The sequence below is a fragment of the Pinus tabuliformis genome, chromosome 6, assembly GCF_031772625.1.
Source record: "Pinus tabuliformis cultivar Carrire ecotype Pingquan chromosome 6, CPIR1, whole genome shotgun sequence".
In the NCBI taxonomy this organism is placed as follows: Eukaryota; Viridiplantae; Streptophyta; class Pinopsida; order Pinales; family Pinaceae; genus Pinus; species Pinus tabuliformis.
In genome coordinates this window covers 1555095066-1555383423 of record NC_142292.1, presented here as the reverse complement: position 1 = coordinate 1555383423, position 288358 = coordinate 1555095066, and the positions used below count along the sequence as shown (strand labels likewise).

At 35.1% G+C, this 288358-nt stretch overlaps 1 protein-coding gene across 1 annotated transcript; it reads right to left on the bottom strand.

Moving 5' to 3' along the window:
- Positions 1 to 258103: 258103 nt before the first annotated feature.
- On the bottom strand, positions 258104 to 259347 carry LOC149264658 (uncharacterized). The gene is made up of 3 exons (XM_089400301.1): positions 259215 to 259347; positions 258988 to 259117; positions 258104 to 258836 (listed from the first exon to the last, which is right to left on the bottom strand). The coding sequence occupies exons 1-3, from the start codon at positions 259345 to 259347 to the stop codon at positions 258104 to 258106; spliced, it is 996 nt and encodes a 331-aa protein (XP_089256427.1).
- Between the last annotated feature and the right edge of the window lie 29011 nt (positions 259348 to 288358).

The window sequence follows — 288358 nt, the reverse complement described above, 5'->3', positions numbered from 1 at the left end:
CAAAGGCTGAATCGTCCCTAATGTTGAAGAACATAGGTTAGGATTAGCGACCATCATGGAGATAGCAGTTCATTATGGCCACCTGTGTTTAGATCTATTAAGAGATTGTGGGCAACCTGAGCTTATTGAACTCTCCTAAGACAATAAAAAAATCCAAGTCAACCTACATAATAGAAGGAAATAGTCTTGTCCTAGAGGTTGTCCTGTATATGAACACTAAAACAGAAATGGTTGATAGGCCCAAGAAAGAAGAAAAGTCAAATGAAACAACACCAAGGGAGGTAATAAAATCAGGCCATATAGACTCAAATTCCTATGATGTGACCAACACCTTAGTAGAGGAAGCCAATCATAATGAAGGAAGCTTCCTAGCTGGAAAAGTCAAATGGTTGATGCATTGTGATAGCAGTAATAGCACTTGAAAGATTCATAGATTAGTTAATTGAAAAATTCACCAACATCAAACAAGAAACATTTAATGATGGAAAGACCATTGTTTTTGCATTTTATCCTGGGAATTTCCCTCTTCACATATATTACGATACTCAAAGGATTTTGAGGCATGAGTAATTGATAGCAGGTAACAATATATCAACATTTTCACTCACAATGAAAGTGAATGCACAGGAGGAAATCCACAATAGTGTATGTGCCTTGGTAATGGAGAATTATGTTGCAACAAAAATGAAAAATTCAAGCACAAGAAGTTGAACGTAATTTTCTCTACCATATTCTTACAAAAGTGAGTAAGGATTAAGGGTTTACAACCTCACATGTAAGAATGTCAATAGAATCACCACCAGCAGAACTCAAATAGGAAGAGATTGTCTATCAATTAAATGCAACAATAGATATGGATGGACTGAACCTAGTAGAAATCATATCATTCACTAGGAGGAAAAGAATAATCCCACAACAAACATGTGTTATTTTTATAATATTTTTTTTTCATTATATGTATATCAAAACTGTTTACAGGTGTCTACCATAGGATATGTACTAACAAGAAAGTTGGCACAGTCAAAGTTTCAAATGCTCATATTAAAGATCATTTGTTCTCACTCAACTCAACAAACCCAACCCATTTCATTTCACGAAGTGAATATAAGTGCAACTAATTCACTAACTCCCGAGGAGCTATCAGAGGAAGAAATTAGTGAGGAAGTGCTAGTGTTCAACATAAAATCTCCTGATCCCAGCAGCAATACTTTGATTTTGGAGATGAACTAGAAGAAATTTGTTCAAGAATTGGAGTTGGAGAGAATTAAGCCTCCATCAACTAGATTCATAAACGTAGAGCCCATGCCAAATATTACTCTTCCAAATAAAACCCAACAACACTCTGAGCAAATCTTTGCTCGTAACAAGTATGATTCTAGGTAACCCAGTTCGAGTTGTCACATGAATTTCGATATTTATAAATGATTGGACATGAAGAAGGACATGCCTGGCAGATCAAGGTCTCGAGTCTCATCCAAAGTAGAAGAAAATATAAAGGATTATTTTCCGAGACTGAGAGGAGGGTTAAACAAGCTCAAGCTCCATTCTCAGAATTATTCACATGGTCATTTTCCCGAGTATGAAAATTGTGATGAACATCCTGCTAGTTCGACTAAGAATATTCATTCTTTGATAGCTTTGTAGTGGTGAAATCCTCGTATGAACCACAAAACAATTTCAGATATTCGATGGTCGAAATGATCCTGGAGAACAATGTTATCTATTCAACAAATCTTCAGAAGTTGCTTTGATGATATCTGTCCATGAACTCTAATGAATATCACAATATCATTATCAAGGTTTTTGAGATCCAACTATAAATTTCTTCCACTCATATAGGTAGGAAAACACTGTAAGACATGGATCATAGTGGGTTACATGGATTCTCATTGTGGTGAAAATTGCTTACACTTGCAAACACTTGCCAATATCATTCTTTCACAATTAGGATATCATCATCAACAGTGATGCAAATGGAAGGTATATATATTGAACATTGCATTCCTTCCCTGTACCAGATGTTGTAAGGCCTATTTCAATTCATAACATGCAATCATATTCCCGTCATCCACTTCATATGTTCAGATATTTTGGTTTTAAAGTGGCATTGGGTTAATCAATTCACAATGTTAGTGAAAATTTATGCAGGTGGGATTATGAATATCATCATTGTTGATCGCTTGGGTTTGGAATTCAACCAAGTGGAATTGCACAAGCTCAACCTTTGATTTCTAGGAAGTATCAAATCCCAGGTGAAGCCTCTGATTGTCAAATTAGAGTTAAATTCTCCCAAGACTAGTCATTGTGGCCTTAACAAAGATTGTATTTATGATTTGAATTTTAAATGAAATGCACTCATCAGAGGGTCTGTGATCTCTATGTCCAGGGGTTTCTTTTCAATGAAATATGTTATTTGCATTAGGATGAACCACAGAAACTTGTGAATTTCCTTTCACTTAGCATTCGCTGGAGCATTTTTTTTGCTTGCCCTCTGTGAACAATACTAGGGAATTGAGATCAGGCTATAGGAAAATATATATCTTTTCCAATTCTAGGTTTGTTGTGGTTGAGTTTGGGAATAAGGCTTATGCTTTTGGTAAGTCTCTTTATGATTTTTGACTATTGAGTTTGCTCTTGTGTCTCACCCTAGACATGTGGTTTCTCCTTAAGAGACAAATTCACCATGGAAATTTAAAATTGGCACTGTTGTTGGGATGTATGAATACATTGGCAACAACAACTATCCTAGGTGTTTCCCTCTTCACATATACTAAGATATTCAAATGATTTTGAGGCATGAGTAATTGATAGCAAGTAACAGTATATTAAATTTTTCACTGACAAGGAAAGTGAAAGAATAGGAGGACATCCACAACAGTGTATGTGCCTTGGTAATGGAGAATTATGTTGCAACAAAAATGACAAATTCAGGCACAGAAAGCTGAACATAATTTTATCTACCATATGCTTACAAAAGTGAGTATGGATTCATAGTCTACAGCCTCACATGTAATAATGTCAATACAATCAACACCAGCAGAACTCAAAGAGGAAGAGACTATCCATCAATTACATGAAGCAATAGATATTGGTGGACTAAACCTGGTAGAAATATTATCGTTCACTAGGAGGACAAGAAGAAGCCCACAACAAAATGTGTTCTTTTTAGAATATTTTTCTTTCATGTTTTGTATATCAAAAATGTTTCGAGGTGTCTACCATAGGATATATACTAACAAGAATTTTTTCATAGTCAAAGTTTCAAATGCACATATAAAAGATCATATGTTCTCACTCATCTCATCAAAACCAACTTATTGCATTTCACCAAGTGAATAGAAGTCCAACTACTCCAAATTATCACTATTGATGATGAGCTCCCAATTGTGAAACAATCATATTGGCAAGTGTTTGCAAGTGTAAATGATTTGCACCACATAAATCCATTTCCAGAGAAAGCAAAGTAGAGAAATGAATTTGATCAGTAGATGAATGAATCCAAGAGAAAAAGCAAGGGGAAGAAGGAGATAACTAGCCAATGGAGATAACTTTGTATGTTCAGATATTTTGATTTTAAAGTGGCATTGGGTTAATGAATTCACAATGCTAGTGAAAATTTATGCAGGTGGGATTATGAATATCATTATTATTGATCGCTTGGGTTTGGAATTCAACCAAATGGAATTGCACAGGCTCAACCTTTGATTCCTATGAAGCATCAAATATCAAGTGAAGCCTTTGATTGTCAAATTAGAGCTAAATTCTCCCAAGACCAGTCATTTTGGCCTTCACAAAGATTGTATTTATGCTTTTAATTTTAAAGGAAATGCACTCCCCAAAGGATCTGTAGCCTATATGTCTCGGGGTTTCTTTTCAAGGAAAAGTGTTCTTTGCACTAGGAGGAACCAAGAAAGCTTGTGAATTTCCTTTCATCTGGAATTCTCTAGAGAGTCTTTTCTCTTTCCCTCTGTGAACGGTATTAGGGCATTGAGATCAGGATACAGGAAAATATATAGCTTTTTCAATTCTAGGTTTGTTGTGGTTAAGTTTGGGAATACGGCTTCTTCTTTTGGTAAATTTGTTTATGATTTTGGACTCTTGAGTTTTCTCTGTTGTCTCACCCTAGACATGTGGTTTATCCTTAAGAGACCAATTCACACATGTTTCCTCAGCTTTTGCTGCACCAAAGGATGTACTTTCTTAAGGCATCACTGCGGCAACCTCCACTGACAACATCTCAAAGCAAGGCACTCTCAACTTATCCCTCAGGAAGGGGCCAATCTACTTTCACTCTTTTGGGAAGACACTGGAAATGGATTCAACAAGCTTGAGGATTCTATCAAAGAGATGAGGCCTCAACCCATATGGGATCACAATGTTATGGCGATTTTAGTTTTTGGGATTTGGTTTCCATAGAAAAATAGTTTGGATTGTCAGATTGGGCTCCAAATGGAATGTACAAAAGTGATCTTTAGTATTTATTTGTGCTTCATGTTTGGAACCTAGAATGGAAGCAAGAATGGGATAGTTTTTATAGTATAAATCAAACCTAATATGTACCAAACTGGTAGTCTCGTGTTTTTAAAGATGAACTAAAAGCTAGAAATGACTCACCAGGTTTTGAATATATTGAGAAGAGGACAACTGAGAGATGAACTAAAAGCTAGAAATGACTCACCAGGTTTCGAATATATCCAAAAGAGGACAATTGCGTTAGGAATATAGATATTTCCAACCACAACAAGAATAGATGCCTCCGATTTTTTGAATGAAGATTCGATGGTGGCATTCAATGTTGGATTTGTCGCGAACAATATTGGACTAAAAATTTGATAGTGGAATTCGATATTGGGTCTGTGGCCATCAATGGAATGAAGATTCGATGGTGGCATTTGATATTGGATCTACCATGATCAATAGACCAAAGATTTGATTCGATATGAGGTCTGTCAGGATCAATGGATTGCCGTGATCAATAGACTGAAGATTCGATTCGATATTGGCTCAGCTAGTTGTAAAACCATAATTCACAACTCTCTCTATCAGATTTCATTTTCCACCCAATGAAAATTTTGTGGTTGGGAGGGTATTGTAAAGAAAAATGAAAGTCTAACTTTTTAAAAAGTGTTAAAATTTACCATTGTAAAACAAAAATAGATACAATATTTTATTTTCATTCACATATTTTAGTTGTATTTGAAAAATTAAATGGATTTTATATGTTTTTAGTTGTGATATTAGGTGGTATAATAATAATAATAATAATAATAATGATGATGATGATGATGGTAATAATAATTATTATTATTATTGTTTTATTTTAAGGTTATGCTTTTATGCAATGAGTTTTCTATTAAAATTTATGGAGGTAAAATGTGAGATGTTGAAAGGAAACAAGTGTTTTTAACTTGGTTTTATAGAAGATATTTAGGCGTTCTTGCATATTAAGTGGGTAAAAATAAAATAGAGTATATAATAAATGGATTTAATAGTTAAAAAAAAAATGTTAGTTTATTAAAATTCATATGTCAAATTTGGAAAGAGTAGGATACACATTTTTCCTCAAGTTAAATATATTCAAATTGTTGCGTGAATGGGGTTGTAAGACCCTATGTTTTTATCTTGAGAAAATGGAGCTCTCTCCTAGTCATTCACATAGTTTAGGTTTTTATAAGGAAAGTAGGTGTTTCTCCTTAAGACGTGAACATTTCATTTTAAGCAGTGTGATAATGTGGTTTCAATGGGGCATTAAAAGAGGGAATGAGTATGCACATTCAGGAGGCTAGTGTTAGGTTTTTCTTTAGGCATGAGTACACGTCTAAGAAGACTCTAACGAAGGTTGAAGAGTTTGAATAGTTAGAGACATTGGAGGGTTATAGTCTCAATTAGAGGTTTAGACAAGTAATTTAAGCACCATGAGAAGTTGTGAAGCAAACTTAAGACATTTGACAAGTTGCACGAAGGAAACTTGGTAGTGGTACTAAGTGAACATTCCTTGATCAAAGTTCATACCCTCTCCTTAGCACTACCACTTTTCAAGACGAAGAAGAAATGTGAAATAGATGTGCAAACCACTAAATAAGTTGGAAAAGTTTTCGAAACATATATAGGTGGTCATGTCATGTTGCAAAAGGAGGTGTTGGCCCACTCCCATTTTCAATAATCTATCAACCTTTGAATTTAATTCCCTGTGAATGTGAACAAATGATATGACCCTAAATATTCTAATAAGCTCCATAATTTTAATCATCCTTTGATCCAATAAAGAAGTGTATAAGGAAGTATAACCTTTCATCCAATCTATAACAACCTTTGAATCCCCTATGACTTGTAAGTTTAAATTGTTAAAGTGACAGAATTAAAATGACTAAAATAAATGACTAATTCATATTATTGTAGCTCTTGTTAGGTAGTCATATTTTTGTTCCTAGACTAAATTAGGCATTCACATTAGTAATTTTTAGTAGTATTAATTACTAGCTAGTTGTATATTTTAACTCGGGACTAAATTAGAAATTTATGTTAATCGTTTTTAGTTGGGTCTCTTAATATTGCTCATTTTTGGTAGTATTTCACTTGGAAAAGTTGTGGTGATTAACATTTTTAGTCACCTAGTCACTAATTTCACTATTTTCTACTAGTTCCTATTGCATTTTCTCTGTACTTTGGTGGAGTTTGTTTCCAATTTCTGATTGAAAAGATGGGAATATTTGGTTCTATCGCATAACCCTATGGATATCGTGTTTTAGCTATTATTGTTGGTTTTGTGACTAGAATTATTGTTGGACGGTGTGTTGGTCTATCGATCCCCATTGTAGGGAGTTGGTTATCAAATCTTGTACCACTATAGTTGCTTGTACACTCAGTTGATCCCTACTGTGGGGAGTTGGTTAAAATCTTGTACCACTACAGTCTCTTGTACAACTGATTGTTGTTGTAATGCCATTATCTTCTCAATTTTTCCCATATAGTGTTACTGCTCCAAAGAGGCTTTATTTTCAATGCATGTTCCAAACTACAGGGAACAACTTCTTACGTTCTTCATATGTTTGGGAATTATAGATGCTAATAAATTGCTTTTTAATTGAAAATTGCACCTATAACAATGTAAACTTTGAAACGGGAACTATAAACTCAAAATGGGAACTCTGGCCCAAAAACCCCAAAAAAACATCAAAAACAGTGCTAAAAACGAAAAGTGTGTATACTGGAACGATGTTTTTATTTTTTTGGCGTAAATTTTGAACATGTTTTAAAAATGGCAGTGAATACGAAATTTACTATGAAATTTTTGTGCAAATAATAGCTTCAAAATGAAAGTAATGATACTGGAACAATGATTTTTTTTAGGGTCAATTTTCAAAATTTTTAAAAAATGCTAATAAAACCAAATTTTTATGTCTCAAATAAATTTATTTATTAGGAAAAAACACATTAATGTTTTTGGTAGAATATCATTTTTCTTTCTTAAGTATAAGTTTAACATGTTTTAAACCATAACATGCTAGATACAAAAGAAATTGAAAATTTTTCAACTATAAAATTAAGAAACCATGACATTATGAAAAAATTACATCACTAAATAAATTCAAAAGTCTTTATTTGTATACTAAATAAAACATACATTATATCTCTAATTTGATATTGCATTGTAGATATTTAAATAATAAAATTTATCATACTTAAGACATGTAATCCAACAACATAAAAATGATTCATAACTTCTCATTTAACACCATATGGAAAACATTAATTTTATTTGAAGATACGATGCATACATCAGTTATATAAACTGTCTTAAACAATTATTCAAAATCACTCATATTTTCTTGCACACCATCAGAATTCACATCTTCAGATGAGTGACTGGATGCTGACGAAGATGTTCCATATTCTTCTCTTTCATCAACTAGTGCCCCATCTGAGTCCACATGCATGCCGAACATTCCAGGTTTCAAAATTCTTCTAGATCTACGACTGGTTTCAGCAGACTCCCATGTCAACACTGTTCCTTCTGGTAACAACCTTTTCAGAATCTCTATCGTCTTGAAGTGAAGAGTTCCTCTCTTTGTTAAATTGAAGTCATAAACAAGTATGTCAACATCCTCCAATTGTAATATGTCTGTGCGGCGGCGATTTATATTTGTACCCTTTCTTTTTCTTTTTCCGCCATTTTTTTGTCAACTACCATCTCTGGCTTATACACACCATTGAATGGGTGTGTATTTGTGGAATACCAATGTACTTCAACACCTGTAACATCCTCATTTTCTATAAAGACCTTTATAACTTTAGCAACCCAAAATGGATAGCCATTGGGATCTCCATTTGCTAGCACTGCAATCATGCAACCCTCCTTAATATCCTGTACTGAACCCCTGTAAAGGTCTTCCATGGCTTCACGTTGTGCAGGAGATCTTCTGGAACCAATATACATCTCTCTTTCCATTGCCTGTGAAGAATTAATAATACCTTGACTTTGTTGCTGTTCAACAATGTTTACTTCCTCGTGTTCATTCGACACATTTTGTGGCCAACTAAATGGATTTTTCAAAGGTATATCTTCATTTGTTGTTGTTGAAATGATATCACTTTGATTATTGAAAAATGACTCCCACCAAACTGAATCAGCAATGTCAAAGTACTCATATGTATATCTAATACATTTTTTAATTTCTTCCAGGAAATCAGAATAATTTATATGTCTATTCTGTTTGCGTGCATTCTGAACTTCACCAACTGATTGTAATAACAATATTTTTGATGCAAATATTGGACGATTTGGAATGAACTTCAAAAATTGCAAACCTGATGACGGTGCCCATTCTGTAGTAGTTGAAAACTTCTTGCCCCATATTAGTGTTTTCCCATTAATTTTTTTGATACGAAATTGATGTTGGAAGCTAATGTCATTAAGTTGTTCAATGCATTTCCCCTCACCATATGATCCCAGAATAAACCTTCGCATGTCAACAGTTTCTTCCAACACATCAAACGTAGGCTCTGGCATGTATGATTTCTTAATACATTCAATTAGTGATGGCAAGCTCCCAACTTCCTTCCTCCTCAATGTGACTGAAAAACGACTGAACATCTGATCAATATGGTCATGACTGTGCCCAACAAGAAGGAAACCAACCTTTACCTTTTGAAAAATTCTCAATTCAACAAGCATGTTTAGATATCCAAAAACAACCTGATTTTTGTTTTCACGGCAAGTGTTGTCCAATTGTAGATACAAAACTTCAGGAAGATTACCAGACCAATGAGAAATCACATCATGAATTATGGTTATGGTCAGATTTTCATAATTATGAATATTTGGAGCTATGAAGTACACCCTTGGCAACATTTTCCCATTGAAGACCATACAGCCGACCAAGTGAAACTGAATAAAATTTTCCTCTTGTAAATTTTTGGGTGTGCGAACAAAATGTGGTAAAAGTGTTTTCTTCTGGTCCATACCATCAATTATCAAACCCAAATATTTATTCGGATTATCATAACACTTCTTTTGATGCTTGTAAAACTTCTTCCTTTCATTTGTTTGTTGTTTGCGATGCTCCTGAAGTTCTTTGACAATTAAATCTACCCAACATAAAAGAAATTCATTAAGAAATATGTTTTCATAGTTGATGACTATACAATTTTAGAAGTTAAAGTTATGAACGCTTACCTCTTTCTGAGCCTTCACATTTGTCCCTTTTTTATTTAAGAGAAGCACATGTACTGCAAATCCCCATCCTTGTCTTCTCAGGAATATGGACATTATTGAATTCTTTCTTCCATATCTTCACAAAATATTGATATGTAATAAATTGGCCATGTCCCTCAGCACCTTCTGCATATTCTTTGTATAAGTTGTAGATTTCTCGTCTTGAAAAATTATCTGGAATATGTATTGTCTCTCTATTTGGCATACACTCTCCATGCTTTGAAAAGAAATCTTTCATCCATGACATTGCAGTGTTTGATAATGGCCCAAACTGTATTTTATGACGTACTTCTGAATAAAATGTGGGATCCTTTTCCAAATTTTCTTGAATTCTCGAGAGACGAAAATTCCCAATCGAATGAAACATTTTAAAAGCTTTTCTACACAATAATAAATTCCTAATATGATAATCATAACCTGAAAATGTAGATTGCATGCATCCAACTAAATATGAATTTTGCATGCTTTTATTCATTGACAAATATCTCTTCCTCCTTTCTAATGCAAATGTGAAATTCATATGTTTCAAGCAATTGTTTTGGCAACATTCACTTGAAATGAGAGCACTGATAGAACTTCTTCTCGTCAGATATTCTTCTCTACCCCTTGTATAACTAGAAAAGCTTGCATTTATACGAAAAGGTCTGCTCCTACTCCTCGATACAATATTTCTTGGCAACATCTCCATCATTGGATCATAATTTTTATAAGGATTTTCATCATCATTAAGAGGAATGTTATCCACACTATGATCAGCTCTGCTTTTCAGATATTGACTTAGAGGATACTCTTCATCTTCCCCTTCTTCAGTGCCACTGTAATAGTCTTTAGAATTCGGACTGAATGGAAAATTTGACTCATTGTTTAATGGATATTCTTCCTCATGTGCATTGTCAGTGCTACTCTCATAGTCCATAGAATTAGGACTACGTTGAAAATGAGACTGTTTACTTATTGAAGATGCTACATCTTGTCCTTTGTCACTGCTACCTTTATAATCATTAGAATTAGGACTAACTGCATGATCCTGTCTTTCATCACTGCTGCTCTCATAGTCCTTAGAATTAGGACTAAGAGGACACTGTGACACTCCAATCTTTTGAAATTCATCATCCCGCGCTTCATCACTGCTGCTCTCATAGTCCTTAGAATTAGGACTAAGTGGACACTTTGACACTCCATACTTTTGAAATTCATCACCATGCTCTTCATCACTGCTGCTCTCATAGTCCTTAGAATTAGGACTAAGTGGACACTTTGACACTCCATTCTTTTGAAATTCATTACCACGCTCTTCATCACTGCTACTCTCATAGTCCTTAGAGTTAGGACTAAGTGGACACTTTGACACTCCATTCTTTTGAAATTCATCACCATGCTCTTCATCTCTGCTGCTCTCATAGTCCTTAGAATTAAGACTAAGTGGACACTTTGACACTCCATTCTTTTGAAATTCATCACCACGCTCTTCATCACTGCTGCTCTCATAGTCCTTAGAATTAGGACTAAGTGGACACTTTGACACTCCATTCTTTTGAAATTCATCACCACGCTCTTCATCACTGCTGCTCTCATAGTCCTTAGAATTAGGACTAAGTGGACACTTTGACACTCCATTCTTTTGAAATTCATCACCACGCTCTTCATCACTGCTGCTCTCATAGTCCTTAGAATTAGGACTAAGTGGACATCGTGACACTCCATTCTTTTGAAATTCGCCATCATGCACTTCAAAACTGCTGCTCTCATAGTCCTCAGAATTAGGACTAAGTGGACACCGTGACACTCCATTCTTTTGAACTTCACCATCATGCACTTCAAAACTGCTGCTCTCATAGTCCTCAGAATTAGGACTAAGTGGACACCGTGACACTCCATTCTTTTGAACTTCACCATCATGCTCTTCAAAACTGCTACTCTCATAGTCCTCAGAATTAGGACTAAGTGGACATCATGACACTCCATTCATTTGAACTTCACCATCATGCTCTTCATCACCACTGCTTTCATAGTCCTTAGAATTAGGACTAAGTGGAACCTGTGACTCTTTATTAATTTGAAATTCTCCATCCCCTCTTTCATCAGTGTTGTTCTCATAGTCTTTAGAATGGGGACTAAGTGGAAGAATTTACTTTCTATTCATAGTGGAAGAATTCCCGCTATATTAATCAATATGAATAGAGTTGTTACGCAATGAAGATGTTGATGGTGTATAAATCGAAACTTCACTATCAGAACAATCCATCCCTTTCAAATAGGAGATGTTGAATGATACAAATGGAGTATCCTAAGGATATTATATAGCTTAAAGAATGAAATATTTCCTCCAAAAAGCTTCGCGAAAATATTTCCCTCCAAAATTTTTGCGAAATAATTTCCCTCCAAAAATTTTCGCGAAATAATTTCCCTCCAAAAGTTTGTTAGATTTATTTACCTTCATTAATTTATTCTACAATTTATTGAAAAACGCAAACTAAATTTTTTTATGAAATAAATCACTAAAATTAAAATTGTAAACTACAACTTGTACATTAATTATTGTAATAGTTAAAGTATATAATATTTACTAACAACTGATTTTTTTTTTATTTTTTATGATATATTCTAAAACAAATTAATCCTACATTCAATCCGTTGTAAAACAATTCTACAATATTCGCTCTATAATATTTTAAAACAAATTATCCCACATTAATCGTACGGAAAAACATCTTCGTAATTTCACTTATATATTAAATTTCATTATCACTATTACTCATGTCACATCTAGGTTTTCTGAGTTTCGTTGAAAAACTCGTGAATTTGTGGAGCAGCTGTATTGTTATCAACAACATATTGAACAAAGAATTCTCGCAATTGAAAGGTAAGTTCAATTTTTTTCCTTCAAAATTTTCATATTAAATTAATTTAATGAAGAAGATTTTTTTTTTAAATTAATAATTTTTTTGAGCATGGTGGGCCCGATCAAACTCAATCGCCCAATAACCATGGGTAGGCCGTCATCGTGCCCCCCATGTCCCACGCCACCCTCCCTCAACCCATGCTCCCTCCCCCCCCACCTCTCAGCCTCCTCCCAACCCATTACCGACCTCTCCCCCTCACCCATGCCCTCTTCACCTTCCTACCCAACCCATGCGCCCCCCTCCTCAACTCCCCTCCCTTACCTCCCCCACCCCCTAACTCCCACGCCCCCCGCCCAACCCAATCCCCGGCCCACGCCCCCCCTAACACCCCTACCCCACCCCCACCCCTAACTCCCCTACCCCCCCCCACCAACCCCCCCCCCTGCCCGACCCACGGCCCCCGCATCCCCCCTAACACCCCACCCCACCCCCCTAACCCCCCTACCGTCCCACGACAAACCCCCCCCCCCCCCAACCCCCCTACCCCCCCGGCCAACGACCCGCGTCCCCCTCCCCCCCAGCCCACGGCCTGCCCCCCCCCCCAAGCCCACGGCCCTCCCATCCCCCCTAGCCCCCCCGGGCCCAAGGCCCCCCATCCCCCCTAACCCCCCTACCCCCCCGGCCCACGGCCCCCCCACCCCACCCCCCGGCTCCCCCATCCCCCCCCCGCCCACGGCCCCCACCCCCTCCTCGCCGCTCCCCTCCCCATCTCCCACCGCCCACGCAGCCCTCCGCCCTGCTCGACCGGCGGGGGGTTGATTCCTGCCGGTCGGACGGGGCGGAGGGTCGCAGGTGGCGCGGCCGAGACCAGCGCCACCCGAGCGACCCTCCGCCCCGCCGGTCGGGCAGGGCGGAGGGCCGCGTGGGCGGTTGGAGATGGGGAGGGGAGCGGCGGGGGGGTGGGGGCCGTGGGCGGGGGGGTTGGGGGGACCGTGGGCGGGGGAGGTGAGGGGGCGGGGGGAGGGGGGGGTTGGGGGGTAGGGGAGTTAGGGATGGGGGGGTAGTGGGCCAGTGGGGGGGTTAGGGGAGTTAGGGGGGGGGGGGGGCGTGGGCCGGGGGGTTAGGGGAGTTAGGGGGGGGTTAGGGGGGGGGTCGTGGGGCGGGGGGCATGTAGGGGAGTTAGGGGGGGGGTCGTGGGCCGGGGGGGGTTAGGGGAGTTAGGGGGGGAGTTAATGGGGGGGGGGGTTAGGGTAGTTAGGGGGGAGTTCAGGGGGGGGGGGTAGGGGAGTTTGGGGGGGGGGGGTTAGGGGAGTTAGGGGGGGAGTTCAGGGGGGGGGGGGGTAGGGGAGTTTGGTGGGGGGGTGGGCGTGGGCCAGGGGGGTGTAGGGGAGTTAGGGGGGGGGGTGGGCCGGGGGAGTTAGGGGCGGCGACTGTGGGCCGGGAGAGTTAGGGGGGGCGACTGTGGGCTGGCGAGGGTGTAGGGGAGTTAGGGGGTGGCCGTGGGCTGGGGGAGTTAGGGGGGGAGTTGGGGGGGTAGGGGAGTTAGGGGGGGGCGTGGGCCGGGGGGGTGTAGGGGAGTTAGGGGGGGCCATGGGCCGGGGTAGGGGAGTTAGGGAGGGTGTGTAGGGGAGTTAGGGGGGGGTTGGGGGGGGGGGTTGTAGGGGAGTTAGGGGGGGGTTGGGGGGGGGTTGTAGGGGAGTTAGGGGGGGGGGGGGCGTGGGCCGGGGGGGTGTAGGGGAGTTAGGGGGGGCCATGGGCCGGGGTAGGGGAGTTAGGGGGGGTGTGTAGGGGAGGTAGGGGGGGGTTGGGGGGGGGGGTGTAGGGGAGTTAGGGGGGGGGGGGAAGCTAGGTAGGGGTGCTAGGGGTGGGGGCGTGGGCTGGGGGGGTAGGGGTGTTAGGGGGGGTGGGGTAGGGGAGTTAGGGGGGGGGGAAGGGGGGGCGGGGGGGGGGGCGCGGGGCTTGGGGTAGGGGTGCTAGGCGGGGTGTGCGGGAGGGGGGGGGGGTAACGGGGATTGGGTTGGGTGGGGGCGTAGGAGTTAGGGGGTGGGGGAGGGAAGAGAGGGGAGTTGGGGGGGGTTGGTGGGGGGGGGGGGCGCATGGGTTGGGTAGGAAGGTGAAGAGGGCATGGATGAGGGGGAGAGGTTAGTAATGGGTTGGGGGCAGGCTGAGAGGTGAGGGGGGGGCGACGACGCATGGGTTGAGGGAGGGTGGCGTGGGACATGGGGGTAGAGGGGGGTGGCATGGGTAGGGGGACAGGTCGGTTGGGTAGGGGGTTGTGGGGGGCACATGGGTAGGGGGGTAGGGGGCTCGCCCTCACTTGCCCAGCAGTCCACTTAGCTTCGTCGTCCCTCACCCGAGCTCCCGCCCGCCCATCGACCCGCCCGCCCACCTGTTAGAGGTGGCTGGGCCATTTTGATTATACAAATAACAAATTTATGGTATATTTTCGTTGTTAATTTAAGTTAATATGCTTTTTCTTATTTACTAATTTATGTGTTTTTAGTTTTTAGGAAAATGGCATCAAGGAAAATTTTTGTGAATCTTTCTGGACCAAAGACTCTTAAAGGTGCATCTTCGAAAAACATTGGTGAATGAACTCCACCTGAGCTCATGGCTACAAATCATTCAAGTGCCTTAAGTGATAAGAAGATAATTTCAGACTGGAAAACTTCAAAAGAGCTGAAATTTCCATCAAGAGCCTGGTATGTGAAAGAAAGAGAGAGCACAAATGTGAATATATATCTATATATTGATATACCCCATAATAATGAAAATTTGGAGGTGATGGGAAGAGTCATAGATATATGTTTGGTACCGAACACTGAAGTTGTTTACGTACTTACAAAAGCTCCCAAGTCACATGAAAGGATTAAATACCGACTATCATATTCATTATATGACACGAGAGAGGTATCTACAAAGTTGTGTAAACAAATCGTAAATGAGATGACACAAAACATCGTAAGTATTGTTATTTATATTTTTATTTTGCGTTCTTGAAAGTGTCTCGCTATATTTTTTTAATTTTGTTTTTATTGACATATGATATTTTGTTTGGCAGAATTTTGTTGAAAGTTGTTCAATTAGGTTGGGAGGCATTCATTTCATAGAGCATGATATCTTGAAAGTTGTCAACCATTTTTACTCAGTGTCAGAAGAAGATATGGAAAACATGGAAAATGTAGTAATTGATGATGCTACAAAACTACATCCAAAGAATCAGAAAAGAAGGTCTCTAGTGGATAAATCTAGTAAGGGTAAACAAGTTACTTTTGAGGACGATGAAGTTGAAATTGACAGTGAAGCATATGTTGCCATTACTGAAGATGACATTGTAACTGAGAAAAGTCGTAAAAGACCAAAAGTAACAATGCCCAAGAATAAATCTGTTGAGAATGTTATGACGAAGAAAAGTAGAGTTGAAGATCTTGAGGTAGTCGTTACCAGCAATAAAGAACCTAGTGAAACTTCAAAAGAAAGCAGAGAAATCATTACACCAGGAGCTGATTTAGATGATGGCATTATCAAAACAAAACAAAATGCCATTCGACAGAACTTGACAAAAAGAAACTTAATTGGTGGTGGTCGTACATTTCAGCTAAATGTCAGATAAACATATAAGGCAAGTGAAGGACAATGCCAATATCAAGTCAGAAATCCACATCATCTGCATGTTCACAACTTGAAGACATTGATGACGTACAATCCATATGCTCATGTGGTTAGTTATGTGCTTCTTGTTGATCCACTTCAAGTTCCCAACAAAGAAGCATTTGATAAGTCAAAATGTTTTGAATACAATTATTATGTGCTTGGGGGGAACCATTCTGTAGAAGCTAAAAAACAATTGATGGAGGAATATCCTAATAACCCACATTTTGAAACATTGAAATGTATCATTTATGCTGGTTTAAATGAAACAGAAGCAAAGTTAGTGGCATGGGACCATAATTCAGATAATGAATATAGGATGTCTATGACTTTCATCCAAAGGGTTAGATTTATTCATAGTGAATTTCAAGAAAAATGTGGTGGGGATAGGATAAATGTTACTGCAGATTTCTAAAAGGAATGTTGTATGGAAATAAGCTATCAAATTGAAGAGAAAACCAATTCAAAAGGTGGAAAAGACAACAGACATAGTGATTTATTCAGAGGTGTTGATAACATTTTCCAATTGGCATTTAGAACTGGAGATGTTTGGAAGTTGATTGATGAGATTTTTAGCATGTGGGAAGGCATTGGCATTAAAAACCAGAGGGTCAAAAAGTCTAAGCCATTGATATGTAGTAACAGTAAATCAGCTCCTGAACTAAAGCAACTTCCAGACGATATGACCATCACGCCTTGGAGGGTGATGCAAGGAGTGAAAGATGAAAAAATTGTCAAAACAATATCATCTCGTGTGAGGTCAGGGGAATTATCATTGGAAGAAATGTCTGAAGAATTTCAAAAGTAAGTTTGTTGAATTATTTTTATTTATATCTAGGATTATAGTTATCTTTTAAATAAAACATGTCGTTCTTGGTAGTATTTGTTATACATATCATTATATTAACTTTTTGTTACTTTATCTATGCAGTCACAAAGTTTACATGAAAATTCAGGAACAAATGGTTAGATTGTTGAATGAAGATAGTTGGGATGATGTTGTACGCAACTATCCAGATTCAAGTTCTACATCAACATTAAAAGCTTTTTATCTTGCATTTAAAAAGGTATCTTGATTTATACATTCAATTTTATTCATCTGTGTACTATTTTTAATTTAAAACTTACACATATATTTGTTTATTTGATAAAAGATGAGGAAGGAAGATAATGGAGCACCAGAGAGTTTCAAGACTTTTATTGAAAAAATAAAGATTGAAAGACTAAGGAAGCAACGTATTAAGAATGTTGAACTTGATCCAACTCTTAATCATTTCATTTGGAATGGGCTAGACACTATTCAATATCAAGTAATACAAGGCGAGTGTGAAGACATTGCTAAACTCATACCAAAAAGGGATTATGCCCTAGTTATTGCAGATATTCCCCATGGTTTCAATATTCCAAACATTTACTATGATAGTGACCCTTATACTTATCAAGCTTTTAATAAAGTGGTTGCGGGATTTGTAGAAGTGACGTCATTACCATTATGGAGATTTAGTTAAAAATAATTAGCATTATTTTTGTATTAATGGAGAAAATGGTTACATTGTTGTAACTTTCTCCCTAGTTTAGGATTAGTTCCTATAGTTATGGGGTTTGGGTGCAACTTCCTATTTCCTAGTATTCTATTTAATAATGTAATCTTTGATTGATTGGATAGAGAGTGGACGAGAGTGATCTCTCAAGTTTGATGAGTGTAGTCTCCAGGTGCAGGCCACACCTGAGAGCTACATCTCTTTCTTTTCAATTCTGTTCACATTTTATCTTGGTATCAGAGCTCAGATTGAGTGAGCCTGATCTTTTGTCACCTGTGAGGCTGAAGTGCCTGTAGTAGCTAGCTTGCCTGTGTGGCTGGAATAGCCTGTGTGGCTTGAAGTGCCTTTGTGGCTGTGTGTACACGAGAGCTCTGTGCTCGATTGAGCAGGTGGACTGCAGAACACCTGGCTCGGACTCGAAAATTTTGGCACGGATTTTGCACGGATTGGCGCGGATTTTGCACTGACAGTTGCGCCAGAAGAGGAATTAGCGCGGATTTTGAGGAATAAACTGCGCCAGAGCGCCAAAAAGCCCGATTAGCGCGGGATTTTACCGGGAAAGTCACGCCAATTAAAATACTCTAAGCGATTTTGAATTAGCGCGGATTTTTCGCTCGGGGTAGCGCCAAGGGGATCTGTGAATAGCGTAAACTTCGTTTCGCGGTCTGCAAACGGTGCAGATCGGCGGAGTTGTAGATCCGTCCGGGAGAGACAGATCGGGAAAGCGCCAGAGGAGATCTGCGGGAAACCTCGACTTCGTTTGGCAATCTGCAGGGAGAGCAGGATCGGCGAAGTGGCAGATCAATCCGAGAGAGGTGGATCAGATCAATAGTGATCAGATCATTGCTTCGGCTGTGTTGGAAACGCCGAATTTGCTCATTGGAGCGGGAGTGCCAGACACTGCAGATCGGTGGCAGAGGTGACAGATCGATATGACAGGTATTGTTTTTGTTGTTAAGTATATTCACAATGAGTAATACGATGGAATCTTACCTTAACGAGTCTGGTAAACTCAACGGGTCTAACTTCACGAATTGGAAGTTTAAGATCCAGACCCTACTCGAAGGTGCGAATGCTTGGACTATAGTGACAGGCGATGAGCAGAAGCCGGCTGCAACCACACAGAAGGAAGACTAGGAAAAACGAGAAAACAAGGCCAAAGTCCTGTTGAAGATGTCTGTGAAAGACAATGTCATTGCACACATCAGAGACTGTAAAACGTCCGCAGAGATTTGGACGAAAATCAAGAATCTGTATGAAACCCAGAATACAAATAGAGTTTTGGCTCTGAAAAGCAAGCTATTTTCAATGAGGATGGACGAAAGGGAGTCTGCTACTGCATTTGTCGCGCGAATTAAGGATATTAAAGACGGATTGGTGGCCATTGGAGTGGCGGTGGCTGATGAAGATCTTGTTGCAATCACAATGAATGGGATGCGTGATGATTTCCAAACCTTCATCACTGGAGTCTCGGAAAGGGAGAAAACACCCACGTTTGATGATCTCACTACGATCTTGCAACAAGAGGAAGAGCGACGGCAGAACCTGAATCTGAACCCCCAAAGTGACGATCTCATGCTGGTGGCAAAACGACGACTATCTAAAGGGAAGCAGTCACAGCAACAATCAGTCCAGAAAGGAGGAACAACACACAAACATCACTGTCATAAAGGTATGCTTGCAAATCACTCTGAAAAGAAATGCTTTTATTGTGGAAAGAAGGGTCATATACAGAGAGATTGTTATTATAAGAAGCAGGCTGATGAGGCAAGGAGGAGACAGGTAAATCCAAAACACAGAGGATATTTTGTTGAAGAAGAAGACTTCAGTCATGAATTTCGACTGTTCACAGTCGACTGTGCCCTTTCAGCATCGAATGAAGTTTACATCTGGTATGTCGATTCCGGAGCATCCTCTCACATGACAGGTAATAAGGAATTTTTTGATAGTCTTGAAGAAATTATAAATGGATCAAAAATATATCTAGGGGATGATAATGGATATCAGATTAAAGGTCATGGGGTGATTTCAGTTAAGTTACCAAATGGAAAAATTAGTCACCTTTCAAATGTTTTATATGTACCTGAAATAAAGAAAAACCTAATATCTGTATCCATGATGGCTAATCAAGATATGCATGTCGAATTCTTCAAGACTCACTGTGTGATAAAGGATTGCAGGAATGAAATTTTTGCAACAGGCATGCGAGTTGGAAGCCTATACAGATTGGATGCAAAAAGTATATCAAAGCAAGCCATGGTTGCAGGAGAGTCGACAGCTGAGAAACTCTGGCATCAGAGGTTTGGTCATCTGAATCTGCAGGATCTCATGTTGTTACAAAAGAAAGGTATACTCTGTATTAGATAGACCCTTACCTTGCAGCATGCTCCTTGCGCACTCTACCAAGGTTCTGTTTTTATGCTCTGCAACTCCGTTTTGTTGTGGTGTGTGCGGCACTGTATACTGTTGAACAATCCCATGAGATTTGTAGTATTTCATGAATTCTTTTAATTTGTATTCTCCTCCTTGATCAGATCGGAGAATTCTAATACTTTTTGGGCAGAAGCGATAAATACTGTTGTATATTTAAAAAATAGAAGTCCTACTAGGTTTCTTGGCTTCAAAACCCCTTTTGAAGCCTTATATGGATTTAAACCAGCAGTAAACCACTTAAGAGTCTTTGGGTCAAAGGCATTTGCACATGTACCCAAAGCTGATAGAAAGAAACTAGACCCTAAGGCAGTCAAATGCATCTTTGTTGGTTATGGCACAGAGTTTAAAGCATACAAACTGTTCAATCCTGAGTCTCGTAAGACATTTGCAAGTAGAGATGTAGTCTTTCATGAACAGGTACAGGAAAGGAAAGCTGATGTTGGAGATGATTGGCACATTCCATTGCTGTTGGAGGAAAGCAGCGAGGATGAAAGGGAGCAGGAACAGGAGCAGAAAGAAGAGAATGAAGAAGAACAACAAGAAGGTGAAAAAGCAGGCCCGGTTATTGTAGAGGAAAACAAATTTGAGGTAAGTCCCCTACCAAGGAGGTCAGGTAGGAAGACTCAATTACCATTGAAGTTGAGAAACTATGCTTTGATGTCAAAAGTTTTGAACATTATAGAGCCCTCTAATTATAAAGAAGCTAGTCAATTTAAGGAATGGAGAGCTGCAATGAATGAGGAAATGGAATCAATTCTTAGAAATGATACTTGGGATTTAGTTGAGCTGCCTAAAAAAAAAACACCCATAGGATGCAAGTGGCTGTTTAAACCCAAAATTAATGCAGATGGAAGTATAGATAAGTTAAAAGCTAGGTTGGTTGCAAAAGTATACTCACAGCAGGAAGGTATAGATTTTGATGATACTTTTGCACCTGTAGCAAAGCTAAATACAATCAGAATGCTTATTGCTTTAGCTACTAAATGTAATTGGGAATTACACCAGCTTGATGTTAAATCTGCATTTTTAAATGGTGATTTAAAAGAGGAAATTTACTTAGTACAGCCAGAAGGATATGTAAAGCAGGGGCAGGAACATCTTGTTTGCAGATTGAAAAAGGCTTTATATGGTTTAAAGCAAGCACCCAGGTCTTGGTACGAAAAGGTTGATTCTTTCTTTGTAGAGTATGGTTTCCATAGAAGCTTAAATGACCCAAATTTGTATACCAAGTACAATAATCAGGGGCAGATTATTTTGATTTCTTTGTATGTGGATGACATGATTATAACAGGAAATGCAGATGATTTAATCAAAGGAATCAAAAGGCTTATGGCACAAGTTTTTGAAATGAAGGATCTCGGAAGCCTTCACTACTGTCTGGGATTAGAAGTATTCAGAGATACTAGGCAAACTTTTCTTACCCAAGGGAAGTATGCTAGAAATCTGTTAGAAAAGTTTGGTATGGATCAGTGTAGAACAGCAGCGACACCTTTGCAGCAGAATCTGAAATTGAGTAGTGATGATGGCACTAAGGAGGTTGATGCCACAATGTACAGACAGCTGGTTGGCAGCCTGATATATCTTACAACAACCAGACCCGACTTGGCATACTCTGTTAGTGTGTTGAGCCAATTTATGTCAAAACCGCTTGAAAGTCACTGGATAGCAGAAAAGAGCGTGTTAAGGTATCTTTGTGGTACTGTTAATTATGGTATTTTATACACTGATGTATCTGATGTTACTCTAGCAGGTTTTTCAGACTCAGACTAGGCAGGTAACCTGGATGATCGGAGCTCCATCACAGGTTATGCATTCAACATAGGTTCCGGGGTCATAGCTTGGAGCAGCAAGAAACAGAGTACTGTAGCTCTGTCGTCATGTGAAGCTGATTATCAAGCATTGTGTGCAGGAACGTGTGAAGCGATCTGGTTGAGAAGGCTTCTTAAAGATGCAGGAAAAGAACAGAAAAATCCCACTTCCATCAAAAGCGACAACCAGAGCACCATTAAATTAGCATACAATCCAGTGTTTCACAAAAACACCAAACATATAGACACTTAGTTCCATTTTGTTAGAGAGAAAATACAGTCTAAAGAAATTGTTGTTGTATATTGTAAAACTTGTGACAATGTGGCTGATATTTTCACAAAGCCTCTTGCACGAGTGAAATTTGAATTGTTTAGAAAGATGCTAGGAATCCAGGAGAACCCTTTCTTCATTAAGGCGGGGAGTTAAAAATAATTAGTATTATTTTTGTATTAATGGAGAAAATGGTTACATTGTTGTAACTTTCTCCCTAGTTTAGGATTAGTTCCTATAGTTATGGGGTTTGGGTGCAACTTCCTATTTCCTATTATTCTATTTAATAATGTAATCTTTGATTGATTGGATAGAGAGTGGACGAGAGTGATATCTCAAGTTTGATGAGTGTAGTCTCCAGGTGCAAGCCACACCTGAGAGCTACATCTCTTTCTTTTCAATTCTGTTCACATTTTATCTGATTTGTGACATTTCATTCAGACACACAATTGGCAATGATATTGTCAAGCTTCAAGGGGAAAACAAATTCAAGGATGCAGCTTACATGGTAAGACGTTTAAAAGGTATATTTGATTAATGTTGAAAAATTCATTTATGTACAAGTTAACTGAACTTTTACTATTTCATGTTACAGGCAAAAGTCAAATCTTCTTAACAATGAAGATCAACAATTTATAAATGACTGTGAGTTCATTCATATTGATAGTTGGGCAAAAGATGATAGCCATATGTCTATGATTTTTAATCGGGTGGACGGAAAGAGTCATAGCCAAATACTGACTTATGATGCTGTTGTGAGAAAACTAACATATGAAGACAAAGAAATGAAAGGAGAGATAGTTAACATTTATCAAAAACCACAATTATTGATTAACTATCTTATAGACATATGTTCAAATGAAGGAGATTAGGTTCTGGATTTATTTTCTGGCTCATGTAGGTTTTGCTATATGGAATTGAATTTCAATATGTTCTTTTTTAATTAATATGTCACTGTACTAATTTACTTCATTATTTTTTTTGTTCTTGATAATTAGGTACAACACTAGCATGCTTCCTTCAAAAAGGAAGAAATTGCATTGCAATTGAGAAAGATCCATTACAATGCAATTTCATTCAGCAAAGAATTAATGCTCTTCAATTTCTTCCAGATGCAATGCAAGAAATTGGGTTGAAGAAAGGGGACTTTAGTGAATCACGTGTGGCAAAAAAGGCAAAGGAACCCCAACCACGGTTACATGGTATGTCTGGAAAGACATACATTGGGAGATTCGCGGACATCAAAGACCCATTAGAAGAGGAAAATGCGCAAAATGAAGAAGAAAATATTGTGGAAGAAGACAATGATGAAACTCTAGAGGACGAAGAGTTTGGATTACGTGACATTCTTAATTAAATTTAAGTTATTCTTGGAAATCAAGTTTTGCAATGTTTTGACTCTGACATTTTATGAAAAGAATAATCAATCAATTAAAGTTGTTATGTGTTCAATATTTGTAATTTGTGATTTTCGCATTGATTTTTAAGTTAATTATTATTTTTTGAAAAAAAAAGTGATTATTATTATTTTTTTGACATGAAATTCATTAAAAAAACTATTATTTGACCATTTTTATTTAAATTTTTTGTATAAAACTTGTGATTTTGACATGTTAATTCTAGCAAAAAATTACCAAAACGTGTAGTTTTTTGTTATTTTTATGTTAAAAATGGTTATTTTTATGTCCATTGTTAAAAAATATTGTTGTTTAGAAACAATTATTTCATGTGGATTGAAAAATTAATTAAGGAGTATAAATATGTAGATTATCTAAAATTCAAACTATCGACTTTCTAATTTAAAAATGCAAAACAATAAAAACCCCACTACAAAAAAAATTAAAATTAAAATAGAAAACAAGAAAATATGAAGAAAACGACCACTTCAAAAACTATCAAATTTAGAAAATAATTATTTACATTTCATACACTAGAAAATTTAAAGTCAAAAAATAGGTCTTTTAAAAAAAGGGTGTGATGCAGAATACTCACTTTTTTAAATCAGCATGAAAATCATTACCATTCTAAAATGTAATGCACATGAAAAAAATTAAAGTTCCAAAAACTATGCTCTAAAAAAACATGTGTGTTCTGCATCACCCCTTTTCAAAATCAGGTCATTTTTTTTGCTATCTCTACGAAACGGGTAACAGTATCAGTTCCCGTTTCAAAGTTTACATTGTTCTATGTTATCTGATTTTGAGGAGAATAAACTTGACGAGACAACAAAAACATTATCCTTTGCTAATTTCGGTGAGGACCTAGTGGTTATAACTGATGGCCCCATTGATGGTAAAGCTATATGGTTGAAAATGGATCCAATCTATCATTAAAAAATAGGGAAATGGCTAGCTACAATAGGATTCTTTCTAGAAAAAAAGTTTGATTGCCCTTAGGAGGATGATTGGCATAAGGGATTTTATACATCACATTAGAAAGGGGTTCTTTATCCTTTGAAATGTGAATTCATAACTTGCAGGATTTATAATTTACTTCTACAATGTGGGTACAATATTAGGTTGCAGAGAAATGAAACAAATATTGTGCTAAAATTTTCAGGTAATAGAAATGTTAGTATCAGAATGTGGCCTTGGGATCCAAGTAATTTTATGGGGGATGGTTTACATCATAGTGGATTTTTTCGCGGTATGGCAGAGTGTGACAATGACTCTAGGATCAATTGTGTTTGAGAATTCTACAAGCATATTTGAGATTCTGGTATTGATATGCAGGTTCTAGATTGCTTGATTACTTGAGGGAAAAACATCTTGAGAAGTGAGGACTGTAATGTCTCTTTCCAAATGATTAATTATGGTTAAATGACTTGAAAATCATACCTTCAAAAAAGCTAAACTCTAGCTAGCCACAATTGCATGATATGAGTTATAAACCATCGGTCCAAGTCTCCCTCTCTTTCTTTATACATAAGAGTATCACCATCATCCTTTGCTCTCGTAGTAGCTAAGTTGTTCCACTGAACATCATTTCCATCGTCTAGTCTACTAGAAACCATCTCTCCACTGTTTGCAGGACCGAAGCTTGTTTCATCTTGAGCTTGCTGAGTTGTTAAAAAGGAAGCCCTGAATGGCCCTGCAAGAGAGACCTTGAAGTTCCTTCTTGTCCTTATACCACTTCCATTGACATTAGCTACTTCATGGTTAAGAAATATAATAGAAGCACCACCACGCGAAGCTTCTCGTTGATTTGGGGCAATACTACTAGTACCGACCATGGTATTTCTAGAGCTCATTTCAGGCCCGAAAGATTCATTATTATTGTTATTTGATGTTCCCAAAATACACTATGAAGAAAGCCCATCAAGATTTCCACCTTGCTCATCCGATGTCCCGTCAGCATTCTGAACCCAAAGAGAGCTTTTCCCATGGGAATGAGCCTGCTCACACTCCACATCATCTGTGGGCATCTCATATCAATAAAATGGACAAGAATTATGTTTTTCAAGCCAGAGAAGAATGAAAACAAAATGGTACATGTGTTTACACGGTTTTTGTCTTACTTCGGTGCCCACTTCAAATTCATCCTTGCATACTACACACTGTCTTACTTTAGTGCCCCCTTCAAATTCATCTCTGCATATTGCACACTATGTAGAAGATCTTGGGTAATTTTAATGGTCAGAACTGTTCCTATGGAAGCTTTCAATAATTTTAATGGCCGAAATTTTTCATATGGAATGTTTTGGAGGCGGGAGGGTATTATAATATAATTTTAATTTTTAAAAAATTTAAATAATATTTAACTTTTAATATATTATCATATTACGATGATATATTTTAAATGTGATTTGATATAATAATATGCTATAGATGAAATTGGATTAGAGTTAATGTATATTTGTAAAAATCAATATTGATTATGTAAAATAGTTATAAATTTTACATTCAAATATTAATGATACTTTTTCTTTAGCTATAAGTCAATAACAAATTCAAATATTTACAAGAAATTCACATTTTTTAAAGAAACTGTGTAAAATCGTTTTAACATAAAGAATGTATTTTTAGTATTTTTTAATAATAAAAAATAATGATTTTTTTAATTATATTTATTTTTTATATTTTCTGAGTTTGATAGAAATTTTTTAAAGAGTTGTATAATGTTTGTGGATGATTGTTCTTTTTCATAGTTTTATATAAATTTTTTCTCTTATTCCATTATTCTTATCGTGGTAAATCCATAATTTGTTGGAGTAATTTGGACCAGGTCCGTGGTCAAACTAGTGACTACTACTATAACAACAAGAGTATATCCAAGAACCAATTACCTAAACATACCAAGAATTCAGTTAATAACAATGGCAATCATGAGAATCATACATATGTCATGGGTGTACATCATGAAAATGTCAAATGGAGATGAAAAGGGTATTAGATAATGCTTAGCCTGAACAATTTGAAAAAGGGACACTTTTGGTGTAATTAAGGCTTTTCAAAAACAATGGATTAAAGTAGGGAAGGGATATTATAGTATTGAACTAATTATTTTTAATTAAAATTTATAAATCATGTAAATAGAAGTAAATTATCTAAAATAATTAGTGGCAATTTACGTCCATGGGGCACATAATAGATGATGGCAGGGTATATTGTTAAGGAATTTCGTGGTGTTAAGGTCACTGATTTGAAACTCTGTAGGTAAAAATATGGTCATGGTAAGGGCGGGTGTAGCCTAGGCTAGGTGATCATGTCATGTTGCCAAAGGAGGCGTTGGCTCACTCCCATTTTCGATAATTTGTTAACCCTTGAATTTAATTCCCTGTTAATGTGATCAAATGATATAACACTTAATATTATAATAAGCTCCATAATTCTAATCATCCTCTAATGCAATAACAAAGTGTATAAGGAAGTATAACCTTTCATCCACTCTATAAAATCCTTTGAATCCCCTATCACTTGTAAGTTTAGATTTTTGAAGTGACACAATTAAAATGACCAACATAAATGACTAATTCATGTTATTGTAGTTCTTGTTAGGTAGTCATATTTTTGTTCCTAGACTAAATTGGTCATTCATGTTAGTAATTTTCAGTAGTATTACTTATTAGCTAGTTGTATATTTTAACTCAAGACCAAACTAGTCATTTATGTTAGTAATTTTTAGTTGGGCCTCTTAATATTTCTAATTTTTTGTAGTATTTCACTTGAAAAAGTTGTGGTGACTAACTTTTTTAGTAACTTAGTCACTAATTTCCCCATTTTCTACTAGTTCCCTACGAGGTTTCCAAGGTATATTGGTGTCTAATGATGTAATTGTTCGTTGTGTCATTTTTATGATGTTAATTCCTTTCATGTTGTGATGTTTATATTATAAAGTTTGTGATTTAATAATTAAGTTAAAAGAATCATGGAAATGATGCATGGTTACAACATGAAATTTGAGTTAATGTGCTACAACAATGGTAGTTAATGGTTATGTAACTCACTATGCTTTTACTAAATATTTTTATATATGTAATGGTGATAGTTATTCTAATTATCATTGAGGGAATATAGAAAGTAATTTAGAAATTTACACATTGGTAAATGCTGAAAAAATTTCCTAACCCATGCACTTTCATGTAACATTTCCAAGGGATGTTACAATTTCACCATAATGTATAAACCATACCAACTATTATGTATGCAATATATTATGTATATGTATATATAATACATATAATACGCTTAAGTCCAATGATATAAACCATTTATCAAAACTTCAATTAATATAATCATTCAAGCATATTATTTAAAGTAATTTGGTGAGGCCTACCACAGTTTCTGCTATGTTTTTGTGTACTCCAACCACCCTATATCATAACAAATATATGTATAAAATTTATAACTAGTCACCCCCTTGCTCAAGTCATCAGTGATCGATGTCACAATCATAGTTCCAACTATTGGTTCAACCTTGTTCATCTAATGTTGACAAACTCCCTAAATGATCTCACGTTCCATGCTAAATGTAGAAACTCCTCTCCCCCAGGTTGACATCACAGGCCGAGAGTTATGCACTCTTGGTTATAGTGCTTTGTATAGGTTCCAACTTCATGGTACTAACTCATACTCCCTATGGCCTATGTCCGACATCCATGTCAATCATGAGTCAGTTATTCTCACATTAGATTTTGAGACTTAGCCTAGGATTCAACCTTTGCATCACCTAGTAACCATTGAATTCCATTGGCTTAGTTCCACAATGAGTTAATGTCCAACCCTGGCTCCCTTACTGGCCTAGCCTTCAGTTTTTGCATGGTTCCTAGCAAAAAATTATCATGTCCTACACATTTTCGCCTTGCCACATGATGCAATTCAATCTTCCTTCATCGCTTGTAACTCTTCCCATAATATGCCTTGCCTGCAGTCATGTGGTTCCACTCTTCCTCTCTATTCATCATCACTGTTGGGTCTTGTTATTTGGGATAAGTTGCATTCATGGAACCCTTCACTATTTTTACAATCCACTTGTTTGCTAAACCATAAACCACACCTTGTGGAATGCCACCCCAACCCCCAACCCATGAGGTTCTTATAACATTATAAAACATGCATAAATCACAAAAGCCCATATATACACCAAACATTAGAGATATCTAACACATTCTATATATATATATATATATATATATATATAGATATAGATATAGATATATATTGGCATTCCTCACTTTGTTTAATAAAGTATGTCATATACATAAATTTAGAAAATGAATACCACCTTGTAACACATTTGAAATTTGGAACAATATTGCAAGATGCAAGATACTACTCAGTCCATTTTCATGAAAATCCATTGCAATGACATGACTTTCCGGTCTATTGTAGGAGATAGCATTCCATAGGAAATAGTTGAGAGAAACATTCCAAAAAGACAAACGCCCATGAGGATCGAGTCAATGACTTTTAAAAACCAAGAGACATTGAATATCATGCTTCAAACGATCATCAACTTCACCAAAAATAGACGATGAAATACACAAAACAAGTGTCCAACAATTGAAAATTTGAATGAAAAGACTGAAGTGTACACCTTTGCATAATACTTGTCATGATCCATATCTCTTGCTACAAGTATCGCTATTGCCTCCTTGATTTCACCCTTGTAGTAATATTGTGTGGGTTACATGTATCTTGCCTCTTGGGCTCATGCAATACATAGTTCATATGGAAATGGAAATAGAGTCACAACTAAAAGCGAAGCTACATAGTGTGTAAGACCAATTATGGAGAGCTAAGTTGAAATTACTAATTATTGATAGTCCACTTAAGCATAAAAATCCAACAAGATGCAATCTTTGGAATCTTCAAGAGACATTATTTTATACCTAGTTGTAGACAAGTTGTTTGGTGGAATGATTATGTTGTTTCAAAGGTTGACACAACTAATATGTTGGCCTCCACCTTCTGTGCATCATATTAATAAATGGTCTTACAATTTCAATAAACATCTTGATTCAAATAAGATGGAGTTTCATGTGTCCCTCGTATACATAATCAGATTTATCGATAAGAAAAAGTAAGATAAATCTCTTAATATGTTCAATAAAATTGTCATAACCTTCGATTTGGAATAGTGGTCTAGATTTTAAATTCAAACAATTGCATGTGAATCCCCAATATCTCAAAAACTTCCAGATGTTGGTTTCTTTGTAACAACCCTCTTATAATCTACTTATTTAGTAAAAGGAAAGAGAAAGAGGATTTTTTCTATAACTTAACAAAACTATGCATACATGAAGTTCTTATACTGACATGATATGTACATATATTTTTTATTTTCCAAAAGGAAGTAAAGGATTCATGATAATTTTGATCTATATCTACCTTTATAATGGAACACCACGCTTAGATTTATTCCTCATGAATAGAGTTATTATCTAGATCCAATATATCACATTCCCATATGGGACATTTGATCAAAACCTTTTGTTATATATGTATATATATTTTTTGTTATAACAATGCACATATTCCTATAAAACTTAGAAGCATATATTTGAGTTTCTCTCCCTCTCTCATTTAATTAATTTTAAGGAAAATTGTTCCTACGAAACCCTTATAGCATGTATATTAAAAGGGATTTTTTTTATAAATATTGGGCATGATGTTTATGTATCATGTTTACAAGGGTCCTGTATTTTCAGTTGACTATAATAACATTAAAAATACACACCATGATTCTTTATAAAACATGTATGGCTCATTTTATATTTGTCTCAACTTATCACAAGTTCCATCTACATGGTATGAATTTCATGTATATATATATATATATATATATATATATAATTGGTATATTAATTTCATGACCTATCTCTTCATAATGTTTGTTTCAAAAATACTTGGTTGTCGGAACATCTAGTTAATGAATTAGAGCAACATGGAAACCTTCTCTGTCAGACCAATACATCGGTCCTTGGACAAGTGATTAACATACGAGTGAGTGCATAATATGTTGTGACTTGCCTTGCAATGTTTGTTAATCTTAGAGGTCCAAATATCTTATAACTAAGATCAATGACATGATTGAACTAGTGTTAGTTTTGGATGAAATTACACATGGTGTCTCTATCATCCACTCTCATTTGCACACCCGAGAGTTTGAGACAGAGCTCTGAAAATTCGAGACTTTGTTCCATTGTTATGAGGTTCCTTTCCTTTCTCCATTCAAAAGTGGATATTAAAATTAAGGAAAGTTACAAGCTATGCCGACATTCGTAAGTGTTCCAAATGAAGCAACAAGAAGGTTAATTCTCTTTACTATAGTTTTTCACTTACCTGTGCACCTTTAGAAATTCTCCAAGTGGGATATTCTTTGGTTTGGAGCCTAATTGTCTTACTAATTTAAAGGTGTTATTTCTACTTCCTTTGGATATTAGTCCCTGACATAGTGGTGTGAGGGGGATTCCCCCCCACTATTGTTGTCAGGGACTACTAGGGGGGTGGAGACAACCACCTAGTTCCCCCTAGTCGGGCTTTAGGGGCAGTACCTGCAAAGTGAAAAACTAGAGAAAACTTTCCTTATAAAATATTTTAATTTTTTAATCAATTTGGGCCGTTCATTGGAGAAAATACCTGACAATAGAGGTTCTTTTAATTTAGGGATTTTTTCACTAGAAGGAAACCCTTACTTTATATGAGGGAATAGCATTTTGGCTATAGATTATCCTAGGTGAGGAAAAGAGAGGAGCCTGTGCGAGAACAAAGAGGAAATTGCACAAGAATTGCTATAGCTTGTATCCTGTCAGTTTGTTGAATAATATAAGGGAAGGACTAGTTGTTTCTCTGTGGATGTAGCCCAAATTGGGTGAACCTTGTATATTTGTGTCTTTCTTGTTTTATATTTTTCTATTTCTGTTTCTGTAATATTTTATGTATTCCATTTCTTTATTATTTAATTTCCAATTCATTACTATTCATGCTTTCTAACCCTTACTTTTTTGTGACATCTGGAACAATCTTGTGGAACCCTAAATTTCCCATGAAAGGTAATGTTCTTTGTTAAAATTATTTTACTTACAATTTGGGTTCAGGCCTCTATTCATTGTACCAAAGAAATTTCTTTTATTTAAATACTGACTACACTACTTCACCCTTTCAGGTACTTCCTCTCAATGCCTAAAATCCTTAACATGGCTATCGCTTCAAATATTTCTCTATGGTTCTTTGTTATGGCATGCAACCCTCCTAGGTTCATACATTATTTTTGTTATCTTTAAGGACATTTTACCTAGTTGGTCGAATCCTTACCTAGGCTCTCTGAATGATTAGGGTTTTATTCCAAAAGAAAAGGATTGCTCCCATAAAAATTCTCTGCTCTTCCTAAGATCTTTTAGGAAGCCTTCATGTGTGTAAAGTTTTGGTTTCATCATACATGTTCAATTTATGGGCTAGTTGGCCTCAAAAAATAAAGTTTCAACTAGTAGCAACTCTAAATTTATTTGTAATAGTGGGGCTATTTTTTTCTCAAATATTTTAGTGTTTGACCATGAATTTAACCCTTCAATATTTGTTTCTTCATGGTTTTTTGATTTCTTGACTAACATTTTATATAGTTATTAAAGTAGCTATATCATGGTTGTTGACGTATTTCCAAAATGCCTCCTTGATCCTTTTTTGAATATCTTTTCTTTCTTCAATCATGTTTACGAAGCTACTCAATGAAAATGCCTCTATACCTAAAAGAAAATAGAGGAATGATAGTCTTCATCTCTCTTTAGTCTGCCATTTCACCATTTTGGTTATATGTGTGTGTGTGTGTGTGTGTGTGTGCATGCTATATTTACTATTATAGAGTTTTAGTCAATAATTATTTGAGGAACCTATCATGGGATCTACCAATTATGTTTTTGTTTTAGGTCTTATGTCACTAGGGGTCCTAAGGAAACTAACCTAACTCACTACTAAAACCTAACTCTCTCTCTCTCTCTCTCTCTCTCTCTCTCTCTCTCTCTCTCTCTATATATATATATATATATATATATATATATATATATATATATATATATACGTGGTTATTTAATAACACACAATTTTAGTTAGTTAGTATAGATTCATATTTCTTATAGCTTTCACATGCACTCCTATTATCTGTTCTTTTCCAATCAACATTCATTTTTCACATATTCCCAGTGCATAGTTTACTTGGTCTGACCAATGAAAGCTTATGACTTAATAGAATTGAGAAACTTAAATTTTTATAATTAATTTTATTAATTTTGTGATGTCATTTTCAGAAAAAGCAAAAAAGTGTTACGCTGAAAGTGTAGAACTAAGATTTGTCAATGCTCAAATTCAAATGGAGTTCACTTCTTTGTTATCATATAAGGGAAAGTCGATGAAAGAAAACATCAACCTTAATGTTTTAAGGCTAGTTTACGACAAAGAATGAAACCGAAAAGTGGAGCAGAGATCACTCTTATCAATATTAAAAATGGCTAAATAGATTACATTAAAAACATCAATAATAAATGACTGTAGTAAAACTTGACACCTATGGAGTAGAACTCAAGTAAAATTGAACGGCCTATGACACCTAGTAGACAACAGAATCAAATGTGATGACACCTAACCAACAACTAACTGACAGTGAGATTAATATCTCAACATTCCCTCCTAATATCAATTGTTACATGTAGAGACACTTACAATGCCTAGTTTTTCTCTTTGAAATTCAAATACATTCTTGCCCAATGGCTTTGTGAGAATATCTGCTAGTTGATCTTTGGAACCACAAAAAGTAAGTACTATGTCCCCATCATTGACAAGCTCACGGATGAAATGAAAATGGGTGTCAATGTGCTTGCTCCTTTTATGGAAAACATGATATTTTGATAAATAAATTGTTGAATTGTTATCACAGTAGATTGGTGTTGGCTCCTTCTGAATATTTGAAACATCTTTCAACAATCTTCTCAACAACACAACTTGACAAGCTACTAAATTTGCTACTACATATTTTGCCTCTGTAGAATATATTGAAACGATTAATTGTTTCTTGGATGCCCATGAAATCTGATTTGTTCCAAGATGAAAAGAATACCGTGAGGTACTTTTGCGATCATCTAAACTCCCTGCATAATCACTGCCTATATACCATGAAAGTGAACAATTTTCAAAATGTGTATAGAACAAACCATAGTCTATTTTCCTTGCAATATACCTTGAGATCCTTTTTGCAACCTTTGAATGAGAAATCTTAGGTGACTGCATAAACATCGAGATAGAACTTGCTGCAAACATAATATCAGGTCTAGTTCAAGTGAGATATAACAAGTTACCAACTAGACTTTTATACAATGTGGAATCAACTAGTGGTGCTACATATTCTTTGCTCAGTTTTCTGCCTTGAGAAATTGGTGTATCCGCAGGTTTACAATTTGTCATTCTAAACTTTTGGATGATATCAGTGGCATATTTTTGTTGACTGGCAACAATTCCATTAACATATTCATGAATTTCAATGCCTAAGAATTATTTCATGACTCCTAGATCTGTCATATCAAACTCTATTTGTTTTGCTACTTTCAAATCTTCTAACATCATATTTCCTGTATAAAAAAGATCATCTACATAGAGGCATAGAATAATAATTTTACCTTCATGCATTTTGGTATACAAAATTGACTCATGATTTCTTCTGCAAAAACTACTTTTGATGAGATAGGTGCCAATGTGATTGTACCAAGCTCTTGGAGCTTGTTTCAAACCTCACAAGGCTTATTCTTTCTTCAATATGTATACCTTATGCTCTTGTCCTGGAACTTCAAAACTAGGAGGCTACTCTACATAAAATTCTTCTTGCAATATACCATTTAGGAAAGCAAATTTTACATCAAGCTAATAAACTTTCCATTTGTGCTGAGTTGTTGTGGACAAAATGGTTCTGACAGTGTGTAACCTTGCTACTGGAGCAAAGGTTTCACCATAGTCGACACCAAACTGTTGTGAGAATCCTTTGGCAACCAACCTTGCCTTATGTTTCTCAATTTCTCCTTTGTCATTCAACTTGGTATTATATACCCATTTTAGACCAATTCTGGTTTTGTCTCTTGGGAGATCAGCTAATTCCCAAGTATGATTCTTCTCTATGGTAGCAATTTCTTGGTTCATTGCATCTACCCAATGATTTTATTTAATTTCTTCTTCAAAATGAGTTGGTTGACATGAAAGAAATGCAAACATATTATTCTGGTCAAACTCATGCTCCTGCTCATATATTTCTATGACACTTCTTGTTTCCTGATTATCTTTTAAAGATGTTGAATCACTAGTGGATTCACTGCTTGAAGATGTACCATTTTCAGAATGGTATGGCTCTTCTTCAACCTGTAGCCTTGGTGGTTGTGGTGGATAAAAAGACTGACTTAAAGCTTCATAAAATTGATCAGACCAAGATTTATTTTCAAATAAATTTGCATGTCTTCTTAAAACAAACATCTTTGTAACTGGATTATAAAGTATGTAGTCCTTTGAATGCTCACTATAGCATATGGAAATACATATTTCACTCCTATCATCAAGCTTCTTTCTTATCTTCTCAGGAACATGTGAAAAAGCTATTGATCCAAAAATTCTAAAGTGAGATACATTTACCTTTTTACCATCCCATGCTTCTTGAGGTATTATATCTTGGAGAGTGGTTGTTAGAGATCTGTTGAGAACATACACTGTTGTCGAAACTGCTTCAACCCAATAATTTTTTGACAACTTCTTCTCATGAAGCATACATCTGGCCAAGTTCATGATTGACTGATTTTTCCTTTCTGCTACTCCATTATGCTATGGAGTATATCTTTTTGTGTTCTACATTATGATTCCTTGTTTTCAATAAAATGCTTTGAAGTTATTAGAGTGTACTCTTCTCCTATGTTTAATCTAAGTATTTTCAAAGGCTTTCCACTCTACTTTTCTGCTTCTGCTTTGAATTCTTTGAACCTTGAGAATGTATCTGATTTGTTTTTGAGAAAATACACCCATGTATTCCTGCTATAATCATCAATGTACTTCAAAAAATAAAGACTACCACCAATATATTGTGTTTACATTGGGCCACATATATATGTATGAACAAGCTCTAAAGGATCTTTTTCTCTAGAGGAAGATGTGGTAAAGCTGTCTCTTTTATGCTTGGATAGAACACAAATTTCACAATTACAATCTTTCTCATTCATAGTAGGGAGACCAATGACATTTTATTGTTTCTGAAGCTGAATTAGACTCTTGAATGGTATGTGGCCATATCTAGAATGCCATAACTAAGACTCATATATTCTTGACACATTGTGGACAAAAGACGGTGAGAGATTTGGACTTCTAAGAGTCAAAGGAAACATCCTATTCTTGTTTTTTTCAACCTTAACTATCAGTATTCCATTGGGAGGTTTGTTATATATATAACGTATGTTCCCTTGAAATATTACATCATAACCATGTTCCATCAACTGTCCTACACTAATGAGGTTATGCTTTAGATTTGGAACATAATAAACATCAGGAATGCATTTCTATTGATTTTGTTTAGTAAGAATAGGAACACTACCTTTTCCTTCAGATTTAATGTAAGAAATATCTCCAAGAGTAATTTCTGATGTTATGGAAGCCTCAAGATAAGAAAGTGTATTTTTACTACGCGTCATATGATTACGGCAACCACTGTCCAGCAACCAAATATCCTTATTGTGAGTGTCTTCAAAAAGAGTGCATGAAAGAAACATTGTTTCAAAGGATTCTCCTTCATTGTTGGAGAGATGGGCATTACCTCTATGCCGACTTGACTATTTCTTTTTGCATTCATGTTCATAATACCCAAATTTATTGAAGTAATAACACAGGACATTATATTTTCTCCATGGTCTACTTCTTTGAGTTTGGTTTTGTGGATGTCTCGACTAATCTGCTGCATGATGATGTTTCGATCTGCCTCTGCTTCGGTCTCTAAAGATATCGTCTAATTTCTTCACAGTGATGATGAATATTCTTTGGTTCCATCATCCCAACACCTTTGTGGTTATGTCATCTAGGTTTTTTCTCTTTAGAAATAATCGACCGATTACACCATGATGCCTATGATTTAAGCATGACTAGGCAATCGTTGTAAGCATATGTAATAGAGATGTAAAGTTGCAGTAGACCAACTTAGTTAAGAAAAGCACCAAAAGTGCAGTATCCGTAGAGTTTTTCTTAGTTCTGAAATCTCTGTCGGCACTCATTGTTTGAATTTTAAATATAAAAAATGTCAAACATGTGCCAAGCACAAGGTCGATAGTATAGAGACAGCTAACTAAAACACATTTAAATAGAATACAATTCTCTATAACACTCATTGGGTCTACTTCTCTCTTACTTTCTTAACTGAATCCACCTAAGTACCAAACATACTAGGAAACAACCTCCTTTAGAAGCCCCATCAAATTCACAACTTTGTGTTCAAAAATGGCTTCCATCTCTAAGAGCATTGTGTTCCTGTTAGCTCTACTACAAATCTGAATAATTGAGGGTCAAAGACAGCTTTGGCATGATTCATTTTGCTTAGAAGGTGCTTGCAGCAATTGTTCTCCTTCTTCTTTTTTGGTTTTCTCCATACCACATAGCCCTGCCTTCTCTGTTTGCATTTCCTCCTTTCCTATAAATTCCCCATATTCCCCTTTAAACCCCGTTATCCTTGTTTTTGTTTCAAAACTCCTTTAAAGCCTATTTCATGGCTTCCGGGTGTTATTTGTTTATAACCCTTTATAAACCCGATAACCTTTCAAACCCCACTTAAGCCTATTGTTTACTTTATCCCGAGCACTAAAGTTTTAACCCTTTATAACTTTGCGCCTTCGTGAATTATATAACCCTCTGTCACTGTGCAATCTCAACCGTTGATTGCAGATCTAATGGTCTCTGTATTTTCCCGCTTGCATATTAAACAGCGTTCACTTCCCCTGTCATCTAGCCGTCTGTCGTTAGATTCGATAGTAGTTGCACCGTGATCTGGATTTAAACAGGAACGCAAAAAAATACAGAGATAACCATATACACAAAGATGCAGTGGAAATAATGCTTCATTTCATTAATGGAAAATACTGAAATATGCTTACAACCATAATAGAACTAAACCAGCTAGGGCGATGGTAGCTTATCTCTGAGAAGAGATGTGGCGGCTACATGCCTCTGAACTGTTCTGAACTGTGTTACAATGAGGCTCGAAGGCCTATTTATTGTTGAGAAACAATGGAAAACCCTTCACATTCCAAAACCTAACCCTAGAAGATGAAACGCCAAATTGTGGGCCCCGTTTTTGGGTAAGTTGGTACATCAACTTCCCGGGGTCGTGAATTGGTCGTATTATCTCCGTTTGACGCACATGATAGCATGTTGGAAAGATCTCTCTGAGCACTACGACAAAAAAGACCATTTTTGGACATAAAATCGCTAGAGGTAGATTTCCCAAAAAACGTCGTTTAGGGCCTCAAAACGGCTTCGGAAGTTTAAGACCCAAAAAACTGCTAAAAATAGTAAACTGCGCTATAATTAAGGAAACTGAAAAAATGAAAGGGACAGTTGTGGGGGTCCAAATGGGATAGGTGGGTGGCCACCAACATCCACCTGGATCATTCCTCCCCCCTTAGGAAGCAATGGTCCCCATTGCGTTGAGTTCCTTCCTGAGAAGAGGAAGCTTCTGCTGAGCTGGGTCTCTGGTGAGCTGTTCTGCAATCACTGATGTGTCCAGAAATGGTGGGAAGCATGGTCGACGACAGTCCACATTGAACACTTCGTGCAAGCGAAGGAATGGAGGAATGCTGTGCTTCCAAGCATTGTTTCCCGTAGCCTTGGTACTAGTGTAAGAACCATGTCGGAGTGCTCTGAGTTTTTGATGGGTTCTGGTAAGGCATTCTTTCTGCAGATGTAACCAAACTTTGTTTCCCACCTGAAACTTGTGTGGTACCCCTGTGGGTGAGGAGAAGTTGTTCCTATGTTCTATCATGACCGTATCCCTTTGCTACTGCTGTTGTGTGGAGGAACCCTTTGCGGGGGTCATTGATGTAGCAATGATCTTCCCCTTACTTTGGGAGTGAACCAGACAGAAAATGAATTTTCTAGTCTGGGAGATGAGCTTGCTTCCTTTCTTGGCAGTGATAAAAGAGGTGGCGGTAGGTGGGGCTACCTCCGGTATCCTGTATAATGAATTATCCAAAGAAATAGTGACAACACGAGATGTCGCCTCCACAAGCATGGCTAACCTAATAGTACATCGCAAACATCTAGAGGTGTAACATCACACAATACCTCATCTGTGAAGGGCTTGATGCTGTAGGGAAGGCGGCACTGTTGGTGAACTTTAAGATCTTTTCCTTCATGAAGCCACTTGATACTGTACGGCTGTGGGTGTGGTGTAGTTGGTAGGCCAAACCGCTTCATGACCTTTGCTAAAATGAGGTTCTTTTGGCTGCCACTGTCGACAATGAATTGCAGCGGCGAACCCTTCACCCACATTTGTGAGTGGAAAATACGTTCCCCTCCTCTTGATCTTCGGCTCATTTTTTTGGATCTTGGCGGTGGCAACAGTGGCGCTGGGCTCCGCATCAATGATCTGCTTCCCTTTGCCATTCCCCTTGTCAAGTTCTGGCTCAAGGTCGGAACATGCATCTGATTCGGAAGCCTTCAACTCGGCCACCAACGACTGCTTAGTCCGACACTCACTTGTGTTATGAGTGGGACTCTTGTGGAACTCACACCACTTTCCTGTGTCCTTCTTTGGATTCGTGGTGTTGTTCTTTTCTTGCGGCTTCCAGGGGTTGTCTTGGGTCACCCCGCCTTAGCTTTGTCCTTTGGGCTTCGGATTTGCAGATCCAAAGTCTCACTTCTTCTGTTTGAACTTTTGCTCGATTTTGACAGCGTATCGGTATGCTGTACCAAGTGAGGAGATGTTCAAGAACTCCATCTCTTCCTGGATGTATCTGTGTAGGCAGCCGTGGTATTTGAGTACCAGATGCAGCTCAAAATCTTTAATACCCAATTGTGTGCGAAGGGTATGAAAAATGTTTGTGAACTCTAGCACATCTTGGTCTCGTCCCTACCACAGTGTGGTCCATTTGATGTATTTGTCCTCATAGCTTTTGAGAGGGTAGTACTGCTCCTTGACGACATCCCGAAAGTCATTCCAAGTGGGTGCGCCTGAAAACAGTGAGCCTGTAATTTCATCCTTATGCTCGCAGTAGGTTTCCCACCAGCCCTTAACGTGGGGGGCTGCTTTGAGAAGAGCGAAAACAATATTTTCCCGACTTGAAAATTCATGAACAGAAAAATACCCATCTAGCAGATTTAACCATTTATCTACAGCATCTACATCTATTTGACCCTCGAAGATGGGGATTTCAAAATTAACTTGTACCTTAAAGGGTGTGGCATTTCCAGAGTAGCTATTGGAAGCCGATGCGTCGCCTCTGGGTAGTCGTTGAAGGATTTGGGCAAAGTTGTCCATCATCGCATTCCTTTGTCGCTCGAGGGCTTCTTCGAGCAATATTTTGATAGGATCTCCTACCCCTTCATTTTTCTTTTCATCCGCCATGGGAGGTCATCGAGATTTGCGAGGCTGGTCTTGCAAAGGTTCGACTAGTTCAAGCCCTAACTCCTTATATCCCGACCTCGTTGGGGACATGCAAAGAAAAACAGAGAAAAAGCAGACCACTATGATACCACTGATCCGGATTTAAATAAGAACGCAACAAAATACAGAAATAACCATATACACAAAGATGCAGTGGAAATAATGCTTCATTTCATTAATGGAAAATACTGAAATATGCTTACAACCATAATAGAACTAAACCAGCTAGGGCGATGGTAGCTTATCTCTGAGAAGAGATGTGGCGGCTACATGCCTCTGAACTGTTTTGAACTATGTTACAATGAGGCTTGAAGGCCTATTTATTGTTGAGAAACAATGGAAAACCCTTCACATTCCAAAACCTAACCGTAGAAGATGAAATGCCAAATTGTGGGCCCCGTTTTTGGGTAAGTTGGTACATCAACTTCTCGAGGTCGTGAATTGGTCGTATTATCTCCGTTTGACGCGCATGATAGCCCGTTGGAAAGATCTCTCCGAGGAATACAACGGAAAAGACGATGTTTTGACAAAAAAATCGTTGGGGTAGATTTCCCAAAAAACGTCGTTTAAGGCCTCAAAACGGCTCCGGAAGTTTAGGACCCGAAAAACTGCTAAAAATAGTAAATTGCGCTATAATTAAGGAAACTGAAAAATTGAAAGGGACGGTTGTGGGGGTCCATATGGGATAGGTGGCTGGCCACCAACATCCACCTGGATCACACCGTCCCCTGCCGCGACCTGCCCACCCGTTAACCCACGTGGGTGATGGTTTCACACTGCCACATGTCATAAAACTGTTGGATCGTGGCCCATTATACGGAAACCGCCTTGGGCCCGACGGCGGTGTGGGAAATACCACCCGCCTCCCAATACCGCTCTCTCGTGCGATAATCATCGTGCATCTTGCGCGCGCAATTACCGTCAGATCTGGCGCGTCCAGATCTGACGGCCCTAGTTGCTCCCACGCATATGTCTCTCAATAGCCCATGTAAATCAATCTCCGCCGTTGATTTTATTGTTCCGGCTGCTGAGATTCATCCTCCCGCTCATTCATCTGATTCCTTGTCTTCCGATGGCCTCCGTAATCCAATCTGCACCGTTCAATTATGCAATCCGATGGTTGTCGTTTAATCCCGTCCCTCTCATGCATCAATATTGTTTTCGTGCCTCTCACCTGTGTTGTTTACCCAAAAGGAGGAACGAGGAAAGCTTCATGTACCTGCACAGTTAATATCTCAGCAACTACAATTAATCAACAGAATGGCCAAATGACATAAGGACACCCTCGAGCAGTCCAACCATCTATCAGACATGGAATTTCATCCATAATTTGCTCGAGCTGCCAGAGAAGGACATCAAAATATCTAAAAAGGTTAATTTGTTCATTAAAGCAATCAGTCCATGGCAAAGGCCCATATCTGAATGTAAATGTGGTTGGTGGTCCATTAAGACACCTCCATGCTTAGTAGTAGAGATATTTTGTGACCAACCTCTATATATGTTCAGAAGGCAAATTGTAAGAGGTTGATGAGTGTAATTCTGTTGTAAGCTTCAACTTCTGGAGACTGTAACTATTGTGAGACATGTAGCTTCTGGTCTTCATTTCCAACAAATACAAGCTTCTTTTGTTGTCAATTGTTCATTTTTCACTTCTTCTATGTTCCAAGCTGTGCCTATTATGCTTTTGTTCATGTGCTGCTGATGTTTAGCATTAGAGGGGCTATCATCCCACCTCTGTGTTAGAATCTAGTTAGTTTCATTGAATTTTCATGAAGGTTTCTATTGTTTTAATGCCAGAGAGCTGTCATCCTGTTTGTGTGTTAAGAAATATATTTACAGACCTCTTTACTGGTTGCAGCCGGCCATCACAGGGTCCTGTGCATCTACTGGTGTGGCTAGTCTTCTCCATCATCACTTATTTCTCAAGCTGTGAGTAATTGGTGGTTAAAAGCCTTGTGGTTTGGGGGTGTTCACCCATGTCTGGGGTTAAGCATAGTAGGAGTGGTTATCTGGCTTGAATATGCAGCATTTGTTTCATTCATCCAGTAGTTTATCCAACATTGGTTGAGTTTGAAATGTTCCCGAGCATCTCTAATATACAACCTGGGAGAGTTTCTGGGGTGATAAAATTAATTGGCGACGTTGCTGGGGAGAGGAGAATCGAAGCTCAGCTTCCCTGGGAGAACGACACAGCTTCAATATTTGATGACAGACAAGGTTTGAACACAATTTCTGGTTAGAATCGTCTGTCTGGCGACTCCATTGGAGGAAGACCATCCTTTGGCGACTCCATATCAAAGTTCTGGTGCAGTTGGTGAGGCATGCTCAAAGACATCTTCAAAAATCATCAGCTGAACCATTGCCTGATCCTGAGAAGACTGTTAAGCAGAAGAAAGACTTTGCAGAAAGGAGCATCAAGGTCAGGTAAGCCTTAAAGAAATTTTATGTGTCTCTGTTAGTGTAGAAATACCTGCAGAGATTCATACAACTCCTTGTTATTCATTTCCCTTTGGACCTCAAATAAAGAAGCTTTCCATGTTGTCCATTACATTCCCATGTTTCTGCCATTCCATTCATTGATTCATTCCACTCATTCCACCAGTATTATTTTACCTTACCTTAGTCATGGCAAAACAACAAGCTCTTACAAAGATAGAAAAAATAGTTGCTTCTAGGTATGGACCCTTGGTCTTGCCTACCCCTTTGAATGCCATGCCTGCAGGCGATTATCAAGAATTTATGCCAAAGTTTACTGGTAAAGAAGGAGTATCAGCAGAAGAGCACCTCGAATCCTTTTATTGTTATGCTAATAATTTGGATATCAATGAAGAGGATGTCTAGATGAGGATTTTTGTTCAGAACCTAGATGGGGAAGCTAGAAAATGGTTTAGAGAATTATCCCCTAGGTCCATTGCAAACATTGATGCTTTAAATGATGTATTTTTAAAGCACTAGGGAAATAATAAAGATCTTCTCTTTTATCATGATGAGTTTTGGAACTTGCAGAGAGAAGATGGTGAGCTGCTGTCTGATTTCAACATCAGATTTAATCATATGTACAACAGAATGCGAGCTAAAATTAAACCTTTCCCTGCTTCTGCTATGATTACTTATGCCAATGCTTTCGATTCTCAGTTCTACTTGCTGTTAAGAGAAAGAAGCTTTGCTTCATTAGTTGATATGCAAAATGCAGCCTTTGAAGTAGAGACAAACATTGTTGCTGCAGAAAGAATCGAAGGTGATGATGAAAGGAGAAGCCAGGGAGGTGAATCCTCATCATCCTCAGAGCCTGAGATAGATGAATTAGCTAGGATGATTGAGTTTTTAACCTCTGAAGTTTCCAAATTAAAAGCTGAGCAGTATTCTGAGGATGCATAAGCTCATTGTTCCATTTCTTTTTCAACTTCAAATTCATACATAGGAGTAAATGAGCATTTGCATATTTTGCAGAGAAACAGTGATGCAAACAAAGATAAAGGGGAAAGGCCCCTTTTACAGAGTATAGTCATGAAAGAAGAGTTGTTTGAAGAAGAGGAAGAGGTCCATGTTTTGGAAGGTGCTCCTTTCCTAACAAGGGCTGCTTATGATAAAGCAATATCCAAAGGCACTGCTCAACAATTTGTTGTAGCTGTAGAACAACAAGTTGACCAGCAGTGGTAGCCAGCAGCAGATCCCTTCCTCCAAGAATTTGTGCCCGAGGCCAACACATGTTCACATGATTATGCAGATCTGCAAATTTTCTAGCCTGCTTTTATCCCCAACCCAGTGATCAAAGAAGGAGAAGAAAGCTCCCTATCATCTTTTGCTCCTCTGTCTGCTCCAAAAACAATCCATCAAAGTTGCCACTTGAACATTGAGGCAGAACAAAATTCCATGCTCAAGGTTGAAGCTGATCATCTCAGCCTTGATAATCTGAAATCCACCCAGATGGCCTCCACACAGATTGAAAGGGTAGCTTATCAGATGACAGAGGAAGAAAATGTACAGTTTTGGGACTCCTCCTTGGATGAGGATTGTTCACAGAAAAATTTAGGAGCAGACAATTTTTCTGTGCCCCCTACATAAGAATACAATGTTGCATCATTCATATTAGTTGTGCAGACCACAGATGACACAAAAATGTGCACAACATCCATGACTATTCATCAGGTGTAGAAAGTCTCCTGTAAACAACATCCAAGGAGGAGAATACACAGAGAGGGAATGAAATTTGATCCCTATCTACCTATAAAGCTCAAATGTCCTAAACTATTTGAGGTAGAGGATCAAATAAATCCTGTCTTGCTGATCTATGATGAGCCAGATGATAGGAAACAATTTTGATGGCCCAGCAGATGGGCAGTTTTCGAAATTTTAAGTTTTGTAGCTTTAAGATTTTAATTGTGTTCTTTGACAGGCTTAGTTGACTCCATGCCCAATGGATACTAGGCAATGTTTTTAAAAGAAAAAGAGTTGAGTTTTGTGTGAAGGCATTGGTTTGCAGTTCTTGAGACCTCACAGGGAGGATCTCATCCCCAAAAGGAGTCAGTGTTAGCTCTGCTACAAATCCGAATAATTGAGGGTCAAAGACAACTTTGTCATGATGCATTTTTCTTAGAAGGTGCTTGCAGCAACTGTTCTCCTTCTTCTTTGTCGGTTTTCTCCATACCACATAGCCCTGCCTTCTCTGTTTTCATTTCCTCCTTTCCTATAAATTCCCCATATTCCCCTTTAAACCCCTTTATCCTTGTTTTTGTTTCAAAACTCCTTTAAAGCCTGTTTCATGGCTTCCGGGTGTTATTTGTTTATAACCCTTTATAAACCCGATAACCTTTCAAACCCCGCTTAAGCCTATTGTTTACTTTATCCTCGACGCTAAAGTTTTAACCCTTTATAACTTGCACCTTCGTGAATTATATAACCCTCTGTCGCTGTGCAATCTCAACCATTGATCGCAGATCTAACGGTCTTTGTATTTTCCCGCTTGCATATTAAACATCGTTCACTTCCCTTGTCATCTAGCCATCCGTCGTTAGATCTAACGACAGTCACATCGTCCCCCACCGCGACCTACCTGCCCGTTAACCTATGGGGGCGGTGGTTTCATGCTGCCACACGTTATAAAATTGTTGGATCGTGGCCCGTTATACAGAAACCGCCTTTGGCCCGAAGCCGGTGCGGGAAATATCGCCTGCCTCCCAATACTTCTCTCCCGCGCAATAATCATCGTGCATATTGCACATGCGATCACTGTCAGATTTGGTGCATCGAGATCCGATGGCCCTGGTTTCTCCTGCGTATATGTCTCTCGATAGCTCGCGTAAATCGATCTCCGCCATTGATTTTATTAATCCGACGACTGATATTCGTCGTCCCGCTCATTCATTCGATTCCTTGTCTTCTGATGGCCTCCGTAATCCAATCCGCGCCGTTCAATTGTGCAATCTGATGGTTGTCGTTTAATCCCAACCCTCTCATGCATCAATATTGTTTTCGTGCCTCTTACCTGTGTTGTTCACCCAAAAGGAGGAAGGAGGAAAGTTGCCTGTACCTGCACAGTTAATATCTCAGCAACTACAATTAATCAACAGAATAGCCGAAGGACAAAATGACACCCTCGGGCAGTCCAACCATCTATCAGACATGGAATTTCATCCATAATTTTCTCCAGCTGCTAAAGAAGGACATCAAAATATCTAAAAAGGCCAATTTGTTCATTAAAGCAGTCAGACCATGGCAGAGACCCATATCTGAATGTAAATGTAGTTGGTGGTCCATTAAGACACCTCCACGCTTAGTAGCAGAGATATTTTGTGACCAACCTCTATATATGTTCAGAAGACAGATTGTAAGAGGTTGATGAGTGTTATTCTGTTGTAAGCTTCAACTTCTGGAGACTGTAACTACTGTGAGACCTGCAGCTTCTGGTCTTCATTTCCAACTAATACAAGCTTCTTTTGTTGTCAATTGCTCATTTTTCACTTCTTCTATGTTCCAGGCTGTGCCTGTTATGCTTTTGTTCATGTGCTGCTGATGTTTAGCATTAGAGGGGTTGTCATCCCACCTCTGTGTTAGAATCTAGTTAGTTTCATTGAATTTGCATGCAGGTTTCTATTGTTTTAATGCCAGAGAGTTGTCATCCTATCTGTGTGTTAAGAAATAGATTTGCAGACCTCTTTACTGGTTGCAGCCGGCCATCACAGGGTCCTGTGCATCTGCTGGTGTGGTTAGTCTTCTCCATCATCACTTATTTCTCAAGCTGTGAGTAATTGGTGGTTAAAATCCTTGTGGTTTGGGGTTGTTCACCCATGTTTGGGGTTAAGCATAGTAGGAGTGGTTATCTAGCTTGAATATGCAGCATTTGTTTCATTCATCGACCAGTTTATCCAACATTTGGTTGAGTTTGTAATGTTCCCAAGCATCTCTGATATACAACCCAGGAGAGTTTCTTGAGGTGATAACAGTTCCTATGCCAGATTTGTTGGCTCTGGGTGGTGGTTTATTTTAGTGGAGCATATAAAATAGGTAAACCTGTGCTCTCTACTTATGTGCTTGTAGGTTGCTATGTAGCAAGAGATGAGGTATTGTTGGTAGATGGGAGAAAAAGTTTTGGAAGAGAAGTAAGAGTGTCAAGCATAAAATTTTCTATGTGATTAGTGCAGAGCACCCCACCCTCACTTATGTAAACGACCTAATAGAGAACTAGTAGTGTCATAGAAATCATGGAGGGAATGACCATTTACAAAATTAGTCATAATAAAAACCGCTTCTACTAGAGGAATTGTTTAACATCAAACCTTGCTCACCCAATGGAAAGTTGGAACAATATTTCTGAAAATTAGAAAATTAAGAACAATATTTTTGAAAAAAAGTTATTCTTTTTTTTTTTTAAATTTACAGAAAAATCAAAATATTCAACATTTTCTAAAGTTAGGAAAACTCATCAAACTAATACATGCCAAAGGAATTTGACAGTGAGGTGAATACTATCCTCCATGAGGTGAATACTATTCTCCATGGCTAAGACGTGGACTAATAACACATACAAGAGTCAGATTTCTTGGTACATATTCCATGTGGTTTCACAAAATGTTTTAATTAGAACCAGAAAAATGTTGGATAATTGACCAATAATGTTTAAGGTTAAATTTTAAGAAATCCAAACTGACAAGTTTTCTAATATAGTTGAACAGAGGATAAATCTAAATTTTAGCCCATCTAACTTAAATTCTTTGAAAATTAGATTTTAGCATAATAAAGTACATGATCATCAATAAAAGGTCATAAAAAATAGCATCATCACTTAGAAAACATCATAACTGATAAAATATTTCTATCTTATAAAAAAAAATCTTATTAACCCTAAAAGACTATTAGGGAAAATATATATATATATATATATATATATATATATAATAAAAATAACTTTTTATATTTACTTTAAGAGAAGATTAATAAAATAAAAAAATTTGTTTTAAATATTAAATTTAAATTTTCGTAAAATAAGAGAATATATACCATGTGATTAGTTTAATAAATATAAAAAAAAGCAGATTTCTTTCTAAATTAATATATAATTTATATTAATAAATTTTAATTATTTTTTCTTTTATATTTTTAAAGAATATTAATATTCCGAGTATCATATAAAATTTACTTTTATATAATTCGGGTATTTTATTCTTAAGCAATTAATTTATTAAAAGTAGTCAATCACAATTTTATCCTGAGTTTGTCCTTATTTCCTCCCAGAATTTTTATTATATAAAGCTAAGTGTGATATGCAATCAACTTTTCCCTTTTCTTTGAATATAAGCTGTATGATTTTATTTGTTTTATATAATAATAAAAAATTAGTTTGTCAATTTTAATTTTCTACCTCATAAAATATTGAGTTGATGAAATTATGAGTGCTTTTTCGTCGCTGCATAATAAATTTGACTTTCTTTCCATTTAGAGAACTTTATAATCTTTATTATATTTAATAATTTTTTATTTTAAGTATATTAATTTAATTTGAAAATGTTATAAAAATGTTTAATTTTTTATTTGAATTATATTAATTTAACATGAAAATGTTATTAAAATCTTTTGTTATAAAAAACGAGATTACTTATTATCATTCATGTCCCTTGTTTTCCGAAGATGCAACGATCCTGTTAACTTAAAGAAAAGTCAAAAGGGGAAATTTTCAAACAACCATATGAGCACGTTGTAATTTCACGATGACCATACCAAATGTGGAAAAACGCAGCAACACATTGTAATTTTCCCATTGAATTTTGATATTAAATAATATTATATTGACTAAAATGACTTCAGACAAATTCATGTGTCAAGGCTATCTTTTCAATGTTAGCCGACTTAACGAATAGAAAAAATCTATTTCAATACTCGTTTTAATTGAGAAATAGTAAACAATTGACTTAATAATTCATAAAATCGAAAACATGTATTTTAATATAAAATAATGTTTTTTTATTTGAAAAGTTATATGAAACTGTGTTGAGATTTAATGAATTGAAACCTTATTTTCACAGAACCAGACGATTAAATGTTTCAAAACACGCGACGTTATCGTGAGAAAAAAATCTGTACAATGAACTGAACTGAGTATAGTTAAAAAAGTGGGGCACATTTATAAGGAGTAGTCTATCATACGACTTTTTGCGTTTCCCGGTTGCCATTTTCCGGTTGTTGTGACGTCGTCGTAGTCCCTTTAACCATCAATAACATTGCATGTATCTGAGATGTCAACAACCCAAGTGGCATGACGAACCATGCCGATAACCATAGCCCTGCATCCGAATATGGAGGAGGCACTAACTATGGATGGGCATCGAGGAATTTTCTGCCACCTCTGTCTCGGCCTTGATTCCCGCCGCCGCCACCACCACCACCAGAGATTTGGAGTGTTAGGATTCAATATATACAACGTACTCATTTAATAGCAGACGAATTTGAATTTGAATTTTGAGTTCGAATTTAAAATCCCGCCCAAACAAAATTCAAATTTCTATAACCATAACCGGTCAGTCGATGTTCTTTCTTCAATTGCTATGGTGATGCCGGGAGGGCGCAGCGAGAGGTCGCCAGTCTATGAGGCAGAGGCACGACTCCAACATCCAGTCTATGGCTTTGTTGCGCACATTTACGCCTTGCAGCTTCTTGAGAACGTTTATACAATGTGTATATGTCGATAGCCTCTGCAGATGCATTTTTTATTCTTTATATTTGCAGAAATTTTCTTGTTCTTTATATTTTCAGAAATCGTTTCTGAAGGTGTCTCTGGACTCAAGATATGTGTAATGAATGTATTACAGGTTGCAAGTTTGCAGGCGGAGCTGGAATTCATGCAAGCACAAATGCCGTTCATCCGGATCAGCATCGGCCTCCGCGATTTATCAGGTCATGTTTGCTTCATCATACAGTCAACGTCCACATCAGGTCCCTGCACCATCCCATATGATCGGCCAGCCATATAACCATCGAGTCCTCGGTGTGAAGGGGGAGAACGCCTGCGTTTCGCTATATTCGATCGACTGCTATCTTTTCGTGTGTCCCAGTGACAATCACAAATGAAGGTCCTCCAAAGATGCAGAAATCTTGACAAAACTGTAGTAGATAGCGAAGAGCTGGAGGATCAGGCTGGTGCTCTTCTTCTGACAGGTTAAGCTTTTCAAAATTTAGCAAACAATAATAACTTCATTGGCCCCGGCCTGCCAAAGTGTGTCAAGATACATCTGGATTTGCTTTGATTCAATTTTTTTATGGCAAAGGAACTAAGAAGAGTGCCAATCTGGCGACGAATCTGGAGGAAGATACTTTAACGGTAGGTGGTTTTGTAAAAGAAATATAGATAAATAGCGATGAATTTAGAGGAAGATACTTTGACCAACCGTGCAGAAGAGCGGGAGATGGAATTCCGCATTATGTTTTTGTTGTAATATATTTTAACCAGATTAACATGTTGGTCTTTATCGTCTTTCACGATAGTTATTTATTCCTCTATTTCAATGACATTCAGAGAGACGTCATTTTCCGTTTGTGCCCATTGAAATGAAATTATTGTCGGAGTTTGCTTGTTACTAGTTTTTGCATATTTTTTAATTAAATTTGTTAAAAATCTAGTCACATTATTCAAAATTACAGACCTATTAAATAATATATAAGAAGCATGTCGTATTATCACTTTTCATGAAAATTGCCGATTTTTTTTAAATACAGTCAGAAAGAAAAAATGTTGGAATTCAAATAATCACTTTTGATACCATTTACATAACACTTTAAAAAATATTATAGAAATTTTGATTTAGAATATAATTTTAAAAAAATAAGAAAGTGACACTTACAAAGAAGCCATAGTGATGAATATTAATTAATGTTATAAAAAAATGTATTTTATATTATTTAAAAAAACAAAATGTATTTTATACTATTTAAAAAAAACAATGTAATATTACAATATAAATTAAATTTTAATTGGTTTTAGAAGTGTTTTTCCTTCTATATTGTAATGTAATGTTTAATATTTTACTTAAATCAAATTAAAGAAAAATTAAAGAAAAATTAAATTAAAAAAATTGAATCATATAAAAATTAATATAATGTAAAGATTTTAATTGAGTCAAAATAAATAGTGAAAATTATGGCTTATCATGTATTGGAAAAGAAATATATAAGTTAAAAACAATAAAAAAGTGAACATTTGAAATGATAGTTTATTATTTAAGATGGTTTAAACATTTTTTAAAGAAATTATCATTAATATTTTTCATATTAACTATAATATAATAATTAAAAAATCATAATTAAAAGAACTTTTAGTAAAAAATAATAATAAAGTGACACTTAAAAAAAGTCATAGTGACTGACTTATAAATGATGCATATTAATTACTGACCTTCTTAGCCTTTTATGATGTCAAAATTATAGTGAGCTTGGGAGGCTTCTCTCCAAGCTTTTTGAGCATAGGAATAAAATCTTAAATCAAACTAAATAATTTGTTTCTTTAGATCCGATAGACCAAAGTTTGGTCTCAGTGGAAGTTCATCATCATCATCATCATCATCATCATCATCATCATCATCATCATCATCATCATCATCATCATCATCATCATCATCATCATCATCATCATCATCATCATCATCATCATCATCATCATCATCATCATCATCATCATCATCATCATCATCATCATCATAATCATATTTTAAATATCAATTTTAATAATATAATACATAATTAAAATTATACTATATTTTTAAATAAATTAAAAAATAATAATAAATTTCATTTTGTACATGTGAAAGATATTATATGTTTTTCTATGTTGTTTTATAAAATAAAAATATTTATTTTTTTATTTTTAAAATTAAATTTTATTTTAAAGTTTAATAATTATTATTAGTCTTTGTCAAGACAAATTATAACATTTATCTTTAGAATTGACTAATACAAATTACAATGTTTAATTTAAAAAAACAAATATCTATTTTTAATAATATTTAATTTTCTATATTCAAGCTTCAGTGATCCATAATGAATTAAGCAAAGTCTTTCGGTAGAAATCACATAAGAGAAACTTTGGGCTGATGCGTTTCAAACCAACAAGTGTGGTTCATCATGAGGACCAGATGAAGAGGTAGACCATGGCAAATGCTAAACTAATGGAATTTTTTGAATGCTTTTGAAAAAATCTAGCAAGAACTTTTGGAAATCCAGGTTACAATTGTCAAGCTTCGAGATTATGGACTCCTCTTGGTAGATATGGAGTTAAGATGGACTAGGCTAGTAAAATATATAGATGTGTGTATTACCAAAAGTATATATGTGTGTGTGTGTGTATTGCCAAAACCATATATATAAGGGTTGGCTCATGCTTTTGAAACAATCTAGCAAGAACTTTTGGAAATGCAGGTTACAATTGTCAAGCTTCGAGATTATGGACTCCTCTTGGTAGATATGGAGTTAATATGGACTAGGCTAGTAAAATATATAGATGTGTGTATTACCAAAAGTATATATATGTGTGTGTGTGTGTATTGCCAAAACCATATATATAAGGGTTGGCTCAAGTGGTTTAACAAAACCATGGGTTTTCAAACCTATATCCCAAAAACTCCTAAGAATAAATTGACTATGTTAATTTTATTATTATTATTATTATTATTATGTAATTTGACAAGTCAAAATGTTTATTTTTCTCAATTAGATGGAAAGCTCCTCTCAATGCAACAAACTTTAATATTTTTTTCTCCAATACCAACTAATGAACGTTTTATTTTAATTTTTAATTTTATTAATAAATTATGAGCATAGATAAATATCCTTTACTTTTCTTATTACAAACTACAAAGAATCAAGATCAAAGTACAAGGGTGGTCATAATTTAAATATCAATATATTTAAATATTACTTCCCCTTTGGGCTTAGAATCAAGATCGAAGTACAAGGGTTGTCATAATTTAAATATCTATATATTTAAATATTACTTCCCCTTTGGGCTTACCATGATTTCCAGCTTCTCTGCAAGAACATAAATTTATAAATTTTGTTATAAATCCAATTTTTTTTTCCCATTTTAAAATAGACTTATATTTTCTTTAAAGTAAAGCTTGTTAGTGTTATTAGTGACATATAATAATATTTTTATTTCAATTCTAATAATAAAACGTAAATTAATTTACTTTAAACGTAACATGTTTTTTTAATAATTTTAATTTTATTTTTTTTTCAATGCGCTTTATTTTTTAAAACTTAAATTTATACTATTTTGAGTTATTGAGTCGAGAGGCTCATTCTACAACCCAGTCTGAGGGGATGTGTAAGTTTGTCCATCGTCTCTCCAGTCAAATTGACATGTGCTCTAAATAGAAAATAATGTGGTCTATAATAATAATAATAATAATATGATTAAAAAATGTAAGTATTTAAACATTATAAGTTTCAAAAATATTTCACTAGGATATTTAATAGATCTGTGTTAACTAATTTGCATTTATAAAATGTCTCTTTGAATATCTTATGTAAAATATTTAATGTCAATTATGCATACATTGTATATCATTTAAAACAAATTATATATATCATGAACAAATAGTTTTTTTTGGTTAAAATGTTTATTTGGTCCTATTCAAAAATACAATTTAAACAATGAAAAATTATACATTATATTTTTCACTCTAAAGAAGTTTGCATGTGAAGAAATTTGATCCCTCTCGGCTCATGTTAGATATGTACTTAAATGAATCTATGATGGTTTAACAACATTTCCCCTATTATAAGTTGTAGAATACCGCTCAACAAAGTAATAAATATTATATTAATACAATTTATTTTTATAAATGTAATTCATCATGCATTGATGTATATAACACAATTAAAGGACCACAAGTGCATACGTTTGGTTTTTCTTCTATGGTTTAAACTCGCTTCTTTTTAAGAAGGCTTTTTTTAGGGGTGGTTCTCAGGTGAGTAGGTGGTTAGTGAAACTTAGAGAGGGCGTGTCATTCATTTTCTCGATGCCTTTTCTTGTCCTAAAAATTTTAGCATGTGGTGATGGAGGGTTTAAATTCTGAGCTCATTGATTATGACACTAGTCCTCATTATGGACCTTAGGATTTTGGCTCTACTAAGGAAAGAAATTCATTTAATGGTCCTACTGTGAACACAATTACAAAAGTATCGATCAGAGATGCTGCAATTAATGCATATTTTATTTCTAATTCCACTCATAATGGTTTCTCCCTAACTATCTCTTCGGCAAATGACTCCTCTCCTATATACCATGAAGCTCTAGTCTCATATATGATGTCATCAAAGAAAGTGGTTTCCTTTGACGCTCATCATAGAAGCAGTGAAGGAAAGTGAATAAAATGGCAAAAGTGCATATGAGGTAAGCCAAACAAGGTGGAAACACTGGTACGCTAGGACATTGTGGAAGATGAACAAAATTCCAAGAAAATTATACAATAGTAATTTGGTACGTTTATTGTTAATCCAAGTTAATATATTTTTGAAGCGCCATGTACTATATATATGCATGAAAAATCTCAAAGATACACACACAAATTAAGTATAAAATCATTCTCAAATCAACTGCTTATCCAACAGTGGATATTCTATGGAAAAAATATGAGTTGAATGTATCATTACGTTCAATAGTTTTCTATTGGATCCAATTCATCTATCAAATTGACAACCTTTGATCAAAACACAAATCACCAAAATAATATTGTAACAACCTTGGTAAAAAATCCATGTAAAATTTAATAAAGGTAAAATAAGACCTTGGTCATGGGACATGTATTCCAAGCTGAATGTTGGGTAAAACATCCTAGTGGGTGTTCATTCTATTTATTAATGGCTATGGAAATTGGCAAAGGTAATATCTTTGGAAAGGAAAAGTGGCATTAATTGGCATTTTATTTATGGAAATAATGGAAAATAGAAGAAAAGGGAGGTGAAAGATCACAGGTTCCATGTGAGGAGAAAAATGAAGGAAAATAATGAAAAATTGATGAAAATAGAGGCCTCATTAATAAAAAAGCTTCTAAGGATCAGTTTATGGCTTTTGATTAGTTTTTTTTTGGAGCTCTCATTTTCTCTCTCTCTCTCTCATACTCTTAAACACTTAGAGTTTTTCTTGGACAACTCTTGGAGGAGTGTGGTAGACTTGGGATTTGGAGTAAGAAGGAAAAGGAAAAGTAGGAAAGCACAAGAGGACATTGAGATCAGCAACTATAACAGGTTTTTCTTGCAGATACCGAGTTGCATAATGGATTTCCTTAGTACTTTTGGCACATGGCATAAGCATGTGGTTATTTGGTTATGATCTGTCATTGACATGGAGGATTGCCTAGATTGATAGTGGGTTTTCCTAGCATTTCCATATCTGAATAGCCATGCTATTGTGGGTTTAGTTATTGGTTCCTAAAAGCCTTGGTTGGACAAACACTCTTGAAGCCATGTAACAACTTGGGTTGAGTTACTAGTCTTGGAAGCCTTTGTTTCAAAAATGCTCTAGAAGCCCTTGGTGGGTTGAGTTACTAGTCCTTGAAGCCATGGTTGGACAAATGCTCTGGAAGCCCGACGACAGCTGTGGGTTGAGTTACTAGTCCTAGAAGCCTTGGTTGGACAAATGCTTTGGAGCCCTAGACAACTTGGGTAGAGACCAATCTGGTGATGGTGAGTGATGTTCGACTATGAGGTGGAATCACTGATTGAGGGTTTATGTGGTTTGGCCTATGGAAGCCCTGGTTTGGTTTTGATTGATTTGTTTTATGAGATCCCACATTTATTCTTGGAATATGGCACGGGGGTGATTGGCTAAAAGAGAGCTTTGGTTTAGCCCAATCTATGGTTGGGTGGTTCGTGGAAGTCGCATTCCTGATCGACCTATGCAATCATCAATAAGGGCTCTTTCTCCTTGGTATTTTATGGGTAAATATAATTGTTTATATGGTTGTTATATCCTTGATATTTCTATTGGTTATATGTTGGTTATGAGTGAGTTTTATGGCAGTGAGAATGTATGAATCTCATAATGTTTTGATTAATTAATGTATAATGAATATATGGCTTAATAGATGGTAATCCATTTGTTGTGATGAGGCATCAATGCTTCTTAGTGATTCTCAGATAAGTGTGAGACCCCTATGCTTAGATCCATTGTTTTAAGCTATAGAATGCATATTTGTGACTGTTGTAACGAAAAGTATATCATGGCTAGTAGGGGTCCAGTCAAGTCCTTTTTCAATTATTTACATTTGTATCATTGTTTTGATGTTACTTTCCATTTTTGAAAGTTTCATGGAGTTTTGGGTAGTGGCCCGAGTCTTGGACTTGACAAAGTGGCACAAAATCTAAGGTAGTTGGCACAGAACTACCTGGAAAAAGTCCCCAGTTGCATACATGCCTTGTTGTGGGAGTGACTGGAGGGTCCTAGTCACATGTGTGCTCATGTCATGGGAGAAAATGAGGCTTTAATGCAATAAAATTTCATGTTGTCTTAGGGGCTAGTCACCTGGAAGGGTTGGATGGCTCCTCGGGGTTCTGTTACATGTGTAGAAGGTCAGGTTGGTTGCGTTCCATTAGTTGCACTTCCTTAACTGATACATAGGGATTTGAATCATATCATAGTAACTCTTCGTCACATGTTTACCCTAGTTGGATGATTACTTAGGTAGATGTGGGAGGAGGGTGTTACAAATACTAGCATCCTCAACATATCATTCACCGTGAGTAGTGATTAATTAATGAAACCAATAGACAAGGGATTGCATATAGATGCAACTCTGAAAGTTCTATGTTTAGAGGGTCATTGACACTAGTGATTTATTCAGCATGGGATCTATATTGAGTCATTTCTAATAAAACCACAAATAGTATAAGAAAATTAATGGCAATAATGAACTACTGGTACATCACACATGCAACAGTAAATCAAATTCAATGGCAACTACAAGACACAAAATGAATCTAAATCTAATCTACCAAAAAAAATATATAAGTTAAGGCACTACTTCTAAGATGAAGGGGGGGTTGCCTTCTCTCATAAGTATTCCCATAACACATTCATGAACTCAAAAAATCCGAAAATAATTGTGCACAAACTGAGATTATATTGAATTAATAAAATAAGGTACAAATTATCCAAGCCTTTAGGGATATTGTAAAAATGATTCTAGTATGATGAAAATTAAGTCATGTAACACACCTAGGTAGCCTAGGATTTTACTAGAGAGTCTTCACTCTAGGGAGTTTTTTTCCTTAGCTAATTATTTATGCTTCTCGGCACTAAAGAATTGTTGTATTCAAGCTTCTCTGATCCATAATGAATTAAGAAAAGTCTTTCGGTAGAAATCACATAAGAGAAATTTTTGGCCTTATGTGATTTCTACTGAAAGACTTTGCTTAACTAAATAATTGGTTAAGTTTTTCTAAAAAATATCCCCCAAAGCTAGAGTTAGGCTTGACGGTAAAGTCTTAGGTACCGTTAGTGTATAAAGTCAATGTAAAATACCATACTAGATCATGTTTAAAGTTTCACAAAATTTGGTTATTCCAAAGTGTCGACTTTTAATTATTAAAAATTTCCACTATATGAGATTTTTAATAATTCTTTGATGTAAAATGCAAAAAGAAAATGTTGTCTATAGAAGTTGCAGGGGGTATTGAATACTCAAAATTAGACCTCAACACCTCAAATTTCTATTAGACACACTCTGAGGGTCAAAATATGTGTCTTAACCCCTCATTTTCTTTTTTTTCCATTTTTCAGCAAAAAACTGGCAATTAATTAGCCGAAAAATAAAATGAGAGGAAAATAAAATTCTCCCCAAGTGAAAATGATCAAAAAAAAAGATGGAAATTCCCAAATATTAAAGTCAAGTAAAAAATTTGCGGGAATTCTATTTACTAAGAGGAAATGGCCCAAGGAAAATTTTGATGGTCTAGAAAAAAAGGCCCATGACCTAACAAAATCAATGCTTTAAAAGGATGGTCCATGATTGTTATTTTGAATGAGAGATTCTCGAGGGAAAAATTAAGAAAAATATTTTTGTGGTCTGGGATCAAAATTTTGGTCAATCCATCTCCTCCTTCAAGGCAAATGAATTCTCTCATAGAAATCTACGCAGTTCATCCAAGGATCAAGCCTTGGATCTAGCCATTTGCTCAAGGAACGTAGTTTTTTTCACTTGGAGACTTGCCTCCCTCATTTTTCTATAAATTGAGCCCTTATCTTCTCATTGTAGCGCTAGTGGGTCTTTGGTTGAACCCCTAGTGTTCATTTTCATTGTATTATCCAATCCCATTTGGATCTAACAATAACTACTTTTTCAACTCATATTTTCAACTTATCTCCACATAATTTTACTCAAATTTCAACCAAGAGCACTCATTGGATGCATAATTTAATTGTGCATCCAAGGAGTACTCGTGTTGCATACTTTGATGGACCCTACTACACAAAAAAATGTGAAATACATGAAAAAACATTATTGCAATCATGTTTTTCATGTATTTCACATTTTTTGTGTAGTAGGGTCCATGGTCAACCCAAAATTCAGAAACCAGGGGTCCCTCTTAAACCTAGTGTTAGTTTCTTAGATCCCCTACCCATCCTCTTGGTTGATATTTAGCGATAAAGCTTCAACAATTTGTAGGCTCCACCCCCTCTTATATAAAAGATTATGCTAACTTTATTCATAAAACCAAAAACTTTTGCCTTGAAGAAAATAACGTTTTGGTTAGTTTCGATGTCTTCTCTTGTTGGGAAAAATATTGGGGGGGGTGAATCGGTATTTTAAATTTAAACTTTTAATTTTGTATTCTACAAAATATACACTACTTCAGAGAAGGAAACTAGGGTATTTATAGTTTACTAAAATTTTATGAATTATATTAGATGATTATCCTTAATCAACTGACATTTGTACTGATGCGGACTCCTTTGTGTATACAAGCACCCACCTGCAGAAACTTACAATCTTCTCTCGTTCTCCAACATCCACTGGAAGGGAGATACAAGCCCTTGAACTCATTTACTGACTCCTACTGAAAGGAGTTCCTATCCCTCTTCTGAAGGCTACTACCCTTGGCTTCTTGTGAACCATTTTTTAGAATATTTCAGAATGGATTCATGTGTCAAACAATCATAATACAACCTGTAGATGACCTTTAAAATTAGACGCATATCAACCATAAATCCAAAAAAACTGAACCATTGAATCTGAGACACTTTCACATTGTAAATCAACTGAAATATGAAGCATCAAATCACTATGCGCTTTCTTTGTGTTACATCTGCATACATATCTCATAATACTGAGCATTGAATCATCAATCACTAAACTATACTTAGATCATTCCAGGAGTCATATAGTAGTTGAAATAATCACAAAACACAGATCACCATACTATAACATCATTAGCAATTCATATACCATTCATCATTTAACCTTGGTCAATATTGTCATATACAAATCACTCTAATAGAGACATCATAGACAACAGTAATCTAAACATAACTGATCAAATAAATAATCATTAGGGAAGACTTGCATTATATCAAAAAAACATTATAGTTCATAAAAAAAATCACCCCATTGAATTTGCACTTGATTTGGTAAAGCATTTTTTAGATTTACAAGCTCACTAGTTCTTGAATTTCTAGATTTTCGACTAGTAATGTTTTTTATTTTTTTTGCATGGGTTAACTGAGGTTTTTTTGAGTAATTCCACTTGGAATAGGGACCTAAGCCATCCCAGTTAATAAAAAAAATTGTCCCATCCAATTTGGATTTGATTTTCTTGGTCATTAAACCCTCACAAATTTTATCATTTCACAAGGTAACTTCTTCAATATTTTTGAGCAAATCCATCCATCTCCCAACTTTGGTTTTGAGTTCTGATGTGGTCCTAGGCACTCCCTTGCCTCATTCCATCTACCAACCACATTCCCTAAGCTTTCCATCACTTTCAACATCCATCATTTTTCTCTCGGCTGTATCTTGTAGGTTTTCAGGGGATCTTGTAGGTTTTTAGTACATCCTGTAGGTTTTCCTGTAGTGGCCTGTTTTGAGGCCGAATTGAGAGAAAACCTCCAAGAAGCCACACAAGGTCACCTAAGGGTCTCCCAAGCCTTCTAACCATCCACCATCATCTCCAAGCCACCTGCCACATCACCAAAAGGGATTAGCTTTCACACTCTCAGATGAAAAAAAGACAAAAAGAAAAACATATTTATTTTATTCATTTTCATGCACAGCAGTAGAAGGTTTGATGGTTTGAATCTGCATGCTTAGGACAGTACGATTGCATACATGTAAACTTGGCATTATTTTGAAGCAAATTCTCTTAGCAGTTAGTTAGAAAATGGCGTGTTTTATCATTTAATTTCTATCTCTTTCCGTGTAGTTTCTTTCTTGCAATATGTTAAGGTTCCATTTCGAACATTTCATTTTCTGCAATTAGTTTAGGATTTGACTTCAGTACATGCACTCCATTACATCATGATAGCAAAGGAAGGACACATTGTATACTGCACATATAGTTCTAGTACCTCTTAAGTTTGTACGAACCCTGGGTTGATAATTAAAGTCAGTAGCCTTGATAGTTGCAACATTTTTGTTGCAATACCGAGGCTCATCACTTTTTGGCGTCGTTGCTGGGGAGGTGTCAAAGTATGCATTGTTTTCTTCCCTAGTTGATTCATTTCTTTTCACTTTTTGAAAAAACAAATTGTTTGCATTAGGCATATTTATTTCAAAAATATAAAATTGTATTGAATTAGTGTTTTCATTCAATCATAAAAAAAAAAAAAAAACAAACAAAAAATCTCTAACATCAATCCACCTCCCCATTTGATCACGTGGTGCAGTAAGAGCCACATCACCATCCACTTTTGTAGGTACAAGAGGAAGAGATGGCAAAGAATGTAGAATAAATGGATGAAGATGATGACAATGAGGAAGATCCTCTCAGATTTCCCATTCAAGATACTGATAGTAGTGTGCACATGAAGAACATCCCTCCATATTTTCTTCCAAAATTTCATGGTCTAAGGTCAAAGGGTCTAGAAGCCTTTCTCTTTGAATTTGAAATTGCTTTTAGATCTTATGGTTACTTATTAAAAACTCAAACATTGAGATTGTTTCCGACAACATTGAAGGATAGAGCTCTTAAATGGTTCATGAGTTTAGGGACTAATTCAATAAGATCATGGAATGATATGCAAAAGATATTTATAGAAAAATATAAAGATCATGATCTTAAATAAGAAATTTTTAGAGTGAATCAAAGAGAAGATGAGAGCCTTGAATATCTAATAGAGAGGTTCATGTACAATGTTAAGAGGGGAAAACTACATCATTTAGGATCCGACACACTAAAAACCCTCTTACTTAGCACAATTAGGGATGAGTGCATTGATCTCCTTGATCTCATTAGTAGAGGTGATGTATACCAATTATCATTTGAAGAAATTTGTGAAACATGCAAACACATATCAAGAGGAAAGGAAAGAGTAGGTAAATCAACATCAAGGTCGGTAAGTCAAGCTAAACTTGGAAATTTATTTGATGATTTTAAAATAGAAATTGTTAGCAATCTAATGAAACAAGTAGAAATGTTAAGAATGAAATATGAAAATGTTGATATTTGTGTTTCATAATCACATGATGTTAAATATTGCTCCTCATTCCCAAGGTTGAAGGAATTTCACCAAGAGAACAATGGAGCAAGTCAATTGCCAATGCAACAATGTTATGCAACTCCAAGAGGACCATGATAGCATATTCAGCCTAGTATGATGCAAGATCCTAATTCACAATTTCAAGGTTATGCATATCAACCTCAAAGTAATTGGAAAACACTCTTTCCTCGACAACATTGGACATCTCAATCCCAAAGCCAATCTTGGCAAGAAATTTGGCAAGGAACACATGGGAGCCATCCACAATATCCTTAGTATTTTCCTCAATATCCTCCATACCCAACTCCATGTTATCCCTACAATTCACCTCCACCACAACCACAACCACAACCCCATCCACATCCATCTCAAATATACACTCCCACTCAACTACCTATACCACCATTTCCAAACCCACACCTTGAAGTACCTCAACCCACTTACAATGTTGAGGTACAACACTTCCAAACATCTCCTCTTGAGATCAATGGTATTCACCATAGCTCAGGAAGAGTATTGCAAAAAAGAGATTATCTTGACATCATTGAACGATCACATCAAGAAGAAGAAGATTCAAATGAGAATACCAAAGGATCATGGGCTTCATTTGAGGAAGAGTAGACAAAAAAATCAAAGATCGAGAAAGCTCCCTCGTGGTTACCATCAAATCCTCCATGTATTCAAGAGAAAAATCAGAAAAAAGAGGAAGATTTGAAGGTCATGGTAGAGGAAGACATGAAGAATGACCCATATCAGCAAAAGGACAAGGGACATCACAACTATATTGAAATATGGTTCCAGACAGTCACTAAGTTGCAACAATACTCTCTTCTTCAATTGTGCTTGTATTCATCAAAGTCAAATCATTTGGTCTCTCAAATGCAGGTACATGTCAAAGCATACATTTCAAGCCTACACACCATTTTGTCTGTCATCTTGATGTGCACATGGCTCCATTGGAAGTATTCTTATACTTGAAAGTGATTTTGTTTTTCAAGTAGGGTAGGGTAGAAAAAAAAAATGAAAAACAAAAGAAAAAATAAAAATCTCAGGTGAAAACCTCCTTAGAGGCACCTTATATTGGTTCATTGATTGAAAACCTCCATGAGGTGGTCAATGGGTTGGAAAAAAAGAAAAAAGAGAAAAAGAAAGAAAAAGAAAAGATCATAGGTGAAAACCTCCTTTGAGGCGCCTAGGCAGACCTACTAGTCGAAAACCTCATTAAGGCAGCTAGTAGGCGTAGAAGAAAAAAAGAGAAAAAGAAATAAAAGAAATCTTTGCTCCATGCCTCTCTTTGATGAATGCACGCACTCTCCAACATCTGCAAGCAACAAAAACAAGTTGGTACCAAAAGGAAAATTGGTCAATCCTAGTCAAAAGAAGTCAAATTTTGAATTTCTCCTCCATTTCTTAAATGCTCCAACAAGGCGAAGGCCATCCCAATCCATCACTGTCATCTATTTTCACCATCCACCCATCATTCTCAGGCTTCTACCATTCAATTTCCTTGTTGTCCTAAAAAACTAAATGATGCTATGTTTTACTACATGATACAAAAATACATAGAGCAGAAATTTGTTTTTGCCATAACTTGAAAACCATGCATCCATTTTCCAAGATGTTTTAGGGGGCGATGCATATGGATGATGGTAACATGCTCAAACAATTTCAGCGAATTCCAATGCACGGTTTTTGAGAAATCAGCCTCTATCACCTACAACTATTTTTTCATTTTCTTGATATCTGTGAATCCCTTTAAAACGTTGTTTCAGGGGGAGATGAATATGGATTATTGTAACATGCCCAAGTAATTTTAGCAAATTCTAGTGCACGGATTCCAAGAAATCAGCCTCCATCACCTTCAACCATTTTTAGTTTTTTCTTGAGATCCTTACATCCACTGACCAATTTTTTTTTATGGGGAGGTGCATAATGATAACGGAAACATGCTCATAAAGTTTCAGGTCGATCCATTCTATCATTTGGGAGATATGGACAAAACAAGTCGTTGTCCTCAAAACCTACAAGATTCCCTGAGATCCTACAGGATACATAACAAAACCTACCGGATTGATAGTGAGCAGTTTTAAAAGAGAAAAATTGAGGTTGGTTTCATCAAGCATTGTTAAGGAGGTAGGATATACATTTCCCCACATTTTTCCAAGTGAAAGGAACATAAAAAATCCTTCTAGTTTGTTGAAAGTGGTTGTAGCATAAGGGAATTGTATACATAGAATTTTTAAATTTGGTATGAGACATATACAAACCTCCATCCATCAAAGAAAAATCACAGGGGGAACCCGTCAACATAGTGATGATTCACCAACACCCTCCTGTACTAGAGATATTTACAAGGCACAATTGGATGGGTTTCTTTGAAAAATTGAGGGGATATGATGATGAAGTAGCTAGAGATTTGCAGTCAGCTTCAGCATGGAGATCCAGAGGTCAAAGACGGTCCTCCAGATCTTAGTAGTAGCATCAGGATCATCAGCATCACCATCCAACACCTGCACATCAACATCAACTTAGCAGCAACATGCATGTATCTCCAACAACCATCAGGTAGGTACAGGTATGCAATATTCTTGACCTCTTCTCTTGAGCATATTATAGTTAGAAATTTGTGGTCAGTGTGTGAGAGATGAGGTTTTATAAGCTAAATATGGGTCAGCAATCTCAGCCACCTTCAACTAGTTAATTGCAGCTCACTCCTTCACTCATGCAATGTTGAAAAGTCAAATTATGAAGGGTTCTGATTCCAAGGAATGAGGACAACAGTTAAAAGAAGAAATTTTTGCAAATGCAAAGTCACCAGAACACTCCAAGCCCTCCATCCACTTCATATTCACTATCTATTCATCATTCATCCATCCCATTTCATTCTTGAGAAAAAACAAGAGGAGCATCCTCTCCATTTTCACAAACCTACACTACTCCCTTTGAGTCCTAGCATCATCATCCAATCCCTCTTCATCATTTCACTCCCATACAGTTAGAAGACCCTGAAAGAGGAGGAATGACTACTACAGGAAGGCAGAATGTTGCTACAAGAAGGAAGAAATGAACAAATTATGCTAAACCCCAAGATGGCAAAGCTTAAGAGAGACCTAATCAAAACAGAAAACTCCAAGGCCATTAGGCAATCATCTAAGCCACAAGAGAGAAGAAGAAGGCAACAAAAGGAAGTGATGCATTCACCATGAAAACAGAACTCAAGTTGTAGTGATAAATAGAGGGTTTCTAAGAGACCTCTAATCTCTTTCTAGCTTTTGTCCAAGGCCTAAAAGATGTTATAAAAATGGGAGAAAGGCATGGAAGTCAAGTAAGGGACTTCCCTAACCTCAAACTATCATTTATGATCAAAATGGGTTTCATGTAGTTTTAACATGGTTTCTTGTAGGTTTCTTGTAGTTTTGACGAGAATTACTACAGGATCTCCTAGCTCTCATCTCAATGCAGTTTGAAGGTTTTAGAGGTCTCCAAATGGTGGAACAAGGTAGCAGAAGGTTGATAAGAATGTGGAATACCTTGACAATGAAAAAATATTCAAAAACCCATCTTGAATAAGGGGAAGGAAGCAAGCTAATGGTCTCAAGAAACAATGGTTTTCGTTTGCACAAATATGTTTTTGGGCTTCTCATTGCAGAACTTGCAACCAATATTCTTAATGCACAAGAGAGAGGTCACCAGGGCCATGGATGAGGCACAATGAGGTCACTAAGTTGCTCAGAGGATGAGCAAAACTTTCAGCAGGGGGGTATGATGGGCCTCTAAATTAGACATAAATTAAGACCTGTGCCTCTAAATTAAACATAAATTAAGGCATATGACCATCCTTCAACACATTAAACTTATCTTTCTGCATTATATAATTTATTTTTAACTTTAATATATTCATTAGGAAGGTTTATGAATAATTGGATATTTGTGCTTAATATTATTTATTTTTGTGGAATATTATGAGAATATTGGGCATATTATGAATATTTGGAGGAGATAATTTAGGGACTTGTTCCCTACTTCAGGACGATCAATAATAAATAATAAATCATCAAGATATTATGGAATTATGGCACAGATTGTGGAACTCCAATGATTGAGAAAATATAGGAATGTGTTCCACTAATCAAGGGACCATATCCACTAATCAAGGGAGTAGATCCACTAATAAAGGGATTTTGGTGGGGAAAGCTTCCTACATTCATGGGGAATTATTCATAATCATTTCATATAAGTACCAAGTCGAATTTTCCTCTAGGGAGAGATTTTTCATTAGTGTTCTTGTGGAGAGAACTAGTATTTTTTCAGCTCCATTGTATTTTCTTGCAGAGATGTAATTCTATTGATGAAAATAATGAAGATTGGTGTCATGTTGAGCTTATAAATATTGTTTTCCTCCATAGGTCTCTGAGTTTCCTTGGGCTTGGCCATCCCAGGAGCCTCAAAGCCCTTTTGTATCATTTTCTTTTCTTCTTTTCACTTCTTATTCACATGCATCTCTTGTTTTTATTTCTTTCTATTTCTGCATTTAATATTAACGATTTATTGTTGTAGGATTGAGTTAAATGGTTGATGTAAGTTATTTTGCATGATCACAAGCACTATTTCATCCTTGGAAAAGCTTTGGAATCTCATAGTAAACATTGAGCTACTTGGATTAGTCTTCTTATTCCCAAATCTAGATTGTTGGACCTCCTTTTTAACAAAGAACAATAAATTTCTTCTATTTATTAGAGCATGCTAACAAGCCTAAATCGAGTTGGTTATAGTTGCATTAGATAAAAAAAACATTCTGGTTCATAACAAAAAATACCCCATTGCATTCTCACTTGATATGGTTAGGCATTTTTTAGATTTACTAGCTCACTAGTTCTCAAATTTCTAGATTTTCAACTAGTAATGTTTTTTATTTTTTCTGCATGGGTTAACAAAGGTATTTTTCAGTGATTCCACTTGGAATAGGTACCTAAGAAATCCTAGTTAATAAAAAAATTTGTCCCATACAATTTGGATTTGATTGGCTTGGTCATTAAACTCTCACCAATTTTATCATTTCATAAGGAAACTTCTTCAAGCTTTTTGAGCAAATCCATCCACCTCCCAACTTTGGTTTTGAGTTATGAAGTGGTCCTAGGCACTCCCTTGCCTCATTCCATCCACCAAACACCTTCCCCAAGCTTTCCTTAACCTTCAACATCCATCCTTTTGCTCTCGGTTGTATCTTGTAGGTTTTAAGGGGATCCTATAGGTTTTCAGTACATCCTGTAGGTTTTCCTGTAGTGGCCTGTTTTGAGGCCGAATTGAGGGAAAACCTTCAATAAGCCACACAAGGTCACCTAAGGGTATCCCAAGCCTTCCAAACATTTACCATCATCTCCAAGCCACCTGCCACATCACCAAAATATATTAGCTTTCAAACTCTCACATGAAAAGAAGATGAAAAGAAAAACATATTTATTTTATTCATTTTCATGCACAACAGTAGAAGGTTTGATGGTTTGAATCTGCATGCTTAGAATAGTAGGATTGCATACATGTTAACTTAGCATTCTTTTGAAGAAAATCCTCTTAGAAGTTAGTTTAAAAATGGTGTGTTTTATCATTTGATTTCAATCTCTTTCCTTGTACTTTATTTCTTACAATAGGTTAAGGTTCCATTTCAAACATTTCATTTTCTAGAATTGGTTTAGGATTTGACTTTAGTACATGCACTCCATTACATCATGACAGCAAAGGAAGGACACATTGTATGCTTCACATATAGTGCTGATACCTCTTAAGTTTGTATGAACCCCGAGTTGATAATTAAAGTCGGTAGCCTTGGGAGTTGCAACATTCTTGTTGCAATACTAAGGCTCATCACAGGCATCCTCCCAGAATAACGTTGATCTTCCATTTCTAATCTCCTAAAAAAAATGTTTTTGTATGATTTCCATGTTGCTCCAAGCCAAATTCCAAATCGCCAATCCTTTAATTATTCTTGACATACAGACAAGGTCTTGTGAGTGCCAACTATGTGTGTATTTCACCTTCCATAACAAGACCCAAGGTGATGAACCTTCCTTTAACCAATGCCACCAAAGTTTAGCTCCACATGCTTGTTGACAATCTTCGGGTCCTGTAAACCTAGGCCACCTAAAATTTTTGGTTTGCATACCTTGTCCCAGGCTACTAACACCCATTTCCTCTTGTCTTTGTCTCCTCTCCATAAGAAATTCCTTTGGATCACCCTTATCTTTTACAAAACTCCTTTGGGAGCCAGGAGTATTGATAACATATACCTTGGAATCACTTGCAGTACCACTTTAGTCAAAACTAGCCTTCCAACTAAGTTTAAGGCTTTATAGGTCCAACATTTAACTCTATCTTCCAGATTTGACACAATATTCTTCCAATTGGATTTCTTTCAAGCTCTAACTGTGACAGGCATGCCCATATATTTTTAAGGAAGACTCTTCCTTTGGAACCCTAAGATGGCTATAAAATTCCTCTGTATAGCAATATGCATATTAAAAAAGAAAATCATGGATTTAGATTGGTTGATCTCCATACTTGAGGCTTCAGCGAAAGTGCCCAAGATAGTCTTGAATGTTCTGGCCTCCTTCACTATATGAATACTATGTAACATGGTACCATCTATGAACTATTGGTGTGTTGTTGCTAGGCACCCTTCGTGCAGTTACAGGCCCTTGATATACCCTTCCTTGGAAGCAACCATCATTGATCTCCCTAGACCTTCCATTATTATAAGAGAAAAAGGGGACACATGGTCCCCTTAACGAATTCCTCAAGAAGGAAGAAAGGGTTTAACAAGAGCTCCATTTACTAAAATCAAAAAACTAGGGGAGGTGACCAAGGACATGATCCAACTAATCCACCAATTATCAAAACCAAAGGCATTTAAAATGACTTCCATATACTCCCAACTAACCTTATCATATGCCTTAGATAGGTCTAGTTGTATTATCATTCCTGCCTTCCCCATACTTTTAAGTGAATGGGCTATCTCATGGGCATGGATAACATTATCCAATATTTTCCTGCCTTCAACAGAGCCAGATTGTTCTTTTGAGATCAAGATAGGAAGAACCATTTTAATGTGGTTGGCTACAACTTTCGATATAATCTTATATACAACATTACATAGGGCTATCGGTCATAACTTCTCTGGAGTACTAGATTTTTCCTCCTTCGGGATTAGAGTGATAAATGTGGAGTTCAAAGATTTAAGGATAGTGGTTGAGTCACAGGTAGTCTGCCACAACTTCAAAAACAACTTGTTTGACCACTTCCCAAAAGGATTTAAAAAAATCAATGGTACAACCATCTGGGCCAGGTGCCTTACCATTAGGCATCTCTTGGACATCCTAAGCAACTTCCTCCATGGAGATAGGTTTATTTAGATTTCGATTATGCTCCTTTGTAATTAGTCTTGGAATATGCCTAACAATCTTTTGGATGGATTTTGATCTATCAATCAGGGGCTCCTTTGTTATCTTCTAGAAGTGTTGCACAACACCTCCTCGATGTCCTGGTGAGCTTCTTAAGATTGTCTAGATACATCCCTAATCATGAGAATTCTATTTGAGTTTTTGTGCTCGATTGTATACCTATGAAAGAATTTGGTATTCTTTTCTACTTCCTGGAGCCACAAGATTCTCGATTTATGTTTCCATAATATTTCCTCTTGTAAGCATCTTTCCTCCCATTTATTTGACAACTCCAATTCCTCCTTCCTTCTCACCTCTATATACCCCTCTTCCATCAACAATTTTTGTAGTGCTTCCATCTTAAACTCCAATTCCTTTTTTGCTTGGAAGATGTTACTGAACTATGTTTTATTCCAATGCCTTAGTTGGGTTTTAATATATATCAGCCTAGCCTTCATTTTAAACATGTTGGTGCCCAAGATTGGGAGAGGATCCTTCCACCATTTCTTTATGTTCTCCATAAAGAACCGGTGATTTATCCAGAAGGCCTCGAATTTGAATGGTCTATTTTTAGGATTTCCTAACATTTCAACTGTTAACACCACCAACCAATGATCAGACCCCCTACAAGGGAGAATATTTACATCTATGTCCAACCCTTGTAGTAGTAGATCCTCAGAATGATGAAAATGGTCATATTACTTTGGTTTCTTGATATGTTGATGATCTAATGATAATAGGAAATGATAATGAGTTAATTGAAGAAATATAAACATAATTGTCAAAGGAATTTGAGATGAAGGACCTTGGTCAATTAAATAGATTACTGTTTAGGCCTTGAGGTATAGAAAGAAGATGGCAAAACACTAATCACAAAAAGAAAGTATACAATGGAGTGTAAGAAGTTTAATATGTGTGAATGTAAACAAGTGTTTATTCCATTAGAACAAAATGTTAATCTCAGTAGTGATGATGAAACAAAAGAAGTGAATGGTACTTTATATTGATAATTGTTGGGAAGTATGAATTATCTCACTACAACTAGGTCAGATATTGCATATTTGGGTAGTACGCTTAGTCAATTCATAGCTAAGCCTCATTTTAGTCACTAGAAAGTAGAAAAGTGAGTCCTATAATTGAAAGAGATTGTTAATTTTGATATTATGATTTTAACGTTGAGTAGATAGGTCATCCAAATTCAGATTAGGAAGGAGATCTTGATGATAGAAATTCAACCATAGGCTATGCGTTTGGAATAGGATCTGAGATCTTGATGATAGAAATTCAACCATAGGCTATGCATTTGGAATAGGATCTGAAATTGTGTCATGGAGAAATAAGAAGCAAACAATTATTTCCTTGTCATCCATTGAAGCTAAGTAGAAAGCGTTATGCAATGCCACCTATGAGATAGTTTGGTTGATGCAAATTCTTGAAGATTTGGGAGCAAAGCACAAAGTACAAATAATTATAAAATATGATAACCAAAATTCAATCAAAGTGGCATAAAACCCAGTATATGTCAAAGTATATTGAGACACAACATCATTTTATAAGAAAGAAGAGGAAATTGAATTAATCTATTGTAATACAAATAATATTTACTAAACCATTTGAAAAAACAAAATTTGATATTTATAAAAATAAGATATATATGTGGTAAAAAATATATTCTATATAAAAAAATAATGTGTAGTAAAATGAGTATCAATTAAATATTTCTATTATTAAATTCAAATCCAAAATTCAAAAAGTCTCTTGAACCATATTTCCTATAAACTTATTACATTTCTATGCAATAAAATATAAACTTTTTACATTTCTAAACAATAAAATTCAAAAAATGTGCGTGAGAATTCTTATCTCGCTTCTACTTGAGTTTCGTGATCTCTAATTGGAAGTTCGTGAATAGGTTCGAGGGAAACTACAACCAACTCATTAAAAGCAGAAGGCAAATGTAAATTTTACAAGGAGATAAACCAATTTGCCTTGGGGGATTTAGTGATAGATAAAAACTTATTAGAAATACAAGGCAAATGTAGATTTTATAAGAAGAGATAACCGTAGATTTTATAAAAAGAGAGAACCAAATTGTTTTAGGGGATTAGTGTTAGATCAAAACTTATTGGAAACACAAAGCAAATGTAGATTTGAGAAGAAAGACGAGTAATTTTGACTATGCAACTTATAGTATGATAATCTAGAAAATAATTTGAATTTACTACACACCATGACAATTTGCACATGGACAAACATAATCCAAATAGTTATACCATATAAATATATAGAGTTATACCATATCTATATATCTATAATATTGAGAATGACATAGGTTGTATCTTCCAAGAACATCAAATTTGAATTCCATAATACATTCAAAGAAGTGTCTAATTGAATTTGATTTTATTAGTTGTTGTCCAAAGATGAGATTTTTTTCCATAGATTTGTTTTTTATTCAAAACATATGCACAAAAGAAGAGGACACTTAAATCCAATCAACGTTGAGTTTGATTGTGTTTAACTTGGGTTAGGCATAAAAACACCTGAACAAAATCTCTATAAGGAGAGCTTAAAGCCATTCATCAAATTCTTATTGATCGACCTATGTTTGATGGAAGATGCATGTAATATTTTGTTCGCTATGTTATTGATTTGATTCTTTGGTTCATCCGATGACTTTATAGTTATCTAAAAAAATTGACCATTTACTAGGTAGAGGTTTTGAAAATAAATTTGGTTGGTATTTTCTAAATATTATAAGTTTTGAAGTTTTTGGTGGTGGATTAATAATTTTTTGTTAAATTATAATATTTTATTATTTAAAATGTGATATATATATGTTTTATTTAAATTTGTGATTTCAATAAATCTCTTCAAATTCAGAAGAAATTAGAACAAATTAAATTGAAAAATATATCTATAAAATATTCAAAAATCTCTGGCAATTTTTTAAACAAATTTAATTGAAAAGTATGCAAAAAAAAATAAAAATAAAAAAAAAAAAATAAAAAAAAAAAATTAAAAATTAAAATTGTGACAAAAAAACTACGACAATAACAAACAAACTACGACAATAATTTCATTTCAATGGGCACAAACGGAAAAGGAGATCTCTATGAATGTCATTGAATTAGAGACCGAAATGTTAATTTGGTTAAAATATATTACAACATAAACGTTATGCGAAATTCCATCTACCGCTCCTTTGCACAGTTGGTAAATGGCTTTACATGTACATTCCATTTCATTACCTATAAACTTACTCCCTCCCTCTATCCATATTCCTTTTACAAAATTAACTATCGTCAAAGTATCTTCCTCCAAATTCGTCGCCATCTATCCATATTCCTTTTACAAAACCACCTACCATTAAAGTATCTTCCTCCAAATTCAGCGCCAGATTGGCACTCTTCGTAGTTCCTTTGCCATAAAAAAAGCTGAACCAAAGCAAATCCAGATGTATCTTGACGTAATTTAGCAAGCCAGGGACGACCCAATGAAATTATTATTATTATTGTTTGCTAAATTTGGAAAAGATTAACCTCTCAGAAGAAGAGCATGGGCAAGAGCCTCTCATTATTCACTATCTTCTCCAGTTTTGTCAAGATTTCTTCATTTTAGAGGACCTCCATTTTTGGCGACGAATTATCACTCGGAGACATGGAAAATTCGCATTCCATGGAATTAGTGAAACCACAGGCGTTCTCCTCCTTCACACCCAGGACTCGAGGTTTATATGGGTTAGGGATCACATGGTAGGGTGCAGGGACCTGATGTGTATGATGAGTGTACGATGAAGCAGACATGACATGATAAATCGTGGAGGCCGATGCTGATCCGGATGACACATGGCTCGCCAGCTGTGCTTGCATGAATGCCAACTCCGCCTGCAAACTTGCAACCTGTAATACATTCATGACACATATCTTGAGTCCAGAGACACCTGCAGAATCGATTTCTAAAAATATAAACAAGAAAAGTTCTGCGAATATAAAGAACAAAAAATACATCTGCAAGAAAAATTCTGCAAATATAAAGAACAAAAAATGCATCTGCAAGAAAATTTCTGCAAATATAAAAAACAAAAAATGCTTCTGCAGAGGCTATCGACATATACACATTGTATAAACGTTCTCAAGAAGCGGTGAACATTTAAGTTACCTATTGCTGCAAGGCGTAAATGTGTGCAACAAAGCCATAGACGGGATGTCAGAATCGTGCCTCTGCCTCATACGATATGGTGACTACTGCGTGGCAACATTCTTGCATGGGAATATGCAGTAAAAGCTTGAATACATTGCTAGCTCCTAAGATTTTATGAACTGCGGAAAAATGAGTGGGGCCTTCTTCAGAGCCGAAGTATGGAACAAACAGGTTCGCAGGGAAAGAATGAATACAATTTTTTTGTCCCTCGGGGAAAGAATGAAATAATGCAGAAGCAACCTCAATTCACCATGAGTTGTCCAGTGGAGAGGAAACCAGTGAAGCTCATGTTAATGGCCCTCGGCGTGTGTGGCCGTGTTTCCATTTTCCCACTTATAATCTCTTCAACCATTCCGCTACCCATCTTCTTTCTATCTTCCAATCTCATTCGAAATTGTGTATGTCTTGTTGGTGTAGAATCAGAAAGAAAGCAATATGTTGCCTTTTCCATGATTTTCATACCAAACTGGTTCAGAGGGCGGGACTGGCGACCTTTCGCTACACCCTCCCGACATCACCGTAACAATTGAAGAAAGAACATCGGTTGACCAGTTCTGGTTATAGAAATTAGAATTTTTTTTGCGCAGAATTTAAATTCAAGCTCAAAATTCAAATTCAAATCCGCCTGCCATTAAATGCATACGTTGTATATATTGGTGGTGTCTAGGGGTTAAATTTGACATGTAATTGTACCCATCAAACAATTTTTTTAATGACCATTTTACTTCTAAATTGCTTTTCATATGACTTTTAATATTTATTTTTACATCACGTAATATTTTTCATATAAAAACATAATCAATTAAAATTTGTTATTTTTTATTCCTTACTATATTTAGTATTAGTTCGTTAATATAGCACAAATATAGGATGCATCTTAAGTACCAAAATAGATTAATAGATTCTTGAGTAATTAAATTGGGAGTTGGCTTGATAAATAAAATGTATTTCTAAGAAAAAAAATTCATTTTTCACTAATAAAAAAGCTTATTATATCGATATAATCCAAATTTCCCACTGATCTTAAATCAGATTTCAACAGATCATCATAATTTATATGCATGTTTTGGATAACTTGCATTCCAAATATCTGTAATCCCAACTTTTTTAGTGAATACTTAAACCCATCATTAAGGGCATAAACAATTTAAAAAAAAGTAGAGTAGCAGTAGATTTTAGACTCTTGACAAGTTTATTGTAAAATGGTGATTGCAAAAAGGAAAAAATGGGTGTTTTTTTTCCTTTGTCTTTTGAAGACTCAACATAGTGTATATGAATATTTTTGGACAATTTCCTTAAGAAATATTAGGAATCACAACGTTTAGGTTGAGTACTAAACCTCCTCATGGCAGATAGTTGGGACATATTAGAATAACAAAGTTCATAGATTTTGGATTGCCCGTTCAAAAATGGGGTTTAGATTTTACAAAAGGAAGAAAAGGTGCTATTTTTTTCTCATGAATTGTGGGAGTGTCTGGGCTTAGATTCCCCAAAGATCAGTCATACTTAAGGGTCGGCTTGGACTAGGAAGAAATCAGTGATACTAATTGGAAACACCATAATATTGAGGTAATTCCCCGAAGATCGATCATACTTAAGGGTTGGCTTAGACTAGGAAGAAATCAGTGGCACTAATTGGAAACACCATAATATCGATACGTGTGTGGTGAACACAATACAAAACTGGGAAAAATAAATAAATAATTTGCACAAAGTTTAATGATTTGGGTAACTATGTTCCTCACATTTTTTATAAGTTCCTTAGAAAAAGGAAGCACCGTGCTTGATATCTATTTGAGTACATTTATGTCGAGTTAAAGGAAAAAGTGAAATAAACCCTTCATACAAATAACACAAACTCTGATATTCATTTTTGAGTATATAAGAAAAATATAAATATACCTATCAGAAACAAATACATAGAATACAACATACCAAAATCAAACATCAAATTGGATCAATTAGATAGTCACAAAATCATTGATTTCATAATTTTACTACAAGCCAATCAATTCCATTTAAAACAACAGTAATACTGGTTTTTCAAGCAAATCTGTCAACATCAAAAACCCTTTGGGTTTGTATTTTGATAATTGCCAACAATGAATTAATTAAATATCAAAACTAGAAGTTTGTAAAAAATCATGTAACTAACCTCGATAAATTGAGCGAGGGTCAAACCTCGACCATTTTATTTTTCTAGGCTAGTTTGTCCCAAACCAACAGGCATTTCTGACTTTGCCGTATGTATAATATTGTTATACTTTTTAGCTCCTCCATTGTCCAACAACACAGTAGCCAAACAACCTAGAAACTACAACACCCACAACCATTTTCTCACAAAAATCTCCATCTACATTTATCTAAAATGTAAACCTCTTCTCCTACAACTTCTAAGAATATAAAACTCAAAACAGGCCTAAACCCCAACTTTCCTCTGCCTTTCTTGCCCGACCGCTAGCCCATTTGAAATTTGGGTATCTGTGCTATTCAAAAATGGAAATCAAGGGGGCTCGGAGAGCTATAGGACAAGCACATGGTCCGAAGGCTCAATGATGGAATCAAACCATTGGATTATCCATCTGGCACATTGGTCAGTTGAAGAACCTCATGCAACCTCCACAAATTGCCACATACAACTTTAATCCCTATTCCCTGCACGACCTTATTATCATAAAATCAACAAAGTAATCAAGGCACACGCCTATGTCAACTACTCTCCCATCAGCATGTGTCATCGGAATGTATATATATATTGAAACTTTTAATTTGTTTATATGCCCGTCATTTTGACAATTTCATAAAAACTTAGCAAGTTAAGAATTACATGTTTATTTTGCAATAAACTGTATTTTACGGCTAAAATGGCAAAAAGCAAGGAAACACGCGTCAATTTCAAACCCTGGTGGTGGCTATGGAAATCAAGACCGAGACAGAGGCGACCAAAAATTATCCATCTGGCACATTGGTCAGTTGAAGAACCTCATGCAACCTCCACAAATTGCCACATACAACTTTAATCCCTATTCCCTGCACGACCTTATTATCATAAAATCAACAAAGTAATCAAGGCACACGCCTATGTCAACTACTCTCCCATCAGCATGTGTCATCGGAATGTATATATATATTGAAACTTTTAATTTGTTTATATGCCCGTCATTTTGACAATTTCATAAAAACTTAGCAAGTTAAGAATTACATGTTTATTTTGCAATAAACTGTATTTTACGGCTAAAATGGCAAAAAGCAAGGAAACACGCGTCAATTTCAAACCCTGGTGGTGGCTATGGAAATCAAGACCGAGACAGAGGCGACCAAAAATTCCTCGATGCCCATCCATAGTTAGTGCCTCGTTTGTATTTGGATGTAGGTCTATGGTCATCGAAATCATCCGTATTTGGATGCAAGGCTATGTTCATCGGCATCATTCCTATTGGGATGCAGGGCTATGGTCATCGGCATGGTCATCGACTAATCTTCTTCATTCCAGTTGGGTTGTTGACATATACATACCATGCTTATGTATGGCTGAAGGGACGATGGCGATGATCTAACATTCCATGCTAAATGTAGAAACCCCCTCCCCCATGTTGACATCATAGGGGGGCTCTGCACTCTTAGTTATAGTGCTTTATATAGGTTCCAACTTCATGGTACTAACTCATACTCCCTATGGCCTATGTCCCACATCTATGTCATTTCCTAGTCAATTATCTCACACCAGGTTTTGAGACTTAGCCTAGGATTCAACCTGTCCATCACCTGGTAACCACTTAATTCCATTGGCTTAGTCCCACAATGAGTTTCATGGCCCTTTATCATTTTCAACCTTAGCTCCTTTTGTGGCCTAGTCTTCACTTTTTGCATGGTTCCTAGCTAACAATTATCATGTCCTACACATTGTTTCCTTGCCACATGATGCAATTCAAGCTTCCTTCATCGCTAGTAACTCTTCCCATAATAGGCCTCGCCTATGGTCATGTGGTTTCACTCTTCCGCTTTATTCATCATCACTGTTGGGCCTTGTCATTTGGGATAAGTTTCATTCATGGAACCCTTCATGATTTTTTCAATCACTTGTTTGCCAAACCATAAACCACACCCTTGTGGAATGCCACCCCAACCCCCAACCCATGAGGTTCATATAACATTATAAAACATGCATAAAACACATTAAACCCATATATACACCAAACATTAGAGATATATAACACATTATATATATAGATATAATTTGGCATTCATCACTTTGTTTAATAAAGTATGTCATACACATAAATTTATAAAATGAATACTTCCTTGTAACACATTTAAAAGCTGGAACAATATTGCAAGATGCAAGATACTAATCAATCACTTTTCATGCACATCCATTACAATGACATGACTTTCCAGTCTAGTGTACGAGACACCATTCCATAGGAAACAATTGAGAGAAACATTCCAAAAAGAAAAACACAAGATGCAAGATACTAATCAATCCCTTTTCATGCACATCCATTACAATGACATGACTTTCCAGTCTATTGTAGGAGACACCATTCCATAGCAAATAGTTGAGAGAAACATTCCAAAAAGATAAACACCCATAAGAATTCGAGTAAATGTCTTTCAAAAGCCAAGAGACATTGAATCTCATGCTTCAAATAATCATCAACTTCACCAAAAATAGATGATAAAATACACAAAACAGGTGTCGAACAATTTGAAAATCTGAATGAAAAAACTTAATGTAGACATTTGCATAATACTCGTCATGATCCATCTCTTTTGCTACAAGGATCTATATTGCCTCCTTGATTTCAACATTGTAGTCATCATCTGTGGGTGATATTTATCTTGCCTCTTGGGCTCATGTAATACATAGTTCATATGCAAATGGAAACAAAGTCACAACTAAAAGCCAGGCTACATAATATGTAAGACCAGCTATGGAGAGCTAAGTGGAAATTACTAATTAGTGATAGTCCACTTAAGCATAAAATTCCAACAAGAAGCAATCTTTGGATTCTTCTAGAGACATTTTTTTATACCTAGTTATAGACAAGTTGTTTGGTGAAATGATTATGTTGTTTCAAAGGATGAGACAACTAATATGTTGGCCTCCACCTTCTATGCATCATATGAATAAATGGTCTTACAATTTCAATAAACATCATGATTCAAATCAGATAGATGGAGTTTCATGTGTCACTCGTACACATAATCAAATTTATCCATAATAAAAAGTAAGATAAATCGCTTAATATGTTCGATACAATTGTCATAAACGTCGATTTGGAATAGTGCTCTAGATTTAAAATTCAAACAATTGTATGTGAATCCCCAATATCTCAAAAAAATCCATATGTAGGTTTCTTTGTAACAACCCTCTTATAATCTACTTATTTAGTAAAAGGAAAGAGCAAGAGGATTTTTTCTAAATTAACAATACAATGCAAGAGGATTTTTTCTAAATTAACAATACAATGCATGATATGTACATATATTTTTGTATTTTCCAAAAGGAAGCAAAGGATGGATGATAATTTTGATATATATCCACCTTTACAATGGAAAACTACGCTTAAATTTATTCCTCATGAATAGAGTTGCTATCGAGATCCAATATATCACATTCCCATATGGGATATTGATCAAAAACTTTTGCTATATATGTATATACATATTTTGTTATAACAACACACATATTTTTCTAAAACTCAAAAGCATAGATTTGATTTTCTCTCCCTCTCTCGTTTAATAATTTTTAGAAAATAATGGTCCTACGGAACCCTTAGAGCATGTATATTAAAAGGGACTCATTTTTCTTGAATATTGGGCGTGATGGCTATGTATCATGTTTACAATTATAATGCTCGATTTTCCATTGACTATAATAAGATTACAAATACACACCATGATTCCTTATAAAAATTGTATCGCTCATTTTATATTTGTATCGACTTATCACAAGTTCCATGTACATGTTATATATATATATATATTTTCTGAAAACCAAGTATTTTTGAAACAAACATTATGAAGAGTGAGCTAATGAAATTAATATACCAATTATTTATTTATATATATATTGGTATATAAATAAATAATTGGTATATTAATTTCATTACCTCACTCTTCATAATGTTTGTTTCAAAAATACTTGGTTATTAAAACATCTAGTTAATGAATTGGAGCAACATGGAATCCTGCTCTATTATATCAATACATCGGTCCTTGGACAAGTGATTAACATACAAGTGAGTGCAAAATATGTTGTGACTTGCCTTGCAATGGTTGTTAATCCTAGTGGCCAAGATGTCTTAGACCTAAGATCAACGACATGATTGAACTAGGGTTAGTTTTGGGTGAAATAACACATGGTGTCTCCGTCATCCACTCTAATTCGCACACCTAAGAGTTTAAGGTAGATCTCTACAACTTCCAGCCGTTGTTCCATTGTTATGAGGTTCCTTTCCTTTCTCCATTCAAAAGTTGATATTAAAATTAAGGAAAGTTACAAGCTATGCTCACATTCGTGAGTGTTCCAAATGTAGCTACAAGAAGGTTAATTATCTTTACTATAGTAGTTCATTTACCTGTGCAACTTTAGAAAGTATCCAAGTGGGAGATTCTTTGGTTTGGATTCTAATTATCTTACTAATTTAAAGGTATTGTTTCTGCTTCCTTTGGATCCTAGTCCATGATAGGGCAGCATGAGGGGGCCTCCCCCCACCATTGTTGTTGTCGGGGGGGGTGTCTAGAGTGGTGGATACAATCACCTAGTTGCCCCCTAGTGGGGCTTTGGGGCCAGCACCTGCGAAGTGAAAAACTAGAGAAAATTTTCCTTGTAAAATATTTTAATTTCGTAGTCGATATGGGTCATTCGTTAGCAAAAATACCTGATGGTAGAGGTTCTTTCAATTTAGGGATTTTTTCACTAGAAGGAAACCCTTACTTTATATGAGGGAATTGTATTGTGGCTATGGATTATTATAGGTGGGGAAAGAGAGGAGCCTATGTGGGAGAAAAGATGAAATTGCACACAATTTGCTATAGGTTGTATCCCCTCAGTTTGTTGAATAACATAAAGGAAGGACTAGTTATTTCTCTATGGATGTAGCCAAAATTGGCCGAACCTTGTATATTCGCGTATTTCTTCTTTTATATTTTTCCATGTTTTTGTTTCTGTGATATTTTATGTATTCCATTTCTCTATTATTTAATTTCCAATAGTCCCTTCGAACCCTAAACAATTTTTCATTACTTTTCCTGCTTTCTAAAGCTTACTTTTTCGTGACATCTTAAGCAAGCTTTTGGCACCCTAAATTTCCCATGAAAGGTAATGCTCTTTGTTGAAATTCTTCTACTTACAATTTGGGTTCAAGGTTCTCTTATACCAAAGCAATTTATTTTATTTAAATACTACCTACACTCCTTCACCCTTTCAGGTACTTCCTCTCAACGCTTAGAATGCTTAACATGGCTATCACTTCAAAGATTTTTTTGTGCTTCTTTGTTATGGCACGCAACCCTCCTAGGTTCATACACTATTTTTGTTATGTTTAAGGACATTTTACCTAGTTGATCGAAACCTTACCTGGGTTCTTTGAATGATTAGGGTTTTATTCTAAATGAAAAGGACTACTTCCATAAAAATTCTCTACTCTCCCTAAGATCTTTTAGAAAGCCTGCATGTGTATAAATTTGTGCTTTCATCATACATGTTTAATTTATGGGCTAGTTGGCCTCGAAAATAAAGTGTCAACTGGTATCAACTCTAAATATATTTGTAATATTGGGGTTATTTTTTTCTCAAATATTTTAGCATTGACCATGAATGTAACCCTTCTATATATATTTTTTCATAGTTTTTTGTTTTCTTGACTACCATTTTAAATAGTTATTATAGTAACTTTATTATCGTTGTTGACATCTTTCCAAAATGCCTCCTTGATAAATTTTCACATATATTTTGTTTCTTCATTCATCTTTACCAAGTTACTCAATGCAAATGACTCTATACAGAAAATAAAATAGTCATGATAGTCATCATCTCTCTTTAGTCTATTATTTTAGCATTCTGGTTATGTGTGTGTGTGTGTGTGTGTGTGTGTGTTTGTGTGCGTGTGTGTGTGTATTTTTAAAGGTATGGTGTTGCATGTAGCGGGGCGAATTTTAGTAGTAATTGTCCTTGCAGTGTTTTCTTTCTTGAGATTGCTGGTGTCAAATTTCGCTATGAACTGGTATGCACATTATTGCTAGGCAATGCTTATGTTTGTTCCAAGTGCTCTTGTTGGCTTATTATTTCCAAAGGCAATTTGGAGAGACTCATTATATAATAATATGCCTAACATTGATAAGGCTTCTAAAGAGAAATGGGCGAGCAATTTGGGAGAAGTCACTTTTTATGCTATAATTACTGGTCTATTGGACTTGGTGGAAGCATTCTGACATTTGGTGTGAAGTAATTTTTATTTTAACGTGGCCAGTTTTCACTATCTCTAATAAATTCTTTGGTCGAAATTTTCTTAGGTGACACATGGATTACATTATTCCACTCTTTTTTCCTATTGAATTTTCTCTCTACTTTGGTGGAGTTTGTTTCCAATTTCTGATTGAAAAGATGTGAATGTTTGGTTCTATCCCATAACCCTATGGATATCATGTTTTAGCTATTATTGTTGGCTATGTGACTAGAATTATTGTTGGATGGTGTTTCGGCTTATCAATCCCCATTGTGGGGAGTTAGTTATCAAATCTTGTACCACTATAGTTGCTTGTACACTCAATTGATCCCTATTGTGGGGAGTTGGTTAAAAATCTTGTACCACTACAGTTGCTTGTACAACTGAGTGTTGTTGTAATGCCATGATCTTCTCAATTTTTCGCGTATAGTGTTACTGCTCCAAAGAGGATTTATTTTCAACACATGTTCCAAACTACAGGGAACACCTTCTTACATTATTCATATGAATTGGGAATTATAGATGCTAATACATTGCTTTTTTTATTGAAAAATACACCTATGCTATCTGATGTTGAGGAGAATAAACTTTACAGGACTACAAAACATTAGCCTTTGCTAATTTTAGTGAGGAACTAGTGGTTATAACCGAAGGCCCCATTGATGGTAAAATTATAGGGTTGACAATGGATCCAATCTATCAGTAAAAACTAGGGCAACAGTTAACTACAATAGGATTATTTCTAAAATAAAAGGTTGGTTTCCCTCAGGATGGAACGATGGTTGGCATAATGGATTTTATACATCATGTTAGGAGGGGGTGCTTTATCCTTCGAAATGTGAATTCATAACTTACAGGATTTATAATTTACTTTTGCAATGTGGTACAATATTAGGTTGCAAAGAAATGAAACAAATATTGTGTTGAAGTTTTTCAGGTAATAGAAATGTCATTATCGCAATGTGGCCTTGGGATCCAGGCAATTTTATGAGGGATGGTTTAAATCATAGTGGATTTCTTTGCGGTATGGCAGAGTGTGACAATGATGCTAGGTTCAATTGTGTTGGAGCATTCTACAAGCATATTTGAGATTCTGGTATTGATATGCAAGTTTTAGATTGCTTGATTACTTGAGGGAAAACCATCTTGAGAAGTGAGGACTGTAATGTCCCTTTCCAAATGATGACTTACGGTTGAATGACCTGAAAATCATACCTTTAAAAAATTTGAACTCTAGCTAGCCGCAATTGCGTGATATAAGTTATAAACCACTGTTCCAAGTCTCCCTCTCTTACTTCAGACATAAGAGTATCACCATCATCCTTTTCCCTTGTAGTAGCTCAGTTGTTCCCCTGAACATCATTTCCCTCATCTGGTCTACTAGAAATAGTCTCTCTACTATTTGCATGACCAAATCTTGTTTCAACTTGAGCTTGCTAAGTTTTTGAAAAGGAAGCCCTGAATGGCCCCACAAGAGAGACCTCGAAGTTTGTTCTTGTCCCTCTACCACTACCATTGATATTAGCTACTTCATGGCAAGAAATATAATAGCACCACCACCACCAAAAGCTTCTCATTGATTTGGGGCAATACTACTAGTACCGACCGTGGTATTTCTAGAGCTCATTTCAGGCCTGAAAGATTCATTATTACTGTTATTTGATGTTCCAAAAATACCTTGTGAAGAAATCCCATCAATATTTCTGCCATGCCCATCCGATGTGCCACCAGAATTCTGAACTCAAGGAGATCTTTTCCCATGGGAGTGAGCCTGCTTATACTCCACGTCATCTATGGGCATCTCATATCGACAAACTGGACAAGAATTACGTTGTTCAAGCCATGGAAGAATGCAAATGAAATGGTACATTTTTTACACGGTTTCTGTCTTACTTCGATGCCCACTTCAAATTCATCCTTACATACTACACACTATCTTACTTTAGTGCCCCCTTCAAATTCATCCTTGCATACTGCACACTATGTAGAATCTGTAACAAGAACGTCTTGGGTAATTTTAATGGTCGACACAATTCATATGGAAGCTTTGGGTGATTTTAATGGCCAACATTGTTCCTATGGAAGTTTTTGAGGTGGGAGGGCATTATAATATAATTATAATTTTTAAAAAATTTAAATAATACTTAACTTTTAATATATTATCATATTACGATGATATATTTTAAATGTGATTTGATATGATAATATACTATAGATGAAATTGGATTAGAATTAATGTATTTTTATAAAAATCAATATTGATTATGTAGAATATGTATAAGTTTTACTTTCAAATATTAATGGTACGTTTTCTTTAACTATAAGTCAATAAGAGATTCAAATATTTACAAGAAATGCACATTTTTTAAAGAAATTGTGTAAAATCTTTTTAACATAAAGAATGTATTTTTAGTATTTTTTAATAATAAAAAAATTATGATATTTTTTTTTATTATATTTATTTTTTATATTTTCTAAGTTTGTTAGAATTTTTTTAAAGAGTTGTATAATGCTTGTGGATGATTGTTGTTTTTCATAGTTTTACATAATTTTTTTCTCTTATTCCATTATTCTTACCGTGCTAAATCCATAATTTGTTGGAGTAATTTGGACTAGGTCTGTGGTCAAACTAGTGACTACTACTATAACAACAAGAGTATATCCAACAACCAATTAACTAGATATACCAAGAATTTATCCGACAGGCATGAGAAAGTCTCCCAATAGTCCTCAACAACATAATTCAATTAATAACAATGGCAATCATGAGAATCAGACATATGTCATGGGTGTACATCAGGACAAATGTCAAATGGAGATGAAAAGGGTATTGGACAATGCTTAGCCTGACCAATTTCAAAAAGGGATACTTTTGGTGTAATTAAGGCTTTTCATTTATAATGGATTAAAGTAGGGAAGGGAGATTATGGTATTGAACTAATTATTTTTAATTAAAATTTATAAGTCATGTAAATAGAAGTAAATTATCTAAAATAATTAGTGGCAATTTATGTCCATGGGGCATATAATAGATGATGGTAGGGTGTATTGTTAAGGCATTTCGTGGTGTTGAGGTCAGTAATTTGAAAACTCGTAGGTAAAAATATGGTCATGGTAGGGGCGGGTGTGGCCTAGGCTAGGTGATCATGTCATGTTGCGAAAGGAGGTGTTGGCTCACTCCCATTTTCGATAATTTGTTAACATTTGAATCTAATTCCTTGTGAATGTGATCAAATGATATAACCCTAAATATTCTAATAAGCTCCATAATTCTAATCATCCTCTGATCTAATAACGAAGTGTATAAGGAAGTATAACCTTCCATCCCCTCTATAAAAGCTTTTGAATCCCCTATCACTTGTAAGTTTAGATTGTTGAAGTGACACAATTAAAATGACTACATAAATGACTGATTCATATTATTGTAGTTCTTGTTAGATAGCCATATTTTTGTTCCTAGACTAAATTAGTCATTCATGTTAGTAATTTTTAGTAGTATTACTTATTAGCTAGTCGTACATTTTAACTCAAGACCAAACTAGTCATTTACGTTAGTAATTTTTAGTTGGGTCTCTTAATATTTCTAGTTTTTTGTAGTATTTCACTTGAAAAAGTTGTGGTGACTAATTTTTTTAGCAACTTAGTCACTAATTTCCCCATTTTATACTAGTGCCCTACGAGGTTTCCAGGGTATATCAATGTATAATGATGTGATTGTTAGTTGTGTCATTTTTATGATGTTAATTCCTTTCATGTTGTGATGGTTATATTATCAAGTCTGTGATTTATTAACTGAGTTAAAAGAATCATGGAAGCGATGCATGGTTACAACATGAAATTTGAGTTAATGTGCTACAACAATGGTATTTAATGGTTATGTAAATCACTATGCTTTTACTAAATATATTTATATATGTAATGGTGATGGTTGTTCTAATTATCATTGAGGGAATATAGAAAGTAATTTAGAAAGTTACACATTGGTAAATGCCGAAAAAATTTCCTAACTCTATGCATTTTCATGTGAGGTTACCAGGGGATGTTATGATTTAACCATAATGTCTAAACCATACTAACTATTATGTATGAAATATATTATGTATATGTATATATAATACATATAATACACTTGAGTCCAACGATACAAACCATGCATCAAAACTTCAATTAATATAAGCATTCAAACATATTATTTAAATTAATTTGGTGGGGCCTACCACAGTTTCTGCTATGCTTATGTGTAATCCAACCACCCTATATCATAACATATATATGTATAAAATTTATAATGAGTCCCCCCCTTTCTCGGGTCATCATTGTTCGGTGTCATAATCATGGTTCCAATTATTTGGTCAACCTTGTTCATCTAATGTTGATAAACTCCCTCGATGATCTCACGTTCCATGCTAAATGTAGAAACCCCCCTCCCCCATGTTGACATCACAGGGGGGCTCTGCACTCTTGGTTATAGTGCTTTGTATAGGTTCCAACTTCATGGTACTAACTCATACTCCCTATGGCCTATGTCCCACATCCATGTCAATTATGAGTCAGTTATTCTCACACTAGATTTTGAGACTTAGCCTAGGATTCAACCTCTGCATCACCTAGTAACCATTGAATTCCATTGGCTTAGTTCCACAATGAGTTTTGTGGCCCTTTTTTATGTCCAACCCTGGCTCCCTTTGTGGTATAGTCTTCACTTTTTGCATGGTTCCTAGCCAAACATTATCATTTCCTACACATTTTCGCCTTTCTACATGATGCAATTCAATATTCCTTCATCACTTGTAACTCTTCCCATAATAGCCCTTGCCTGCAGTCATATGGTTCCACTCTTCCGCTCTATTCATCATCACTGTTGGGTCTTGTTATTTGGGATAAGTTGCATTCATGGAATCCTTCACGATTTTTTCAATCCGCTTGTTTGCCAAACCATAAACCACACCCTTGTGGAATGCCACCCCAACCCCCAACCCATGAGGTTCATATAACATTATAAAACATTCATAAAACCCGTTAAACCCATATATACACCAAACATTAGAGATATATAACACATTATATAGATATATATATTTTGGCATTCCTTAGTTTGTTTAATAAAGTATGTCATATACATAAATTTAGATAATGAATACCACCTTGTAACACATTTGAAAGATGGAACAATATTGCAAGATGCAAGATACTACTCAATCAATTTTAATGCAAATCAATTGCAATGACATGAATTTCTAGTCTATTGTAGGAGATACCATTCCATAGGAAACAGTTGAGAGAAACATTCCAAAAATACAAACGCCCATGAGGATAGACTAAATGACTTTTAAAAACCAAGAGAAATTGAATCTCATGCTTCAAACAATCATCAACTTCGCCAAAAATAGATGATGAAATACACAAAACAAGTGTCCAACAATTGAAAATTTGAATTAAAAGACTTAATGTACACATTTGCATAATAGTCGTCATGATCCATTTCTCTTGCTACAAGGATCCATATTGCCTCCCTGATTTCACCATTGTAGTAATCTTGTCTGGGTGACATTTATCTTGCCTCTTGGGCTCATGTAATACATAGTTCATATGGAAATGGAAACAGAGTCACAACTAAAAGCGAGGCTACATAGTGTGTAAGACCAGCTATGGAGAACTAAGTTGAAATTACTAATTAGTGATAGTCCACTTACGCATAAAATTCCAACAAGATGCAATATTTGGATTCTTCTAGAGACATTATTTTATACCTAATTGTAGACAAGTTGTTTGATGAAATGATTATGATGTTTCAAAGGTTGACATAGCTAATATGTTGGCCTCCACCTTCTGTGCATCATATTAATAAATGGCCTTACAATTTCAATAAACATCATGATTCAAATAAGATAGATGGAGTTTCATGTGTCCCTCGTATACATAATAAGATTTATCGATAAGTAAAATGTAAGATAAATCACTTAATATGTTCGATAAAATTGTCACAACCTTTGATTTGGAATAGTGGTCTAGATTTCAAATTCAAACAATTGCATGTGAATCCCCAATATCTCAAAAAATCCCAAATGTAGATTCCTTTGTAACAACCCTCTTATAATATACTTATTTGGTAAAAGGAAAGAGCAAGAGGATTTTTTTTATAACTTAACAATACTATGCATTCATGAAGTCCTTATAATGGCATGATATGTACATATATTTTGTATTTTCCAAAAGGAAGAAAAGGATTGATGATGATTTTGATCTATATCTACCTTTACAATGGAACACCACGCTTAAATTTATTCCTCATGAATAGAGTTATTATCGAGATCCAATATATCACATTCCCATATGGGACATTTGATCAAATTCTTTTATTATATATGTATATGTATTTTTTGTTATAACAACACACATATTCTAGTTTTTCACTTCGTAGGCGCTGCCCCCAAAGCCCCACTAGGGGGAAACTAGGTGGTTGTATCCACCCCTCAAGACACCTCCCCACAACAATAGTGGGGGGGAAGCCCCCTCGCACCACCGTGTGAGGGACTAGGATCCAAATGAAGTAGAAACAATACCATTAAATTAGTAAGATAATCAGGCTCCAAACCAAAGAATCTGCCACTTGGAGAATTCCTAAAGGTGCACAGTTAAGTGAAAAACTATAGTAAAGAGAATTATCCTTTTTGTAGCGGCATTTGGAACACATACGAATGTAAGCATAGCTTGTAACTTTCCTTAATTTTAATATCCACTTTTGAATGGAGAAAGGAAAGGAACCTAATAACAATGGAACAAAGGCTCGAAGTTTCAGAGCTCTGTCTTAAACTCTTGGGTGTTAAAATGAGAGTGGATGACAGAGACACCATGTGCAATTTCACCCAAAACTAACCCTAGTTCAATCATGTCGTTGATCTTAGGTCTAAGACATTTGGACCACTAGGATTAACAAACATTGCAAGGCAAGTCGCAACATATTATGCACTCACTCATATGATAATCACTTGTCAAAGGACTGATTTATTGGTCTGACGGAGCAGGTTTCCATGTTGCTCCAATTCATTAACTAGATGTTCTGACAATCAAGTATTTTTGGAACCAACATTATGAAGAGAGAGGTCATGAAATTAATATACCAATTATATATATATATATATATATATATATATATATATATATATATATATATATATATATATATATGTATATGTAAAAGTCATAGCATGTAGATGGAACTTGTGATAAGTTGAGACAAATATAAAATGAGCCATACATTTTGAGTTTCTCTCCTTCTCTTGTTTAATAATTTTAAGGAAATAATGGTCCTACGAAACCCTTAGAGCATGTATATTAAAAGGGACTCCTTTTTTTCGAATATTGGGCATGATGGCTATGTATCATGTTTACAAGAGTCCTGGAATTTCCGTTGACTACAATAACATTACAAATACACACCATGATTCCTTATAAAACATGTATGGTTTATTTTATATTTGTCTCAACCTATCACAAGTTCCATCTACATGGTATGACTTTCATATATATATATATGGTATATTAATTTCATGACCTCTCTCTTCATAATGTTTGTTTCAAAAATACTTGGTTATCGGAACATCTAGTTAATGATTTGGATCAACATGGAAACCTTCTTTGTTAGACCAATACATCGGTCCTTAGACAAGTGATTAACATACGAGTGAGTGCATAATATGTTGCGACTTGCCTTGCAATGTGTGTTAATCCTAGCGGTCCAAATGTCTTAGGCCTAATATCAACAACATGATTGAACTAGAGTTAGTTTTGGGTGAAATTACACATGGTGTCTCTTTCATCCACTCTCATTTGCACACTCGAGAGTTTAAGACGAAGCTTTGAAACTTTGAGCCTTTGTTCCATTGTTATGAGGTTCCTTTCCTTTCTCCTTTCAAAAGTGGATATTAAAATTAAGGAAAGTTACAAGCTATGCTAACATTCGTATGTGTTCCAAATGCCGCTACAAAAAGGATAATTCTCTTTACTATATCTTTTCACTTACCTGTGCACCTTTAGAAATTCTCCAAGTGGGAGATTCTTTGGTTTGGAGCCTGATTATCTTACTAATTTATAGGTATTGTTTCTGCTTCCTTTGGATCCTAGTCCCTAACACAGTGGTGTGAGGGGGTTTTCCCCCCACTGTTGTTGTTGGGGGGTGTCTAGGGCGGTGGAGACAACCACCTAGTTTCCCCTCGTGCGGCTTTGGTGGCAGCACCTGTGAAGTGAAAAACTAGAGAAAAATTTCCTTATAAAATATTTTAATTTTGTAGTCAATCTGGGCCATTCATTAGGGAAAATACCTGATAGTAGAGGTTCTTTTAATTTAGGTTTTTTTTCACTAGAAGGAAACCCTTACTTTATATGAGGGAATTGTGTTGTGGCTATGGATTATTCTGGGCGAGGAAAAGAGAGGAGCATGTGTGAGAACAAAGAGGCAATTGCACGAGATTTTCTATAGGTTGTATCCCCTCAGTTTGATGAACAATATAAGGGAAGGACTAGTTGTTTCTTTGTGCACGTAGTCCAAATTTGGTGAACCTTGTATATTTGTGTCTTTCTTGTTTTATATTTTTCTATGTTTCCATTTCTGCAGTATTTTATGTATTCCATTGCTCTATTATTTAATTTCCAATAGTCCCTTCAAACCCTAAGCAATTTTTCATTACTTTTCATGCTTTCTAACCCTTACTTTTTTGTGACATCTGGAATAAGCTTGTGGAACCCTAAATTTCCCATGAAAGGTAATTCTCTTTGTTGAAATTATTTTACTTACAATTTGGGTTCAGGCCTCTATTCCTTGTACCAAAGAAATTTCTTTTATTTAAATACTAACTACACTCCACCCTTTCAGGTACTTCCTCTCAATGACTAGAATCCTTAACATGGATATCGCTTCAAATATTTCTCTATGGTTCTTTGTTATGGCATTCAACACTCCTAGGTTCACACATTATTTTTGTTATCTTTAAGGACATTTTACCTAGCTCGTTGAAACCTTACCTGGGCTCTTTGAATGATTATGATTTTATTCCAAAAGAAAAGAACTGCTTCCATAAAAATTCTCTACTCTTCCTAAGATCTTTTAGGAGGCCTGCATGTGCGTAAATTTGTGGTTTCATCATACATGTTTAATTTATGGGCTAGTTGGCCTCGATAAATAAAGTTTCAACTAGTATTGACTCTAGATTTATTTGTAATATTGCGGCTATTTTTTTCTCAAATATTTTAGTGTTGACAATGAATGTAACCCTTTGATATATGTTTCTTCATGGTTTTTTGATTGATTGACTACCATTTTATATAGTTATTATAGTAACTCTATTATGGTTGTTGACGTCTTTCCAAAATGCCTCCCAGATAATTTTATGAATATATTTTCTTTCTTCAATCATGTTTACTATGTTACTCAATGCAAATGCCTCTATACTGAAAAGAAAATAGAGTAATGATAGTCATCATCTCTCTTTAGTTTGTTATTTCACCATTCTGGTTATGTGTGTGTGTGTGTACATGCTATATTTACTATTATAGAGTTTTAGTCGATAATTCTTTGAGGAACATATCATGGGATTTGGAAACTATGTTTTAGGTCTTTTTTCCCTTTGAGCTTGAGATTGTTGTCACCCTAATGGTTGATAATACTCATGTCACTGGGGGTCATAAGGAAACTAACCTAACTCACTACTTAAATCCTTTTTTCTAACTAACTAACTAACTATCTATATATATATATATATATATATATATATATATATATATATATATATATATATATATATGGTTATTTAATATATATGTGGTTATGTAATAATGCAATTTTTTTATTTTATTCTTTTTTTCCTTTTATCATAGGGAACTTGATCATGCTAGCAAGCTTAGTAAATATGGATTCATATTTCTTATAGCTTTCACATGCACTCCTATTCTCTGTTCTTTTCCAATCAACATTCATTTTTCACATATTCCCAGTGCATAGTTTACTTGGTCTGGCCAATGAAAGCTTACGACATAATACTAGACTTACCCTGTAGGTGTCATCTTGTCAACATCTCTACTAAAAGTTAGAAACACATATACAATCTTCTAGCACTCATAACCTGTAAGTTACACAAGTACAACATTATATCCAACATCCAAACATAGTTGTAAATTTGTGTAGTTATTTACCTAAGGTCATCTATTCTTTTCCTTTTCCTTTCTAGATCAATCATTCAACAGTAATTAGAAATAGCAGAATAATCATCTAAATTCTTTTTGGGAATGTGTAAAGAGCTCTCACAATGGTCCGAAATGTAAGATAGCTTTTATAGCTAGCTTCTCCCGAGCTCTACTCCTCTTTGTGAGAGGAACATTCAATGAAAACTTTTCAGAATTTGTCTTTATGAACCTTTAAAGCAACGCCTTACTCTTTATGATGGGTTCAGACTAGTCTTTCTCCCCCACTAGTTAATCTTAGAAGACAACTCCCTTTCTCTCCCACAATGTTTTTATACAAAGTCCACTTCATGACATTTGACTCTAAAAAAATTCCTTTCTTACTTTTTCCTTATTGAGATAACTAATTCCAATTGTTTCCCAAAAATATAAGACCTAATTTCTGAGTTAATGCATTACCTAGAATGTTAAAAAAAAAAAAAAAATCTTTTTCATTTAATTTTTTTTTTTACAACAACCTTAACCTTAATCTTTTCAGCTTTTACAACTATACCTTAATAATAAAAGTTATAAATAGAGCGTTGGCTCCTTATCCTCTGCTTCTACTGTGATTGATTGACCCGTATATTGGTTGAAATTTCCTTTTATGGTTTTTAATAATTGAAAATGAAAATTAGTTTAATTAAAAAGAGGGGTTCAACTCTCATTTGTATAGCTATTTCGAGGCAACTTTGTCTTAAGTTTTTGATGTATAATATTGCACATTTTATATATATATATATATATATATATATATATATAGTTTTTGATGTATAATATTGCACATTTTATATATATATATATATATATATATATATATATATTTATATTTATTTTAAATGATGGAAATTTAGACAATATTAAATAATATATTATTTAATAGTATTACCTGTAGCACGACCTTATATTAGTTTACCACCTTGGGAGAACACATTCCGACTCTGTGTTGGTTTATTTTTCAAAATATTGTTTAAGCTTTTAAAAGGAATTAATTTACATGGTACTAAATTTATTATTTTCAAAAGTGGGAGAATTTTCCATTTTACTAAATAATATCTAATAACCCATTTTTTCCCAATTTATTAAATTTAAAAATATAATTTGAGAAACTCGTACGTTAATGTATATAGAAAAATATTTAATGTTTTTGTTGTTTATATTGTGTGGACCTTTATCATCTGTCAATAATGAATCCAAGGATAACATGTATAGTCAAGTCCGATTGGATTACACTTAATTAAAAAAGAATCGTTTTTAATATTTTATTAGTATTGTAATATATATTTTTTTAAATAACAAATATAAATAGTAATACCCAAATTAATTTAATAAAAAATAATAACTTCTTTACCTGTTTTTCCAATTGCTTTAAATAGTATTTCCTCTTTAGAACTAATGAAGAAAAAGTGACATTCAAATTTCCATGAAATAAGAATTTCGCCCAAAAAAATATGTAAATTAAAACTTTTTTTCCTCCTCATAGAAAACTCTATAAGTATGATATTTGTAGCATTTTGGATTGGATATTCTATATATATATATATTATAAGTATGATATTTGTAGCATTTTGGATTGGATGTTCTATTTTGAATATATATATATATATATATATATATATATATATATATAAAAAATAGAAATGAAAATATACTTAGTAATGGTTTGAATATGGATTTTACATTATAAAATTAAGGTATAATGAATTTAAAAAATAAGTTAATAGAAGTGAGAAATTTAAATGTTTATAATTAATTTTATTAATTTTGTAATGTAAAAGAAAAAAAGTGTTAAGCTGAAAGTGTAGAACTAAGATGTGTGAAAAGGTCTAGATTCAAATGGAGTTCAGTGCTTTGTTATCATATAAGGGAAAATTGATGAAAGAAAACATCAACCTTAATGTTTTAAGGCTAGTTTATGACAAAGAATGAAACTGAAAAGTGGAGCAGAGATTGCTCTTCTCAATATTCAAAATGACTAAATAGATTACATTGTAAACATCAATAATAAATGACTGAAGTAAAACTCGACACCTATTGAGTAGAACTCATGTAAAACTGAATTGTCTATGAAACCTAACAGACAATAGAATCAAATGTGATGACACCTAACCAATAACTAACTGATAGTGAGATTAATATCTCAACATCCCCTCCTAATCTCAATTGTTACATGTAGAGACACTTACAATGCCTAGTTGTTCTCTTTGAAATTCAAATACATTCTTGCCCAATGGCTTTGTGAAAATATCTGTTAGCTGATCTTTCGAACCACAAAAAGCAAGTACTATGTCCCCATCATTGACAAGCTCACGGATGAAATGAAAACGGGTGTCAATGTGCTTGCTCTTTTTGTGGAAAACATGATTTTTTGATAAAGAAATTGTTGAACTGTTATCACAGTAGATTGGAGTTGGCTCCTTTTGAATATTTGAAACATCTTTCAATAATCTTCTCAACCACACAACTCGACAGGCTACTAAACTTGCTGCTACATATTCTGCCTTTGAAGAAGATATTGGAATGATTGATTTTTTCTTGGATGCCCATGAAATCCAATTGGTTCCAAGATGAAAAGCATACCCCGAGGTGCTTTTGCAATCATCTAAACTCCCTGCATAATCTCTACCTATATACCGTGAAAGTGAACAAATTTCAGAATGTGTATAGAACAAACCATAGTCTATTGTCCCTGCAATATAACTTGAGATCCTTTTTGCAACATTCCAATGAGAAATATTAGGTGACTACATAAACCTCGAGAAAAAACTTGCTGCAAACATAATATCAGGTCTAGTTGAAGTGAGATATAACAAGCTACCAACTCGACTTTTATACAATGTGGAATCAACTGGCGGTGCTACATCTTCTTTGCTCATTTTTATGCCCTGAGCAATTGGTGTATCTGTAGGTTTGCAATTTGTCATTTTGAACTTTTGGATGATATCAGTGGCATATTTTTGTTGACCGACAACAATTCGATTAAAAGATTGGTGAATTTCAATGCCTAAGAAGTATTTCATGACTCCTAGATTTGTCATATCAAACTTTGTTTGCATTGCTGCCTTGAAATCTTCTAACATCATATTTCCTATATAAAGAAGATCATCTACATAGAGGCATACAATAAGAATTTTACCTTCATGCATTTTGGTATAAAAAATTGGCTCATGATTGCTTCTGCAAAAACCACTTTCAATGAGATAGGTGCTGATGTGATTATACCAAGCTCTTGGAGCCTATTTCAAACCGTACAATGATTTCTTGAATCTGTATAACTTATGCTCTTGTCCTAGAACTTCAAAACTAAGAGGTTGCTCTACATAAACTTCTTCTTGCAATATACCATTTAGGAGAGCAAATTTTACATCAAGCTAATAAACTTTCCATTTGTGTTGAGCTGTTGTGGAAAAAATGGTTCTGACAGTGTCTAACCTTGCTACTGGAGAAAAGGTTTCACCATAGTCGACACCAAGTTGTTGTGAGAATCCTTATGTTTCTCAATTTCTCCTTTGTCATTTAGGTTGGTATTATATACCCATTTTACACCAATTCTGGTTTTGTCTCTTGGGAGATCAACTAATTCCCAAGTTTGATTCTTCTCTATGGCAGCAATTTCTTGGTTCATTGCATCTACCCAATGCTTTTCTTTAACTTCTTCTTCAAAATGAGTTGGTTGATATGAAAGAAATGAAAACACGTTATGTTGGTCAAACTCATACTTTTTCTCATATATTTCTATGACGCTTCTTGTTTTTTGATTGTCTTCTAAAGATGTTGAATCACTAGTGGATTCACTGCTTGAAGATGTACCATTTTCAGAATGGTATGGTTCTTCTTCAACCTGCAATCTTGGTGGTTGTGGTGGATAAAAAGACTGACTTGAAGCTTCATCAACTTGATTAGACCAAGATTTATTTAAAAAAAAAAATACATTTCTGCTTAAAACAAACATCTTTGTAATTGGAATATAAATTATGTAGGCCTTTGACTACTCACTATAGCCTACGAAAATACATCTTTCACTCCTATCATCAAGCTTCTTTCTTAGCTTCTCAGGAACATGTGAAAAAGCTATTGATCCAAAAATTCTAAAGTGAGATACATTTACCTTTTTACCATCCCATGCTTCTTGAGGTATTGTATCTTGGAGAGTGGTTGTTGGAGATCTGTTGAGAACATACACTGTTGTCGAAACTGCTTCAGCCCAATAATTGTTTGATAACTTCTTCTCATAAAGCATACATCTGGCCATGTTCATGATTGATAGATTTTTCCTTTCTGCTTCTCCATTCTGTTGTGGAGTATATCTTGTTGTGTTATGCATTATGATTCCTTGTTGTTGAGAAAAAGCTTTGAAGTTTTTAGAGTTGTACTTTCCTCCTATGTTTGATCTGAGTATTTTCAAAGGCTTTCCACTGTACTTTTCTGCTTCTGCTTTGAATTCTTTGAACCTTGAGAATGTATCTATTTTGTTTTTGAGAAAATACACCCATGCATTCCTGCTATAATCATCAATGAATGTCAGAAAATAAAGACTACCACTAATATATTGTGTTTGCATTGGCCACATATATCTGTATGGACAAGCTCTAAAGGCTCTTTTGCTCTAGAGGAAGATGTGGGAAAGCTGTCTCTTTTATGCTTGAATAGAACACAAATTTCATAGTTACAATCTTTCTTATTCATAGTAGGGAGACCAATGACGTTTTAGTGTTTCTGAAACTGACTTAGACTCTTGAATGGTATGTGGCCATATCTAGAATGCCATAACTAAGACTCATATATTCTTGACACATTATGGACAAAAGACTGTGAGAGATTTGGACTTCTAAGAGTCAAAGGAAACATCCTATCCTTGGTTTTTTCAACCTTAACTATCAGTCTTCTATTGGGAGGTTTGTTATAGATATAACATATGTTCCCATGAAATATTACATCATAATCATGTTCCATCAGTTGTCCTACACTAATGAGGTTATGCTTCATAGTTGGAACATAATAAACATCAGGAATGTATTTTTGCTGATTTTGTTTAGTAAGAATAGGAACAATACCTTTTCCTTCAGCTTTAATGCAAGAAATATCTCCAAGAGTAATTTATGATGTTATGGAAGCATGAAGATAAGAAAGTAGATTTTTGTTACATGTCATATGATTACTGCATCCACTATCCAACAACCAAAGATCCTTATTGTGAGTGCCTTCAGAAAGATTGCATGAAAGAAACATTGTTTTAGATTATTCTCATACATTGTTGGAGAGATGGACATTGCCTCTATGTTGATCTCACTATTATTTTTTGCATTCATGTTCATAATACGCAAATTTCTTGCAGTAATAACAATGTACATTATATTTTCTCCATGATCTACCTCTTTGAATTTGGTTTTGTGGAGGTCTCCACTGCTCTGCTGCATGATGATGTTTCGATATGCCTCTGCTTCAGTCTCGAAAGATATCGTCTAACTCTTTCACAATGATGATGAATATTCTTTGGTTCCATTATCCCAACACCTTCGTGGGTTACGTCATCTAGGTTTTTTCTCTGTAGAAATAATTGACTAATTACACCATGATGGCTATGATTTAAGCGTGACTAGGAAATTGTTGTAAGCGTATGTGATAGCGATGTAAAGTTGTAGTATAACAACTTAGTTAAGAAAAGAACCAAAAGTGTAATATCTGTAGAGTTTTTCTTAGTTCTGAAATCTCTGTGGGCACTAACTATTTGAATTTGAAAGATTAAAAATGTCAAACATGTGCCAAGCACAAGGCTGATAGTATAGAGAACAACTAATTAAAAACGCATTTAAATAGAACACAGTTCTCTATAACACTCGTTGGGTCTACTTCTCTCTTACTCTCTTAACCGACTCCACCTAAGTACCAAACATACTAGGAAAACAACCTCCTTTAGAAGCCCCATCAAATTCACAACTTTGTGTTCAAAAATGGCTTCCATCTCTAGGAGCATTGTGTTCCTATTCCAATTTTATTTTCTCTGGGTGTTGGTTGCTTTTATCACATATAGATTTAGTGGAGCATAGCAAATAAGTAAACCTATGCTCTCTACTTGTGTGCATGCAGGTTGTGTTATAGACATATTTGGGCACTACAACCCCAATCACATATGTCCATAAACCAAGGGCTTCTAAGTCCCTAAAAGTGTTGTTTCATACCCTAAAGGAGCAAGGTCAGCTGATTACATCATCTCCACTGGGGAATGACAAAATCGTCATCAAAGTCTCCTGGTTTGTTTGAAACTTGTGTTTCAACATCCTCTGAGACTCCAGTTACTCCAACCATTTCTGGTATCCCTGCCTTTACAGAAGAAGTTCCATAGTTACAAGAGGACATTGGAACTGATCCCAGTGTAACAGTAAACACTTCGATTCCTGAACCAGCTCCATCTAGAGTTGATTTGGAAGGTGTTACCCCTCCAGCATCTGTCGCTGCGGAATCTATACCTTCTTCGGCACCAAAAATATTTTACGAACCTGACGGTCTGCCTCTTCCACCTGGATTGATTGCTATAGAAGAGATTATGGAGGATCTCCCATCCAGTATTCCATCGCATTTTGGGACTGGGATCCACCTATATCCTTCTACTTCAGAAGTTAATACCCCTTCATCGCAAGTTCCTGTAGAATCGCTGGGAAGTCTTTTGGATAGACTCGATATGTCTGGACAACCATTGACATCTAGGACTGTGTCATCTGATACAGTGGTAGCAGAACCTCCTGCCACCACTTCGACGATGTTCGTTGGTATACCATCTATCCCAACTAGCCCTCGACCGCTAGAAGGAGTCCACCCAGGGACTGTTTCGACAGTATGGTCTGTACCCGTTTGTTCATCCAGAATAGTATCTAGAATCTCTTATGTTGAATCTCAACAAATTGATCCTTCACAACAAATTCAATTTGGGCAGTCTGGTCTCCAAAGGCCAATCATTCCTTTGAGCACTGGATTGTCGCCATATGGAGGGCACTACACCCTTTCATTGTTCCCTCCGGGAGAACAACCATATGAGGGTTCACAACCGAATTCAGGTCAAATTGGAATCACATCCAGCGGTTGGGTGCCAATACTGCCTCAACAACCAAGAGTTGTATATTCAATGCAATTGAGTCTACCTATGTCGAATATCCCCAGTACACCAGCTATTGTGATAGTGTCGCAAGTACAAGCATTGTCTGTTGTATGCCAACCTCAAGTTTCTCAGGTCGTTGTACAATAGCCCCTTGTCCTCGCGACACAACCACAATCGCCAGTTAGTGGCTCCTTAACTGGAGTGACTCAGGCTCAACCGGGTACTATTACCCCTCATCTTGGTCAAATGTCCAGTATTGGGCAACAACAAATGGTTTCGTAACCATGGATGGTGCAACATCAACAACCATAATTCCAACAAGCTTACCAAGGACCTGAGCAGCAAAACTTTGCAGGTAATGGACAGCCATATATTCAGAACAGTTATCACCAATCTTCTCAAATTGGTTATGCCCAGTCATCTTATCAAAGTTATCAGCATCAAATGCATTATGCTGGTATGTAAAGACCCACTGCTCAGGCGATCCCATCTTATCCTGGGTACGCTTCGCCGAACTTGAATCAACAGTTTCCCTTTGTGGCAACTCTAGAGTTACCAGATCTAAATTGGCTAACGAACGATCCAATCACTTATGCCCCTTGGTGGCCAGTGATTCCTCATAAACTTCCGTCAGATATTCCTAAATTTAATGGAAATCCGGGTGAAGACCCATCGAATCATGTGATGACCTTTCATCTGTGGTGTTCGTCCAACACTCTCAGTGATGATTCGATTCGGCTTCTCGTTTTTCAGCGAACGTTAACTGATCCGGCAGCAAAATGGTACATCGAATTGGATAGAGCTTCATTCCATAACTTCAGTGCCCTTGCCACAACCTTTTTAACCCATTTTAAATTACCAATAAGTTATGAAACAGGAACATAGCTTCTTACCAATTTCAAACAAATGACAGCCACTCACATATCCGATCATATTCATGAATGGTGACATCGTCGTAGAATGGTGAAAACATATGTTCCTGATCAGCTGCTAGCTGAATGGTTTATTAAGTCATTGTTACCTTCTATTACAGAAGATGTGGCAAAGGGAGGGGTCATCATTGAAGAGCAGGTTATTTCTCGTGCGCAATATCTAAACTTTATCTATACTCAGTCTGGAATGCCCTACGACAAAATCGCCGATGCTCCTAGACCAGAGTTTTCCGTTCCTCCTTGTCCTAAATCAAACAAAGACTCTCATGCCGGCGATGGCGTGATAGGTAAGACAAGCACGAAATCGACAAAGGCTACATCTAAGAAAGCCCGTAAGATTTTTGATCAAAATGCAAATGAAGAAATTCTAGCCTTGGAGGTTAATTCCGTGTCAACTGACAAAGGCAAAGAACCGAAGCAACCAGGAGGCAAGAAGAAAGGGAAGAGCAAAAATAAAAAACAGGATGATTCGTCTCCTGAAAAATCTTCTGCAAACCCTTCTAGGCAAAAGAAACCTACTCAGCCATGCCTCATATGCGATGAGGATCATTGGATGAGAGATTGTCCATATAAAGATAAAGTTAAGAAATTCCTTAAGAATCCAAAAGCCTCAGCAGTATTGACTGATCCATTTCCAAACCCAAGAACCAATCTGGTTGCTAGTGACAATGCTTCCCCATCCCAAGTCCTTATGCTGTCCATTTCAAAACAACAAAATGATGCTTTGATATCGACAAGGAATAAAGATTACGAGAATCCAAAGCTGTTGAACAGCAAGGCTACTTATCAACCTAGTAGTTCGACAAAAACTTTGACCGAAGTTGTGCCACCCATCATTCCTGAGCTAACGATAAAGCCACCAAAGGGAGTTGTACACAAATCAACATTTATTCCTCATGCCAGAGGGGCACATAATTATAATATAGTAGAAGACCTGTCCCAATCGTCGTCCGCTATGTCGACACTTGAGGTACTGCAAAATTGCCCCTCCCAAAAGCAAGCTTTATTGTCAGCAATAGGTGGGATTGACCCAGCGGATTCCAATATTGTGGCCTTTAATCATAAAGGATATGACCCGCAGTTACCAGCTCAACTCACTTTCCTCATTCAAGTGAAAGCCCTCAATAAAACTATTCATCGAACAATTATTGATGAGGGGGCATCTACATGTATTATGTCAATGAGTTGCTGGAAAAATTTAGGCTCACCACCCTTGTCGCGATCATCGACGACGTTAAAAGCATTTTATGGACGAACATACACTCCATACAGGATTTTAAGTAACTTGCAAGTCGAACTGGGGGGAAAAATAGTAGAAATTGATGTGGAAGTTATCGATGGAAACCTCGATTACAACATCCTACTGGGAAGGCCCTGGATTTATGCTATGGCTGTCATTGTGTCGACATACTTCAGAAAGATTGCATTTCCCTTTCAAGGGGGAATTACAATCATCGACCAACAGACATTCCTCCCCAACAGTTTGCAAGTTACGGGAAGCATTCTGATGATCCACAGAAGCTCTCAGTCGCTTCAAAATATTGGAGTAGGCCTACTAAAAGACCCTACATTGATGGGTACTTTTGCCCTACCACCTCCAAACAACTTGGCGGAAGTGGCAACAGTGGGAACCTGCAATATGGTATCTTCCATTCAGAGGATGTTCGAACACGATATTAGCATGGATCGTCACCAGGTGTTGCCTCCAAGCCCAATAGAAATATTGTAGCAATCAATGTTCTCAGCATGGGAGGCAAACCCCAATGAACGCTCATCAAGCATTTAGGTAGATAGGTCTAAGGAGTATGGTACCTCTTCAGATCCTTGGTCGCAAGTACATTCTACAGATGAAGGAATTGTTCAGTCAATGAACATGCAGGGGGCACCATGGGAAGATTACAACCATCGTTCCTATCTTTCGGATTACAACGAAGATTACTCCAGCGACCTTAATCATCCATCAATTTTTGATTTCCTATCAAATACTATAAATATGGTGGATTCCGAGCGAAATCTGTCCAATATTGAAGAAACTATCACCATAAGTATCTTGACCAAACCAGATGTTGTAGAAAATATTCATGTTGGCAAATCTTGTTCTTCCTCAGAACTTGAAATATATTGCGCTTTCTTTCACGAGTTCAGAGATGTCTTTGCATGGTCATATGAAGAAATGCCAGGCATCGACTTGAGCATCGTTGAACACGAAATTAAGATGTATCCAGATGTCAAACTAGTAAGACAATGGCTTTGGTAGGTGCACCCAAATAAAGCCGCTGCCATCAAGGTAGAAGTTGAAAAACTTTTTCATGTTGGTTTCATTTACCCGGTTCCTCTAATTGATTGGGTATCGAACATTGTTCCCGTGATGAAAAAGAAAGGAACAATTAGAGTGTGCATCGATTATAGGGATGTAAACCAATCTTGTCCAAAGGACAACTATCCTACACCCTTCATCAACCAGATAATTGATGAATGCACCGGATGTGAAATCTTTTCATTTGTGGATGGATTTTCTGGGTATAATCAAATAAATATCCGCCCACAGGACCAGTCAAATACTGCATTTATTTGTTTGTGGGGCACATTTGCGTACCGTAAGCTACCTTTCGGTTTAAAGAACGCAGGGGAAAATCTTCAGAGGGAAATGAATTATGCCTTCCATGACATCAAGGACATCGTTCAACCATACCTCGATGATCTTTCGGCTCACTCACGAAAGTGGACCGATCATCCGCAACATTTGAGAGCAATATTTCTACGTTGCCGACACTACAAAATAAGACTCAATCCACACAAGTGTGTGTTTTGCGTTGGTTCTGGTCGTTTACTTGGCTTTGTAGTTTCTAAGGACAAAATTCGTCTCGACCCATGTAAGGTTCAGGCAATCATCGATTTGCCTCCACCTTCAAATTTGCTTCAGATTTAGAAACTCCAAGGGAAAGCAAACTTTCTGAGGAGGTTCATTCCAAACTATGCTGAACTTGCTAAAGGTTATATGCATCTTTTGAAAAAGAAGTACCCTTCAACTGGGATCAGGTCGCGCAAGCTTCCTTTGATGCTCTAAAGGAATCCCTAATAAAAGCATCATTAATGTATGCTCCTAACTATCAAAGAGACTTTAACCTGTATCTGGCTGCAGCAGATATGACCATCGCAATGGTTTTAGTTCAAGAAGACAATGGAATCGAGCATCCTATTTATTATTTAAGTCGAAACTTAAATGATACAGAAAGCAAGTACTCATATGTTGAAAAGCTAGCTCTCGCTGTTGTTCAAGCAATACAGAGATTTCGACACTATGTTCTCTTTCGAAAAACTACCGTTTTGTCAAATTGCAACCCCATGACTTATATCTTGTCGCGACAGTTGCTTGGGGGCAAATATTCAAAATGGATAGCAATTTTGCAAGAGTTTGATCTGGAATTCGTAAAATCCAAATCAAAGAAAGCTCTAGTTTTCGCAAAGTTACTATGTGATTTCCCATCGTCGTCCAATGATTCAAAATCCAAAGCAACAACCATGGATGAATCTTTGTTTTTGATATCTTCAAGCGATCCGTGGTATGGAGATATAATCATTTATCTCCAGACCCAAACATATAGGTCTAATACCTCTCGCTCAGAACAACGACGTACTTGATACCAAGCAAAAGACTACATGATCGTCGGTGATACGCTTTACCGTCGTGGTGTCAATACTATTCTGCGGAGGTGCCTCACCCATATTTCCAGAAACTTAAACACATTAATCGATTCATTAGCAAATTATGTGTTAGATAGACATTTGCAACATTTGTAAAAGAAAAGCATTTTATCAATAAACTGCATCAGGATAATATAACTTAACCAAAATAAAGCTCTGAAAATCAAAAATATATATATAACTGTTTATAGTTTGTACATAGTGTTCTATGTCCAGGACAAAATCGGTCATATGACCCAAAAACTCAAAATGCAAGGGGGCACCCTAATCTAATGGTGCTCGTGATAACTAGTCACCGCCTGTGCAATCATGCATAGGAGCCTGGTCCATCGGCTTAGCATGCCAGTGGTATGGTGCTGTAATCTCAGAGGCAGCTCATCGATCCTCACATCCAGAATACCAAGGGTGAGACCCTCGATCTAATCCTGCAACACTGCAAGGGTCTCAGATACATCCAGGTCGCAAAGAATGGCCCTCCCTATAGCCTTTCCTACTGGAACGGTAGCTGCTCCTCTCAGGCGCGCTGCTGGTCGCACTGGCCTAATACCTGCATAATCACATGAGCTTTGATTAGTCTTGATAAACATTTAGAAAGCACAAGAACATTATGAAAACAATAAACATAGATATGGTCAGAGATTTTTACCTATGACACCCCACTGCTCGCCAGCTGGCAGCACCAAATCCGGGTCACCCTGGAAATCCATCCCAGCATATGGATACTCGGCATAAACCATTTGCTGACGGTTGAACCACTCAAAGAAGGCATCAGAGAATGAAACCTGCGGTTGAACAACATGTCTGGCCATAAGGTCGACCCATCTCTGCATCCGTGGCTCAGTCGGTGGTGGTAGGCCAAGTGAAATGTACTGTGGCTGCATCAGTGGGATCTTCTCCAAGGCGAAAGAAGTCAAAATAGAACCATAGCCAAAGTTCTTGGATCTTCCGTTTTTCACCTTGGTAAGTTGTTCTTTGATAACTAGAAGTACTGCATCACACCAGTTGAATACCTTGGGTTCGAGACATTCCAAGGCATACTGCATATATGATCTGTTGGCCAAGTGAAGGGCTGCGCTACTAGCCAATCTAGAAAAGGTGAATAAAATAGTCCTCAAAGGCCTGTTACACAAAAATATCGTCACCATGACTATTTGCAGTCAGTATGGGTCTATCATCACTTATACTGTCCTCCTAAGCAAGTCTCAGACCTCAGCTCTTCATGTCAAGCTTTGAAAATGAGAGAAAGACATTAAAAATCAACAAAGCTCTGGTTCCGCACTTTCTCTCACTGTTGCCTGCAGTCCCGCACCCCCTGTTCACATTACCTGCTGACCTGCCCGCTCTGTCTCTAAAGGAGTGGGTGTGGACCCATGTGAAAGTAAAAAAGGCACAAGCTTATTCTAAAAAACTCACTTTGGGTTAATTCTAGATGATTCTAGAACGAATTTTGAGGTGGATTGTTCACTCTTAGGTGGTTCATGCATCCCAAAAGAGAAGGAGCTAATCCCTTAATGAGAGGAGCTATCCCTTTGAAGGAGGGCTTTATCCCTTTGAAGGAGGACCTAGTAACTTCCCTCCATTGCACTATAAATTAAGGCATTGGGCTGGTTGCTAGGGAGGTTAGAAGTTGAACATTTTTTAGGGTAAATGCTGGTGGAATTGAGACTTCCTAGTTAAGCTTGAGAGGAGAGATCACATACCTTTTGGCTTCATTGGGAAGAGAGTGAAACTTGTCAAAGTAGAGGAGACTTCTTGTTGGACCCTGGGAGGAGCTTGTACAGCATCAAGGCACAGGTTGTAAATTTCTTCTTTGATTTGAATTAATACAATCAGATTCATTTTTCTCAACAAATTGTCTTATGTCATTTGTTTCATGAATTCCTCAAATGCCAAAGAAGAACCCATACTGATGATGTCCCATGTTAGGATTGCGACTCGATCGCATGATTATGGAAGTAAAAGTCCTGTTGATGGTAAAGAAGCAGAATCTTCTCATTCTAACCCATCAACCTCAGCTCCCGGTTCCGATCCGCTACAGATCGAGAAACCTAATCCAGACTTAGTAATCAAACCGCCCGCCAAGGGTATACTTCGAAAGTCAGCTTTCAATCCACATGCGAGAGCGGCTCAGAACTATAACATTGTTGAAGATTTAGCTGTTTCACCTTCAGCAATGTCGGCTTTGGAAGTGCTGCAATCATGTCCAGCACAGCATAAATTACTATTGTCGGCTATAGGAGCTGTTGACGTTCAGGACTCAAACCTTATAATTTTCGATCTAGAAAATAGTACACCACACTTACCACATCAAATGGCTTTCCAAATCCCGGTGTTAGTCAAAAACATACCTATTTATAGGACTGTGATTGATGAGGGAGCCTCAACGTGTATTATGTCGATACAGTGTTGGAGATCGCTTGGTTCTCCTTCGATAAATCAATCCCCGATGATTCTAAAGGCCTTTGACGGGCGTGGGTTTCATCCTTTTGGCATTCTACAGGATTTACCTATAGGGGTAGAAGGCAAAATTGTTAATCTAGATGTGGAGGTGGTTGATGCCCCTCTAGATTACAACCTTCTCTTGGGTCGTAGTTGGTCTTACGCTATGACCGCTATCGTTACATCGGTGTTTCGGCTTATAAAGTTTCCTCATAATGGAAAGATCGTAACTATAGACCAGCTGACTTACTTTTCATCTGACCCAGCCTCTTCTGAAAGTATTCAGCATGTCGGAAAAATGACTATCCCGTATAAGGATGTTGGAGTAGGACTAGTTAAAGATGCTAGTTTACTGGGAACTTTTCCTTTTCCTCCTATCAATGCATCGTCTTGTACTGTAGCCATTCATATTATTTCGTCAGACACCATTGTTTATGATGATCCTTGGATCGTACCTTCCGAATCTGAGATAGACTCATTTGGTGAAGTTATGCCTTTGAGTCCATATGAAATTGCGTATCAGGCCGTGTAGTCGTTTTCCGACCCATCTTCAATGAAAATTGACTTAATGAATGTGGTCCATGAGGAATCACTTTTCACATCAAACTTGGATTCAATAACGTTTTCTGAACTTGTTCACACTGATGAGCAAATTCGTGAAATCCTATGTGTCGATGATTTACCATGGGAAGATCTTCATCATAGATCTTCGTTTTTACCTGAGAGTGATCATTTTGAAAATGATTTTTCATCAATTTTTACGACTGAATATGTCAAGGAACCTCAGAATCCAATGAAAAATCCTGATTCAGAGTTAAATTTGGGAAACATTTCTCGAACTATTCCTATTGATATTTCGGTTAAGCCTGGAATTGTTGAAAACATTCATATAGGTGCATCTTGCTCGGAAGATGAAATTCAAATCTATAAGGCCCTATTTCAAGAATTCTGTGACGTGTTTGCCTGGTCATATGAGGAAATGCCAGGAATTTACCCTGCAATTGTTGTTCATGAAATCAAAACTTACCCGGATGCTAAACCCGTCCAGCAATGTTTGCGTCAGATCCACCCGAGAAAAGCTGCTGCTATTAAAGCAGAAGTTGAAAAATTACTCAAAGCAGGTTTCATTTATCCGATTCCGTTAACGGATTGGGTATCGAATATTGTTCCTATTAACGAAAAGCAAGGGACAATAAGAATATGTATCGATTATAGGGACATTAATTGAGCCTATCCAAAAGACAATTACCCAACTCCCTATATCGATCAAATCATTGATGATTGTGCTGGCAGCGAAATGTTTTCCTTCATGGATGGCTTTTCCGGATACAATCAAATCAATATTCTACCTGCTGATCAACCAAAAACGGCTTTCATTTGTCCATGGGGGACATTTGCCTACTCCAAATTACCTTTTGGGCTCAAGAACGCCAGGGCAACTTTTCAAAGGGCCATGTCTTACGCGTTTCATGATATCAAGCACATTGTGCAACCCTATCTCGATGATCTGTCTGCTCATTCATTACATCGAGCTGATCATCTCATCCATTTACGAGCAATCTTTATGAGGTGTAGGCATTATCAGATTAGGTTGAATCCACACAAGTGTGTTTTCTGTATAGAAGCGGGTCGGTTACTGGGGTTTGTTGTTTCGAAAGCTGGCATTCATGTTGATCCCTCGAAGGTTGAAGCTATTGTCAAATTGCCTCCTCCTTCGAGTCTTCGCCAACTCCAAAGTTTGCAAGGGAAAGCAAACATTTTACATCGATTCATTCCTAACTACGCTGAGATTACAAAGGGTTTTACCCGGTTGTTGAAACAGAATACTCCATTCTTTTTGGATGAGATAGCTCAGAAATTATTTGATGCACTCAAACACGTGTTGATCCATGCACCGTTATTGCATCCTCCCAACTACAACCAGGACTACTTCTTGTATCTCGCCGCCTCCCATTCCACCATTGGAATGGTGTTAGTTCAGGAAGATGAATTCAGTACTGAACATGTGATATATTACCTTAGTCGAACTTTAAATCCAACTGAGCTAAAATACTCACATGTGGAGAAATTGGCATTGGCAGCTGTTCAAGCTGTCCAACGTTTTCGTCATTACATTTTACTACGTAAAACTACAGTAATTTCTTATTGCAACCCTATGATCTATATTTTGACCAAGCAATTGCTAGGGGGCAAGTACTCCAAATGGATTGTCATCCTGCAGGAGTTCGACTTGGAATTTGAAAAGTCTAAGTCGAAGAAATATTTAGTCTTTGCGGAGTTAATGTGTGACTTCCCGCGTGCTGACACGGAAACTGTGGCGGAGGAGCCCATTGCAGACGAATCCTTATTTCTAATTAGCACTTTAGATCCGTGGTATGGGGATATCATCATTTATCTCCAGACCCAATCCTTTTGGCCAGAAATATCAAGGTCAGAACATCGAAAAATACGAATCCAGTCCCAACAATTCAGAATTATTGGAGATACTCTTTATCGTTGTGGGTCGGACTCTGTTTTTCGACGTTGTTTAACTCATGAGGAAGCTGAAAGGGTTCTAAATGACTGTCACTCTAGAGCGTGTGGCTATTATATGTCCGGGTATGCCACAGCCCAAAAGATATTGCGTGGTGGCTACTTCTGGCCATCTTTGTTTAAAGATTGTATTAACGCGGTCCGAAAATGCCACAACTGCCAAATTTTTGATCGAAAGATGCACGCTCCACCTGCTCCTCTCCACCCTATAATTACTGTCGGTCCGTTTGCAAAATGGGGTATCGATTTTATTACATGTAACCCTCACTCGGCCGGGGGGCATGCGTATATCATCCTTGCGGTAGATTATTTTACCAAGTGGGCTGAGGCGATGCCTACATTTGAGGCAGACGGAAAAACAGCTGTGATTTTTGTGTTCAACCATATAATTGCTAGGTTTGGTGTTCCACAAGGGATTATCACTGATCATGGGCGTCATTTTCGAAACGTTATGATGACTGAACTTACAGGCTAGCTTGGCTTGCGTCACGATAGTTCAACTCCATATTATCCACAAGCTAATGGTCTGGTTAAAGCCATCAACAAATTTCTAGTCATCATGATCCGACGAATTATTGGGATTCACAGGTCGAATTGGCATAACATGCTAGCACTTTGGGCATATTGAACCTCAGTTAAAATGTCAACAGGGTTCACTCCTTTCCAACTAGTTTATGGTCTGGAAGCTGTGTTACCCATTGAATGCGAAATCCCGTCATTGCAAATGGCCATCGAGTTATTTCTAGCCACTTCCGAAGAGGAAATTTTTTTGTTATACTTGGCTCAGCTAGATGAGAATCGACGTGATGCTGCATTGGAAATCGAAACTCACGCAAAACGTATTAAAGCTCAGTATGATCAAAATGTGACCCCTCGAAATTTTTCGGAAGGAGACCTAGTCTTATTGTACGATCAAGCAAATGACAAATTAGGCGTTGGAAAATTCATGCCTATGTGGCATGGTCCCTATGTTTTCAAGCAAAAGCTAGCAAAAGGGGCCTATGAATTGGTAGACTTTGACGGGGTCTCTTTAGGTAAACTCAGAAATGGTCTTTACCTGAAGAGGTATTATGCTTAAAAATGGGTGTGGAGATTTTTAGTTAGGTTAGTTTTCTTTCTAGCTGGTGTGTTTTAGTTTTAAGAAGTGTGCTTAGCTTAGAGAGTGTTTTTCGTCATTATTCCTGCTTATCTTGGTTTTACTCTTGATATTGCAGATGTCAATGCCTCTCCAAACATACATTGGTTTTGCTGATGGTGCTTTTCGTAATACACGGAACATTTCTTCCGCATCTTGGGTTATCTATTCGCCCTCTGATGAGTTGGTATCTATGCATAGGGTAAGCCTCGGTCAAACAATGAACAACATTGCAGAGTATAGTGCAGTGATTGAGTTATTATCTGAATCTATTTCATTTGGGATTCGGAGTTTGATAGTGAGGTTATATTCTGAACTTGTTGTATTACAGCTTAATACAGTATATGCCATTAGAAATCCAGTGTTATTGAGATTATTTTTGAGAGTGCGTCTCTTGGAACATGAATTTGATCATATTGAATATTAGCATATTCCAAGATCTTTAAATACATTAGCAGATGCAATTGCTTCTCGAATGTTAAGTAGACATTTGCAATAATCATACAAGTAAATTTAAAAACATTTCATAACATGTTTTAAAAGATAAGACGGTAATAGTGATATAGTATAATATAGGAGTGTGTCAAAATATACATCGTCCTCGATCATAGGTTGAAAAACACCTTATGATCAGCAAAAATGATAGTACAAAAAGCAAAAATGTCATATGTGTCTACAATAGGCGATCATCCTATCACTGGTGATGATCTCGATAAGAAACCACTATACGGGCCACCTTACAAAGGAAACTCCTGAAAGGTCCTGGGACCCCAATCACATAGTGCTATAGTCGAAGAGGAATGTCATCTATGCCGGTCTCCGGAATGTCTCCTGTCAAATGCTCTAGATGGCTCCAAGGATAATTTTAGGGGCGAATGTTCGCCCTTTGGCAAAATTAAGGGGTTTTAAATTTTTAGTGGGCGAATATTTTGTATCATAGTACATTTTTACAAATCACCTCAAATAGCCCACCTTATTTTAAGGGAGAGGGTAAAAAAGGTAAATTTTGCCCTTGAAATTAGGACTTACAACCTTCCATTCGCCCATTTTCAAGAATAGGTTTTATTTAAGTGAATCCTATGGGCCAAATACCATATTTATAAAAGAGGTATGGTAAATTAATAAAAATATAAATAAATGAGAGGTATGGTAAATAAATAAAACATTTTTTATATTTACTCCATAAGTCACCTTACATACATGTAAGGGTGTAAACAAATAAAAATATAAGTAAAGTGGAGGTATGGTAAATAAATAAAACGTCTTTTTATACTTACTCAAAAGGTATGGTAGATAAATAAAAATATAAATAAACTAGACGTATCATAAATAGATAAGACCTCTTTTTATATTTAGTCCATAACCCTCATTCTATTTATGAAGGCTCAAGAAAGAGGTTTTATTTAAGTGAATCCTATGGGCCAAATACCATATTTGTAAAAGAGGTATGATAAATTAATAAAAATATAAATAAACAAGAGGTATGGTAAACAAATAAAACATTTTTTTATATTTACTCCATAAGTCACCTTATATTTACGAACACTCAAAAAATGGGTTATATTTAGGTGAAACCTATGGCCAAAATACTATGGGACAAATACCATGGACTAGATTGTTATTAATACCATGCAAAAAACCATTATTAACCCTAATATTAGAATTAATAAAAATAAAAATGGCACATGGTATTGACCCATGGTATTCACCAAAATGGCACATGGTATTGACCCATGGTATTCACTTGGAATGTAGCCTATTTAAATGGGGGAATTAAACCAGCATGTAGCCTATGCTAAGATTCACTAGGACTTTACAAATTTTTATTATTTAGTGAAAGACTCGCCAAGATCTTACAATATTTTATAATTGAGTAAAATATTCGCCATGCATGGTGAGAGATTCGCCAAAAAATTATATATACATATTATATTATTGATAAAATCGCCTTCCATTTTTCCTATATACCATGGAGATTCGCCCATTTATTATATTTGTAAATTTAGGGGGGGTTTTTAAAATTTTCCCTCGATGGCTCTCTAATTCGGCCAAGGTCTCTGTTGATTCGTCCTATGGGGCTGGTGTCACTGCAGCTGGTTGTTTCCTCTCGTAAGTCCGGAGAGCAGCTGGTCGCTGTGGACCCACATCTGCATTTGAAACTTTTACTATCAATTTTGGGACGAGATAAAAACAAAGAAAAAATTAAATTAGGAAAATGTTGAAAATGATTTTACCTGAGTCATCCCATTGCTCTCCTGGTGGAAGAGCCATGTCTGGGTAACCGCAAAAATCTACCCCAGTGTAAGGAAAGTCCCAAATAGCAAAAACCTGGTTTTCCAACCAATGGAAATACTGAGGTTTGAATCGAATGACCTCTATCCCCACATCAGGATGATGGGCCATAACTGCAACCCATCGCATTAGTTTGGGCTCTCGAGGAAGTCCAGCTCCAACAGTAAGGTGCTGTGGGACCAACATTAGGACCCTCTCCAGAACAAAACTCACAACTAAAGCACCATATCCAAAGGTCTTCAGTTGTCCATTCTTGGCTCTGGTCAGTTGGCCTTTTACATTAGCCAACACAGCATCGCACCAGTTGAAGATGGTGCCTCGAAAGTAGTCAATTGCCATCTGCATCTGGGATCCAGTGGCTATATGTAGTGCGGCGCTCCATCAAAGCTTGGTAACAGTAAACGCAATTACCATGAGTTCAGGAAGGGATATGGTTTTGATGTCTATCCCTTTGTCTCTAGTCTGGTTGTTACAGAACTCTAGCCGGAGGCTATTGACAGACTGGCCACCTGGCCTAGTCCCGAATAGAGTCAAGTGTTCACCTCTCTTAGGCAAACCAGTCAAAAAGTATATATCTATCGGCTCCATTTCGAGCTGGTGGCCACCAATGAAGAAGCACTGGTCCTGTATGCTCCACCTGTCTACCAGCCACTGCAAGAACTCCACCTGGGCCCTCATGCCAGGTATGGCCCAGAATTTGTACAAGCCACATGCCTTCAATGCATCGATCGAAGGTTGGTGATTTATGGCGGCAATATCTACGTCCTCATGCTCCCGTTCTCGCCAATCAAGCATGATGTATACTCTACATCCAACAAAAAGGCGAATTAGAATATAAAAAATTGAATTTTTTGGGTGAATTTTGAGAAATTTAGGGTTAAAAAACCCTTGCTGTAGGGACCCCACCCTCTCTGTTAGAGACAGTGCATGGGGCCGCACCTTTCCTTCATGGCAGGTGCAGACCCTGACTTTTTCCCCATTGAGAAAAATTCGGGGTCCGCATGTTACCTGTGTTGTGCCTGCGGGCCCCCGCGCGCGGGTTTCTAGCCTAAAAATCCTCTAAAAGATGAATTTAAAACCTAAAAACAAATTTGAAATGGATGAAATTGAAGAGTAGGATGATGTGGATTACCTGGAAGAGACGATGCTCAATTCTGACAGACGGATTTTCTGCAATCTTCGCGGGAAGTTTCTGACCAAAAGCTCTATTTTCTCACCCAAATCTCAAACGGTAAAAATGAATTGAAGAAAGCCCCTTTTATAAGTTTTTTGAATAAATGAATTGTTAATTTGTTTATGTTTCACTTTAGAAAGGTAACTTTTGCAAAATTTTTATCCATTTCAAACAGGTATGAGTAATGTTTGAGTTTTTGTTCAGGATAACGGATTTTTCAGGTGAAATTGGTCATTTTCGACGAAAAAACATTAGAGTCACCTTTAAGCTCTTTTCTGACTCCTAAAACATGAAAAGATCGTCGAGTTTTTCTTTTTAAACTCATTAAAACGAAACTAAAAAGAAGGTCCACTTACAGCTCTTTTCCTGACCGTAAAAACATGAAAAGATTGCCGGATTTTTGTCGTTTCAAATTCAATACTGGTTATAAAATGGCGTGTCATTGATCACTTTTTTACTTTTTCGGATAAGAGACACTAATTACAAAAAGTAATCCTTGGTCGTAATGGTCAAGCGGTTCTCTCAAGTATTATTTTATACTTTTTCGGGCTTGGGAGACACAAATTTACGAAAAAGGTCAACCATGGAGTCTTCTTAAGTTTTTTTCAGACTCTCTAAAATTGAAAAACACCGAGTTTCTCCTATACTGGACTTGTTAAAATTTAACAGTAAAGGACCTATTCAATTACAAACAGGAACGAACCACTCCTTCTTAGGGTTCAAATTTAAACTAAGTTTGACTCATCCGAAGGATGAGCTTATAATCAAGCAAATGTTATCCTCCTCAAGCTTGTCAAAAATAAAGAGGTACTTGCCAGTAATGGTGGGGGAAAAGAGAGAAAAATGAGCCTGTTTGTCATACTTTGTAACCACTCTTGAACACGACACTTTTATTCACCTGGGTTGCGAAATCCTTTGCCTAACAATTGATCAAACCACATTGAAAGTCTTCAGCCTGTTTTTGGGTATTAACTTTGGGTCAATTGTCACCAAACCATCTGCTGTGTCATTATGTGTTCAAGACGTCAGTGCAAATAAGCCATTCATCTGCAAAATATCTGTCATCCATCTTGACCATCCCTGAGTCAGTCCTTGCAACTAAATTTCTTCAAACTTGATCTATGATTTCATGTTTTGGGCTTGCCTACAAAGGATCGCTTTCTATCGACTTCAGCTCATTATCTGGAAAGATGATCTAGAAACTGTCAGTACCTTGGGATCTGCATGCCTCAATGGCAGGTTTCTCGCCTTCGACGATAGGTTGCATCATTGACCTTCCATCAAAGGATTTCGTGACGTGTTCGACATCAACACATCAATTCACATCTCATGGATTGTACTGAGTACTTTGAGAGCCACTCACATTACTGGTGGTTTCTCTCACACTTGTTAACAATTTACATCATTGACTAGTAATCAAGTAGTTTCTACCATGTTCGACTTCAACACATTCATTTGCATGGATAGAATCGTACTATTTCGGGAAGTAGAAATGAAGACCCTAGATCTAGTTTCCGCCATCCAGGCTGCGAGGAATTTTGTATTCATTATACTGTTGACTATTCATAAACAGATGGCTGCGTCCATACTGTGTCTATACTTGTGATGTATTACAAGATCATCCCTATATCAGAGCAGTAGTTAGTTTTCTTGTCAGTTTTGATCTGAGTATGGGAATGCCTACCTCAGCGATGATATGATCTCATATATATATGTTGCATTGAATGTTTTTACAGGTTCCAACCGGGCTCTCCACAAGATGATCCTCGAAATGATAAAGTACTTCACTCTTCCTAGATGATAAATGAAATCCTCATCTACTACAGACTTCACACTTTAGGGGACAATCTGTTACACAAAAATATCGTCACCATGACTATTTGCAGTTAGTATGGGTCTATCATCACTTATACTGTCCTCCTAAGCAAGTCTCAGGCCTCAGCTCTCCATGTCAAGCTTTGAAAATGAGAGAAAGACATTAAAAATCAACAAAGCTCTCGTTCCACACTTTCTCTCACTGTTGCCTGCGCTCCCGCACCCCCTGTTCACATTACCTGCAGACCTACCCACTCTGTCTCTAAAGGAGTGGGTGCAGACCCCTGTGAAAGTCAAAAAGGCGCAAGTTTATTCTAAAAAACTCACTTTGGGTTAATTCTAGATGATTCTAGAAGGAATTTTGACATGGATTGTTTGCTCTTAGGTGGTTCATGCATCCCAAATGAGAAGGAGCTAATCCCTTGATGAGAGGAGCTATCCCTTTGAAGGAGGACCTAGTAACTTCCCTCCATTGCACTATAAATTAAGGCATTGGGCTTGTTGCTAGGGAGGTTAGAAGTTGAACATCTTTTAGGGTAAATGCTGGTCGAATTGAGACTTCCTAGTTAAGCTTGAGAGGAGAGATCACATACCTTTTGGCTTCATTGAGAAGAGAGTGAAACTTGTCAAAGTAGAGGAGACTTCTTGTTGGACCCTGGGAGGAGCTTGTACAACACCAAGGCACAGGTTGTAAAGTTCTTCTTTCATTTGAATTAATACAATCAGATTCATTTTTCTCAACAAATTGTCTTATGTCATTTGTTTCATGAATTCCTTGATCATCATGATAAGTATGCTTTATGATATTGGCTTTTCAGGTGCTATTTAATTTGTTTGCTTGTTTGTGTTTGCAGTTTCGCAACAAGGGAGCTCATTTGGATCAAAGGAGCGAGGCTTCCACAAACTTGCATTAGACCCAAGGTAGGCCCAAAACACTTGTTTGCCTTTGTTTATAAATTGCATATTTAGAGAAAGATAGTTTTTGATTGGCTTGCTTGTCACTAGATATCGTTAGATTCTAGGAAGGTCAATCTTGTCCGCAAGATCGACTCATTCTGTGTGACAAGGCCGGTCGGTGACATCTCAGATGTTGATCTTGCCGTCCCTGCTCAGCTGAGATCCTTCCCTACAGTATCGACGAATATAATCCCTCATGGATTCACCCCCACAGGCAAAACCTGATAGTGAGAGAGGAGCGCCGCGCCTCGATAAACCGGTCAAAAAGTAGATGTCCTCAACAGTCATGGGGATGGATTTTCCTTTTATCTAGAACACTTGGTTGGTAGGATCCCATGCATCTAGGAAATATTGAAAAAAGTTGATTTATTGCCTCATGCTAGAAATGCGGAAGAACTTAAGCAAGCCACAGTTCCGCAATGCAGTTACCGTACCCGGATCATGTAGGGAAACCATGTCCTCTTCTTCATGTTCACGTTCACACCATGTAACAACCATTTTGCTCCGATGAATCTCTGAAAAGCAAACAAGAGAAGAATCAGGGTTCTTATTTGGTAAAAAACAGGCAAAATTTCCATGAAAAACCAGTGCAAAAGCTTTCCTCCTTGTGCCCATCACACCCTATATGTGTACACAGTGTGATGCATATATTCTAGCCAGTGGCTAGCTTGAGATGCATCACACCTTTCGATATACACTAAGTGCGATGGGGGCAGAACGAAATGTTCAAACCCTAGGGGCCCAGAAAAGCAGGAAAACATGCTCAGAATCCAAAAAGGAAAGAATGCATTGAAGAGCTCAAGTTTAGCTCCTACCTGGTCCAGACGGCGCCGAAAATCATCCACATAATCTCTCGGAATCAGCTGGTGAAAATCAAAGGGGAAAACACCTCCAGAGCTCCAATAGTCACAACTCCAAATGAAATGGTAAAATGAGGGGTAAAAAACTATTTTTAAGTTACCTTTCACGTAATTTAAGTAGGGAATTGGTTTTTTAACTCATGTTTCAAGCATATGTCCTCACTTCTAATCAGTTTGATGGGGCAATTGAATAGGTCGTACGACTGTCAAAAGAACATAGTGTTAACAGTGAATCTAATATCAATGACCATTATCACAAGCAGTTTTACGCGAAGTTCAAGCTCGTTAAAAATTAAACCTAGCAATGAGCATATGTTCCACCAGAGTTTAAGCTCATTGAAAAATGAACCCACCTCCAATAAATAACCATTGTGAATGACTATCATCAGCTTTTGAGCCTTGGTCGTGTTCTTACCATCACCTCCACTCTGTTTTTAGCTGACCATTCGCCTCCATTTGATTGTTTACCCCTTTTGAGGAACAACTGCGACGAGTGATCATATTAGCCATCTTATTTACACTGTCGTGATTGAAAGTTCCAAACCTTACCTAGAACTAGTTGCTATCTAAAAACATCACTCGTTCCTCAAAAAACAAGTCTCCTTTAAGCTCTTTTCATCTGACTCATAAAATATGAAAAGATTGCCGAGCAATTGGCCTCTGCAGCTCATTAAAGTGATTGGAAGTGCTATCCCTCCTCTAGATTTTAATCTTTTTGGACCTGAGGGATTATTACACAAAACGATCAAGCGTTTGTCTTGTTCGGCTCATTAAAACTATCGAAAAGTCATCCCTTTCGCATTATTTTACACCTTTTCAGACTTAAGGGATTATATTATGAAAAAGGAATATTGGAGTCTTCTTTCCATCTCTTTTTAGACTATCTAAAATTTAAAAGGACCGAGTTATCCTTGTTGTTAAACTCGTTAAAACGATAGCGACAAACTTGTCCATTCCGACAAGAACGAGTTTTATTGTTGCTAGGCTCGTTAAAACATAGCGACGGGTTTGCCCAAAGGGAAAATTATAGAACAAACATATGTTATCCTCCTTAAGCTTGACAAAAATAAAGAGGTACTAGTCAGAAATGACTGGGGAAAATTGGGAAGAAAACTCGAAGAAACTTTATTGGTAGAAAGTCACTCTTGAACATGACACTTTCACTCCATCACCATGATTGAGTCAGGTTGGGTTATTCCGTTCACCGGTCATATCATCATTGGTCCACCGTACCATCCACTTTTGGGGTTAACACTACCAATCCATTTCAGTGTCGCCAATATGTTCAAGAGAAGTCGCTCAGAGAATTCACCTACTCAACTTGTGTCTCATCCAATATAATATCTTCACGCTTCATTCTTTCATGACCGCCACCCTGAACCTTGTATCATCAGACTGTTTTCACCTCTACAAAATCATTTGCTTCGTTCTGTGTCGTAGATGTGGGATCCATTAATGCCCTCCTACGACAGGTCACTTCCTATCAACATTAGCTCATTATCCAAGAAGCCGACCTAGGGACAACCCTTCTAGTACTTTGAAGCTTACATGCCTCAATGGCAAGTTTCTCACTTCCGGCGGCAGGTTTACACTAATGACCTTTGACCGAAAGACTTTGCATGGTGTTCGACATCAACTCATGTATTCACACCACGTGAATTGTACTGTAGTACCTTGACGGTCATCATCATTATCGGTGATTCCTCTCGCGTCTGTTAACATCTTACATCATTGGCTAGTAATCAGGCGATGTCTTTCCATGTTCGACATCAGAACATCTATTCACATGGATCGACTTGTACCTCAAGAGAAGATTGAACGAGTTTTGAAGACCCCATATCTAGTTTCATCCATCCGGGCTGCGATATATTCAGGAAAATAAGGACATCAATTGTACACCATTGCTGCACAGATAATCATCCAAACTAAGGGATGATGGCTCTACTAGAATCATCAGTTTGCACACACATGGTTGTTTGTCCTATGTACATGAAAATGAATTTATCAAGCTGAGCATGGGAATGCCCACCTCAGCTAGATCATGAAAATATGATGAAGATAATGTATTGTATTGTATCTTAGTATAGGTTACCTTCCAGTGTGAAAAACCTCGGATTCTCACTATAAAGCATTTCACCCGACATCAAAAGATTGACGAACTCATGCTTTAGGGGGCAACTGTTATAGACATATTTGGGCACTGCAACCCCAATCACATATGTCCATAAACCAAGGGCTTCTAAGTCCCTAAAAGTGTTGTTTCATACCCTAAAGGAGCAAGGTCAGCTAATTACATCATCTCCCAGAAGTTTTCCATGAAAAACCACTCAGAACTGGTCAAAGCAGGACCATACACACTGCCCAGTGCAAAGGGTGCGATGCATCTCACCTGCCACATGCAAAAAGTGCGATGCATACGGAAGAGCCCTTCTGTAGGGTGCGATGAGCGAGAGCAAACAAATGGCACAAGTAGTTTGCTAAGTGGAGAACTTGAGAATCTTCTAGAAGCTGCTCATTTGACACTTGCCTCCCTGAGGTCGCCCAAGGATGAGTAAGAGATCATGAAATCTCCAAATGGAACCAAGAGCTATCAAAGAGATGACACTAATCAAAATCCCAGAAGCTGACTCACCCAGCTGCAAATATCTATAAATGGACCCCTCATCCCAGAGATCCAAAGGTTGGAATTTGGTAATTTGCAAAGAGGTGTTGTTGGTTTCTCTTTGAAGACATTGTTGGGTGATCTTGCTTTGTGTGAGGTGAAGAGGGCTTTCAAGCTGGGAGGATGGCGCTGGGTCAGACCAAGTGGTTGTAATCCTCTCTTCTAATACTTTTACTAATAAAGCTATTTGAGTTTTCCTCCATATTCTTGTGTATCTCTGAATATTGTTGTTGATATATGAATTTGTATGGTCAATATATATCTGATCCTATATTGTTTACAGTGAAAGATCTCTATGCTTTGATGGTACTATGCTGCTGTGAATCTACAGGTGCTCTTTGAAGCGGGACACGTAAGGAAGCAGTGGCGAGATTTTGTCAAAGCGGAAAGGAAACAAGCAAGGAGCCAAGCGAAAGACTGAGGTTGGTACTCTCTGCTTCTTTCTCATCTCTCTCTCGTAAAGGAAAAGCAAGTAACTTTAATCTGTTTGTTTCTAAGATAGCTACCCGTCTTAGTGGGACTAGCAGCTCTGCATAGACACTAGATTTCCCAGTAACAGGTTTCTATGGAGCAAGAGATGAGGTATTGTTGGTAAATGGGAGAAACAAGTTTTGGAAGAGAAGTAAGAGTGTTAAGCATAAAATTTTCTATGAGATTAGTGCAGAGCACCCCACCCTCACTTATGTAAACGACTTGATAGAGCACGAGGAGTGTCATAGAACTCATGGAGGGAATGAACATTTACAAAATTAATCATAATAAAAACCGCTTCTACTAGAGGAACTATTTAACATCAAACCTTGCTCACCCAATAGAAAGTTGGAACAATATTTCTGAAAATTAGAAAATTGAGAACAATATTTTTGAAAAAAGAAAAAATATTTTTTAATTTACAGAAAAATCAAAATATTCAACATTTTCTGAAAACTTTAGTTAAAGTTAGGAAAACTCATCAAACTAATACATGCCAAAGGACATGAATACTATCCTCCATGGCTAAGACATGGACTAATAACACATACAAGAGTCAGATTTCTTGGTACATATTTCATGTCGTCTCACAAAATGTTTTAATTAGAACCAGAAAAATGTTGCATAATTGACCAATAACGTTTAAGCTTAAATTTTGAGAAATCCAAAATGACAAGTTTTCTACTATTGTTGAAAAGAGGAAAAATCTAAATTTTAGCCAATCTAACTTAAATTATTTGAAAATTAGATTTTAGCATAATAAAGTACATCACCATCAATAAAAAGTCATAAAATATATCATCATCACTGAGAACACTTCGTGACTCATGAAGTATTTCTATCTTATAGAGTTCAGGCTTCTGTGATCCATATCAAGTTTGTGAGAGATTTTTCGGCGAAAATCACATGGGATACCATTTGTCAACGCGTTTCGAACCAACTAGTGTGGTTCATCGTCGGGACAAGATGAAGAAATAGATCCAGCTTAGCAAGTTAAATAGGGAAAAAAAAATATTAAGGAAAAAAAAGTTATAATCTTAATAAAAAAAACTTTTATATTTACTATTTAAAAAATATGTTTTTGATATTAAATTTAAATTTTATTAAAATAAAAAAGTATATACAATATGATTAGTTTAATAAATATAAAAAACAGATTTTTTTCTAAATTAATATATAATTAATATTAATAAATATTAATTGATTTTTTCTATTTATATTTTTACCTTTATATAATTTTAATTTTTGGGTATTTTACTACTAATCAATTAATTATGAAAAGTAATTAATCACAGTTTTATCCTTAGTTTGTCCTTATTTCCTCCCAGAATTTGTATTATATAAAGCTAAATGTAATATGCAATCAACTTTTCCCTTTTCTTTGAATATAAGCTGTATGCTTTTATTTATTTTATATAATAAAAAAATTAATTTGTCAATTTTAATTTTCCACTTCATTTGACAAAATATTGAGTTGATGAAACTATAGTGTTTTTTCGTCACTGCATATAAATTTGACTTTCTTTCCATTCAGAGAACTTTATAATCTTTAATATATTTAATAATTTTTTTTAAATTATATTAATTTAATATGAAAATGTTATTAAAATCCTTTGTTATAAAAAAACGAGATTACTTATTATCATTCATGTCCGTTGTTTTCCGAAGATACAACGATCCTGTTAACTTAAAGAAAAGTCAAAAGGGAAAATTTTCAAACAACCATATGAGCACGTTGTAATTTCACGATGACCATACCAAAGGTGGAAAAACGCAGCTACACATTGTAATTTTCCCATTGAATTTTGATATTAAATAATATTATATTGACTAAAATGACTTCACACAAATTCATGTATCAAGGCTATCTTTTCAATGTTAGCCGACTTAATGAATAGAAAAAATCTATTTCAATACTCGTTTTAATTGAGAAATAGTGAACAATTGACTTAATAATTCATAAATTGGAAAACATTTATTTTAATATAAAATAATAGTTTTTATTTGAAAAGTTATAAGAAACTGTGCTGAGATTTAAAGTCAAACTCGGCGTTTTTGGTTTTTCTATTTTATTCGAATTATTCATTATATCCTAGTTAAAGTTGATCACTATTATTTTTTGGCAATAAATAAATCTTATGCTATCAGGCTGGATTGAAAGATGGCTATATTTTATTTATTATTTTTTTAAAATAAAACTACCAACCATTAGGTTGAAGCACTATTAAATGCCATCATAAAATCGATTCTGGATAAATATTTGAAGAGCGTATATGTGGATATTTGAGATTTGGGTATATAATAAACTTCTTTGTTAATTTCGTATGATGAAAATGGTTTTAGCGTTAGAATTTTTTTTTTTGAGTTTTTTTATAAGTAATTATTCACATTCACCTGTAATTATTCAAATTATTATTAAATATTTCTTATTAACCATTACATAGAATTTTAGTTATTATATAGAGTAACTTAAGTAAAGGAATAGTAAGTTATTAAGGAATTTAGACTTCTGTGATCCATAACATTGTTTAGATAATCTTCGGCAAAATCACATAACCAATCTTTTGTCGACGCGTTTCGAACCAACCAGTGTGGTTCATCGTCAGGACAAGTTGAAGAACCAATCCGGTTTAGCTGATTAAATAGAGTGTGCAGAGACTCCAACGGCTATATTCCAACGGCTAATTTGACCTAATGATCCTGGTCAAACCATTAATTCAATTATTAATATTTCTATAAATAGCTAAAACAGGTAAATTTGTTAATTATATTTAAGATCATTTAATAATATGAGTATTGAATATAATATCCATGTATATTATTTAAATATAATGGTCATATGTTTATTAAATAATCTATAATTATTCTTATTCTAATATTATTTAAGTATAAATAATTGTCACTCTTAGAATTTTGTTATCTTAGCTAAAAATAAACCATTTTATTATTTATTAATTAAAATATAATGGTCAATCGAGAATAATATGTTTATTAATATATAGCTGTAATTCAAACCTATATAATAGTTGAACCATATAAATAGTTGTAATTCAAACCTCTAAATAGCTAAAACCGGTAAATTTGTTAATTATATCTTAAGATTAAAATCATTGGGTAATATAATATCCATGCTTATTATTTAAGTATAATAATCTATAATTGTTATTATTCTAATAATATTTAAATATAAATAAATGTTACCATTTTATTACTTATTATTTAAGTATAATGGCCATTCGAAAATAATAATATATGTTTAATAAATCCATATTTATTTAAAAATTCAAAATTCCAATATTAATAAAACCAAACAAATAGAATTCTTAATAAATATTATTATTATTAGAATAAAGTAATGTTCATGTTTATTAATACTAGAATAACCAATATTATTGTTATATCATATATATATCTATTTATACTCCTATCTAATTATCTTTTAAGCCTAATGGTCATTTGGTAAACCAGGTCTCCTTTAATATTTAAATTACTGATTTATATTTATTAATACTCAATATATACTCAATAATCTGTTATTCCATTATTAAAGTTAATTATGTCATTAGGTAAATATAATATTAGTATAAGGTACAAAAGGAGTTTTTTAGACATTAGTAAAGGAAGCATATTTAATCCAAATAAAGGAACCTAAAAATCTAATCCAATAATAATATATCCCATAGTATCATAAGCGGGATTAAGGATAGTATTGTTGTTAATAACGAGATTAGTAAGCACGGTAGTGTTATAAACAATTGTGATAATATATATAAAAGTAATAATATTATTATAAACGATTATGTTAACGATAAGCATGATATTATTATGAACGATAATGATATTATTATGAATGATAACGATAAGCATGATATGATTATAATGAATAACGATAAGCATGATATTATAATGAATGATAACGATAAGTATGATATTATAATGAACGATAAGCATGATATTATTATGAATGATAACGATAAGCATGATATTATTATTATGAACGATTGTGATAATATACATAAAGGTGATGATAATATGATTATAAACAATCATGATAATAAATATATAATACATAATAGCAATAATATAATTGTTGATGATAAGGTATATAATAATAATAGGAGTCGTTGTAATAATGTGGTAAATAGGAATGTTAACGTTGATTGTAGAGTTAAGTCGGTGGGTAATTCGAGTTCGAGTTCTCCCCTCAGGGCAATAAGGTGGTAAATCTGTCGAGTTTTTCTTTTCCGCCTGCGACTTTTAGTCTCTTAGGGAAAGGTCTTAATTTTGCCTTAGCACCTAGAAAAATCCCGATTGAAGACATCATTTGCGATGTGGAATTTGGCATTAAGAACCTTCCTGATAAGATTAAAGACATGATCAGGCAGGATTGTGCCGTTACCCTGAGGAGGGCTAAGCCTCCCCGTAGCAATATCAGCAAGGCCGAGTTTGAAGCTCTGAAGAGCTTGAACGGAAATCGTGACGTCGTGGTCTTAAAAGCTGACAAAGGTGGGGCTGTCGTTATCATGGATAGGAAGGATTACAGAATTAAGATGCTTGACCATCTTTGTAATAGTGGGAGTTATAAGAAGCTTTCTAAAAATCCCCTCAAAAAGGTTTCCAGGGCGGTCGCTCTTGTGATAAAGTCGTGCAATTCCACGATTCCTCTAGCCCAGAAGCTTATTGAGGGAAACCCCATCACCCCTAGGATATATGGTCTTCCTAAAATCCATAAGGATGGGGTCCCCTTGAGACCCATTGTCAATACCATCGGTGGTCCGACTTACCTCCTAGCCAAGTTTCTCGCTGCAAAGTTAAGACCCTTGGTTGGGCAGACTGAGTCCTTTGTTAAAGACTCAGCTTCTTTTATTGAGGATCTTAAGAGAATCAAACTTGAGCCCGAGGACATTCTGGTGAGTTTTGACGTGGTCTCTCTTTATACTTGTATTCCTATTAATGAGGCCATGAGCGTTATTAATAAGCTAACCGACCCTGATACCGCTAAGTTAGTTGAGCTGTGCCTTACCTCTACCTTTTTCAGCTTCGAGGGAGAATTCTATGAGCAGACTTGCGGAGTTGCCATGGGCTCCCCCTTGTCCCCTGTCGTCGCCAATCTCTTCATGGAGGATTTTGAGTCTAAGGCTTTAGCCTCCTCTCGTCTCTTACCAAAGATTTGGAAAAGATTCGTTGATGACACTGGTGTTGTCTGGTCCCATGGTCCAGTCGAGCTGGATCGTTTCTTTAGTCACCTCAATAACCAATCCGCCGCCATTAAATTCATGATGGAAAAAGAAGATAATGGTTGTCTTCCGTTCTTGGATGTTCTCATCTCTAAGAAAGTGGATGGTTCCTTTTCTCATCGGGTGTTTAGAAAGAAGATGCATACGGAGCAATACTTGCATGCTTCTTCGCATCATTTCCCCGCTCAGAAGTTAGGGGTTCTTAGCACGCTCTCCACCCGTGCTGTAAGAATTTCGGATGAGAAGAGCTTGGAAACAGAGAAGGCTCATCTCCTAGATGTCTTTGAGAAGAATGGTTACAGTAGGCACCTCGGTCGTAGAGCCTTCCTCAGGGCCAAGAAGGAGCCTTCAATCCGAAAGGTTCCTAAAGATCATATCATGGGTGTAAACCTTCCTTACATCCAAGGGACCACGGACAGGATTGCGAGAATTCTGAGGAAGTACGATGTACCCGCTAGTTTTAGACCTCTCAACACTATCTGTGGCTCCCTCAGGTCTGTGAAAGACCCGATTGACCCTAAGGACATGAAGGGCGTCTATGTCATTCCCTGTTCCTGTGGGACCCCTTATATTGGTGAGACTGGTCGCTCTATCAATCAACGGATTAGTGAGCATTCGGCTGACTTGAGACATGGTAGGACCAAGTCCTCCGCCCTGGCTGAACATGCGGGGAAGACTATGCATCATATATGTATAGAGGAGGCTCAAGTCATTGCCAAAGTTACGCAGTTTCACCATCGCAAATTTAGAGAGGCCCTGGAGATTGAAAAAAGGCCGAATAATCTTAATAGGGATGATGGCTGGAAGATTAGCAGCTGTTGGGTCCCAGCCTTGTCTTCCTAGCCTCCTCATTCCCCTTGTGTTTAGTCTTAGGGTTTCCGTCTTCCTCCTCCGTATGTTTCGTTTTTGGCGGATTAGTCCTAGTGAGTTTCAGGGTATTAACCTTGTCCCGCTTATGATACTATGGGATATATTATTATTGGATTAGATTTTTAGGTTCCTTTATTTGGATTAAATATGCTTCCTTTACTAATGTCTAAAAAACCCCTTTTGTACCTTATACTAATATTATATTTACCTAATGACATAATTAACTTTAATAATGGAATAACAGATTATTGAGTATATATTGAGTATTAATAAATATAAATCAGTAATTTAAATATTAAAGGAGACCTGGTTTACCAAATGACCATTAGGCTTAAAAGATAATTAGATAGGAGTATAAATAGATATATATATGATATAACAATAATATTGGTTATTCTAGTATTAATAAACATGAACATTACTTTATTCTAATAATAATAATAATATTTATTAAGAATTCTATTTGTTTGGTTTTATTAATATTGGAATTTTGAATTTTTAAATAAATATGGATTTATTAAACATATATTATTATTTTCGAATGGCCATTATACTTAAATAATAAGTAATAAAATGGTAACATTTATTTATATTTAAATATTATTAGAATAATAACAATTATAGATTATTATACTTAAATAATAAGCATGGATATTATATTACCCAATGATTTTAATCTTAAGATATAATTAACAAATTTACCGGTTTTAGCTATTTAGAGGTTTGAATTACAACTATTTATATGGTTCAACTATTATATAGGTTTGAATTACAGCTATATATTATTAAACATATTATTCTCGATTGACCATTATATTTTAATTAATAAATAATAAAATGGTTTATTTTTAGCTAAGATAACAAAATTCTAAGAGTGACAATTATTTATACTTAAATAATATTAGAATAAGAATAATTATAGATTATTTAATAAACATATGACCATTATATTTAAATAATATACATGGATATTATATTCAATACTCATATTATTAAATGATCTTAAATATAATTAACAAATTTACCTGTTTTAGCTATTTATAGAAATATTAATAATTGAATTAATGGTTTGACCAGGATCATTAGGTCAAATTAGCCGTTGGAATATAGCCGTTGGAGTCTCTGCACACTCTATTTAATCAGCTAAACCGGATTGGTTCTTCAACTTGTCCTGACGATGAACCACACTGGTTGGTTCGAAACGCGTCGACAAAAGATTGGTTATGTGATTTTGTCAAAGATTATCTAAACAATAGTAAGTTATATAACCATTAATAACAAATCATTAATAATCATTGTTGTAGCAGATTAATATAAACATTTTGATGTAGCATTGTATCAATTCCATGATTCTTTTAACTTTATTAGTTAATTACAACTTGATAATATAAACATCACATCATTCAAGGAATCAACATCATAAAAATGTCATAACATACAACCACATAATTAAACACCATATACCCTAGAAACCGATAAGGTGAAAACCAACAACTGTTTAATTTTATTATTAAACGCTTGTGATGATGTTCACCCTTCACTCAGTGGTTATAAGGGAGTCCATTCCATGACCATTGTTATAAAAGTTCACAAACAATATCATGTCAAAAACAACATAACTCTTTCGAAGTTATTACAATCATCATGACATCATTTACCCACAAATACTTGAGCAATGTGTCTTTAGGGCCTCATTCTTCCCATCACTAGATTAAACTGTAGCTCACAATTACTACAATCTTCCTAGACCACTAACTTATTATATTTCATAAGGGTAAATATAATCCATCTTTAAGTATGTCATGACATTTTCCTATAACTGATACTGTGAGCAACCTTTCATACCATGATTAGATCAAATATTAATCAAACCAATTCACAAATCTATACTACTCATGCTTCATCATCCATTCATGTACATTCATGAAGTGTAAAAAAAATATCGTGACATGTCTCCTTTAACAACACTGCATATGGAATAATTATAAGCATATAACCATCAAGCCATGCATATAAATAAATATCAAATTAACTATTATTCCCCTCATGCACACACATTCTTACAAGACAAATCACTACAATTGTCGAGACATTCCTTTAAAAGAAACTAACACATTAGTAATGATGGTCATGCATGCCAATTACATAAAATTTATCAAAAGAACCATCCCCTCAACTATTACTTTTGGTGCATGTAAATACGTAAAGAAAGATAACAACACATTTGTTGTTCCTATGCATGGAAATTCAAAAAATGATGTGACTTCTTCACCTTTTATATGCAAAGTTCAGTAGCATTTTTTTCTCATGCATCGATTATTTTCATTTAGTGAAGAATTATATACATGTATATCTCTCATGCATTAAATATTTTCATTTAAGATAAAATCCTATCTATGCATATTTCTTATGTGTTGAATAATTGCATTCAATATGAAAGCTTTTTTTATGCATATTTGATATATTTTCTTTTCAAGAAGTCCAACTTAATAGCTATTTCTTTCCATGCATGCGACTTCATTTTTAGGAAAATCTATTACTTTTATTTTTTTTATGCATGCAAATGCGTCTTTCCTTCTCAATAATTAACACTAATTTATTTCTTTCCTTGCATGTAATTTGACATATTCATTTTCAAAAATAAAATATAATAGATATTATTCTTATGCACATAAATTGAGATTCTCTTTAATAGTCTAATGTTTCTCTTAATTTGGAACCTAATGCATAGGCATCATGTGAATATCTCCTATGATCATTTAATGAAATAATTTTATTTCTTTTTCTTTTCATAAACAAAGTTCACATGCATTTTTTTCATCGAGAATGTCATGAATCCTTCAATAGTTTTGTGTGCACAGTTAGCAAGCATTCTTTTCAAGAAAAGAATAAAGCTAGCTTATGCACAATATTTTTATGTATTATTCCTCCAATTAATAAAGCTAACTTAACCTATCATTTCTTGGGTGTATGAATCTTTCAAATCTTTTCAACAACATTAACTAGATGCTCATATTTGTGTGCAATAACCATAAAGTCCAACGTGCATACCTCATATTTAGGAATACCTTCTGTTGGACCCACAACATTCCTCCCAAAGTTGTGTTGATCAATGCCTCAAGACTTCACATGATGAAATATCTAGTAGATGAAGATGGAAGTCGTTTCTTCTAGTTTATGAATGAATTTAAAGAACCAAGAAAACTTTATTTACCTCTATGAATTATCATATTCTTTAATTGATTCAAGTTGGTTACCAACTAAATCATAATGGTTCTTGATTTCAACCATTTCATTAAACATGGTCAAAATAATCTTTTCCATCATGAATTCTAACAAAAATACAGTTTATAGGGATATTGAATACTCTCCCCCTTGAAGTAAACATCGTCGTCCATGTTTATCATTAACTTTTACCCATGATATAATGATCTAAACAACCAAAAGAGAAACATTTCTATTCAAAATGAAGGACTTTATTTCTAGTAAATTGTAGTAAGCCAAAAAAACACAATAATGTTTATCAATAGTTATAAGCATTTACAACTACAAAAATAAGAAATTTCTACTTTCCATCACTTAGCCATTATTCAACTTTTTAGAGATAAAAACAAAATATCTATACCAACTTACTATTACTTTCCAATTATTTTTGAAAATAATGGTTACCTTATGCAATAATTTTCAATTGCAGGTGGTTTCACAGCCTCCATGGAAAGCACCTTGTAATATATGATCAACAAATTCAACATAATCACATTAGTCACAACATTTTCAATCAAATGAAATACTTTTAACTATAAATCATTCATGCAATGTCAAGAGATATTTTATCACAGTAATTCCACAAGTACATAGAGAGAATCAACCCTCTAATAATCAAAATGATAAACCACTACACCATGTTCACATTGTCTTAGCTCCCACTAAAGATATCCACATAGTACTTCTAAAAATAATTAGAGAGAACCTACCTATCTAATAATCAAAATAATCAATATCTACATCAAGTGAATTCTGTCTTAGACCCTGCTAAATACATTCAAAATATTTGTAATACAATATAGGAACTTGCACTTCTAGTAATTCCTTTCTAAGCACCAAACTCTTTTCTTATCAAGATGTTGTTATGAAATCAGATCACAAAAAGATAGAAAATATAGATCAACGACTTCAAAATAAACCTCTTTGAGGGGGAAACATCCATTACATTACACAAATGAACAATTCTTGGATGATACAAATGGCAAGACCTCCTTTCTATATATAGGGGTCTAAGGGGTCATAATATAATCAGAGTCGACATGACAATAATAATGTAAAGGCACAACAATAACAATAGTGGGCTTCTATGGGGCACAATAATAACAATATGGGGATTACATGGGCACAACAATATAATAAGGGGTTGCACTAATAACAATAAGGGGTTACACTAGTATTATAGGGACCTAACATGCCCCTCTCCTTCAAAAAGTGTTGTTGTCAATGCTTGAGTAGTTCTGGATGATTCTGTATAAAATTATCATCCTCCCTTGTGGAATCTTCAGCGGGTAAGTTCTTCCACTTTATGAGATACTCTAAAATTGATTAATTTCGTAGCTGTTGGGTTCTTGTTTCCATGACTGCTTCAGGTTCCAATGTGATTTTTCCTTCCTCTTCAAGTTTTGACAATATTGTTTGAACTGGGATCTTTTCACCTATAACCTTCCTTAAGCATGAAACATGGAAAACTGAGTACACTCGGGAAGATACAGGAAGCTCCAATTTGTATGCCATAGTACCAATCTTTTGTAACACATTGTATGCACCATAATACTTTGGTGATAATTTATTATCCTTCTTAGCTTACTTGAGGGACATTTGCTTGTATGGTTGTAGTCGTAGAAATATCGAATCACCTACATCAAAACTTCTTTCACTGTGATGTTGATCCGCCTATTGCTTCACTCTATTCTGTGCAAAAGCAAGGTTGTCCTTTAAGAGTTTGAGAACTTGTTGTTGATGCTCGATGTGATCCTCCACTGATTGAACCTTAGAATTTTCTTTTAAACATGATGTGATGTATGGTGGATGATATCCATAAAGTGCCATAAATGGGGTCATTTTTGCTACAATATGGAAGGAAGTGTTATACCACCATTCATCCAGAGGAAACCACTTGACCCATTGTGTATGTTTATCAGATATAAAGAAATGAAGATATCCTTCCAAACATTTTTTCACTATCATAGTTTTCCCATCAGATTCAAGATGATAAGATGAGCTATGAGCTAACTGAGTACCCGAATATTCCACCTCTTCTACTCCAAAGAAAAAATTGAAGCTTTTTTCATATAATTGTTTCTCCTCCAATAGTTTAAGCACCCTGTCAACATGATGAACATGATCCTTCCAAGATTTGATGTAGATTACTATATCAACAAAAAATACTAAACAAATTTTATAAGTAAGGGTTTGAAAATGGAATTCATCAAACCTTGAAATGTAGAAGGTGAATTGGTAAGGCCAAAAGGCATGACCAAAAATTCATAATGACCCTCATGAGTTCTAAATGTTGTTTTTGGAATGTCTTCAATCTTCATTCTGATTTGATGATATCCTGAACGAAGATCCAACTTGGTGGAGTAAATTTCTCCATGTAATTCATCTAGTAATTCATCAATGACAGGAATGGGAAATTTATCTTTAATAGTAAGCTTGTTGAGCTCCCTATAATCTAGACACATGTGCCATGATCCATCCTTCTTGTGTACCAATACCACTAGAGCAGAGAAAGAACTTTGACTAGGTTGAATTATACCAACCTCTAGCATTTATGCAACCATACATTCAATTTCACATTTTTGGGCATATGGATATCTATAAGGCCTAATTTTTGGGGGAACACTTCCTGTAATCAAATGAATAGCATGATCATGATCATGAATAGGCGGGAGGCCTTTGGGATTCTCAAATACGTTGGAATGATTGTCCAAAACCTTTTGGAGATCTGCAGAAATAGATGATTTCGATGTGGGTACCTCTAGTGAATAGAATTGTGCAATTTCACCTCATTGTTCTTTCTTTAGAAGCTTTTTCATGCTGCTAGAGCTGATTATCTTTCCTAGTTTCCCTGTGATACCCCTTAATTCAACCTCCTTTCCTTCCAAATTTTTTTTCAAGAAAAGTTCTTGAAAATTAAAATCTATCGTACCTAAATATTGTAGCCATTTAACTCCTAGTACAACATCTACACACCACCCATTGGAATGGAAAGCATTGGACTATTCAAGACATATTCTCCCATTGATATCTTGATATTATAGAACTTCCCAGAGTAATTTATGGTTCCTCCATTTGTAACCATTACTTGACACTTTGGTAATGGATATAGGAAGTAGTTCAATTCCTTGACTATCTTACAATGAATAAAATTATGGGTACTACCCGAATCAATCAACATTGTTACCTTTTTCTTCTTGATATGCCCTTCTATCTTGAGAGTTTGAGGAGTGGTAATTCCTGTCAATGCATTACACAATATGGTCAGATTCATTTATTCTTTCTATGGGATTGGTTCCTGGTGTATATCCTCTTCTTTTGACGTTTCTTGTTCCTTTTCTTGCTCTTCTTCCCTTGTAAATTAATTTCTTCTCAACACACTTATGAACTTTAGTGTATTTTTCTATCACAATTGTAACAAAGCCCTTTTGCTCTTTTTTCTTCCAATTTTTGTGGTCTCAACGTTGTAGGTGGTGAAAAGCTAGGAGCAACAACACTTCCATCTTTATAGTTATGAGTGGTAGGATTCCTTGTTGCCATAATTTTTCTTTCAATTTTTCTTGCCAACCTATATGCCTTCTCCAATGAATCAGGTTCCCAAAGGTGAACCTCATGTTGAATGTTATCCTTTAAAATCCCTCTGAAGACATCAATCCTTTGTTTCTTTGGAATATAATTTAATCTTATATTCAATTTTTGAAATTCCCCAATATGCTCTGCCATTGAACCCTTTTGTTTGAGATTTATCATTTGGCTAAAGAAGGTGCTGCTCTTTGTATCCTCATAATGTGCTATCATTTTCTCCATGAAAATTTACCAAGTGAAAATTTGTTTACGAGAACAAAGCCCTTTATACCATAAAAGTTGATTTGGTTCTAAATATAAAGATGCAATACGTACCTTTTGTAACATTTGCACATAAAGTAGATCAAAATATTTGTCCATATGTAGTATCCATGTTATGGGATCCTTGCCATAAAACTTCCTCATATCAATCTTTAGAATATGGTGGGTCTTCAATCCAAAGTTAGATTCTATGAAAAATCATTTATTTTTTTCTCATCGTGAGATTCCTCTACTACCTTTTCTTCATTAAGAGGCCTTTCTTATAACAGCTTTGTCCCACCTTCCTTCAAACCTTTCGTGTATTTCTTCAAATATTCCATGTCTTTCTTCAAATCTACTTCCCTACCATCAATATTATCTTCCATGGCACATATAAAACTATTTATCTTAACTTTGATCACATTCTCCAAATCATCCATCCAATTTTTCTTACTAGGTGTTTCTATTTTATTGGTTCGAGTCATTTCTTTTCTTGATTTTAGTTGCTTGATGTTGAATCTATTGTATCTTTGAAATTTCAAATCTCTAAGGTCTAAAATGGCGATATGAACTAGTCCTATGCGTCCTCTTTCCAATTCCACCAGTTTGATCGAAATTGGGTTCTCCAAGAAAGGTTTATGTCCAAGCTCCCAAGATGACCTGACTATATACCTTTTCAATAGAGTGAACTTGTACAGTGTTCCACCTATCACTATTTCAACCTTCAGACCTGGAAACAATACACATGAAACTACATTCTGTCCTCTTTCTGTAAAATTTTATGAAATTTCAATCTAATGCTCAGAGACAAAGTTATGATGATTTTCCTAAGGTCCCCTGTTTGGGATGTAATTCGAGAGCCTACAGAAACCCTAAATGTCTTGGACCATATCTATGAAATTACAGTGAAAAAAGATCTTCAATTTGGGCCCTAGCTTCACTAAGATTTTGGCTCAAATGGGTATGTTTCAGAGTTTTGACCTTTGTAGAAAAATAATTATAGGGAAAATTCCATGATGACCTGTTTGAGATGGAATTATGGAGCTTGCAAAAACCCTAACTTGCTCAGATCATATCTCCAAAAATATAGCAAGAAAAGATTGGAAATTTGGACCGGAGGTTCACAACAATTTCGACTCAAATGGGTTGTTTTTTCCGCTTCTAAAACTTCGTAGATCATGTTGTTTAGTGAAAATGCCACAATGACTTGTTTGGAGCAGTGAAACCCTAGAATCCAAACTTATGATACCAAATGTTATGAAACCAACTCATAATAAGATAGAAAATATAGATCAACAACTTCAAAATAAACCTCTTTGAGGTGGAAACCTCCTTTACATTACAGAAATGAACAATTCTTAGATGATACAAATGACAAGACCTCCTATCTATATATAGGAGTCTAAGGGGTCATAATATAATCAGATTCCACATAACAATAATAATGTAAGGGCACAAAAATAACAATAGTGGGCTTCTATGGGGCACGGTAATAACAATATGGGGACTACATGGGCACAACAATATGATAAGGGGGTTTCACTAATAACAATAAGGGTTACACTAGTAGTATAGGGACCTGACAGATGTATGTAAATTTTTTGCACAATCATATAGAAAATTAATTTTAATACAACACATAACTGATTAGTTAACTTGTTTTTCTATGAGAACCACAAAGGGAAACATAATACTCCTCCTAACTTATGGGAACTAGTTTCTACAACTAGATTGAGCTATTTTCACATCCAGATAGTTCTCTGAAAGAGATCATACTAGGTCTAGTATGGAATTCCACTGGCTAACAAGCTCAAGAATTTGAATGACCACACATGGTCCAATACAATATTCCTCTTGGAAGTGTCCTACCTATTCCATTGACAACATCTCGTCTATGAGGAATTTTAGGCCTCCTCCAACAAACTCCAAAATTAAAGGAGTTGCCTCAGGATTTTTCCCCTCTTCACCATCTTGGAAAACTCTTTTCCTTTACTAAGATCATTTATTTCTAGGGAGAGGAAATTCGGGTAGGAAAGTTCCATCAACCCCTCTCGGCAGGTAGCCACCATCATCCCAAGGTGTCATGGCCTTTCACAACTATCCACATTATTCTAGCATGAGAAATTCTCTTTTAACACTCTTTCCCACAATAATTTACATAGTGAATCATATGCACATTATTATTAAATCAAAAGAAACATTTATCTACATGACAAATTCATACATGACCCTTAGCGTGGGTAACTAGTATTTAGATTGAAAAGAAAAACATAACTGACATACAGGTGGTATACATTTTGATATTCCAAATAACACAATCATCCATATCATAACAATATACTTTCTCATTTACGGTTGCAATTCACATTGTAACATTTTACCTTCACATGTTCTCATGTTTCCATTAAGATACCCCTACTTAAGTCCATCAACAACTATAATCATAATTGTTTTTAATAAAAGCATACCTTCTAAAAAATATTTTTATACATAAGACATTTTATAAAGACATTAGAATGTATTTTTCATGCATCAATGTTCTCAATAATTCAACATGTAGAAAGGTATTGATCTTATTACTTTTCATAAACCACTTTTTTTTACAACTTGCAATAAGAATTAATCAAAATCAATTCATGCATATAAGATTTATTAGTTTCTCATGCAAAACTAACTAAACATCACAACTAACCATCCTAATGCAACCACGACAAAACTCAACCAACAACTAGCTATTATTGTCAAGTCTCACTACTCGACTCGTTGTTTACTTTTAACATATAAAGGGGTTCTTTCAATGTCCTTTTGAAACACTTTATCGAGCTCTTTAATGACATTCCCCATATTATGCGTTTATTCATTATCACATACATGCATTCATTCCTTTACAATCAATGCATTGAAACTTTAGTCATGTTCAGTAAATGTATCATTAATCCTAACATATATGAAAATGTTGGTAGTCAATGCTCACTTTCACTAATGAGTGAACAAGATTGTTCAAAGGTGCAACAAAGGTTTTTTTTGTCTTGTATCCTTACCATGATTCAAATGTCATGAGCACACTTTACAATAGACTTTATTACTTACTACTCTTCACTATAGTTATAAACTTGCATCATGCATCTAATGTTAAAAGTAGTCTATTACATATATTGCTATGTATTTTGTTAGAATAATACATGATTTGTTGCCCACTAGTATCATACCTTGACTACTTTTCTGCTCACCAATTCCCAAAATGTGTCAATGATGCAAACTTGTGTTCTAATACCACTTGTAACATCCCCCGGTAACCTCCAATGAAAATGCACTGTGTTAGATTTTTTTTATAGAATTCACCCATGGGTAACTATTCAAATTCATAGGTAATTATCAAAATTAATATTATAGATTTCACACTAACCATTAGATATAATCTTTATCATTACATGGAGTAACTTTAGTAAAGGAATAATAAGTTACATAACCATTAACAACCATTTTTGTAACATATTAACATAAACTTTCTGATGTATCCTTCCATGAATGTAACTTTGTTTTTAAGAAAACATATTACATTTAATTATTCGTTTTATGCATGCAAATTCATATTTCCTTCTCAATAATTAAAAGTAATTTATTTCTTCCCATACATGCAATTTCACGTATTCATTTCCAGAAATGAAATATAATACATATTATTCTTATGCACATAAACTCATATGATCTTTAATATTATAATATTTATCTTAATTTGGAATTTAATCCATAGGCATAATGTGAATATCTCCTACAATCAATTAATGAAATAATTTAGTTTCTTTGTATTTTCATAAGAAAAGTCACATTCATTTCTTTTTCATGGGGAATGTCATGAATTCTTAAATATTTTTCGTGTAGGGTTCACAAGTATTCTTTTCAAGAAAATAATAAATCTAGCTTATGAACAATATTTTTATGCATTTTTCCTCCAAATAATAAAGCTAAATTAACCTACTTTTTTTTCGGCATATGAATCTTTTAAACATTTTCAATAAAATTAACAAGATGCTTATATTTTATGTGCAATAACCATGAAGTCCCATGTGCATACCTCATGTTCAGGAACCATTGGAGCCACAACATTCCTCCCAAAGTTTGGCTCATCAATGCCTCGAGACTTCACATGATGAAAACTCCATTTGATGAAAACAAAAGTCATTTCTTCCAATTTATGAATGAATATAAAGAACATTTAAAACTTTATTTATCTATCTGTGTTATCATTTTATTTATTTGATTCAAATTAGTTACCAACTAAATCATAACAATTCTTGTTTTCAACCATTTTGTTAAAAATGGTAAAAATACTATTTTTCTTCATGAATGCCAACATAAATGTAGTTTATAAGGATATTATATACTCCCCCCTTGAAGTAAACATCGTCCTTTGTGTTTATCATTAACTTTGACCCATGATGTAATAAACGAAACAACCAAAAGAGAAAAATTTCCCTTCAAAATGAAGGATTTTATTTCTAGGAAATATTAGCAGGAAAAAGAAAACAATAATGTTTATAAATGCTCATAAACATATACAACTACAAAAAAAAGCAATTTCTATTTTACATCACTTAACCATTATTCAATTTTTTAGAGATAAAAATAAAGTCCCTATAACAGGATTCCATTACTTACCAATTACTCTTGAAAATCATGGTTACCTTACGCAATAATTTTTAATTGAAGGTGGTTTTACAGCCTCCATGGAAAATGCCCTATAATATATGACAAAAAAATTCAACATAGCCACATTAGTCACAACATTTTCAATCAAATGCAATACTTTTAACTATCAATCATTCATACAATGTCAAGAGATATTTTATCATAGTACTTCCACAAGCACCCAGAGAGAATTAACCCTCTGATCATCAAAATGATAAACCATTGTGTGACGTGCACACTGTCTTAGCTCCCACTAAAGATATCCCTATAGTACTTCTAAAGTTCTTAGAGAGCACCTATCTCTCTAATAATCGAAATAATTAATAACTACAATAAGTGCATTCTATCTTAGCCCCTTCTAAAGACATTCACAAGATCGGTAATGCAATAAAAGAACTTACACTTCCATTAATTATTTTATGAGAACTAGGCTCTTTTCTGGTCAAGATGTACATAAAATTCTTGCACAATCATATAAAAAATTCATTTCAATACAACACATAATTCATTAGTTAACTTGTTTTGTTATGCGAACCACAATCGAAAAAATAATACTCCTCCCAACAAATGGAAACTACTATCTACAACCAAACTGAGCCATTTTCACATAGAGATAGGTCTCGGACAGAGACCATACTAAGTCTAGTCAGAAATTCCATTACCCAACCAGCTCAAGAATTCTAATGAAAACACAAGGCTCAATAAGATATTCCTCTTGGTATCATCCTATCTATTCATCGAACAATGTCTTGTCTATGAGGAATTATGGGCCTCCTCCAAGAGGCTCCAAAATCAACAAAGTTTCTTTACAATTTTTTCCCTCTACCCACCTTGGCTAACTCTTTTCCCTTACTAAGATCATTTATCTCTAGGGAGATGAAATCTTGGAAGGAAAGTGCAATCAACCCCTATGGGCAAGGAACTTCCATCAAGCCAACCCCTCCTCGCCTTTCACAACTATCGAAAATTGTCTAGCATGTGAAATTATCTTTTAGCACTCTTTCCAATAATAATAAACATAACGAATCATATGCACATTATCATTAAAACAAAAGAAACATGTGTGTACATCATGCATTCATACTTGAACCTTAGCATGGGTCCACAATATCTAGATTCACTGAAAACATAACTGACATATAGGTGGCATACATTCTAATTTTCCAAATAACAAAATCATACATATCATAACATGATAATTTCTCATTTATGGTTGCAATTCACATTGCAACATTTTACCTTCATAGGTTATCATGTTCCCTTTAATCTACCCCTGCTTAATTCAATAAAAAATATTAGTCATAATTGTTTTTAATAAAACCATACCTTCTACAAAATATTGTTATACGTAATACATTTTATGAATACATTAGAATGTATTTTGAATGCATCAATGTTCTTAATAATTCAAAATGTAGAAATATATTGATCCTGTTAAATTTCATAAACCACTTGTTTACAACTTGTAGTAACATTTAATCAAAACCAATTCATGTATATAAGTTTTAATATTTTGTCATGCAACATTAACTAATCAATGATACTGACCATCTTAATGCAGACATGACAAAACTCAATCAACAACTAGCTATTATAGGAAAGTCTCACTAATCGACTCATTATCTATTTTTAACATCTAATTGGGTTCTTTCGATGTCCTTTCAAAACACTCTATCATCCTCTTCAAGGAAATTCCCCATGTTGTGTTTTCATTAATTATCAAGTACATGCATTCATTCTTTTACAATCAGTGCATTGTAACTTTAGTCATGTTTAGTAAATGTATCATTAATCCTATCATATATGCAAAGGTTCGTAGTCAATTATCACTTTCACTAGTGAGTGCTCAAGATTTTTCATAGGTACAAATATTTTTTTGTCTTTTATCCTTATAAAGATTCAAAGTCCATGAGTACCATTCATAATAGACTATATTACTTACTATTCTTCATTAATGTGGTTATAGAATTGCATCATGCGTCTCATGTCAAAACTAGTCTACTACATATATCGATATGTATTTTGTTACAATCATACTTGATTTGTTTCCCACTAGCATCATACCTCAACCTTTTTTTTCTTACCAATTCCCAAAAGGTGCCATTGCTGCAACCTTAAGCTTTGATACCACTTGTAATATCCCCTAATAATGGCACATGAAAATTCATGGTATTAGAATTCCTTTACAGAATTTATCCACAGGTAACTACTCAAATTCATACGTAACTATCCAAATTACTATTTCAAATTCCTCATTAACCATTAGATAGAATCTTCATCATTATATATATTAACTTTAGTAAAGGAATCATAAGTTACATAACCATTAACAACCTCTATTGTAGCATATTAACATAAACTTTCTAATGCAACATTGCATCAATTCCATGATTGTTTTACATATTTTAGCTAATCACATTCTTGATAATATAAACATCACATCATGCAATGAATCAACATCATAAAAATGACACAACATGCATTCATGTCATTAGACATTGATATACCCTAGAAACCCTGTTGGATGAAAACCAATAAACATTTAATTTTATTATTAAGTTTTCATGAGGGTGTTCATCCCTCACTCAAAGGTTATAAGGAGTCCATCCATTTACCATTGTCATAAAATGTTATAGAGAATATCATATAAAAAAAAACATAACTCATTATAGGCTATTACAATCATCGTGACATCATTTACCCACAAACCCTTGACCAACGTGTCTTTAGGGCCTGGCTTTTCCCATTAGTGGATTATCCTGTAGTTGAAAATTCCTTGAATCTGCATAGACTACTAATGTATTTCCTGCCATAAGCATAAAGATAATCCATCTTTGTATATTTCACACCATTTTCTTATAATTTCTATCGTCCAAAACGTTTTCTATCATGATTAGATCAAGTATTAATCAAACCAAATCATAAATCTATACTAATGATGCTTCACCATCTATTAAAGTACATTCATGAAATCTAAGGAAAATATCATGCCATGCTTCCTTTAACAACACCGCATATGCACTAATTATAAGTATACAACTATCAACACATATCTATAAATAAATACCACATTAACTATTATTCCCCTCACACAAGAACCCATTCTTACCGGACAAGTCACTTTAGTTGTCTAGATATTCCTTTAAAGGAAACTAACACATGGGTTATGGTCTGCGTGCATGTGAATTACATAAAATTTATGGAAATAACTAGCCCTTTAGCTATTACTTTTGGTGCATATAAATACATAAAGAAAGATAACACCACAAATGTTGTTCCTATGTATGAAAGTGCATATATTTTTCAAAAGAACCTTCACAAAAGAAATATTAACACAATAGAACATGCAAATACATGTTTCCTTTTCGAGGAAATATAGCATAATAGGCCATGTGAAAACATGTTTTATTTTCTATAAAATTGATGCAATAAACATATAGATACACATATTCTATTTCAAAGGATTAAACCACCACTACCAATATACACTAAAGAAACCAACACATTAATATGATTTTTTTACATATAAATTCATCTTCTTTGCCAAAATAATCTTTTCCAATTTAGGCTGACATAACATGCTATCATTTCCTGCATGCAAATGTATATTCTTTTGAAAAGAAAGCTAACAAAAATCTTTCATGCATATACATGATCTTATTTCAAAAGAAACTAACGTAATAGTTATGATAGCATAAAAATAATCGCATATAATTTTTCTAAAGAAATGTAACTTAATAGTTCTTTTATCCATCCAAAGTGCATATCTTTATAACACAATGGTTATTATTTTTGTATGCAAGAGCTTATCATAATATATTTTCTTTAATGCATGCAACACATATTTCTTTCTCTAGAATTCTACCATCATTAGCTATTATTTTCATGTAAATAAATACATACTTATTTTTTCAAAGGAGGTTAATATAATGGTTAATGTCTCTATGTGTAAATATTCTTATTCTTTTTCACAACAGATATTGTCTTTTTTGCATAAAGAGAATTACCATAATGAACTAATCTTTGAGTATGTAAATACATGTTTCTTTTTCAAGAGATCTAGGAAAAAGGTTATTTTTTGGTTACGAAAGGTTCACATGGAACTCTTTTTCAAGGAAAAGGGTTTAGATAATTTAATTCTTTTCCACAAAAGCCATAAAGACTTTCCAAGAATTTCACAACATATATTTTTAAGAGAATAAATTTATTTAACCTAGGCTCATGCACACAAGAACCCTAAAAGTTTTCCAAGTGTTTTTAACACACGTAGAACATGAAAAAACATCATCTTTTCTAAAAAAATAATGTGACCTCTTCACCTTTTATGTGTAATGTTCAGATGCATTTTTTCTCATGCATCGATTATTTGCATTTAGTGTAGAATCTTATACATGCATATCTCTCATGCATTAAATATTTGCATTTAATATAAAATCCTATCTATGCATATTTCTTATGTGTTGAATAATTTCGTTCAATATGAAAGCTTATCTATGCATATTTCTTATGCATTGGATAACTGCATTTGATATAGAAGCTTGCCTATTTGAATAATTACATTCAATATAAATCTTGTCTATACATATTTGATATATTTTCTCTTCGAGAAGTCCAACTTAACAACTATTTATTTACATGCATGAAACTTCATTTTCAGTAAAATCTATTACATTTAATTATTATTTTTATGCATACAAATGCATATTTCCTTCTCAATAATTAACACTGTTTTTTTAATTTCCGTGCATGCAATTTCACACATTCATTTACAAAAATCAAATATAATAGATATTATTCTTATGCACATAAACCCATATGCTCTTTAATAGTCTAATGTTTCTATTAATTTGGAATCTAATGCATAAGAATCATGTGAATATCTCGTCCAATCTATTAATGAATTCTTTTCATTTCTTTGTATTTTCATAAGAAAAGTTCACATGCATTTCTTTTTCATGAAGAATGTCAAGAATTCTTAAATATATTTGTGTGTAGGGTTGGAAAGCATTCTTTTCAATAAAAGGATAAAGCTAGCTTATGCACAAGATTTTTATGCATTCTTCCTCCAAATAATAAAGGTAACTTAACATATTTTCTTGGGCATATGAATCTTTTAAATATTTTCAATAAAATTAATGAGATACTTATCTTTTGTGCACAATAAGATGAATTCCCACGTGTTGGACCCACAACATTCCTCCCAAAGTTATTGATCAATGCCTAGAGACTTCACATAATAAAAGCTTTAGTAGATGAAGATGAATATTGCTTCTTCCAGTTTACGAATGAATTTAAAGAACCTATAAAACTTTCTTTATCTCTGTGAGTTATCATTTTCTTTATTTTATTCAAATTCGTTGCCAACTAAATCATAACACTTCTTATTTTCAATCATTTCCTTAAACATGGTAAAAATAATATTTTCCATCATGAATGCCAACATAAATGTTGTTTATATTAGGGGTTTGGTTATATGTACTATATATTTAAAAAAAATAAGGTGTGTAGGTAAATAGTTTGTTCTTTTGTGTAAATCATGTAACTAGGTGTAAGGTGCACTTTTTTTAAATTTAATTTTTTCATATTATAATTTTGTTTTTATTAATAAAATTATTAATAATTTTAGATAAAATAAAATAATAATAATACATATCGCACTAAAGTATATAACATATAAAAATAATATAGAAGTTGTAAATTAAGATCCTTTCTACCATATAAATTAAGAAAATAATTATATAATTATATTTAAATTCAATTAGTAATCACATAAAAAACTAATATTTACAGTATAACAAGATTCTTAATGATAAATGTTCACCCCATTTTCTGATGGATATTATTAGCTTCTAAATACACTCTCTTATGATACCATGGGCCAATACCATGGCTTATCAAAACTACATGATGAAAAACCATAAATCATTCAAAATCAAAATGTTTTATAACTAGGAATATCATTAACTTATGAATATGCTTTATTGCAATACTATGGGTCATATCATGTCGAGTTTTCTTGATATATTATATATATGTATAGTATTAGGGTGAATAAATGAAGATAGGTTACACTTTTGGGCCAAATGTGGCCATGAAATTTCAAAATTCTACTCTCTTATCGAATTGAAGCCCTCCAAATTCATATAAGCATTATGAATTTTGATTTGCAGTAAAAAGAATTATGTTTTTTTCATAATTGTATTTTTACAAAAAAAATTAGTGTGGTATAATATGTAAATTTTCCATTAAATGGTATGCTCGTCCTTGCAAATTTTCACACATTTTAAGAGATATGTGTATTTGTGTAACATAACCTAGTTTAAAATCTATAATTTTTAATATATATATAGATATATATATATATATATCTATATATATATATATATATATATATATATATATATATATATATATATATATATATATGATCTACACACAAAGAACTAATTTTTTTCATATCAAAATTTGATTTTTTATGAAAAAAAATATTTGTTTATTTTTCGAGTTTGAGTAATATTTTGACTGCATTTTGCAAACGCATGTGCTTGTGTAAGGTATTTTTAAATTATTTATATAAATTGAAAAACCAAGAGTATCGTTTTGAGGAGTACTTGTAAATGAAGATAATGATATCTTTTGAAAAAATCATTTTGTATATTTTATGTTATTGAGTTTTTATTAAACCTCTTTAAAAATCCCCAAAAAGATTTCAAGCATTATGTTTAAAGTAAATTAGATGAGAAATATCATATGAATTTGAAAATATCAAAACCAGATGCCATTGGATAGATGATTCCATCATGAATCCAACATTATCAACTCCACCACCTAAGCACAATTTTTTCCCAAAGTTTGGGTACAAAATGGTGTTGCGAAAATTTTTGCAAAAATGGTTGTTAAAATTGTGGTTTTTAGGACCCTAGAAGCTCGATCGTGCTCTTAAATTTTAAGTTCAAATAGCTTTATTGAGGGTTTCCTAAACCTTCTATCCAGCCATTGATGTTCTTAAATAGAGGCTTGATAAATCTATATGGCTTGATCAAGCTATGGAGCTTGATCATGCTATTCAGCTTCATTGGGGCTTTTGTAAAAAAATTCAAATCCTTATATGAATCCCATAATCCAATAATTTAGATTTTAGAATCAATAAATATCTAAGATTTAATCCATTAATAGTTTAACCATGTTGATATGATATTATTTTACTAAAAAATATAATTCAAGTGTATCTAGGTTATAAACAACATTAGAATGTTTTTATCTTATTGCACTAAGAGGCACATTCTATAGCCCAATATGGGAGAAATGTGTAAATATATTTTCTCATGCTCAAAATATACCTATCATATACCTTGAATTTGAATGGATCATAAATTTACCTTCCACAAAAGTTTTTACCACAGTAAAATTCCAAATTTATGATAATTTGTTTTTATTATATAATTTAGAAACCTTATTAAATACAATATTAATATTAGAGAATTATTATTATTATTATTATTATTATTATTATTATTATAAATTATTAAATCTAATATTAATATTACAAAATTTAATATTAATATATTTTAATATTAATATTAATAATTTTGGATTAATATAATATTAACTTTAATATAATATAAAATGTGTTATATTATAATATAAATTAATATATTAGGATATATATTAGCTCAAAATATATATATGGGAGGGCAGAGAAAAGACCTAGAATGGTAGAGGTGGATACATAGAGGGAGTGAAAATGGAGATGGATATAAAGTGAGGGAAAGAGAAAAGGAAGAGTGAAGAAAAAGAGAAGGAGAGGAGAGAGGGGGAATAAAAAGATTGAGAGAGGGAGAGGAGGAGAGAGGGGACGAGAAAGAGAGGGAGAGACAGATGGAATTGGAGGAAAAGATAGGGAGGGAAGAAGAAAGACATATAGAGATATAAATGTGGAGAGAGAGAGAGGGATTGACAAACAAGAGATGGAGAGAGAGAAAGGGAGTGACGAGTGAGAGATGGAGATACAGAGAGAGGGAGTGACAAGTGAGAGTTGGAGAGAGAGTTTGTAGGCTTGTAGTGAGATAGAAATACAAATAAGAGAAGATGGAGAGAAGACGGAGACAAAGTGAGAGGGAGGTAAATAGTGACAGAGTTGGACGATGAACAAAGAGAGAGAGAGAGAGAGAGAGATGGAGAGAGAGAGAGAGAGAGAGAGAGAGAGAGAGAGAGAGAGAGAGAGAGAGATTGATGAGGGGAAGAGATAGAAGGAGATGGTAGAGAAAAGGAGAGGGATGAAGGAAGATACATGGGACTTGAGAGGAAAGGAGAGATAGAGATGGAGTTGGAGGGTGAGAGAGAGGAAGGTAAGAAGAAAGAAAAAGAGAGAAAAAGGTGGAGAGATAGAGGGGGAGTGAAATCGGAGATGGAGCGAGATGGAGAGAGGATAGTAGGATGGAAGAGAGATAGAAGGGGAGATAGAGGGAGAGAAGTGGAAGAAAGAGAGAGAGAGGTAGAGATATGGGAGAGAGGGAGAGAGGGAGAGAAGGGGAAGAGAGAGAGGGAGAGGGAGATGGAGAGGGAGGGAGATATATATAGATATGGAAAAACAATGTGTATGCATGTGGTGTGATATAGAGAGAGGAGCAAGGAGAGATAGAGGAAGATAGAGATATTGATGGAAAGGGGAGAGGGGGAAGAAGAGGGAGATAGAGGGAGGAAGGGAGAGATAGATAGCTATGAAGAGAGAGAGTGAGTGTGTTTGAGGGATGAGATAGAGAGACAAATAAAGAGAGATAGAGGGAGATACAAATATAGTTGGAGGGGATAGAGAAAAGGGAACAAATTTGTTTGCACTAGATGCATTGATTTTGATGTATATGTTGATTTCTAATCCTATTTGATTTATTACACTAGATGCATTGATTTCAGTGTAGATGGTGATTTTTAATTCTATTTGATTGGTTGCATTAGATGCATTGATTTCAATTCATTGGTTTAAGTGTAGATGTTGATTCCTAACCCTATTTGATTGCTAGCACTAGATCCATTGATTTTTGTGTAGATGTTGATTTCTAATCCTATTTGATTACTTGCATTAGATGCATTTATTTCAGTGTAGATGTTGATTTCTAATGCTATATGATTAGTTACATTATATGCATTGATTTCAATGTACATATTGATTTGGAATCCTATTTGATTGCTTTCATTTGATGCATTGATTTCAGTGAATATATTTATTTCTAATTTGATGTAACTAGATGTATGCTGTACATTAATTTGAAGGTAATTAGATTAACATTGTGCCTTGATTTCAGTGTAAGAACATTTTTTTTTATGATGTGCACTGATTTCTATGTTATATTAATTAAACCATCAATAAAATACTTTAATTTTCATCTCAAATAAGATGTTCAATTAATTGAAATGTTTGATTCTTGAAATTGTAAACTATTTATAATTAACTACATTATTATTATTCTCATTTTCCATCCTTAATATTGGATTGTAAAATGTCCAACAAATACAAAACACACACACACACACATATCATGTTATGACTATGATCTTGTAGGTAACCTCAAATGAAATAAAATCCAATAAAACGTATTTGTAACCTTTACATCTCGAAACATTTTAAAATTACATAAAACTTATTTCAATCATAAGGAATTGATAGAAATACTTGGATAGCTAAGTAAATTTAGGAAAATTGAAAAAAATACATAAAATAATAGAGATGTTATTGTATATTGATTTTTGACCTATATTAAATTCCAATACGATTGACTTATATGATGTTGATGCAGGAGCATCCAATTAGGGACACGACAGTTGGACAAGCTGTCAAAATTAAATTCACTTTTAGTTTAATTTTATCTTATGTTTAAAAGAAGGCTGTCACAACCAATGTTTTCCTTTAATTTGAATAGTAGTTAGATTAGAAATTAGTTTTAAATAAGTTAGGAAACAAACTGCCAGAAACTGGAATGTAACTACACTGTAATTGTAGCTAGTTCCTCAACAGAATGAGGCTACCAACAACTTAAATAGGAAACCCAAAGGCAAAGGTTGTTGCTTCCATCTAGAAGAAAAGAGACTAGAGAGCGTAGCTCTAAATATATTTTTAAAAAGTAAATTGAAGCTTACAGGTATCCATTATTGTTTTCCATAAATGACAAGAATTATGTACTGTGCATAGAAATTAATGACAGAATTGAATGACTGTTAATCAAATTGCGCATCAAACTGAAGGAGCCAAACACAACAGAAGAAACCATCCAGGTATTTCACAAAAGCATGCTATTGATTTAACAGTGAAAAATTAATATATATATATATATATATATATATATATATATATATATATATATATATATATATATATATATATATATATATATATATATATATTTGTGTTTATAAACATTTGTCAAAGTCTATGTTAGCACAAAAAGATATCATTCTGTAACCCCACGTAGGTCCGAGGCACAGAGCCTTCAAAAGCCATCCATAACAGTCCTCATACAATCGATACAGACCAAGGAGGGTTCCACACAACCCAGAACAAACCAAACTGAGCAAAGACCGAAGCATGACCAATAACTAGAGACGGGATACATACAAATTTTCCCAAATTCATAAACAAAAGTTACAGCAGAGGACACGGTGCATAGGAGGCCACCTATCGACAGACCAACTAAGACCTAGAATAGACAAAGGAATAGCCTAACTATTAGCAACAAAATATATATGACCATATAGCATAAACAGGAAGGACCCTACCTAGTTTGTGTAAAGCCGAACCAGAAGGATGAAGACCCCAGCATTTTCCCCAAAGACCAAATCCTCGCACAGACAAATAGAGAACTAGTCAGGAAACTTAACCATAAACCCATGATAAGGAAATGAGAGAGGGTAGGATGAATACCCACAATGGATACCTGAAGAGGAGGCTGGGCTCCATAGTCGAGCCACAAAATTGAGACCAATAAAGCATACCCAACGACACAAGATCCAAGGAAAACCAAGACACAACAAAGCGCAACCAATGGCCAGAGGGCCAGCAAATACCGAGACCCAATAGAGCATAAACCACGGCCAAAGAGCCACAAGAACACCATCTTCTCACCAGGAGCAAAGCTATCAGCGAAAGTATAATGAAACAGAGAATTGAAACTGGAGCAGAGGAATTACCTCGAGTAGAAGTCGTCAAGCCATTGTTGGGAGAGTCAGGCAGAGGGCCTGGTAAAATAATGCAACCACTGAAATAGTTAAAAAATAGTGCTGTCAACCTGGTAAAATAAAATATCCATGAATAAATACAGAGAAGCCAAGACGTACCCAGGGCGACCATAGAGCCCAAAACCTCCTCGAAAAACCATGCAAGAGGAAACCACCAGGTCCAACTAAACACCATCACACAGTTAACAAAACGATAGAGGACCAGAGCTGAAGAAGGACCCAGAATATAGCAGGAGGCAGAGCACCATCCTTTCCTTGTAGAACAAACAAGGTAAGAACGCAGGGGAGCAAAATCAAAACTGGTGGAAACATAACCAACTCAACCACAATAGACTACACCATAGAGCCGTGTCACATAGACCAAGACCACCTCAGGATGGAGAAGAATTAATTGCCCATTAAAACCTTACCTAAAACTGCAAGAAAGTAAAAGTGCAGGAAAAGTTGAACGCAAGCCAACCACCACATAGGCTTGCCACCTGGGTGTCTCGGGGATTTCCACCAAATTTTGGTACCAGAGCAAGTTCCTTCCTTAAGGAAGAAAAAATATGGAAGTAGGAAGAAGAGGTTGAGGTAAAGCTATTTGGAGAGTAGCCAACGAAGGATTGCACGAAGAAATCAAGATCCTAAGTGCCAGATTGGCAGCAGTAGAAGCAGGGAGGCGTAGGGATCTAGAAGGTGGTGATGACAGTGAAGAAGAAGTTGCAGCTACAACGGATGGATCCGATGAGGAAGGGCCAGAGATAAAATTATTGAGGTCTGTTTTGTTAGCAAGTAGCAAACTGAAGCCAGAGCTTTCGAACTATGATGGCAGTTTATCTATAGAAGTATTGTTGGACTGGATTAGCGAGTTGGATAAATACTTCGAATGTGAAGAAATTAGTGAGGATAAGAAGGTCAGGTTTGCAGCCACCAAACTAAAGGGACATGCAACACTGTGGTGGGACAGTGTGCAGGAAGAAAGGAGAAGGTCAAATAAACCACCAATTAAAAAATGGAACAGGATGATTGCCAAGATGAAAAGTAAGTTTTTACCCAAAGACTATCAGATTGTTCTATATAGATTGGTAAAAAACATGAAACAAAGGGCAATGACTGTGAAGGAATATACATAAGAATTCTACAGAGTGAATTTGCGAGTAGGTTATGTCGAAGATACCCCAGAAAAGACAGAGAGGTTTGTGAATGGATTACGAATGGAGATACTAGATGAGATTAGTATTATCTCTCCCAAGTCCATAGAGGAAGCCTATCAAAGTGATTTAAAAGTAGAAGAGAAGATCACAAGGAAGCAGAATCCCAGAAGACGACATGGATCTGGCTAAGGAAGAGGATAGTCTTTTGGCAGAGGTAGAACTACCAAGAGCAATGAAGAGGGCAGTAGTTCAAAAACTATAGGACGAACTAATAAACAAGGTAAAACTAGAGGAGGAAGGCCTTACAAGCGAGGAAGAGGTAATTGCAGAGGTAGAGGAAATGCTTATCAGTGTTACAAGTGTCACAAGTGGGGACATCGGTCTTTTGAATGTCATGAAAGTGATCAAGAAGGATAGAAAGGAGTATATTTTTCTCAACCGGAGGAAGCTAAGGCACCACCTCGAGAAGTGGAGAACATGCTTGAGACATGAGAGGCCTTGGCGTTGAACAAGGTATTGTTGAAACGAAATAAAGAATTAGTTGACCAGACACAATGGAAAGCACTGTTCCGAGCTGTGTGTAAGTCACATGGGAAATGTTGTAAATTGATTATTGATAGTGGAAGCACTGACAACCTAGTAGACACTAAAATGGTAGAGAAAGTAGGTTTAAAAAGATTGAAGCGCCCAACTCCATACCGGGTGTCTTGGTTACAAAAAGGACATCAACTGTTGGTTGATAAGCAGTGCGAAGTGGAGTTTCATATTGGTAGGTATAAGGATAAGGTAACTTGTGATATTATTTCAATGGATGTGTGCCATATACTGTTGGGTAGATCATGGAAGTATGACAAGAAAGTAGTCCATGATGGAAAGACAAACTGTTATAAGTTTGTGAAAGATGGGATCAAGCATACGCTGGTACAAATGAAAGAGGAGGATACAACAGAAAACAGTGGAACAAAAGTGTTATTGTTCGGAGGAAAGGAGTTTCTACAACAGATTGGAGATGATGAAATAAAGTTTGCAATTGTGTGAAGGACAAGAGCAGTGTTAATCCACACTGAGATCGCTGATTTGCCTGAGGAGATACAAGATATGCTACAAGAATTTAGTTACATTGCATTGGATGATTTACCGGATAAATTACCACCAAGAAGGAGTATCAGTCACCATATTGATTTCATTCTAGGAGCTAGTTTAAGTAGGTACAGGAGTTGTTGGACAAATGGTTGATTCGAGAGAGTTTAAGTCCTTGTGTAGTTCCAACAGTCTTAGCTCCCAAGAAAGAAGGAGAGTGGCGGATGTGTATTGATTCTCAAGCAATAAATAAGATTACCATCAGGTACAGGTTCCCCTTACCATGGATGGATGATATTATGGACTATTTGAGTGGAGAGACATATTTTTCGAAGATTGATTTAAAAAGTGGATATCATCACATTCAGATTTGAGAAGGAGAAGAGTGGAAGACCGCTTTCAAGGCCAATGAAGGCCTGTATGAATGGCTGGTCATGCCATTTGGATTGAGCAACGCACCCAGCACATTCATGCGCTTGATGAATGAGATGTTGAAGGAATATATTGGAAAGTTTGTGATTCTGTATTTAGATGATATCCTTATTTTCAGTAAGACAAGGGAAGAACATTTTCGACACGTTAGGTGTGCCTTGGAAAAATTGCAGGAAAATAAGTTGTTGTTAAATTTGGAAAAGTGTACATTTTTGAAGGAGTTAATTTATTGGGGTTCATGATTTCAGAAAATGAATTAAAGATGGATTCGGAAAAGGTTGTAGCCATAGTTAGCTGGCCATCCCCAAAGATTTTGTTTGAAGTACAGAGTTTTCATGGGTTGGCGAGTTTTTATTAGAAATTTATAAAAGATTTCAATGGGATTTGTGCACCCATGGTGGATACCGTTAAAAAAGCAAATCAACCTTTTCATTGGACGGAGTCGGGTGAAAAGATTTTTCAACTGCTGAAAAGAAGATCACCGAAAGACCCATTTTGAGGTTACCAGATTTCAACAGACTTTTTCAAGTTCGTTGCGATGCTAGTTGGACAGCCATTGGAGAAGTACTCAGCCAAGAGGACAAACCAGTGGCCTATTTCAGTGAGAAGTTGAATGAGAGTAGACAAAAATATACATCCTATGACAAGGAGTTTTATGCAGTGGTACAAGCGTTGTAACATTGGAGACATTACTTAATGGGAAATGAATTTTTTCTATTTTCAGACAATTCCACTTTGCAATATGTTATGCAACAACATAAGTTGCATGTGAAGTGGGTGGAATACCTCTAGAGTTTTAAATTTGTACTGAAACACATCAGTGGACAAGCCAACAAAGTGGCAGATGCATTAAACAGGAGGAGTTTGATTTTACAGGAAAGCAGAGTGCAGGTGTTAGGCTTTGAGCATCTCAAGGATGTGTATGAAATATATGTAGACTTTAAGGAAGCATACAAAGCTTGCTAGAATCTCTTGTTGAGGGATAAAAGTTCATGGCTAGACTATAATATACAAGAAGGATTGTTGTTCAGGGGAGGATAGTTGTATATCCCAGAATGTTCAGTGAGGGAAAACTTAATTCAGGAGAAACATAGTGGGGGTCTAGCTGGACATTTTGGCATAGAAAATACTTTGGAACAAGTAATTCACTTCGATTATTGGCCGAAGATGTGGTGAGATGTACAAAGATATGTGGTTATATGTAAGATGTGTCAATTGGCAAAGGGACATAGTCAAAATACGGGATTTTATATGCCCCTACCTATTCTAGATAGACCATGGGACTCAATCAGTTTAGGCTTTGTCTTAGGCTTGCCAAGAGCACAGAAGGGGTACGGTTAAATCATGGTAATAGTGGATCACTTTACTAAGATGGCACATTTTATTCCCTGTAAAAAGACCAACGTTGCCACACATGTAGCCCACTTGTTCGTCACAGAAATTGTCAGACTACATGGCTTGCCAAAGTCTATTATTTTAGATAGGGATGTGAAGATCACGGGTCATTTTTGGCGGACTTTATGGAAGAAGTTAGATACTAAATTAAATGTCAACTCAGCTTATCATCCACAGACCGATGGGCAGACTGAGGTAGTGAAACAAAGTCTGGGGAATTTGTTACGTAGTCTAGTTGGTGAAAATTCACGACAGTGGGATCACGTACTCGCACAAGAAGAGTTAACTTATAACAATTCACCCAACAGGAGTACAGGAAGAAGCCCTTTCGAGATCCTATATGGAATGCACCCCCATGGTGTGCACGAGTTGTGGGATTTTGGTCGGTTGGAACGAAGGAGTGCTGATGGTGAAGATTTCACAAATATGATCAACGAACTTCATGATTAGGTGAAAACCAAATTGCAGGACATCAGCCAAAGATATAAACAAAAGGCAGACTTAAAACGATGGGAAGTGAAATTCAATGTAGGAGACCTGGTATTGGTACATCTACAGAAAGAGAGATTTCCTAGAGGGGAATATAACAAGCTCAAACTGAAAAAAATACGTCCTTGCCGGATATTGCAAAAGTTCTTTGCTAATGCATATGAACTGCAACTACCCCTGGGTATCAGGATCTCGCCCATTTTCAATGTGGCAGACATGTACCCTTAAATTACTGCTAATGTGGAGGACATTTCAATAGAATACACACGGGACACCGAGGGAGAAGGAGAGACAGAGACATGGGTCAGACAAATGCCCCCAGCCAAGCCTCTGGTGATCGAACAAATATTGGATACTCATGTAGCTAGGCAGACACGACGGAAGGAGTACTTACAGTACTTGGTTAAATGGAAGAACCATCCAATTTAGGACAGTTCTTGGTTGGATGCGAGACAGATTCAAAGCGTCAGGTATTCGATTGAAGAACTCATGGACAAGAGCCATGAGATTCACTCACCCTGGGAGCCTAATGTAGGAGAATCCAATTAGGGAGGTGACATATGGACAAGCTGTTAAAATTAAATTCACTTTTAGTTTAATTTTTGTTTATGTTTAAAAGAAAGCCGTCACAACTAATGTTTTCCTTTAATTTGAACAATAGTTACCTTAGAAATTAGTTTTAGATAAGTTAGGAAAAAAACTGCTAGAAACTAGAATGTAACTACATCATAACTGTAGGTAGTTCCTCAATAGAATGAGGCTACCAACAACTTAAGTAAGAAACCCAAAGACAAAGGTGGTTGTTGCTGCCATCCAAAAGAAAAGAGACCAAAGAGCGTAGCTCCGAAATATATTTTTTAAAATTAAATTGAATCTTACGTGTATCCATTATTGTTTTCCATAAATGACAAGAATTATGTACTGTGCATAGAAGTTAATGACAGAATTGAATGACTGTTAATCAAATTGTGCATCAAACTGAAGGAGCCAAACATAGTAGAAGAAACCATCCAGGTATTTTAGAAAAGCATGCTATTGATTTAACAATGAAAATTTACAATATATATGTGTATAAACATTTTTCAAAGTCCACGGTAGCAGAAAAAGATAGCATTTTGTAATGCCACGCAGGTCTGAGGCACAAAGAATTCAAAAACCATCCATAATAGTCCTCATACAATTGACATAGGCTAAGGAGGGATCCACACAACCCAGAAGAAACCAAACTGAGCAGAGACTGAAGCATTACCAATAGCCAGAGACGGGATACATAAATTTTTTACCAAATTCATAAAAAAAAAGTTACAACAGAGGAGACAGTACACAGGATGCCATCTATCGACAGACCAACTAAGACCAAGAACAGATAGAGGAATAGCCTAACTACTACCAACAAAATATATATGACCTCATAGCGTAAGCAGGAAGGACCCTACCCGATTTGCGTAAAGCTAGACCAGAAGGATGAAGACCCTAGCATTTTCCCAAAGACAAAACCCTTGCAACCACCGTGACGAGGGTCGAGTACCTGCACAAACAAATAGAGAATTAGTGAGGTAGCATAACCATAAACACATGATAAAGAACAGAGGGTAGGATGAATACCCACAACGAATATCTGCAGAGGAGGTTGGGCTCTATAGCCGAGCCACAAAACTGAGACCAATAGAGCATAGCCAACGACACTAGAGCCAAGGAAAGCTGAGACACAATAGAGTGCAACCAACAGCCAGAGGGCTAGCAAATATCGAGACCCAACAAAGCATAAACCACAACCATAGAGCCACAAGAACATTGTCTACTCGCCAGGAGCAAAGCTGTCAGTGAAAGTAAAAGGAAACAGAGAATTGAAACTGGGGCAGAGGAATTACCTCGAGTAGAAGTTGTCAAGCCATCACCGGGAGAGTTAGGCAGAGGGCCTGGTAAAATAATGCAACCACTGAAATAGTTAAAAACAGTTCCGTCACCCTGGTAAAATCAAATATCTGTGAACAAATACAAAGAAGCCAAGGTGTACCCAGGGCGACCACAAAGCCCAAAACCTCCTTGAAAAACCATCCAAGAAGCAACCACCGGCTCCAATGAAACACCATCGCACAATTACAAAAATGAGAAAGGACCAGAGCCAAAGAAGGACCCAGAAGACAGTGGGAGGCAGAGCGCCATCCTTTCCCTACAGAATAGACCAGTGAAGAATGCAGGGGAGCAGAACCAAAACCGCCAGAAACATAACCAACTCAACCACAATAGATCGTGCCATAGAGCCGTGTCACACAGACGGAGACCACCTCGGGACAGAGAATAATTAATTTCCCATTAAAACCTTACCTAAAACTACAAGCAAATATGAACGCGGAAAAGTTGAATGCAGGCCAACTGCCATGTAGGCTTGCCACCTCGGCGTCTTGGGGATTGTCACTAGATGTTATGACTAAGCTCTTGTAGGTAATCTCAAAAGAAATAATATTGAATAGTATATATGTTGTTTACATGACATCTTTTAAAATTGAATAAAACTTATCTCAATCGTATTTGTGCTTTTTAATTGAACCTTGATAAAAGGAATTGATTGAAATACTTAAAATCATTGATCATGCAATGGTATATGGGTGGATCACAAATTTTTTCATATATATATTTTTTATTATAATATGGATGAATTAAGAATTCAAATAATTTATTTTTAAAATTGAATTCTAATAAGATACATGTTGATTTCACTCAAATAAATTTTCTACATACCAATATGAAGCATATTTGTAATTCTTTCCGTGCTCAATATTAAATTGATGATATATTTTAGTTCATTTTAAGTATAAAAGTAGCTTGCATCATAGTAAGATTTTACCTGTACGATATTATGACTAAGCTCTTGCACATGAGCTAAAATGAAAGAAAATTGAATAAAACTTATTTGTTGTTTACCAGACATATTTTACAATTGAATTTAAAAGTTATTACAATCCTATTTGTGTTTTTTAATTCAATCTTCATATATTTTAGTTCATTTTAGGTATCAAAGTGACTTCAATCATAAATTACGATTATACTTATTTTCTTAGTCTATAAAACTAGAAATCAAAATTGTTATATTTTTTAATAAAATTTATAGTATATAGATTTTTTTTTAAACTAGCGAAATAATTTTAAGAGATCCATAAAATTCAAAAATTATTGAACATCCATAAACAAGATTAATAAAAATCCATAAAAGTAAATGATGATTGTATCAATAAACTATCCATATGAAAATATATACAAATTACAAAAACTACTACACAAAGGGGAGTTTTAAGACAATATTTGAGACCATTTTTGACTAAATTGTCTTAACTTGAGACCAAAAATAGGTTGTAAATTGTCTTAAATATTGTCTTTAAGATGGTGTCTAAAATTATTGTCTTGAAATTTGTCTTTATAATGAAAATATAGAACACAAGTATTATTGTCTTTTAAGGGATAATTTTTTTTTGTCTCTCAAGAGACTATATATACAATTAAAATTGTATTGTATCTATAAAAACACTATGTCTTTAATCCAATTTATTATCTCTCTAGAGACGATAAAAAATATTTTTGAAAACAAAATATAGGATATGAATATTTTTGTTTCTTTAGTGATTGATTCATGTTAAGGCACAATGGAATCGAACCACCAACCTCTTGTTTTCAAGGAAGGTGATCTTCCATTCAACACCCTTTAAAAAATGTGTCATCTCGATTAGAAGAGATAAAAATTAACGAGCCAAAATGTACCATCATATTAGTGAAAAACAATTATGTTACCTATTGCTACATGATGAATTTTAGATGAAAACAAAAAATTGTACATGGTACTGACTACATAGCATTTCCTCAATTCCATTCTTAGAATACCTATGGAAATACTCTTCCAAAAAATTGCAACCAGAAGTATTGTACTTCAAAATGTTAGTACCAAAAGTGAACATAATTCAATATTGGAAATTTAATATGCGAAGAATGTTTTTTGTTAGCAACATTTTTTAAATCAGTTGTACCAACTTTATAGCAACACTCAGGCCAAAGGAAATCATATAGCAATTGAAACGGTGCTAAGGCTGCGAAGAACCAAAATCACGTTCAGAGAACAACTGAGTAACTATTGGTTGTGGAAAGGAAAATGTCAATATTAACTTTATGTGTTGTAAACTTTCAAAATATGACATAATTACCAGATGGATAATATTGACATCTAAACTAGATGGAGAGTATAGACATCTCAATATAAAGATTAGGAAACAATCTAAAGAGGAGAATAATCATTTCAAAAGACTAGCACTCCAAGATCTCAAGAAACATACGAATATTAACTTAAGAACAAAACATAATAACATAATTGAAAATTCAAGAATAGTATAATACACAAATTGATTTCCACTAAAGAAATCCTTAAAAATAATTGAATATTTTGAAGTAGGATTAGTAAAATGAAAATGAGATTGAAAGAATGCATTTTTTGTTTTAAATTCAACTAGACTTTGAACCAAAGGGAAAGAAGTCATATACACCTTGCACATAACCAGATAGAAACGATCTCAATTTTCCTTAACCATTAATATTGCTTCAGTAACTTAGCTACATGTTTTCATGGACACAATATACAATAGTAGTGGCTCTGAGAAAATACCCTACTGAAAGCATATATACACAATCGTAGCAAATTTGAGAATATTACAAAGTTTCCAAATTAATATTGGTTGAATATAAATATGAATCCTGGGTTGGTAAATTTTCCATGATTAAATGACATCTGGGATTATTGAGTTCTCAAAATCCATTTAGGTCACATAACATCGTGGATTTGTAATTTTAACAAAATTCTGATTGGCTTGATACTTTTCTTAAAACTACAACCTTTATGAATACAAACATCAAAAGATATTTTATGAAGGGTTAACTTTTGAGAAGATACATATATAAATTACGAGCAATGCCATTATACACTTATTCTAGAGAAAAGAGAAGCTTTAAAGGAGGCTCATACTTGGGAAGGAAAATTCAAACTATTGTGTGAAGAAATTATGAGTTGGGGGTTTATAAGTGAAACCTATATAAGAAAAAAGTTTCCTTAGAACCTTCATATAATATAATTTTAAATAGAATTGGAACACTCTTTAATGGTAAGATCTACTATTGAAGGGATTTGATAGTGCTTAGATCTAATCCCCTAACAACTAAAATTGAACTTTCTCCAATACCAAAAGTCAAGCCTTTTGCACCAGATGACGAAGCACCACTTTTCCCTCTTGCTGTAATTTCATCATCCCTCCAAATATGCTATCATCTACAGCTTGGAATGAAGAAATGAGGGAGGGGCCTATGGTTTACCCACACAATCACTTTAGATGCAATTACTATTTCTACACACACAAAAAAATAGACACAATATTTAGTACATCATTGGAAGTTTCTCTCTTAGAAACAAGGAATATATTCTTGCTTATCTTCATAAAAGACCAAAAATCTAGGATCTAATAGACTCTACAATTAGCTTGGTAGAAAACATGCTTATTTATGCTCTTAATATTAAAAAATGTAACATAGTAATTCTAAATCACCCTGACTTCTACTATGAAGATACTACTATGTGGATAATACCAAGATCTTATGCTCAAACTTTCATATTTTTTGGATATCTTGTTAATGTAACTTTGAATTTAAAATACCCATAGGATTTTTTTCTCTTTGAAAATATAGTATCCTTTGTGATATATACCTACAAACGAATTTCAACATTCTCCTATGAAAGTCCCTTGACTTTCATAATATCTATGATTTTATTTGGAACCTCTTTGGTAAAACAATTCAAAATAAGGTTTCAAAAATTGGAAATATTTCACCTACACAACCTCTCACTCCTACGTTGAGGCATGTTAAGGAAGATTAAGCAAATTGTATAGTCTCTGCCATACTTTCTAAGCATAAAGTTGTTGTCAATAGATTAGTGATATTTAAGATATAACTAAGGAGTAGACCAATCAATGCAGAAAATGTTGTTGAATTAACACATTGATTCTGCATAACAACATTTGTTTCTATCAACCAAATCATAAGACTCCCTAAATTTTCTAGTCTTATACCAAGTTAGTGGTTAGAATCATGTTTACCAATGTGAACTTGGCATTATTGTCCATTATTTTTCCACTGATCATTTCCATGCCAACATATTCTTAATATACATGAATTGCATCCAAACCACTTAATGCCTCCCCAAATTATGCATAAACTAGTGTCTTTGTGATAGAATCTATGCATTTAACATCAAATACAGTAATTTGCATAGAAACAAAAAGATAAAATGAGACTATTAGAGAATTTAAACTAAGAATCAATTAGAAAAAAGGTGGTGTAAATTGATATTATATTTGTACAAAAAGTAAATTAGAGAGGTTTTCATATACAACATCATGATAAACATCCCTGTTCTTCACCGATAAATGTATAGAGATGAATACATATGTTTTTGGTGTATTAAACATTTTTCAATATTCCCAAACAAGCTAAAATTTAGAACCAATCGCAAGAATATGATATGATAACAACCATTAGAGTTACAACCCATTTCGATAGATTTATTATTAGGAACAACTGTCCTGGACTAAGACAAGATGGTCCTTGTTGAGGCAAGGGCCAACTACCAGACTGGGGAAGTACATAGTTTCTCATTAAAGAAAAGGGCTAGTCTTTGACCAAGTTAAATCCCCTACAAAACTTCTCATATTCACATACAAAAGGTATCGTCCATTAAGACATGGTGATATGCTACTTTTCTTCTTGGAAAGGTATGTGTAATACCCCAAAGTTAGAGTATGAAATAGCATAAGAAGCACTTGAAAATTTCCTAAATATTTGTAGAAATGTGAACACATCTCAATTTTATAACCTATAGCGTATGTGAAAGTGGCCCCTTTGGAATTTTAAACACAATGCCATATTAAAAGTACAATTTTTCTTGAATCAAAAAGGATGGGAAGATGACAGGAGATGTCCTCCTCCCTTCCCTAAATTGAAATTTAGGATTTGGGGAATATATGCAAATATGAAATTTCATTTCTCGCTTAGAGTTTCTGAGATCCAATCCTTGTGAACCTTTAGCCTTTGGCTTATCTAATTTATTAATTTATAGCAAATAATAGTGGATAATATTTCACTTCACTTCAACCCAACAAAATAGGAATTTCAAGAGAAAAGATAGTAAGAAAATTCTAACAAGTTTCAACACGTATCACATTTCCAAGCATATAATAGATATGATAACCTCTCTACTACAAAAAATTATACAACAAAAAAAAAATTCTCTCTTATTTTGAATTTAAAGGATAAATCACTTCACAATTTCGTCCCTATGTTATGTCAAAATTGGCATTAACAAGCGTGGAAATTACCCTATAGAGAAGATGATGTTAGCTGAAAATCAAATCTAGAGTTAAAGACTCTTAGATAGCTTGAAACATCATATATATGTAAAGTAAATGAACTACATGTACATACGATAGTGTAATCACCAAGATAATATAATCTATATCTCTCCAAACCCTAGCTAGGGAATGAAAAGCCTGTCCATGAAAAAAGATCCACAATAGACTAACATCAAAATTGGCAAGTCCTCCTTGGCTTAAACACTTGTCCCCCACAAGTGTCCTAGATTATTCCTCTTCTCCTCAATAAATCATACTAGATAAAACTTAGGTTAAACATCCACAACAAGCTAGAATCAACATTGGAAAGTCCTCCTTGTCTCCCACAAGTGTCCTAGATGTCTCCTCCTCTCCTCAATCAAACATAGCAAGTAGCACTTGGGCTTATAAAACCCTAGTCTTCTTCTCTCACGACAGATATAAGAAAAATGCTTCACTATCCTCTAGGGTTTATCACAAACCCTAGCTTCTTTCCATCCTTCACGGTGAAACCATAACTATAGAAAACCCTTGAACTTCACCAAGAAACAAACACATAATTTTTTTCATGAATAAAAGAAGTGCAAATTTATAATACTTTCATGACTAAAGTAAATAAAACAGAAAAATAGAGCACCTTATGTCTATTAGGCCTTCTATAAATAGGAAAAAATAAAAAATTATTCAGGGGACATAGTTCAAACCTTGAAAAGAAAGGTACCAGACTTAGAAAATGAAATTAGCTAGATGAAAAAGGGGGATTTTTGTTACATGGTATAATAGCAGTAGGAAATACATCAATACACATACTTATTATTAATATATTGGTATAATAAAAGTAATGGCAACCTCATTTAAATGAATATTACATGATATATTTCTCAAGTAGCCACACCTAAAAGCATGTGGGTGTTGCTGCAAATTTCCTGATGGGACATACGCCCCTTGATGAGAATCCATCTCATTTTATATCTTAAGATGGATTTTGTGGACTAAGTGGAAATGTTTTTGTATATTTTTACATCTATATGGAGTCCACACAACTTTCTACAAATGTTGTACCACCCATACAACATTTTTGTAGAATAGATGATTTATGTATCGCTTAAACAACTTCTAGAAAATCAAATTCAAGTCATTTAGGTATATGTGCATGTTGTTTTTTGGATAACATGGGGAATTGTTGTAATTTTTTTCAAAGGAATGAAAAGCTTATTTGAAGGAGTAATTACTTATGTTTCCGCTATTTAATTTCTAGCTATTGTCTAACTGATGCTATAGTCTGAAATTTAATTCAAGCATTAATTAAATTCAATTATTTATTTATTTGATCGAAATCAAAAGGATAATAGTAAGATAGGGCCTAAGATTCAAACAACCTCATGGCCTCATGCCTTTAATCTAACACATGTTTGGTGTTAGACAACATGAATGTTGAAGCCTCAAATATATGACCTCTAATAAGAAGGCCTCCAACAAACTTTAGAAGTATGAGACAAGTATGCAAGTGGAACCTAGTGATGATTCCACACATTTATTGAAAAAGTGGGATCCATCTCATTCTAGATGCCAACAAGATATATTCTTCAATTAACTCGTGATTATTATTTTATATGTACTAAGCTTCATTAAGAACCTTATTTTGATTTCTGTAATGAAAAACCTATATTCTATGGTTGTGTTTGATGATTAACAACTCTCATCTTGAAAAACTTCTCATATCCTCATACATTGGAGAGGATGGAGGTATAGGGTGTAGGGGATCCTATGAAATCCCTAGTGCATGACAGTAACAACTTGTATGATATTTGACATAAAAGACCAAGTTTCTTAAATGATGGAGCATTGTCAACCCTAAAGGAAAAGGCACAAGGATTGTAAAACTTCAAGATTGAGACAAAAGGAGGATACAAGAGGTTGTGCACTTAGAAAGCATGTTAATATTGCTTTTCTCAACACCAATAATACGTCAATAGATATTGTAAAAAATTCATGGTCTCATTCCTTTCATCTAACATGTGTTTGGTGTCAAAAAGTATGTGAACAATGAAGCCTCAAATATATGACCTCTAACAAGAAGGCCTTCAACAAAAAATTGAAGTAGGAGACAAGTATGCAAGTGGAACATGGTGATGAACCTAGTGATCCATCTCATTGTTGTAGATGCCATCAAGAGATATCCTTGAGGTGTTTATTATTTTATATGTACTTAGATTAAATAAGAATCTCCTTTCAAATTATGTAATGACAAACCTAGATTATATGGTTGTGTTTGATGATTAACAACTACTCATCTAGAAAAAATGCTCATATCCTCATGCATTAGAGAGGGTGCATGTGTATGTTGTAGATGATCCTATGAGAGCCCTAGTGGATGACAATACATTGTGTGAGCTTCAACACAAAAGAACAATTTTCTTAAATGGTGGAGCATTGCCAATCTTAAAGGACATGGTGCGAAGATTGTTAGTCTTTAGGGTTGACTTCAAGATTGAGATGAAAGGAGCGTACACGAGGTTGTGCACTCAAAAATCATGTGAACAATGATTTTATCAACAACAAGTGTATGTCAATAGAGATTCCTGGCCTAATACACTTAAATCTATGCCAACCTAAGTTATCAAGAAAAAAATAGGGATATAGATTCCTCAAATCTTTGAAAATCCATGCTCTGGATATAATGGGGAAACACCACATATGAAAAAAATACAATAATATTTTTTAAAGTTTTAAAAAATGTATTTAAAGTTGATCATGACGTAGGGCTGAGCATATAAAATAAATAAAAGGAAATTTCATATTGTGTATGACTTAGGAAAAGAAAGGGAACTTAGGGAACTTATAAGAGAAATGAAAGGGAATTTCATAGTGTGTATGATTGATCAACCCTAAATATAAGAGAAACAAAAGGCATACATCAATACGTCATGATCAACCCTAAATATTTCAACTCTATGTCATGATTAACCACAAATAGTGCACCTTATATTTATTAGGACTTTCGTAAATAGGTGAAAAATGTTGAGCAGACAGAGTTCAAACCTTGAAAAGAAATCTTTCAAGATTGGAAAATGAAATAAGTTAGATGCAAACAAGGGAATTTTTTTACATAGTATAATAGAAGTAGGAAACACATCAATACTCATACTTACTGTAGATATATTATAATAAGAAAAATCAAGGCTACATCATCATCTAAATATTTCAACTCTAAGTCATGATCAACCTATCATCTTGCTTAAAATTTGCCTTAAAATCTAAAAAATCCTAACTAGTTACGAGGTAAATGTATATTGTACGTTGTTGAGAATATGCTATAGTATATAAGAGAAACAAAATCAATTAATATAAGAGAAACAAAATGCAATTTCATATTGTGTATGACTGAGGAAAATAAAGGGCACTTATAAGTTGGAAATCTCTACATATAAACCAACAATGGCATGTTAGTGGGAGGAAAATAACAATGTGTATATACACCAACAATGTCAATCAATAGGAAAAAACTGTTGATGTGTATATAAACAATATTAGCACATACTAGTCATTCTTGGAGATTTGTCACATGTCACATGTATACATTTTTGTGTTAGTAATTGGTCCTGGGAAATGTGGGACTTCTCATAAAGGCTAGGCAGAACCACATCACCATAAACCACATTTAAAGTGTCTAGGCCATCAATAAATTCAAGTGGATGCTCCTCCACAATATTAAATATTTCCTAGAGCCAACCATTCTACATTAATTCAAGCACAAAATTACCAAATAGAAACTACAAAGAGAAAGGACCTTCAATTTTGTACCTCAAATATGCCATAATTTAGGTGATTACGGTAAATGATAGAACTCCCGAAGCAAGTAAATGAGGTTGATAATCCATCATAAGTTTCAACAACCATTTTTTATCGTTATCTTTTCTCTTTATCTGAGCAAGGTTCTTTTAATGAATGTTGAAATGTGATGTAACAAGAGTATCCACTACTTCACCTGAAGAATCTAACATCACAAATCTTGTAGGATCTTTAGCACAGACCTAGTAGTAGGTTATAACACATGTTTCTGAATCATCATCAGCATGGTACTCATTGGACTTTTAGTTCTTATAGGGAGAAACTATTTCATTCTTCGAAAGCTTCGAGCCATAATCATGAACCAACCAATTTTTGGCCCTTTTCCATTAGAACCATTTAGGCTTCCTGGTCCATATTAAGTAAAATGTATTGGGATAAAGCTTTCTTTACAATTATTTTGCGGTACTCATTCCATAATTGAGTATCTCTTCTTACCCAATCACTTTAGTAATGGCTTTCTAATTATCGCATTAGATATTCAACTATTACTTCTTTAAGCAAACCAGTAGTAATCTAGAGAAGTTTCCCTTCTTCGGCCTTTTAATGAGAATCCATTAGCATCATCAAACATACTAAGTGGCTTGTTAACTAGCCACTTCACCCCTACATATTGATGAAGCAAATCTATGGAACTATCTTTATCTGTTTTGGGCCTTGTAGTTACCAATATATTTTCGATATAGACACATTGAACATATTCCTTAACAGGTGGATCACAATTGATTTCTACAACTACCTACAAAACACTCAAAATCACTTTCTAATTAAATTGCATCTCATCACAATTAGTAAAATATGAAATCACAAGATACCTTAGTCACTAAGAAAACATATGATGTGCTTGGCACCTTTAAGTATTGTGTGAGAATCACCAAATTCTCTCATAGAAAATTCAACAGCCACTTTATGGCATCATCAACTTCATGTTTCTACACAAAAGGTAAAACAAAATACTTTAAATTCAGTAACTAAAAAGTTATTCCATTAAGTGAAAATAGTGATAAGAAGAAACTTCAAAACATATATCTTCTACATTAACTGCCGATTCTCGCCTAACTACTCCAAATCAAGACTAAACTTCTATGACAGGCCTCCTAATCTAGATTTGATAGATGTTGTACAAAGATTTGCATTTCGGTCTTTTAAATTGACCTTCTTCTACCTCAACTTCATCAGGTGGAAAATGCAAGTTAAACTTCACTTAAATTTCATTAATAGTATGTTAAGACTTTGCATTAACAAGGGACTCTAAAACTAATTCTAGTATATTCAATTTATTTTCATCTCCTCGTGTTTATTCTGCAACACACTTCCCATAAGATTTTTTACAATAATTCTCTCCCATTTGAATAAAAATCCACTTCCTATCCAAAATTTGTATTGACCACAATTCCTAAAGAAAAAAAGATATATATTGTGAGCATCTATTTGTGAGTGTTAACAACATAAGTGTTGTTAACTTAAACAATTACCTTGGACATTCTCAATTTAATCTTTTCATCTTTTTTTGCATTGTCTACCGAAGTATGTTCTTCATATCAAAGAAAATTAAGGCACTTTTCTTCCCAATACACAACAATAAATGGAACCTCGAAGCACACATCATCTTTCAACTCAATCAATAGTCAACTTAAACAAATCCAAACATAGCTTTTATAGCTTATCAACTTGGTTATAAATCAAAGAGAAAGAAATATATAAACTTCTAATTTTTTATCATGAAACATTTGTAACACGTTGAAATTTCCTTCACAACTTCTTCCTTGTCTAGTTTCACTATGTGTTGAAACTCCATCCTCATTGGTACAGCTAATGAGCTAAATTCTTGTTCATATATCCATTTTGCCTCAGGTACTGTATTCTCATTGTGTGGAATTGGACTTGATATCTCTTTAGATAATTGAATAAAAGAACCAAACATTTACTTTCAAAGTCAGAATAAGCCACAAAGTGAACCCTCTTAAATTTAAAAAAAATGATAACATACTAACGAGATGTAAAAATGTATATTTACTGCTTTGTAGAAATGGGACTATATTGCTGCAATTAGATGTTGGCACATACTACCGAGACAAAAGATAGTAAACTTACTTCTTTGATGAAATGATACTCTACTACTGCATCAAAATATTGCATACTTAATTTTAATAGCCTACTATTTTATTTAGACCCGTCTATTACAAACTAGAGTAGAACTAGCACAACCCCAAATAGGGAGAAAGGGAATGTCAAATTGAGCTGAGTGGTTATTTTGTTTGAACATTCATAAAGGCACTCTTCCATAGCATGTACAAGAGATCTATTTTTATAAACATACCATTTTACTTATAGGTGTAATTTAAAGTAATTATCTTTTTAATTTTTGAAATTCCCTCCGATATACAGATCTCAACATATATAGCTTATTTGTTTCAATATAAAACTTCAATGATAAAACAATTAACGCTTTGGATACCTCACAAATAACTCATAAAAATAACCCAATATAACAATATCTTCCACTACATAATGTCAAACTAGATATGTACACTTACTTAAAAAAATTATACTAGTCTAATCCTTTATGGAATGACACTGCAACAAAAAGGAAGAATAAAAATTGTCTTAAAATTATCAATTATAATGATTTGTGATGCGCAACCCATATCTAATCTAGTAAAAAAGAAAGAAACACATATCCTATTTGAACTCTTCCTCTTGCTTAGGCTTCTTTTCCTCTTTATTTGAAATAGCCACAATAGGTGCAACTTCCATAGCAACATCAACTAGGAACCAACATTTGCAAACTTAGTTAGACCCTTGAAATAATGAACTTTCTTGATTAGTGGAAAAGAATGATAAAGTTCAATAGCGACTACTAGAACAATCTTATAACCATTGATGATAACATGCGGAAAATTTAGATGTTGAATGTGTTATTATTGAACACCCACGAGGTAAGATTAAGAAGATTTATTGGCTACTTAGTGCCAATAAGGTCAAGGTTTCCAATCCTGGAAACTATGTTTCTTTGATCCTAATGGATTTAGTTAAAGGTGAATCTACTGATGGTGCTCACAAGAATTTGAAGCTTCTTCATCTAGTTGATACTTTGCTTATTGGCCATAACTATTTCCTGGTTAGCTTTGAAGAGGTTTTGATGAAGCTCTCTAGGAAAATGTCTGTGATATTGAATAAATTGTTTTTGCTAGAGAAGGATAAGGGATTAAATTAGGAGCTTGTTCAACCATAGAACTCAAGTTGTGGTCAAATATTATCATTGATAGAAGGAATAATTGAATGAAAATATAGCACTTGAATTCACAAGATCAATGAGAAGACAAGGGTAGTGGGGATTGGCATTCCAAAAAAAAGGATATGATGTGGAACAACTACAATTATAAAATACTGATTTCCAGAGAAAGAGTTATTACGGTAGAAATAACAACAACAAATTTATCTATTAAATCATCCTCTATGATATAAAGAGCTTCAGGATCAAATACTTATCTATTGTAAAATATAGATTACATAATAAATCCATAGTAAAATGTTTGAACGCCAAGCTTCACAAGGAAACCTGACTTGGAAAAACCAACTTTTTTTGCCTTCTTAATAAGCTCCATAGGTGTTATAATTTTAAAAATATATTTGGTAATATTTTGGGCAATATTTAACCCCTCAAGGAAGATTACTAAGATGGATCCAGACCATTGTTTCAAGGGGCTACCACCAAATCAATTTTTGCAACTGGACCAACATGAGATGGAGCTCTAACTATGTATTTTACTACCTCATCCCACACCTCCTTTAGGACAACCTTTGTGAAAATAAGAACAACATTTCCCACCAACAAACGAATGGCGTTCTGATAAGCGACGTTCTTGGAAGTGGTGTTCACAAATTCCATTAGCTTAAAAAAATGTTGTGCTTGCTCAACATTTCCTAGCCTAACTCCATCAACTAACTAACCATGTCCTTGAACTTCTACACAACCATCATTGGGTTAATTTCCAGCTATATAGACTTCCCATGAAAACATATACATTAGAAATCCAATACTCATGAAGGAAAAAATAAAGGTAAAATCATGAGAAAGCCAATCAAATTTATGTGCAATAGAGAGTTTGGTATACTCAAATCATCCTCTAAGTATCCTTTGCATAAACTTAAAGTGGAGAAATTGATATGGTTTCCAAAGCCAAAATAATCATTTCAACATGCAAGTTATATAATCTATGTCATGTGTTTGGTCAAACTCATAAAGTTTTCCTTAAATTCAATTATTCACAATTTCATCTATAGTTATTCATAAATTGAAAACAAGTTTTATAATCCCTCTAAAATGCCTCCAAACCATTCAATTGATGTGACATGTTCAGTGGAGATGCATTTTGGAATCAACCACAAAAATTAACACCCATGCACTTCTACACGTAAAATGAATAGAAATAATCAATTAAAGGACCATCTAAACAACTAGAAGTTAAAATGTATGGGTGTGAAAGGCATGGTAAAACCTGTAGTCATATAGACCTGAAATTGTTTATAACCATTTATGGATCTATACATATGAATCCATGCATGACGGATATCAAATCACAACACATATATAGTCAACGGAGATTGCATGCTTCTTAAAAGAAAAGATAATCTCAGCTTCATCTCCATATTTAGTTAGTGAGAAATTGAGATTTGATGTCCTAGAATCCATTCATTTGCTTCAATCCACTGGTAGCAATGTTGAAACCAAGAATAAAGGAACTTAAATTTGTAGAGCATGAAAATTGACAAGAAACAAGTCAAGTTATTCTAATGTCAAATGGAGTGCAAAATTAGATAAAATCACTCTAGTAGAAAATCCCCAAACTACATTTACTGCTAACTTAACTAAATTTGAAATTGCTAGGATGGTACTTTCCCCATATCTTATCAAATATGCATATGGTTTTTGGAGGCCGTTTTAAGGTTTTTGGTTCCAGAATAATAACATAGGTAAATGACGGTCTGAGGTTACGTGTTGAACAAAGAACAAAAATGTGCAAACTCTATATAGACATGGTGAAGAGTAGTTTCAACTGTCCAATGCTTTCAAGAAACAAAATGTGCAAATGAGGATGGTGGATTTGCTAGCTCTTACAATGTCTTATTAATAATAGAGATTAACCTACAAAAAAAAATATTCAATCACTTGTCATACTTGGCAAGGGATACCTATGGAAACGGTTGTTTCATAACCTAACTCTAAATATTTAGATTTTTAAAGGTTGTTGCAAGTTTTTGTGATTAAAAGGATGATTGCTAGCCTCTTTGAGGACATGTTGATAATTGATTTTGATTTTGATGGAGGGATTTGGAAGAGCTTAGAATTTTTTAATAAAGGAAACTTTAATTTATTTGGAGATTGGTGATTATGTCACATAAAAATTCTTTTTACGTATGCAACATGGAATATGTAACATTTGTTCTAGCATAAAAATTTGATGCTCCAGTGATACCTTTGATCTCAAATTTAGTCACCATGGGAAAAACATTAGTATTTGAAGAATTATTTGATTAGGATTTTATGTCATTTCTATCACGACAGTATCCTAGAAGGCCTTATAAATGTTTTATCAACTAGTTTTTTTTTTCCTCCATTCCTAGTCAACTAAATTTTACTTTTATATATGCAGTTATTTTTATCTTAGGAGTTGTAGTTCTAAATTTTATAAGTACTATGTTTTAAATTATATAATGTCAACTAATTATATGGGATCTAGAGAGACAAAAGATACGTTATGAAGGGATATATGTTAGGTTCATTCATGGAAATTTATTTTGTGTTGAGGTTCAACTATGTCTTCCAAGTTGTCTAAATTGACGCTCTTAAGATGGTTCCCAAGGGGATGATTCTTGAGACTTGAAAGAAGATATATTTAGTTCATAGAGGTTTTTATATTTCGTTATGTTCCTCACATTGGAAAGATAATACACTATATTCTTCTACTTTGGATATATCCTTATAAATGCTCACTTCAAGTTATTGAATGAAGTTTCAATAAGAAAAATTTTCCAACCATGTTTTTATAATGAATATGGTCATCAATGTTAGAGGTTGGTAAAGGTTGTCCTTGTGGAATAATACAAGGTGCATAAAATTGTAAATGCATTTCTCAAAATTCTTTATGAATTCCCTAGTGTGTGAACATTACCAAAGATGCTTGTGGAGAATATTATATAACATCTATAGAAAAAAAAGCGTGATGAACATTTACATGAAATTCCATAAAACAACTTCGTGTATTCATTTTGGAACATATAAAGAATATGTTCATCAATGGCAGAGGTTATCCTTGTGAAGTAATAAATGATGTACAAATTGTAAATGGTTTTCACAAAGAGCTTGATGAATTCCCTAGGATGTGAACGTTACCCAAGTTTTGTGTGAAAAATAATATATAGCATCTATAGAAAATTGCTTATAACTGAAGAGGATCTATTTTTGTAATGAATAACTTAATTAAGGGGTTAATATAGAGGGGCTAAAGGTGGAAGTTATATCAACCTATTTTTGGGTTTGACACTTGCAAATTACATGAAGCCGCCATGTTTTTGTCAAACTTAAAAAAAAAAAGAATGAAATTAATGATACTAAAATAATTTTTAAATTAGGCTTAAAAAGTTGTCATTATACTCCTCCTTAATTAAGGAATTTTGTTTGGTTGGAAATCTACCAATGTCCTTCAAATAAAGAAAGACTTGCAAACTGTATTTTTGCATGGCCTTCTTATCCTCCATGTCAAAATAAAGAATTGGATATTACACCTCCTTTGGGATTATGTGGCACAAAAAAAGTATTCCTTAGCCAAATACATTGAAAAGTTTCACTATGGAGTGACCATGCTTCTGTAGTCAAGATTTCATTTATATGAATAAGGGATCACATCAAGATGGTGACACTCATTGTTTCATTTGAAAACAAGGTGTGTAATGGGTGCTCAATCTATTTAATGACTTATCAAAATATATTCATGTTAACAATAGCTCTCTCTTCTAAGGTAATCTTAGAATATTTAGGAAAAATAAAAGAGATGCATATTTTTCATTAGAATTGGATGTCATCTCTTTTTTGTGGCATACGTAAGGGGTCTGAATCATATTGATGTGAGAAAGAATTATAAGATGTGTATTTTTCATAACAATTCTAAGAGAAACCAGGTATGTTGAGGTCTCTAATTTGAGACTTTGCCCATGACATGAAAAATAAAGGTAAATATACACAGAAAATAAACAAATAAATGAGTTCTATATCTCTCTAATTGATATGAAATGTATGTTAATCATTATATGAGAGATTAGTTTCATGCTTCCCTAAAATAAGCCAAAAACAGAGTGATGGGTGCCTACAAAGAGAAATTTATGTTAATGTCATCTCTTAGGGTTTTAGCAAAGAAAAAATAACAAGTTCAATGTAAGATGTAGGATTAGGAAAGAAAACTCTAATTTTAGTTCAAGTTCCATACCTCAACATGTAACGAATAGTAATAATTTCAGTTCTTGCAAATATTAACCCTTTTTGTGGCTATTTAGAATCATGGGTATGTTGGATGGAGCAAGGGCTACGAGGACCCTTCATTTTGAAAAAATGTCTTCGACAGGCCTACCTTAGATTAGGAGGTAGCTAGACCATTGATTGATGAAGAGTGCATTTTTTGGCGCTAATTATTCCAGCTCTCCATTTACAAATTTTGCTGAAAGGAATGCAAAGATGAGAACGAGATTTCAAAAATCCCATTACAAAATTATCACTTACAACAACCCAACCATTAGAAGTACTGGTTTAAAATTGAACAATGAATATCCTTTATAGGACCCATAAAGCACTCACACACCTTGTAATTTCTTTATGTTCATATTGAGATTTTGATTTCATGGAGGAATCTCTCATGTATAAAGAGGAGATAATTGTTGGTTTCTCTTCATGAAACTTCACTTATGGTGATCCTTAGCATTGTTAATTGAGGCAATAGAGAGATAGTAAAAGTTAAGCTTGGGATTCCTTAGCTATGGCAAAATTTTAGGAAACAACAGTAATACTGATGGCAATGTGGAGCTCATTCATGTTACAAAATTCTTATAGTTTAAGCCCTTACATTGGGGCTACCAAGAAAGCTAGGGAAAATACCCCTCTTGCTTGTTTCACCCAAGTGAGAAAATTCCTTATGATACAAGCTTGTATGTGTGCAGTCTCCCTTTCTCCCATAAATGTGAAATAAAATGAATTGGAAGTTAATATTATCACAATTAGTTAACTGTTTAGCCAATGGCTAATGGAAGATATGATGAATACATAGGAAGCTTTGATTTCATCAAAGAATATATATTCCTAAGGGCATGGGTATATTCATTGACCATAACTACCTCATCCACGGTAGTTTTGTCTAGACTCTCATAGGAATTTCCCCTACTTATTTCCTATTTCTATATATATAATAACTTCTCTTCAATGGTAACAAATATTTTTTAGTTCATTGACATAAACACTATATTCCACTGTCAATTCAACTCCATCCAAGTCAAGAATTCACAAGTAAGCATATGTCAAGAAACATTCATTATTGATCTACAAGTTTTTGTTTTAATGATTTAGTGTGGGGCATGTGGAGAATATATGCCTGTGTTACTATTAGACCCTACTAAATTGGTGGAAGAATTTCCATTCAAAACAAACGGAATAATTGTTGTCACCTACTCAGGAAAACATAAATAAGAGTGCAAATAAGTTAATAAGCAATTAAAATGCATAATCCCTCAAAGTACCTCCTAAGAAACATGGGAAGAATTGAAACACACAAGCCCTAAATCTACCCATACATGATAAACCCAACCCAGAAATGATTTTATGTAAGTAATATTAATTTTTCATAGGGCTATATTTTTCTTTGATGTGATAATTGCATTTCTTCATTTACAAATTAAGTTCACCCCATAACATCATAACATTATTCAGATTTACATCATTAATCATCATCATATGTGATTATGTAGAAAGAACAATATCATCATCATCAATGCATTGGAAAATAAAGGAACAATAGCAAAAACAAATCACACATATGGACACCCGGATTGGTCGAAGACCAGGGAAAAACCCACTATGGAGAAAACCCTGTCAAATTGTTCTTTTTAATAGATCATCATCAAATTATTCAGAAAAAAGAGAGTACAATGACACATATATTCATCTATGCATCTAACCAGTAAAATAACTACAACATCCATGAAATGAACCCAACAATGTATATACAAAAAAATATGATTTTGAAGACTGTAATGAAATGTCACTGTCTACGGTCAGCTTCCAAACACTATGGTCATAGAGTGAAATATTCAGAAGATTGAGATTTCATCTTTTAGTTCCTAGTCGCATAGAGGAGGAGATATGTGAGCAACTATGGTAGCCCGATCTCTCCCTTAAGCTTGGCAAGCGAGAGACTAGGGTCATATCTAGATTGCAAAAATCTTAACTTCTAGTCACATTCATAGTGAGTTTTCTGTGAGACTGGAAGGTTCTAGTTGCATGCATGACCCTCTTAGAGAGTGACTGTAGTTAGGATTCTTCCATGTTGTTCCTACAACTATGGTCCAAACCCCTAGATCTAAAATGTGAGCTTCAGACTCTGCAATTTCACCTTAGAGTGAACTTGATCCTCCACATATGACCCTGAGACCTATGCAAGCCAAAAAAATATAGAAGAGTGTCTCATGATTGTGTCCAAATAAGGTTCAGGTCACTTGTATTTATAGCCTTCCAAGGTGGTCCACTTTGCTTTAGGGCGAACCTTATCAAATATGCACATGTGGGCTTTTCTTCATATGTGCACTTTTCCCTTATTTGATTTGAGTGATCTTTAGGTGGATTATGGTCCTCTTGAAAAGAGGAATTTGATGCAATCAATATATCCATCAAAGGAGCTATCCAAATTGGAATTTGACCATAGTTGGATATTTTTAACACTCCCGCTCAACTAGGGAGAATTCCGCCTACCAATATTAGACCGTCAATCATCATGTAATCATTTCATCATATCGCAACCAAGCTCAAATATCTCATCATCTTGAATCATCAATGTTCATATCAATTTATCTCTTTCTTGTTTCTACTTATCTCTTGATTGTACCTGATCATATGCTGAAAATTTTGGTATCTAAAAGAAGAAGAATTTTTACGTTAGAGAGGAGCTCAATCTACCGCCCTTTATCCATCGGGCTATACCAGGAATCTTTTCCAGTGAGCTACTACCTAGAATCTCTGTCAGTGGGATACCACATGGAATCTTTGTCAATGAGCTACTACCCAGAATCTCTATTAGTGGGATACTACCTGAAATCTTTGTAAGTGGGCTAATACTTGGGAATATTGTCGGGGAGTCATATATATGACCTACATCATCATTAGAGAGCATATCATCAGGGAGAATGTGTCAATCTGGAACCACATCTAGGAGAACATATTGACCCGAAATCTTATGGGAGAGCTACCACTACGACCCCATTGTTGGGTGCTAAAAGGTGTCTTTTAAAACTCCTAATTATCTCACATTAATTATAACATGGGTAAGTCTTTTTGTTTCAAGAGTGTAAAAGATATGTGCAAGCTATAAATCCAGAGAGTAATGCTTTTTAAGTTGAATTATAAAGATTGATACAAGAATAACTGGATGCAATCATAAATCTCAAGCTGTAACTTTTAAATGAAATAATACATCTAAGCATGAGGACTTAATCTCAAGCAAAACCATAATCAAATCTGAAGCAATCAATTCAATTGAAAATAACATCAACCGAGAGCATAGTATCATTAACCAATCTCTTCTAGCTGATTCTATCTAAATCAAACTGAATCTCGATTAAGCAATTCAAATGGAAATGATGTCAACGGAGAGTTCAGTAGCATTAACAAATCTCTTTCAGTTGATTCTATAATAACCACACTCTCACGTATGCCCTATTCTGCAATCCTATAAATTAAAGAAAATGACATCAATGCTCTAATACGTGCCTTATCCATGCTTGCCTGTGTAAAAATAACTCACGCTTATGCTAGAAATTAAACACTCTCTAATGAAATTAGCACATGCCCTGCAATGAAATTAACACACAACCTACAGAATTGACAAAATTGAAATGCAACCGGTAATGGAAATCTATAGCGTTGGTGCTAATCTAGCTAGATCTCTCAGCAGTGGCGGACCCTTGCCTCTTCTGGGAGGAAAGAACTTACAATAACTGGAGAATTAAAAACCACTCAGGCTTAATCAACACGTCTCATTCGATTCGATCTACACACGTCAAGGGAAATCAACAGACTCTTTCATTGAATGAAAATAATATAACATAGTTTTCTTTTAATTCAGCAATGATTACATGTATATATCAAAATCACTCCATTATCCCCTCTCCTCCTATCCTATCCTATCCTATCTCTAATGATCCATCATGAATCTCCTTCTTTGATCTCTGTTTTCATTTAAATACACAGAGAGCAGGGAGAAGTTACAACATAGATGATTACAAAATGATTTCCATAACAAAATTAGATTTGTTCACAACAAATTGATCAGCAATATCATATCTGAGATGAACTAGAAATAATCCCACAAGAGGAAGGAGGTGCTATTCACAACACACAAAACTTCACAAGAAGCAAAAAAGTTGTTTCGAAGAGGGAATGACAAAAACACTCTAAAAGTGTTGTTCCATAGAGGGAACAAAAAAAACTCAAAAAACACTCAAAAAAGAGTTGTTCCCTAGAGTGAACAACAAAAACTCTAAAAGTGTTGTTCCCTTGAGGGAAGAGAAAAAAACACTCGAAAAAAAGTGTTGTTCCCTTGAGGGAACAACAAAAAACACTCCAAAAAAAGTGTTTTTCCCTGGAGGGAACAACAAAAAAAACACTCAGAAAAAGTGTTGTTCCCTTTAGGGAATAGCAGTTGTTCCCTGGAGGGAACAACAAAATCATACTCAAAAAAACGTGTTGTTCCCTAGAGGGAACAACAAAACAAAACATACAGGAAAAGTGTTGTTCCCTTTAGGGAACAACAAAAATACTCGCAGAAAGCATTGTTTCCTATAGGGAGAAGCAGCTGTTCCCTGTAAGGAACAACAAAAACACATAGAAAAATGATGTTCCCTTTAGGGAACAACAACTGTTCCCTGTAGGGAACAACAAATCAACACACGAAAAAGTGTTGTTCCCTTTAGGGAACAATAGCTCAACACATGAAAAAGTGTTGTTCCCTTTAGGGAACAACAGCTGTTCCCTATAGGGAACAACAAATCAACACATGAAAAAGTGTTGTTCCCTGTAGGGAACAGCAAATCAACACACGAAAAATCGATGCTCCCTTTAGGGAACAACAATTGTTCCCTATAGGGAAGAACAAATCAACACACGAAAAAGTGTTGTTCCCTTTAGGGAACAACAACTGTTCCCTATAGGGAACAAAAAATCAACACAGGAAAAAGTGTTGTTTCCTTTAGGGAACAACAGTTGTTACCTGTACGGAACAACAAATCAATACACGAAAAAGTGTCATTTCCTTTAGGAAACAACAACTGTTCCCTGTAGAGAATAGAACTACACCAAAATGTTGGGTGCTAACAGGTGTCTTTTAAAAGTCCTAATTGCCTCACATTAATTATCAACCTGGGTAAGTCTTTTTGTTTTAAGAGTGTACACAATATGTGCAAGCTATAAATCTAGAGAGTAATGCTCTTTAAGTTGAATTATAAAACTTGATACAAGAGTAACTGGATGCAATCATAAATCTCAAGTTGTAACTTTTAAAGGAAATAATACATCTAAGCATCAGGACTTAATCTCAAGCAAAACCATAATCAAATCTGAAGCAAGCAATTCAATTTAAAATAGCATCAATTGAGAGCATAGTAGCATTAACCAATCTCTTCTAGTTGATTCTATCTAAATCGCACTCATTCTTAATTAAGCAATTCAAATGGAAATGATGTCAACCGAGAGTTCAGTAGCATTAACCAATCTCTTTCAATTGATTCTATAATAACCATACTCTCATGTATGCCCTATTTTTCAATGCTGTAAATGAAAGAAAATGAAATCAATGCTCTAATCCATGCCTTATCCATGCCTGCATGTGTAAAAATAACTCACACTTATGCTAGAAATTAAGCACTCTATAATGAAATTAACACACACTCTGCAATGAAATTAACACTCACAACCTACATAATTGACAGAATTGAAATGCAACTGGTAATGGAAATCTACAGTGCTGGTACTAATCTAGCTAGATCTCCCAATTGTGGCAGGCCCTTGCCACTTTTGGGAGGAAATAACTTATAGTAACCGGATAATTAAAAACCACTCAAGGCTTAATCAACATGTCTCATTCGATTCGATCTGCACACGTCAAGGGAAATCAACAGACTCTTTCATTGAATGAAAATAATATAACATAGTCTTCCTATAATTCAACAATGATTACATGTATATATCAAAATCTCCCCATTATCCCCTCTCCTCATATCCTATCCTATCCTATCTCTAATGATCCATCATGAATCCCCTTCTTTGATCTCTGTTTTCATTTAAATACACAGAAAGAAGGGAAAATTTACAACAAAGATGATTACAAAATGATTCCCATAACAAAATTGGATTGTTCACAACAAATTGATCACCAAGATCATATCTGAAATATCTTTCTATCAACATTGAACGGGAACATGTCGAAGTTGGTATTGCAACTGAGATAATTTGGAAACCGGCTGCAACAATGAATATGAGGAAAACGTCTTTAGAGAACCTTCCATTTATCTTAATACAGACCAAATTTGGGAAAAATTCTCATCAAAAAACTAATTCGTTCTGTTTTGAACAAAACCCATGTTTCAGATTTTCCAGATTCTTCTCCATTTGCCCGAAATGTCCAATGCAAAACTGTCACTTCTTATTTCAGCAAATTTCTAAGTTGGAATATTTAATGATGAGTTGGAGATTTATTCTAGAATCTGGGAAATATCTTGGAGGCTAAAATGGTGAGTGATGTTACAACAAATATATTAATAAACCATCATTGGTAAAATCATGCATAATAATCTTCAATTTATTAAAATAAAGGAGAAGAAATAATATTTATCCATAAGAACATAAATAATTATAAAATGGAATTATATGATAAACCATGATAAATGATGTGATAAAGAATGGTATAAATGGATGAAATAGACATTAAAGAGTGATAATAATAATTACAAACTAGCAGCCCAATACCCATATCAAGCAATACGATATCCAAACACACAAGGGAGCACATATCAACCCCAGAATCACATCAGGGAGCTCAATCTAAACGCATAACTGCACAGGGGATAAAATCTCAACCCAATCATATTTCCTACTGATCTTCCCATAGGTGACTCTGAGCATTCATGTGGTAGGATACCTGCGTCATAATCAACTTGGGTTGTACACCGCAGGTACACTCTCAACCCATTGGGAAGGCGGGGAGTGGTATTCCCAACAAGCCCAAGTTGTGGGTATAATGTCAACTAGGGTATACTCTGCAAATACCAAGATAGGGTGAGCTACTACTTCAACCCTATGGGTAACAAATAGGGATGATACCCTTGTCCATAGTTCCATAAACACTATGAGCGATTTATCTCAATTCCTCACCTTGGGAGCTCAGACAGAGGAGCAGAGCTGTCTCAGTGTCTACAATCAGCGATGCTCTCATCATACTCATATATAGTATAGCTTGATCATCACGTAGCAATAGAAGTAGTCTTCCATTCATGCAAGACATAAAATCAAATATCGTATTAGAACATAAACAATCATATATATGTATATATATATATATAGATATATATATATATATATATATATATATATATATATATATATATATATATATATATATATATATATATATATATATATATATATATATATATATATATATATATATATATATATATATATATATATATATATATATATATATATATATATATATATATATATATCACAAACAAGATACCATATTCATAGTAGCACATAATAAGTATATGAAGGTAACTCAGTCCCAACTATATGCATGATTCTCTGCCAATCAATTCCCACGTTTTTCATCATAATGTAGCCATGTCATATCCATATCCTTCTTAGAAATCTATCCAAGGAGCTTCTCCATCCTTCCACATAGCTAGCCATGCTAGAAACATCGTACTCAACCTCAGTCATGCTATAAAACTCTCATCCAAGATATTAGGGAAGATCTCATATAAAGGCGAATCCAAATGTGCTCATCTCATCAATAACATTCCAAATCATCATTAGTACATCCGAGTAGTCACATATCACACGAGGAATTTCTTAGACCAAAACTTGATCATCCCATGCAAATATATCAAAGCATGCTTGCTGGAAACTTTATGTGAGTGAAGCAGATCCATATATATATACAGATGGGTGTTCAAAATGGAACATCAATGCTTCAATTAAATTTTGGCTGCTAGGATAATTTCAACAATATTTCTTGACAACATCATGAAGTTCAATTGGAGTGGCCCAGGATTTGCATTACTAAATAGCTTCACAATATAGATTATATTTTCACAACTTCAAAAATTGATTCATCATGCCATGATTCATAATTTTGAGCTTTAGAAGAAATATCCCTCTTAATTAGATCATCAAAGGCCCATTACCTGTCAATAGTAGACCATTAGTATATAAAATCAAATCGAAAAGAAAATTCATACATTGGAACACTTCTAAAGTAGAGGTTTCGATCAACACATCATTCTCACTTCACTCGATAGTGGTCAATGCAGACATATCAAGATCGAGTAACTTTCTTCATATAGTTCTCTATGCAAACATAATACTTTTCCAAACCAATATGCTCAGACTCACAATATTTTACAATCAAATTAGCTAAGTCAACTTATCAAAGCTTAGATGCCATATTAGAAGGAATATCAAAATCTTCACAATATCATAGTATCAGATTATTTAGACTAAGTGACAAGTTGAGATCTTATCAAGTCATGACTTCATATATTTTCATGCTAACATGTTTCCATTTGTGAAGAAATATAAAATCAAGTCATCCTCATGGTCATAATATAAGGCACTAAATGTAAATTCATACACCAAGGATAAGTGATGCAAGTTCCATTAATTTATCAAGAGATTACTTCATACTAAATCAAAATTGTCAATATATCAACCATTGCGCTAATAATGAGGATGCGAATAGAAAACCATTATCAAATACCAATATTGGTCATTGGAAGTTACTATGCTCATATATCATTCTCAACAAGGAAAATTAGCAGTCATCAAATTGAATCATTAAACATTAGGTGAATTCCCAAATTTTCTGTCATAGAGAGACATATCTCAACATCAAGCCAAAGTTACAAGTCATTATTAAGCATCATGTCAAAACTCCAAACACTACTCATTTATATCAATCAACCAAATCATGTCAAACTCTTACAGCCCAAACTTCAATCATAATGAAAAATCATATCTTGGTCAACTGCAAACACAAGTTCAGTTTATATATTCATATTATAATAAAAATTCAAACTTTCCTACTAACATATCATTTTGTTGTATGCTCCACATCTGTAGGAATGACATCCTTCATGTGAACATCTGATTTCATGCATAAAACTTCATTTTTGTGTCCTGCAGGCATATTCGCACCCATTAGCCTTCTTCTATGTGTTTGGGAGATTATATTCACACCCTTAAATATGTTATGGAAGCGACTTTGGCTTCCCAACTACCAAACCCTAGCTCAAAACTATCTTAGTGCCTCAGTCGCACCCTTAATATTTTTTCCATGCGGCTAGGAGGCTATAGTCACACTGTAAGATTTCTTCGATCCAACTGAGGGTTACAGTAAGAGAAAACTCTCTCACCTCATATCATACTTTTGCTACAGATCAATAATGTCAAATATTTGTCTATTCTTGAACATAAACCATAGTTCAATAGTAAGGAGTATATAATGCAAATGACAATAGGAGAAGGGATATTATGAAGAGGTTATCCCTCTGAATGGGAATTCGCTTCAGTCATCTTCATTCATGCCATCAACCTTTCTATAATGCTATCATGCATCAACAGATCTGTTAGATCATAAAGTTAGACCATATCACATATTCATCATGGTTATATATTTTATCATCAACTACTTCATCATGACATCATGACATCAATCTTTCATCAATGGTTAGTGTCAAATAGATAATAGGAGCATACTCCAAGAATCATGATCACATGCATTACTTCTTTGTCACATAACTCAATCCATCAAATTAGGGCATTCAATTTTACCATATCCCATAATTACTAAACATATCAAAATATAACCATGGCCAACAAAATATCATGAGTGTTAATCTCATTATCATACTTCTATCATCATGGCTTCCATGCTTTTCAGAAACAAGTAGTGTCAAGTTACCATCTAGTAGAATCAAGGTGCTAACCTTATTTATGAGATCAAGATATCCAAAAATGATAGATGTTAGCCAAACATAAAGTATAGAACTATGTCAAAGATAAACATTAAGTAGCTTCATAGAATCAGAGAAGTTCATTACATAAGAATGTAAGATACTTGTTCAATATCAAGTGCACCATTTCATCATAAGGACCATGAATCCAAATTACTTTCATATGCATGCATGAACTATTGGAGAAAGAGGCATTCTGATCATACCTTAGGGTTTGCTAATATTAGGGCTAAAACATAACATTGAAATGATATACCATGCATACCTTGTAGTATTCAAATAGTTGTGCACCTTTTCATTTGACATAGGAAGCTTGTAGCATTTTGTCATATTTTCATCAGGTGCCTTTTTACCTTTTCCAGCTATATATTTTCTTTCCTACATCTCGAATGATCCTCAAGAAGTATCTGCTAATTACATATCATCAAGGAGGTTATAGACATCCAAATACTCAAATATACATGCAGGAAGTATAAGTGATGATCAAAAAAATAATCAGATCTATCAATCTATAAAAAAATTAAAGACATAAAGGAGCATCATAAGTCAAGAAATACTTATCTTAATGAGTGTTGATCCTCTCCCTCTTGAACCAACATTCAAGACCCATCATTGTCCATTGTCCACATAACAATGTTTCCTCCAATCAAATTTATCAACAACCATCTATACAAGAGACTATCCCATCTAGGGCTTCATCAAATCTGTCACAGGTGCTTGAGCATCTTCACATTCACCATGCAAGGTTTCATATCTCAAATATTTTCCATAAACAAGGGTTTCTCTCAAGCCCTAACCTCATATTATCCATCAAATCCTAATACACAAATTGCCTAATGTTTTCTTCAAACCTTAGAATTCTATTAGGTCTCCTCCATATTATCTTTCTTCCATCAAAGGTGTCTCCATGTGGGTGATCTCCATGAATTTTCTTCAGCCAAACTTTGATAGCATGTTAATTTTTCATAGGGTTGTATTGTTCTTTTCTTTGATAATTACATTTCTTGATTAATACATTAAGTTCAACCCATAACATCATAACATTATTCATATTTACATCATTATTCATCATCATATGCAACTACATAGAAAGAAAAAAATTATCATCATCAATGCAGTGAAACATAAAGGAACAACAGAAGAAAAGAATTCACACATAGAGACATCGGGATTTGTCGTAGACCAGTGAACAACCCATTATTGGGAAAACCATTTCAAATTCTTCTTCTTAATAGATCGTCATCAAATGATTCAACAAAAGAGAGTACAATGATCCATATATTCATCTATGCAAATAACCAACGAAACAATTACAACATCCATGAAATTAACCCAACAATGTATATACTCAAAAATCTAATTATGAAGACTATAATGAACCATCATTATCTACAGCCAACTCCTGAAAGCTGTAGTCACAGGGAAAAATATTTGGAAGACTTGAATTTCATCTTTTAGTTCCTAGTCGCATGGAGCCGGAGATATGTGACTAAATATGGCATCCCATTCACTCCCTTCAGCTTGACAAGTGAGGGGTTTGGGTCATATATGGACTACAGAAACTCTAACTCACAGTCACATGCATAGTGAGTTGTGCATGCAAGTGGAAGGCTCTAGTCACATGTATGAGCCTTTGAGAGAGCAACTCTAGTCATGATCCTTCTATGTTGTGTATGTGATTGTGGCCCAAAACCCTAGTTCTGAAATGCAAGCTTTGGACCTTATAATTTCACCTTAGAGTGAATCTGATCCTGCATGGACAAGCCTCAGACTTGTACAAGCCAAAATAATATAAAAGAGTGTCTCATCATTGTGTCCAAATGAGGTAGAGCATACTTGTATTTATAGCCTTCCAAGGTGGTTCACTTTTCTTTAGGGTCAACCTTATCAAATATGCACATGGGGGATTTTCTTCATAAGTACACTTTTCCCTTATCTGATTTGAGTGATCTTTAGGTCGATTTTAGTCCCCTTGAAAAGAGGAAGTCAATGTAATCATTATCTCCATCAAGGGAGTTTTCCAAAGTGTAATTTGACCGTAGTTGTATATTTTTAACATGTAAAACCCTCTCTACATCTTATAAATAAAATGGAATGAGTAAGTCCATCATACTAGTGGAATTAGGATTGAATATTTGGATGTACATGTTTCCTAAATGGTTAAATGAAAAAACCCTAAACAAATTTTCATATCCATAGATAATTATTGACAGAATATGCCAAAGAAAACATGGATCTTAAGTGACAATTCAAAGGCTCTGCAAACATCAAGAGAATCGTCGAATAGTAAAATATTTAAATAATTCTCTAAGAGTTAAAGAATATTACCCCATTGAAACCCACGAAGTTTTTCAGCAAAAAAACAATAAAGGAACCATGTAAATTCTTAAATTGAAGAATTTTGAGATTGAATATATAGGAAAAACCTCAAAAAGTATGAGGTTAATCCCCAACGAAATCCCTCTTACAAATAAAAGGAAACAATTAATGCATTAGTTGATTAAAAATATAAACTCTAAGGAAAATACAAAGTTTACCTTTAGCACGTGATCTGAAGAGTTGCCCACAATTTGGGTTATCAAGAAAAATAATGTCCTCCTATTCTTTTTCAGCTTCTTTCTCCAGTGATTATTCATCATTAGAATGGCAACTATTATTCACCCATGTATTGCTTCTTCTATGAGATTGTATTAATGCTTTACGATGATGAACCACCATTTGTGCTACTTAATTACTCTTGAAAAGGAAGGTATGCTACTAACTCTCAAACGAAAGGAATTATAAGTAGATTTAGTACTATATTTCAAGGAATTGGTCATGGATCATAAATGGGATCTGAAATGGACTATGGCTATATCAGTGGAAATGGAAATGAAAGGCTTATGTTGGAAAAATTGCGAGAACATCTGCTAATATCAGAACATGGAGGGATATAAGAAAAAATATGTCACTTTACCTTTTCATGAGGAGCTATCCATAGCTAGGAATTCTTTTCCTGCTTATCCAATATGCTCCCCTGCATTAATATGAAAAGCCTCAACAACTAAAATTCCTGACCTATGCTGCTCCCACTATTTGAAAACCTAACAATGAAAAGTGTCTTGTGCATGAACATGAACTTGTTTAAGACAAATAAAATGTTAACATGAAAATATGTTTAAGATGAAATTAAATATTAAGACAAAATATGTTTAAGACAAAAATATGACCTCATCCCTAAAATGTTTAAGATGAAATTAAATTTTTAAGACAAAAGATTTCTTTTGTCTTAAAAAAACGTCTTAAAACCCCACTCCCTATAGTAGAGAAATATCAGAACATCCATAAACTAAAATAATGTTCATGTACATCCATAAAATGTCCATGTATGAGAATATACAAAGTCCACATGACATTTGAATGCGCCCTATGAAATGGGCCTAGAAATATACAAATTACCCACTCTAAGTACCAACAGAATGCGCATTTTATTATGCAACATAAACTAAGTGTCCCTAATTTGTTACTGCAATATAACACATTCAAATTCAAAATAATTAGATCCTTATCTGTACAAAATAAACAATAAGGAAAAAAATGATTTTGAACAAGATTTTAAATTACATATATGAATCTACTAACCTCACTTGAGTCTAAATGCAAGTCATCTAGGATGAAGTTTGATGAATTTGGGTTTGGTGCTCCCCTTTCTGCACCTCAAATGTTAGGGTCTATTGGTGCACCCTCTTGGCTAGGTTGGGTGCACCAAAAAGAAGAGAAAAATTGAAACTAACAAGCTAACTTATAATTGACCCATGGACACTGGCACATATACAAAAATCTAAAAAATTCTACTCTGACAGTGGTGGTAATACGGAAAGTATTATCACCACTAGTGTTGTTATCATTAGCACTACCACTAACAATGTTGTCACCACCCACCAATAGTGCCACACATGGACAATATTGCACACCCATGCACTGACAATGTCGTGCACTAATAATGCTAGAACCAGAAACTACACCACTACTATAAACAAAATATGACACTGTAAAAGCACAATTAATATAGGAAAAAACCCAAATCGCTACAAATGGCTAGGGTTTTCTACTACTAATTAAACTCACAGAACCGAAATTATTCACATAACACTCGTGTACTTTAGAATTGAATACAACCATGAAAATGGGTTGTAAAAATGTGTACGAGCCAAAATAATATTGGCAACATAATGTACATACAACTACATAAAACTAGAAGGCTATATTTCATAAGTTATTATATAAAACACTCAGGAATTTACTACAAATAAGCCCATATTATACCTAACTCACAAGAAACTACTACTGTATTTTTCTGCAAATCAAACCATGGCTACAGATAACCATAAATTGTTACAAATAAGTGAAACAAGTTAGAAATAAACCATATCGCTCAGCTAGCTACAACAAACATAATACATGGGTAGCCAAATGACACTAACAACAAATTTAACCCAATACATTCCCTTCCATGTTACTGGTGTAAATGAAATCATAACATGAACCAGCTACAATACACATGTGATATTAGTGAAAATAACTCATAGTTGTTATACATGAAAATGTGAACTCAAAATTGGACAATACATTAAGCCACAACCATTGCAAACAAAACATATAACACCAAACTGGATTTGTCATTACCACATATAATATTTACATAATATGTAGGCCTCCCTACCACTACATAGCCTCCAATGTTCCATTCAGCCCCCAACGTTCACGTAGCCCTCTCCCAATATAAAGAAAACCCCCAAAATCCTCTCTTACGTGATTTTCAAAGGCCCATGTATAATCCCTAACCCTAAAAGGAATATTTTATTACTTTAATCAAAATATCTGCTAACCACATTTCCCTATAAAGGAAATGCATCTTTCATAAGATTTACATTTCATTACACGTGAATCTTGTTTTCATCTCATTTACATATCATATCATTTCACATTTGCATTTTTGTTCTGCATTTCATTTCACATTTATTCAAGTTTACATTTATATTATACAATTACACTTACATTAAATTACCAAATTAATCCAAAGTTACATTTGGGCTCTAACAGGCCCCTGAAATAAAACCCTAGCTCATGCTCGAGCTAGTGGTAGGAAGACACCACGTTCAATTTCACTATGGCTACACAACCCAAATCCTCCTGTGCATGTTGAATTGTAGGCTACTTTGTCACTCTACTCTACTATATTCATCCTCCTTCTTCACTTCTTCCTTGTTGGGCATCCTAGCCTCCTGCTCACAAGACCCCATTTCCTTCCTCCTTATCTAATCTATTCTATCCACTACAACCTGCATCTAATCTATTGTTGTTCTCCCTTCTCCCACTATCCTTGTGCATTGGATCTAGTTGGATTCTCTATGTGCTGTCACTTGGAGCTGATGTTGGATTTTGTTGCTTCTGTTGGGCTAGGGTCTTTGCTATAAACCTCTATCTCTCTTTCTGCATTTTCTTATTCTTTGGGACAAATATATGTACAATGTGCTACCTTTTTTGTGTAGGACTAGTTAAAATCACTTGGTGGGGGTTTTAAAGAATACTATTCATATATCTATCCCAGATCCTATTTCAATGTTGCATACTTTGGATTAGGCTATATCTCCCCCAACGCAATTCATTGCACACTTTGCAACTAACAAACTAGAATTCCTCTTGAATTCGTAAGATGGTCAGGATGATAGTGTCACTTAGACCACATCTTCATCTACCTAAGATTATCTCCATTGCTAATGCTACTTAACTAGAGATCGGTAATAGACATTTCCTAGCCAGTGCACATTTTGGTGCACCCTCTTGGCCAATGGGTGCCGAAAATAAGAGAAAAAATGAAACTGACAAGACAATGCTACCCTAAAAGTGGCGACAACACGAACTATTTTGTCATCACTAATGTTATCATCACCAGTGTTGTCACCACTAGTGTTTTCACTGGGAGTGTTGTCACTGGATACTGACAGTGTCATGCAACGATAGTGTCACACACTAACAATGTCATGGACAGATAGTGCCACATACCAACAACGACATAAACAAAAATTACGCCACTTCTATAAACAAAATTCAACACTGTAAAAGCGCAAGCACTGCAAGAAATCACAAAAACAATTGTAAATGAATATGGTTTTTCTATTACTAATTAAACCCAATGAATCAAAATTATTCACATAACACTCTTGTACTTTAGAACTAACTATAGCCATAAAAACTAGTTGTAAAAATGCATAGGCCACAAAACAATACTAGCAACATAATGTACATATAGTTGTGTAAAAGAAACAAGCCATATTTGACAAACTGTTGTACAAAACACTAAGGAAATTACTGTAAATAAGGCCATATAATACGAGAATCACAAGAATTTGTTGCTGTATATTTCTACAAATAAAATTATGATTGTGCATTACCAAAAATTGCCGCAAATAACCGAAACAAGCTAGAAATAACCCATATCGCTTAGGAAGCTACAACAAACGTAATACATGGGCAACCAAAGGACACTAATAGAAACTTAAACCCTATACATTTCCTTCCATGGTGTTTCTTCAAATGAAAACATAACATGAACTAGTTGTAATACACACATGATACTATTGAAAATAACTCATACCTATTGTACATCAAAATGTGAACAAAAAATTGGACAATACATTAAGCCACAATTGTTCCAAACAAAACATATAACAACAATCCAAAATTTTCATTACCACATAAAAATATTTACACAATATGCAGGTTTTCTTTGCATGGAAGTAGGGAGGCATCCTTGCCTACAATGTTTCTTTCAACCCCCAATCGTCACGCAACCCTCTCACAACACAAAGATAACCCCCAAAATCCTCTCTTACATTCTTCTGAAAAATACATGTAAAATCCCTAACCCTAAAGGGAATATTTTACTACTTTAATCAAAATATCTCCCAACCATATTTCCCTTCAAAGTAAATGCATCCTTCATGAAATGTACATTTCATTTGTAACATACCTCATTTTTTTTCTTTTTGCTATAATTAGCAAAAAGGTAGTAGCTACTTGATTTTATCAGATTTTTTTCTAATCATTCTAATTAAAGTCTCATAACAGAATAATACCCTCAGTAACATTATTCTTCGGTTTTTAAAGGGATGGATGAACATTTTGGAACACAGCCTTGTATATACAATTTTCCATTTTTCACTTAGACACATCAAAAGGGGGTCTCTTATATTGTTGAGCAACTTGTTGAATTTCCCACCACCATCCATATTGTTGTTCTAACTGAGTTAGGGTTCATTATCTACTCCCTTACATTTCCTTTAACACATGAAACATATGTTAATGAAATACATAACTTTACATATAAGATAGATTATTAAGTCTTTATATAACATAAATTTTCACTCAAATATCTTTAAAGTTAAATATATTTAAAGTTTGGAGCGGTCGATGATACTATTTGAAATAAAATGGTACCCTCTTTTTGTAGGTTTTAACCCTGTACAAAAACTACCAGCATACGAATTCTAAAAAATAGAAGACGAACAATGGCAAGAGCATAAAATATAAAACATATATATACAGAGATTTTCCCCTGGATCCCAAACTCGGGACTACCATATTGATTTTCACTATATTCCTTTCAATTTTACAATACATATATATACATGTCGAAGCATCCATAAACCCCAATCCATTAACCCTGGATTAGAACATAACCATAGTTCCCTTGACTGGATCTACAAAATACCATGAACAGAAAACTATCATGCCCAAAACCATGTGCAAAATCCATACACAAAACCATAGGTATATCAACCCACCTAATATAGGGTCCAAAAACGTTTTCCCAAGCAGTGTGCAGGGGACTACTGCCCCTCCGTGACCCCCCCATTGTGCAATGTACAAGGGAGTCTAATATGCCCCCGCACATGGGGTAGTCATGGAAAGAATATAACACATACGCAACACTTTTAACCATATTATATGTTGCGACAATCAATGGATTTTATAATATGATAACTCTAACTTGCGGTTCATGATAGAAATAAATATTATTCACCCTTTCTTGCTCTATTCATATGATATTTTTGAAAACATAATGGCAGTTTTCTTTTTCTCTTGTGGGATATGTAATATATATATATCTTACCATACACATGGTGATCCAGATATTTTCACTTCAAATATACATACAAAATTCATATAAAAGAGCATGTAACCATGAAAACTTATCACAAAACATGAGAAACAAAGACACAAAACAACTTGATGACGTAGTTCACCTAGTGTGGGTTACGTCTCTAGGCCCTGTTCAAAGTGGGGAGGCCTCTTCATTCATCAGCAGCAAAATCAACATGAATACATGGAAAAATACACCATATACCTCCAAATTTGGGGGTGACCTGAAAGTGGGTTGCTTAGATTAGAAAACCATATGCACCATTAGAATCCTAATGAATAATCGAGAAATATGAGTATAAACTTGACTCCTTTCTACCACGGTAAAATATTGGCTCCCTGGGAATATTTTAGATTCCTCACAAAATTTTCTTTTCTGATGGGAAAAAAATCCATTTCTCAGATGAAGAAATGGATTGCACGGTTGAACTCTTGGTGAAATTCTTGTTCATATGCATATAAACTTGAACGTTATCTTTGTTGGTGATGTCTAGAGCTACAATGAATCTTTTGGATTCTCTGTAGATTATCTCTAGGGAATATTCACTACAATATTTAGGTAATATTTCTCGCAAAATATGCCCAACAAGGTTGTGGTTGTGATAATCACAAATTTTTGCAAGTAAGGTTTCATGGGAAAATGAGTTCACACTCTCCCTCCCCAACATCCTAACTGAATGAAGGGTTATATAGAAATTGGTGGTAGACCAATCAAATCCAGCCACTTGGTGCATTGGTGGTGGGCTTCTTGCAGGGTCATTGGCCTCATGTTGATCATGAGGTCGAGTCACAACTAGTGGGTTTTCCATGTTTTTGTTGTTTTATTTAAAATGGGTGTTTCTGGCAATCTATTTGGCGTAACCACTGAGAAAGTTCAACTTTTGCGGGCGTTCTTTTGGTTAAACCCTGTTGGATGAACCTGCAACATTATATATAATTATATATATATATATATATATATATATATATATATATATAATGTCGCAGGTTCATCCAACGGGGTTTGACCACCCGCCAGCCAGTCCAAAAAAAAAATCATTTTTTATTCAAATAATATTACCATTGAAAAATCCCGCCCATTTTTTGGGGGTTATTATATTAATTGATCAAGTGAAAATTTGGTCACTTACGGCTACTGCAAAGGTACAAAATGTCATCTCCTTAAGAAATTAACTGAACGCTGACTGGGAGTCATGTGGTTCATTTTGATTCATATGTATTGTTGACTTAGCCATTGATTGGGTTGTTGACATCATCTTGACATGACCTGCCACACGTCTCCTCCTGATTGGTTCTTTGTTGATCATACAACCATGTCATCATGCTGACATCAATAACTAATGTATGGATGATGTCATGGTAATGTCATCACTATGGGTCCCGCCTGTAAAAATTTAATTGTTTCCAAAAAACTTCAACGGACCATAACATTCACATACAATGTCAGATTGAGGTGCCATTAACGTAGTTTGATTTAGGATGATAAGCTCTTCAATTTGAGATAGGTTTTTCTAAGTTTTAAGGACTTTGAAGGTTTGGACTTTTAGGATCCTCCTAGATCATTCCTCCCCACTAAGGATATTTTGGTCCACCAAAAGCATGAACACAATATGTAATATGTTGTACTCCTTGTTCTGCATAACAAGTACCCTATTAGGCCACACTTCCAACTCCTTTACCTTTTTACTTCAGAGCCATAAGTGATGAATCAACACCTAAATTCTATACATACCTGTAGTACATTCTTTGAAAATTAAATACATGACCAATGATGACTCAAACAACACCATACTTGCCAAGTGTTTATCACACTCATTGGCCAACTTTACATCAAAATCACAACATAAACCATACCCAAGATATCAACAAAAAATTCCAAATACATCATCATGTTGCATACATAAGTGATGGCAAACACTTCATCACTTTAACAACTATTTCACAATATGTGATTTACAAAATGTGGCCATGTTCAATGACTTAAAAATGCTATCCATTTTCTACCCAACTAGGTAAATGGGTTTGCTTCTTGTAGCTATATTTCTCCATTGATTGGTCTTTATTCATTCATAGGTTCTTTCTGATCATTGAGTACATGCCATGTGGCTTTATAATGTCCTTCCATGTTGTAGTGACTACAATTATTCTTCCCCCTCCAAATTTTATGGACCCTCTTTGAACCTTTATTCCCGATGAGTCCCTGATGACGAGAACTTCATGTGGAACCCTCACTATGATTGGAATGTTGTGATGCGCTCTGATAATTCCTCATTTATTGGTCACTAAATCATTCTCCAACCTCCTTTCTGACATAACCAAGTCCTGCAGTGAACCAATTCCTCCACTTTGATGGGATTCACAATGTGCTGGCCATTAATGTCGAGCCCATTTCCTTGATACCCCATTTTCTTCATCAATTTTGATTCATTTCCTATCGTATGTTTCTCAAAAGTAGTGAAATCATCGCCATAAAAAGAACATGAAAGTGAAGAATCACTTTCTATGTTAGGCTTGTTATGGTACAACTTTGCCAAGGCCTCCTCCTTGGCTTATAACTGATGTTGTAAACTTTTTTTTTCATCCTCTTCTTCTTGTAGGAGTCCCCTTAGTTCATTATTCTCCACTTGAATTCATTGGTTGATCTCTTCAAGTTCTTGGAGCCATGCATTCTTTCGTTCCCATTTCATCTTTGGCACAACATCTACTAAAATATTTATCTCATCGCCTATATATGAATCGAATTCAATAGGTCCCTGACCTACAATTCTGAGAGATGCAATCTTCATCTCATCACCTGAGTCAGATGCCAGGTCAATTGGTCCAACACCTACAAATACTAGAACTATTACCTTCTCCTCATTCTCTAATTCATATTTTTGGTCTTTTGCATGATAGCAATTGTGTGCTACTTCTCTTTACTTACATTCCTCTTTGGCCTCAATTCTGGATGCAATTTCCAACAATGCTCCTCATCATGCCCTTTTTTCTCGCAATGAGTACAAGAGGGCTTTGATTATTCTATCTTAGCTATTGATGCCCCTTTTTAGGTGGTCATATTTCTCATTGTTCGCCTTCCTTTCCAAATGTACAACCTTCACACTAGCTTCATTAAGAGTTTTAGGTTCAAATAATAACAATGAGTGACAAAAATAGCTATGCAAAGAGCCAATGTATTTCATCAACTTCTAACGAAAGTATAATTGAACATTAAATTATAAATATTGTTTCCTAAAATCCTCTATAAAATTCTTAACATTTTTACCTCTACATTGTTTCAAATGTTTCCATTTCATCATGGCCTTCACAATGTAGTCCAATGGGTATAACTGTCCTCTTAAAGAACAAACAAACTTAGACCAAGATGAAAAAAGTTTATGATTATTCTTATCGCACTTTTGTAGCTTGTTTTACCACCATACAAGAGCACTGCCACTCAATCAAAGGGATTTTAACTAAATCTTGGCCTCATCCTCTTTGTTTCGTTGTATGTAGAAATATACTTCAACCTATTTGATCCAATTATCTAGCTTTTCTGCATTAGAGTCTTCACTAAACACAAAAAAATCGAACTTGACATACAACTTAAAAAAGGTTTTTTTTAATGAGTTTTTCTACCTCTATAATGATGAGAAGAGAGAGAATAGAACTTTCACTAGAAGTTGAAGAGGGAGGTTTAAGAGGGGGATTTTCTCCTCCACCTTGTTGAAAATGCAACAAGAAAATCCTAATCTATCTTTTTCCTTGAATTAAATTAAGAATTAAATTGTAATTCCACATCTCATGACAACTTGTAATAGTTAATTGAGTTAATTTGACTTACTTGGCTTAGTTAATTCGATTTGAGGCTCTAATTAGAGTCATGTAGAGTGTATCCTACTTTTTAGGAGCCCTCGTTGAGTTTGTTTAGAGTTTTAAGTTTTTAATTTGTATAATTGAGCTAAATTCAGTTAAACTAGTTACAACAAATGGAAGAATTAGTGGGAGATCCAGTAGTGGGGTGTAACCAACATTGATTAACTAGTAAACTGAAGATTCACTCATAATTAACTCATGCATGTCAAATTAGAGAAATACCCAGCTGATATTGGAGCTTAGGGACAATGTACTATGAATTGTATAATCATCCAACTTGTACAAGTGGTGCATGAAATCAGTGGAAGACCTATGAGGACTACGCAATTCATAATTTTTGGGTTTCCCAAATAAATATTGGATAATTCCCAAGGAAACTGTGGAAGGAAATAAGATATTGGCAAGTAGCAGAACTGGCTAAGTATTGTCTTGAGCTTGTCTGGGAAGTAGTAAGATAGATTGAGATATTGCATAGGTTTCTCAGGCTTGAGAAAAGCATTGTAATCTTCTCATATTTTTTATTAATGAAATATATAGATAGCATGGATTTATAGCTGTGGCTTTCCAAAGAAAATTATTTTTTTCTGTGTGATTGAATTCTTTCTCTTTTATGCTTCGTGATTTCGTCGATCATTTATTGTTTCCGCTAATGATTAGAGTAGATTCAAGTCAATTGTTTTAGCATATTACAATCTACAGTTTGAATCTACAAATAATTTCTACAACCCTTCATGATTTATGGAGGCATGATCATATACTCCTTCTTTCTTCTATAGTTTTTCCAATGTCTACTCATATTCTACAAACAATTTTGCCACTTTTTCTGCCATGGTGTAGAATATCTTACAATAATTTTTCTCTTCCTCTAACCGAGCATCTTCATATGCTATTCCCCTTCTTCATGCTACATGCCCTATTTTTGGATCAAAGGACTTAAGTTTTCCTTCACCTCTTTGGAGCTTTGCGCTAGTTATCATACACTTGCAATTCACATCAACAAAATACCAACTATGATACCAAACTCTAGCTAGATATTTTCACTTCAAATATGCATATAAAATAGCATGTAACCATGATAACTTATTGCATAAAATAAGGGGAAATATAATGAAACCATGAGAAACACAAGTTGTTATGCCACCAGCTCACAAAATAGAAGAAAAGATATATCAACGCCTTCAAAATCAGCCTCTTCGAGGGGGCAACCTCCTTTACATTACACAAATGAAAAATTCTTGGATGATACAAATGAAAAAACCTCCTTTCTATATATAGGAGTCTAAGGGATCACAATATAATCAAAGCCGACATAACAACAATAATATAAGGGAACAACAATAACAATAGTGGGCTTCTATAGGGCACAATAATAACATTATGGGGACAATAGGAGCACAAAAATAACATTAACGACTATAATGACAATAGTAATGGGGGAATCACTAGTATTATAGGGACCTAACATGCCCATCTCCTTCAAAAAAGTGTTGTCCTCGACTCTTGAGTAGTTATGGATGCTTCTATATAAAATTCTCACCCTCCCATGTAGAATCGTCAGTGGGTAAGTTCTTCCACTGGATGAGATACTCCGAAAGTGATCGATTTCGTAGCTATTGAGTTCTTGTTTATGTAACTGCTTCAGCTTCCAATATGATTTTTCCTTCATTGTCATGTTCTGGAAGTATTGTTTGAACTGGGAGTTTGTCACCTATAACCTTCTTTAAGCACGAAACATGGAAAACTAGGTGCACTCAGAAAGCTGCTGGAAGCTCCAATTTGTATGCCATAGTACCAATCTTTTGCAACACCTTGTACGGACCATAATACTTTGGTATAATTTATTATCCTTCTTATCTTTCTTGAGGGACATTTGTTTATATGGTTGTAGTCATAGGAATACCTAATCATCTACATCAAAACTTCTTTCTCTAGGGTTTGTTCCTGGTGTATATCCTCTTCTTCTGATGTTTCTTGTTCCTTTTCTTCCTCCTCTTCACAATCTATGTAAAATAATTTCTTCTTAGCGCACTTATTACCTTCAGTGTATTTTCTATCACAACTATAAAAAAGCCCTTTTGCTCTTTTTTCTTCCAATTGTTGTGGTGTCAACCTTGTAGGTTGTGGAAGGCAAGGGGCACCAACACTTCCAGGTTTATAGTTGTGAGTGGTATTCTTCCTTGTGGCCATAATTTTGCTTTCCATTTTTCTTTCCAACCTGAATTCTTTCTCCAATGAATCAGGTTCCCAAAGGCAAACCTCATGTTGGATGTTATCCTTTAAATTCCCTATGAACACATCAATCCTATGCTCCTTTGGAATATATTTTACCCTTATATTCAATTTTTGGAAGTCCTCAATGTGCTTCATCATTGAACCCTTTTGTTTTAGATTTATCAATTGGCTAAAAAGAGTGTTTCTTTTTGTATCCTCATAATGTGTTATCATTTCTTCCATAAAAATTGCCCAAGTGACAATTTGTTTACGAGAGAAAAGCCATCGATACCATACAGATTGATTTGGCTCCAAATTTAAAGTCGCAATGAATATGTTTTGTGTGTTTTTCACATTATGGATATCGAAATATTGCTCCATCTATAGTATCCATGTTACGAGATCCTTGCCATCAAACTTCCTCATGTCGATCTTTGGAACATGGTGGGTCTTCAATCCACCGTTAGAGTCTATGAAATCATGATTAACATTTCTTTTGTTCTCTCATGAGTTTTCTTTACTACCCTTTCACCATTAGTAAGCATTTCTTGTAGAAAATTTTTCAAATATGTCTTCAAATCTTCCATGTTGCCTTTAAAATTTTCTTCTATACCATCCATCTTAGCTTCCATGCGTGTCTTCAAATCTTCCATGTTTCGTTTAAGTTTTTCTTCTATATCATCCATTTTAAATTCCATGACTTTCTTTAAACCATCCATCTTAGCTTCCATTACCTTTTGTGTGAGTGAATTTTGTTGCACTTGGTCTTGTAATTTTGATCTATCATGTTGCATTTCTTCCTCTTATTCATGAGTCATGCTAGAGATTTCAGTTTTCTTACTAGATGTTTCCATTTGCTTTCTTCGGGGCATCAATTAATGATAATAATGCTTCACTATGCCCTTTGAATTCCTTCAAACTAATTTTTCAAACCAAACTTATGCAAAAATTTTAAAAAACTCAGACCATTTTTCTCTTTGTAGGATCTTGATATTGAATCTCTTATATCTTTGTAATTTAGGATCTTAAAGGTCCAAAATTGCATCCTTCAGTATCCCTCTGAGTCCTCTTTCTAACCTCATAAGTTTGATCAAGATTTGATTCTCCGAGGAAGAGTTATGCAAAATCTCCCTCGATGACCTGATTATAGACGAGTTGAGTAGAGCGAACTTGTATGAAGTGCCACATGTCACTGTTTCAACCTTAGGACCTAAAACTGATACAAAGAAAACTACATGTCGTCATATTTCTGTAATTGTTTATGAAATTTTAATCTTATGCTCATAAAAAATTTTATGATATTTTCCCCGGGTCACCTGTTTGAGATATAATTTGGGATCCTGCAAAACCCCTAACTTCCTTAGATCATATCTTCAAACATATGGCGAGACAAGATTTCAAATTCGAACCCAACGTTAGCGCACTTTCGACTCAAATGGATTTTTTCTTTAGCTTCTGAAATTTCACAGAAAAATGTTATATAGAAACTTCCACGATGACCTGTTTGGAGCAACCAAACCCCATAATCCAAAGCTCTGATACCAAATGTTATCCCACCAGCTCATAAAATAGAAGAAAAGATAGACAAACGCCTTCAAAATCAGCCTCTTCGAGGGGAAAACCTCCTTTACATTACACAAATGAAAAATTCTTGGATGATACAAGTGACAAAACCTCCTTTCTATATATAGGAGTCTAAGGGGTCACAATATAATCAAAGCCGGCATAAAAATAATAATATAAGGGCACAACAATAACAATAGTGGGATTCTATGGGGCACAATAACAATAATATGGGGACAATAGGAGCACAAAAATAACAATAAGGGCTATAATGACAATAGTAATAGGGGAATCACTAATATTATAGCGACCTAACAAAGGCACAAAACAACTTGATAACGAAGTTCACCCAACACGGGTTACATCTTAGGACCCTGCTCAAAGTGGGGCGGCCTCTTCATTGATCAGTAGCAAAATCATCATGAATACATGGAAAAATGTACCTTATACCTCCAAATTTGGGGGTAACCTGAAAATGGGCTGCTCGGATCATAAAACCATCTTCACCATTAGAATCCTGGCAAAAAATCAAGAAATATGAGTATAAACTCGACCCTTTTCTGCCATGATCAAATATGGGCACACCGGGAATCTTTCAAACTCACAAAATTATTTAATGGGGATGGGAAAAATATCTGCTACTCACATGAAGAAATGGATTGCATGGTTGAACTCTTGGTGAAATTTCGGTTCAGATGAGTATAAACGTTACCCTCTTTTATGCTGGTGACCTCTAGAGCTATAGGTAATCTTTTAGATTTTCTATAGATTCTCTTTGGGGAATATTCCCTCCAAGATTATTGGAATTTTTCACGAAAAATGCACCCAGGAGGGTTGTGTTTCCAACAATCTCAAGGTTCCGCGTTGACGTTCTATGGGCAGACAAGTTCCGCACTCTCTCTCCTCCACATCCTAATCGAGTGAAGGGTTATATAGCATTTGGTTGTGGACCTACCAAAGCCGACCACTTGGCCCAATAATAGTGGGCTTCGTGCTGGGATTTTAGTTTCTCGTCGGTTACGGGGTTGAGTTGTGACTGTTGGGATTTCTTTGTTGTCATTGTTTTATTTAAAATGAGCATTTTTGGCAGTCTAACTGGTGGAACTGTTGGGCTAGTTCAATTTCTGCTAACATGTTTTTTAATATATATATAATACCGTCGAGTCGACCAGTGGGGTTTGACCGCTCGTTGGATGGTCCAAAAAAGATGATTATTTTATCAAAATAGTATGACTATTGAAAACTTCCAGTGACTTTTTAAGGGTTATTAGACAACTTAGTCAAGAAAAAATTTGGTCATCGTCACCTGCCGTAAAGGTGAAAAATGCCACCTCCTTAAGAAACTAACCAACTACTAATTGGGCCCCATGTGGCGCATTTTGATTCATCCGTACTGTCGATTGGGTGGGTGAATGGGTTTCGTATGTCATGCTGACATCACCTGCCACACGTCACCTCTTTATTGGTTCTCGGTTGATCGTACTGCCATGTGCTCTTGCTGACGTTAGTAGATGCACGGATGACATCAACATCCATTCTACTTATGTTAGCGCTACGTCATCACTGTGGGTCATGTCTGCAAATTTTTTTAGTTGTTACACAAAAACATTAGTGGGCCATAACTTTCACATATGATGTCATATTGAAGTGCCATTCACGTCGTTGGATTCACGTCGTTGGATTTAGGATGATGATCTCTTCGATTTAAGATAGTTTTCTAAGTTTCAAGGTCTTCAAAAATTTGGCCTTTAGAATCCTCTTGGATCACATGGCATTGTTTAAAGGTTAATAGAAGTAGTGCTAGTACGATTTCACCTCGTACTTGGAATATGTGTCTTATGAAGCTTTAATTTGAAGTTACACTTACAATACAACTATTGCCATGATATACCTCTTCACGTGCCTTTGACCTTACTTTCAACATTTGTGTCAACAATGTCTTCAATTTGAGGTCTTTATCTAATGGTGGAAATGAATTAGGTTTATTCCAAACACATAAACATGATTTGAAGAACCATTTTCCTTTTTCATCTAGAACATACGACTAGGGCACTACACTACAAACCAGGGTGTGTTGATTTCACTTACCTTTGGGGATTTTTATTATAAATCTTCTTATGAACTTGATTATTCATCCTTCACCCACTACGGATAGGTATTGTCACCAACAGTGTCTCTATTTCGTTCCTTCAAAGTTTAATTCTTTAAGTATTTGTTCTTTCATCACTATTGTTGTTCTTCATACAAAAATTCAATGGTCCTTTCACACAAGTATTTTTATATGGGTTGACGTACACATTACATATCAAGTGGAGATCCAAATTTTTGTACTAAGGTTATCATCACGAGGCAACAAAAATTCTCAAGTGAAATTGTTCGTGAATTTATTTCTTTAAATTTTTTTTTAAATATCTTATTCCCACTGACCGATATTTTTGTTTACAACAAAGGAGGAGAAGCTGAAGGAGTCTATCTTGGCTCTCGTATTGATGGGAAATATAGGATAAGGTAACCTTCCTCTTCCATTGAGGTTAATTTGACTAGACCCTTTATTTACTTCTTCAATTCATATGTTGTGTCCTCCATTCGAGTCTCTTCCCCTCTGCATAGAAATAGAAAATCTCCTTTATTGTTTTGTCAGGGTTATGTTTACTTGTAAGGGATTTGACAGGGTTACTCCCCTTGTGGGAATTTTTAAAAAAATTGTCCCTAAACCATTCTTACTTTGATCTTTACCTTTCAGACTATTATTCTCTTGGCATATGTGTAGTTAATTTTTTTCAAGAAATAAAAATATCATTGAGTTAATTCCTCTCAATTGTTCCTTTTAGTTTCAATGCTTGACTTTAAATTTTTTTGAATCAATGGCTTATAGGTCAACACTCTTGAAATTATCTACTCTTTTTCTGAACTAATGTAGCATATCATTATGCTTGGATATGTGCTTCCAGATTTTGTATTTTTTTTTTTTAATTTAACCCTACAGCGTTTCAAAATGTATTCTCGGACATTGTTTCCATTTGAGTTATTTCAAAACCTAAAGGTTTTTTTCTTCTTTCTTTATGATACTATATACATAATGTTATACACCCTCGCTCTTGTTTAGGCTCTATGCCTAGCATTATATAAACATAATTTTCTCATTTCAATATTTATAAGCCTTCTATTTTTATTATTCATGAAATGCATGCTTATTAAGATCCCTTTCAATATTTTGGTAGCATACAAAAATTAAAAAACCATATAACATTTCAAGGCTATGCATATGGAATATAGTTGACTTACATTCTATGCGACATTAGTTTCTTCTACAGACTTCCAATTCAACAATTTGTGTAGCTTGCTTGTAATATATAACTTATTATAATTGGTCTATTGATGATATAATATATTTTGTTCTTTTATTCTACTTTTTTTCCACAAAATAGACATATCTATTATAGTATAATGTTTATAACAAAGACTGGCCCCTTTATTCTATTATAATTTTTTTCTTTTTCTACTATGGTTACTATAGCTAATAGAGGTATCCCACAATTTTACTAATACTTTCAAAGACTATTAATTTCAGTTACTAGGTTTATGTAGTACTAAACATATTTCTAATTATTATACAAATGAAGAAAAATACATGATTTAAATAAGTAGAGTATAATCACAATCCATCTACCTATTCTGTCATATTCTCAGCCAGAAGAAATAATTCTATTAATTGACAAGAAACATTTTCCTATTTCATTTTACCATGCCTAATAAAGTATATCAATCTTGCCTTATATCAAATATCTCATTCATAGTCTTTCTATAGGATTATACATGTACTGGTAATCAATTGTGTCAATACTCTAAATCACAACATAACTATTTTATAAAAACCTATCATTCCATGAATTAACTAAATTTTAGTCGGTTAGACATAAGACTCGAGAAGAGTTTAAAAGGGAAAAAAACCTTCTACTACCTTGATATATAATAAGTGACTTTTCTTCTGTAGATAATTTCATATAACAGTTCACTATCTGCTATATCATCATTCCTTTTATCGTATCTTTAAAATTTGGTATTTCCAATAGAGTTTATTTCATCATTTCTCCTTATTAACATAGATTTAAATAATAGGAAATAACTTATCTATATATGAACCATGTATTCTATCATTATTTCTAGACCTGAATTCTTAGTATAATGACACAGGTCAATCTATGCATGCATAATTTATTTCATATATAGCTAACTTCGTTCTCCCTATTTAACTCACCATTTTCATCCATTTAGTCAATAATATATCAACATCATATTTTAGATAAATGTCTTTTGGATTAATCATATCTTTAGGATTTGTTTGACGTTTCGAACCAACTAATGTGCTTCATCCTCGGGATAAGGTGGAAAAAATCATATAATCTTCATGAATAAATAGTAAGGACACATCATTGTCCAGGGTCAGCAGATGAAAACTTGCCGTTGAAAACTAGCCGTTGAGGACTAGCCATTGAGAAAATAACTATTTTTATCATGGCTCGGTTGCACAAAATAGTGTTGTTATAGAAAGATATCCCTCTTGACTACTTGATGCAGAGAGTGGGAGTAATTACTCCTTTCCCTACAACTTAATCTTCTTCATAGGACTAAGAGGAAGTTGCCTGGATTAGATCATAGGTACATGATGTTTTTAGCATAAGAAGAAGAAGTTGGTAGCTCCCTAAGATCATAATGACAAAGGAATATGGTTGATAATGGGAGAACATTAGTATCTTTTCCATTGATGTCAAAGGGGGAGAAATTTATCATCAAACAAGAGATGGCAATAGAGAGAATAACCTCTAGAAAAACACCAAGAGAAGCATCCACAAAGAAGAAGAGATAAGATAAGTACACTTATCTTTTCTTGATCATTGGTGAATCATTGGTGTTAATGTTTTGTTTGATCATGGTGTCGCCATCAATTCCATAGGGGGAGATTGTTAGAAATATGTTGTCTTTGATGGAAAAGGCAAAGGTTGATGGTAAAGGAAAAGCATGGAAAGTAAATTGAATTGATGATGGTGTTGTGATTGTTGGAAAAGGAAAAGGATGCCTCAGAAGATCAGGTCTGAGGCATAAGAAGAAGGTTGAAGAGAAACATGGATGAGAATGGTGTAGAAAATTTGGATCCATTTCTAGTGTAGCAGACTTTTTCATATGAAGATGGCACCCACCTAGTTGGGAAGAGCTCAGAATAAAAAATTTTAGTGGTATGTGGAAATTTAGAAATGGCCTCCTTCTCTGAAAGATAGAGCCAGTTAAAGATGCAGTACTCCCAAAGTCAAAATAGAAGAGTTAGAGGTGGATGGAGACACTTTCGTTGTATGGCTAAGATTTCCAGTATATCCAAACTCAGCTTAAGCTTAGTGGAGAGGTAAAACAAGATTAGGATGACATGGATGAAAAACTCATCAATGGAGAGTGTGATCATTAGTCTTAGGTAGATCCCACCTTATAGCATTACCCCAGTGGATTTGATATAGTGCTCTAAAAAAATGAGCGGGATAACACCATCCGAGTGGAGGCATCCTGACATATGTACCCCGAAGGTTTTCCAAGGGGATACAAAGTTAAAGTGTCAAGATGTAATAGGAGAGATGACTAGGATAAATAACAGTGCAACAGAGGCTTAACCATTGGTGGAAGGCTTTAGCAAGAGGCCCCCACATTGATAGGGGAGTCCACTGAAGCTAGCCCAGAAAGAATGCAAGGAAGTGAGAAGAGGAATGCCAGCCCAGAGAGGGTTTGGATAGGAATAAGTTGGGAGTCATTTAAAATTTTTAAAAAGGAAATATGATGCAAAACAGGGCCACGAGACCCTTCTCTCTCCTCTCTGACAATACACAATGAAAACCAATGAAAAAGGCATCTGGAGGACTCCATGGGATAGCTAATCTTGTAAGGAATACCATAGAAGATTATAAATTGGCATAGGCTTAATGCAATGGGTAAAGTGCACCAAGAACATGTTTCTATGTTCATCAAAATAATACCAAGGGTGCAGAGGTTTTACAAAGGAAAATAATCCCTCGTATGCTTAAAAATGGTTTAGTGCCTGAAGGTTGGAGAAATGATTACAACACCGAGTCCTATGGCGTGAAAAGAATATAGGTGCCAACAAAAGGGTCTTAAGGAAATAATCAATGGATTTTTCAGCGCGCTATTTATTAAAATAAAAAGGAGTCATGGCATTAGATTTGGTAGTGCAGTTATAATTGGCAGCAGTATTTGTTAAAAGGAATTTGGGCCTATATTAAAAGGCTTCAGGCCATAACTAAAGGCCTTGGATGAATGAGTTAGTAGATATTTTAGAAACATCATATTAAAAGGCCTTTGGGCCTATGATAAAGTGTGTTTTCACTCGGATGGAACAAGTTGACAACTATAAATGGCAACACTGTGGATTAAAGAGTTTGGACCATAATCAAAGGCCATGGATGAAGGAGTTGGAAGCTTTTGGAGTTTGGGAGTCAAGGCAAATTTAACGGTAGAGAAATAAAAGTTCTAAATTGGCATTAATATATTAGTGATAGTTTTGGATAGTAGAACAGGCAGTTAAGTGATAGATTTAACAATTTTGACAGATCTGGAGATTCACCAAAAATAGAAAATCACTACTAAAACCTATAACTCAACATAATTGAGGAAAACAATAGTTTAACTCGAAATTTCTTAAATTAATAAGTAAAGAGTGAAAGAATACTTGGAGAATAGGTTTAGAAGAGTTGGTTAGACAAGAAAAAGGAAAAAATTGAATATTCATGCAGAGATCAAAGAACAAGTTAACTAAAACTTCCATATAAAAAAATATCATTCGTAAATTCTTTAAAAGAAGAATTCGAGCAGTAGTGTGTGTGGATGATTAATAGATGAGAGGTTTAAAATTGTTGGTGAAAAATGATGCATAGTGGTGGTATGCATCAAGGGTGAGTGAAAGATCAGATTTGATATTTGATAGTTGAATGATAAATTGGTGATTATTGCTTTTGTGTGTTCATCAAAGGTGATTTTGGGTGTTCATGCTACTGGTGCATATAGTTTGGTGACTTTTTCAGTAATCACAAATTTTTGAAGGTGTTTGTAAGGAGATTTTGGTGAGCAGTTGCAATGATCAAATTTGTTTGTTAATGAGGTAAGATGTCTTTTGGTTATAGTTTGAAAATGGATGAATGATGAATCAAGAGGGCTAAAAAGTGGTAGCTTGTAGATCATAGGTAGCAACTCTTTCCTATGGGTGTTCTTCAATTCTTAGGGTCAAGAGTCCCTTCTAGTGGTAGCTGGTAAATTAGTAGGTGAAAGAGTCTCTTTTAGTAGAAGTTGATAAATGAGCAAGCGCAAAAGTCGCTTTCAGGAGAGGCTGATAAATGAGCGGGGGAAAGAGACCCTTTTAGTGGAGACTGATAAACAAGTAGGGGAAATATTTCCTTTCCATGAATACTGATAAACAAGTAGGGATAGAAGTTCCTTTCAGTACCAGCTGATAAACCTATAAGTAGTATCTTGTGGGGAAATGTTGTAATCAAGTTGAAGCTTATAATAAATTTAAGATAGGTGTCCTTTTCATATGTTTCTCATGTAATTGATGATGATGTTATGTTATGTTATTGATGCATGAATAATTTCCAAAAGTTATTGAGATGTGTAATTTGTGAAAATAGTATAATTTGGCCACACTACTGATTCACCCCCCTCTTAGTAGTGTCCCAGTTTCCAAAAGAGACTCAGTATTTATGCAAGAGAGATAGGTTGTAGTCGAAATCTCAACTACATAAGGGGAATACATGGAAGTCACTCATGCAAGAAAGGAAGAAATATGAGTACGCATATTTTTTTTAGGTATTGTGTTGGTATAGCAAGCTATAAGGATATGTTCTGATAGTCAAAGTACAATATTCTTGGAAACGAACCGGGCTTAACATTCAAATACAAAGCATATTGATGTTTAATATCACTTTGTGAAAGATATGATTGAAGACAATAAAATGTTATTGGAAAAGGTGTACATTTTGAAGATATCAATCATGAGTCAACATAACTTAAACATGCCTTCTTGTTTAAGTCTCAACTAGGTTGACAATACAAAATTGACTCAAAAACTTTTACAATCATAGATTTTTGTTTTTTTTTCTTCCTAATTCTATACGTTCAAAATTGCTTCATTCTCGACTGTGCTTTCTAGTTGTAAGTTCCATATTTCTTCACTTATTGTTGCTGCGATTTTTCTTTGACTTGTCTGAATTTATTATAAAAACAATTTGAGCCTATCTTCTACAACGTCCTCTTCAAAATATTCGTTGAACCATGGATTGTTGCCACAACTCGTCATCTTCAAATTGTGTTCTTCACTTTGCTTCTTACACTTCATATTCCTCATCTTCTTTTTGCGATATTTCTTCAAAGAAAAATATGATCTCTTCTTGACTCCATTGTTGAAATATTGTTTCAATGTTTTCTTCTTCATCTTTAGAAACTTCCATGTCCTTTCTTGTATCCTTTTCTTCATTTTCTCTTTCAGCTATAATGTAATTGGTCAACAATCTCATTTTCCTACACACTCAGAAACAATGTTAAAAACATCTTCATTGCACTCTACAATGAGATATTTCTTCTCTTCCTCTTCCATCTCTGCCTTTTATTATGCTTCCTTACCAACCTTTGTTGCTGCAAACATGTTGCAGATTCACTAAAAAAATCTTTGAGCACTAAGAATTTCACTTTGTATAAAGAACCAATGGGAAATATTTTTGTAGATCGGTGATCATGTACTCCTATGACCCATTGTATGGAAAGAAAACAATAAGTTGGAGAATGTTAGGTGTGTGTTATATTCTTTGCATGACTATCTACACACACTATGCATTTTCTTCAGCATAAAGGAGGTGTCACAAGGGTTTTTGGATGCATGGTCTTTTTTCCCATAGTTTTGTAGTTTTAGTTAAGGAACTATTGTTGTATTCTAATCCATGGTAAATGGATTGGAATTTTATGGATTCCACAAGCTATATATTGTATTGTAATATTGAACAAAAAAATATATTGAAAAAAATCTTGTTGGTTTTCCCAATTTTGGGTTTCCAAGATAAAATGTATATACTAATGTGTGTTTTTTTCATTACATCATTTTTTCTTTATTAAGAATCTATTTGTAGTAATTGATTATATAGGGTTAAAACACACAATACCCTCAATGTTCAATTTTTTTCTAAGAAGGATTCTTTACGCTCATATTTTACTTCTTGAGACATGGTCTTGGAAATTGATCAAACGTCTACTAAAAGTAGTTATAAAATCCATCCTAATAAGAAATGTGACCAATTTACTCTTCCCACATGGCTTTTTACTCCACTTATTTATAATTACTCCCTCAATATTGAGATGGCTTTAGAAGAGGCAATCCTAGATGTCTTTGATTCAACTAATAAGCCAAATGTGTATTTGTCTCATGATTCATATTTTATCCCTGATTTAGAAATAATGAAGCTTAGCATACAAAATATTGAATTGGGTAAAGGGGAATTTTTTGAGTTATCTAGTGAAGTTCCACCCTTGGTCTGAGTCAAGTCTTGGATTTCTAGTACCAAAATTGCCACCATACTTCCTACTCCAAACCCCTCATCGATGAGTTCCTTGTAACTCTTTGTGTCCATCATTAAGGATTTATTCTAGCTCACAAGAATAGTCAACATTCATGTCCTCTAGTAGTTCATAATGATGATTTGGTTCTAGGCTCTCACTGCAATTGTGAAGCATTAGGAACATGGCACTTTAACTACATGTGGCATGGCCTTGGAATGATGTGTTATATGATGTTGACAATTTCCAATGAGTTCATATACATCAATAGGAATCCTTGGCCTATCTCCAATAGTGGTAACTACATGGCATAACCTATCATACTATGCCATACCTTGTAAATTACACATTTTATCCTTGGTTTGGTGTGTGATGTGATTGCGTTTTAGTTTTCAATGTGGGTTAAGTTGATTTGATGTTTATCATGTTTGGTGTTTTATTGACATATATAAGTAGGATTCCCTTGGACTTCATCATAGGCACACCCATGGTGAGACCAAGAGGTTACATACATTAGTCCTCTACCTTTGATGTAATTTGTCATAATAATTGAGCATTAATATAAACATTTTTGTACAAAAAAATTGGATTTAGAATCATAACATTTGATATCATAATTAATAGTTGAAACACACATAGTCAGTACATCATATCTAAAAATGCTAAAAAAATATTATTAAAAAAAAAAAAAAACATGGTCGTGTTTTTGCCTTATCGATGTTTTATTGCTCTCTATGTGATTTAAAGGGTCTAGTATTTCCAGACGGGTTTTACCAGATGGGGTGGCATATTTATGGTGATATCCACTAAAAATGAGATGTTTATTTTTAATATCAACATATAGGGGTAGGCCTTTCCCTGCATTCTCACTTGTATTATTGAGTGTCTTTGTTGTCATGAATGTGCCTCTGGTTTTATCCCTCCAGGTTGCAACATTAACCCATCCATGATGCACATTGTAACTTGAGTGGGAATGAATGTGCTCCATGGTAACCTTAGAGTAGCACTTGATTTCCATTTTTGTTCCCGTGTGACATTATAGGCCTAGTAATACTCTTATAGACCCACCATGACTTGATCTTGAGCCATATTTTTCTCTCTTCATCTAGCTATTAGCCATATCCCAAGGAGGATCATAAACATCTGAATGTTTCTTTATGGTTGCATATCCATATCACTTCTAATGTCTCGGTGCCTACTATTATGTCTTTTTTTCCTCACTTACTACCACTTCGATCACGCTTGACCTCTTGTCATTTACATCAATATTGCCTCCATTTTGTGACCTCATCTTTCCTAGAGAGATCATTGTGACAAGTGATTTTACCTTTCCATAATTTTTTCTTCACTATGATTAAGTCACTTCTACCCAAATGGAATTAGATGTGTACCCTTTATGCCACTTGTTTCTCTATTATGAGCTTCCTTCTTGTTTTTCTCATGTTATTTAAACATTGAAACATGACAATCTCACATTTTTTCATTCTCATGCTCATAAAACTATGAGAAATCTACCAAGAATATTTTTAACTCCTTTTAGGGCTTGTTAATATCTTAAAAAAAGAAATATCATTTACCAAAATACTACATCTTCTTCAAGCTCCTTAATCCTCAAAGGAAACGCCTTATCAAGTACACTTTTAAATCTTTTTTCCACTCATTAGTATTGAATACAAAATACACCATTTAGTTTACCTATATTATTATTCATGATCATTAATAAATGGAGGTAACAAAAAAAAATGGCCTTTTTTCTTTGGGATGTGTATGAAGACCTAGTATCCATTAGTCATGTCACCCTTGAACATGGTACCCATTAGCATCATGTTCCTACAGTTGGGATATAGCTTCCCAAGGAGTTGTACTACACAAATGATTCATTTTCTCCTCTAACCTTGGTTACTCTTATAATAATTATGGAACATGCTTAAATGTCTCTTTCATTTTTTCATGACATCATATGGTGCTCATGATTTGATATTGCAAAGACATTCCAATGTGATGTCTCATATGTTCAAGGGAAGTTTAAGCTTGAATTCAGAAATTTTAGTTTTCTTGACCTTCCATGTCAATTATCCCTATGTTAATTGTACTAAATGACTCCATTCCTTCACATCATCACATAGTGTATGCTTCAAAAAATAGATGGGGTATACATCAATTCCCTTTCAGCAAATGCCTTTGTATCAATGTCAATTTAGTATCTAAGAAGTGCATCAAGAAACTTGCTAGTACCTTGGAATTTGTAGTCATCAGTGCAAAGTTTCCTCATGACTGACAATGGGTTTACCTCATTAACTCATGTTCAATAAAATCTACAAGAATTCAAATCTAGATACTCTATTCACACTGTTTAGATTGTACTAGGTACCTTGGGGTACATTTTCATCATTGTCGGTTCCCCTCATTTTTGTTAATGATATACCTTAATGATCGATATCATTATATCATGCTTAACATCAACTCTTCTGTTTACATAAGGTATAATCATTCCGTCAAGGTTGGGACGAATACCTTGGTGTTTTTAGCATGCCATTTATTTATGATACGCCCCCAAGATGAAATGGAATTTTTCACTATGATATGCACATTGAATACCACTTGGGGCACTCGCATTCATGTCTATTTTCTTCCTAATGTATACTATGACATGAATCTGCATTTTATTTTCTGTTGGTTATGATATATTTATTTATTACATGGATAACCAATGTATTCCTTTGTTTCTATGCCTTTGCATTTCATGCCACGGATCAATGGTGTATTATATTGGTGGCCAAGCTTTGTTACTTATTATACAAATCATAGGTATCCCACTTTAGGGATGATCTATATGAATGGTTGAAAATTTTTACAAGTCCTAACTAGTTTCTTGTGCTTCAACTGCTTCCTTGCACCACCATAATGGTTGTAGAATTGTAATTTTTTTTCCCTCAATTTCTCTTATGACCTCACACATTATGGAGCATTTTTCATAGTATTATTTTCTACCTTAACTATCAGCTTTATAGACCCACTTACCTACTAATTAAGACACTAGTTTTTTACATCAAAAGACAAAAACTAGTATCTTCATCACTCCTTACCCGTGGAAAGGAATGATACATCACTTCTTGTCCCTATAAAAGGGGTTATTATTGCTTGATATATCTGAGTGCAAAGAGATGAATTGTCTAGTCTTCTAGATTTTCTCATTCAATAGGAGATTAGTTTGAGAAGTTTTTAATTTCCACATCTAATGGCATTGTAATTTATACCATAATATAAATTCTATATGACCTATGGTCTAGATACATCCTCTACTCTCCTCATCAACTCTATAAGCCATTCCTAAGGGAGAAAAGAGGAAAAAATACATGTAAGTAAATTATCTTGAAATTATTAGAGAACATTCTTGCTATCAAAAGGATTCCTTAATTGTGAGCATAATCCAAGGAGGAGTTGTATTGAAGGAGACACAAAGTGTCTTCCTACACTAAATGTATAATTTCTTCATTTCTTAATATAGATTCTATTGTTTTCCCTCCAATCACATTTTCTTTGTCTCATATATGTTTAGATCTAGATTGCCTTGAGCGATCTAAGTTATATATGAACTTTATCTTATCTTTCAAACATTTGGAATGAATTTTTTTCATATTTGTATATTAAGTGCAAGATATAGGTGGTGGAATTAAAACAAGATCTCCAAGGATAGAAGCAAGATCTCCTAATCCTCAACCAGTCAAGATCACAGATGTATTCATAAGAGACATGCACACATTTCACAATATTATATTTCTAAGCTTGTAATGTCTTTGAAGGAATAGATATATGGGAGCATTAGGTGGTTTCTCAATTCTTTTTCATGGATTTGGTGCATATCTATGGAGGAACCTACCTCTTCACAAGAGTAATTTTCCTCACAAGAATAACATAATTTTGTGTGGTGGCCCAAGGTGTGCCATTATTTGTGAAAGCAAAGATTTGAAAAGTATGAGATGGAATCCAACTTAAGGTATTTCATACATGGGATAATCATAAAGGTAATAACTTCTTACTCTTATTCCTTTAGGGCCAAAAATTCAGAAGCAATCTCTATCAAAGTATCATGTCTTATTTTATCCTCAAATGACTAATTTCTTTCCTAGACTTCCTACAACATAAACCGCCTAAAATTTGAGTTTGTTATACCATAATGGACATCTACCACACCTTTATTCCACTTTTGTGGTCCTCTCCAAGTTTCCTTTAATTCACATAGGCAACACCTAGTTTCAGATGGCATTGTCCCATTGCGATTCTATGTTCAATTCATGAAACATCAATATAGACCATATAAAAATATAACATATCCACCACAAAAGAAAGAAAATAATCCATAAAAAAAGAAACCCAAAAAAATTAAGATGTGTTGACAATGCTTCACCGAGACAAATCTATAGCTAACATCATGAATAATGCTTCCAAATGCCTTCAATACCAAGACTCCAATAGAAAAACACACGAAAAAATGATAGTGAACCCATCTAAAAGAATATTTATATTAAAATTAAAAAAAAAAAAAAAAAAACTACTCGTCCTTTGAATCCCTCATTAGATCATGTATAAGAAGAATTAAATAAGTCAATGAGCATTGTAAGTGAACTAAATGCATGTCTCATTGAGGAATTATCATAAGACATTTGGATGCCTTTGAGAAACTCCATGAATAAATCAAATGCATCTAACATGGGAAAATAGAAAGTATGCCCCTGGTTTATTCTTGTGTGTCCTTCATTCAACGTAAATCCCATACTATCTTGTAAATCAACTTTAGCATTTACGATTCTCAAAACTTTCTTAGTGGAAATTAAAGAAAAAATGATAAGATATACCAATAATTATTTTTATGAGGTGAGATAAATTAAAATTTTGAATAAGGAATTAGTCAAATAGTGATCGATAGTGGAGGAATTTACTGCAATTTTTACATGCATTACATCTTACATCTTGATCATTTAGTAAGATTAAATCTTGATATACCACCAAATGATTTTCCTCATTAATGGTTTCTCTTCCCTAAATTCAAATAATTTTTTTTTCTTTCTATCCACAAAATCATAAATAACCCCCTTCTTTGCACTCCCTCAACATTCATAACCCCAAAATATAATCATTATTATTGCCATTCTTAATACATATATTTTTCGTATTATTCCTACCATTATAATTAGAAATACTTTATTTATCGTTTTTAAAACGTATATTGTTTCTATTTCTATTTTCATATTTTTTATTATAATAATATAATAAATAATTTCTTCAATTAAAACATTAAAAAAAATTAAATTATTTGTCCATTATTGATATGTGTATACATATGAAATAAGATTTATTAATTATCATATATTAATAATTTTGAAATTTTTATGGTTATAGTAATAGTAATATATTGAAATATCTATTATTAGATTTTTGTGTTAATATATTTTACAAAACAATTTTATAATAATATATTAAAATACTTAACTTTACATTATAGCGCTAACTAATTTTACAAAACATTTTTTCTAATAATATATTGAAATACTTAATTTATAACCAAATATTTTTAGGATTAATATTCTAGGTTTCTTTTGAGAGGGTTCATGGTACTAATGAGTTAATAGGTATTGAGAATTTAAATCATCTAACATGTTCCAAGGAACCTTGGAACCTTGTTGAGAGGCACAAATTCATGTGATATGTGTTGCACCATGAGTTGGGTGGAGAAATAGGAGTTTATAGACATGAACATCATCACATTTGAATTCACATTGGAAAGATAATCTTGATTTAATGGTATAAAAACGTCAACACCTATTTTTCTGCATATGTGTTTTTATACAACCAAAAGAGGGAAGTTAAGTTCTAGATCTCTTACCACTATCCTGGTTAGTGATCCTCCCCTTTGGGTTTGAATTGTATGGCTAATTCAGAAGCAAGCTTTGATTTTTTAGTGCATTTGGTAGAGAGAAAAATATTTAGTCATTGAGGGAGAGGAATTGGTTCAATCTCTTCTACTACCAAGGTAAATTGACATTATAACTCAAATCATATTGTTATGTGTGAAACAAGAGACTTGATGTGTTAAATAATATGTGAGCACCAAACCATTGAAACTCATTGTTATTTGAGTTTATCTATATGGGGTTGGGAAGCAAGAAAGAAAACTAGGAGTATATTGTAAACCTTGGAGACTAATTGGTTGTAATAATTAGTAATAAATAGATCAAATATATTGCGAAAAAAGAAAGTGGCTTCATAACAGATGTTGATAGTAACAATAAGAAGTATATAATTTTGGAATCCAAATTTTATTCCTTGCAGTATAACATATGCATGGTTGCAACTGGGTTGTGATTTTCTAAGAGGAATTTGTAGTCCTCAATCCCCCTTCCCAGTGCATCCATGTCTTGAATTATATATAACACCATTTGAGGGAAAGAAGAACAATTAGTGTAACAAGGTCATACACTAGAGAGGAACATAAATAAAGGAAATAAAATTTGAAATACAAAGAATTAGTGGAAACCTAGGGTACCAATAGGTTGGTAATAATAAGTAACAAATAGATCCAATCTCACATGAAAAATAAAATTCAATCACTTGTAAGAACACATATTCATGGTTGTATTTGGGATATGATTTCCTAAGAGGACTTTGTAGTCCTCAATGCCCCCCCCAATGCACCATAGGCTAATTTAGATATAATATCATTCAAGGTGAAGATGAACAAATAGTGTGACAAGACTATGCACTAGAGAGAAACATAAATTAATGACCACCTAACCCAATAACTAGCTCCTCTCTAAGTGTTAACATGAAACACTCAATAAAAATAACCTATTATGACTATGATTTTATTATGTTTTAGAAAATAACTTTATTGTGGAATCACTTTAATAAATTTAATATAGGACAACCCAAATTTCCATTTTTCTTAAAAATGATTAACCCAAATTTTATAGGACAAAATTATTTTATCGTAAAAGTCAACAAAAATTAGAAAAATTGTATATATAGTCATTAGAAATTTGAATATTTTATAAGTTTCATATTATGGATTAATAAGATTCACACAATTTTTTACACTTTATAAATTTCTATACTTGAAATTTTGCCAAACATAAATATACTAATACAACTGAAATAATAAAAATAAAAGAAGCATTGAAAATTAATTTTAAAATTTTTAAAATATATAAATCAATTCCAACAAAGCCATCTATTTAGATTCATATTAAATTTATTTTTAACTATATTATTCTTTTAAAATACATATTATATTATTTTGAGTTTTTTAATATAGTGACTATGTGGAAGCTCCGAGGGAAGTGGTAAGGTTTAATAGTGCGTGGATTTTTTATCGGTATGTTGAAGGTTATTTTGAGTAGGGTTTCGAAGGTTGAATCTCTATCAATTATTCTTAGCAGACATCATGGATTTGTGGGGAGGGAGTGTTGAGAAGCCCTCCTTCAAGAATATGGTAGTCGAAAATAAGCATAAAGGAATGAGAGGATCAAACAACATTGTAAATGGAATTTCATCCAAAGATTCTCTATTTTTTGGGGCTCAATGAAAATCGAGACTGAGGGGGGCAATAAATTCCCAAAAAAATGCAAAAAACAACACACAAAACAAAGTTTTTCATCCCACCTAAAAGTATATAAGAACACAAAAAACATATGGAAGACCATGGTTTCATATGTAAGTTTATGGGGAGTTGGCTAACACAAAAGGAAATCTAGAAGTGGATCTAGAAAAATGGTAGCCGAAAGGTGAGGTGGACTTAAGGTTTGGCCCAAAAGGTTTATTTACAGACATATTTTCTAGCCTAGAAGACAAGGTAAGGGTTTTCAAGGGAGGTCCATACTCTATGAATAATCTTGGTTGATTCGTTAGGCACTGGGAGGAATAATTTAAGATGTACAAAGAAGAGTTTCTTGCTAAAACAGTTTTGGTCAAGATGTATTCTCTTCCAACAAATTTTTGGATTTCAGAAATCCTAGACGATATTGGTAAATATCTAGGTAACTTTGTTAAAATTTCAGAAGTGAAGAGAAGGGGTAAAAACATGTCCTATGCAAGAATTTATGTGTACATGCATATCTCTCAAGCTTTGTCAGAGTCTATCGACTTGGAAATCTAGTGCGAAATATAATATTAGTCATTAGAATATAAACATGTTCCATTTATATGTGATCACTATCATCAACATGGCCATCTATTTTGGGACTATCCCTCGAGAATGTATGAAATTCTAGAGGAAGGTCAAAAAAGGTTGGATGATGATTTCACGAAAGTGGTTGATGAGCCGTAGTATTGCAACAAGAATGCTACAACTCCCATGGCTACCAATTTAAATTATGAACCTGAGGTCAGTAAAAAATTAAGAGGTGTCAGCATTTTATGTGCAGCATGCAATGCATCCTTCTTTCGTTGATCTGATGCAATGAAGTGAATATCATGGAATCAAACACTAACCTAATTGCAAAATGTAAAAGTTGCATTGAAAAGGAATCCTAGTCTATGGAATGGAAATAATGGTGCTTGGAATAGAAACCTTATATTAAGAATAAAGAAAGTAAACTAATCTAACATGCATGAGGGAAAGAGAATGCAATGAATCACTGCATTCTAGATATGTTATATCTATTGACAAATTTCATTATATACATCATGTGGAAATTAGGGAAACCATTATTGTGTTATCAAATTCATAGATTTGTCAATTAACCCAAATTTTTGAGATGTGTTGAAGGGTAAAGTTCCAAGTCATAAGTGGTATTTGGTATTCCTAAATCATGGATTCAAAGAATATGGGTCATTATTCAAGACTAAGAGATAAAAGATAAGATTTTGGAATAGATCTAGTCAAGTTTACATGTGATATAGGACTGCTATGGGAGGTTCTACATGAGGCCATGTTTTACTAAAACAGTAAGAAAACTTTCCAAATTCAAAAGTAAATAAAATTAAAATTATTTACTAGGACTCAATTCCAAGTGGAATTACTCCAAAATACCCCTGTTAACGTGTGCCAAAAATAGCAAAAATTTACTACTCTAAAAGGAAAACATTTAGGAATTAGTGAGCTACTTAACCTACCAAATGCCTAACCTAATCAAGTGAAAATGATATGGGATAATTTTTGATATTAAATTTAATTATTTTATGACCCAATACAAGTTGAATCAACTCAAATGAATTTTATTAACACATTATAAAAAATAACAGAAAATTACTACTAATTTTCTACAAGGGACTTCCAGAAATTCTAAATTTGTGAACTAGTAGACCAATCTAGGTACCTCAATTATGAATATGAATTTTAAAATATTTTTAAATGATTAATAATTATTGTGAATTTATAAATACCCTAAAAAATAGGTCACTCCAATCATTTAACCTACAACAATAGAAGCGTGAATAGTAAATGCAAAAATAAGAGATCCAAGTGAAAAAGACCTTCAAAGAAAATAAATAAATTGTACAAGAGGGATCTAAGGCTGTTGGGATGGCCAAGCCCAAGGATAATCAGAGTCATATGAAGGAAAAAAAGCTTTAGAAGTTAAAAATGGCACCAAAATTCATTATTTGAATCAATCCAAGTACATCCCTGCTAGAAATGAAAGAGGAGTTGCTAAATAACAAGTTTTCTGCACAATAAAACTAAAATACACATGCCCCTAGAGGAAAATTCGAATTGGTACTTATAAAAATAGATGAGGAAGAATTATCCTTCGAAGGAATAAATTTTCCCCTCCGAAATCCCTCAAAAAGTTGACCTGGTTCCCAACACTAGGAATCTTCATTAAATGACAGGGAACACATCCCTAGATTTTCTCAATCAATGGAGCTCTAGAATTTTTCAATAATTTCATGATATTTAGTTCATTTATTATCCAATATTGGTCCATTTTGTAGTAGGGAGAAAGTTCCTACGTTATCTCATTTAAAATTTACTCCATATTATCTCAATATTCTGTAAAAATAAATAATATTAGGCACATAATATGCAATTATGTATAAACCTTCCTAAGAACATATGAAAGCCAAAAAAAATTATTAAGTGTAGAAGGAGATATTTAATATATCCTTTAGGTTCCTACGAAAGGCTAGATGGGCCTAATTTGTTTCTAATTTGGAGGCCCATCATACCCCCTATTGAAACTATTGCTCATGCTCTAAGCAACCTATCCATCTTCTTGCCCTGCAATTTTCTTCCTTACCTCATTGTTATTTTGGGAAAATGTAAGATGATTTGGATGGCTGCCTACATTGAATGGCCTTCATGGAGACACTTTCCACGGTGGCAAGTTGTACCTCCTTTTCCTATAATTTCTATCTAAGCTTCTTGTTTTCTAACTATAGTTTCTCCTTCATTACTTATTCCTTTAGCCTCAAGTTAACCAATTCCTTACCCATTAGTTGCAATTTTTCCTCCATGAGGCCCACATGTTCTGCCTTCTTGGATTTTGTAATTTGTATCCATCTATTAGTTTTTCCACTTTCCATTTCCAACTCAAAGTGGAGTGGTATTGCAGCTTTTCTGGGTATAATACTCCCATCCTCAATGAATTTTTAGTAGGATCCAAGGTCAGGTTGTGGATTAGGCTCCTTGAGTTCTTGGAGGTATTATTATCTACCTTTTGATGTGGCTTCCCCTTCCTATAGCATTTTTTTCTCCTCCTGTGGCAGTTCTTTCTCTTATTATAGCAGTTTTGTTCTGGTCTTGCAGCATCTGTATTTTCACCCATGTCATTTCCTTCGAATATTTCCTTGCTTCCCAAGGCTCTGGTGGTTGTTCTAGGAAAAAATTCCTTCCTGTAGCAGTATTTTAGCTTCCTATAGTAGTTATGTCCCTTCCTGTAGCAACTTTGTGCTTCCTATAGCACTAGTGGTACTCCTGTAGCAACCAACCTAAATCTTGTAACAACTATTCTTTGCATGCTAAGAGGTGGTGGGTCCACCATTTTATTTTTTATCTTTGTTTTTTATTATTTTTCATTTGTTTTTGCTTTTTTCATGGCTTTTTTCAGAGTTATTTTTGTTAATTGAGCTGGCTCTTACTTACCCTTTCACACTCCTTGTCTTCCATCACAACTAAATGATTACAACCCACTTTATCAAGTCCTCTTAACTTTTGTCTTGTTCCTCTCCCACATGTGATGGTGTCTTGGTGGAAAAGTGAAGCTAATGGATAGATAAGGTCAAGGTTTCTGTGCTACTAATTTTGGCTATAAAAAAACTTTTCCTTCATACACTTACAATGTTTTTCAAGCCAAAATACGTTCGTAGGAAAGTTTTAGAGGATTACATACCTTAGCCTTACCCTTGATGTGTTTCTCCAGGTGATATTGAGGTTGCCAATATGATTGTTGAAGCTTCCTTTGGTGGTTATAAAGCTGTTAGCGATGATCTTGAAGCTACATGTGATAATATGTGGGAGGTCCTATTACCGATAGCCTTGAACATAGAGGTCTTCTAGGTTTTTTGTTATTGTTCCTACTACTTCATATCCTTGGCCAAAATGATGTTGCTAAGATGCTCATGATGTGTGTTGTAGTTGATGATAAACTTGTTGATGCATCCATGAGCTTTTTGGAACACTGATGAATTTTTTAGTGTTAGGTGTGTGTTATATTCTTTCAACAAAAGGCACACACATAGTACATTGCTTTGAGCATAACAGGGTGTTCATAGGGGGGCTGAAAGCCCTGTTGGATAGTTGGCATTATCTCGATCGATAGTGGCCTAGTGAAGGCATCTAAAAGTGTCTTGGAATTGATGCAACATTCATGTTAGGGAGATGTGGTGGGCAGTTGGCATTTCCTAACTATTGGAAGGAGAATTTCCTACCTCTTGGCAGGAGTGTTGGAATTGATTTCAACCATGCTAGCTTGGATGCCTAGCACAACAGATGTTGTCAATGATGGCCTAGAAGGAATTCCATGGTAGTTGTAGGATTCATGCAAAGGATCACCGTGGTGGTTATGATTCCAGCTATATAGAGATTGAAGGAGAATAATGTGTCAGAGAGCTTGGAGCCATCCTACAAGTAGCTGATGGGCTCAAAACCTACATCGAACCCTCTCCATTGGAAATTGATTTGGAAGAAATTTCCAACGATATGTGGAAATCCAAAAATGGACTCATAGATCAAACTTTATGACTTGCCGATGATCAGGGACTTTAAGTCATAAGAAGGTTGGAATATAGGAGGTGTAGGATATCGAAAATCACCACATCTAGCAAATCAGCATATCAGAGGTCCAACATATCAGCACATCAGAATATTGAAGGTTATCATATCGGCAAATCGTCGATCAGAGGTCATTATATCCACACACCAGTGATCGGACGTCAGCGTATCGGCGCATCAGCAGATCGGAACTCTAGAGATCGTCCTATCAACACATTGGAATGTCAGAGGTTGACATATTGGAAATATTAGAATATCAGAGGTGTGATACATGGGAGAAGGTTGTATTGGAGGTTGGAGGATATCGAAATCCTAGAGATCGACACATTGGAACATCAACATATCAAAGATTGCAATATCGAAACATTGTAAAGTGAGGAACATTTAAAATGTTGTGATATCGATAAGTGTTGATAAGCCTTTAAACATGCCAAGGAATGCCAAAAGAGAATTAACAAAGGATTTCAATGCAAAACCAAGGTTGATGGGTCCCCCTCTTTCTCTTCTAATAGGACATACAACAACATGTGATTGGCTTTGATAACAACACATGGCAGGATCTAATTGGCTCCAATAAGGTAAATAGTTGATGTTAGCATGACGTGGTAGTACGACAGGACACATGGCAGTTATATTCAACTTTTTTGGGTAGGCGAATGGGCTAGAACGGGGTGACACATGTCACCACTAAGGAGTCACCACGTGGAGTGATGAAATCAAATCGGAAGTCGTTGATCGGAGGTTGAAGAAATCAAAGCTCTAGAATAGTTGGAGTATTGAAAAGTTATGATATAGATGGATTCCAATAATGGGTTGGCACATGGTCATGAGAGGCCAAAGAACTAAGGGTGTAGAGAAGTTGACAAAGGAATAATGGCTATGGATAGGAATCTAAAGGCTTAACACCTTAATGCTAAACGGTAGGTCACAGGAAATGGTCCTATGGTGAGAAGCACGGTAAGGGCTAAGGAGAAGGAGCTTGCCAATTAGAGGATTAGGATATGGGAACTTCAGAACAATTGGTTATTGAAAATTTTGGATTGAGGGAGCTTTCGATATTGGAAAGGATATTGGTCATGCAAATCCATAGAGCCAAGTGCACAGAGTGTAGCATAGGAATATTGGCCCTTGGCAGGAAAATTGCACTATTGTGAAGTTATGATATGGAATTTCTATGATAGTGCACTACAGATATTTAAAGGTGTATCAGTCGGTAGTTGCGAGTTGAATGAGAAAATAGAAGAGTTGGTCTCAAGAGTAATGGAAACTGTCAGAGATTGCTAGGTCAAGGGAGAAAGAACCATGATCTTTGGGAAAGAGTGTTGGGTCTACCTTGAGGTGATACAAGCCACCTCTGTGCTCCAATGCACGTCTTCAGTGAGTTAAATGAAAGTATGGGACTCATGAAGTAGTGTGTAGGCCATCTGAGGGTTAATGTCTTAGCATGGAGCTCCATGTAGTCAGGCGATGAAGAACTGTAAGGTCGATCACTGTTTCTGCACTGTGACAAGAAACAGACAGGAGACACTACAACAGCAAGGATGACAATGCCTAAGTACATGGGGAAAGCAGCATAGTTGCAAGAGACCTAAGTGGAAAATCTATGTGTGTGTACACTTCTATGTAAGGCTGAGAGAGAGCCAATTTTGTAGAGAAAGGTCGAGAGTGCCTATGTAGAGGTAAGAGATCCCGAGAGATTATCTGCTGTGAGAAACATGGAAGTTCCCTCCACTGCTGTGAGAAAGGTGGAGGTTTCCTACACTGCTATGAGAAAGGAAAAAATTGCCTGCGTTGTTGTGATAAAGGTGGAAATTTCATGTGCTTTGAGAAATATTGAACGTTCCTGTGCAGAGAAAGAAGGACAAGAGTTGTGTGTGCCGTGGAGAGAAAACAGCTGAGAGCTGAGTGTTTCTCATGAAGAGAAGAGAATAGAGTTGCATGGACTGCGATGAGTGATTGTTATTGAGAAGATCTATATGTTGTTGTAGAGTGAGCAGAGTGAGCAAAGAACGGAGATGATATCAGGTAGATTGGTTGACAAATTACAGAGAACACTGAGTTCCAATTTGAGTCTATATTGAATCCTCCATACAGGAAGTTGGTGGTTACATCTATAGTGGGTTCTTGAGAAGGCTTGGGGGTTAGTGCCTTCTACAATTTGGTGCTTGCATAAATCCAAGGAGCTTCAAGTTGGTGCTTGCAACAAATCCATTAAGTTGGTGCTTCACATTGTGCTTCTGGTAAGATTGAAATGGAACTACAAAATGAGGGACTTGGTGCTTTGTACAAGTGGGTGCTAGCAAACAATCAAAGAGGTCGGTGCCTTAGAAAATTGGTGCTTGCTAACAAAAGGGGGTCGGTGCCTCCTGTGTGTGGGTGCTCACAAATAAATAGATGTAATTAAGTGGGTACTTAAACTACATCATAAACAAAAAATATATTTGGTGGTTTTTTCCCTCTGGGTTTCCACGTGAAAAGTACTTTGTCAAATGTAGGTTTCTCATGTGATTATTGTTTGAACTTGTGGGTCTGAAATATTGTTGGTTCATTTTTTTTGTGAATGTATGATCCCACAAGTAAAAGAGTATAAGAAGGGACTGTAAGCATAATAATAAAAACAATAGAGCTTCTTAATTACTAATTCACCCCCCCTCTCAGCAATTACTTATTCCAATAAATGGTATAAGAGTGACGTTCCTTCAACAATATTATAAGGACTTGAAGGTAGATCTATAAGGAATTATGTCTAGGCATGAGAGTCAAGAAGCTTAATCAAGTAGGATACCAGCCTTTGATGGGACCAACTATGCTTTTTGGAAAGTGAGAATGGAAGTGTATCTTATGTCCCTGGGAGTAGATGTTTGGTGTTCAGTATTGGTAGACTACAATGTCCCTAATGTTCGTCGCACTGATGCAAATGGAAAAAAATTAATTTGAGCAATGGTAAAGCCAAGTATTCCATTTTCGCTAGTCTTAGTCAATCAAAACTTGTAAAAGTTATGCATTGTAAGTATACTAAGGAAGTGTGGGTAAAACTTAACCAGAGTCATGAAGGAGATGACAAAGTCAAGCAAGCGAAACTTCAGACTTTCAGAATGAGGTTTGAAAGCTTGAGAATGGATGAGAATGAAAGCATAGCAGATTACTTCCTCAGAGTTGATGAAGTGACTAATATGATTAGAGGACTTGGTGAAGAAGTCAAGGAAGAGATGATCATTCAGAAAGTATTAAGATCTCTACCCATGAGATTTAATGCCAAAATCTCAGCTATTGAGGAAATGCAAAATCTAAAGGATATCAAGATAGATAAGTTGCACGGTACTCTCACAGCCTATGAGATGAGAGTAGGAATAGAAAATTCTGAACCAAAGTGTTGCAGGTGAAACCACCCTAGGGCTTTAGGTTAAGAACCCCAACAAAGCAGAGGGAAAACTACAACAAGAAATGCTCATGTAATTAAAAAAAATGCTTATTCTACTAAATTGTGTAGGAATGTCCTTACCCAGATGTCCTTCGTTTGGGTAGATCCCCGCAGGGTACAAACCCTCAACTCCTCCTGATGTTCTAGGAACTTGAAAATTATTCAAATGGAACATACACAATGGTAGAAACATAAAGCATGTTCATGATATTAAATTTAAATCATAAAATGAATGAATAATTATACATCAATATAAGATTCATAAATATATTACAACATATTTTGATACATAAACACATTTAATATCAGAAACAAAACATCATTCCTTTTATTGAAGTTAGCTACAAGTAAAGTGGAGAAATATGACCTGAGTCCTTCTCCGGCTCCAAGCGGAACCGTCCTCCGGATTTGTCCTTTCCCAGCCTTCAACAATCTTCCTCCATCACCAATACAAGGATATCTCAAGCAAGATGGAGGATATCTATAACAAGGAAACAAGGGTTTCCTGAAGCTTTGGGGAGTGCAGGAGGCACAGGGATTCGTCAGACTCGATCAAGGATAATCTCACTATTGCATCAATATCTCATATCTTCTCCCTTAAGGCCTTCCCATGGAGGTTTATTTATACTTATACAACTTAGTTTTTTCAGTTGGGAAATAGTTGGGCCATGGGAAATAGGAGGTGAGTAACAGGTAAAACCCATGAACTCTACTCAAAATTAAGGAAATTTAATTTTTTTAAGTGTTTTAACATATGTACGTGGGTTGGATATATGTTGACCCACATGTACATGCTTTTATCACAGGGAAAAGTAGCGTATAGGGAATAAAACACTATTTTTTAGATTTTGGACCAAGTCTGGAAGGAAGGGTTTCCCTAGGCCATAATCAGAGCATCAGATCTACCAAGAGTGGTAAATGGTGCTATAACAGATTCCCTCTAATATATGAGGTCAGAAGGGGTACATGATGGCCGAAATGTATTAAGTGTATGGAAGGAATCATGTCGAGACCGAGGAGGAGTTCACCAGAATTCATCCTGACAAGCCATCGAAAGAGATCAGAAATAAATTGTTGTCTGAGGTGGGCATACCCATGCTCAGAAATAGTAAAGCATGTATGCATGTCAAGTACAAAGCGGATCCAATATGCATATAGGTATAAAGGAATTGAAAATACATAATGGATCATCTGATCATAATCAAGAAAGTACATGTCTAAATATCACATATAGGAGTTGATCAATGATGTTGAAGTATGAAGCTAATCACTGAAGTCAAGAACATGATCCAAATAGTACCTAGTGAACATGATGGAGTAAATGGTACTACACTGCAACTCAAGTGCCAGCATATAAGATGTCGCTATAAGGAACTGAAACATATAATGTGGCTGGTGTCAACTAGTAGAAACAAGAGCAACTGACAAGTGAACCAAGACATGCTGATGCAAACCCAAGGTCTTCACTGACCACCGTGGCACATTTCTACACAATGGGAATGAATGATTTGAAGCCGATCATGTGAGAAACCGTTCAATTACTGGTCATTGATGTATACCCTAAACAAATGTGAGACTACTCACCAATAATGATGATGAGAATCAAGGTACCCAGTACAATCTAACAAGTGTGAATAAATGATCTGTAGTCGAACACTTGAAAGAATCTATCAATCAAGAGACAATCATGTTTTCCCACTGTTGATAGTGAAGAAATTTGCCACTGATGACTGAAAACCCTAAGGTACTACAAAATGGATTCTAGATCTCTTTCCCAGAGCAATGGGCTGAAGTCGATGGGAAAAGATCCACTAGAAGGAAGCCATTAAGGCATCCTTCATCAATCTAGCATGAGTGTAACCCATAGGACAATAATGTGGAAGGAATCAGATGAACAAAGATGTAGTAACCCAACCGAAGCACATTTCCTGCATACAGAAAATGTGGCTAACACACGATAGAAACCCTCTAAACCAACCAATAATGAAAGCTAACACAGAGGTGAGGAATCCGCCGATAGGGTCAAATGGAAACCAAGGCATTGCACGAATCCCAATGTGTGATAATAAAAGTTGATGTCAAACACAACGGAGACCAACCAGTCAAAGACCCATGATATTGATTGATGTTGAGCACAAGGTAGCCTATCAATAATGAAAATAGGGCCAAGGTGCAGCTCTAGATCTATCCTCAAAACAATTTTTTGTAGTTTATAAGGACAAGACCCACTAGCAAGAAGGCAATGGAGACCTTCTCAAACTGGCATGAGCAACAGACCAATAAAAATGATGTGATAACAAACATGACATTGACAACCAGGGATGGCTGACTAAAAAATAGGTCAGGAGACACCACATAGATGTCGACTTAGGTTTATTTCCCTTGAACAAAAAGAACGACTCAATTGTGACTACATGGCAGCATAGGATAACTTTGTATAAGTTTGTCATGCTGGAGGCATAAGTAAACTCTCCATATGATTGGAAGAGGTAACCAATCGGAGGAGAACTAACTCGGTAACAAGGTTAAGGCTCTCCTGATTCAAACTAAAGCCCACCCCAATGGATAAAAGACTTTCTTTTGAGTTCTTTGTTCAAGGGCTACACAACTGACTCTAGGTGCCATAAAATATGGAAATAATGTCCCGTTTCCGCTCTTTTTGGAGTATATAATATTATTTTTCTTTTTCTTTTATATGAAGCTTGAGAAAGAATAAAATAATGCTATAGTACAATGGGAAGAACAAGTGTCGAAAAATCAGATGCTCTAGTTCCTAGGAGGGGAACATTCCTATGCTCAATGCACGGTGGTGAAACTGGTCAAGGACACTCAAAGGGTTGTTCTTTCCATGGGTAAAAGGGTGCATCAAGTTGCAGAGGCTAAGTGATTGCAAGGTTGATTTTTCATAAGACATGGTCGATAAGTGGCTTAAACACGAGTCCAAGTGAAGTTGGCTCAAGGCCAAAAGGTGCAAGTAGTCAATATGCAATGCAACAGTACAACTCAACACAAAGCAGCCTCTAGGGTATAAGGCCAGAAAGTAGCACAGAAGAATGATAATGAGTCTTCAACGCACAAGTAATGGCGGTACTAAAGAGGACTCCCGAGCCTACTCAATATAGCAGCATAGGCAGCCAATGTCAGCAAGGATCTAACTAGGATGCCCATGTAAAGCTTGGCTCTACCATTGCATCATGATTTTTAAAGTCGGCGAGTAAAAATGGTTTGCGAACCAAGATACGATGGGTTCAACCCCATGGCTAACATATCGCGGTATTGATGGTAGTATGAAAAATGCAGCGGAAAGTGGTATTCTCTAACCTATATGTCAGTAAGAAAATGATACCTGCCATGATGGGTCTGCGGTCATGGGACCAAAATGATGTCTTGAAGAATTATCCAAAATTTCCTGAAAATACAACCCATTCTTGACACTCCAAGCCATGAGGTCAAAAATTTCATAAGACCAAAATAAATTTTTGAAAAAACAATTTTTATTTTTCTACTTATATAAGGACTTTCGGACTCACAGTTTTGTCATTTGTGTTTTGAGCAAGGAGCTTTGGAAACAAACCCAAACAAGCTTCCTTCGACCAATTGAACCGTTCAAATCGCTCCAAAACTTCCAGGTAACCCTTATATCCTACTTGTAATTATTTGTGATACTTTTTAAATATTTTTTTCAAGTTTTGACCGTAGGAAAATATGTCAAAAATTTCAACTTTGCATACACATGGGTTGAATACAAGTAACCCGCATATACGAGGGCCCTACACGTGACTATGTTAAAAGGAAACTCATGTGTGCGTGAGTAAAAACTTTAAAACATAAATCTAACAGTTTGAAACATTTTTTTTTGGCAGGATTACCATCACCTGGCGAGAAAGGGAGCATAGTGCTATAGATAATAAAGTAATGGAGGACCAAAATGCCTTGGATGCATTAAGAGGTTGTGGCTAGCTGAAAGTTTTTAACATGCCAAATATGAAAGCCAACACACAATTGCTTGAGATTCTAATTCATTACTGGATTGTAGAGGATGACACATTCATGATCGATCACATGCCCCTAAGGATCGAGATCAAAGATATTATTACCGATCTTTCTCGAAGGGGAGAGGTGGTGCATTCGACTGGCAGGATGAGGGGTAGCCTTACTGTAGAATACTATGTCCACATATACTATCTTGGTCATCCTGTTAAGCGGAGTTCATTGTATCCAAGAAGGGAAAGGAGAACAAATATCATCAAGATTTCTCTAGCTGTGAATCTGATCAGGAGCTAGCTCAACTAGCCAGAAAACTGAAGCTTAGCTCAAGAAAATATAAAGGGAAGTTTCCCTTTAAGTGTTTTGACTGTGGAAGAGTTGCACATTTCTCTTCCAATTTCACTTATAAAGAAAAGGTTATAAGGGAAGATGATCTAAAATTTGGAAACAGGTCTCGTATACATCAGAAGAAAAATCCCCATAAGAAGATGTGGTTCTACACCCAAGAGGATATCTCAACACCAAAGTTAGTCTGTGAAGACTTATTGGAGAATGATTCAGATAATTATCTTCTTATGGCCCTTGAAACAGACTCCAAAAAACTGGGTATTATGGACTCTGAAGAGGAAGAAAACGAAGGAGTGGTAGACCTTGAAGGGGAACTCATCAGTGCCCTTGATGAGTTAAAGAAATCAAGGAAGAAAAATAAGCAATTGAAGGAATAGTTGTAGTGTGCAGAGGAAGGTATGTATAACTCTTATAATGAGGATTTTTCCTATCAAAAGTAAAATCTTGAATAAGCTATCAAGAGCAAGGACAGTATAGTTGTTTTACTGAAAGAAAAACAAGGAAACAATGAGAGACTGGAAGAGGAGAAAATGCAGTTGAAATGGGAGCTTCTCAACTTTCAAACTAGAATGATCTCATAGATATTCAAAGATTATATTTTTCCTGTGAAATTTGAGCTAGAGGAGGCCAAACAAAAAGAAGTTCTTCAAGACTTGAATCAAGAATGGGAAGATAATTGTCAGAGTCTTGAAGTAGAGGTTGTCTCTCTGAGAACTGATGTTGAGAAAGAAAATACCGAGAAGAGTCTAGATGAAATTTTTTTTGAAGGGGTAAGGAGAATAAATCAGATCCTGAAGAGTCAACAACCCTCAGGTATCCAAATGGTCTGTGATACTCTAAGACACAATAATATTCAATTGGGGAGATAAAATTTAGGTGCATAGCTTTCAATGAATCATAGAGCCATGAGAGGAATCATCAAGGAAGATTTAATGAATACAATGGAGTCTTTGATCAAAGAGGAAATCTTCAATGGAGAACAAACCAATCAACCTGACAACCAAATTATTTTCCTGCACAATCCCATAATGCTTCTAACAATAAGCATGCATATTTGGTTTATGGTCACTGCTATAAGTGTCATATCTCTGGACAAAGCCATTGATTGTAGAAGTATCAAAGTTGAAATAAATTAAAATCCCAAATGTAATATGCATTAGACCTCTAAGTCTCAAAACTCTTCTCTCATAAATTGGAATGACTTCTCCCCCTTGCTAAGTGAAGCAGAATTCTTTAAATGTAATAATTTCGAGCACAAATCTGGTGAGTAAAGAAGCAAGTTTGAATACCAGTTTAAGTCCCAGAATGTCACACAAATGGATCTCCAAAAGGATAAAGGAAGTTGGAAGGTTTGGTAGAATAAGTAGGATGATTTGCTTAGGGGTAGTAGATCCTTTGTTTCTCTTCAGTGAAGGAAGAGAATGGCCTCAAAGGAGGCTGAATAAGTCAAATGTAGGAAGCTAAAAGGAATGAAAATAAAAGTTCATCTGATTGATGAAGGAGGAGTGCAGCCAACATGAGGAATACACAACAATATCTTATGTTGTGGGAAGAAGATGGGATGGAGTGGAAGTATGGAATGACATGAATCTCGTAGTCAAGTCAGGTCCACAGGATCAGTCCCCATGCAGAGGCTTGAACTCTGGGGGAGCAGTGTTGACTGTAAATATGCTAAGGAGAAGTGAGCATAGAAGATGAAGCAGCAACAATGAAGAAGAACAAGGCGAAATGCATCATCATTTGGTATTTGCAGTAGCAAAAATACCATGAGCAGTTTAATTGGTATCATTTTTTTAAATTGATACAAAAGATGCATTAATGGAGATTATTCAGCCAGCAGCGATAAGAAGTCCAAAACTGGAGGAATTCAAATCAAAAGCAGTATATGTTCAGGGAGAGCATATCACATATGCCCAGTTTATTGAGTAGCGTTGATAATGATTCCCTGAAGAGACATCTACAGAGTAGAATGCACATCTCAACAACTAGATTCTAGTCTTCACAACGAGTGATTGCATAAGGATAAAAAGGCATTGTGCAGCCCCTTTCCATTGATGTGAAAGGGGGAGATAATTGTGGAGAATATGTGATGGCATGTGCAAAAGAAAGCAGATCATTGGTGTCTCATGCAATGAGATGTGTGGAAGCAACATGAGGTTTGGCTATCACATGAAGACAAGGATGGAGTGTTACCATCGATGCTAAAGGGGGATATTCTTTGATAGTTCTAATTGACTGGATGGTCAGTGGCCTAATTCAAGCATCTGCAAGTGTGCTGGGATTGATGTCAATAGTCATGTTGGGGAGATGTGTTGGGTAGTTGGCATTTCTTAATTGTTGGTAAGAGAATTGCCTAATTTTGGCAAGAGTGTTGGCATTAATGTCAAAAAAACGAGCTTGGATGTTTGGTGTAGAATATTTTGGAAATGGTGGCCCAGAAGGAAGTCCATGGTAGCTGCAGGCTTCATGCAGAGGATCACCTTGGTGTTTGTGGTTCCAATTGTCCATAGAGTAAAGGAGAAGAATAATGTCAGATAGATTGGATCCATCCAAGAGGTAGTATTTGGGCTCAAAACCTACATCATACCCTCTCCATTGGAAAGTGCTTTGGAAGAGCTTTCCAACGATATGCAGAAGTCCAAAAATGGACTCCTGGATCAAAATTTATGGCTTGTTGATGATCAAGGACTTGAAGTCCAAAGAAGGCTGGAATATTGGAGGTCTAAGATATCGGAGATTGGCACATCTACAAAATTGGCATATTAGATATTAGAAAGTGAGAGTTCCAACATATCAGTGTATCATAAGATTGGAGGTCAACATATCGGTGCATCAATGATCAGGGGTTAGCATATCGGTGTGTCGGCAATTGGAGGTCAGTGTATCACGCATCAGGAGATCGTAACTCCAGAGATCAACATATCGGTGCATTGGAATGTTAGAGGTCAAAATATTGACAATTTCATAATATTAGAGGTGCGATACATCAGAGGAGGCTTTATCAAAATTTGGAGGATATCGAAATCCCTGAGATCGATGTATCGAAACATCAGCATATCGAAGATATCAATATTGGAACTTTTTCAAGTGAGGAACCTTAAAAATGTTGTGATATCAATAATTGTTGATAAGCCTTTAAAAGCATCGAGGAATTACAAAAGATAATTAATAAAGGATTTCAATGAAAAACCAAGGTTGATGGGTCCTCCTCTCTCTCCTCTAGGAGGAAACATGGTATCATGTGCTTGGCTCTGATAAGGACACATGGTAGGATGTGATTGGCTCTGATAAGGTATAATGGAAGCTGACATCAGCATGACATGCCAATACGACATGACACGTGGTAGGAATATTCAACCTAATTGGGTAGGCTAATGAGACAAAATCGGGCGACACATGTCACCATTAACAAATCACCACGTCAAGTGATGGCATCAGATCAGAAGTCAGCAATCACAGGTTGAAGAAATCAGAACTCTATACAGTTGGAGTATTGAAAAGTTTTTATATAGAGGGCTTCTGATAATGGGCTGGAACATGGTCGTGAGAGGTCAAACAACCAAAGGTGTAGAGCAGTCGACAAAGGGAGAACGACCACCAACAAGAGTCTGAAGGCTTAGCACCTTAATGCTAAGCGGCTGTTATGAAACTAGCTCACAAAAAGGTAGAAAAAATAGATGAATGCCTTAGAAATAAGCCTCTTCGAGGGGGAAACCTCCTTTTCATTAAACAAATGAACAATTCTGGATGATATAAATGACAAGACCTCCTTTCTATATATAGGAGTCTAAGAGGTCATAATATAATCAGAGCCGACATAACAATAATAATGTAAGGGCACAATAATAACAATAGTGGGCTTCTATGGGGCACAATAATAACAATATGGGGACTACATGGGTACAACAATATAATAAGGGGGTTGTACTAATAACAATAAGGGGTTACACTAGTAGTATACGGGGCTAACATGCCCCTTTCCTTAAAAAAGTGTTGTCCTCAATGCTTGAGTAGTTCTTGATGCTCCTGTATAAAATTCTTATCCTCCCATGTGGAATCTTCAATAGGTAAGTTCTTCCACTTGATGAGATACTCTGAAATTGATCGATTTCATAGCTGTCAGGTTCTTGTTTCTGTGACTTCTCCAGGCTCCAATATGATTTTTCCTTGCTCGTCAAGTTCTAGCAATATTGTTTGAATTAGGATCTTTTGCAACTTTTGAATGAGTGGCCACACTTCTTCGTCCTTCTTCCATTCATACCTTGGTTCGTTTATCCAATCTAGTTGGATAGTAGAAATGGCGAACAACAATGCTTCCATATCCTCATCCTTTGTTGAGAGTGCATCTGCCACAACATTTTGCTCCCCTTTTTTGTAGATGATTTCAAAGTCATAACCCAACATCTTTGTGACCCATTTTTGTTTCTCTTCAGAGGATAATCATTTTTCTAAAAATTATTTAATACTATCATGATCCATTTTTACCTTGAAGTGTCTTCCCATTAGGTAAGGTCGCCATTTCTCAAGTGTGTGTAGTATTGCCAACATTTCCTTCTCATAAATAGCTTTCTTGAGGGAAATTTGTTTGTATGTATGTAACCATAAAAATACCCAATCGCCTACATCAAAACCTATTTCATTGCGATGTTGATCTGCCTATTGTTTCATTCGATTCTTCACCAAAGTGGCATTATCCTTTAAAAGTTGGAGAACTTGTTGTTGATGCTCGATGTGACCTTTCACTTCTTGAATCTTTTTCTTCTTGATATTTCCTTCTATCTTGAGAGTTTTAGGAGTGGTAATTTCTTCCAGTGCATTACAAGATATGGTTAGGTTCATTTCTTGATGCTCTATGTGATCTTTCACTTCTTGAACATTTATCTTTTTGATATGTCCTTCTATCTTGATAGTTTGAGGATTGGTAATTCTGGCCATTGCATTACAAGATATGGTTAGATTCATTTCTTCTTTCTTGATGTGGTCTTTCACTTCTTGAACCTTTTTCTTCTTGATATGTCCTTCTATCTTAAGAGTTTGAGGAGTAGTAATTCTTTCTAATTCTTTACAAGATAGGATCGGATTCATTTCTTCTTTCTCTGAGGTTGGTTCTTGGTGTATATACTCTTCTTTTAATGTTTCTTGATCCTTTTCTTCCTCCTCTCCACAATCAATGTAAAATAATTTCTTCTCAGCACACTTATGACCCTTAATGTATTTTTTATCACAATTGTAACAAAGCCCTTTTTCTCTTTTTTCTTCCAATTGTTGTGGTGTAACCCTTTTAGGTTGTGGAAGGCTAGGAGAAACAACACTTCTATCTTTATAGTTGTGAGGGGTAGACTTCCTTGTTGCCCTAATTTTTCTTTCCACTTTGTAACAAAGCCCTTTTGCTCTTTTTTCTTCCAATTGTTGTGGTGTTTCTCTAAAGCAGGTGTTGCTCTTTGTATCCTCATAATGTGCTATAATTTCCTCCTTGAAAATTGACCATGTAACAAGTGGTTTACGAGAACAAAGCCTTTTATACCATAAAAATTGATCTTGTTCTAACTATGAAGATGCAATACATACCTTTTGCAATAGTGGTACACCATGTAGATCAAAATATTTCTCCATCTGTAGTATCCAATTTACCGGATGCTTGCCATCAAACTCCTCATCTCGATTTTTCTTGATTTTAGGAACTCGATCTTGAAATGACTGTAACTCTGAAATTTCAGATCTCCAAGTTCTAAAACTTCTTCCTATGGTAGCTCTCCGAGTTCTCTTTCTAACCCCATAAGTTTGATCAGAATTTGATTATCCAAGAAAGAGTTATGCCAAATCTCCCATAGTGACTTGATTATAGACTGGTTCAGTAGAGCGAACTTGTACGATGTGCCACATCTCACTGTTTTGACCTTAGTACCTGAAACTAATGTACAGAAAACTACAGGAATTTCTCTTTCCAACTTTGGATTCTAGGGTTTTCTCTACTCCAAACAGGTCATCGTGGCATTTTCGCTATAGCTTTTTTTCTGCAATGTTTCAGAAGCTGAAAAAGAAATCGATTTGAGCCAAAATCATTCTAAACTTCGGGACCAAATTTCAGGGCTTGTCTCACTATATTTGTGGAGATATGATCTGAGGAAGTTAGGATTTTTGCAAGCTCTAGTACCAAATGTTATGAAACTAGCTCACAAAAAGATAGAAAAGATAGATGAACGCCTTAGAAATAAGCCTCTTCGAGGGGGCAACCTCCTTCTCATTACACAAATGAACAATTCTTGGATGATATAAATGACAAGACCTCATTTCTATATATAGGAGTCTAAGGGGTCATAATATAATCAGAGCTGACATAACAATAATAATGTAAGGGCACAATAATAACAATAGCGGGCTTCTATGGGGCACAATAATAACAATATGGGGACTACATGGGTACAACAATATAGTAAGGGGGGTTGTACTAATAACAATAAGGGGTTACACTAGTAGTATATTCGGCTAACAGCGGCAAGTCATAGGCATCGGTCCTTTGGTGAGAAGTGCAGTAAGGGCTAAGCAGAAGGAGGTCAAGAATCAAAGGATTAGGATATCAAAACCTTAGAATAGTTGGTTATTAAAAAGTTCAAATGGAGGGAGCTTATGATATTGTGCAGGCTCTTATTCATGTAAATCCATAGAGACAAGCGCACAGAGCGTAGCATAGGAAGATTGGACCCCGACAGGAACATTGCACTAATGTAAAGTTTCAATGTCGAATTTAACTGATAGCATAGTATATAGAGTTAAAGGCATATGGGTCCACAACTGTGAGTTGAATGCAGAAACATAGGAGTTCTTCTCAGGAGTAATGGTGAGTGTTAGAGATCGTTGGATCAAGGAAGAAAAGACGAAGATAGTCGAGAAAGAGTGGTGGGTCTTCCTGGGGCGAGACAAGCTATCTCTTTACTCCAATGCACATCTTCAGTGACTTAAATGAAGGTATGGGACTCATGAAATAGTGTGTAGGTCATCTGACAATTAATGTCTCAGCATGGAGCTCCATGTAATCAGGCAATGAAGGACTCCAAGGTCAATCATTGTTTCTACACTACGAAAAGAAACAAACAGGAGACATTGCAATAGCAAGGAAGGCCATGCCTAAGTACAAGGGGGGAAAGCATAGTTGCAAGAGAGATAAGTGGAAAAGCTTCTTGTGTGTCAACTATTGTGTAAGGTTGAGAGAGAGCTAGTTCTACAGAGAAGGGTCGAGAGTGCCTATGCAGAGGTAAGAGACCCCGAGAGCTATGTTGGTCTCAGAAATATGGAAGTTGCCTACACTGCTGTAAAAATGGCGGAAGTTGCCTACGTTGTTGTGAGAAAGTTGGAAGTTACCTGTATTGCTGTGAGAAAGGTGAAATTTTCCTGTGCTACGAGAAAGGACAAAGGTGCCTATGTAGATAAAGAAGGCCGAGAGTTGTGTGTGTGTGTGTGGTGGAGAGAAAAAAGGCCGAGAGCAGAGTGACTTTTGATGAAGAGCAGAGAACATATTTGAATGGACTAGGATGAGTGACTGATGTTGAGAAGATTTGTGTGCTGCTACAGAGTGAGTAGAGTGGGCACCAAATTAAAGAGAACACTGAGTTCCAATTTGAGTGTGCATTGGAGCCTACATACAATAAGTTGGTGCTTCCATCTCTAGTGGGTGCTTGAGAAGGCTTTGGGGTTACTGTGTAATGCAAGTTGGTTCATGCATAAATCCAAGGAGATGCAATTTGGTGCTTGAAACAAATCCATGAATTTGGTGCTTCACATGGTGCTTCTGGTAAGTTGTACAAGGAAATACAAAAAGAGGGAGTTGGTGCTTCCTACTAATTGGTGCTGGCAAACAATGAAAGAGGTTGATGCATCTTGGCAAGTTAGTGCTTGTTAACTAAAGGGGGTCGATGCCTCCTATGAGTGGGTACTCACAAATAAACAAATGTAATTAAGTGGGTGTTTTACTTACATCATAAACAATAAAAAAATATTGCATTTTTTTACCTCTCAGTTTCCATGTGAAAAACATTTTGTCAAATGTATGTCGCTTGTATGATTTTTGTTTGAACTTGTTGGTATGGAATATTGTTGGTTCACTGTTTTTGTGAATGTATGATCTCACAAGTAAAATAATATAAGAAGGTATTGTAATCATAATAAGAAAAATAATAGAGCTTCTTAATTACTTATGCACCCCTCCCCCTCTCAGCAATTCCTTATTCCAATAAGTCCCCCCCTATCGGGGGATTTGCAAGGGGGAGGTAGCCCCCTACACGCGGGTCCAGGTCAATGACCTAAGATTTTATTTTTTATACAAACCCAAGGATGGGTGACAGACCAAAAGATATTGGGAAAACCTAACCATGGTTTTGTGCATGGGTTTTGGACATGATGTTGGGCATGATGGTTTTCTTCCCATGGTATTTTGTAGATCTAGTAAATGGAACTATGATTATGTTCTGATCCAGGGTTAATGGATTGGGGTTTATGAATGCTTCGACATGTATACATATGTATTGTAATATTGAAATGAACATAATGAAAAATAAATCTGGTAGTCCTGGTTTCAAGGATAATTTTAGGGCCGAATGTTCGCCCTTTGGCGAAATTAAGGGGTTTTAAATTTTTAGTGGCGAATATTTTGTATCATAGTACATTTTTACAAATCACCTCAAATAGCCCACCTTATTTTAAGGGAGAGGGTAAAAAAGGTAAATTTAGCCCTTGAAATTAGGACTTACAACCTTCCATTCGCCCATTTTCAAGAATAGGTTTTATTTAAGTGAATCCTATGGGCCAAATACCATATTTATAAAAGAGGTATGATAAATTAATAAAAATATAAATAAATGAGAGGTATGGTAAATAAATAAAACATTTTTTATATTTACTCCATAAGTCACCTTATATACATGTAACGGTGTAAACAAATAAAAATATAAGTAAAGTGGAGGTATGGTAAATAAATAAAACGTCTTTTTATACTTACTCAAACGGTATGGTAAATAAATAAAAATATAAATAAATTAGACGTATCGTAAATAAATAAAACCTCTTTTTATATTTAGTCCAGAACCCTCGTTCTATTTATGAAGGCTCAACAAAGAGGTTTTATTTAAGTGAATCCTATGGGCCAAGTACCATATTTGTAAAAGAGGTATGGTAAATTAATAAAAATATAAATAAACGAGAGGTATGGTAAACAAATAAAACATTTTTTTATATTTACTCCATAAGTCACCTTATATTTACGAACACTCAAAAAATGGGTTATATTTAGGTGAAACCTATGGCCAAAATACTATGGGACAAATACCATGGACTATATTGTTATTAATACCATGCAAAAAAACCATTATTAACCCTAATATTAGAATTAATAAAAATAAAAATGGCACATGGTATTGACCCATGGTATTCACGAAAATGGCACATGGTATTGACCCATGGTATTCACCTGGAATGTAGCCTATTTAAATGGGGGAATTAAACCAGCATGTAGCCTATGCTAAGATTCACCAGGACTTTACAAAGTTTTATTATTTAGTGAAAGACTCGCCAAGATCTTACAAGATTTTATAATTGAGTAAAATATTAGCCATGCCTGGTGAGAGATTCACCAAAAAATTATATATACATATTATATTATTGATAAAATCGCCTTCCATTTTTCCTATATACCATGGAGATTCGCCCATTTATTATATTTATAAATTTAGGGGGGGTTCTTAAAATTTTCCCTGCCTGGTTTTGAGATCCATGGGAAAATATTTGCATATATTTGTTTTATGTTCTCCCCATTTTATATTTTTATGTTTTAAGAATTTGTTTACGAGTAATTTATATACAGGGTTACAAATACATTTGGTATCAGAGTTATTTTGGCTTATAGGGGATGTCTTTGTTGCTGAAGGGGTTTTGTTCGAGGTTGTGGTAGACCCTATTCAGTGGGATATTTGTAGGATTGATTCTTGCAGTAAAAAAGATTGTGAACAGTGGAAAGATAGAGATCGAGAAATTCAATGGACAAAGTTTTGAGTTGTGGAAGCTCAAGATGGAGGATCTGCTGGTGGATAAAGATTAGTGGATCGTGGAAGATCTTGGTACTAAACTAATGACAATGTTAGCAGAATATTGGGCGAACTTGGATCGGAAGGAAAATATCACAATATGGTTGTGTATCTCAGATTCACTATTATTGAATGTATCATTGGATGCTATGGTGAAGGCTTTGTCGGAAAACTTAGGGACTTTGTACCAATCTAAGTCTCTGGTGAACAAATTGTTCCTATGCAAAAAACTATATAACTTGTAGATGAAGGATGGAGACTCAGCAATAAAGCATCTAAACGTATTAAATACTATGGTAAGACAATTGTTATTTGTTGATATAAAAATTTCATATCAAGATAAGTGCATCAATTTTCTATGTTCTCTACCAGATTCGTGGGATAGTTTGGTTGTTTTAATAGGTAGCAATACAACTACCTTGAAGTTTGATGAAATAGTCTCATCCTTACTGTTGGAGGATATGAGACGAAAAAACATGGAGATCCAAAATGGAGATTCCTTGTTTATATGAGGACAATCTCAGAATAGAAAAATAAAAAATTCCTCGAATGGGAGATCTAAATCTAGAGGGATATCTAAATCTCTAGGAAAACCTTTAAAGGTGTGCTGGAAATGCGGAAAGGAAGGGTACTACAAAAAGGATTATAGATCTAAATCTCCTAAGGAAAGAAAGGGGTATCATGATGCTCCTTCTACAGAAGAAGAAACCAACTCGGATGAAGATGGGGATGTCTACTTGGCTTCTTCTTCAAGTACACATGTAGATCATGAGGCATGGTTGATTGACTCAGATGCATCCTTTCACTTCACTCCCCATAGGGAGTGGTTCTGTGAGTACGAGAAATATGATGGTGATGATGTATCGTTAGGGATGCAGGAAGGCCATAATAATTGGACATGGAAAAGTGAAGCTAAAGATGCAAGGTAGAAGGATCAGAACACTTCCTGATGTTCTACATGGCTAGAAAACTAATTTCTACAAGAAAGATGGATGATGCAGATATAAAAATAGTGTTTGAGAAAGATACCTACATGATGGTTTAGGGAGCATTGGTATTGATGTGAGGATTTTGGATTGAAACTCTGTACAAGCTTCTAGGTAGCACTTTTATTAATGGGCACAATAGTTCTTTGGTTCCTAAAAGTGGAGCAGAAAATCCAGTGGCATTTGGAGAAAATACCATGTTATGGCATCAAAGGCTTAGACATATTGTAGAGAAGGGTCTTCGAATATTACACACTAATGGTATGGTAGAATTTATGTTTAATTTCTCTTTGGATTTCGATTTCTATGAATATTGTGTATATGGGAAGAAAAATTGGGTGAGTTTCCCCTCTAGTGCTAAGAGAGTGAAAGGGATATTAGAGCTTGTGCATGGTGATGTGTTTGGACTTATGTTGGTTCCATCACTTGTTAATTATGTGTAATATGTCTCGTTTATATATGAATTCTCAAGGAACACATGGATATATTTCCTCAGGAAGAAATATGAAGTCTTTGAAAAGTTTAAGGAATTTAAGGCTCTGTTGGAAAATCAGACAGAGAAGAAGATCAAGGTGTTGTGGATAGATAATGGTTGATATTTTTTCAAAAAGGAATTTGAACAGTTCTATAAGAAGTGTGGTATAGCACGAAAAAATACTACTCCATACACACCTCAAAAAAATGGAGCTGCAGAAAGAATTAACATGACATTGTTGGAAAAGGAAAGAAGCATGCTCGGTGGTGTTGGATTACGACATGAATTCTGGGCAAAGGTAGTAGATACTACATGTTACCTGGTTAATAGATCACCTTCATAAATGTTGGAGGATAATGCTCCACATGAGGTATGGACTAGTAACAAACCCTCTCTTTCACATATGAGGGTATTTGTCTATGACGCATATGTATACATTCCAAAGGAAAAAGGAACCAAGTTGGATTGTAAATCTGAAAGGTGCATCTTTATTTGGTATAAGGATGGTTTAAAAGGTTACAAGCTTTGGAACCTAGAAAAAAGGAAGGTTGTGTATAGTCGATATGTGGTGTTTATAGAGGTGTAATATGTTATTAAACATGAATTCCTAACAAAGGAACCTGAGAATATAGAGTTTGAACTAAAGGAGGAAGAATCAGACTCTAGAGTAGAACATGAATTAGAAAGCGAAGAGCCACAGACTCCAGTTTGGAGAAGATCAGTTCGAGAGATAAGGAAGCCAAAAAGGTATAGTCCATATGATTCCTCTTCAAAATTTTATTTATCTATTACTGATGATGATCCCAAAATTGTCAAGGAGAAAGTGGACTCAGAGAATGGAAAACTCTAGAAATAGGCCATGGTTGATGAAATGGCATATCTGGACAAAAATGAGGCTTGGGATCTAGTGGAGTTGCCAACTAGAAGGAAACCCATTGGCAAAAAATGGGTGTTTAAGGGGAAGACAAATGCATAAGGAAATGTGGGGAAATAAAAAGCTCAGTTGGTAGCAAAAGATTATTTCTAGGTGTCCGTAATTGATTTTGGTGATATATTTTCTTTTGTTGCCAAGTTAACTTCTATTAGATTACTTTTTTCTATTGATGCTACTTTTGACTTTGAGGTAGAACAGATAGATGTGAAGACAAAATTTCTTCACATGGATTTGGAAGAAGAGATCTACATGAAGCAACCTGAAGGCTTTGTGATGAAGGGTAGGAAAGAACTAGTATGAAGGTTAAAAATGTCTTTGTATGGGCTAAAACAGTCACCAAGAATGTGGTATCAGAAATTTGATACATATATACGGGGACTTGACTTCACCAGAAGAAAAGAGGAGCACAATGTGTATTTTAATTAATTCGTGACCATGTTATTTATTTGGTATTGTATGTGGATGATATGTTTCTCTTTTGAAATAACAAAGAAGTTATCCAAGATTTGAAGACCCAATTTGCCTCCAAATTCGTCATGAAGGATCTTGGTGCTATAAACTATATTTTAGGAATGGAAATTAAACGAGATTGAGAAAAGAGGAAGCTATGATTAGATAAGAGGAATTATGTCGAGACAATATTGTAGAGGTTTAATATGCAAGATATTAAACTAGCGAAGGTTCCTATTCCTATAGGTGTAAAGTTATATGCTGAATAATGCCCGACAACACAAGAAGAGGAAGAGGACATGTCCCATGTTTCATATGTGATTCCAGTTGGTAGTTTGATGTATGAAATGTTTTGTGCTAGACCATACATTTCACATGCAATGGGAGTATTGAGAAGGTTTATGTCAAACCTAGGGAAGGATCATTGGACAACAGTGAAGTGGTTTTGTAGGCATTTGTGTGGCACTACTGATTATGGTTTGTGCTACCAGGGAAGACCAATATTAGACAGAATTTTGGATATTCATGGATTTTTTTACGTAGACTGGGCTAACTATCTCGATCAAAGAAGATCTACAAGTGGGTATGTGTTTAACCTATTTGGAGGAGCAGTCAGTTGGATGAGCAAGAGACAGTCTATAGTGGCACTTTCAACTATAGAGGTAGAATACATGACAACCACACATGCAAGTAAGGAAGCAGTTTGGTTGCAGAGATTATGTTCAAGTATGGGGTTGGTACAATGAACTATAAGGATATATTGTGACATCCAAAGTGAATTTTTCTTGGAAAATAACCCTGCATATCACTTAAATACAATGAATATTGATATTCAGTATCACTTTGTGCAGGATATGATTGAGGATAAAAAGTTGTTACTGGTAAAGGTGGAGACTTTGAAGAATGTTGCAAATGCATTGAAAAAATTTGTGAGCACTGAGAATTTTTATTGGTGTAGAGAAACAATGAGTGTTGCAGGGCTGGACCAGTGACTAAGTTCTCTCTTGACCCCTTGTGTGGAAATAAAACAAGAACTGGGAGAATGTTGGGTGTGTGTTATATTCCTTCCATGACTAGTGTGAAGCACTATATGTTGCACCGAGCACAGTGAGGGGGTCACATGGGTGGGAAATAGCCCCCCCTATTAGGGGGTTAACAAGGGGGTGATAGTCCCCTTTCAAAGGATCTGAGGCAGAGCCCCGGGAACTTTTTTTGTTTTATGTGAATCCAAGCATGGGGGGTAGACCCAAAGATAATGGGTGGACCTACCCATGGTTTTCTACATGGGTTTTGCACATGGTTTTGGGCATGATGGTTTTCTGCCCGTGGTATTTTGTAGATCTAGTCAAGGGAACTACGATTATGTTCTAATCTAGGGTTATTGGATTGGGGTTTATGAATGCTTCGACATGTATATATATGTATTGTAAAATTGAAAGGAACATAATGAAAAATCAATTTGCTAATCCCAGTTTTGAGAACCAGGGAAAATATTTGTGTATATTTGTTTTGTGTTCTTGTCATTGTATATTTATTTTTTTAAGAATTCATTTGCAGGTGATTTTTGTACAGGGTTACAATCTACAGTTAGAATTCTCTTTGAGGTACAAAATGTCACTTTGATCAATTGTTTTTCGTTAGATGAAATATTCTCATTGATGATTGAAGTTAGATGATTCATGTGATCAAAATATAGGTGCCACCATGGATTAAAGGATGTTATTGAACACGAAAAATGTTCTTGTAGAATCTTTGTAGAGGTCTTGTAGAATCTTTGCAGAGGTCTTGTAGCTGCCCAAAATTGAGGAAATGACTCCCCAATGTCTTCATGATGATTGGTTCTTCATTCTGGTGCTCTCAATTGTGGTCTTGCAAGGTAATTGCAGATTGATACAAGAATATATTTCTTCCTGTAGCAGTCACAAAAACCCTTATATCACCTTCTTGGATTTTAGGAGAAAAATGGTGAGTGCTAGGGTTTTCTCACGCAGGTTTTTGTTTGCCACCGCAGCCGTCCCTAAGCCTGCTACAGGGGCCGATGGCGATCCATGGCTTGGGGTTACGGAGAACGTTTATCTCTACGGTGCTGAAAGGGTTTTCTTAGTACAAACGTTTTCAGAGAAATGGCTCACCTCTTGCAGCCAAACGCTCGAGTTCAGGGTTTTCGCAAACGGCGCTCTGCTCATAAAATCGGATCAGATCCACGCAATTGTTTTTTCTTGCTATATTCTGAACCAAATTCCAGATGAAGCAGCCGAGGTTATTGACCTGGGTGACCGCGTTTTACTGCCAGGACTCCAACTAGATCACGCGGCGAGGACATCGACGGAAGACCACTGCCTTGTGTGGGTATACGAAGAGGTTTCAGGGTTGCAGAGGATCGAGGCGCCCAACTGTGAATTTGAGCCATGCAGCCATCATGCCACATCGCATATAGAGGCCAGGTCGCGCCATACCCAAAACGCACAGAGCAATGGCAGGGGGGGCAGAAGAAAAGGAATCCGGGATGGATCTACAGGTTTTCACACCAGTCTGGCCGGCGCAATCAATGAAGGGGGACTGCATGGTGCAGATCCGCCTCCTCTCTCAACGCATAGATCCAAACATTGCAGATCCGGCCTGGATCTACCTGATCTAGCCAATATTCGAGAACAGCCAGATCCCAGGCAGTAGATCGGTGGCAACAAGAATAGATCAAGCAGAGCTTTTGCAAATCTAGACATGCACAAGGAAAAACGACCCATTACAAGGCCAGATATGGAAGATTGTTTACAACCAGAGCAGGTAACAACAACTGGTTTTCAGATTTTTATTAATTCCCCTGAGGGGAAAACATGTTTAGTGTGGGTTCATGCATGAAGCACCATATTGCAGCTGAAACAACAAATATGGGCAATGACGGGATACCCAGTTCAGATCCAACATTTGGTCAGCGGTAGGTGGTCCCTCCAGGATAGTAGAACGCTGGAAAGCTATGAGATTAATCCAGGAACAATCATTGCTTTAAACCTAAGGCTGAGAGGAGGGGCTCTGCCTCAGGGACAGCCAAGCTCCTCAGGGGGAGACAAGGGGAAAAAGACAGCACCCCAGCATCAACTCAAGGGAGGCTCCTCCTACAAAAACATTTTACAGGGCAACAGAGACTCAGGGTCCTCTCCAGATCAAGGCGGAAATACACCTAGGCCATACATAGTAGATCAGCTAGGGCAAACCCCAGCCCTTAACTTTGATTCTATAGGGCTGGATGATTTTGTTAAGTCCTATGAAACGCAGGCCCTAATCTGCCGTTTTAACAGTTTTTGGCCAAAACCAATGGATCTATTCCACTGGATCTTCACCACTTGGACCATGGAATGTGACATACATCTATGCTCCAAGGGGTTTTTTATAGTAAGATTTGCATCAAAGGAAGCCAGAGATACAATCATCAGTGCTGGGCCCTGGTTTTGGGGAACATCGGGGCTGTTTATGACCCCTTGGTTTCCAGATTTCGATCCAAACAAAATGACTGTATCCAAAGTACCGGTCTGGGTCCGCCTATACAACCTTCCCCTTCACTTCTGGAGTGAACGAGTATTGGAAGGCATTGGGAACAGCATAGGGAAATATATCAAAACAGATCTGGAAAGGATTGATGAAAGGGTCTACACTTTCGCACGTATTTGTGTGGAAGCAGATCTAAGTAAAGGGCTGCCGGACAACATAAGGCTGATCTACAAACAACAGAATTGGCTGCAAGCACTAGATTATGAAAACACAGCTTTCAGATGCAGGCTCTGTAGGCAGACAGGACACCTGCAAAGCACATGTCCAGAAGCCAAGAAAGTAAACAGTAAAAAGAAACAGAAAGGGAAACAGAGGAAAGGATGGCAATTTCCCCCCCCAGTCTCAGAGGACGAAGAATCAGAAGCAGAGGAGGAAGAGACCCCCACAGAGAATGCCGAGGTTTCTCAAGAAATGGAGACTCAGAAGGGAACCACATCAGACAACAAGGCTGCCCAGTTTCACCCAAATCAGGCAGAGAAGGCAAGCGAGGATCTGAATATGGGAGGGATCAAAAGACATCACCACTCAGACACTTCAGACTCAGACAAGGAAACAACATCACAGAAAGCAGAAACACAGTTAGTCTTAGCTTCGATTGAGCCCACTCAAGGAGAGTGGCGCAAGGTCGAAAAGAAAAAGGGGAGAAAAACTTGAAGGGTGAGTCTTTTTCTCACTACCGGAACTCCAGTTTTTCTGCCCCTTTCTCCCTTCTTCTCTCTTCTCTTTTTCTTCTTCATATGCAAGTTAGTTTTGAAACGTTGCATGGGGTGCGAAAGCACTTGAGCCCAACGGGCGTCTTACGGAAATGCTTCAATGCATCTGCAAGTGTAACTTTTCATTTTTTAAATAAAAAGTTACCGATTTTTTCCTTGGAAAAAAAAAACCCTTATATCACAACAATATCCTTTACATAATGTTTCCAAAAGCACCAATAATTCATGATCAATCTATGGACAATGATCAAAGGCCCTAGTTGTGGCGAAAGGAATGGAAGAAAGGGTTAAAATGGAGATTTTTCATGGATAGAGATGAATTTTTGGATGGAAACGTGACTAAATGGTGTGGAGGGTTAATTATGGAGGTGTGGTGAAATTATTTCTTCATTCCCCCAAGGAAAAAATAAGATATGACCCCTCTCTCTATGCTTATCACAATCCTGTAGAAATTCTGGTCACTCCTATAGCAATTCTGGAACACTCCTGTAGCAGAATTATTTTATACATATCTCTCAAACGGTAGATTGGATTGCCCTGAAATTTTGTGAGCTTGTTTCCATCATACTTATGCATCTCCCCATAAAATATCTTGGCCAATGGATCCACAGATCGTGAGAAAAAACAAAAATGATTGTAGGTTATGGTGACCAATTTCTCGAAACGTGTGCGCTAGAATTTTCTAAAATTCCTTGAGCATCTTACCATCATCCATATGCATCTCCTCATGAAACATCTCGGCCAATGGACCCATGGTTCTTGAGATATGGTAAAAACAATTTATGTCCTGTAGCAAAACAGAACCCTCCTATAGCACATTAGGACAACAAGGAAAATAAATGGGAAAAGCTTGGGAATGATGGACTTATGTTGGAAATAGATGAGGGTGATGTATTTACATGGCCTTGTTCCTATTGGAGCATCTAGGCAAAGGAGGAGAAAACCCAAGTTTGACTTCCTTTGACTAGATTTTCAACCAACTTTTTCTTTTGGTGCTAGCTTGTTTTTGTTGCTTGTAAAGGTTGGAGAGCACCTGCATTCATTAGAGAGAGATACATGGATAAAATAATTTCTTTCTTTTCATTTTTTTAATTTTTTTAATTTTTTCTCTTTTCTTAAGCCTACTAGATGCCTCAATGAGGTTTTCAACTAGTAGGTCTTCCTAGGCGCCTCAAAGGAGGTTTTCACCTATGAACTTTTCCCTTTTTTTTCCAGCCCACTAACAACTTGAAGGAGGTTTTCAATTATTGAGCCAATCTTAGACACCTCAAAAGAGGTTTTCACCTTAGATTTTATTCTTTTTCACTTATTTTTTATTTTTCGTTTTCTTATTTCTTTTTTCTATCCTAGTATACTTGAAAAAAAAATCTCTTTCAAGTATATGAATACTTCCAATGGATCCATGTACACATTAGGATGATAGATGAAATTGTGTGTAGGCTCAAAATATATGCTTTGACATGTACCTGAATGTGAGAGACCAATTGTTTTGAATATGTCGAGAAATTTTGAAGATGAGTGTGATGTTGCAACTTATTGATTATCTGGAACCATATTTCAATGTAGTTGTGATGCCCCTTGTCCACTTGTAAACTTGGATCTCTTTCTGTGTTCTCTTTTACCATGAAATTCAAATCTTCTTCATTTTGTTTATTATTATTTTGAGCACATAAAGAATGTGATGATAATAATTAAATAAATTCTTCATTCTCAATCTCCAATGGTTGTTATTCATTAAATGTGGTCCATGATTCCTTAGTCTTCTCTGAATCTTCTTCTTCTGGATGTTGTTCTTCAATGGAATCAAGAGAATCTCTTTGTTAAAACATACTTCCCAATCTAAGGTGAATATAATTTACATCAAGAGGAATTGTCTGGAAGTATTGTACGTCAACAATGTAAATCGGTTGAGTTAATTCATTGTTTGGATTAAAAAATGGTTGTACAGGTAGTTGAGTGGGAGTGGATATTTGAGACGGATGTGCTTGGGGTTGTGGTTGTGGTGGAGGTAGATGGTAGGGATATAATGGAGTTGGGTATGGATTATATTGAGGAAAATATTGAGGTTATTGTGGCTTTTTCCCATTAGGTTTTTTCCAACCTTGTTTCCAAGATTGCTTTTGGGGTTGAGATGGCCAAGGTTTCCAAGGAAAGGATGTGTTCCAATTACTTTGATATTGTTGCACATATCCTCGAAATTGTGAATTAGTTTCTTGAACCATACTAGGTTGACTAGGTTTCCATGGTATTCTTAGAGCTACATAACAGAGATGCTTTGGTGATTGACTTTCTCTATTGTCTTCTTGGTAAAATTCCTTCAACCTTGGTAATGATGGGAGGTATTTAGTAGCATGTCATTAGGCATAGATAACACAAATATCAGCATCTTATATTTTCTCATTTTTAATTCTTAACATTTCTACGTGTTTACTTAGATTGCTAAGAATTTTTGTTTTAAATTTATCGAGCAAATTTCTAAGTTCATCTTGACTTACCAATCTTGATGTTGATTTACTTACTCTTGCCCTTCCTCTTGATATGCACTTTCCTATTTCACAAATTTCTTCAAATGATAATTGATATACATCACCTCTACTCATGATATCAAGGAGATCAATCCAGTCATCCCTAATTGTTCTAAGTAAGAGGTCTCTTAGTGTGTCAAATCCTAAATGATGTATTTTTTCCCTCTTAAAATTATACATGAATCTCTCTATTAAGTCCTCAAGGCTCTCATCCTCTTTTTGAGTCATTTTAATGATTTATTCTTTAAGATCATGATCTTTATATTTTTCTAGAAATATCTTTTACATGTCATTCCATGATCTTATTGAATTAGTCCCTAAACTCATGAACCATTTATTATCTCTATCCTTCAATGTAGCCAGAAAAAATCACAATTTTTGAGTCTTTATTAAGTTAACATAATATATACAAAGGATTTAAAATCCAAAGAGAAAGGTTTCTAGGTCCTCTGACCTTGTACCATGTATGGTGAGAAGGAAATATGAAGGGATGTTCTTCATAGGAACGTTGCTATCACTATCTTAAATGCATAATATGAGAGGATCTTCATCATTCTCATCATGTCCATCCATTTATCCTACCTATTTGTCACTTCCTCTTCTTCTACCTATAAATTTTGATGGTGATGTGGCTCTTATTGCATCACATGATGAAGTGGGGGTGTGGTATTGAAGATTTTTTTTTGCTTTTATGAATTTTTTTTATAATGAAAACACTAACACAATGCATTTTTTTGTTTTGTTTTTTAAATGAAAGATGCATAATGCAAATTTTGTGTGTTTTTCCAGAAAGTAAAAGAAATGAATAGACTAGGGAAAAAACAATACATACTTTGACACCTCCTCGACAACGATGACAAAAGGTGATCAGCTTTAGTGTTGCAACAAGAATGTTGCAACTCCCAAGGCTACCAACTTAAAATATCAACTCGGGGTTTGTACAAACTTAAGAGTTTTCAACATTGTATGTGTAACATGAAATTTTTTCTTCTTTCCTTGAGCTGATGCAATGAAGTGAATATCATCAAATCAAATAGCAGACTAATTGTAAAATGTAAATGTTGCATTAGAAAGGAAACCCAATCTATGGAATGGAAATAATAGTGCTTAAAATAGAAACCTTAAGTTAAGAATAAAGAATGTAAACTAATATAAAATGCATGATGGAAATCGAATGTAATCATTGAACGCATTCTAGAGAGGTTAGATCCATTGACAGGTTCATTATATATTTCATGTGGCAATTAAGGAAATCATTATTGTGTTATCCAATCTATAAGTTTGTCCATTAACCCAAATTGTTGAGATGTGTTGCAGGGGTAAAAATGCAATTCCTAAGTGGTATTTGGTCTTCTTGAATCATGTATTTATATCCTAGGAGTCATTATTCAAGAATAAGAGATAAAAACCTAGTTTTTGGAGTAGATCTATTCAAGTTTACACGTGGTGTAGAAGTGCTACAGGAGGCCCTGTTTTGCTACAAGAGTGAGATAACTTTTCGAATTATCAAGTAAATCAAATGAGAATGAGATGGGAATTTTCATTTAATTAGTTATGATTTCCTAAGAATCCATTCCAAGTAGAATCACTCCAAAATACCCCTCTTAACACGTGCCACAAAAATAACAGAAAACTACTACTCCAAAAACTAGAAATTCAAGAACTAGTGAGCTATTAACCTTACAAATTCCTAACCTAATCAAGTGAAATTGTTATCGGGTGATTTTTTTATAAATTTAATGTTCTTATGACCCAATATAAGTTGAATCCACTCAAATGAAACTCATTAACATGTTCTAACAAATAGAAGAAAATTACTACTATTTTGCTACAAGGGACTTCCAAAAATTCTAGATCTGTGAACTAGTAGACCAATCCAAGTAGCTCAATGATGAATATGAATTTTCAAATATGTTCTAAGGATGAATAATTCTTGTGAATTTTTAAATAACCTACAAAACAACTCACTTGAATCATTTAATCAATATGACCTACAACAAAAGAAGCATGAATAGTAAATGCAAAAATAAGAGATGCAAAAATAAGAGATGCAAGTGAAAAAGGCATTCAAAGAAAATAAAGAAATTGTACAAGAAGGATCTCAGGCTCCAGGGATGGTAAAGCCCAAGGATATGTAGATTCCTATGAAGGAAACCAAGTATTAGAAGCTAAAAATGGCACAAAACTTCATTATTTGAATCAATCCAAGTACATCTCTGCTAGAAATCAAAGTGGAGCTCCTAAATAACAAGTTTTCTACACAATAAGACAAAAATATACATACCCCTGGAGGAAAATTCGAATTGGTACTTATACAAATAGATGAGTAAGCATTCTCTTTGAAAGGAGGCAACTTTCCCCTCCAAAATCCCTCAAAAAGAGGATCTGTTTCCTAACACTAGGAATATTCATTAAATCACAAGGAACACATCTCTAGATTTTCTCAATCAGTGGATCTCCAGTATTTTTCAATAATTTCATGATATTCAGTTCATTTACTATCCAATCTTGTTCCATCATGTAGTAGGGATAAATTCCCTATATTATCTCATTTAGAATTTACTCCGTATTCCCATAATATTCTGCAAAAATAAATAATATTAGGCACATAATATGGAATTATCTCTAAACCTTCCTAAGAACATATTAAAACTAAAAGAACATTATCAAGTGTAGAAGGAGATATTCAATATAGCCTTTATGTGCCTAGGAAATGTTAGATGGGTCTTAATTTATGTCTAATTTGGAGGCCTGTCAGTGGTCAATAAGCATAGAAATTTGAGAGGATAGAGACGTAAGGCAAAGAAGAAATCTATGGATAACAAGAATTATTTTGCAATTTTGGAGAATATGGAGGAAGATTTCTCATTGCTGGAGGAAATAGCCATGGATTAATTTCCATAGGAAAACACATGTTATAAACATGTAGGAAAGAGAAAGTCTAAGGAAGATGAACCTGAGCTAGAATGTTTTCTCAATCTTCCTAGTATTGGAAAAGTCATGCCAATGTTGGAGGATAATCTAGAGTCTTTGAATGAGGATGAAATATCTCTAGTTCCTCTCATAAAAATTTGGGGTCAACATGACCTAACAGATCTCCCTCCGGATGAAAAGGAAATTTAGGCACAAGGATAGTTGCGATAGAAGAGTCAGTGAGGCTTGAGAAGAGCTAAAAGTGGAGGTTTTTCTACATTTGAAGGAGTAAAAGGACAAAGGAAAAAAACCAATGGTTAAGGCGGTTAAATGCAAAGGTATGAGGACAACAAAGGAAAACCTTCAGCCTATCGGTGATTAATTAATCAATTATGTTCAAGTGACGATAACCTTGAATTTCTTTCCTTCTTCTCAATCCATTTTGCAATGAATTTTATTACATTGAATATAAGAGAGGCTAATAGCAAGGGTAAGGAGAGATACCTAAAAGAGAGAATCGATTAGGAGAAATGAGTGTTGGTTCTCTTGTAAGAAACTAAGGTGAAGATGGAAAGGTTGAATGAGATAGATGGAAGTTGTTAGAGGGGCTGCGAGGTTATGACTTTAGGCATGAAAGGGAGTGTAGGAGGTTTGGTGATCATATGGAACCCTCAAGAGGTATAATTTTAGTTTTTAATAGAGATACATAGAATCGTGACTGATAGTTTTAGATTTCTAGGCTCAAAAGAAACTATTTAGTTGTTGGTCATCTATGGTCCTAATATCCCTGCTGAAAAGGGGCCATCTTAGAAGCTTTGAGAGTGCACAAGAGTTTCTTTCATGATAAGTTGTGGATAATGGGGGGAAATTTTAATATTATAAAATCATTGGATGATAAGAAGGGATCTATCAAAAGTTTAGACTCATATTCTACAAAAAATTTTGAGTGCATTCAAGATCTGAGATTAGTGGACATTGAGATGAACATTGGCATTTTTACATGGAATAATTGAAGAGGGAGAAAGCACTAGGTCACCTATAGAATAAATATATTTCTAGTCTTTGAATAATTAGTGGAGAAGGATATTTTTATTGAAGCTGTAATCCTTCCATGCTTAGGCTCTGATCACTATCATATATGTCTTGACATAGATATAAAAGAAATGCTAAAAAATAGACCATTTAGATTTGAAGGTTTATTGCTCCAAGATCCATGTTTTTCTGAGAAGGTTAGGTCTTGGTGGGAATAAATAAGAGTGGAAAGGAGAAATACGATGCATATGTTTTAGTTTAAATTAAAGGAGTTGAAGGCTAAAATTAAGAAGTTGAATAGGGAGGGGTTCACAAATATTTTGGAGGAAAAACAAAAGTTAGAGGTTAAAATGAGGGAGATTCAACAAAGAGTGATCCTAGAAGTGAGAGTGGAATATTTGGTAAAGGAAGAAGGTTCCACTCTCAACAATCTCAAGTAGAGAAGAAAAGAGGAGGAGTTTCTTTGGAGGCAAAATTCGTGAGTCTAGTGGATGAAAGAAGGGAAGAAAAACACTAGTTTCTTCCATAAGTCCATGGTGAAACAAAAGCTTCATAACATGACTTTTTCTCTGTCAGGTAGAGATGGAAAAAGGAAACTTATTCATGAGGAGAATGAGGAGGAGATGGTGAATTATTATAAAGACATTTTTCAAGATCCTCCTATGAAGATACAACAAGCCATAAATAGGATCATCGCTTGCATTCCAATAATGGTAATCGAGGAGCAGAATGGAGCCTTAATGAGGGAGGTCACTTTAGAGGATGTTGAAGAAGTGGTCGTGATAATGCAAAATAAATCCCCTGGCCCAGACACATTCACCTTGGATTTCCTCAAAGCTTGCAGGAGTTTCTTAGGAGTTGAGGTATGTGAAGTTGTGGAGGAATCCAGGAGGTCAAAAAAGGATCATCAATGTCTCAATGCTACCTTTCTAACTCTCATTCCCAAAGTAGGTAAAAATTAGGATCCAAGTGGATTTAGATCGATTGTGTTATGCAATGTCATCTATAAGATAATTTCTTTGGTGATTGTGAATGTATTGAAGCCTCTTTCTAATATCCTGATAAGCAAGGAGCAAAATGGGTATGTGGAAGAATGCTAGATCTATGATGATGTGTTGATCAAACTTGATTTCTTCAAAGTCTATGATAGTTTAAGTTTGGATTTCCTTATTCAAATATTAGATTTTTATGGTTTCTCTTGGCAATGGAATTCGTGGATCAAATATCTTGTTTCTACTCCTTTTTTCTCCATTTTGGTTAATGGATCCTCCTCATTTCCTTTTAACTTGTCTACGAGTCTCTAACAAGGAGATACTTTGTCTTTGTTTTTGTTTACTTTAGTGGCCAAAAGTTTAGAGAGGTTGTTCAAAGATATAGGCACTAGAGGGGTTCTTAAAGGTATTGGAATATTTGGAGAGGAATTCCCCATATCACATCAACATTTTGTTAATGATGTCTTTTTATTCAGTCTTCCAACTCTTATAATGGTTAGAGTGATCCACTCTTTGTTGTTTATTTTCATGGAGGATTTGGCTACGAAGATAAATAAGGATAAGTTAAATATTTTCTTTCTCAATCGCAAACTTTGAGATCAAATATAACTAGAAAGGACTTTTCAGTTCTGGAATGCCTCCCTACCATCCAAGTATCTGCGAATTTCGCTATTTCTTAACCCAAATAAATCATCATGCTAGCAAAAGGTCATGGGGATACTAGAAAACAAGATAAATAACTAGGAATTTAGAGCCCTTAACCTAGTTGGGAGAGTGGTAGTTACTAAATTAGTGTTATAGGCCATCCTGTGCTATCAAATAGTGGTAATGCTAATTTTGAAACGTTTTCCAAGGAAATAATATATAGATCGAGGAATTTCCTATTGAAAAGGGAAATCATTTCAAATAAATGGGCGTTGATGTCTTCGTAAAATCTATGCTTACCTAAAAGAGCTAGAGGGTTGGGGCTGCCAGATCCTAAAACTGTGAGTGAGGCCTTAGTGGCCCAAATTTGGTGGAGATGGGTGATAGGAGGAAAGGAGATACAGAAACAAATATAGGATAGAACATACATGCCTTTTGCTTCTCAGGATTATCGTCTCCAAGGTCTCAACTGCCGACAAGGATCTCCCATTTGGATGTGGACACAAGCAAGTAGAAACCCCATAAGGGATCATTCCTTTTTGGGAGTGAGGAAAGGTGAGATGGTTTTTTTATGGGAGGATTTGTGGAAGAAACTTCCCAGACTAAAAGCCCATCAAGATTAGGAGAAGATAGAAAATTATTCCAAGTCAAGGGTAGGTATAAAGGTGGCATACTTTTGGAAGGAATCCCATGACTCTTCGATTTGGTGAGTTTTGAAATCTAAGGTGGATTAGGGAGATCCTCACACAAACGTTCCATGGGTAAGATTTAGTAAAGAGGTAACAAAAAGGAAAACTCAAAAATCCCAAAATCGAGATAAATTGAGGTGGGGTTATAATCCTATAGGAATGTTTACATTAAAAGAGGCACATTCGGTGCTCGCAAGGCATAAGGAGTTGGAGAAGGACCTAATTTGGTTGGTGGTCTAGTCCCGTAACCTTTGGAAAAAGGTGTGTTTCTTCCTCTCACTTCTAGCACACATGAAAGTTTTAGCATGGGAGATAATAAGGAGGAAGGAATTCTCATGCCCCTCCTTTTGTTTTCTATGTCAATCCCAAGAGGAAATTATTGAGCATTTGTTCAATTTCTGTCATTTTGATGAGGTGGCATGGAGGTCAATCTTATTAATATTCGGTCGAATGACTTGAAACAAAAAAGACATGGTACTTTTTATCAAGAAATGGATCAGGATGAAATTTGTAAACCCCATAGTTAATAAAGCATGGAAATTGGAGTGTGGTTTCATGATATGGACTATCTGGAAAGAGAGAAATGCAAGGATGTTTAAGAATAATTGGAGAAGGTTTGGGGAACTATGTATTATTATTAAGTGCAACATTAGAGAAAGAATTCTCATTACCTCCTGGTCATAATAAGATTGGAAATAAAACAAAGCGGGTGTAGTCATTTTGAAGAAGCTATATCTAGAAGAAGGAATGGGAACATTTAGTAAGTTGCATAATCTAGAGATGCTCAGTAGTCTGTTGAGAATATTCTCTCCGCCTCTGGCTAGCTTTGTTAAATTAATTTTTGATGGTGTGTTGAAAGGTAACCTGGTACAAGCTGGTTTGGATGGCATATTCAGAGATTGTGACTCCAAATCATTGAGGGTGTACGTGCAAAGTTGTGGGTTCACGAGAAACAACATGGCATAATTTTAGGATCTCGAGTGTGATCTCCTTAGTGCAACAAGGGAAGGTTTCAAACCATTGCACGTGGACAAAGATTCGTCAATTGTAATTCACTGCCTCTAAGGTCTGTTAAGAGGTGAAGCCCTAAAAAATATGATTAAAAGCTAGAGACTGGAAACCTTAACTAAGTATATTCAAAGGCTACTTAGATTATTTGAATATATTATTGTTTTCCATTCGAGAAAATTTGGGAATGACGAAGCAAATATTCTTGCGAACGTGGGGATCATATATTGGCAGGTGAGGCGTTAGTCCTCGATTGGGTGGTCTTATCAAGAGGGTAGGGGTGTGGGGCTTCCTGGCCACCACCTTCATTAGAGTAATTGCAATTTAATGAAGGAAGGATGTGCCTTGCATCTCACATGCATCTCACATGGTGTTGAGTCTTGGGTTAGAAGGAAGTACTTGGTGCAGCCTGTAAGCAAGAAGTTACTTAGAGCTAATTCATTCAACTATTGGGGGGAGAATGTTGGTGTTTTAGTGCGGGTTTGTGATGAATCGAAAACATTCCTTTGGATATTTTGGCTGGCATTTAGAGGTGGTAAGCCTTGTATGCCTATGATGGACTTATTTTGGTTAATTCTTAGTTCCCTACTTGGTGTTTCTGTAATTATAGTTTTCTTGGGTTATGCATCTCAGTAGTTATTCACAACTTGCATTCTAGGTATTGGGGCCTTTGTCATGTCTGTAATCCCATCTTGGTTTTAGTCTTCGACTCAATATTATTTTGGAAGAGAGTGTAATTGGGTCTCACCTCTTGAGGTGGTCTACGTGCTTTTACCTATAATATTCATCATATGGTGTAGGCTAGGTTGGGTTAATGGTCTACGAGCTGGTGGTTTTAGAGTTTTTTGGGTCCTAGTGTGTCATCTGATTTATTCAATGGTATATGAGGTTGGGTCTTGGGTCGAAGAAGCTCTATGCTCACTCCTATCTAGTGGATTATTGACTAAAGCTAGGTCTTGTTTGGTTTTATTGTGACAAAGTATTTTTTGGGTTTCTCAGTTTTGTTGGGCAAGGTTCAAGTTGTCCTTTGTGTCCCTTTGTAGGTAGAATAAACCCTTATGAAGCAGAACCCTCCTGTGACTCTACAATAACTCTAAGGTAGAGGGGGAGAAGAAAAATGGAAGGACGCGAAAGGTCTTAGCCAAGAGACCCGTTAGAAAATTCATGAATTGGAGATAAAAGCAGGTAAAGAGATAAAATATCTCTTAGACTCAGAATGACTTGAAGACATGTCATTATGGGTTCTAGATCTTGGCAACACTAGGTGAAGGTGAAAGAAGTGTTTAAACTCAATCGTGCTCCATTAGCAAATGAAAATGCTTTTGGTGTTCGTGTTGAGGGACAAGCAGGTGGAAAAATATAATATAGTCACAAATATTGATGATGTGAAGAAAATGTTGAGGAACCTAAGGTTTTGTGTATACAAGATTGAGGCATGACTAATGCACATCAAGTGCCACATAGCTTGTGATTACGATGGGGGAGAGCAATTGGACTTTCCTAGCTTTAGTGCTCGGGCCCCAACAGATATCTCCTCCTCAGAAAATGAATTAACATGTGGTGGTGGTGGTGGGTTTCTTCTTGCCTTATCACGATGTTTGTTTTGTTCTATTCAAGGCTAAGTGTTGGCTCTTCCTTCCAACAAATAATGACGACATATATGGTTCACGACTGTGTGCTTCTAAGTTTTCCTGTGATCCCAGGTCTCAGATCTTGTGTTTGATTTTTGTTCTTAAGGCATGTTGGAGTTAGTATGAGTTTTTCGCTGGAAGATGTGTATATGGGGCGTACGAGCGATTGCTCCTTGTGTTGGACAATGTTGAATTCTCCTTGTCAAATGATGGTTAATTCTTTTAGTGTATGGCTTGCCACTCTATGTTTATTTATGTGTTGGCAATGTTGACCATATAACTTGTGCTTTGGCCTCTCTTCTCGGTCCTTGGTCCTGAGTTTTGATGGCTTCCCGACTTATATCTATACTGTGGTCTATGTGTCCAGTGTCATCAGCTTATAGTAGAGTCATATGGTGTCAGAGCTTGAGATTTGCTTCCTCCCTCAGACATCGTATCTTTGATTTCTAAAGGTAATATGAAGTATTTTAATTTAGAAAAAAAATAATGTGATTATCAACAACTCAAAGGTGTGTACAAGATTGATTGCTCGTGTGGCAAGAGTTATAATGGGGAAATAGGACGATCTTTGAAAATAAGACTCAAAGAGCATGGAGCTGATATTAAGAATGGGAGATCCCATACATTAGCCCTCGTGAAACACTCATCCAAGACGAAACATCATGTGTGTTTAGAAAACACCAGAATCATTGCAAGAGAGGAGCATTATCAAAAGAGAAAAATCAGAGAGGCTATTGAAATTATGAAACTTCCTCAGAACTTCAACAGGGACAATGGGAGTGAGATTAGTGGAAATTGGCTCCCCCTTATTAGACAGATAAATCCCTCCAAACCTTTAAAAATATAATTTCACCCCAAAATTAATCAAAAATTATAAATTAATCAATTAATTAAAATTAAATAATAATAACTAAAATTAAAATTAAATAAGATTAATTAATTAATTAATTTAATTAATTTATTTATTTAATTAATTAATTAATTAATTATATTAATTAAAAAAATCAATTAAATTAATTAAATAATTTACATCTTAGATAATTAGGTTTAACAGTAATAATAAAATTAATTAAAACAATAAAATTGATTTATAATGAATGGAATAAAATAGATTAAAACATTATTAGGAATTAATAAATAATTAATTTAACATATAATTGAATCAAATAATTATAATAATTAGAATTAGAATAATTAATAACCAAAGTAATTAAACTTAAAATTAAAGAGATAAAATAATTAAAAATAAAAATAAAAATTCATACATGTAAGGGTGGGCTTCTATATAAAAAAAATTAGGTTTTTGTATATGTATTTTAGTAGGAAGATTCTTCTCTCAAAATAACTATCATTCATATTCTATCAATTTTGGTCTTGATGATGGACACCTTTCCGGGTTCAAAATGTTAACATAAGAAACATAATACTATGGATAATCCAGATCATACTACAAAAAACTACCACAAAAACTTAAAGTCTAAGCTATAACATTATTATTTGATGTTACATAATAATAAAATTTTACTTCTATAAAGTTATACAATTTTGTAATACACAGTTTAATTTTAATTAGCCCCGGTTAAAGCACCCCTGCTGAGTCATTGGCCCTCTTAAGTCAATGGACCGAAAAAGTAGGACGCAAGATGAAATGACACTGTACACGACAGTTGCAACATATACACCAGAAATGGGACTTCAATTTCAACGTTTCCATATTTATTCAAGATTCAATCAATTTTTGAAAATGTTACCAACATAAATAGCCGAATTCATGAATCCAATCTACATGATGTACGGCGTCGTGGATGTCGACCTTCCAATGACCATCCGCCACTATAGAGCTGTGAATGTACTGCATATTGTTTTGATCATAACCCATACATTGAGACTTTTTTGTTTCTACTCCCATGTTGAACTCTTCCAGTTCAGAATCTGTCATGAAAGAGTTCAAAGGAGCGAGCAGATTACAGTCGGCAGACAGTAGCTCGTTCAAATCACATAAACTTTTGGCTATTGTGGCTGGATTGCCTGCAAACTGATCGCAATGTGGGGATTGCTGGTCAGCTGAATTAAAATTTGTTTCTATCAGATTAACATCTCCCAGATTCGCAACGGCTGTGCCCTCTGAATGATTTTCTGTGATCAGATCCTCCACAGGTGGGTCACAAAATGACACGGAGGAATTCGCATTTTCTTGATTGGTAAAAAAATTGAAGGAATGATCTGAACTTGTGCAGTTACTGAACACAGAACTGTTGAAAGCATTTGGATTCACCATTTCAGCATTTGGATTCACCATTTCGGTATGCATCACCGCAGTTTTTATTCTGACAGGTGTGGGTTTGATCGCGTCAATTTTTACCGTTTTCTTTCTTTGAGATTGCTGGATTGGTGGCACCTTCTTTTGCAGATGGAAGTTCCAGTGGTTCTTGATTTCGTTGTCTGTCCGCCCAGGTAACCGTCCTGCTATCAGCGACCACCTTCATCGTAATATGGGTCACAAATCAGCATTCAAATATATTTTGGAATTTCATAAAGTAATTTTTTTAATAATTTCTGTCACATTCCAAAATATTCTTTAAATCAACAAATTTATATTCAAATTTCAAATCACACCATGACTCCACATACCGATTGCCAAGAAGGCGATGCATCCGAATAATAATGTCCTCCTCATCGATGGAAATATTACCACGTTTAACGTCTGGGCGAAGATAGTTGATCCAACGTAATCTACAACTCTTTCCGCAGCGCTGAAGACCTGCAAAAACATAATCTCTACGCTTATTTAGCCCATCAATACCTATTTAAGTATCTATCAATACACTACTCTTACAGATTTGTTTTAATAAACTCACCTGCTTTTTGGGGGAGATCTCTCCATCTTCCAGGGCTATGAATTCTAATGTAGTCGCACAGAATTATATCCTCCTCGGGCTTCCAGGGCCCCTGATTAAGCCCTTGTTTTGAGCAGCAAGGAGCTCTACCCATCTTAGATATATTCTCTCTGCAGTTCCACAGCTGACGATCTGCTCACCTGGTGGTCGCCTGATCGTTTATCTTTTGTTGGGCCTTTGACTATATATTGAAAACAGAATTAGCTTCCCTGACCGGATAGGTTACTGCGTAAATCTTCGGCTATTGAAGAGCAGCATGTGACCCATAATTAAATTTTATATAATTGAATGGTGACCAAAAACAAATTCATTGAATTTGCACCCAAAAAAATAAATACATTTCAAAACGTGAACTCAAATTTAATGAATTGAAATGGTCGACCGCTCTCTCGGCGGCTTAAGAAATACGGAGAGCATCTATCTTACATTTGGAGCACACCTCTGGGTTCAATTTAAAACGGCGGTCGAGTGATATGACCCGGCTAAACGAATTTGATAAGATGTTATTCTGTAATTTTGGAACATACTTCAAATAGAATATAGTCAAAAGTATTGAATTTTTGAATTTTTAACTCATGATTTTTGCATTAATAATACACATTCGTTGAATACTTTTAACATATTAAATTAATGAGTGGATTGCGCATTCGTTGAATACTTTTAACATATTAAATTAATGAGTGGATTACGCATGTGTAAAATGTGTACGATTAAAATAAATAAATGTTTAGAATAGTATAAGAAAATTAAATTATTCATATAAAATATATATTGGTCCACTCGGTCTCCCAGTTTGACAGCTCCTCCCCTTACGTTGATCAACCTTGTTCTCATTCGTTCTCCCGTCGCTTTCTCTAATCCTGAGGATTTCTCCCATTCGTTCCCACGTCCCTTTTCTTGTCCCACTCCATTCGTGGTCCCTTGCTCTAATCCCGAGGTTTCTTCACCTGTCGAGGTCTGCCTACTAGGCCCTTGTTTCCCCTCCATCATCGTTAATGCCCGTTGGTGGATTGGCCACCCTCTAATTCTTGTTCCCGAAATGATGTCCCTATTCCATTGGCAACAATAGTGGGTTATCCCCATCTCTTAATAAAAGAGTTGTTAACAACTACATCTTTAATTTTGATCGGCGTGAATATCCTCTTTTGTAAAAAGGATTAAATTCTGTCGTTATCCCCAGACAAATTTCAATGGAAAAAGTTATTTGTGAGGTTGAATTTGATATTAGGAACTTAACATGAAAGACGTTAGTAGACAAAGATTACATGGCTATTTTTGGAAGGGTTAAATCTTTTAAGAGCAACATCAACCATCCAAAGTTTGAAGATCTTAAGGCTTTAAATAGTAACAATGACATTGTTATTCTTAAAGCTTACCAGCGTGGGTCGGTTGTTATCTTAGATAGGGAGGATTATTGTAGAAAAATTTTAGAACACCTTTATAATAGTGGTAGTTACAAAAAGCTAAGTAAAAATCCCCTAAAAATGTCTCTAAAGCTATTGCTTTAGCTATTAATCCTAGTAGTATCGTAAAATCAATAAGCCATAAACTTATTGAGAGCAACCCTATTACTCCTATGATCTATGCGCTTCACAAGATCCATAAGGAGGGGTACCCCTTAGACCCATTGTCAATGCAATAGGAGGGCATATTTATCTCCTTGCAAAGTATTTAGCCAGGAAACTTAAACTCCTTATTGGCCTTATGAAATCATTTGTTAAAGGCTAATCCTCTTTTGTCAATGAATTAAAGGGTATTAAGTTTGATCTTAGTTATATTCTTCTAAGTTTTGACATGGTTTCCCTTGACACCAATATCCCGATTAATGAGTTTGTTGAGGTTATTAATTGGATTAATAATCCAGACTCTACAAAATTGATTGAGATTTATCCCACCTCAACCTTTTTTAGCTTCGAATGTGAATTCCATCAATAAACTTGCAGAGTTGCTATGACTTCTTCGCCTTCCCTAGTGGTGGCTAACCTATTTACGGAAGACTTTGAGTCAAGGCACTGGCTTCAGCTCCATTCAGGCCTAAATTTTAGAAGAGGTTTGTAGACGATACCTTCATCATCTATCCTCATGGGCGTGGAAAGTTAGATATGTTTTTTCATCATCTTAACAATCAATCAAACTCCATCAAGTTTATAATGGAGTTTGAGGTCAGTTGTAGCCTGCTTTTCCTTGTGCTCTTATCTCGAAAAAAGACATTGGTTCTTTTTCTCACTAGGTCATTAGGAAGAGGACTCCATGGGGGCTTCATTGGGGGAGCAATACCATAACACGTGCATTCATATTGGGGGATATATATTGAGGAATAATATATTGAGAATATATTAGGGGATAAAGTGTTTTTATATTAGCACATATAAAAAATTGAGTTCAAAATTAATGAAAAAATTTAAAGGGGTATAAAAATGTTAATGAAAAAATGGATACCTACAATATCGAGTGAGAGTAGGGGTTTTTTAAGTTGGGAAAGTGTATTGGGTTTGTATTGGTAGGGGGTTAATAATGTGTTTTTTAGAGGTGTTTTCCAATATGTAGCCATATTGGGGGTATTGTTTAATATTCCACTAACGGACATGATATGTCAGAGGTTCATTGAGTGAAGCCCTCGTGGAAGACTCACACTAAGAAATATCTTCATGCAAGCTCTCATCATTACTCTACTAAAAATTTGGGAGTTTGCAACACATTGTCTACTCGAGCTTTAGGGCTTCAGGCGAAAGTCACCTGGATAATGAGAAATCCCATCCCCTTAAAGTGTTTGAGAATAATGGATATAATAAACACCAAAGTATCAAGGCCTTTTTAAAAGTGAATAATGGGCCTAGAATAAGGAAATAATCCAATGATTTTGTTAACAATGTTCAACTCCAATTTATCCAAGGGACCACCCATAAAATTGTTTGAATCCTCAAAAACATAAAGCCTCTTGCACCTTTAGGCCCTTGAATACCATTCGTAGCTCCCTGAGGTCTGTCAAAGACCTAGTGGACCCTAAGAACATAAAACTTATTTATGAAATACCATGTTCATGTGGGACCCCTACATTGGAGAAATCGACCACTCCATAAATCAAAGGATTCAGGAACATGCAATCGACATCAAATATTGTAGGACTTGGTCCTTGGCCTTAATTGAACATGTTGGCAAGACGAAGCAACAAAATTGTATAAAACATGTTGAAAAATCTAGGGCGTTAGGATTAGCTGATTTCTCTTCAAGACGATGACCACTTCTGAATTATTTTTACTTTTTTAGATTAGGTTCTTCTCTTTGTTTAGATTATTATAGTTTTCTTCATCATCGAACAATTACGAAAGCATAAACAATAAGGAGACAAGAGACACAGAATGTAGGTGATCAACCAGGGCCAAAACCTTTCCAATTTGAGAGGAAAAGCCAAAATGAATTCTTCTTCTTATAAAGGCTTCAATTGGCAAATACCAAGACCAAGAGCCTTGACACAATAACCTCTCCAAGACCAATTCACAAGCCTTCTAATTTTGACTCCTTCTTCCTTAAGCCAATGATGGTCAAACTTCCTCCTTCTCCCACTATCTCGGCTATCCTTCAGATTTCGAATCCCTTGGTTCAGATCTGCGACTCTCATCCCTTCTCTAGAAACCCTAGTTGCAACATGAGAGAGAGAGACTAACACCTTGATTCCCTTCGCTAGGATGTAGTCTTCCCTTTCTGTAATTTGACTTGCATTATTGACTTTTCTTTGCCGCAATTCAGTCTTCTAAGTTGACTGTGATGACTTCGGCTTCATGCAGTAGATGACACCTATTTTTCCACATGTGTGAAGGACATCTTTCCCAAAAAGACATCAATACACTTTGACTCCTTGAATTCCTTCTCCTTTCTTGATGTGAGGCTTCTTTTCCTTAGTTTCTCACACCTTCTCTTCTATTTCAGATCCTTGATTGAGTTTTGTTATAAGGCCAAGCTTCCATTTATATAGTGGTTTGTCCATCAAAATAACTTCAAGGATAGCTTGTGACATGGTATTGGAGGCTTAACATATTTTCTTTTACAATGATTTACATTCCCAAATGGATCTTCAATCCTTGACATTGACTTTACTAGACTTTATGACTTGATGATCAACCTAATAGCTTATAGTGGGAGCTTCAACTAAAAATAAAATTCGTTGATAATGAAACCCATGATTCAAGAATTACAAAAATAATTTTATTTTCATCTTTACATCAATTACATAAAATTAGAAAATTCATTATGAAGATCGAACCTAGTTACATTTTTCAACACTCCCTCTTAACTAGGGAGGTATTCATAATCCATAAAAGGTCCTTGAACGTTCTCAATCTGAAGAATTCTTATAAGAAGAGTAAGATTGGTAGCACATCTGTATAGCATCATATCATCCAACATTGTCACATAGAAAGGACTTGACTAAAAACTCTATCTATCCACAAGATTATAGCACAACGCTGGTGAGACCAATGATTTATAGACACCTTCATCATTGTCTCTCTTGGAACATACCCCACCTGGGTTCTCTCAGAGTGTATTCCCAGTCCTCAAAGAATATCATTCCTCCAGGAATTACTCTTACCTTGGGTGCCCTACCACATCCTTAAAGGGTATCAGATGTCAGATGCTTACCCAATCCTCCATTCTATCTTTCCAGGTGAAGACAAAAATGATGTGTTTATATCTCCTCATGGCCTTCACTAAGACTTACGATTATTAGTCCTAGCATAGTGCATGACACATGAAGTACATAACCATATTTTTCACTCCATATTAGCCACGAATGACCAACCCATTCCATAAAAAGGAATGTACCCAAGATCCCTCTTAATCATGGACTTGTCCAAGATCCCTCTTGACCAAGGACTTTCTTCAAGCAACTCTTTAGGTAGAGATCATGGGACAACCAACTCCTTGTAGAACTCCTTCCTTTGATGTCATTAATTTCTTCTTTGTCTTAGAGTCTACATCTTTCGGGACTTCTTCTTAAGGAATATGCCATCCATCACATTCATCCATGATTTAGACATGTCATTATTCCTTGCATTGTAAACTGATCCATTAGTCCATATCTAGTCCTCCTTCATGCCATGATGCCTTCTTCATGCCATGTTCCTTAAGAATATTTCATCCTGCTACATGGGCATCAGTTGCAGAAGACATCTACAGCTCTTTCCTTGGCATCCCTGCATAAGCCCATCTAGATATTATTTAAAATAATAAATGAACATCAAATCAAAGTTACCTTTGTGATGGCGTTTCATCATGAAATATTCCTATGACCATCAACATCATACATGCATATTGACACATCTCCAAAGTATATATTATGTCAAGGGTCTCTTTCTTTTTTAGAATTCATTGGGGTTTTCATATCTTTCGTGGAGATATCATAGTAAAAAGTTTTAGTCCTTGGATGTCGATTGCCTCTTTCATAATTTCATATTTCATGATCTCTTCCTTTCTTTCTTCACATATTTCTTTTCCAGGAACTTCCAATCAGAGTTCCTCCAATTTTTGTCAACAACCTCATATTTCACATGAGGACATATAATTTCGATTTCATCTAGTCAATGTGTGACCCATGCCTTCTTGCATCCTTTCAAAAGAGGATATCCTATATTTTGATCATGCTCTTAAGATAATGAATTTATCCATGTTACCTACAACCATATGACATGACTCTATTTTATGAAATACAAGCATACATACCTCATTATCCTTTTGGGTCATCTATAATTCTTTTGGTAGCTTCCTTGATTGAAAGAACTTCAATTCCTTGATCTGTTTCACTTCTTTCAATATCACACCATCATTCCATGAATCCCATATATGTTGGTATTTCTGCTGAGACACTTTTTTCTTCTAGTAGGTGAACCTTCCTATGAAGATTCCAACGAAGGATCTTGAAATTATCCTTTTGAATGATGTATGATGAGCTTTGTGCTAGATGACTTTATTTTTCCCATAAGTACTATGAGTTTACCAAGAGCTACATATTTCTATAGATGACAACCATAGACTTCTATTTCAGCTACCTTTCATGCTTCTTTATGATGATGTCATGAGCTTTTGATTTCAATTGTATGCTTTTATGATGCCATATTCTAACATGATGCAACCTATCATGCTTCTGATGATTCCTACCATGCTAGTTATATTTTACAACATAAGCTTGAAAATAACTTAGGTGAGGAGGAGCTATCTTAACAATAATAAATATCTTATACTTCCTCCATCTTGAATTTCTTATTTTTAGCTTCCTCCACTTCTTCAGTGATGTGGGATTCTTCCCTTCTTAAGCTTAGGATTGTCTCTCTTGAATTTCCCATATCCTTGACATTCATAGCATAGGATACGTGACATATTGATATTTTTTTTTTGAGGACCAACCTTGCCAAATATCCCTTTGCTTCCTCACATGAAAGCAAATGTTTGACCTTGCTCATTTGATCATGTATCCTTTTTTTCCTTCAACTTTTTTTCTTTAATCTTGCATAGTGACCACAAATTATTGAATGGGATAGATTTATCCTCTTCATAGGCCTTTGATACAAGGTTTCATTATTCATCAGTTAGAGCATTTTAAACAATGATAATCATTTCTTTATTGGATATCATCTCTCCTATATCTTGAAGTTTATTCCTTATTAGAGATGATCTTGTGAGACATGTACATATCCCTTCGTCCTATTATGCTTTCAATTTGTATAGATCAGATCTTAGTGATATGATTTTTCTTGTCGTGCTTCAAAGAATAGTTCTACTAGATTACCATATATCCCTTTTGATGTCTCCAACTCTTCTATTTAGGGGACGAGGGAATCCTTGATGGAATCTATAAGAATCCTTTGAGCCCTTAGATACTTTTTCATATATTTAGATAGTGCTTTCCCTTCAGATGGTTTGGAGACTTTTCCATTGACATGATCAATAACTTCATTTTCGTTGAGGAATAATTCTATCCTCCTTTTCTATGCAAGTGAGTTTGATGACCCAACCAACTTGTTGTTCTCCTTGCAAAATGAATTCATTTTAATAGATTTAATTATAGAAATAAAGATACTTGCTTGTCAAGTGAATATGAACTCTTTAAATTGATCGCTTTGTTGATGATGATTGATGAGTTCTTGATGATGTCTTGATACTTCTTGGATGATCTTCTTCAAGGATAAGGATTTTCTTTTGAGATAAAATCCTTTGCTTCAAAGAGAGGGAGATTTCCTTGATATCTTTGATGATGACAACACCCTTGATCTAGCTACCCTTGGATGAGTAGTCTTAAAGATGCTTCAAATCCAAGTCCTTCATTTATTGAGTAGAGATAGGGTCTTTGAGGTCCTTTTCTTTGATGATGACTTGAGCAAAGATCCCAAGACATCTTCTGGTGAAGACTTCTTCTTCGATATAGGGTTTTGACACTTCCTTGTATATATTGACTTTAAAATGTTTTTTGGATGATATGATATTCTAGATATGTTATGATTCCTTTCTAAAGTTTCAGTCCTTGAATGCTTTAGTGTCCCTTGTTGAGATTCCCTTCCTTGATTTGTTACCTTAGCTATGATACCATGTTGAGAAATCTAGGGTATTAGGATTAGGTGATTTATTTTCATGACTATAAATGCTTGTGAATGAGTTTTACTTATTTAGATTATGTCTTCTTATTGTTTAGAATATTATAGTTTTATTCATCATCAAACATTTACCAAATCATAAACGATAAGGAGAGAAGAGACACAAATTGTAGGCGATCAACCAGGGCCAAAACCTCTCCAATTTGAGAGGAAAGCCAAAAAAAAATTCTTCTTCTTATAGAGACTTCAATTGAAGAATACCAATACCAAGACCCTTGACACAAATATCTCTCCAAGACCAAGACAGAAGCCTTCTGAATTTGACTCCTTCTTCCTTGAGTCAAGTATGGTAAAACTTCCTCCTTCTCACACTATCTCATCTATCTTTCATATTTTAGTACCTTGGTTCAAATATGCAACTCTCGACCCTTCCTCAGAAACCCTAGCTGTAGAATGAGAGAGAGATTACCACCTTGATTCCCTTCGCTAGGATGCAATCTTCCCTTTCTACAATTTAGCTTGTAACATTCACTTATTTTCCTCCTTAAGTCTTCTAAGTTGAATGTGATTAATTTGACTCCTACAGTAGATGACACCTATTTTTCCACACGTGTGAAGGATATCTTTCCTAAAAATAGATCAGTACACTTCATCTCCTTGACTTCCTTCTCCTTGTTTGATGTGAGGCTTCTTCTCCTAGGTTTCCCACAACTTCTCTTTTATTATAGATCCTTGATCGAGTTGTGTTCTAAGTGGGGCCGATCTGCCCTATATATAGTGGTTTGTCCATCAAAATAAGACGAATTCTACTTGTGACAATGCCAACATGCCTTTCTAGAATCATCCATAGGCCGACTTCATGGATATCTTATGACATGGTCTTGGAAAGTTAACATATTTTCTTTCACAATGAATTACATGTCCAAATGGGTCTTCAATACTTGACATTGACTTTACTATACTTTATGAATTGATGATCAACCTAATAGCTCACAATGGGAGCTTGAACTAAAAAAAAATTTGTTGATGATGAAACCCATGATTCAAGCATTACAAAAATAATTTTATTTTCTTTTTTACATCCATTACATAAAATTACAAATGTCATTATGAAGACTAAACCTAGCTACATTTTTCAACAAAACGGTCCCAGACCATTGCCATGATTGATCATTTCCATCATCGAAAATTTAGAGGTGCCATTGAAATCGAGAGTAGGCTAAGTACTCTAAATAGAGACGATCGATGAAAAAGATAACAATTTTTGTATCTCAACCCTTTCCTTGTCAGTGTCTTTTGGTCATTTGGAGTTCATGGCTTTGATTTGCTTCCTTTCTTTTTGCTTTCTCTTTCCTTTACCCTTATGAATAATTCTTATTTTTTTCTTTTAAATAATTCTCTTATTCCCCCCTTTTAATTTTCTAATTATTGCGCCAAGAGACACTCTACAACATAGTATGGGGGAGATGTGTAGGGAGTAAATGTTAAACAGGTAGGTGTTATATGTGTAGGCATTACTTGTTAGATGTGTAAGGGTTAAATATGTAAATATTTTATAAATATAGACTCATAAGTATATATATGTTATGTTATGTAAAAAATTGACTTGGCCAAATTACATAAAAAAATAAATTAATAAAATAAAAGAATTAATAATACATAATTAAAATAAAATAAAATAATAAAATAAAAGGATTAATAATAAATAATTAAAATAAAATCGAGAAAAATAGTAAATTTACCGATTGAGGATTTTGGGCACCAAGTTTTCACAACCCATGGTTTTTACCCATGATATTTTTTGCTAATGGTGAAATTAAAATAAAAGAATAAAATTAAAATACAATTTAAAAAATAAAAGAATAAAATTAAAATACAATTTCAAAAAATGAAAAATTAATGTCAAGTCCCACTAACCTCGTTAGCAAGGCGACCAAGGATAAAACCTCACCGGGGGTGGTTGTGCTTTATGCTAAGGGGAGGAGACATGCTAAAAAATCTAGTCAACATAATATTGGTCCGGCTCAGGCCGAGTGTGATCCTCGGGTAACTTTGACAGAGTGCGATCCTCGGGTAACTTTGACAGATTAGATGCCCCTGGATCACAACTCCTCAAGTCACAAGTCAAGCATAGAAGATCACATACAACTTGACAAAAACAAAAAACAAAAAATTAAAAATTAAAATTAAAATAAAATAAAGATAAAATGGTAAATTTATGGATGGAGGTTTTTGAGCTCCAGGTTTTCACAACCCATGTTTTTTCCATGGCATTCTTCTCTAATGGTCAAATTACATAAAAAATAATATAAAAAAATAAAAATAAAAATTATTAATTATCAATTAAAATAAAATGAGATAAAATAGTAAATTTATAGATAAATATTTTTGCACTCTAGATTTTCACAACCATAGTTTTTTCCATGGTATTCCTCCATGATTGGGCTGAGAGGCTCTCTAGCCCTATATGGAGGAGATGTTGTAAGGTTACGTTATGTTATGTGATGCTATGTAAACATTTTTGACTAGGTCAAATTACATAAAAGTAAAAATAAAATAAATTTACAAAATAAATAAAGTAGAAAAAAATTAATAATTATAATTACTAAATTTTTACTAGGTCAAATTACATAAAAATAAAATAAATAAATAAATAAATTATAATTATAATTATCAATTATTAACAATTAAAACAACCTAGATCCATGTTAACTCTAGATCTACCAAGGGTTGAGAGGGATCAAATCTCAAGTGAAAACCTCTTTTAGATTGAAAAGGTATTTGATCCCTCCCGGTACCCTATAGATCCATATTTAAGATGGATTTATGGTAGTGTAGCTTGTTTAAAGGTATTCTTCACTAATGTGAGACATTGATTGCAACAATATATTTTAGCTAGATCAAAGTAAATATTGATTCATAAGTTTATGTATATTATGTTATGTTATGTAAACATTTTGACTTGGTTAAACCATGTAAAAAAATAAAATTTAAATAAAATAAAATAATTAATAATTAATAATTAAAATAAATGGTTTTTGGGCTCCAGATTTTCACAACCCATTGTGTTATGCTTTAATTTTGAAATTATATATATATATATATATATATATGAAAAAAATAAAAATAAAAATAAAATAATAAATAAATAAAATTGAGATAGAATAGTAAATTTATGGATAGCTGTTTTTGGGCTCTAGGTTTTCACAGCCCATGGTTTTTCCTAGGGTATGATTCTGTAATAGTCAAAAAAATAATAATAATAAAATATAATAAAAAATTAATAATGAAAATAAAATTGAGATAAAATAGTAAATTTATGGATGGAGGTTTTTGGGCTTTAGATTTTCACAACCCGTGGTTTTTCCCATGGTATTCTTCTCTAATGTAGTTTACTAATCTTGGCTACTGTGAGAGATTCATTCCAACAAAACATTTTAGCTATATCAAAGTAAATCCTAATTTCCACCACAAATATCTAAACGCTGAGCAATTTTCATATCTGATTTGTCAAAGAAAACTTTCAATATAGACAAACTACACAATGAATTTATATTTTTTGAATGTTTTTCTTCCAGGTAAAACTTGGGAAAAACAACGTTGCTCACTTTATTACATAGCATTCAAAGATCATATTTTTATGTGTTATTCAGGGGTAGCTAACAAGGTCAGATGCAAGGAGAAGAAAGAAACATGCTAAGAAATGCATTTAAAAAATAAGGGAAGGATTGAATGTTGTTTCCAAATTAGATTGGTGATGATTTATTACTACTGCATTTTATTTTGTAAACATTGATTGTAAATTCCTAATGAAAGGAGTGAGCATACCCACAGGGGTAGTATACTCAAGTCATGATTTAAGTATCAAATTATGCATTGACAATAGGTATCATTAATTGGTATCAAGTGTTTATGTAGAATCGATTAATGTTAGCATGTTTTTCTATTGGAAATTGGTATCAGGCATTAGATTTGTGGTGAAAGGAGTGTAATCAAAGGATGAGAACACTAAGTTATCAAGTGATCAACAATTGCTATTAGTGGCATCAATTCAGCAATTGGTATCAAAGGTACTATCGATTGGTATTTATAATCATTAGACTCATTTTCAAAGTATGGTTTTCATGTTGTCTGTAATTCCAAGTGTTGGTAAGAAAATACAAATTTATATGGTTGATCCTTGATGATTCAAATGTATCATGGTGAGTCTTCTATCATTAGAATTATGCCAGGAGGAATACTAGTTGGGTTGCTAGTCTAGGCATGCATTGATGAGTGTCCCTCTATGTTTGTAGAGAAATCACTTCTAAGTGTTGTTCATTAGTTGAAAAATTTATGGTGGCATGCATAGGAAAGTTTTTTCTTGTTGCTAGAGGTTAGGTGTATCTGTCTATATAAGCACTTTTATGAATGTAATCCTAGATGAGACTCAAACTAGTAGGAATTTTTTTTCTCATTGCTCAGCTGCAAAAACTGGTGTTGTTATAAAAAGAGATCCCTCTTAACTACTTGAGATAGAGAGTGGGAGTAATTAGTCCCTTCCTCACAACTTAATATTCTTCAGAAGATAGAGAGGAGGCTTCTTGGATTAGATGAGAGGTACATGAGGTTTTAGCCATAAGAAGAAGTAGTTGGTAGGTTCATAGGATTAGAATGACAAAGGGTGATTGTTGACATGTGAATCATGTTAGTATCTTTTCCATTGATGTAAAATGGGGAGAAATTGATGCTAGAAAGAATATGGAATTAGGGAGAACGACCTCAAGAAAAAAACCAGGAGAAGCATTCACAAAGAAGAAGAGACAAGAGAAGTACACTTATCTTTTCTTGATAAATGGTGAATCATTGGTGATGATGTTTTGTTTCGTCAGGGTGTTGACATCAATGCCATAGGGGGAGTTTGTTGGAAATATGTTGTCATTGATGGCAAAGGAAAAGATTGATGGCAAAGGAAAAGCATGGAAACTGCAATGCATTGATGATGGTGTTTTCATTGTTGGAAAATGGAAAAGGATGCTTCAGAAGATCAAGTTCCAAGCACAAGAAGAAGGATGAATAGCAGCAAGGATGAGATTGGTTTAGAATATTTGGAACCATTTATAGTGTAGTAGACCTTGCCATATGCATATGGAACCCACCTAGTTGGGAAGAGATAGGAAAAATATTTCTAGTGGTGTGTGGAAGTTCAGAAATGGCCTCCTTGTTTGAAAGATAGATCCAATCAAAGATGCAATACTCCCAATATCAAAATAGCAAATTTAGAGGTGGATGGAGACCCTTCTGGTGTATGGTTAAGGTTGGTAGTATTTCCAAAATCAGCATAATATTAGTAGAGAGGATAAAATAGGATTAGGATAACATGGATGAAAAACTTAGTAGCAGATAATGTGATTATTGATAAAAGGTAGAGCCCACCCCCGGTAGATTTGATATATCTTTTAAACAAAATGAGTGGGATGACACCATCCCGGTGGAGGCATCTTAGCATATGTATCCCAAAGGTTTGTAAAGGGTGCACAAATTTAAAGTGTTAGGATGCAATAGAAGAGCTGAATAGGAGCAAAAGTGGCACAGCATAGGCTTAACCATTGGTGGAAGGCTTAAGCGAGAGGCCCCCACATTGGCAGCAGATATTGTTGAATCTAGCTAAGAAATAATGCAAGGAAGCGAGCAGAGGAGTGTCAGCCTAAAGAGGGTTTGAATAGGAACAAGACGGAAGTCATTTAAATTTTTCATAAAGGAAATATGGTTCAAAAAAATGCCGTGAGACACTTATATCACCTCTCTTATAGCACACAACGATAGCCAATGAAAAAGGCATTTGGAGGACCCCACTGGACAGCTAAGCCTATAAGGAAGACCACGAAATATTATAAAGGGGAACAATATTAGTACTCTAGGTAAGAGAATGTGGTTCTATGTTCAACAAAAGAAGACCAAGGACATGGAGGTTTTGCAAAGGAAAATAAGCCCTTGTACACTTAAAAAGAGTTTAACGCTTGAAGGTTTGAGAAATGATCACAACATTGAATCCTATGGCGTGGAATGTAGATAGGTGCCAACGAAAGGGTCTTAAGGTAAAAATTAATGGATTTGGTAGTGCACTATTTAATAAAATAAAAAGGGGATATGGCATTAGATTTGGCAGTGTAGTTATAATTGTCATAAATATTTGTTAAAAGGCATTAAGGCCTATATTAAAAGGCTTCAGGTCATAACCAAAGGCCTTTGATGAATAAGTTAGGAACAACATATTAAAAGGCCTTTGGGCCTATGATAAAGTGCGTGGGAAATTGGATGGAATGAGTCAACAACTATAAATGGTGGAACTCTATGGATTAAAGAGTTTGGGCCATAATCAAAGTTTGTGGATGAAGGAATTGGAAGCTTTTGGCGTTTGGAAGTTAGGCCTGTTGAGAAATCTAGGGCATTAAGATTAGGAGATTTCTCTTTGATTATAAATTCTTATGAATGGATTTTATTTATTTATATTAAGATATTCTCTTTACTTAGATTATTATAGTGACCTTCTTCATCAAATAGTTACTAAATCATAAACAATAAATATCCAAGAGACATTGAATGTAGGCAATCAACCAAGGCCAAAACCACTCCAACTTGAGAGGAAAACCCAAACAAATTCTTCTTCTTATAGAGACTTCAATTAATGAATACCAAGACTAGGACCCTTGGCCTATTCACCTCTCCAAGACCAAGTCACACGGATTCCTCCTCTTCTTTTAGTCAATGATGGTTAAACTACTGACTTCTCCCTCCTTCTTGGCTATCCTTCAGATCTCGACTTCTAGATCACATCTGTAACCCTCAGATTCTTCAAGAACCCTAGTTGCAACATATGTGATGGATGTAGATCAACTTTTGTATCTTTTTAATACTTCTCTTTGATGGTGAGACTTTTTATTCAACTCAGTTTCATGAAAGACTTATTCTTCTTCCTTGATCCGGTCATTTAGGAAAACTGTAACAACTAGGCTTCCTGAAGCAACAAAAAATACTTCTCTTCTTTGCATGTGTGGGAGGAATAAACCAAAACATACCCAAACCAAATCAATATACTTTGACTCCTTAACTTCCTTCTCTTCACTTGATGTGAGGCTCCTTGTCCTATGTTTCTCACACATTTTCTTGTATTTCAAATCCTTGACTGAATCTCTTCAAATGGAGGTTGAGCTTCCCTATATATAGTGGGTTGTTTCTAAAAATAGGTTGACTCCACCTTGTACGTGGGCCGACATACTTGTCTAGAAACATCTTCATCCTTTTATAATGTCGACATGAGTAATAGTGTGTGACAAGGTTTTGGAGGTTTTGTTGACACAAATAAATTCTCTTTTTACAATGTATAATATTCCCAAATGGGTCTTCAATCCTTAAAATTGACTCACTAGAGTTTATGACATGATTAACAACCCTAAAGGCTCACAATGGGGGCCTTAACTATAAAATAAAGTTCCTTGATCATGAAACCCATCATTCAAGCATTACAAAAATAATTTATTTTCCTCTTCACATAAATTACATAAAATAATGATTACACATGTTATTATGAATGTTGAACCTAGTTACACTTTTCAACACTCCCTCTTAATTAATGAGGTATTCATAATCTATACAAGGTACTTGGACATTCTCAATTTGAAGATTTATCATAAGAATATTTATATTGGTACTTAGACATTCTCCATTTGAATAATTAACTAACAACTCTATCTCTCCACAATATCATAGCTCAATGATGGCAAGAACAATGATATATAGACACCCTCATCATTGTCTCTCTCAGAACATACCCCACCCAGGTTTTATCATAGTATGTTCCACCATGAATATTCTTATCTTCGATTCCTATTCCTCAAAGAATATCAGTCCTCTATGACTACTCTTATCTTGGATTCCATAACTCATCCTCGAAGAGCATCAGATGCCAAATTTTTACCCAATCCTCCATTCTATCTTCCCAAATGAAGACAAGAATGGTGTGTCTAGCTCTCCCTCTTAACTTAGGGAGAACCTACACATTCCACTGAAGAAATGTACCCATTCCTATAAAAGGAATGTACCCAAGCCCCCTCTTAACTAGGGACTTGACCAAGCTCCATATTGACCAAGGACTTTCTTTCAGTAGCTCTTCAAGTGGAGATCATGGGACAACCACTTGCTTGTATAACTCCTTCTTTTGATGTATTAAATTTCTTCTTCGTTCTAGTGTCTACATATTTTGGGACTTATTTTTAGGGAACATACCATCCATCACTTTCATCCATGATTCAGTTATTCCATCATTCCTTTCATTAGAAAGTGATTCATAAATTCATATATGGCCTTCCTTCATGCCATGTTTCGTTAAGTATTTTTCATCTAGCTACATCGTCATCAGTGGTGGAAGACATTCAAAGCTCTTCCCTTGGCAAGCCTACATAAACCCATCCAAATATTATTTAAAACAATAATCATTAAAACAAAAATACCTTTGGGATGGTATTTCATCATGACATCATCCTGTGTGCATCACTATCCTGCATACATATTGACACATCTCCAAAATATATATACTGTCAAGGGTCTCTTCTATTTTCATACTTCGTCAAGGTATTCATATATTTCATGGAGATATCATTGCCAAATATTCTAGTTCTAGGATGTTAATTTCATTCTTATTTATTGCATATTCCACAATATTTTTCCTTCTTTATTCACACATTTTTCTTTCCAAGAAATTTTAATCAGAGTTCATCCAATTATTGTCAACCGCCTCATATTTCATATGAAGACATATTATGTTGATTTCACCTAGTTAATGTGTGATCCATGCCATGCTTTATCTTTTAAGGAGGACATACTTTCTTTTGATCATGCTCTCGAGACAGAGCACTTATCCATGTTACCTGAAACCTTGTGACATGACTCAAAAACACAAGCATACATACCTCATTTTACTTTAAGTCATATAGACTTCCTTTAGCATCTTTATTGATTGAAAGAACTTCAAAACCTTGATTTTATTTACCTCTTTTGTCATCATACCATCATCCCATAAATTCCATGAGTTGGAATTCTTGATGAAACACTTGCTTCCTTTAATTGGTGAATCTTATGATGAAGATTCCAATAGACAATCTTATGTATCCTCATACAAAAAATGCTTCGTTTTGCTTGGTGTATGATGAGATTTTAACTAGAAAACTTTTTCCTTTTCCCATAAGTACCACTTATGCTTCTAATGAGGTTAGGAAGAGATATAATTGTTCATAGGTGACTGCCATATAATTTTATTTCATCTATATTTCATTATTCTCGATGATCACAAGCTCAAGCTTTCAGTGTTTCTATGATGCCATGATGCATCCTATCATGCTCCTTAGTGATTCATGATTGCCATATCTTAAAATAGAAGAACTTAAAAATAAAAACTTGAAAAGAAGTAGGTGAAGAATAATATCTCAATCATAGTAGATATATCTTACTTCCTCTTTCTTGGATTTCTTCTTTTTATATTATTCCACTTCTTTCGTGATATGAAAATATTCTCTTCTTCTTTTGTTATTTTACTTCTTGAGCTTAGGACAATATTTCTTTTTATGACCATATTCTTGACATGCATAACATTGAATCTTAGTCAAGTTCTTCTTCTTTTTCTGGGAACCAAACTTTCTAAAGTTTCCCTTTATTTTTTTCATTGTGGCATATGATTGATTTTGTCCATTTGATCCTACATCAGTTTTTTCCTTTAGCTTGGTTTCTTCAATATTTCATAGTGACCATATATCCTAGAATGGAGTGGCTTCTTTCTTCCCATAAATTCTTGAAGTAAAGTTACCCCATTCCTTTGGTAGTGCATTTAGTACTATAGTAGTCATCTCCTTGTCAGTCATTATTTCACCCAGATCTTGAAGTTGATCCATTATTTTAGATATCCTTGTGAAGTATGAGGCTATCCCTTCTTCTTTTGATATCTTTAGCTTGTAGAGTTATTGCCTTAGAGACATAACTTCTTCTACAATTCTTATAGAAAACAACTCTACTAGCTTGTCATATATTTCTTTTGAAGTGTCAAGTTTAGATACATATGGAATGATGGGATCCTTGATGGATTCAATGAGAATTATTTGAGACCTCACTTCCCCTTTCATAAAAATTTAAGTGCTGAGAATATTATTTCAATGGTTTGGTGATTGAGCCTTTGACATGTTCCATGACCTCATTTTCAATGAGATTTAGATTTGTCCTCTTCTTCCATGCAATATAGTTTGAATCCCCAACCAATTTTTTTATTTCCTTGCAAAAAGATATTTTCACAGATTCAGATGTAAACATAAATATACTTACTTGTGAAGATGCTTCTTCCAATTGTTTCCTCCTTCAATTTGATGATGATATAGATAATAGAGAACTTCTCCTTGATGAAGATATTTCTTTTCAAGAAATATCCCTGCTCCACAAAGAGGGATATCAATTTATATCCTTTAATGGTGATTTCCTTGTTGATGATGATCAATGATGACTTCTTGATGATGTATTGATTCTTCTTGGATGATATTCTTCAGTGGTAAGGACCTTGCTTCAACGAGAGGAAGATTTCCCTAGAACCTTTTGAAGATGATGACAATGTCCTTAATCTTGCTTCTCTTGGATGAATAGTCCTCAAGATACTTATATTTGTAGTTATCTTCAACTTGAGTAGGGTCTTTGTGGTCTTTTGAGGATCCAAAGAATTCTTCTGGTGTAGACTCTAGGGTTTTGACACTTCTTTGTAGTTCTTGACTTTTCTTTGATGTCCTTCGAGATTTCATCCTTGAGTGCTTGTGTGTCCCTTGATGAGATGCTCTTTCCTTGATTTGTCACCTTAGCTCTAATACCATGTTGAGAAATATAGGGCACTAAGATTAGGAGATTTCTCTTTGATGATAACTTCTTTTGAATTCTTTTTATTTATTTAGATTGTGATCTTCTCTTTACTTAGATTATTATAGTGATCTTCTTCATCAAATAGTTACCAAAGCATAAACAATAAAGAGACAAGAGGCACAAAATGTAGGGGATCATATAGGGCCAAAACCTCTCCAACTTGAGAGGAAAACCCAAACAAATTATTCTTCTTATAAATAATTCAATTGAAGAATACCAAGACCAAGATCCTTGACCTATTAACATCTCTAAGACCAAGTCACAAGGCTTCCTCCTCTTCCTTTTGTTAATGATGGTCAAATTGTTGACTTCTCCCTTCTTCTCATTTTTCCTTCACATCTTGACTTCTTATATCATTCCTACAACCCTCGGCTTCTTTAGGAACCCTACTTGCAACATGTTTGATGTATGTAGAACAATTTGTTTATATTTTTATTGCTTTTCTTGGATGGGGATACTTTCTTCTTCTGCTCGGGTTGATGAAAGATGTATTCTTCTTCCTTGATTCAAACCTTGAGGATAGTTGTAACAACTCGGCTTCCTAAAGCACCAAATAATAATTCATCAAAGGTGATTTTTTTTTTTGATGTTGTTGGTGCATATAATTTGGTGATTTTGTTAGTAATCACAGATTGATGAAGGTGTTTGTAAGGAGATTTTGGTGAGAATTTGCAGTGAGTAATTTTGTTTGTTAATGAGGTAAGAGGTTTATTTGTTCTAGTTTGAAAATTAAAGATGAATCAAGAGGGAAAGAAAGTGGTAGATTGTAGATCATAGGTAATAGCTCCTTCCAGTGGGTGTTGGTCAATTCTTAGGGGAAACAGTCTCTTCCAGTGGTATTTGGTAAATGACCAAGGAAAAGAGTCTCTTTCAGTAGAAGTTGATAAATTAGCAGACACAAGAGTTCCTCTTAGTATAGGTTGATAAACGAGTAGCAAAAAAAATCCCTTTTAGTGAAGACTGATAAATGAGCAGGGGCAACAATCCGTTTCAGTGAATACTAAGAAACAAGCAGGGATAGAAGTTCTTCTCAGTACCAGCTAATAAACCTACAAGTAGTATCTTGTGAGGAAATGATGTAATCAAATTGAAGCTTGTAATAAATTGAAGATAGGTGTCTTGGGTATCTGTTGCTTATGTGCTTGATGATGATGCTATGTTGTGTTCTTGATCCATGAATAATTTCCAAAAGTGATTGAAAAGTATAATTTGTGAAAATCATTAAATTTGGCCACACTACTGATTCACCCCCTCACGCCCCAGTAGTGTCCTGGTTTCCAATAGAGACTCTTAGTATTCGTGCAACAAAGATAGGTTGTAGTTGCACTCAAAACTATAGAATCCGAATACATGGAAGCCACTCATACAAGAAAGGAAGCAATATGGGTACATATATTTTGTTTAGGTATTGTGTTGGTATAGCAATCTATAAGGATATTTTTTGTCAGTCAAAGTGCAATATTCTTGGATAAGAACCTAGCTTGACACTCAAAAACTTTTATAATTATGGATTTTAGTTTTTGTTTCTTCCAATTTCTATACCCTCAAAACTGCTTCATTCTTGATTTTTCTTTCTTATTGTAAACTACATATTTCATCACTTGTTATTGCTACAATTTTTCTTTGACTTCTCTTGTATTTGTTCTAAAAAACAATATGAGCATATCTTCTACAACGTCCTCTTCAAAGATTTGTTCTAACATGGACTTCCGCCACAGCTCTTTATCTTCAAACTATGTTCTTTGCTTTGCTTCTTACACTTCATATTCCTCATCTTCCTTCTGCCATATTTCTTGGTAGAAAATTATCATATCTTCTTGACTCCATTGTTGAAAGATTGTTTTAATTTTTTCTTCTTCATCTTTAGAAATTTCCATGTCCTTTCTTTATATTCTCTTTCAACTGTAAATGTAATTGGTATGCTATCCAATTTACCTGCACGCTCCAAAAAATGTTCAAACATCTTCATTATTCTCTTCCTCTTTCTTCTCCACCTTCTCTTCCACTTATTTAGCAATCTTTGTTGCTACAAACATGTTGCAGATTCATTAATAAAATGTGTGAGCACTAAGAAGTTCTCTTGGGATGGAGAAACAATGGGAAATATTTTTGTAGATTGGTGATGATATACTCCTATGACCCATTATGTGCAAAAAAAACAATAAGTGGGAGGATTTTAGGTGTATGCTATATTATTTTCTTGAATATCTACACATGCGATGTATTTTATTGAGCACAGTGAAGTTGTCGTAGTGGTTTTTGGGTACATGGTGGGTTTTCCCATAGTTTTGTAGTTTTAGTTAAGGAACTATGGTTGTATTATAATCCATGATAAATGGATTGGAAGTTTATGGATGCAGCGAGCTATATATTGTTTTGTAATATTGTACAAAAAAATTTATTGAAAAAAATCTTTTTGGCTTTCCCAGTTTTTGATTTCAAAGATAAAATCTATGTGCTAATGTGTGTGTGTTTTTCATTGCATCATTTTTTGTTGATTAAGAATCCATTTGTAGTAACTAATTATATAGGGTTAAAACTTACAATATCCTCAATGTTCAATTTCTTCTAAGAAGGATTCTTTACGCTCATATTCACCTTCTTGGACATGGTCTTGGAACTCGACCAAATATATACTATAAGTAGTTATAAACTCCATCCTAATATGGAATGTGACCAATCTACTCTTCCCACATGGTTTTTCACTCCACTTATTTCTCATGACTCCCTTGATATTGAGATTGCTACAAAAGAGGCCATCTTAGATGTCATGGCTCCCACTAATAAGCTAAAGGAGTATGTGTCTCATGATGCATATTTTCTTCTTAATTTAGAAATAATGAAGCTTAGCATACAAAATATTAAACTGGGCAAAGCGGCATTTTTTGGGTCATCTAATGAAGCGTCACCCTTGGACTGAGTCAAGTCTTAAATTTCTAGAACTGAAATTGCCACCACATTTCCCACTCCAAAACCCCCATCAATGAGTTCCTTGGAATTATTTGTGTCCATCATTAAGGAGTAATGGTAGCTCGCAATAATAATCAACCTTCATGTCTTTGAGTAGTTCCTAATGATGATTTGGCTCTAGGTTCTCACTGTAATTTTCAAGCATTAGGACATGGCACTTCAACTCCATGTGACACGGCCATGACATGATGTGCTATATGATGTTGACAATGGCCAATGAGTTCATACACATCAATAGGAATCCTTGGCCTATGTGCAATATGGTAACTACATGCCATAACCTATCAAACTATGTCATACCTTGTAAATTACACATTTTATTTTAGGTTTGGTGTGTGATGGGATTTATTTTTATTTTTGGATATGGGTTAAGTTCATTTGATGTGTATCATATTTGGGGTTTGATTTACATATGTCAGTAGGATCCCATTGGCCTTCATCATAGGCACACCCATGGTGAGACCAAAAGGTTACATACATTAGCCATGTATCTATGATGTAATTTGTCATAATAATAATTGAGCATTAATATAAACATGTTCGTATAAAAAAAATGGATTTAGAATCAAAACGTTTGATATCATAATTAATAGTTGAACCATACATAGACAATAAATCATATCTAAAAATCCTAATTTTTTATAAAATTCAAAAAATTGAAAACATGGTCATGTTCTTACCTTATCAATATTTTATTGCTCTTTGTGTGTTTTAATGGGTCTAGTCTTTCTAGATAGGTTTTACTAGATGGGGTGGAATTTTTATGGTGAAATCCACTAAAGTTGAGATGTTTATTTTCAATCTCAACATATAGGGGTAGGCCTTTCCTTGCATTCTCACTTGTCTTATTGAGTGCCTTTGTTGTCATGAATGTGCCTTTGGTTTGATCCCACCCAGTTACAACATTAACCCTTCCTTGATGCACATCGTAACTTGAGTGGTAGTGACTACGCTCCATGACCACCTTAGAGTAGCACTTCATTTCCATTTTGGTTCCCATGGGAAATTTTCTAGCCCTAGGAATACTCTTATTGACCCACCATGACTTGAACTCGAGCTGCATTTTTTTCTATTGATCTAGCTATTAGCCATATCCCAAGGATGATCTTAAACATCTTCATGTGTCTTTATGGTTGCATATGAATATCACTTATAATGTCTTGGTGCCTATTTTTATGTTTCATTTACCTCACATACTACAAATACAATCACACTTGACTTCTTGTAATTTACATCAATATTTCCTCCATTTTGTGACTTTATCTTTCCTAGAGAGGCCATTGCGACAAGCGATTTTACCTTTACATACTTTTTTCTTCATGGTGCTTAAGTCACTTCTACTAACATGGGATTAGATGCATACCCTTTATGCCACTTGATTCTCTAGTATGAGCTTCCTTCCTTTCTTTCTCATGTTATTTAAACATTGAAACATGAGAAGCTTACATTTTTTCATTTTCATGCTCATAAAACTGTGAGAAATTTATTAAGCCTCTTTTAACTATTTTTAGGGCTTGTTAATACCTTACAAAAATACATCATTTACTAAACTACTACCTCCTATTCAAACTCCCTAAGCCACAAATAAAACACTTTATAAAGTACACTTTTAATTCTCTTTTCCATTCATTAATCTTGAATAAAAAATACACCATTTAGTTTACCTGTATTATCATTCATGCTCATTAATAAATGAAGGATATAACAAAAACAGAAGTGAGATTTTTTCTTTGGGATTTGCATCAAGACCTAGTATCCATTGTAATTTCACTATTGAACATGGTACCTATTAGCATCATTTTCCTACAGTTGTGATATCGCTTCCCAAGGAGTTGTACATAAAAAAGAGTCATTTACTCCTCTAACCTTGGTTACTCTTCCAATCATTATGGAATGTGCTTAAATGTCTCTTGAATTTTTGTATAATATCATGTGGTTCTCGTGATTTGATGCTGCAAATACATTCCCATTTCATGTCTCATATGTTCAAGGGAAGTTTAAGCTCGAGTTGGGAATTTTTAGTTTTGTTTACCTTCCATGTTAGTCATCCCTATTTCAATTATACTCAATGAATCTATCACTTCACATCATCTCTCAGTGTTTGTTTGACAATAATATATGGGGGATACATCAATTCCCTTTTCAACAAATTCCTTCCTATCAATGTCGATTTATTATCTAGGAAGTGCATCAATAAACTCTCTAGTACCTTGGAACTTGTAGACATCGATGGAAAGTTTCCTCGTGATTGACAATGGGTTTACCTCATTAACTATTGATCAATTAAATCTACAAGCATTCAAATCTAGTTACTCTATTCACACTCATTAGATTGTACTAGGTACCTTAGCATACATTTTCATCATTTCTGATTTCCCTTATTTTTGTTTATGATATACCTCAAGGATAAATATCATACAATTTATATCATCCTCCAAATCAACTCTTCTATTTTCATAATGGAAAATCATTCCATCAATGTTGGGATGAATATGTTGGCATTGGGGGAATGTCATTGATTTATGCTATGCCCCCAAGTTGCAATGGATATTTTTCACTATGATATGCACATTGAATACCACTTAGGGCACTCTCACTCATGTTCATTGTCTTCCTAATATATACTATGACATAGATCCACATTGTATTTTCTGTTGGTTATGATATCTTTATTGATTGCATGGATACACAATATATTCCCTTGTTTCTATGTCTTTGCATTTCATGTCATGGATCCATGGCATATTTTGTTAGTGGCTAAGCTTTGCTACTTATTATACCAATAATAGGTATGCCCACTTTGGGGATGATCTATATGATTGGTTGAAAAGTGTTACAAGTGCTAACTAGTTTCTTGTGCTTCAACTCGTTCATTGCACCACCATAATGGTTGTTGTATTATAAAAAAAATTGCATCAGTTTCTCTTATGACCTCACATATTATGGAGCATTTTTTATAGCATTATTTTCTACCTTAACTATCAGCTTAAGAGACCCACTTACCTACTAACTAAGACACTAGTTTTTACATCAAAAGACCAAAACTAGTAGCTTCATCACTCCTTCCCCATGGAAAGGAATGATGCATCACTTATTGTCCCTATAAAATGGGTTATGATCACTTTATATATCTGAGCACAAAGAGTTCAACCGCCTAGTCTTCTAGATTTTCTCATTGAATAGGAAATTAGTTTGAGAAGGTTTGAATTGCCGCATATAATGGAATTGGAATTTATACCATGATATAGATTCTATATAACCTAAGGTCTAGATACATCCCCTCCTCTCCTCATAAATTGTATATAATGAAGCCAATTCTAAGGGAGAAAAGAGGAAAAAATACATGCAAGTAAATTCTTTTTAAATTATTAGAGAACCTTCTTGCTATCAAAAGGTGTCCTTACTTGTGAGCATAAGCCAAGGAGGAGTTGTATTCAAGGAGCCAAAAAGTGTCTTCCTACACTAAATGTCAATTTCTTCATTTCTTAATATATATTATATTGTTTCTCCTCCACAGACATTTTGTTTATCTCATATATGTTTAGATCTAGATTGTCTTGAGTGATTTGAATTAGGTATGAAGTTTCTCTTATCTTTGAAACATTTGGAAAGAATTTTTTGTGCCTTTGTGTATTAAGTGCAAGATATATGTGGTGGAATTAGAGCAAGATCTCCAAGGTTTGAAGTAATATCTCCTACATCCACAATGAGTCAGGATCACAAATGTCTTCATAAGAGGCATGCACCCATTTCACAATATTAATTTTCTAACCTTGTATTGTGTTTGAAATAATAGATCTATGGGAGAACTAGGAGCTCTATCAATTTTTTTCATGGATCTTATGCAGATCTGTGGAGGATCCTACCTCTTTACAAGAGGAATTTCCTCACAACAATAACATAACTTTGTATGGTGACCCAAGGTGTGTCATTATCTGTGAAACCAATGACCTTAAGAAAATGAGATGGAATCCAATTTAAGGTATTTCACATGCAATAATCATAAATGTACTAACTTCTTACTCTTTTTCCTTTAGGACTAACAATTCAGAAGAAAAATCTATCAAATTATCATGTCTTAGTTTATCCTCAACTGACTATTTTCTTTCCTAGACTTCCTACAACATAAACTGCCTAAAGTTTGAGTTTGTTATATTATAATGGACTTCTACCACACTTTTATTCCACTTTTTTTTTTATCTTCTCTAAATTTCCTTTAATTCACATAAAGCACTATCTATTTTCAAATGACATTGTCTGATTGTGGTTCTATGTCCAATTGACAAAAAAATGCAACATATCCACCACAAAAGAAAGAAAATAATCCCTACGAAAGGAAACACAAAAACATAAAAACATTAAGATGTGTTGACATGATTCACCAAGACAAAACTATAGGTAACATCATGAATAATGCTTCCAAGTGCCTACAATACCAAGACTCCAACAGAAAAACACATGAAAAAATAACAATGAACCCATCCAAAAAATGATTTATATTAAAATTTTATAAAAAAAAGTTCCTCATCATTTGAATCCCTCATTACACCATCAATAAGCATAATTTAATAAGGTAATGAGCATCGTAAGTGAAATAAATGCATGTCCCATTGGGGAATTATCATAATACATTTGATCCCTGCGAGAAACTCCATGAATAAATCAAACACATCTAACATGGGGAAATAGAGAGAATGCCCCTCATTTATTCTTGTGTGTCCTTTATTCAACACAAAGCCCAAATTGGCTTGTAAATCAAGCTGAGCATTTAGGATTCTCAAAACTTTCTAAGTGGAAATTAAAGCAAAATGATGAGATGACTAGTAATTATTTGTATGAGGTGAGATAAATTAAAATTTTGAATAAGGAATTAGTTAAAATAGTGATCGATAGTGGGGGAATGTATTACAATTTTTACATGCATTACACATTACATCTTGATCTATTAATAAAATTGAATCTTGATATACCACCAAATTATTTGCCTATTAATGGTTTCTCTTCCCTAAATTCAATTCAAATAAATATTGTTTCTTTCTATCCACAAAATCATAAATAACCCCCTCGCTTGCAATCCCTAAGTGTTGATAATTATAGAATATAATCATTATTATTACCATTTTTAATACATTTGCTTTTCCTATTATTCCTACCATTATTATTACATATACTTTATTTATCATTTATAAAAAATATATTGTTTCTACTTTTATTTTCATCTTTTTATTTTAATAATATAATACATAATTTATTTAATTAAAACCTAAAAATAATTTTTTTAATTATTTATCCATTCTTCATATGTGTATATATGTGAAATAGGATTTATTAATAATTTTGAAAATTTGGTTGTTATAGTAATAGTAATATATTGAAATATCTATTAGATTTTTGTGTTAATAGATTTTACAATACAAATTTATAATAATATATTAAAATATTTAACTTTACATTATAGTGTTGATAAATTTTACAAAATATTTTTTCAAATAATATATTGAAATATTTATTTATATTACAAAATATATTTAGGATTAATATTTTAGATTTTTTTGTCAGAGGGTTCATGATATTAATTAGTTAATAGGTATTGAGAATTCAAATCATCCAACATGTTCCGAGGCACAAATTCATGTGATATGTGTTGCACCATGAGCTAGGTGGAAAAATGGGAATTTATAGATAGAAGCATCATTATATTTGAATTCACATTGGAAAGATAAATCTTGGTTTAATGGTATAAAAATGTCAACACCTATTTTCTTGCACATGTGTTCTTATACAACCAAAATTTTGGGTTGTGTTATATTCTTTGCATGACTAGCCCACATAGTTAACCGGGGGTTAGAAGGGGGGCGGAGCCCCTCTTTCGTTGCGGCGATTGCGTAGTTGTGGGGGGGGAGGGGGTCATAGGGGGTTTGAGGGGTGCAGGTAACCCCACTCTATGGGGTCGAGGGTAGTGCCCCAGCAAATTTTGTTTTTTGACCCTATATTAGGTTGGGTGGACCTACCTATGGTTTTGTGCATGATTTTTCGCACATGATTTTGGACGCGATGGTTTTCGGTCCATGGTACTGGATGCTGGTGAGCTCCAGTATTGTAGAAATAATGCTACAACTCCTGGGGCTTCTTGTCTCTCATTTTGTCAACCCAGTAGTTCGTACAAACTTGGAAGCGATGGTGCTATATGCACAAGTACTAGCTCTTGTCGCAGCTGTCACTTGGTCAGCTGGCACAAGTCCGCTAGGGCTCAAGCCAGCTTCTATAGGCTCTCAGAAGTAGCTTGCTAATTGATGGACGAAAGCTATTCTCAAAGGAAAACTACTCTACTTGACAAAATAGACTGAAAGCAAATCAAAGCATGTAAACCTAGGAAACCCTAATTTAACTAGTCTAACCTCTATAATGCAAAGAATGTGAATGAAACCTCTACCAATGCTGCTGTTACCTCTAATAAGTGGAAATTCATGGATCTAAGCTACTTGCATCATAAAAGACATGTTTTTGTATTTTTCCCTTAAGTGGATGGAATGATTGTGATTTTGTGCTAACTAGGGTTTGGTTGTGCAGATGGGATGGGGAAGGAAGGAAAGCGTGGGACAGGTTGGGGAGGCTAGGAGAGGTCCCTAGGGATCCTTAGCATCCATCCACAGAGGTTCCTTGCATTCAGATGCTCAGCAACCGAGTGAGTGGCCTCCTACAGGATGTCTGCAGGGGATCCTACAGGATACGCAGAGATTTCTACAGGATGTCTACAAATTGCTACAGGATGACCTACCATGAGTGTTTGAAGTGATGGAGGAGTGATGGAATGGTAGGGGGAGATGTGTAAGGTAGGAATAAGGCTGGTGATGGCTCAGAAGTGGAAGAATAGGATAGGGAGTGAGTGTATGGAGTAGGTTGGAAGATAGAGGACTAGGTCAACGAAAGGGTTAGAGAATGAAGCTATGTGAGGAGTGAAAGACTTTGGGAGATAACAGAGCGGAGCAGCGGTCAACGATGTATTTGCATGCGTGATCAGGATGGAGAATGAGGTACTGGAATGAGAGAGAGCAGTGTAAGTGAAACAAATGCTTATGACTGTCACCAAACCGAAAATGCATCAACCTAAACTACCTGTGCGTATAAATTCAATGAACAGCAATCCAAAACGCGAAGGAGAATGTGCATGAAGCTTTGATGAAGGCGTGTGTGCAGGTGTGAATCATGTGGAAAGATCTATCATAACGAGACTATCTTGCAGCATGTATGAAGTGAAGAACTGCGTGTTTTTGTGGCTGGTATAGGCTGCACTCCAATCTCCAAACGGAGATGGCAGTGGAGACTTCCTCAACCTTTTTTTGCTGGAGCTCCAATGTATTATCAACCTGTTAATCTAACTAAACAACCGAAAGCAATTCAACCATAAACTAGTCCTATCTATGCTCATGAAAAAGACTAACTCAACAACCTGTAATTCAAATTGCATGTGGAAACGAAGACTCAAAGTGCTGAAACGAAATGGAAACAACACTACAGCAGAGGGGATCTATGGCTCTCAGGTTGGGCCCTAACCTGAGAGCTATAGTCTCCTTAAGAAAACTCAGAACTAGATCAGAATCTACCTTCTTTATTCATAATCTGATG

Bases quoted from the DNA above. Each gene is read 5' to 3' on its own strand.
- LOC149264658 (XM_089400301.1), bottom strand. From the start codon at position 259,347: ATGGGTAGAGCTCCTTGCTGCTCAAAACAAGGGCTTAATCAGGGGCCC. The intron at 259,118-259,214 runs GTGAGTTTATTA...ATGTTTTTGCAG, and splicing joins AGATCTCCCCCAAAAAGCAG to GTCTTCAGCGCTGCGGAAAG. The intron at 258,837-258,987 runs GTATGTGGAGTC...ATTACGATGAAG, and splicing joins CATCGCCTTCTTGGCAATCG to GTGGTCGCTGATAGCAGGAC.